Source organism: Camelus ferus, chromosome X (assembly GCF_009834535.1).
Source record: "Camelus ferus isolate YT-003-E chromosome X, BCGSAC_Cfer_1.0, whole genome shotgun sequence".
NCBI classification, from domain to species: Eukaryota; Metazoa; Chordata; class Mammalia; order Artiodactyla; family Camelidae; genus Camelus; species Camelus ferus.
In genome coordinates, this window is record NC_045732.1 from 19,745,107 (window position 1) to 19,987,714 (window position 242,608).

The following is a 242,608-nucleotide window of genomic DNA, read 5'->3' on the forward strand; positions in this document are numbered from 1 at the left end:
TATTGATCTAGTAGGCTATCGATGTCTATTTCGTTGATCTTTCTTTCAGGGGATTTCTCTTGTTCTTTTAATTGGGAAAGGTTTTTCTGCTTCTTCATCTTGCTCATACCTCTTTGGCACTGTGGTTTATGGAGTATCAGTTGTTTATTTTGGTCCTTAAGGATTTTATCTATCTGATGCCTATTTAGGAATAGAACTTAGGAAAAAAAGAAAAAAAAATAAGAGAGAGAGAGAAAGAATTTTAAAAGAAGGGAGAAAGAGGGTTTGAAAACAGTGTATAATGAATAATAGAAGAGTGAATTGAAGCAGAGTATTAATCGGGTTGAGACGTCCTTTTAAAACCTTTACAAAAAAAAGGGGGTGGGGAGATGAATAGATGTATTTGAAACCTGTGTCTAATCAATAGCAGGACATCAAAACCCAAGAGAAATAGAAATGAATTAAGAAGTAAAGATTAAGAGAGTAATAGAAAATAGAACAGGTAAAAACAGATTTAAAAAAAAAAGGGGGGGGGGTGGTTTGTCGGTGTTCTCCTGGAGTCTGTGTGCTTTTAATGTGAAGTCTTTCTGTCTTAGTCCTGTTTTGGAAGCTCAGCTTGCTGTTTTCAGAGGCCCTCCGTTGGCGCCCTTTTCTGTGCTGCTCCCAGCACCTGTCGGCAAGCAGATCGCGCCTCCTCCTAACACTGGGTCAGGTGCAGCTCTCTGCTGTGGGCGGGCGGGTCGCTGCCCCTCCGGATGCCGCAGTCAGATGTTGCAGACTGGCCAGGTAGGAGGGCGGGTCGTGCCCCCTCCCAGCACCTCGGTCAGGGGCTGTGTTCCTGCCCGAAAGGCGGGGGGCCGCTCTCGCTCTACCTGCGCCGCCGCCGGTAGCTCCGCTGCTCTGTGCGGCTGCGCACTCTGCCCTGGTCGGCGCTCCGCAGGTGGGCTCGGGGAAGACCGAGGGACAGCCCTGTCCCTGCTCCGAGCCAAAACACAGCTCCTTGTTTGTCTTTGTGGAGCAAGTTCTCTGAGGGACCAGGATGGAAGGATCCTATCTGCCCCGGCTGCAGGCCAGTCTCAGTCTGGCCTTTGAGGCTGCTAAGCCCTTAGGTGCGGATGCAGGTTTCGCCCCCGCCCCCGCCTGGGTGCTCAGCGCCGGAGGATATGGAGGCTGTGCCTGAGCCCCGCCTCGCTTCCCCGGAAAACTTTACGCGGGTTTTCAGAGATGGGGGTGTGCACCCTTCCCCCGAGAGCACATCAACCTTGCTGTTTTATGGAGGGCCCAGGTTGTTCTGCCCTGTGCACCCACAGCCACAGCGCGCAGCCCCTTGCATTCCCCCGAGGCTGCCTCCGTGCAGCCACTTCCGTCCTCCGCCCGGCTTGTGCAGCCTGGCCCTTCCTGCCGCTGCAGGCCCGCGTCTCAGGCTGGGTGTCGGGGGGACGCTCTGTGCCCGTTTAACTTAGTTCTGTTAGTCAAGGGCTGCTCTGTACAGATCCGAGCCTCGGAGGCTCCCGCTGAGTCCCGCTGGCCTCTCAGTTGGAGAGGGGAGACCCAGTGAGCGAGCGCCAGTCCTCCTTTGCCGCTCCCTCCCCGCGGGACCTGTCCCGGGCTGCTTTGCCTTTTGTTCTTTCTTTTTTCCTTTTCTCCTACCAGATTTTTGGCGTCTTTATCTTTTGAAGAGGGCGATGTTCTGTCGGAGTTCCACAGGTGCTCTGGTTGGCTGAGTGGGTCTGTAGATGTGGGTCTTGGTGTATTTGTGGGAGAGGGTGACCTGCGAGCGTCCTTCTACTCTGCCATCTTCTCTGTCTCCTCCCGGCGGTATTTTTATTTCTTGGTGGTATATAAAATAATCGTGTATCTTAGATTTGCTGAAATGCAGTATTCCCACAGGCCACCTTCTTCCTTGTTCCTCTGATCAGTTGTGTCTGGCCAGAAAAGTTTGGCACTTACAGATGTGAGTTTGATGCTGGCGCCAGGATATGGTTACTCCCAGCGTAGTATACCCTGTGGCTCAGTGGCTACCAGGCAGTAGGACTTGCCTCCTGCCGTTTTGTCACTGAATTGTGGGTACCCACGTCTTTGGATGTGGAGTGCAGACCCCACCAGTTCTACACACATTTATCTGCCACTTTGTCAGATATTTCCCTCTCTTGTCAAGCCTCTTTATTTAGAATGTGCTGTTTAGGCCAAAAGCGTCTTTTGGGAGGAGGGAGAGTTTAGGGTCACCTACCAGCAATCAGACCTTTCACAGTCTGAATTGTCTAGAACAGGACTCCGGACCTAGGAGTGTGCGAAAATGTCCTTCAAATGGCAGAAAGGGTTCTAGAACAAAGGGGCAGAGCCTCAAGCCTTCTCTCAAATAATTGGGTGCAGAATAAACCAGGACCTTAGGAGCAATAATACACACAAATTAACAAAAAGCAGGAAAAGGCAAAAAAAAAAAAAGAGCTATGAGAATTAATGCATCTTCATCTAGAGCTGTGTAGAAATCTGATAGCCAGACACTTGATGGACAAGTCTTTTCACATCTCGAAGTCTCAGTTTTATTACCTGTAAAATGGGATACACCTACCTCATGAAGTGACTGGAGGCATTAAAATGCTTTCAAAATGCTTATGTACAATCAGACCTTACCACATTGAAATAATTATGTGCCAAGTACACCGTATGACTTGATGATTTCTGAATGTACATGTCGGAATGGATGTAAACAATGACCCTAAGTCATGAAGTAAGAATTAAATATCTTCTGAATAATCTGTTTAAAAAAGTGGCAGTGGCGTTGGGGTGGGGGGAGGGATGCAATCCATAATTTAGAAAGATATCCCTCAAAAATGCTTGTATATATATGGAACTTACCGGTACATTTTAGTTATCTGGATAATTCACACATATGGAAAAACCTCATCTTCAACGATGCTGGATAAATGAGGCATGATGTTAAAAACATATTCTAAGATCTCCAGATCAGGCTTTAGAAGAATTTAGTGCTGTGACTGATAAAAACCCTTGTGAGTCATGTAGCCGAAAAAAGGTCTTCGAAACTGGGCCTTTTGTTTTCTTAGTATCCATATAAACACAGGAAACCAGAACTATTTAGCTACAAATTCACTCAATACTGAAAATGAAAATGTGAGAGCAGAACTCCATAATGGGCACAGCTCTCCTAAGGTTGATGGCGACATGCCATTATTTTGTGTAGGAAACTTGTGTGTAATTGTGCCTCCCCAAAAGTGGCTAAGAAGAAGTGGGTGGATAGAATGTGGAGATATACTAAATAATTAAAGAGTAGAAGCCCTACATGATTTGGCTCCTAGCACATTTCTCAACTTCTCTCTTATCTATTCATTAAAGTCACCTAAACTGTATTTACGCAGGTCATCCAGCCCTGCCATCATTCTCCAATGTGAATTCTGCAAATAGTCTTGCTGCATAGGGAGACCCATATATAAGTTTCCCTAATGTTGAATAAGTTTCTTATCTTTGCAGCTTAAACAAGTTTGTAATCTTCTAAAACAAACTGCTCTGTTTCAGACAGTATTTCCTATTTGAAGGCATATAACTACACTTGCAAAGAGCAAAGAGTGAAGAGTATGTTTTGCAGTTTTCCTTGGGAGGTTTTCTAGGGCTTTACCCAAGACAATTGTAGGGAAGGGATTTCTTCTAGACCTGTGACACTAGCCATAGTAGCTTACTGAGCTCTTGAAATGTGGCCAGACTAAATTGAGATGAGCTGGAGGTGTACAATACATATACCCAGACTTCAAAGGCTTAGTTAAAAATGTAAATATCTCATTAATATTTTATTATTGATTGAATGTTGAAATTAAAATATTTTGGGTTGAATAAAGTATATATGGTTGTAATTAATTTCACCCGGTTGTGACCCCCTTTTAAAAATGAGGCTACTAGAAAATGTATGATTACATATACAGCTCACATTTGTGGCTTCCATAATATTTCTATTGAACAGATGGGTCTAAGTCATAAGGTTGGCTCACCCTGGTCCGATTACCTGTTTCAAGTCCTTTTAGGACTAAGAAACTCAGAATGAGAAATGGGAGACACTGGTCCTAATCCAAGCTCTGACACTAACCACACTAATCTCCCCTGTGTCTCAGAATCTGGATTCATGGTTTGGGGCAACATAACCTACCCTCCACACCTCATAGGTAGGCTGTGAAGATAAAGGGAAATTCTGTATGAGAAAGAAGCCATTGGCAGCCTGCTCAGGGCTGTTGGTATCATCTAGAATACTCTCAACACAAAAGAGTCATCAGAAGTTTTTCTGAGGCTACTTGTCCTCCCTATTCCAGACTTCAGGGGACATCATATTATATTCCATATTATGTGGGAACATTACACTACATCCATGGCTCATATTTACTGTGTGCCTCTATATGGTGGTCATTGTGCCCAAGACTTCATAAACATTAGCTCATTTAATCCACAGAACCACCTTATGAGATTGACACTATTGTTACTGAGAATCAGAGCAGTGTGGTGTTTAAGGTCAGGGGTTCTAGAGCCAGACTATTTGGATGCATAACTAAGAGCCACCACTTAATAGGCATGTGACGTTACTTAACCTCTCCAAGCCACAGGTTCCTCATCAGTACAATGAGGAAAATAATAATACTGCATTAAGATAATGCTAACTACTGTCACTAGCAAAATCAAATGGGCGTGATGGCTCATATACAATAGAATACTTGCACAAGTAAAGCAAAAATTGGATATTCCAATCAGGGATCCAGGAATGCAAGCTCTTTATGTCTCCTTAGAGTGACTTTCAAAGTCACTGACTTTGTCCGCATCAAGCTGGAAGAGGAAAGAGCGTGCAAGATGATGTATGGAAGGAACCTGAGACTCAGAGAGACTTGTCTTAGGTCATACAACTAGACAATGGAAGCTTTGAGATTCACACTCAGCTCTGTCTGGTTCTGGAGCTCATATTGACTGCACAAATCATAACCCACACACACCCCCATTTGCTGTGCACAGAGCTGAACTACCACCATAAATGGGTGCACAGTTGACCACTTTCTGTGGACTCTGCATCTGAGAAGACGGAGAAGGATCTGACCAGAAGCTACACTGGCTTCACATGAGAGGGTGGAGTGGAGAATGTGCTCTGCACGGGGAGTAGATTTTGGACTATTGGATGACATTGCTGGTCCTCCTGGGCATCACCACTGTTGCTGCCACCATCAGCATAATCTTTTCTTTTTCTTGCTGCCTGCCTTCACTTTGGAACTTTATAAACCCTTCATGAGCTTGAAAAAACAGCTTCTAAGACAGAGAAACAAACCTATTTACAAACACAACTGTAGAAATGAGCTGGGAGTCTAGGACCCTGGTTCTTATTCTTGCTCAGTCACTTACCAACTGTAATAGATTCTTCCATAGTTCCAATTCTCCACTCTTCATTGTATCCATGCTCTTTGCCTTGTGTCTTTGCAGTTTCTACCACTAGCAGTAGAGAATATATCCCTGTTCTGTCAGTGTTGGACTTCGCCATGTTACTTGCTCTGGCCAATGAGCTATTAGCAGACATATTACAAGCAGAGACTTGAATTATGCTTACACCATTAGGCTTGCTCTCTTACCTGCCTTACATTCTCCATTAGAACAAACTCTGGTTAGCCCACTGGTTCAAGGGATGAGAGACACATGGAGAATTCAACTTGCAGCTTGGAGCCTAGCCCAGTCTAAATCATTCAGTCCCTATCCAGAGAAGAGTGAATGCTTTAAGAGACTAAACTTTAGGGTAGTTTGTTACACACATTATTTTGGTAGTAGCTGACTCATATATCAACCATGAGTACCCTCAGAAAATCATTCTTCTCTGACATTCAGTTTACTTCTCTCTGCAGTGAGAGCATCGAACAGATACCCTCAAGCCCCTTCCAGCTGTCCTGAAGACAAAAGCAAGCTGTCTTGCCATGTTTTTTGCTTTGGGTACAGGAACAGAAGTGGGGCTCTTAAGAGAGCATCCTTTAAATATGATAATTAGGCAACTATTTTCTTGTAATTTTGAGCTATATTATATTAATTATTTTCATATTTTAATGAATAGAAGCATATCTCATTAGCTTTTAATTACCCAAAATATGCTTTACTAGCCCATTCTCCACAGCCAGCATGGGCTGTTTCTGTGGCCCCCCTTGTAACTCAGAAGGTAGAGCCTGGAGGCTGTTGAGGGGGTGGAAGGTGGCTTCCATTCAGTCTCCAGCCTTGAGGAGATAGAAGTCTAACTTCAAAGTTAGTTGAGACATCCAAGCAGTTGTGAAAAGATGTTAGGTCCATACACACCTTTTCGAAAGGTGCTTATATTAGACAGAGGTCCGAGGAGATATACAACCATGGAATGTATATATGTGCCTTAAAAATTGGTTTCTCAGAACTGGCAGTGATTGTGGTAGTAGATTTATTGTATGTACCACAGGTCAAGGTTCATAGGTTACTTTCCAAATATCCTTTTCAGGTGTCTGATAATTCCTAAAATATATATACATTATGGTGCAGACTTCTGTGAGGAAAGTTAGTTCATTACTTGCTACACTTGGAGACCAAATGAAAATAATATAAATATTCTCTCTGGGGTCTCCAGGTCCTCATGTTTCCCAGTGATATTTCTGGCCCTAACTGCCAAGGACCGGATGGGCTGGAACTCTATTCTGACTGGAGTGGATGCATCTGACATTCTGTACCTGACATATTTCTTCTGACACTTACTTATGCAGCAGAATAAACTGAATCTAGTCATCCTTCCACTTGCTAAAAAGAATGGTTTCTTCTTGCACCCATACATAAAAATACATACCAGGAAAGACCTTGTAACCTTATTTTCACAAGCAAAAGATTAGAAATGACAGGAATGTCCACCAATTGGTAACTAATTCAGTAAAGTTGCCACTAATTTGGTCTAAAGTCATGCTTAATATCAAATATGTGAGGTCGAAGACCTGAGTTCAAATCCCAGTAGTGTTGATTATGCACTTGGAGTACTGGGCAAGTCATGTAACATCTCTGTAGTTCAGTTCCTCATCTTTGAAACAGAGATGGTATACCTCTATAAAAATGTACAGAGTTAGTGGTAATAAATGAGCCAACATAAATAAGGTGCTTAGAACCTAGTAAGTATATAAATATACTTTAGCTTTTATTTTTAATATTATTTATAAGAATGAGATAAATTTAAATACTCTATTAAAATGGAATAATCACCCCAAAACTTAGCAGCTTAAAACCACAACCACTATTCATTATTTCTCATGATTCTGAGGGTTGACTAGGCTTACATGGGATATTCCTCTGCTCTGTGTAGTGTCAGCTGGGGCTACTATCATCTGAAAGCTCAACTGGGGCCTGGACCATCCAAAATGACTCACTCATGTGGTTGGCTGTTGGTGCTGGCTGGGATTTTTGTCCAAAGCACCTTGGATATCCTCTCCATTTGGCTTGGGATTCTCACAGCATGACATCTGGGCTCCAAAGGGGAGTTTCCCAAGTGTGTGAAGGTGGGAGTTACAAAGCTTATAAGATCGAATTTGGGAACTTACACACAGCCATGGAAGTTACACACTTCTGCCACATTTTATTGGTCAAAACAAGTCGCGTGCAGGCCTGAATTCAAAAGGAGAGGAAAAAACTTACCTCTCAATGGGAGGAATGGCAAAGAATTTGCAAGCATCTTCAGTTCATCGTATTGTTAAGAAGAGGGGAAAATGTAGGAAGTGTGGGTATGTTACCATTTATGTAGCAAGGGAGCTTTTATATATACATATGTACATGCATATACATAAAATAACATAAATCATATCTAAAACAACATATGTATGCAACACATACATATATGTATATGAATGTGTGCATGTGTACTGCATGAAATAAATATCTTTAGACAGATACATAAGAAACTTGTAACAGAGGGGACTAGGAGACTGAGCTGGGAGGTTGACATAGTTTTCACTGTATGCAGATTGCATGGTTTAAATTATTTTCACCATATCCATATTTTATTCAAAACGAGTAAATAAAAATGTAAAGAATTAGCAATATTAATGTTTCAGCTGTTCTAGTACAAGGGGCGGTCATTCATGGAGAAAGCAATTCCATGAAACAGTAACTTTGAGTTGTCCTCACCAACTAGAGAGATTCCCCTAACACACACACACACACACACACACACACACACACTACTGGTATTTTTTTTTAAACCACCAAAGTAGTTCATGTGTCTATCAAGTTCGCACTAAGAATCAGGTTACTGGATATTTGAAGAACACTTTTTCTATTCCAGTTAAAAATCATCATTTATCTGTGACTAGCATAACATTTCATTTATATTTGAAATCGAAGAGCAGAATGGCTCCACCAAATCCGGAATCTGTAAACACAGTATCATGTTTTGATAGACACATAGCTGTGGATTTCAGCATCATTATTTGGTAGCTGTGGGTTTGTGCTATTACTCTGTGGTATTAGATGGTTGCAGGGAGTTTTCAGTTCTTCTTTTACAAAGAAGGAGCAAAAACAGAAAGTGAAGGCACAAATTCCCACCCATGTCCTATGCAGCAGTAAGGAAAGCCATGCAGTCATTCCAAGGCAAGGGACAGAAATATTCTGTCTGCTCTGCTTCTGCTCTCTGTGTGAGACCCTCTTGTCCAAAGAGTGGGTTAGTGGTACCACTGAAGTAGGAAAGAGATGATTTCAGGCTCCACAGCTTATGTGCGTCTTGTTATTGCAGTGTTTAGACATTCATTCTGCACATGTGCTTACCCATAACAGAATCTATTGATTTCATTTTTTAAAGTCTTATGGTAACTATGGATTTGGCAGCAAGTGTCCCAGATTTTTCACTTTCATTCTTAATTTTTAAAATATCCATTTGCACTTCCATTTGTGACCCCATTTACCATGATCTTTTGAGTAAAGTTTAGCCAGAGCACTAGTGAATTTCAAGCATGAATAAATCAAGCAAGGGTCAAAACATAATTCATAGAGAATTTTAGAGGTCACATTCACTTCCTCATTCTTCCTTGCCTTAAAAGAGAATTTGGGGGGCATTATAAATAATCAGCTTCTCTATAATCACCAACATCATTACTCTGGGCTCACGGATTATGTGACACAGTTGTGCTTATAGATTTATAACATTTTGAAGCTGAAAGGGGCCTTAGAGATTATAATGAAGAAACACAAGTTCAGAGAGGTCAAGTGACATGCAGTCACACAGGCGGTTAGTGAAAAGTTCCAGATAAAACTTGCAGATTTTGCAACTCCTAATCCATTGTTTTTTTCCTGTACCACGACATTACAGTTATTATTATATGGTTCAATGTCACCCTTGCCCTCAGCATGTTTACAGAGTAGTGAAACACACCAGGACTTGCTGTGCTATTGGGCCATTGGGCAAGGCTGGGATACATGTTGAGGGAGGGGATGGTTGTTTATTGAAGCTTCAAGAAAAAACACGCCGCGTATGTCCTTAATTGTTTGTGCTTCTAAGATTTTGTTGAAACAAAGGGTTCCACGACTAAAGCATTTGAAAACCACATCAATAGTCCAACCCAAATTTAATGCACGGTATAGGTTTAATACAACATATATAAAACATGTGTGTGAAGCTGATTAACATGCCCAAAGAAGTCAGGTTTGTGATTGGGTGCAGTGTGGATCAAGTAAGGATTCTGAATTAAGTGAGCAAGTCCTTTTTCATTACTCTTAAGTTCTAATGTCCTTTTTCTCTTCCATCTAGCTCAGCGGTTCACAATTCAGGGTGATTTTACTCCCCCAGTGGATGTTTGGCAATGCCTAGGGACATTTGTGGTTGTGATAACTAGGGAAGGGATGCTACCGGCATCTAAGTAGAGGCCAGGGATTCTGCTGAACATCCTACAATACACAGGACAGCCCCACAAGAAAGGAGTATCCGCCCAAAATCTCAGCAGTGCTGAGATGAGAAACCCTGATCTTGTTAAACCCTACCTATCAGGGCCAGCTCAGGCCCACTGCTTCTCTTTGATGTTTTCCTGGTCTCCACCAACCCTCTTCACTCTGAGATTTTATGGTTCCTACTCCCCAATTTAGCAGTTAGTTGAATAATTATCTTACTTGCTCATAATTTTTCAAGCCAAGACTAACTTAGCTGCTCAGTTAGGTTATAAGTATCCCATGAGAGGAGCAAGTATTTCATGAATATACTTGTTCCAGGTGCCTTAAAAGCACGTAACCTTGGCTAAACATATGGGAAATGCTTTTCCAGGGAAGATGTGAAAGGAGAACGTTCAGAAGAATGTTTCAGATGCCCAGAGGAGCTGCTTAAACAAAAACTCGAAATCACTAGTAAAGAAAAGTCAGCAGATCTTTCTAGTTGGTGTGAGGGTGATGACAAAGATGGTGGTAAAAGGCAAGAAGGCATGAGGAAAAGGGTGAAGGCAAAATGGAAGAGGATTTTAAAACACACAGAGGAGTTAATGCTGGAACATAGATAAAGGTGGCCTCTAAAAATTTCATTCATCATTCATCCATTCGACAAATACTTGTGGAGCATCTTCGAGGTTTGGATACTCTTCTAGGACTGGTACATAGTGATGAACAAAACAGGGTATTTGAGGGCTGATACAGATTGTGGTGGAGGGAGAGGTAGATCATGAATAAACTAACAATGTAATATAATGTATTATCTATGCATGCTGTATATATACACACATACATACAGCTTATACAATGTAAAAGCCACATATATAATGTAAATTCAAAAACCGATAAACAGTGCTATGCTAATAAAGGGTTAACTGCTGGTTTTAGGGGTGGGCAGAGCCCCGATTTTTAACATTTGCCAATTTCCATGGTGTAAAATACTCTGGCTATATATTATTTTAAGCAACAAATGTGAGGTCACTGAACACAGATTTGGGAAGAGATATGTACAGTACTATAAAGAAGATACAAGGCAGGTTTAAAAGACTGAGGATGGTGGGGATGCTGTTTTTTTCTGTTTTTATTGAGGTATAGTTGGCGAATAATATACAAGTTTCAGGTGTACCGTATAGTGATTCACAATTTTTAAAGGTTATTCTCCATTTATACTTATAAAATATTGGCTCTATTTCCTGTGTTGTACGGTGTATCCTTGTAGCTTATTTATTTTATACACAGTAGTTTGTACCTCTTAATCCCCTACCCCTATCTTGCCTCTCCCTCTTCCCTCTCCCCACTGGTAACCACTAATTTGTTCTCTATATCTGTGAATCTGTTTCTGTTTTGCTATATACATTTGTTTGTTTTATTTTTAGATTTCACATGTAAGTGATACATATAGTATTTGTCTTTTTCTGTCTGGCTTATTTCACTTAGCATAATACCCTCCAAGTCCATCCATGTTGTTACAAATGGCAAAATTTCACTTTTTTAAAGGCTGAGTAGTATTCCATTGTGTGTGTGTGTGTGTGTGTGTGTGTGTGTGTGTGTGTATACACACACACCATATCTTCTTTATCCATTCTTCTGTTGATGGATACTTAGGTTGCTTCTGAATCTTGACTATTGTTAAGTAATGCTGCTGTGAACATTGGGGTGCAGGTATCTTTTCAAATTAGTATTTTTTGTTTTTTTCAGATATATGCCCAGGAGTGGAATTTCTGGGTCATATAGTAGTTCTATTTTTAGTTTTTTGAGGAACCTCCATACTGTACTATTTTCCACAGTGGCTGCACCAATTTATCTTCCTGCCAACAGTGCATGAGGGTTCCCTTTTCTCCACATACAGGGATGCTGTTTTTGATGCTTCAGTCAGAGAAGATTTCTCTGAGGATGTGACATCTGAATAGTAAGGTTTCTGTAAAAAGATGTGATTTTTGTTTTATCAGTATGTTTAGTGACTCAGGATACCTCACTTATTTTGCCTTCTCCCTGTAGGGCTATAAATGTGGGCAAAATTGAGCTTCTCCCAGATCTTTCTCTCCCTCAGAGGAGCAGCTAGTGAGACATGTCAGAGGAGAAAGTTGAAAAGAGAGAACAAACAAGGTCCCTTTCCCACATCACACCCCGGGGACCTAGCATGTGGTTGGAAATTTCTGTAAGAGTGAAGACTGTCACCATATCTATGGGGGTACCAGGGTCCTACCCAGAGCTGGCTGGAAATCTTGCCTCTCTCCCAGAGATAGAGTGTAGATTATTCTAGTAGTCCCTCCACAGCATGAGCCTGGGATACTTGGCAAGAAGTTCTACTTCAGATCGTAACATTCTCCACATGCTTTCTGGGTTGTTGTTGAAAAAAAATGCATGCAAAAAGGATTTTCAATTTTCAAACGAATGCCCACAGAACTCCACAATTACCAACTGGTGTTGCCTAAAAGAGTGGCAATTTGGTTGAGAAATAGGTTTCAGTTTGTAACTTCCAAGGGTATATGATAAACTTCCAGGAGTAAAAAATCTGGAAACACGAGGGAAATGTTTTCAAACTCTCCTCAATCAAGCCTCTGATTTAAATGAAGAAAAAATTCCTCTGAATGCCAAAAATGCATATTTCAGATGTCCCCATCAACTGTGAGACAGTTGCTTTCCCATGAAGACCTGCCATTGTGGACAGTATGAGAAATCTCAAATTAAAATAAATGGTTATTCAGAGAAAGCCTTTCAATCGAGCCAAGACTCCCAACTTTACATTGTGCAGCCTTTGCCACACAATTATGAGGTCCAGTTGGGTTGCTTAAAATTTTTGTAGTATTTAATCCCCCAAGTGCAGCAATGTTTGTTTTAATGTCTTCTCTACAGTTCAGTGGCCCGGTAGCCAGTGTGAGAGAAAACAGGAGAACTGAGCCCCAACTTCCAGCCTCCTGGTTTCCCTTCCTCCACTCCGGCTTGGGCCTCAGGCACAAGGCTGGGCTGCTATGGATCAAGTCCTCCCTTAAAATTCTGGGCTGGCTTAGGTGGGCCCATGGGGGACAGAGGGGAAGATGGGCTAGTTGGGACCCTTGGTTCTGATTGTACAGTGTGATTGGCAGGGACGTTGCTTCATTCATTTGGGATTTTTACCAGGAAGACAGACTAGCCTTGCTTTGGCAACATTTAGTGTCAGGAAGGAGGACACTATATTCTCTCCTTTCATGCTGCGCAATTCTTGTAGGTCAAGCTTGCTCTTTGGGATTCTTCTCTTCAGCATCTCACCTCTGATAGTTTGGAGGGGTCACTGGAAATGGAGGCAGAAGGCAAGTAAGCCAAGGGAAAGTTTAAAGCTGATTGTGTTCATTTGCTGGGGCTGCTGTAACAAACTGGGTGGCTTAGAGGATCCTTTCTTGCCTTTTTCAGCTTCTGGCAGCCCCATGTGTTCTGTGGCTTGTGGCAACATAACTCCAAATTCTGTCTCTATCTTTATATGGCCTTCTTTCCTCTGTCTATGTCCAGATTTCCCTCTTCTTAAAAGGACACCAGTCATACTGGATTGGAGTGACCCTACTGCAGTGTGACCTCATCTTATATCTGCAATTACCCTATTTCCAACAAAGGTCACATTCTGAGGTACTGGGTATTAGGACTTCAACACATCTTTTGGAGGGAAACAGTTCAACCCATGACACCACTGAAGAAAGGGAGACTTTTTCCCCAATGAAGCTAGTCCACTCTTAACACATGCTTGAGCCTCAGTGTAGATGGTGGCTAGGAAACAGGCGAACGGGAGGAAATAGCCCGTCGGTCCAAGCCTAGATTGCAATTCACAAGCTGCACCTTCGTTGAATTCCTTGCCCCAGACACAAATGCAAGGCTGCTTGGGATGGCCTCCTAGTTTTGGAGTCTTAACTCCAAATTCCTCAATTCCTAGAGGTTTAGCCAGACCTGTAATATGATTTTAACTGTGTAACTTGTGATTGAATGCAGTTTATATGTGGCATGGATATCTGATCAGCAGCTGGATTAAGAGAGGGCTTTGGAGCCTCCCTCATTTATGTCTGCCACTGTCCTTCTCCACCCAATCCCATTGGCTCAAAAAGGGAGAAGCTACCTTGCTGCCATTTCTCTACTGGTTATCCTCTCTTGTCCTTCCTCTCCTGGCTGGCTGGAGCCACCCCATAAATATTCTGAGCTGCCCTCCTGCAGAGCTCACCACGACACAGGGAAAGAAGCTTGTGGAGATGAGAGGCTGGGAGCGCCCCAGTGTTTCAGGGGTTGGTGAAGAAGACTTCTTGGTCAGAGTCCTCTCTCTATTTCAGCAGCCTTGGCAGTCCTTTTCTCTTACTTACTCTGATCTTGAACCCAGTTTTCACCCTGGGGCCCTTTAACTTTCTGTCCCACTTGCAGCTAAACGAGCTGACAGAATGGAGTTTGACACAGAGGAAGAGAGAGAGGGGTTCGTTTTCTCTCCATGTTTAGAGGTAAAAGGGGGCTTCCTGGATAATGATATAACTTACCTTTAAGTAAGCTGCAGAATAAAAATGATCTCCCTCATTCATTCTCTTGGCAGGGGGAGTCCCCAGTATGGGCAATACAGACATTTCTCCCAGATTAACGCAGCCATGCAGGTAGAGACCCCTCGTCCCCAACACTCACACCTACCGCACAGATATTTTCTCCTTAGATGTGCTCAGAATGCAGATGCTTTTCTGATTGTAGGCTCAACAAACAAACGAAAGAAAAGCTATACTAAAGACTCTACACTCCTGGAAATCACTTAAGGCCTCCTGAGATTTTAGACCACTCTCCACATGGTTGACAAACGTTTGCCTGAGTCGGGGGGTTCCCATACTCGTTTGGAGATAGGGAACCCTTTGGCATCTTGTAGATCCCTTCTCAGGAAAGTGGTTTTAAATGCATTAAACACAATGCAGAGATTTACAAAGGAAACTAATTATACTAAATACAGTTACCAAATATTAAAAAACAAAATTTTGAGGTTTTTTTGTTTGGGGGGTGGGTTAGATTGATTGATTGATTGATTGATTGATTGATTGATTTATTTATTTATTTATTTATTTATTTTTTTTTAGTTGAGGTACTGGGGATTGAACTCAGGACCTCGTGAATGCTAAACAGGCACTCTACCCCTGAGCTATACCCTCCCCCTTAAGAAACAAAACTTTGATACAATATTATTTTTGCGCACTAGTTAATACTTTAAATAAGATCTAGCAGCAGTAACTACTATAATTTCTAAGTGGTAATGAGTGTAAGAAATTATATTTTAAGATTCATGAAACAGCAGTAATGGGATGTGAAAAAAATCTGTGATTGCTGTTGATGACAGTCACTGGTATGGTTAATACTACTGAGATGTGTGGCCCTTATTCCTAATTGAATGACACACTCAGTTTCATCTAGAGGTGAGCAAAGATAAAGGCATAATTTTTTTCATCCAAGTTTACAGGCTCTTTGGGGAAATCTGTGGACCCAGATCAGAATCCCTAGCCTATGGAGACATCTGGGTCTCCTCAGCCCTCTACAACCTGGGCCCTCCTCTGTGGCCTATGTAGATAATGTTGTCCACACTTCTCATCACCCTTCCTGTCAGAGGATGCTGAGCCAAGTTGAGTCCTGCCTAAATGAGGCACAATTTAGAAGGTCCATGTAAGGCTCCTTGAGGCTTGGAGTTTGCCTCTTCAGACACCCCACACCCCTCTCCTAGGGATCATAGTTCTGGCTTCTCTCCCTGTAAATGCCCTTCCTGTCCCTTCCTAATGGCCATGGGCATGATCCTGGGAAGCCCCATTCCTGCTCACTTGTGGCTTCTGCAGCCAGACTAGGGTTGGCCCCTGCTTCCCCATGTGCCAGCCTTTCTGTTGTCCCATCCCCACCGTGAAATGAGATGCTCCCCTAACATGGTTTACCATGGGCCCCTTTGCACCTCCCCCTTACTCTTCTGCCAAACCCCCAGTTCTACCTGCTGTCTGCAGAGCGTTCTGTCATCCTTGCCCCAAGTCATACAGAACAGCGCAGCCTCTGTACTTGGACCAAAGAATCAGTAAACTTCTCCAGATCTTCCGCCTGATCCAGAACTCCCTTGGCCAAATTCCTTTTCTAAACCAGAGTCTCCTGAACAATCACCAGATATTTAATAATTTCCCTCCTCTTCTTGGGAAAAACATGAAAGTAATTGAGTCCTTGTGCATATTGAATCAAAATTGTGTTTATTTATTTTAAGAAAATCTTATGTAGCACTATGATATTCAGGAACTATTCTTTATACTTTACAAATACTATTTCATTTAATCCTTGTAACAACCATATGAGATGGATACAGATGAGGAGACTGAGGAACAGAGTAGGGTTGCCAGATTCAGCAAATAGAAATAGAGGATGCCCAATTTAAATGTGAATTTTAGATAAAGAACAAGTATCTTCCAGTTTTTTGTTTAATATGTCCCATGCAACATTTGGAACATATCTACACTAAAAAGTTATTTGTTGTTTACCTGAAATTCAAATTTAACTTAGTGTCCTGTATTTTATCTGGTACCCTACACAGAAGGGTGAAAACAACTTGCTCAAGATCACACAGCCAGCAAGTGGCAGAGCCAAGATTCAAATGCAGGAACTCTATCTCTCGAGTCTTTGCTCCTAGCCATCTTTCTCAGAAAGATGAAAATCATATTATTGCAATACATGGAATGTGTATTCCTTGCAGTGGTTCTGGGAAAAATCTCTGTTCAGAAATCAGGCCCCTTTGCTGTTTGAGATTACTGCTAAAGGACCAGTCCAGTGAACCCACTTCAAATGAGTAGTGGTCTAATCACAGATGCCCTTAAAAAAAGATGCCTGGTTGTAAGCGAGAACTTTCTGTGTTGGCCCCACTAAAGGCTGGATAGTTTGGATCTGAATGTGAAAAAGGAAGGTTTTCCTCCAGCTGCTGGGAAAATCGTTTCAAGGAACACTCATGGAGTCTCACAGAGCCATCCAGTTTGTATGCCTCTTCTTCTACCTGATTGGGAAAGAGGATACCAATAGAAGGCATTTTCTACCCACCACCCTGTCAGGCACCACTGGTCCCCAGCACTTCCATTAAGATTCAGATAGATGATCTGTGATGAGTAGGTGCTCTTTCACCTGCCTTTCACAACAAGAATCTGAAAACGGGATTCATTGAACTGCTTTTCTTAGCAGAGGGCAGAATCTTGGATACCTTGAATGTGTAGTTTCTGGTGTCAAACCCTTGTCATCAGAAATAGACACTCATAAATTATGGAAGCATGACATTGGTACAGCTCTTATAAAGGTCAACTTGGCAGGATCTATCAAAAGTAGAATGCTTTGAACCAACAGTTTCCCTTCTAGGAAAGTTTCCTACAAATATACTCTTCCACATCTGTGCAAAGTGGCGTGTGAACAAGGTTATTCACTGCAGCACTGTTGGTACTAGCAAAATATTCAAAACAACATAAAGGATCCTCCAAAGGGAACATAAATAAATTATAGTGCATTTCTATGGTGGAATACTATACAGCCATGAAAATGAATTAAGGAACTGAAGCATAAATGTGAAGAGCTCTCTAAGATATATTCTTAAGTGTAGGAAAAGAAAAGATGGAGTGGAGCTTGTATTGTGTACCACCAGCTGATAAAAAGCTTAGAGAGGGAAAGCACATATGAATATATGTGTGTATATTTGGTTATATATAAAGAATATAACTCTGAAAGGAAACATGAGAAATAGGTCGTATTAATTGCCTACAAAAAAACTAGGTGTAAGGGGTGGGAAGGGATAAATTGGGAGTTTGAGATGTGCAGATACTAACTACCATATATAAAAGAGATATACAACAATTTTCTTCTGTATAGCACAGGGATCTGTATTCAGTATCTTGTAGTAACCTATAATGAAAAAGAATATGAAAATGAATATATGTATGTATATACATGACTGAAACATTATGCTGTACACCAGAAATTGTCACAACATTGAAAATGGACTATGCTTCAATAAAAAAATAATAAAAGTAAAATAACATTATTATCAGAAAAAAACCTAGGTGACTAGGGGACAGAGGTGGAAGGAATGGTCACTGTATGGCCTTTTATACTTTAAAAAAGTTGGATCATATACATTTATTATGTATTCAAAAAATAAACATTATTAATAAAATGAAAAATTTCCTTCCACCATAGAATAAAACATCATCTTACCAGGGCAGGGGAGGGAGGCAGTGAGGATTGTGAGCTACGATTCTCTCAATAGATTTAGAGCTAAAAATGGATTTTTTTTTTACATTTTTTTATTGAGTTACAGTCATTTTACAATGTGTCAAATTCCATTGTAGAGCACAATTTTTCAGTTATACATGAACATACATATATTCATTGTCACATTCTTTTTCGCTGTGAGCTACCACAAGATCTTGTATATATTTCCCTGTCCTATACAGTATAATCTTGTTTATCTATTCTGCATATGCCTGTCAGTATCTACCAATTTTGAACTCCCAGTCTTTCCCTTCCTATTCCCCCCTGCTTGGCAACCACAAGTTTCTATTCTATGTCTGTGAGTCTGTTTCACTTTTGTATTTATGTTCTTTTTTTTTTTTTAGATTCCACATATAAGTGATCTCATGGTATTTTTCTTTCTCTTTCTGGCTTACTTCACTTAGTGACATTCTCCAGGGACATCCATGTTGCTGCAAATGGTATTATGTTGTCATTTTTTATGGCTGAGTAGTATTCCATTGTATAAATATACCAAAGCTTCTTTATCCAGTCATCTGTTGATGGACATTTAGGCTGTTTCCATGTCTTGGCTATTGTAAATAGTGCTGCTATGAACATTGGGGTGCAGGTGTCTTTTTGAAGTAGGGTTCCTTCTGGGCATATGCCCAGGAGCAGGATTCCTGGGTCATATGGTAAGTCTATTCCTAGTCTTTTGAGGAATCTCCATACTGTTTTTCACAGTGGCTGCACCAAACTGCATTCCCACCAGCAGTGTAGGAGGGTTCCCTTTTCTCCACAGCCTCTCCAGCATTTGTGATTTGTGGACTTTTAAATGATGGCCATTCTGGCTGGTGTGAGGTGATACCTCATCATAGTTTTGATTTGCATTTCTCTGATAATTAGTGATATTGAGCATTTTTTCATGTGCCTATTGATCATTTGTATTTCTTCCTTGGAGAATTACTTGTTTAGATCTTTTGCCCATTTTTGGATTGGGTTGTTTGGTTTTTTGTTATTATGCCATATGAGCTGCTTCTATATTCTGGAGATCAAGCCTTTGTCGGTTTCATTGTTTGCAAAAATTTTCTCCCATTCTATGGGTTGTCGTTTTGTTTTACTTATGGTTTCCTTTACTTTGCAGAAGCTTGTAAGTTTAATTAGGTCCCATTTTTTTATTCTTACTTTTATTTCTATTGCTTGGGTAGACTGCCCTAGGAGAACATTTTTGAGATTATGTCAGATAATGTTTTGCCTATATTTTCTTCTAGGAGGTTTATTGTATCTTGTCTTATGTTTAAATCTTTGATCCATTTTGAGTTTATTTTTGTGTATGGTGTAAGGGAGTGTTCTAGCTTCATTGATTTACATGATGCTGTCCAGTTTCCCAACACCATTTGCTGAAGAGACTGTCTTTATTCCACTGTATATTCTTGCCTCCTTTGTCAAAGATAGTTGGCCAAAAGTTTGTGGGTTCATTTCTGGGCTCTCTGTTCCGTTCCATTGGTCCATATGTCTGTTTTTGTACCAATACCATGCTGTCTTGATTACTGTAGCTCTAGTATTGTCTGAAGTCTGGGAAAGTTATTCCTCCAGCCTCTTTCTTTTTCTTCAGTAATGTTATGGCAGTTCTAGGTCTTTTGTGGTTCCATATAAATTTTATTATGATTTGTTCTAGTTCTGTGAACTATGTCCTGGGTAATTGGATAGGGATTGCATTAAATCTGTAGATTGCCTTGGGCAGTGTGACCATTTTAACAATATTGATTCTTCCAATCCAGGAGCATGGGACATCTTTCCATTTTTTAAAGTCTTCTTTAATTTCCTTCATCAGTGGTTTATAGTTTTCTGTGCAGAATTCTTTCACCTCCTTGGTTAGATTTATTCCTAGGTATTTTATTACTTTGGGTGCTATTTTAAAGGGGATTGTTTCTTTACTTTCTTTTTCTGTTGGTTCATCATTAGTGTAAAGAAATGCAACTGATTTTTGAACGTTAATCTTGTAACCTGCTACCTTGCTGAATTTTTCGATTAGTTCTAGTAGTTTTTGTGTGAACCTTTTAGGGTTTTCTACATATAGTATCATGTCATCTGCATATAGTGACACTTTTACCTCTTCTTTTCCAATTTGGATACCTTTTTTTTCTCTCTCTGCCTGATTGCTGTGTTGAATAAGAGTGGTGACAGTGGGCATCCTTGTCTTGTCCCAGATTTTAGTGGGAAGCTTTTGAGTTTTTCACCGTTGAGCACTATGCTGGCTGTAGGTTTGTCATATATAGCTTTTATTATGTTGAGATATGTTCCCTCTATACCCACTTTGGTGAGAGTTTTTATCATAAATGGGTGTTGACTTTTATCAAAAGCTTTTTCTGCATCTATTGAGATGATCGTGTGGTTTTTGTCCTTTCTCTTGTTGATGTGATGTATTACACTGATTGATTTGCGTATGTTGAACCAGCCTTGTGTCCCTGGGATGAACCCCACTTGATCATAATGTATAATCTTTTTTATGTGCTGTTGGATTCTATTTGCTAATATTTTGATAAGGATTTTTGCATCTATTTCATCAGTGATATTGGCCTATAATTCTCTTTTTTTGTAGTGTCTTTGCCTGGTTTTGGTATCAGGGTGAGGGTGGCTTCATAACTAAAACATCATCTTACCAGGGCAGGGGAGGGAGGCAGTGGGGATTGTGAGCTACGATTCTCTCAATAGATTTAGAGATAAAAATGGAATCATATTTGACTTCCTGGAAGTTTCCTTCTGGTGAGTGCCTTCTTGCTTTTCCACAACAAAGAAAAGAGGGGAAAATGCCCCCATGCCAAACAAACCCTTGGTCCATTCCAGTACCTTTGGGGGGGCAGCAATATATTACCGCTCAATGTTTTCTCTTCTGCCTTTCAGAAATTGTGCATGCTTGGGTTCACTGTCTCCCATGGTGTTTTCCATGGAACAGCTAACCTGGTACCAAAAATCCATCTGGGATGGCTGCCCCTTAGTTAAGAAGGTCAAGATTATTGTTAGTCCCACAGTCTAGCAGAGAAACAAAGTCCAACAGTTGGGAATTTCATCGTGGAGTAGATTTGGCTTCCATACAGGCTCTTATTTGGACATTTTCACCAAAAGCATCTGAGTTTTTGCATAGACCTTGGGCACAGGAACCTCTGTAACAAGTACACTGATTCTCATGTGGGGTACAACTCCCTGAAGCTGTAATCTGAGATGGCACACCAAGTCCTTGGGGGAAGGGGCAGAAGCCTCTTTGGTAGTGATTGCCTTGAGATTTAGAAATCCAAGTAGTTGGTGAAAAACATGTTCTGAGATACCATACAAACTTGGATTTCTATTTATTTGTCTCACAAACTCATATGTAGCACTTACTATGTGGCAACACTGTTTTACTCACTTTATAAATATTAATTCACTTAATCTTCATGACAACTATCAGGTAGTTACTGTTAATCTCCCCATTTTACAAATGAGGATCCCGAGGAGCAGAAAGGTTAGATCACAAAGATTAGATCACACACTTGCTCAAAGTCACACAGCTTAGTAATTGGTAGAGTTGGAATTCCAGTCCAGAGGTCTAGCTCCATAATGCATGTTTTAAACACTAGAGTAATTGGGAAATGGGTGAGATTTCAAAATCACATGTCTTGAGAATTCCCTAAAAAAACAGGTTACCTAGCCCATGTAACGATCAAGACTATTCTAGGGGTTCACGATCTGTCCAGACAATTAACTGAATTAGAATGAAAATGATCTGGACAGATCTTGAACCCCTGGAGTATTCTTGATTGTTAACATAGAATTATTCTGCCTGTTTTAGAAACTCTTAAGACATCTGATTTTGAAATCTTTATCAATTTCCCACTACTATAGTGGTTTAAAATGAGAATATTTGGGGAGAACACTTTTCTCTACCAACGACAGCCTAAGTAAATGCTAACATGTAAATAAATGGTTTTGTAAGAAATGGCCTGGGTGCTTGGACCTAAGAGAGGAAGATTTTTATTTTGATTATCAGTATCCAAGATGGATGTGAGACCCAGAAAATGATGGCTGCTTAGCAGAACGTGGAGAACAATCTCTGCCAAAAAAGATGGCAAATGAAGAGTTAATTCGAGTTTTTCCTAGTGGTCTCAGTTATATCTCTCCTTAAATACTGAAAAATTGAGACAAAGGTAACAGTTTTCCCATGCAAATCACCACTGTTTGCATTAATCTCATCTCTTCCCTCTTTCCCAAACAAGGAGGAGCATTGATACCCATTCACCGTCACCTTAGGGTCACACCGACATGGCCACCGACTTCTGGTTTCCCCGCCATAAAGCGGCTTCCAGCAGATGTGCCACGCAGGGTTGTGAGAACGCTGGCTGCAAGGGCTATTTCACTGTGTTGCCTTCTGTGACAGCATGATCCATTGGCTGCTCTTTGGAAGACAATATAGCAAAAAGAATTGGCCCCTGCTGGTGCTTAAAAGGTGCTGAAAGGGGAGTGTTAATTTATTGCTAATATACACTGTGTTAAAAATAGAAAGAAAAGTGTCTTTTGTTCCCACTTTGCCTTTTGGTGCTCTAGAAGCCGAGTGGGGGATTTAGTGGCCATGATTAGAGGTCACGTTTTGGTCACAACTTAAACCTGTACCTTTGGCTGAGAGGTAGGGGAATGAAATCCTTTGTTCCATGCCTGTGGGGAAGCTACCCAAAGGAGCTGTCCTCTGCAGAGGCCAGGACACACTTACCACACTAAAGTTGGCAGCATTTATCTCCTGGCCTCAGACCTTCTGAACTTGCATTTGCACTTTCTGCCTGTCTACCCGCTGCAGCGCTAATGGGCTTTGGAAAACTTCTGCGGTGGATCAGGTCTGCTGGCGACAGGCAGAGAGGAAACAGGCTCAAGAACCCTGAGCCTTCATTTCAGGGGTCTGGAAACAGAGGCTGGGAGAGAAAAATGGCCCTTCCGAGAGACTCCTAATAAATAGTCTGTGGATTGAAGACTTGTGGACTCAGAGTGGTCAGACGGGAGCAGTCTTTAAGGGAGATGTGAGGAGGCTTCTGCGAGCTTCAGAGAGTGGATTTCCTCCTGCACTTAGGTATTTTTATAAGCTGCTGATGGGTGTTCAGGCCCTGAGAAGCAGGCATAGCCAGAGGGGCAAATTAGCAGAGGGAGAAGTCTTACCTGGCTTTTCTGGAGGATATGACTGCTGGCCCCTGTTCGGCTCCCAGGGCTCAGTCACCAATTGCCTCCTCCACCCCTGGCAGTGCCAGCTCCTAAACTGTCCCTTGTTTTGAGGAAGCCAGCAGAGCCCCTGGGAATCAGACTTGGCTGCAGTCAGAAACAGTTTCAGTGATTAATTATTTAATTAACATATTTGGAGTTTCGACCACCTTTAATATCATCTATATCTATAAAAACTCTTATGAAATAAGGCAAATATTTACGTGGAAATAGCCTAAAATTGCGTCCCTGGCCAATTTGGAGGAGGGGAAATGATAGTAGCCTGGATCTAACTACCTCTGCTGCTCTTTAGAGGATTTCCAAAATTTATGATTCTTTTTCCTAGAGAAAAAATTAAGTACACTTTTCTTCATCTGATTCCCTCCCTATTCTCTCCCTCCCTTTCTCTTCCCACCCGTTCCGATTTATCTAAATCCATTGGAAATGGACTGGCCCAACCCATACATGAAAAAAGAGCAGGTGGATGGAGCACTGGGTGAGAGGCAGCGGGAGAAGCAGTGGTCTTCCCCACTGGGCTGGGAAGCTGTGAGAAGACAGTTAATTTCTCAGCGTTAAGTGTCCCTTCGTCTGGCCTGCCTGCTTGAGAGTGACCCACTTTCAGTTCAGTTTTGTTGTGTGTCGGGAACTCCCTGGCTCAGCCTGAAAGGTCACCCACTCAGCTTCCTGTGCCATGAAGAGAAATTAGTCAGGGCCTCCCGGAGAGGTCTCCCCAAGAGTGGGCCCTTGGCTGTTCATCATTTGAGGCGAGTTCTCCAGCTTTGCACTGGTCCAGCATTTTATTAAGCAAAGGCATTGCTGGTAGCCTGGGGCTTGGTAAGAAAGCTGTGTCCTTTTAAGGAGAAAAGGGGTAGGGGTGGGATGAGTCTTTAAGGAGAAAGATGATGCAACCAAAATTAAAATAAATAAAAAGTGCAGACCATAATTAGATCTGTTCTTTTTATTTATGTCATATAATCAGAAACCACAGTTGAAACCTTCCTCCTCTGGTAATAAAATTGTGCGTGTCAATCATTGCTGGGCAAAATACATTTTTTTTTTGCTGTATTACATCTCACAAGAAATCTGAGTGACCTTTAAATCTTAAATTGCAGCCACATAATGTGGCCCCAGCTGTACAAGCCTGTTTTCCTTTTCTTTTTGTCCCCTCTTCCTTCCTACAGAAATAAAGTGGTCCAGATCTACCAACAGTTCAGGTATGACATTAATCAAAAATCCAGTAGAAATGAGAAAGTCATTCTTGCAGCTGGCAAGAGTGTAGAGCTGTGAGCCAGGACATTCAAGTTTGCCTCTAAACTGACATGAAAACAAAAAACCTTGCTTAATCAGAACCTAATACCGACCCAGTCTAGTCCTCATGGGTCAATCTATTAACGTGTTTAGCGTCAGCATCACTCACTGCCCCTCCCCCTCCACCCTGGAAAGAGCAATCTGTATTTAGAAACTGTTTAGTTTATACAGATTATATATAACTACTGTTTTGTTTATTTGTGTTTGCTCTTTCCATGGCTCTTGTACTCATAATTGAGGACACACATAGCACTCAGAAAGGAGTTCTTAAAGATTTGTCAAAGGACAGGAAGAGGCAAAAAGAAAATGGTGAAACAGCTTCCCATAAAGATGATAAATTGAGTTGGTAGAAGAGTCTTTGCTCTATTTTCCCACTTTAACCCTCTGATACACATGAGATGTGTCACTCTAAAGTTTATGGCAATTAAAGGAAAAAGAATGTTTGAAGCCCCTTGGTCCTGGCTGCCTGTAGCAACCACACTTAAAGGTCTTCATTACAGAGCATTTAACAACTGTGACCAGGGCCAGCCCATGAAATGAGCTGATGGGAATTTTTGCCACCAAAGTATTATTGTAGGGGAAAATTCGATGCTGACCAGGAGAACTGGTCAGCCACGGCTCTCGTTCTCCCTGGAATGCCAAGTAGGTCATAGTAACCTAATTGAACTTGGATTCCTCTTCTGTAAATGCAGCAGAATTCTATTTAAAGAGCTATTAAGTCCCACCCATTGGAATAGTCTAGGATTTTGGAGTAGAATAACATTTTCTTTGACCTCATTTTTCTTCTAGGGAGATGTAAATAAAGTTAAATGTGACAATTCAGTTTAAGTGTTAGATGGCTTCTCTCTGGACCATAGCTCTGATGTCAGGGAGATGAATTAGTAAGTAGTTTTAACCTTTTGTGGATCATGGGTTCCTCTGAGAATTTGATGAAAACTCTAGTTCCTCTCCCCAGGAAAACACATTTATGCCTATTTATGCTCACTTTGTACAAAGGTCACATTGGGGATTTCCAGAAGCACATCATTGGATCCCAGTTGAGAACTGGGAGATATTAAAGCTCCTCCCAAGCTCCAGAAGTCTGTAGTTACATTATACAGTTCTAGGCTGGACAATATTTTCAGCATTTACTAGTTTATTAGGCATTTTAACTTCCAAGGTCATCTCAGGGCAGAGGTGGAGGACAGCCCTCAAACATCTCCTCATTCTCCCAGATCTTTCCCATTCTACCTTCCTCCTGAATTATACCCTGGTTAACATTATTTATATCTAGCAAATGCTTATTAGTACATACTATGTGCCAGACATGTATATTTAAAAAATTAATGTTAATCCTTACAAAAACCCTATGACATAGATAGTATTGTGATTCCTATATTACAAGTAAGAAGACCAAGGCACAGAGAAGTTAAATAATTTGCCCAAGGTCATTGAGTTAGTGAGTGGTGGATCTGGGGTTTTGAACCCAGCAATCTGGCTCCAGAATCTGTGCTCTTAACCATTATGACCCATTTCTAAAGTATTTGGGTAATGGAGAGTTCAAAACAAAAACCATTCTGTGAAAATTCTTCAAGTTGTATACTTATGATTTGTGTATATTTCTGTATGTATTGTACTTCAATTTTTAAAGTTACTTTGAAAATCTCCTATATCAATTGGGAATACTTTTGGTAGCAAGAAAAATCTCTTGAATAGTGGCCTAAACCAGAGGGGTAATTAGTATTTATTTAACGAGGAGGTGGGTGGTCTCAGAGTTGATTTGGCAGCTTGATGGCATCCTCATGGCCCAGGATCTTTCCACTTTCTCTTGCCCATTTTCTGTGTTCTCGCAGTCTTTTTCTTCTGGTCACAAATGGCTCCTATGCCTCCGGCCATCATATCCGTGTAGGAAGGGATGGGCAGTAAAGGAGTTCTCCTCACATACTTACTCCTCTCCTTTTGTAAAACCTCCTGGAAGGCTTTCCCATTAGTCTCATTGGTCAGAATTAGGGAACACAGCCACTTTCATATAAAGGGAACTGGGAAAGCGAGTCTGCCTTTTCCAGCCTCTATGGGCTATGATGTAGTAGGAAAGAGGGTGGAGATGAAAATTGGGTATCTCTCAACAGTATCCGCTACAAGTCCTTGGGTAACAACACTTCTGCATTGAGAGAGGAGAGGAAGGAAAAGTGAAGGAGAAGCCTTTGAGATCAAAGATAGCCAACTACTTTTTTCCCCTCTAGGTTAGAAAAAGCCTCACAATGATCCCTTCAGAAGATGTAGAATATGGCTGATAGAGAATACTATTTGGAATAGCAGATTTGAAAGTCTCTCCCATCAAATTGGAGGGTTGAGCTCTTAACAAATGGCTTAATTTGAATCTTTGAAAAATGGTCTTTTCATTACCTTCCCCTCTCTCCTCTGTCCTCTCTCCTTCTTTAATGGAGTATACATCAAATTTAGTGTGTCTCCCAGACACCAGGCTAGATTTAGCTAGATGGTGCAAGTTTTCCAACTTTCTACTAATTCTTGTACATTTTTAGCAATTAAAATGCCTAAAGGGACTACCATTCTGGTAGGAGGAAAAGAGCATTTGGTTAAATGGTCTTGCCCTCAGCTTTGTGTCTGAATGGCAATGACCCTTCTTCTGTTTACATTATCTACTAAACTCCTTAAAATTCATGTATGGAGATAGAGCCATTTTTCTGCAGCTTTCAAGAACTTTATCACCAGAGTGTTTGGCTAGTCTTAGTTTAAGTTTACCCAGAAGAAGATGTTGAGACAAGGATTCTGGTACAAATCTTTAGTTGGGTGATGAAGGAAGTACTAGTGGAGGAATGGGGAAGTGATACAGGGAAGGGAAGGCAGTGAACAAAGGGTGCATTATCAAGTAAATAACCATATTGACTGAGTGGACCTCACTGGAAAATTCTGAGATGATGTAAAACACATAGCTTAGGGTTTTTCTAACTGAAGGCAAGAGAGCTGGGGTATTTATACATCAGCTGCCCACTATTATTGGAGGAAGCTCCTTCCAAATGGTGTTAATTCCCTGGCATTTCTGTCCTGTGACACAGGCAGACAAATCTTTTGGCAGTGGCTAGAGACAGCACTCAGACAAAAAATGTAGGTGCTAGTATTTGGAAATGGTGAGGGTAAGGGGATGTAGGTCTCTTAGAATTAAAATCCAGAGCCCTCTGCTCTTCCTTTTTCCTCCCCATTTGATAATCAAAGTAACTGTGGTCCAGATAGGTAAAGTCTCACACTTTGGCAGTGCCTGGCCTGCAATGGCAACCAGGTACCTACCTTTTCATCTTAGATTCTTTTATCCTTTCCATGTTATTCACAAATCAAGGGGGATACTTAAAATAATAAAAGATTATTGCTTGGTTGAATTGTCATGAAATTTAGAAAATAATTTTTCTCTGTGTTATTAGTAGTGTGTGAATATTAGGAGAATATAATTGTTAAAGTTAATAAATTGGTTATGGAACAAGGTAAAAATAATCACCAACACTCCTTTCTCTGCACATATGCCTCTTGGACATTGGATGATCTTTCTATAGCCGTGAGCAAGACTATTCTCAGTTCTGGGTCCTTCTGCTATGCCCTTCGGATATTCTTTGAAGTCTTCTGCTTAAAATCTGTCCACTAGACTATTAAATACAAGACCATATGATGTAGCTGGCCCCATCCTCTTGCAACACTCCTAGTGCTTCTTAAAAATGCAATAAGAAAAGAATTTGCAAAACCTTCTAGTCCCACAGGGAATTGAAGAAACCCTGTAGGTGGAGCTCTAAGATATGAGAGTGTTTAGGAAAGTCTTAGGGATGAAGAAAGCTCAGCTTCACAAAAAGATCTGAAGTGGAACATTTGGCCAGTGTTTCTCTCCGGATGTTTTACTCTCTGAACTACGTAGACTGTTCTTCATACACTTCTGGGGGCTCCTAGGGGTCTTCACAGTCTCTGCTCCATTCTGATTTCCCTCCTTTTCTCTAATCTTCTTCTCACCTCACTCACCCATTTCTCCTACTCTATAAAGGACTTAATCCTGGGTCAGAAATCAAAAGAATTTGAATAGAAGCAAAGTGTTCAGATTGACCTCTCTCTTTTAAGTAGGTTTTGACATCTTTGTACCCAGAGGTTCATGGCTGGATTTTCTAACTAAAACTCTTTAGACAGAGCTCCTCTGTTGCTTCTCTTTCTTTTATTTAAATTGTGGACTAATATGCACAATGTAAAGTATAAAAATTTCAGGTGTACAGCTCAGTAAAGTTTAACAAAGTGAAACTTCCAGGTAGCCACCACCCAGGTTAAAGTGTGCATTATCAGCACCCAGAAGCCTACTTTATGTCTCCTCAGTCATTACCAACACCCCAAAGTAGAGATGATCTTTTACCATAGATAAGTTTTGCATATTTTTGAACTTCACATAAATGGAACCACACAGCACATACTTTTGTTTGTCTGGCTTCTTTTGCTCAACTTTGGGTCTGCAAGATTGGTCCATGGTGCATCTGTGGTGTTGTGATCAGCAGTGATTTTCTTTTTTCATTGCTGTGTAGTATTTGAGTGTGAGAATCAACTACAAGTTATCTGTCCATTTGGGTCATTTGCAGCATCTTAGTACTGAATTTCAGAAGGTCATTGGGATGGGATGGGATCATAATTATATTTAGACATTTATGCCTAAAAACATTCATCAGCAGATTGACAATAGCCAAGTCTATTTATTTAGCTAACATGTATATAGAACTTACTATGTGTCAAGCTCTGACCTAACTACTTTGTAAATGTAAACTCATTTAGCTTTCATACCAACACTCTGAGGTAGGCCACCATTATTGTTCCCATTAAACAGATGCAGAAGCTTAGGCATGGATTGGTTTGGTTAAGTCACTTGCCTAAGGTTGAGTAGCTAATATGCAGAAGATGAGAAAGTTCTGGCCAGTGGAACTGGCTTAGATCATGTCTCTACTGTGTCCCTTGGATGTGTTCTATTACAGCACCCAGAACACTGTAGTATGTGTCTTTACCTCTCTTTTTGCTCCTCTGGACTATGAGCTTGAACACAGCATCTGTGTCTTGTTTTTGCCAGTGTTGGTTCAATGAACAAGCCAGGGGCTTTGCTGAAGTAAATGCTTGTGTGAGGAGGGAGTTTAGTGTGGGGCAATGAGTTCATGGGCCCCTTTTGTTAAAGTGCAGTCTATTTTCCTGGTGAAAACTGGGAGAGCAGGATCTGCAAGGAGGTAGGGAAGACAGAAGGAAAGGGGAAGAGAAGAGAGTCTGTGTTGCCCATTGCTTGTAGATTAACCATGCAGACTGCTCAGAACTTTTTATGACTTAAATTGGAGAAGAGAGTGAGGAGGAAGAGCCTAGAGCTGTGCTGACCAATAGAAATAGAACATGAGCCACATGTGTAATTTTAATTTTTCTAGAAGCCACATTTTAAAAAGTAAAAAAGAAACAGGTGAAGTTAATTGTAATAATATCTTATATTGATCCCAGTGTATCCAAAACAGTGTAATTTCAACATGTGATCAACTTAAGAATCATTAATTACACATTCTGTTTTTAGTAAGTCTTTTTTTTTTTTACTAAGTCTTCAGAATATACAATACATCTTAACTCGGATCGGCCATATTTCAAGTGGTCAACAGCTACCTGTGGTTCCTGGCTACTGTACTAGGATGGTGGAAACCTGGAGCCTTGCTACTCAGTGTGGTCCTTAGAACAGCAGCATGACAACAGGAAGTTTTCGAGAAGCGCAGAATCCTCAGCCCCATCCCACTCTTACTGAATCAAAACCTGCCTTTTAAGGAGCTCCTGGGGTGATTTGTTTGCACATCAGAGTTTGAGAAGCCGACCTAGTGATCAACTGCATTGAAAGGGTGTTTTCTAATGAATGGCAGATAATAACTCCCTAATCCTGAAATCACAACCATAAGGTCTCTGTCATTAACTTCATTTGTTAGTTTCCCTCCTTTCCTTCCCTGCCTCCTTGCCTCCTTTCCTCCCTTCCTTCCTTCCTTCCTTTCTTGCTTCCTTCCCTCAGCTGGTTCCCACATTAAAAAGACTTTTTCAATCAATACTGCTGCTTCCCTCAAATGATAGTGCCAAGCTATGAAATTTTGCCAGCTCATCCTTTGTGAATGAAGGGAAGTGGATTCAGCCGCAGTCCTGTCTTTCTGCCATTATCCTGTATTAAATGTCCTTCAATTAGTGTATGCTCCGGGGCCCCTGCTAGACCCCCTGCTGGTTTATGTCACTTATGCATTAACCTCGTTGGTTACCAAACATCCCTATTATTAAGCGATTAAAAGCCAGGCTTGTTCACCTGCCAGCCCTTTAGTTTCCTTTTCCATCTCCTGGATGATTTTCCCAGATGGAATTTTTGTGATTCTCTGCACATCCATCTTTTCTTTTATCTTCCAGGAACTTATTTCCTCTGCCGCCCTCTATTCTTTCTCTTCCTTTCTTTTTCCCTGTCCCATTCTTCCTCTCTCCCCACAGTGTGCTGTCTTTCTGCAATTTTTTTTTAATACCACTCTCTCTTCCCAGGAGAAGGTAATTACTTGCTTGAGAACAGGTTGGTTATAGCTGTGTGTGCATTCACCAAGCTGGAGCCTCGTCAGCAAGGCTGTTTCCAGCCCCTGCTGGCTCAAGCGACATTTGGCAAGTCATCGCTTTCTAACCCTGTGCAATTGTTTTTGCCAATTTGATGAAATTGTGAAGCAGGTTGCAATGCTGGCAGTTTGAAAATGGTTACTGCATAGTTATACAATCATATTTTGAAAACTTGTTTTTGTATATTTTGTCCACCTTACCTGCTTGTTTTTAAAGAGCAATGAGATAATTTTAGCTATGTCTGTGTAGTATTAAGCTTGAATTCTTTTGAGAGAAAATTCAGGATGAAGATAAAAATGCTCAGCCCATAGGAATGTGCTTTATTTTCAAGTTGACATTTCACCAGGGAGGCAATGGGAGATGTCTATTTTGCTCTCCTTGCTCTGGTATCTCATGTTGCCTATAGCAGGGAACAGCCAATCACAGCTGATAGGCCTCCTGTTTTTGTATGGCCAGTAGCTAAGAATGTTTTTACATTTTTCAGTGGTAGGAAACAAATCAAAACACAAATATTTTGTGATACCTAAAAACTACATGAAATTCAAATTTCAATATCCATAAGTCAAGTTTTCTTGGTTGCACAACCATGCCATCATTCATTGTTGTCCATGGCTACTTTCTCACTGTAATGGCAGAGTTGAGTGGTTATGATGGACTGTATGGCCTGCAAAGCCCAAAATATTTACTCTCTGCTGCATTACAGACAAAGTTTGCTGATCCCATATCATGGGGGCACTGATTCCCAACTTGGGCTGCCTCTTGGGGAGCTTTAAAAAATACAGATGCATGCATCTTGCCCCTAAAGATACTGATTTAATTCTTTGGGGTGTATCCTAGGAATTGGTCATTTAAAAAACTCTAGGTGATTCTCCTTTGCAGCCAAGGTTCAGAACCACATAACCCAATATAAGGAGATGTAACACTTTATTCGCTGATGATGATTTGAGGACCTAAAAATCTTTGCTCCCTTACCTAACATGGAAATACTAACTTCATTTCCTCTCACTCTTATCAGACGGTTTCTGATTCCTGCCCACCTGTCTAGTTCTGATTTCTTTTCTTTTTCCCTCTCTGAGTGTCTTTTGGGCTCACATGTTTCTAAACACCACTGAAAAAAAGCAAAGGAAGCAGGGTTGAATAATGGTTGCTCCTAATTTTAGGTCCATCTCATTAAGGCTTTGATTACGAATTCATGACTCCTCTTCATAACCAAGCTCCATACACTAAGGTGTGAAAAGGATATCAGTAGCCAGCAGGGAACCAGCTCCTGAGCTGAAAAACCATCTCACATTGGAAACAGAATCTGTGAGGGTGTTTGTAGGAGACTCGTCTCTCATCTATGCTTGGTAAATGTTTTACACTCAGCATTGGAGAAAAATGATACTATTAATTTCATGAGTGCTAGTCATATTTATGTTATGTTCTCCGTGTGTAGTATGAGGAGAACTGCTGACTTTCACTTCCCTCACCAGGATTCAGTCTGGTGTAAAAAATCCACAGCAGTAGAGTCAAAGTATGCACCTCCCAGCCAGTGGCTGTCCGAGTATTTAACAAGAAAAGATCATAAGATATTCATGCTCAGACTACATAATCACAGTGTGATCGTGTCCTGGAGTTTCAAGTGGGCACAATAACAAACAAATACTTCAGGAAGTCATAATATAAATTAAAGACTAGGACTTAAAGAAGAGAATTCACCTTTCCATGTTCACACCGGTTGTATCAGTAAGGATGCATGGGATTGCAAATAATGAAAAACTCGTCTCAAACTGACTTAAACAATGAGAAAATATATTAGCCCAATCACAAGGTGTCCAGAGTCAGAGCAGACTCCAAGCACATGATGTTGTATCTCTAGCTTCACTTTGTTCTGTCTCCCTCTGGGATGGCCACAGCAGCCCCAGATATAACACAGACACAATGAAGTCCAGGCCAAGACAGAGCTTCTCTCTCCATGTCTCCTTTCCAGTCTCCATGGCAGAATCTCCTCTTATGTTTCATTGGCCCAGATTGAGATATATATTCTTTATAAAATTAATTACCAATATGAGATTGCCATGATTGGTTCAGGCAAATTAAAAAAAAATTTTACTGAAGTATAATAGACCTCAAAATATGTGTCTAGATTGATGTATTTTTACAAACTGGGCCCACCTCTATAACCAGCTCTAGATAAGGGCTTTTAACCTTGTTTGTGCCAGGGAATCCTTTGGCAGTGTACTGAAGCTTAGGGACCCTTTTAAAGAATTTTTTAAATGTATAAAGTAAAATACATAGGATTAAAAAGAAATCCAGTTATCTGGAAATGATGTTATTAGGATTTTAATGCATTCACTCAGGTTAATTAAGATTAATTTGGTCATTCAGTAAGTTTATGATATAATAGTATGTGTGCTTCTTTATTAACACATTAAATAACAAAATCTGGTGGCAAGTATAATTACTACAATAATTCTGAATTGCTGATGAGTATAAAGGATTCCAGTGGTGACGAAATCATAGCTCCTGCTAATATACTACTGTGGTTTGTTTCGTACATTTATAATTAAAGGAAAAGCTCCACTTCAATTACAGATTAGTGAAAATAAAGAGGTATTTTTTCCATGCACAGTCACAGAGACCTCAAATTTTATCCCTGGACCAATTAAAGTCAATGGGTCCGAGGTTAAGAACATCTGGAACTTAGATTCATCAGTTGAAGTGCTCTGGACTTTAAGGGGTTTGAACACCATGACTCACCATAGTAGGTGAAGGAAATTGGAGTCCTGCAGATTCATTCATTCTTCATTCATTCACTCAAGACATTTATCACACACCCACTATGTGTTAGTCACGTTTTGCACAGGTATACACTGGTGAATTAAGTGACATAATCTCTCATCTCGTGGAGAGAGGCAAGGCCATTGGAGAGGAAAAACAATAAAGATATAAATAGAGGTGAACTGAAGATTCAGAGGGAGCAAGTTGTTTATTTGAGCTGGAATCCAGAGAGCTGGTTCATACCAAAGGATGGGTAAGATATTAGCTGAATTCATTATAGGTAATTGCCAAGAGTTTCTCTGAAGCAAAGTGGACTTTGCACTGGGGCCACTCTGGACCCCTAGTGAGCCCCTCTGTGGAACAGTCCTGTGTATCTTCAGTAAAGCCTAGTCTTCAGCGTGCTGGCTGGTCCCATTTAATTTGATACTATTCGGTAAAGATCCCTGTGACTCTCCTTGCCATTTTGGTGTTCTCCACCCAAGTTTTCTGCTAAAACCAGGAGTTCATATTACATTAATTTGCCTTAAGATGCTGTCTTCAACAATACATTGTGTCTCTAGCCTGCAACTGCCAGTACCAATAACAATAAAGGCATTTCAGGAAACACCTTGATATCCTGAGAAAACAGAGCTACGTTACTTCCTTCCCTCCTTCATTACAAGATATTTATTGAGTACCTGCTGGATAATAAGCATGATGCTAGAAGCAAGGGCCACAGAGATTAACAAGACATGGCTCTACCTTCAAGCAAACACTTTAGTGGAGGGAGACAGGCATGTAAAACCAGTAAATGTCAGTTGGTGTCCAAGCTGCTGGGGGAAAAATCTGTGCGGGTTGCACTGGGGATGTAAAGGCTGGAGGGGACAATTCTGCCAGGTCGGGTGTAGAGAGTGGGCACAAAGGGTTTCATATGAAGTCAGTTCTTAAGCTTCATCTGGGAAGAGGGGTGAATAGTATGTTGCTAGGTGGTCAAGAATGAAGGAACTTTTTCAGCTGTGTGCTCACACACCCATGGACCACATCCTGACTTTCCACATAGGTGAGCAGCTAATAGGCACTGATAGAATTGTCTGGGCCCTATTCAGTATCCATTCAATTCCCTTTTGTGATGTTGACATTACCCAAACTTTGATGTTCCTCTCTGGTCCCTGGACTTGGAAAGCTGCCTGACATCCTCTATTATATTAATTGTATTAATCTCTTTTAAATATATATTTTTATTGAAGTATAGTCAGTTTACAATGTTGTGTCAATTTCTGATGTACAGCACAAAGCTTCAGTCATATAGGAACATACATATATTCGTTTTCATATTCTTTTTCACCATAAGTTACTACAAGATAATGAATATAGTTCCCTGTGCTATACAGTATAAAATTGTTGTTTATCTATTTTATATGTATTAGTATCTGCAAATCTCAAACTCCTGATTTATCCCTTTCCACCCTCTACCCGCCCCCCATAACCATAAGTTTGTTTCTATGTCTGTGAGTCTGTTTCTGTTTTGTAAATAAGTTTGTCTATTTTTTTTTTTAGATTCCACATGTAAGTGATATCATATGGTATTTTTCTTTTTCTGGCTTACTTAGAACGACATTCTCCAGGTCCATCCATGTTTCTGCAAATGGCATTATTTTATTATTTTTTATGACTGACTAGTATTCCGTTGTAAAAATATAGGACAGCTTCTTTATCCAGTCATCTGTCAATGGACATTTACGTTGTTTCCATGTCATGGCTTTTGTAAGTAGTGTTGCTATGAACATTGGGGTGCTGGTGTCTTTTTGAATTAAGGTTCCCTCTGGATATATGCCCAGGAGTGGAATTACTGGATCGTCTGGCAAGTCTATTTTTAGTATTTTGAGGAATTTCCATACTGTTTTCCATAATGGCTGCACCAAACTACATTCCCACCAACAGTGTAGGAGGGTTCCCTTTTCTCCACAGCCTTTCCAGTATTTATTGTTTTGAATGATGGCCATTCTGACTGGTGTGAGGTGATACCTCATTGTTGTTTTGATTTGCATTTCTCTGATAATTAGAGATATTGAGCATTTTTTCACGTGCCTATTGGCCATTTGTATGTCTTCATTAGAGAATTGCTTATTTAGGTCTTCTGCCTATTTTTGGATTGGGTTTTTTTTTTTTTTTGTTATTAAGTTGTATGAGCTGTTTATATATTCTGGAGATTAAGCCCTTGTCAGTCTCATCTTTTGCAAATATTTTCTCCCATTCTGTAGGTTGTCTTTTTGTTTTGCTTATAGTTTCCTTTGCTATGCAAAAGCTTATAAATTTAATTAGATCCCATTTGTTTATTTTTGCTTTTATTTCTATTGCTTGGGTAGATTGCTCTAGGAGAACATTGCTGAGATTTATGTCAGGTAAGTTTTGCATATGTTTCCTTCTAAGAGATGTATGGTGTCTTGTCTTATGTTTAAGTCTTTAAGCCATTTTGAGTTTATTTTTTGTATGGTGTAAGGGAGTGTTCTAGCTTCATTGATTTACATGCAGCTGTCCAGTTTTCCCAACACCATTTGCTGAAGAGACTGTCTTTACTCCATTGTATGTTCTTGCCTCCTTTGTCAAAGATTAATTGACCAAAAGTTTGTGGGTTTTTTCTGGTCTCTCTATTCTGTTCCATTGATCCATATGTCTGTTTCTGTACCAATACCATGCTATTTTGATTACTGTAGCTCTGTAGTATTGTCTGAAGTCTGAGAGGGTTATTCCTCCAGCTTCATTCTTTTTCTTCAGTAATGCTTTGCCAATTCTGGGTCTTTTCTGATTCCGTATAAATTTTAGGATTATTTGTTGTAGTTCTGTGAAAAATGTCCTAGGTAATTTGATAGGAATTGCATTAAATCTGTAGGTTTCTTCAGATAGTATTGCCATTTTAACAATATTAATTCTTCCAATTCAAGAACATGGGATATCTTTCCATTTCTTTAAGTCAACTTTAATTTCTTTAGTCAGTGTTTTGTAGTTCTCTGTATATGAGTCTTTCACTTCCTTGGTCAGATTTCTTCCTAAGTATTTTTTTTTTTTGGATGCAATTTTAAAAGGGATTATTTCTTTACTTTGCTTTTCTGATATTTCATTGTTAGTGTAAAGAAATGCAACTGATTTCTGTATGTTAATCTTGTATCTTGCTACCTTGCCAAATTCTTTTACTAGCTCTAGTAGTTTTTGTGTGGAGCCTTTAGGGTTTTCTGTATATAGTATCATGTCATCCACATATAATGACACTTGTACCTCTTCTTTTCCAATTTGGATCTCTTGTATTTCTTTTTCTTGTTTAATTGCTATGGTTGGGACTTCCAACACTGTATTGAATAGAAGTGGTGAGAGTGGGCATCCTTATCTTGTTTCAGATTTTAGCAGAAAGGCTTTCAGCTTTTCATCATTGAGTATTATGCTGGCTGTAGGTTTGTCATAAATAGCTTTTGTTATGTTTAGATATGTTCCCTCTATACCCACTTTGGTAAGAGTTTTTGTCATAAATGGGTGTTGAATTTTATCAAATATTTTTTCTGCATCTATTGAGATGATCATGTGATTTTTGTCCTTTCTCATGTTGATGTGGTGTATTACATTGATTGATTTGCGTATGTTGAACCATCCTTATGTCCCTGGGATGAACCCAACTTGATCTTTTTTATGTGTTGTTGGATTTTGTTTGCTAATATTTTGATAAGGATTTTTGCATCTATGTTCATCAGTGATACTGGCCTGTGATTTTCTTTTTTGGTATTGTCTTTGTCTGGCTTTGGTATCAGGGCGATGGTGGCTTCATAGAATGAGTTTGGGAGTATTCCCTCCTCTTCAATCTTTTGGAAGAGTTTGAGAAGGACTGGTATGAGCTCTTCTTTGTATGTTTGATAGAATTCCCCAGTGAAGCCATCTGGTCCCGGACTTTTGTTTGCAGGGAGGTTTTTTATTGCTGATTCTATTTCACTTCTAGTGATTGTTCTGTTCAGATGATCTATTTCTTCTTGATTCAGTTTTGGTGGATTGTATGTTTCTAGAAACTTGTCCATTTCTTCTAAGTTGTCCAATTTATTGCCATATAGTTGTTCATAGTATTCTCTTATGATTTTTTCTGTATTTCTGTGGTGTTGGTTGTAATCTCTCCATTTTCATTTCTTATTTTGTTTATCTGTGTCCTCTCTCTTTTCTTCTTGGTGAGCCTGGCCAGAAATGTCAATTTTGTTGACTCTTTCAAAAAATCAGCTCCTTGGTAAGAATGCAGTTTGGTGCAGCCACTGTGGAAAACAGTATGGAGATTCCTCAAAAGACTAGGAATAGACTTACCATATGACCCAGGAATCTCGCTCCTGGGCGTATATCCAGAAGGAACCCTACTTCAAAAAGACACCTGCACCCCAATGTTCATAGCAGCACTATTTACAATAGCCAAGACATGGAGACAGCCTAAATGTCAACGGATGACTGGATAAAGAAGTTGTGGTATATTTATACAATGGAATACTACTCAGCCATAAAAACCGACAATATAATGCCATTTGCAGCAACATGGATGCTCCTGGAGAATGTCATTCTAAGTGAAGTAAGCCAGAAAGAGAAAGAAAAATACCATATGAGATCGCTCATATGTGGAATCTAAAAAAACAAACAAACAAACAAAGCATAAGTACAAAACAGAAATAGACTCATAGACATAGAATACAAACTTGTGGTTGCCAAGGGGGGGGGAGTGGGTGGGAAGGGATAGACTGGGATTTCAAAATTGTAGAATAGATAAACAAAATTATACTGTATAGCACAGGGAAATATATACAAGATCTTATGGTAGCTCACAGAGAAAAAAATATGACAATGAATATATATATGTTCATGTATAACTGAAAAATTGTGCTCTACACTGGAATTTGACACAACATTGTAAAATGACTATAAATCAATAAAGAAGGATAAAAAGAAAAGCTCAGCTCTTGGTTTGATTGATTTTTCTGTTGTTTTTTAATCTCTATTTTATTTATTTTCTCCCTGATCTTTATTATTTCTTTCCTTCTGCTGACTTTAGGTTTTGTTTGTTCTTATTTTTCTAATTCTTTTAGGTGATAGATGAGGTTGTTTATTTGAGATTGTTCTCTTTCGAGAAAGGCCTATATCTCTGTGAACTTCCCTCTTAGGACTGCTTTTGCTGCATCCCATAGATTTCGTGTGGTTGTGTTTTCATTGTTGCTTGTCTCAAGGTATTTAAAAAATTTTTTTTTTATTTCACTGTTGATCCATTGGCTCTTTAGTAGCATGTTGTTTAGTCTCCATGCTGTCGTTTTTTTCTCATTTGTTTTTCTGTGGTTGATTTCTGGTTTCATGCCATTGTGATTGGAGAAGATGCTTGGAATAATTTCTATCCTCTTAAATTTGTTGAGGCTTATTTTGTGCCTGACTTTGTGGTCTATCCTAGAGAATGTTCCATGAGCACTTAAAAAAGAATGCATATTCAGTTTTTTTGGGTTGTAATGTCCTAGAAATATCAACCAAGTCTAACTGTTCTGTTGTGTCATTTAGTATGTCCATTGCCTTATCAATTTTCTGTTTGAAGACCTGTCCAATGATGTTAATGGGTGTTAAAGTCTCCTACTATTATTGTATTCCCATCAATTTCTCCTTTTATGTCTGTTAGTATTTGTTTTATATATTTAGGTGCTTCTATGTTGGGTGCATATATGTTAACGAGTGTAATAGCTTCATCTTGTATTGCTCCTCTGATCATTATATAGTGTCCTTCTTTATCTTTCTTTATAGCCTTTGTATTAAAGTCTATTTTGTCTGTTATGAGTATTTCTACTCCTGCTTATTTGTCATTTCCATTTGCATGAAATATCTTTTTCCATCCTCTCACTTTCAATCTATGTGTGTCCTTTACTCTAAAGTGGGTCTCTTGTAGGCAGCATATTGTAGGCTTTTGTTTTATTATCCAATCTGCCACTCTGTGTCTTTTGATTGGAGCATTTAGTCCATTGACATTTATAGTAATTATTGATAGATATGTTTATAGCCATTTTGAACTTTGTTTTCCAGTTGATTTGATATTTCTTCTTTGTTTCTTTCTTTTCCTTTTTGTTTTTCTTTTTGTGGTTTGATAATTTTCTTTTGTATTAGCTTGGTTTCTTTTTGGATTTTGTGACTCTATTGTTTGCTTTTGATTTGTAGTTACCTTGTTTTTCAAGTATGTTAACTCCTTACTGTATCTGTTTGCTTTAGACTGATAGTCATGTAGGTTCAAGCACATCCTAAAAAGAATGAAGGAAAAAAAAAAGAGAGGGAAAATAATCTATATTTTCTTGCTCCCTTCTCCCACCTTTTATGATTTTTGATATTCCTTATTTTTATTTATGTATTTTTCACATCTTCATGTTTATTCTCTTGCAACTCATTGTGGTTATTGCATTTCCAATTATGGTTTCCTCTTTTCTATAGCTTCCTGTTTATGTTTTATTTAGATTAGAACTTTCAATATTTTTTTTAGTATAGATTTAGTATTGCTGAATTCTTTTAGTTTTGCTTGTCTGTGAAATTCTTTATCCCTCTTTCTACTCTAAAGGATAGTCTTGCCAGATAGAGTATTCTAGGCTACAGCTTTTTCTCATTCAGGACTTTGAATATATCTTGCCACTCCCTTCTGGCCAGCAGTGTTTGTGTAGAGAAATCAGCTGAAAGCTTATGGGGGTTCCCTTGTAACTAACTCTTTGTTTTTCTCTTGCTGCCTTTACAATCATTTCTTTATCTTTAATTTTGGCCATCTTAATTATAATATGTCTTGGTGTAGGTCTGTTTGAGTTCTTCTTGTTTGGGATCCTTTGTGCCTCCTGTACTTGGATATCTGTTTCCTTCTTTAGGTTTGGAAAGTTTTCATTCATGATTTCTTCAAATACCTTTTCAATTCCCTTTTCTCTTTCTTCTCCTTCTGGGACCCCTATTATGTGTAAGTTGGCATGGTTCATATTATCTCATAGGTCCCTTATATTGCTTTCATTGGTTTTTACTTGCTTTTCTGTCCGCTGTTCTGATTGGGTGACTTCTGTTATCCTGTCTTCTAAGTCACTTATTCATTCCTCTGCATTATCTAGTCTGCCTTTGACTGCCTTTAGCTTGGCTCTTGGCAGCTGAGTTTTCTGTTTTTAATTGGCTCTTCTTTATGGTTTCAATGTCCTTTTCAGAGTATTCTCTGCCTCTATTCATAGTCTCTTTTAGTTTGTTCAGTACTTTGATCACTCCCTTTTTGAAGTCATGATCTAGTAGACTATCGAGACCAATTTCATTGATCATTCTTTCAGGGGATTTCTCTTCTTTTAATTGGGACTAGTTCCTCAGCTTCTTCATTTTACTTATATCTCTCTGGCTCTATGGATTTAGGAATATCAGTTATCTACTGTGGTCTTGAAGGGCTGTTTTATTTTCTGTTTGTTTGTTTTTATTTAAAGTGGGAGCATTCCTGTGTAGACTGTGTGCATCTAATAGTTTTGTTGCAAGGGCTCTTCTTAGTGTGGAAGGTTCCCATGTCTTTCTTTTGTGAATGTTGGCTATTATCCCTTTGATTGGCGGTGTGGTTGGTGTTGTAGTGTTCAGAGCCTGCCCTGATTGTTGTTGCTGAGTTAGGCCTCCTTTTTTGTTCTGTGGTTGTCACAGCCTTGACAGGATCCTGGTCTGCGCCCCTGTTGCTGGAATAGAGGCTTCTAGACCCGTTTCTGAGCTGTGGTGTGTAGTAGGCAGGATTGGAGTGCTTCAGCTGGGAAGAAGAGTAGGCAGATGTCCATTGGAAGTGCCCTCTGTGGTGTTATCTGTTACTTGTTATGCAGGCTTGCCAAGTACTCTTTGCTGACGCTGCCTTTGTCCCTGCCGTAGCTTTGGGAATGTCATTCACCTGCTCTGGTGTCCCCCAGGTTCTGAGCCCCAGGAACCACCAGTGCAGATCCACCAATGTCAGGTGCTAGGACTCGCTGTAGCAAATGTGCAGTCACACACCTGAATCTGTGGTATGCCAGAGGGTCAGTGCAGATCCCAGCCCCACCTCCACATATAGTACGGTACACCAGTCTGTTGTAAATACCTGCATTTGCCTCCACTCACTGCCTATTGTCCCAGAGACGAGGGTCCACAAAGGGTCTAGAGAGCAAAACCACCCTCTGCCTGGGGCTGTAAATAAATCTCAGTCCCATCTGTGAAGTTGCAGGGCCGCTGGGTATGGATTCAGCTTTTAGCCCCGCCTCCGCACCACAGTGATGGCTATGACCAAGCCCCACCTCTCTTCTCAGAAAGAACACACCAACATTGGAGCCAACCAGAGAAAGCAGCTATGGCACGGCTGCGTTGTGCCCCTCCCCCACACCCACACCAACAGTGGTGCTTTTTTGTGGGGGTCCTAGGCTGTTCTGTTCCACACACACCCCCATCCAGAGCTCACACTGCCCTCCATTCTGCCTCTGTGCAGTCGGCCCCAACCCTCTGCCTGGGCTGCTTACCGATCTCCAGCAGCCAGTCCTGGCTTTTCCCTGCTGGCTTACATCTAGGGCCAGGGATCACAGGGACCCTCCGTGTCAGTTTCCCTTAGTTCTGTCTGCCAAGCAGTTGTCATTTTCTCCTCCGAGCCTCAGAAACTCTGCTTCTGTCCCCACTGACGTCCTGGCTGGAGAGGGGGCATCCCAGCCTGAGGGTGCCTTTCTTCCTATGCCGCTCCCTCCCTGCAGGACTGGTCCTGCACTGAGTTTTTCTTTTTTCTTTTTTCTTTTTTTTTTTTTTTCTTACTGGATTTGGTGAGAATCCTCCTGTATTTCAAAGCAAGAGACACTCTGCCAGAGTTCAGTAGGTGTTTTGTGCAATTCAGTGGGTTTGTAGATGTAATTCTTCGTGTATTTGTGGGAGAGGGCAAGCTGTGAGTCTCTCTACTACACTATCTTGGCTCCACCCCCCCAACTGTGTTAATCTTTTTGGAGAGCCAACTTCTGGCATCATTGATTCTTTTCTATTATTTTCTATTCTCTGATTTCTTTTCTCATCTTTATTATTTCCTTCCTTCCACTTTCTCTGGATTTGCTATCTTGTTCTTTAACTTTTTAAAATGGAAACATAGACCATTGATTTTCAGTCTGTCTGTTTTAATACATGCTTTTAAAGCTTAATTTTCCCTCTATTCACTGCCCTAGCTGCACCTGTAAGTTTTGATATGCAGTATCTTTCCTTATCATCAGTCCAAAATGTTTTCTAATTTCCATTGTGATTTCTTCTTTGACTCATGAATTATTTAGAAGTTAACTTTCAATCAGTTGTGAATTTTCTAGTCACCTTTTTGTCATTGATTTCTAGCTTAAGATCATTGTGATCATAGAATATACTCAGAATAATTTCCATCCTTTGAAATTTATTGAGGTTTGATGACCTAGTGTATGGTGAATTTTGGTAAATGTTCCTTGTACATCTGAAAAAGAACATGTATTCTGTTATTACTGGGGACTGCCCCTGTTTTGAACCTCTCTCCATACTTTGTTATAGTTTTAACTCTTTGATCTTTTCAGACTGCAGTATCATCTCCTGCAATGGGACTTCCTGCTGAGCATTCTCCCATCTCCAACACCAAGGCCACTGAATGCCTCCTCACCCACATGCAGGTGAGTTGCATAGAATTTGGACAGCCAATACCTTTTCTCTAGTTCTTAGCAGGCAATTAGGGACAATCACCCTGCACCAGGGAAAATTACCTTAGCACTCAGGTCTAGAAATGGAGCAGTGTCATGATAAACTGCTTCACTTCCACATACAGTGATCCAAATAAATATGTACCCCCCAGATAAAAACGTGTACACATATACACACAGTTTCTGTCTGGGGGCAAGTGGCAAGTGTCACAAATGACCATGGAGGGCGTGTGCTTGGGGAACCTGAGCTCTCACGCATACATCACTACCACATATGCAAGACAAACCACACACGGCAGTGGCCACATGGTTATTGCAAGTGTCTCTGGGTGGCTGTTACATTGAAACCTAAAGATAAACTGAAGTAGAGGTAGATTCTCCATATGTTTTCCACAAGCAAAATTATTTAGGATAAAATAGGCATGAATTATGAGTCAGTGCTGAAGAGAATAATTAGAGAAGAAAGATAAAGGAGCTAAAGTAGATGACAAAAGGGCAATACTCTGCCTAGGGTGATGTTAAGTAGACTGAGGCAAAGCAAATCTAGGTCTCAAAACTTCACTTCTGTGGAGGCAGATAGAAGACAGGTTCTTGATATGCATGACCATGATGACATCAGGTCAGAATCAATCTCTGTAATCTGAATTGAAGGGACTTGGGAGGGCATGATAGAGAAATGGTTCTGGTTAGGCAAGGATTTTCCCCCCATGGTTGACACACAAATTCACTTCGGTGTACAGGTTTAGAGAGCAAGCAGTTAGTCCAGGGTACCAGTGGGTCTTTCTTCCTAAAGGGACATTTAGATGAGAGAGATTAATGTGGCAAACCATAGCCTCCATTGGTGCAGGTGCACTTGGAACTGCAAATGGTATTTGCTATCTTCTTCTTCCACCATCCTTCCTAAGTTCCCTTCGCCTTCAGCTACCATCTCTCCTGGTCTCAGTGGCTTCTCTGGTAACGTGATCTGAATCCTCATTCCTGAGGAGTCTAAGCCTCAGTAACGATTTGCTTGTTCAACTGAGGTTGATGCACATGTCTCTTCACAATCACAGTCAAACAAGGGAGTACCATGTGGTGCGCACACGGATCACGTATGTTCCTCCCTGCCCCTGCTGTGTAAAAGTAGCCCAAGCTTCTCCTGATGATCAGTGTCAATTGCCCCTGTAGGATAGTGACTCCTTATTTGCCTGCTGGACCTAGGACACAGGGAGCACAAGTTGTCTAGGTGACAGGTGTAGCTTGCGGTGGTGTCTTCTAAAGGGGGACTTTGGTGGTAAGAGTATGCCCCCTTTGGGACATCGTAATCCAGGGGAGCCCAAAGTTGAAGTGATGGGAAGCACCAAGTTCCTGAGTGGGTCACTGGCAATAATGGTAAGTGAGATCTCTCCTACTTCTATTTCTTGGTTCACAGATCCATGTACCTTTCCTGTGGGGGACACAGTGCCACATTGACACCCCTGATTCAGTGTGTATACTGAATCCTGGGGGATGGCACTTCATCCTTGCCAAGTCTTGCCTCTGAGCTGGCATTTGAGCTGTACCTTCCACAGGCAATCCTATTGCTCTGTGATGGCCAGTTGTATTCTGAATGTAATACAACCAGTGGATCCCATGATTATGAGCCCACTCCCCCACCTCCTGTGGTGTGAAATGAAACATTCTGGTCAGATGCTATGTTATATGCAATCAGGCATTTTGTAAGCCCTTGCATAGTGGAGCTGGTGGAGGCTCTGCAGGCAGAAAAGGCAAACCTATATATGGATTAAGTATCTATTTCTGTGAGAATGAACAGCTGGCTTTTCCAGCATGGAAGGGACCCAAATGAAGTCAATTACTATCAAGTAGCCTGTCAGTCTCCTTAAGGAAATGTACCGTATTGGAGGCTCAGCATTGCTTTATGGTGCTATCCGGCTGGGCTACTGAGGTAGCAATAGTAGATTTCTATAGGGCCCCTTTGTGACCTCAATTTCTGCCGTCATGGTTACACCATTGTTTACATTGTGCCAGTTTTGTGGTGGCCGATGACAGACCCTGGATGGCATCCACTGGCCGGGTCATTTTGTCTACTTGGTTGTTCAGTGTCTCATCCATGGCGCATGCTTTCTGGTGGGTGTTAACATGAGAACCATGGATCTTCACACTTTGTACCCACTTACATATGTCCATCCTCATGCCAGAATTAGTCACCATGCTCACCCAAACACAAGGGAACCGAGAAGTGTGTTCTAATTTATATGCTTAGAAAATGAAGGGCAGGAAATACTTGGAGAATAGCAGTAATGACTACCACATTTGTTATGCTCTGCTAAAAGGGTCTCAAGGCATGCTCTTTCTCTAATATTCTACAGGGTTTTAGTGAAAGTAAATGTTTACTTACTGCTTTCTTTCTTCCTAGAATCCAAGCAATGTTTCCTTAGGGCTGGGTTAGAGACAGTATAGCTGCTGGATTTTACCCGGAACACTATTCCCTTTTGCTTTGTTACTAGTAAGAGCATGTTATTCCTGGTGGTTTTTTTGTCCTGTTAGGGAGGGATTTTTTAAAAGCAACTGTTCAATATTCATGCAAATAGGCTTCTGGTGAGCCCACCCAACCGATGGGCCAGTCATGCCCACGTACATCTGGATCCCACTGAGACACAAGTCTCACCTCCCACCATGCTTATATTACTATCTATATATTTTTGGCCTTCTACTGATTCTCTCCCCAACTACAATATAAGCTTCTTGAATGTTGAGACTGTGTCTCCTTTCTCTTTATACCCCCAGTTCCTAGGACAGTATTCTATCTACTTAAAATACTTTGTTACATTTGTCATTGGAGATGAAATGATTCTAGAAAACAAACAAAACAGGTTGTATGACAAAGATAGACACTCATGGAAATAATTCAAGGCAAACAATTCTCAGAGGATAAACAGGACCCAGAATGCTTTTTACCCAGGACACCCACTGCTCTGACCTCTGGCAAACAGAACCTCTGCGAGTTAGAGGGCCTGGTAGACATTTTGTTGCAAATGTTCAGAGGGTTGCAACCTCTCAGGAAGATTTGATTGAATCTGAATGTCAGAAAATGGGACATCCTTATCCAAGTCTGTATTAATTAAAAGAGTGTAACCATTTTATTTTATGTGCAAGACCTTAAGGTGCTCAAGGCCAGCATTCTCAAGTTGAAAAAGTTGGTCTTCGGGGTCCTTGCTTTTGTTTCTATTCCTTTCTCCATTTTAACTTTTACCCCCAACCCAGAAGCAAAAACAAAATGCCTTCTATTTGAAGAAACCAAGAAATTGTTTTGATATTTTGTTTTATGACCCAAACCTATATATTACTGGCTGCCAAGGCATTATTTCTCCCTGCACACTCATCATTCATAGCTACAGGGATGAAAATATTCCAAAATAGTATGTAATGTCTGTTACACATTTAGATGCATAAATTTTGGTTGTCAAGATGGTGATTTAATAGAAACTTATAGATTCATTGCAGAATATTTTTAATGCCTAGGTTTTTTTTTTTTTAAAGAAAAGTGTGTGTATTCTTTTCATTTCTCTCTTCTTGGAAATGTTATTTCTTTGTAATATAGTCCTTTATTTATCGTGGCTGGGTCTAACAAATTTTGGCAATAGGCTTAATGAAAATTAAGGGAAAAGCTTTTATTCTCTTAAGAGTCAGGAAGTAAAGCATCTTGATTTCACATCCATCATGTCAGTAATAAACCCAAAGGCTCAGGTCCTTTGACATCAGGTATGTAAATTGAATATGGAATTTCTCATCTTAACATATTATCTCTTTGGGACTATAAATCTTTGACATTGGATTAGCTCTCTGAGAATTCAGGTTTGTGCCAGTCTGTATTATTTTGTGTGTTTTTAGTCTAATTTTAAATTTTTATTTTTAGTGCTTTTATTTTTTAATTTTTATTATTGAAGTATTGTCAGTTACACTGTGTCAATTTCTGGTGTACAGCATAATGTTCCAGTCATACATACACGTATATTTTCCTTTTCATAGTCTTTTTCATTATAGGTTATTACAAGATACTGAATTTGGTTCCCTGTGCTATATGGAAGAAACTTGCTGTTTATCTATTTTGTATATAGTAGTTAGTATCTGCAAATCTCGAACTCCTAATTTATCCTTTCCCACCCCCTTTCCCCTGGTAACCATAAGATTGTTTACTATGTCTGTGATTCTGTTTCTGTTTTGTAAATGAGTTCATTAGTGTCTTCTTTTTTCTTTTTTTAGATTCCACATATGAGTGACATCATATGGCATTTTTCTTTCTCTTTCTGGCTTACTTCTATTTTTAGTGCTTTTAGAACTGTCATTTCTTTCTCTTTCTCTTTTTGGCTCCCCCTCTCTCATTCACTTGCTCTTGTCCTCGCTCTCATTCTCATCGTTGCTTAATTAGCTTGATGTTACTGATCTTCTCCACTGAGTGCCTCACTGGTTTTGGCAGGACCTTTTTTGCAAATCACTCCTCTGGGCTATAAATTGACCTTCACCCAGTAAGATTATCTTGAAGGGGAACTAAGGTGTCCCTCAAGTGTCACTAAAAATAAGTTGTCTCTACCTGTTTTTAGAACCATTGTAATATTTTCAAGCTCCTGAAATCAAAGTTCAATTTTTTTAGCCTCATGTAAGTGGTCCAGAATGAAAGTCAGGATGTAAACTGTGAGAATATTTTTCAAGTTATTTGAATAATTCCTCACTGGGAATTTAAGTTGTAAATGCCTTTGCTACATTCTTTTGAAAATTGGGACAGGAATGAGTTACATAGTGAACAAACAGCTGACATTTCTGTGCAATGGAAAAAGCAATGATGATTTTACTTTATTGTGTTTAGCAATTCATCTTCAGGAACTGAGCCATTCTTAACAGCTGAGGCTAGGGAAAAGGAGGGAAAGTAGCCAAAAATGCCACTAGAAATTGTGCTGTGTCTCATCCCATTGACGGTCATCTCAGACTTTGGAAAACACCACCAATGCAGGACAAATGATCAGAATATTATAGAATAATATATGATTGGAACAGAGAGGAACCATAAGGCAGCGCTTTCCAATGGAAGTATGATGTGAACCTCTTGTGTAATTTATAATTTTCCAGTAGCACATCAAGAAAAGTGAAAAGAAACAAGTGATTCAAATGGTGGTAACAAATTTAATTTAATACAGTATATCCAAGATATTATGGTTTTAACATGTGATCAATATAAAAATATTAACAAGATTTTTATATTGTTTTTGGCACTAAGTCTTCAAAATGTGGTATGTATTGTACGTTTCCAGCATATATCAATTTGAGCTTGCCACATTTCAAGCGTTCCATGGCCACACGTGATGACTGACTCCCACAGCTGACAGAGCAGGCATGGAGAATATCTCATCCAAAACTCTCTCTATGACAAATAAGGACTCAAGAACCAGAGAGATTAAGCTACTTGCCACACTGTGTCAGAGAGCAAGACTCAAACCCATATCTTCTCATTACCTCTCAAGGCCACTTTCCACTACTTCAAGAGGGTTTTTTTTTTTTTTTTTTTTTTTTGCCTAAAATCTTACTGACTTCCTCCTCCAAAATCTCAGTTTTACTTCACCTTTGCAGTTTTCATCCAGAAAAATAATCTTACAACAGAAACAAGAGGAGCAAAGACAGATTCGCATGTGAGGCTTCAGCAGTGATCTCATGCCAGGCTTAAGAAAGAGGTGAAGAGATATTTAACAGTATTTTAAAAGCCTCTATCTGGTTTAAATGAGTTAAAAATCTCTAAGCCTGGGAAAATTATATCCAGGGTCATTGAAAGAATAAGTAGATGAGATAACAGAACCGCTATTGGTTACCAGGAAAATGATAGAGAAGACAAGAAATGCTAGATGATTGACACATACCCAGATTTTTCAAATGGAAAAGGCAAATGATGCTAGTAGCAAACACATACATAGTACTTACTAGGTGTCAGACACTGGTTCTGAGTGCTTTGCACATATGGATTCATCAGTTCTTTACAAAAACCTTATGAGATAGGTACTAATACTATCTTTTCAGATGAGGAAACTAAGACACAGGTTAAGTAGTCTGCCCAAGATGTATTGCCAGTAGGTAGCAGAGCCAGGATGTGACTCTGGAGTCTAAATTCTTTGAATTGGCATTGCACCATACTGCTCACAGATTAAAGATTTCAATATTTGTCTAGTTCCCTACCCTCTCATCCTCCCTTTCCCCATGGCTAGGAATCATTTGATATCCTCTTGAAAGTTCAGCCCAAGGCAGGCTCTGGGGCAAGAGATGACTTCAGTAAGAGAGGTCCTAGTTCAAAGCCTTTGGTAGTCCATCATATCCTAGTGGCTACCATCCCCACCCTGACCTTGTCCCTCAGTTTTGGGCTCTGGGTTCTTCCTTGCATTGTGCATCCCTAATTTAGGTATTGGATCCTAGCTTACAACTTGTGGACAGAAGACTGATATCCCAGTCTCCTCACGTCACTGTACAGAACCTTCTCCTTGACTCTACTTGCCTGCCAATTCTAGTCCCTGTTACCTCCTGAGACCTCCATGACACCAATTGCTTTGCCAAAGCATTGTGTGAAATTATACTCTCTACTAACCATGTTCAATCTATGGGTCAGAACTTCTCCTGTCACTCAAATTGCCCCCAATTCCCTATTCATCCTAGTGACTGAGTCTAATTTCAAGGACCAGCCCTTCCCAGCTTGCTTGATTTGCACTGGTGAAACCTTCCAGTTATGAGTGAAACACCATAATACCAAGTCACTGAGCTGGGCATTGGTCCTTGGAAAAATTATAAGTGTATTGTTAAACAGTTGGTTGGAAACACTTAAAATGGAAATTGATTATTAAGAAATCCTTCTAAAACCAAGCTCAATTCCTCTTCCCCTCATCTGGATAGTGTTCCTAAAATTTCAATTAAAGAATGACAGACATAGTGTACCTGGGTCTCAGCAAGCTATTAAACAGAGTTAGCATGATATTTTTGTGGATGAGAAGCAATAAGTGTGATCTGGATGATAGATATGTGAATTCACCATCTGATCTAGAATGTCAGCTTTGAGCTGGATCTCCAATACTGTTGTGAGGGCCTTCCTCTTAACCCTATCATATTCTACTTCTTATTAAACATTCTAATAAACACTTCTGAGGAAAGCTCAGCAAATGTGTAGAAGATGCAGAATAGAGATGAATAGATTCCATGGCCAATGACATGTTCAGAAGTCAAAGGGTTCCCCACAAGCTAGAATGAAGGGTTAAAATGAACAAGATTAAATACTATAAGGATGCATGTAAATGTATGTATTTTTGTTTAAAAATTAAACTATATGAAAGCAGTATGAAGGAGACATGGACCAACATTAGTATAGTGGTAGTAAAGGGGGAGTCATAGGACTTTTCTTTGTTATAAACTCAATGCAAGCCAAAAGTATGCACAGCTGCCAAGTATCGAATGTGATCTTGGAGTACATTAATTATAGTATAATGGGAAAGCTAATCCCATTGTACTTGGTACCTGCCAGACTCTCTCTGGGTTTTTGTACTCAGATCATGGCAGGCTGACAAACCGCAATGGATCTGGGACAGGCAGCCAGGGTGGAAAAGGTCTGGAACTAATGGTATACAGGAGCCAGCTGGTGTTCACTTGCTGGAAATTGCTAAATATTCAGGAATTTTGTGAGCTGGTTGTTAAACCCTTGGTAGCTTGAAATGGGCCATGCTGTTGACTATTTACACCATGGTAATTGGCAAATGCTATAAATCAGGACTTCTTGTTTTCCAGACAGTGGGTCTGTCAGGCTACCACTGTCACTAATGTCCTGATATAAGAATGATTAAAGACAGAGAGGGTGTTACGTTCAATCAAAAAGGGAAAAACAAACTAGAGTTGGGGGAAGAATGAGGACTTCAGAGCTGTCTTTGAATACTTAAACAGTTTAGATTTTCTTTTTCCGCAGATCGGAGCAGTCTTCTCTAACACTCCCATCTTTTATTTTTTTCCCAGAAAATCGTATTTTATTTTTCAAATAATTATGATAAAGGGGGTTCTTGCAAAAGTATCTTCAGACGATCAGATACAGTAGAAAGTAATCTTCTTTGAAGGTGGGAGCTGTGTTCTGTTCATCTTGTTGTCACCGATGCATTCCTTGTTCCACAGCTCAGGGGCAAATCCTGTTAAGAGGGGCGATGTCTCCATTCAGATGGGGACGATTTCTTGGACTGATCAGACCACAAAGAATAACTAACTGTGGGACAAGAGTTCCAGATGAAATCTAGCAGTTTCTTGGACATCCAGTGAAGCCCTAACCTTGATACAAGCCAGGAGGGCTGCAAGTGACCAATCATTGGTCCCATATTGATGCTGTTATCAGCAGGTGGGGTAGGAAAAGCTGCTCCTGGGGGAAGAGTCAGGCCTGTGTCTTCGTTTCCTTCACACCACACACCTGACTGCCCTTTATATCAATGGGCTTGCAGAAGAAGCTCAAAATGTTGGGGAAAGTGTAGGCATCATCTCATTCTCTTGGAAAGCCTCATCAGGGAGGGTTCATGGTGGCGTCATGGAAGCCCAAGAAAACAGGCACAAGAGAGCACGAGAGGCTGACATGGACAGTGACACCAGCTCTGAATCAGGTTTGGACTCAAGCAGGACAACAGAACTGACCTCTGCGGTAGAAGGTAACACTCCCATCTTTACTCTAAGGACAGAACAGCTGAGCTCTCACAACCTCCCCACCCATTCAGAGGTGTGGCCCCAAACTGCCAGTCACTAGTGAGAAATTTCTCTGAAGTTTCTCATATTATCTTTAAAAGTTATACAAATTTTACATTTTATTCTATAAGAGATCTATATCTCTCTGAATATAAAAATAATGGACTAAAGAGGCCCTTCTCAAACTTTTCTGTGTATGAATCACCTGGGGATCTTGTTAACATTCAGGTTCTGATTGAGTAGGTCTGGAGGAAAGACTGAGACTCTGAATTTTTAACAAGCCCCTAGGTGATGCCAAAGCTGCTGGTCTCTGCAAATTTTGAGTAGCATAGGTTTAAATTATAGACTAGACTCTTCTCTTGCCTTCTTTTCCCCCAACTCCGTCTTCCAGTAAATTCAGCATCCAGGGTGATACGCCATGTTTAATCTATTTAATCTGTCTCCCAGAGAGACAAGCTTCTGGGAGTATACTCATGTGCCTCTGAAAAGCTTGGAGTTAAAACTTTTTAGACTTGTTTGTATTTCCTTATTAGTCCTCTTGTAGAAATTCCTTTGTACTAAACAGTACTTCAGCCTTGTACTTTCTACCTATATTAAGTATCATTATTAAAAAAACAGTGGAGGAAATTCATTCTTTGACTCACTGTAGGAAAATTGTCAAGGATGTCATCCACTATGTTACATTCTGTTCTCTATTTGAGGACTCAGGGGAACTTCTCCAGTTTTATTTCTAGGAATTGCTTCTTCTGAACAATTTATTCTTTTTGATCTTACTAATACCCTGAATCTTGTAATTGAATGTATTTTCCTCTTTCATGCAACATTCATTCAGTGCACGTGAATTGAGCACCTGCTAGGTTTCAGGCACCAGTCTAGGTTGTTGGGACATAGCTGGGAACAAAAAAGACACATATTCCTGATCTCATGGAGGCTTTTTGCAGTGTCTCTTCCTTACAGTTATTAGGAAAAAATATCCAATTGTTAGGCTATATGGGATCCCACTGGAGGCCACCTCCAACAAATTCAAAAGACCCAGTAAAAGACATCTCTGGTTTGAATTTGGCTCTTGGTTGTATGGATTTCCAACCCTCATCTTCTCTTTACTGGATTCCCTCAACTTTTTATTTTTCTCTTTGGTTACTACTATGTGCATATTATTAGTTGTAAGTGGCTCAAATCCTCTGTGGAATGAGGCAGTATATAAATAACACATTAAATATGTGGAGCTAGAGAAATCAGAACTAAAGCCAATGCAGTAAAGTTATAGGGAATCAAACTTTTGTCTCATATGCAAGTAGTCTAATGTCCTGAAAAGAAATGGCCCATCTTATAATATAGTGACTTTTTGGACACTGATATTGGCAGTTCACCTTTGAGGAATTTTTATATGGTGTTTCCCAACGTGAGGGCATTTGTACTATATAATACCTCAAGTGTTTTCAATAATCAGATTGTATGAAAATGGCCATGATTTCAGTTCTGTAGACAACAGTGGCTCCTCCTTTCCCTGCTAGCCTCAGTATCTACTGGAGAAGATGAATTCTTTAGGAAAGGTGATGACTCTGGGGAATCCCACATGGAGGGAATTTTGGAGAGGCAGAAGGGCTTCTGCCAGAAAAGCAGCCCAGGGCTCAGATCCTCCACCTGGGATGTGTTTTGTGACACTCACTAAAATCTAAACTCCTGCTTTTTCTTCTAACTTGTCTTGATCCAATTCATGGTTTTCTTCAGATGAATAAAATGTCCCTGTATTTATAGTGGATGCCGTAAACCAGCCAGCCATGATATTTTTTATATCATAAGCAGCTGCTCTCTGAGCCGACACAGAGTAAAAGAGGTCGATTTGTATTTTTACGGCCAGATATGAAACCAGCTTTCAATAATTTGGAAAGCACGTGCTGCCACTTGTGATCCTCAGGATGCTAATTTTTAAATGAGCCCCTAAAGATTGCAGAGACTACAATTAATATAATGCTGAAAGGTAGCCCCATTTTAGCCACTTACTCAAAAACAGGAAATTTTAAAGAATTAATTGATTTTAACTTCAATATGAAATATTGGCACTTGTGATGATACTACTCTGTGAATAGATAGAGGCAGTATTTATGACCTTTTTAACTACATTCCATTCACTGAAAAATGACAACTATGCTAAAGAAATACTTTCCTCCTTGCTGCCGGCTTCTCCCAACGAGAGCTTTTAGCAAAGGGCATGGAAAGTCCTGCCAATAAATAACAAAAATTTACTATCGCCACTATCATTTTACAGTCTTGCCCTCCCACAAGAGGAAAACAGAGAGCAGAACAGATGAAATCAACCTGCTTTGCTCAGCACCAAGGACATATTATTACTCAAACTGGGTGACTAAGGGGGAAGATTAGTCTAGAAGAAATACACAGACTGAAAATGATGTTGCCCCAGACATGTTTCGTGGTTGTTGTTGTCATCGTCATTATTCCAATTTTCCACCACTAATGGCTGTCTACCCCATTTTTTTCCAATGCCACGGAAATCAGAATTGTCTTCACCTTCTGAAGACACTGAAAGGCAGAAATCCCTTGAGTCGAAAGCCATCTAGAAGGAATCATTTCTGTCTTCCTTTTGTGGGACTGAGCATTCCTCTCCTGTGTGAGAGAGACTAGGATGCTTTAGAAAGTGCGTCTCTTCAGACTCCTTGAATTAAGGGAGGAAAAGAGACAGAGCCAGAAAGAGCTTAACTGGAATGAAAAGTATTTTCCTGGACTCTGCTCTCCTGAATTAATCAGGTCCAGCATAGGCAGCTTAGAGAGCTTGTTGGGGAAAAATTCCTTTCTCGTATGACTGAGTATTTCTAGCCAGGCTGCATGCAGAGGAGTGCTTTCTAGCCTTTGGACCGGGCCACTGCAGCCAGAATCCAAACAACTGTTTACTGTTCCTATAAGGAACTTTGATGATCTGAAAGGAAATAGCAGGATGTACAAAAAAGACCCAAATTTCTCTCCATTAGTGGTTTCAAGGGCTCTTGGTATAGTGATTCTTGAAATTACAATTACAGTTCATGAAGTTTCTCTGACAAAGCCCAGCTATTAGATTTGGTTTAACAAAAGGAGCAGGGAGAACTCAGCCTCTATTTCAAAGAACCTCAGCTTTACCCTCCTTGTCTAAGTCGTTGAGGAAAATAGCTTGCACTGGGGGTGGAAAAATGTATCTTTCCTCCTTAGTAAGCATGTCTTTTTAAAATTTAGCCCAAGTTCTCTCTTTTTTCCCAGTGATTTGGGGCTTAATTCCCATATGCACGCTATTATTATCAAAGCTAATCCCTTTCTGCTCTAAATACATCTTTTATTATGCTGCAGATTTCAACAAGTTCTTACTACTCTTTCAGTTATAGCAATGGTATATCCAACTCTCCCCAAGCAAGACATTCACAGGAGCAAGAGACAAGGCACCAGTGATTAGTTGGGTGTCTGCGATGGATCAGGCACTGGGCTAGACGATTTCACCAGTGCAATTTAAGCCTCCATCCATATGCTGTAAGGGTAGTAATTATCCCCACCTTAGAGATAAAGAAACTGAGGCTCCACTTTCAAGGAGATTCAGCCATTCTCCCAAATTTCTACAGTTTAAACCCAGATAGTCTGACCTCAGAGCCCATGGTTTGATATGCCAAATGCCTCTCATTAGGACAGATAATACAATCTGTATTTGGTAGATGGCAATATAAAGGCTAAGAAGGTTTCTAACATTCTCAGGCTCCCACAGTAATCCTTGCCAGCTTGATGTTCCTGGAAATCTGTTTACTATACCAAGCCACTCAGTACAGCAGCTCAAGACAGATAATCTGGCTGAATTGAAGTGTTACCCGAGCAGTGTATAGACTAAGAGAAGCTCCAACTTCATTATGGAACCTATCAAAAGTCACCTGATACAGTCTTCCCTTGGTATCCATGGGGGGTGGTCCCAAGGAAAGCTCTGACCTGAAGCTGTTCTTTACATTAAGTACAGTCAGCCCTCGGTGTTTCGAGCTGTGGTTGGTTGAATCTGTGGTCACTCGAGGGCCAACTATACTCAATGTAAAGAATAGCTTTAGATCAGAGTTTCCTTGGGGATGGTAGAATCCTTCCCGCTATGACGTCTACCAACTAAATTATGTCATACTGTCTCATTGGTGGCCTGCAACCATTCATCTTTACTATTTTGTTGCACTAGTTCATTATTGAGGTTTCCTATATTCATGCCAGCAATGTGGAATTCTGATTTCCCTCTTGAGCTATGCAGTCATGGTACTCAGTGAGAGATAACGGAGTTGTGAGTCTAAAGCTGTATTTCTACACCATTCCTGGGACCACAGGACAGAAAATAAATATGCACCCCAATAGGCCTCATGGGAGCAGTTCCTGGATATGCCTAACTATACAGGGATAGCAGAATAGGACAAGGGCACCTTTCCCATTACTTATACAAACCCGCCCTGGGCAATTGTGTCTGAGGAAGACCTCAGAATTCTACATACCTCATGAGAAAGTCAGGTAAGGGCAGTAGATAGACTCTAGTAAAGGAATGCGGTGAAGGCTAATAGCTGGTCAGCAAAATCCAGCCTCCCCATCTTCCATAGTAATAGAGTTGTTGCCAGACACATGGAATACCTCCCCCATGTTCTTCCATTTGAGCCCCTTTGTACAGCTACACTATATTTAAACATGACTGCCTGGCTACACATTTCCTAGCATTCCTTGTAGTTATTTGTGGCCAAGTGACTATGCTCTAGACCAGTGGTTCTCAAAGTATCATCATCATCTGAGAGCTGGTTAGAAATGCAAGTTCTTTGGCCCTACCCAAGAAATTCTGGGGGCGGGGCCCACAGCCTGTGTTTTAACAAGCCCTCCTGGGGATTCTGATGCAGGCTAATGTTCTTGAAAATGGAATGTAAGCAGAAATAATGTGTGTCCCTTCAGTGCCTAGGTCTAAAGACATTGAATATGCCTCTTCCATGCTCTCTTGCTACTTCCAGGCTGAACCAGACAAGCTTTAACCATGCAGGTGGTGACAATGCTTTAGGGCAGATTTTATGCCAGTTTGATGAAGCTAAAGAGTCTTTCGGATTTTAGTTAAAATGCATAAATTAAAAAACATAAGATTGAAAAGAAAACCATTTGTATTTATCAAGTCTGTGAAATTGAACTATATGTACATTTTAAGTAATGCATTAACTAACAAGATCTGGTACTGAGTCTAATGACTTCTATAAATTCAAAATATCTGCAATAATTGTAATACAATATGGAGAGTATCTGTGATTTCTATTGGTGACAAAGTCCCAGGTACTGCTAATACTACTATGGATTGTCTACATTCATAATGTAAAGAAATGTTGAGTTTCAATTAAGGATTTGTGGTAGGCTGAATAGTGTCCCCCAAAGATATCTCTGTCCTAATCCTCAGAACCTGTGACTTTTACCTTACATGGTAAAAGAGACTTTACAACAGATGTGATTAATTTAGGATACTGAGATGGGAGATTATCCTGGATTATTCACCTGAGCCCTAAACGTAATCACAAGTGTCCTCATTAGAGGGAGGCAGGGGACTGGACCACAGAAGAAGATAAAGCAATGTGATGATAGATGCTATGTTGCAGCCTTTGAAGATGGAAAAAGGGACCACAAGCTAAGAGATGCAGGTAGTCTCCAGATACAGGTAAAGGCAGGGAAATAAATTCTCCCCTAGAGCCTCCAGTAGAAATGCAGACCTGCTGGCACCTTGACTTTAGCCCAGTGAAACTGATTTAGGATTTCTGACCTCCAGAACTGTAAGAGAATAAATTTGTGTTGTTTAAAGCCACTAAGTTTGTAGTAATTTGTTATAGCAGCAGCGGTAGGAAACTCATACAAGTTTAGTTAAAATAATGGTGATTTTTTCCCCCATTCAAGTTCATGAACCTCCTGAATTCTATCTGTAGGCCCCAGGTTAAGAACCCTTACCACTAGGGGTTTGGGCAGCTACAACGTTGAAGGAACTTGGGTCCCTGAATGACTCTAGGAAGCAGAGTTGCCTGGGTTCTCTTTGTTATAGTAACTTAGCTTCCCTTAACTCTCATGGGAATAGAAAATTCCTGAAGAGGGGATAGGGAATAGATCTAAGGAAACCATATATGGACAGGAGAAAGAATCCATAGCACCTTAGCCCATGAGACTAAGGAGCAAATAGTGCTAATGAGCAGTCAGGGCTGGAAACTCAGCAACTAGAAAGTTGAAATAAAAAGTTCAGAAATAAAGAAAATAATTTTTAGTCTTAATTATATATTTAAATTTTTTCATTCAGTGAATGAAAAATGTCTAAATTTGCTCTGGGGTAGAAATATATAAATTATTATTAGATGATGATTATAATTTAATTACAGCTTTATTTCATTTAATGCCTAAAATGCTTTCCTAAAAGTTAGGGTAAAATCTATCAATTTTTTCCTTCAATGTGATTATGATTTTGGAGCTTCCATCAGTACACAAAAGTCAACTGCATTTTTATACTTTAGCATTTTTACACATCAGGAAAAGAGTTTTTAAAAAGGTATCAATTATGCAGCCATTATAGAAAACAGTATAGAAATTGCTTAAAAAACTAAAACTAGAGTTACCATATGATCCAGCAATCCCACTCCTGGGCATATATCAGAGGGAAATCTAATTTGAAAAGATGCCTGCACCCCAGTGTTCATAGCAGCACTATATACAATAGCCAAGACATGGAAACAACCTAAGTGTCCATCAACAGATGACTGGGTAGAAAAGTTGTGGTATATTTATATAATGGAATACTACTCAGCCATAAAAAATAAAATAATGCCATTTGCAGTGACATGGATGGATCTGGAGATTGTCACTCTGAGTGAAGTAAGCCAGAAAGAGAAAGAAAAATACCATATGATATCACTTATATGTGGAATCTAAAAAAAAAGACAAATGAACTTATTTGCAAAACAGAAACAGACTCACAGACATAGGAAACAAACTTATGGGTCACCATGGGGGAAAGAGAGTAGGAAGGGATAAATTGGGAGTCCAAGATTTGCAGATACTAACTACTACATATAAAAAAAATAAACAACAAGTTTCTACTGTATAACATAGGAAACCATATTCAATATCTTGTAGTAACTGACAATAAAAAAGAATATGAAAAGGAATATATGTATGTATATGTATGACTAAAACATTATGCTGTACACCAGAAATGGACACAACATTGTTAAACTGCCTATAGTTCAATTGAAAAAAAAAGATACCAACTATAATGGTAACAAAAGTAGATAAGGTATCTAGAAATAAATCTAATGAAAATGTATAAGAATTCTATGGAATAAATCATAAAACTTTCTTGATAGATGTTAAAGAAATCTGAAACAAGTTGTTTATGAACATTCTATGTTCATAGATAGGAGAATTCAACATTATAAATAGTCCACGCTCCTCAAAGTGATCTACAAATTCAGTGCAGTTCCAACAAGCTTGATCTTGGCATGCTGTTTCTAAAACATATATGAATAATGATGTCCAAGGATAGTCCAGATGCTTCTAAAGAAGAGAAAGCAGATGGAGGAATTTGACTCCTCAAATATCATGACTTATTACGTAACTATGGTAAAGACAATGAACTCTTGACAAGGACTACACAATGGAACAGAAAAGAAACCCCAGACACACTCATACATATACAAAAACCTGATATATGACAGTTATAATTGAAAATTGGAAGAAAAATAATGAACTGTTCAATATATCGTACTGGGAAAATTGGCTGTCCCTAAAGGGAAAGAATGAAAATGAATCCCTACCTCACCATACACCATATGAAATGAACCTCTACCTTATTATACACAAACATCTATGCCAGGTGGATTAAACTTAAATGTGAAAAGCAAACCTTAAAAACTTTTAGAAGAAAACAAGAAAATATTGATATGACCACCCTGGGGGTAGGGAATGATTTCTTAAATAAGACATAAAAAGTTTAAACTTTGAAGAAAAAGATTGATACATTTGGTTACATTAAACTTCAAGACTTCTTTATAGAACAGGTCACCATTAACAGAGTGCAAGAAATAGCCACAATTTGAATGAAGATATTTGCAACACAGATCATTAACAAATAATTCTTACCCAGAATGTGTAAGTATGTATATGTTATCCATTTTATTTACAAACACACACACACACACACACACACACACACACACACACACACACACACACAAGGTTGTGTGTGTGTTTTCTGTTGCTGTGTAACAAATAACCCCAACACTTAGAGGTTTAAAGCAGCACACATTTATGATCTTGCAGTTTCTGTAGGTCAGGAATCTGGGCGTGGTTCAGCAGGAGCCTGTGTCAGGCTCTCTCACAGGTGGCTGTCATCTCAAGGACGGACTAGGCAGGATCCACTTCCTAGCTCACACTCACGAGGTTGTTGGCAGGATTCAGTTCCTCATGAGTTGTTGGACTGGGGCCTCAGTTCCTCATGAGCTGCTGGCAGGAGGCCTTCCTCAGCCCTGTGCCACATGGGCTAATCCATAGAGCTTCTCACACATGGCAGTTGGCGTCACTGGGGGAGCAAGCTGGAGGGCAGGAGAGGGTGCCAGCAAGAGAGAGTGTGCTAGCAAGACACAGTCACAGTGTTTTGTAACCTAATCTTGCAAGGGACACCTCATCATTTTTGACATATTCCATTTGTTGGAAGCACATCACTAGATCCACTCCACACTCAAGGGGAGGCATGCACAAGTGCATGAGTACCAGAAAGTGGGGATCACTGGAGGTCATCTCAGAAGTCTGCCTATTACAATATATATCAACCCAAGAGAATTATGCAGAAGGCTTTAACAAATATTTTACAGCAAGCTAAACACAAATGACCCATGTACAATTGAAAAGCTGCTCAATTTCATTAATAATTAATCAATTAATTATTAATACCATAATGAGATACCATTTTGTGCCCACCAAAATGCAAAATTAAAAAGTGACCATAATAATTGTGGACTATTCTGTATCTTGGAGCAATACTTATCTTTGTACACCATTGATAAGTATGCAAATTGATACAACAAAACTTAAGAAAAGAATTTGGCATTACCTAGTAAAGTTCATATGCAGAAGCCTTCAGCCTGATAATTCACTCTAAAGAAACTGTTGTGCATGTGCCCCAGGAGAGATGTACAACAATTTACATAGCAGCGTTATTTATGATAGGCAAAAACTGAAATGCAAATGTCCAGCACTGGTAAAATGGATAAATAAATTGTGATAGCACCACCATGGAATACTATACAACAGTGAAAATGGATAAACTATGCCCATATATGTGAACATGGAGAAACACAAGAAAAGCACAATATTGAGTGAAATAAGCAAGTCACAAAAGTATATGTATAGTATGATTCCATTTATATAAAGTTCAAGGACAAGAACAGTCATAATTTATGTATCAATATATCTATCAAGAAGTGATTAACAGAAGTAGAATAATGGTTTTCTGAGGTGAAGGAAAGAACAGTATCAGGAAGGAGACATACAGGAGTTTCAAAAATGTTGAGCAGTGTGTACTTAAGTGGTTTCTTTATTATCTCAGCAGTGGACCCACAATACATTATTTTGCATATATGGTTTTTCATGGAAAAATACCCATGGCTAATGTTTATTGAACATTCCTCTGTGCCAGCCGCTTTGCAGATGTTCTCTTTGAAAGAATGAATCCTCTGCTTTTATTTTTAATGCTGCACCTCTTGTTTTCTGTTTATTTTTTTAAATTTCAAGACTGTTTACCTAAAACAAAATGGAACATATTATGTATAGAAAAACAATGAAGAAGACACTCATACCTAATTCAAGGAGAATTTTGCCTTTATACAGAATACAGAACCTAAATTTAATCTACCCACAGAACCCTCTGAACCAAAAGTAGCCACATGGACAATCAGACTGGATCAGAATTTCTCCACTTCAGTATTACTGACATTTTGTATTGGATCATCCTTTGTTGTAGAGGGCTGTCCTGTGTTCTGTAGGGTGTTGAGCAGCATCCCTGGCCTCTACCCACTAGATGCCAGTAGGCCCCCTTCCCCAGTTGTGACAAATAAAAATGTCTCCAGAGACTGCCAGATTTCTCCTGGGAGGCAAAAATTGTCCCTGGTTGAGATCCACCGAACTAGATGGTCTTGGCATATTCAGTGGAAGTACACATACAGGGACTCTATCACATGTCTGTTTCATATTCCCTTGGTGGTTCTTGTTCATTAGCTTGCTTGACATTTATTGAGGTACATTCTCTAAGAATTAAATGTTAAGTAGCTTTAGTAGTTATATCATCAGTCCAGGTTTCTTGAACATTACTCACTTGCTAGCAGAGATGCCAGCTCGGAAAGTACCCAATAGTTTATGATTAGCATTACCTTTTTATTTTCATGTGTCTTTAAAAAAAATAGAAAGTAAACCTCAAAAGATTTCAAAGATGCATTAGTGACCAGTAGGTTTTTACTGACCTTAAAGTGGGCCACTTATGCCCTCCACAACTCAGGCAACTCAGGGCTAATGCTGTTTCTTTGAAGTTTAGTTGAGTTTAGCATATGAGGAGCTTCCAGCTATGTAAATTCAGTGGCTGCTTTAATTGATTAAATCATAACCTGAGCTAAGTCGATATGCTGAAAGCAAGATTGACCTGTATTAAAAATTTAAGGAAAGGACATTTAAAAAAGTTAATGCACGCACTTATATGCATGCAGAGATATTTTTTATACTCACACACAGGAAAGATTTTCAGTCTCCGTACATAGTAAGGGTAGACTGCAGACTTTATCAAGCCCTTTGGATGTTCATTTTCTCCACTTAGTCAGTTTAAAGACTCTCCTCTAGCTGTGCATGATTTGCTTTTTCTTTGTCCTTGCTCATATTTTAAAATTGTGCATTTACAAAGAATAAAAAGAAACTCCTAACTTGCAGTGTAATTGTGCACGAGCAATGTATTTTGGTCCCTGCCACTGTGTCAGAGCCTCCGAGCAAGGATGGTGTTGCCATGGAGACAGAGATGTTGAGCTGGTTTCATCACCTTTGCCCTGCTATTTAAAATCATACTCACAGCAAACCTCTGGCAGACATAGGGCTTTCTCCGGTAGGTCAACCACCTCCTCCCTTTTTCTCTTTTAAAAACAACTACTTGGCAGATTAATGCCATTTTCATTTATGACTGTTATAAAATGTAATATAAATATCCTCTTGCACAGAATGAATGGGTAGCTCTTTGTATTGTCTTGTTCCAGCATGAAACTGAAATTCCTTGAGAGTTTGCCAAAACCAGTTCCTTTAATGGGTTCTGCTTAGGGTTCTACCTTCTCTCTTGGTCTTCTGACAGTACCAGAGCAATGGGTAGAGAACAGAGAGAAGCCAAGGACATTATATGATGAGGTGAAAATCAATAGAAAGGAAGTTAGTCACAGGCTTTTAAAATGTTGTTTAAACAAACCCCACTGTTTGGGAAGTAGGGACTTTCATACACAGGTGGTGAATGAGTGGGTCGGTACTACCTTTCTGGAGGGAATTTGATGCTATGTGTCAGAAGCCTTAAAAAAGTCCTTTGCTCCATCAGTGACAATTCTAGCAAGTTTTTCTAAGAGAACACATATAAATGTAAACAAAGATTTGCATACAGGATTATTCATCACAGTTTTTATTTATGATGGTGGAAAACTAGAAACAACCAGTTTCAGAAACATGTCCATAAAAGGGGATGGATTAAATTAATTCTAGTACATCATACAATGGAATACTAGGCAATTGTATTAAATAATGTGCAGAAGCATATTTATGAACCTGAAAAGTACTGTTGAATACTCTAGTTCAAGTGATACTATTTAATGAAAAAAAGCAGATTACAAATCACTAATACTAAGTGCATTAGTATTCCATTTAAAAATAGTTACAGAAAATATTCATATACAATGGGGACACTGGAATGTTATATGCCAACTTTTGGCTGTCTGAGTATTATTGTAATTTCTTCTTTTTACTTCTCTAATTTATGTTTTACAGTGATGCTCCATTACTTGTATAATTTTAAAAGTCAATTAATAAATAATTCATAGTTATATATGATGTTTTTTAATTAAAAAGTCCTAGAAGCTTTCCTTAAGAAAGGGAATTTTTACTCAGTGTCCTGAGGATTCCAAGACTCATTACCTTCTGCTCTCAAATTGATTTTTTTAAAATTTGGGGCGTGGCAATTTATTCTTTTGGACCCCACAAAACACAGCCAGTTAAATCCAGCTGAAAGCATTGAACCTACTGAATTTTTGACCTACTCTCATCCAGTGTCCAGAATAGCCCCCAAGGAAGCAGGGCTCATGCTATCCATCACCTCAGCCAGAACTCCCGGCTCCACAAGTAACGACATCCACGAGGGCCAGCTCTCCAGAGGGAAGGCATCAGCTGCCACAGAGAGCTGAGATGAGCTGCGGATGAGGGGATTTAATAGTCCAGTCTCTGCCCTCTCAGAACCCTGCCATTGGGGATGCAGGGATGGGGGTGGGGAATAAACCTTGAGCAAACCATAAATAAACTTGCGGCTAGGATGTGATTGCAACTCTCCGTGTGTTCGCTCTCTCCCTCCCCAACACACACAGACACCCCACAGATGAATTTGTCATTACCAATGGCGGCTTTTCCCAATACGATGGGAGGAGGGTGGTGGTGAAAGAGTGAGTCTTCCTTTGTCACCTGTATTTATTTCCTTTCCTAATGGAGAAATTTTTGTGAGTCCAAAATAATGTGCAGAAGCATTTGATATGAACAGTTGAGACCCCACCTTAGTGCTCATTGCTCAGGTGACTCTCCCTCACTTGTTTCCTCAACACCATCACACCAAACCAGATAAACGTTTGGGGCACAACGAAGCATATGTGGCAGCCTGAACAACATTTCCATGGGCACAGTGTAAGGCATGGACACTATAGTAACTATGGAGATCTTGAAACTGCCTGGTAGGAGGAGTGGCCCCTTCCAACACTGATTTGCTGCTCTGGCCCCTGGTGGGGTATGGCTTTCATTCTCTGACAGGCAGGGAAGCTGAGGGGACCTCAAAACTTCACCCTCAGGTTTTCATCTACTGCCAGTCCTCCGGGAGTCCAGAGATGGCCCTGTAACTGGGCAGGTAAGGCAAATCAAAGGCAAAATGACTCTTCAAGTTTCCACTAATTGAGCACTTCAAATGGTAGCCTTTAATCTCAAGAGCAGTGTCTACATGGGCTTTGGATTTGGAAAAATAATATTGGCCAAGAAGTATAAGACAGAAAGTTCTAGAACAAAGCACTAAAACACAGGGGAGAAAAGATTTGTCCATACTAAGTACAAGGCAGACCATTGCTTTTTCATTTCCCCAACATTGCTTTATATATGGTACTTTTTTTTTGCTTTATTGGCCCCCCTTTTTTTATTGAGTTATAGTCAGTTTACAATGTTGTGTCAGTACAGTACTTTTTTAAAAAAGTCAGGATGTATCTGTACTTCAGATTGGTTCAACTAATTTTTACTTAACCTCTCTATGCCTCACTATTCTCTTCTGTAAAATGGTAATAGAAATAGAAAATACTCCAGAGGGTTGTTCTGAAGGTGAAATGAATTAGTATGTGTAAACCCCCAAAAAGCCCCTGGCACATGGTGAATGCTCAGTAATTACCATTATCATGATCATTGTCGTTATCATTACTAAGCATCCCTTACTACCAGGCCCTCTGCTGAGAGTTTTATGTGCAGTAGTTGAATCTTCTTTATTGCACTGTATCATTCCACTGTATGGACACTATCCATTCTCCTACCGATGGACACTTGAGTTCTTTGTATTTTTGGCTATTATTAATAAAGCTGCTATGAACCATGTTGTACTTGTCCTTTGCAGGACATATGCACTCATTTCTTTTGGGTGCACACCTTGGAGTTTAATTACTGGATCACTGTTCAGCTTCAATAAATACTGCCAAATAGTTCCCAAAGTATTGCCAATACTTATTCATTAATCACCTTTTTTATATGTCAAGCATGGAACCAGCTGGGTTCTGAAGCTATAGGGCAAAGAGGACACAGCCCCTGCCCACAGAGTTAGAAGTGCTACCCCCACTGAATAGCACTCAAAGCGTCGTGGCTTTTACGATCCCCCTTTATCTTCCAGTAGAACAGTGTAAGTAGTGCCACAGAACTGATAGAAGAGTTGGGAAGCAGAAAATATAAATAATGTGTCCACAATTTCCCAGATCACAAAGCAAGTTAGCAGCAGAACTTAAGAATTAGTAGAGGAACAAGAACAATGAATACAAATTAAAACAAAAACAACAGCAACAAAATTCCACTCTTTCCTCTATACAGCTTGGTCATAAACCTTCAAAGGGAAGCCCTTGTCGGGTTTATGTAGTAGCGGGCAGCTCCTGCCCCTGCCTGCCTTTATTAGACCGACGTGCAGTACATTAGTGGAGTGTATCTGGGACCCCAGGGAGCTCCTGAAACACTTCTCTATGCTCTTGAAAATCCCAGAGTTGAGCTACCTGAGCAAATCCTTAGTTTGGCTCTGTGAGAAGGCAAACAAAGGGAACATCAGTAGTTACCTTTCCCTCAGCATAAGGAAACTGGATATCTTAAGTTAAAAAGAGAGAAATAAAATATTCTGGTAACCATAGTTAAATGTCCTATTTGCCAGAGATCAGTACATTCTAAATTCAACATAGAGCTGAATGGATATGAACAATGGAGGGGCTAGACCAGGGTTTCTCAACCTCAGCACTATTGATATTTTGGGCTGGATAACTCTCCGTTGTCAGGGCCTGTCCTGTGTATACTGTAGGATGTTCAGTGGCATCCCTGGCCTCCACCCATAAGTGTCAGTAACAACCCCAACCCTCCAGTTGTGATAGCCAAACATGTCTCCAGACATTGCCAAATATCTCTTGGGCAATAAAATTGTCCCTGCCTGAACCACTAGGATATACTTATGTCAATAATGTGGGAAAGTTGAACTTTTTTATTTTTCATCATCTCAAATCCTGAAGATGTAAAGATTGTAAAGCAAAAGGGCTGACATTTAATATCAAGAAACTTTGATACTCTCTAGACAAGTGTCAGAAACACTTAGTCTTTTACTTCTGTAAGGGAAATGCACTAGAATACTAATATAGATTAATAAACAAAATCCCACTTCAGTTCTTGAAAAGTCTGAATTATTCAAATTTTTAATATGATTTTATTTCAAATTCAGCAGAGTGAGTTCTTCAGTTACCTCTTTGTTGAATAATGATTTGCAGTTGCATATCAGTTATTTATTAATAGATATTTCCAAAGGGCTTTAAGGTCTTTGCAAATAATTTCTTGTCATAAATGCTTAGTCTTGTTGGTATTATTGACACATGATTTTCTCTATCTCTTAATAAAGGCTTTGGTAAACAGATCCTAAAATTTTGTTTGGACCTTGTCTAATTATGTCCAGCTGGGTCCAGGGATTATTTATTTCAAGGAAAGAACTGCTTTCCTGTAATGATAAAGGTTTAACAATGTGTATCTGTCTTATTCATTCATTCAGTTAAAGAAAGTAATTATTGAGCACCTACCAGGCGCTGTCCTGGAGATAGAATGATCGATGCACACAGCAGGCTCAGGGAGCATGCTGGTGGTGTTAGGTGGAAAGGGCACTACTGAGCCATCAGTAGTGGCAAGTTCTTGGTTCTGGATCTGCCAATGGCCAGCTCTGAAACTTAGGGAGGGAACACTCCATCTTTTTAGAACTGTCTATTAAATGAAATAGGTAGATTAACTGAAATGGCAGATAGGTGCCAGTTTGCATCAACTGCTGTTAGCTGCCCAGAGCACTTGATTATGAGGCTTAATGGCCCAGAGGGCTATAACTGACTGTTGATGTCTGCTATGGGCACACTATGGGAAACAGATGGCACCCCACAGGAGTTTGCCATCCCTGGGTTTTTACGGCTTCAGATTCTATGATTTGCAAGAAATCTCCCTTCCCATCTCAGTAAAGTTTAGCATGGGAGAACAAGGTTATTTAAGTTTCTTACTTTGGAAACAGGCTATATTCTCCCTTCCCCCTATCCTCCATTCCTAATTCTCTTGGTCCTAGAGAAGAATTGCAAATTATTCCTCAATATCATTCTCCCAAAGGTTAGTTTGCAATATTTTCTGACATCCTGTTCCATCTTTGAAAAGATCAAAAAAGGCAAAATTTGACCTCCATTCATTCAGAGCGTTTTTGGGTAAATGATTTTCCAGTGCAGTGAGAGATGACTGTTTTCTTAATTTTGAATAGATGAAAATAGACACCAATCAACAAACCTTTGGCTAAGGGGAAAAATCTCTTTAACTCACATTTTGCTTCAATTACACTGAGGACAAAGGAGCGCATTGCACCCTGTGCATGAATAGATGCTTCATTATTCAAAACAAGCATCAAAGAGCATTCTGTCCCCTATAGAAAATATGCAATCACTGTTTAATTCAATGGTAGAATGCAAATTTAAATTCCCAGAAGGGGAAGACTGTTAATGCCATTTAAATTGGTTGTAAATTACAGATAATACGCTTGAGACCCCCGAATACAGATTAGTGGAGTATTGCTTTAGGAATTCAATTCTATTTTGAACTTACTGTGTATTTATATATGAAAAATAAAGCCATGAAGGCTTGTTTACAGATACATTTTATTGCGTATCTTTTTTATTTCTGAAGCAAATATTTCACTTTTAAATGCCATGGAGATGGTTCAGCGTACTATAAGGAAATGCCATGTTAAAGACAGATTAGCACTCTCAGAGGCAGCTCCTCATTAAAAAACAATCAAAACAAAACAAACCTAAGACAGGGACACTACAACGGAATTTAATCAAGATATCACACTAGCTGACTTTTCTATCTTTTTACCTCATTTCTATTGGTGTTCCTGTAGTTTAAAAATCCCAGAGTCACAAGACAATCATGAGTTTCAGAAATTACAGGCTTTGATTATCTCTTGCCGCTTAAGTATATCAGCCACTTAGAAGTTGTTTCTCATTTTCACGGGTTAATTAATCATGAGTGGGATGCCTGATGGGCAAGTCTTTGTTGGAAGGATTATTCCTTAAAAACAAGGGCCTTTCAGAAGGAGAAAGTGTTAGATAAAAATGGACACTTTTCAGCAAAGGTTTCAGAGCTCCCAGCTTGAAAAGTAGCAATTTCCCTTCCAGTTCATAGAAGTAAAAACAGTTTCCCCCTTGATGTGGTTTCATGTCTCAGGTAGGAAATAGGTCACTCGGGGTGATACAAATAAATCAGCTTCGAGCTCGTGTTCTCTCCCCTGGCAGCGTATGGGACATGTTTTTATTTTGTGTGTGAAACTGAAAGGTATCAAAAAAAAGTTGCCATTGATATATACTAAGAGAATGGAGCCAAGCTACGGAACAATGGAGGAATGCCTAATTCATTATGCCAGAAAATGGATTGTTACCATCAATACCACATGGAGTTAATCATTTCCAAAGAACTATAATGCCAAGTTATCCATAACACTGCACCTAAATGGAATAATGTTTTATTTTTTCTTTGATCTGTCAAAGGTGCTTCAAGCTTTGCCAGGACCTTAGTGACACTATCAACATTTCATTGTATAGTTCCTATGAATTACACAGGCCTTGTGATATCCCGGAGGTTAATTGAATTTTTAAAATCCCTGGTATTATCTTGTTTACTTGTCATTTATTTATGCTTTGTAAAATAACACAGAACCTGCCCCCCTTTTCTTTTTCTGGCTATTTGCAATTAGCTTAAATGGGAGTTTTTTCTCTATACCTAAGAGTGAGGATGAAAACAGCCAGTTGAAACACAAAGCTTTAAAGAAAGGTGGATAAAATTCAGGTAATTTTTGCTGGTGTTGGGAGACTGACAAAATACGTGTATGTGTGGTGGGGGCGGGATCTTTCTACCTTTTCCTTGATAGGATTTGGGTTAGAATAGTCCTGATGCACATAAAAAAGTGAATGAGGAGACTCTGGATTTTGTTCTTAAGTCCTCAGTGCTCTGGGCATCTATACATCTTAAGCTTTATCAGGTGAGGCTGGAGGCTGGCCTCCTGCCCAAGCTGTGTCCACCTGCACCAGCAGTGAGTGATCAGCACAGTGATGGCCATTCATCTTTTCTCTCTGTCCTGGGGTTGGGTTTAGGGTGTGCACGCTCTTTCCCCTAGAAGCCATGGACCAGTATTCCAATATGGTGGGTGGGCAATGCCAGCCTGCTCTCAATCCCCATATCCTGGCCCCAGCCCGCCAAGCTAACAAGAACAGTGAGGCAGGGCAGTACAAGTGCCAGCCTGGGGGGCCATGGGACCTGAGTTCTTGCCTGGCCTCTGTCATCTTTTTTTAATCAGATTTCTGGGTCTCAGTAGAAGGTGATGTTTCCTTATCTTGAAAGCAAGGAGGGCCATTCATTTTAACTAACATTTGGTGAGCACCTAGCACATACAAGACTCTGCCCTGGATCCTGGACAAAAATAAAAGTAAGACATGATTCCTTTCCTCAAGGGATTCAAAGTGAAGAACCTGGGCAGTGTAGACAAACTTGGAGACAGATAATGCAGTAAGTTCTTAATCCTGTATAAACAGAATACTGTCAAAGCATAGAGCATAGCCATTAAAAGCACATGCTTTCCAGCCAGACTGCTTGAGTTCAAGATCTGGCTTTGCCTCTATAAGCTGTGTGACCTTGAGCAAATTACTTAATCTCTCTGTGCCTCAGTGTCTCATCTTTCAAATGGAGGTGATAATTCTACCTGCCTCTTCAGATTATTCAAGCAATTATGACAGTGCCTAGTATGTAATGATCTCTACCTATATTCATATATAATGATAATGTTCTAGAATTCTCATAAGTCCATGGGGCTGCAAAGGAACTAGTGAAGGAAAGGGAATCCTTAATTTAAAAAAAAATCTAACTGCATTTCCAAGAGAATGAAGATGAATAAGCATATTCCATGCTTATTAGGTATCAGTTGGTTCACTAACATCCCTGCTCCCCTTGGGTGCCCATAAGTCAGCGTCCAGGCTGCCAAGCAGGAGTGTTTGGCACGGTTAGGGGTGTTCTGCATTAAGACTAGGGAAGGACCATTCTTTGATCTGCCACCAGCTCCCAGGGAACACACACGGAGAAGCTAACCATCTCCTTGCCCACCCGGCTCGGGCAGACCGTGGGAGAGAAGTCTGCAACAGGAACATTTTTGGGCCTCACTGATTCCTGTGCCTGAGAGGGAAAGTAGGAGGGTGAGTAGGTCTTTATGCTTGGAAGTTGCAAACATGAAGGCAGAACTTGGCCCTGGCAGGAATGAGAGCCATGGGGCTGGCTGGATGTCAGCGGACTCAGGCTGAGTGAGGGCAGCTGTGGGCTGCTTGGGAACGTCCTTCTGGGAGTGGGAGCTGGAAAGAAAAAGGGCGGAGAGACAGAGGAGACTGGGCTGGGATCTTGATGAGGAATTTGAGAGAAAGGAGACTATGTTCGGCCTCGGAGATACAATGTTCAGAAGGACAGGAAAATCAGGTACATTAGGCACACACCTGAGATATGCATGGAGTGGAGATGGTCAGACTCATGGGAGCAGGGATGTGCTGGTAAATATTTAAGAATCAGCTCTCTTCGGAGAAGAAAGGCAAGGAGGGGACTCCTTTATAGAATCTACTGATTTTCCTAGTGTAAATCCTACCACTGTGGCTGACTTCAAGTCATGTATGTGATGTCACTAGATGTGGGGTCTGGAAGAGTTGCTGGCTGGCACCGTATCATACCTGATTTCCCCCTATGCATACAGTAGACACACAGGTCACCTCAAGCGCCAGGGTAATAGTCAAATGTTGTAAACGGATTAGGAAGTGATGAGCTTTGAGTGTTTATTACTTTTGTTTGAATATAATTTATTTAATTGTAATTTTCTATAATTTCATTTTAAATAATGACCATTGTTTACAGTGGGCTTGCAAAATTTCTGAAAATTTAACAATTGACCCTTGGAAGCTGGTTCAAGCTGGCTTCAAAGCATATCAATTTTCTCTATGGTAAAATAAGAGCCTCCTTTTCTTCATACTGTCTAGATCACAGGGTTCTTGTGAGGGTTGGAAAAATATGTGAAAGCGTTTCAAGAACTGTAAGCAGCATATAAATATTATATACAACTAAAACATATTCTCATGGGAAGAGTATAACCTAGTGGTTGACAAGGCAGGTTCTGGAGCCAGTCTGCCTAAGTTGAACCCTGGCTCTACTCTTTTTTCGCTGTGTGACCTTAGGCAGACCCTTGCCCTCTCTGAGCCTCAGTTTTCTCATTTGTAGGATTTGAGAGGCTGAACTGAGTTAATATTGTAAAGCATCCAGAACTGTGTCTAGCATACAGTAAGCACCATTTAAATATTGACTAAAATTGTTTACTAAGTTAAACAGTAGTAAGTCTGCAATTCTTCCAGAACCAGAAGGCCTTTTAACTGGGGAGCCCAAGAGCCTAGCCTCCACCTCCATCCCCACCCCGCTTGGTTTTAACGGGACAGCTCTCCTCTATGGTAATAGAATTTCTCCTTTGCTAACAGGCAATGCTTTTTAGATAATGAACCCTGAGGCCTAGTTCGGAGATAAAGATGCTGCTAGAATCAGATTCCACGGCCATTCACCACAGTGGCGGGGGTGGGGAGGAAAGAGAGCTATCTTATTACATGCCTGGCTGGCTCAATTACTTCAGTCCTGACCTAGGCAGATGCTGGAGCCAGCCCGGGGCAGAGCTCCAGAGTTCAAGGGACCATTAGCTGCCCCGCAGAACGTGGTCTCATTTACTATCTCAAGACAGGAAGTGGAAGCAAACCTGCCCACCAAAGGCCCCAGGGCTGGCCAGGGTAAGAAAGTAGACAGACGGGTCTAGAGAGATGGAGGACGGCACGAGGGAGGGGACAGGAGCCGCGGCTGCGATGTCAGCCGCAGACTGCTTCAAAGAGTCTGGGGGGTGAGGCAGAAGGTTCTGAGGCAAAGTCAGGGCCAGATTTGGTGGGGGAGGAAGGTGGTTGGGAAGGCAGTCAGGACCTCCTCACCAGGGACGAAGAAGTCTGGTGCCATGAAATAAGAATAGAAAGGCAGAAGCAAAGAAGGGTTTGGTCCGCAAGGTGGAAAAATCCAGGCAGGCTGCTATGACCAGGTTTTTCCAACTAAGGCATGGCAACCATTACAGAGTCCTGAATTCCATGGAGTGGGTCAAAACCAGCATTTCCTCTTTCTTATCAAAGTAGAATAAAAGAGCGTGGCATAGACTGCATAGGTGCTCGTCAATCCCAGTTCCTCTTCCTGGGTGCTCAGACTATGTTTCCCTGTGGCCCTTACAGTTAGGTTGGAGCCTTGTAACTAGGTTCTAGCTATGGAGTGTAGGCAAAAGTGAGATAAGCCACTTATAAGCCTAATCACAAAATCCCCTGAATGACTCTCTCTCTGTCTCTCTGTCTCTGTCTCTGCTCTGTCTCTCTCTCTCTGTGCCTCTGTCTCTTTCACTCTCTCTCCCCTTCTCTCCTTTCTACCACAATTGTGTGTTGAATCAGATGTTGTTGAAGATGGTGATATCATAATATAGAAGGAACCTGGATCCCTGGAGGAGGAAGAAAGCCACTAAGTAGAGCTGCCTAATCTGCACTGGGCTAGGACATGAACAAGAAAAATACTTTTATTTTAAGCCACTGAGATTTTGGGGCTGTTTGTTTCAGTGCTTAGCAAGCACTGCCCTGACTAATAAAAATAACAGAATAAAATGGAATGGAGTGGAAAGGAAGAATAGAATGGAATAAGTGAAAATAGAACAGAATGGAGTGGAATAGAATAGAATAGAAACTATCAAAGTGCATTGCAGTTAGTAAAAAGTAAATTTGTTTGTTGAAAAATTTGTTTCAGTTCATGTGTATATACTTAACTTGTTTTATTTTTTGCCAGAGGAAGAGGTAAAAAGTTTTGAAAATCACTGCCTTAGAGCTGGAAGGAGGTTTGGGGAGTGTGAAAGAAGAAAAAGCTTTAGGTAAAAGCTTTAGGTAAGATTGGGATTGCTTATTGACCACACCACCCTTTTAAGGAAGGTGCTGTAGATTTGCTCAGTACCCCTATCTTATGTCTAGTTGTAGTAGAAATTTGTTATTTGTGCTTGCTGGTCTGCTCTCTCTTCCACTGAGAATAGCATCCCAGTCTTAGTCCATATAGTTTGTCTGGGGCTGTCTCTACCCCTTTGATATCAAGGTGGAGGACACATGTATGAAGCCTGGACAATCAAAGTGTTTCATTCCTGGAACCATAGTGATTGGTTCAGGAATGAACACAGGACCCAAGTTGGTCCAACCAGAGTTAAAACTGGGACTTTGGCTGGAGTGATAAAAGTATGTGCTTTGTTCCCTTGTTGTGGAGCTGTGGGGATATGAATCTGAAATTGCTGAGGCTGTCCTGCCATGACAGGGGAGAACTTGCCAGAGAATAGAACCACCATTGGGGAAGGCTGAGCTAGAGAACAAACAAGACCAAGTCCCAATGACATCATTTGAACCCCTGGATCTAGCCATGCCTGAAGTCATCCCTGTAGTTTGTAGTTGAGTCTATAAGTTCAGTTCTTGGCTTCTTCCAGATTGGATTGAGTTTTGTAACTGAGAGTCCTGAGGCTGTGGTCCTCTGCATTTTTAAGATGTCTCTTCCTTGGTAAAATGGGCCTCAGGAAGGAATTAAAGTGGAAAACAGCTGGTCCTCAGGCTCCTCCAGGCTTTGCCAGGGAAAAGTGGTTTCAATCACAGAAGAATCAGGCTTCCACATATGGAAAAACTATAAGGTAAAATCAAGGAGAAATTCATTTTTTCTTGTTTTGTTTTGAGGGGATGAAGAACAGATGAATGCCATTACAACTACTGATACATTTCTCTTCATTTGTTCAACAAATATTTATTGACTACCTTCCATGTGTTAAGAACTATGTTAGGCCCTGGAGACACAACATTGAGTAATAACAGAGCAAATTCTTGTTAAGAGCTTACTATGTGTCAGACTCTGTTCTGGGAACTTTATGCTTATTAACTATTTTGGCCTTTACATCTACCCTATCTGGCAGATAAGTTTTACCATCTCCCATTTTATAGATGAGGAAACTGAGGCACAGCAAGATTGAGGTAGGAAGAAGGAGAACTAGTTTTGAACTTGGGGATACCAGCTTCAAGTCTGAGTGTTAAAATCATTGAACCACACTGCCATGGCCCTAGCTCACTCAAAGCTCATAGTGGTTTCTACAAAGAACCATCCCAAGAGTCTCTTAGGATCTCTGCTCTGAATTAGAATCCAGTTTAACAAACTATGACTGACTTGAACTGCAGCATCACTTGTTGAATTCCAGGCTCTGCTCAACTTACCTTTGTGAAATTAGTCTTTAGCTATTAATATGTGTGACTGTGGAAGGGGAAGAGGGGATAAAAGGTCACTTAGAGATACAGTTTAGTCTAATGGTTAAAAGCACAGTTTTTGGACTCATCTGAGATACTGGGTTCAACTCTCTACTCTGCCATTTTCTAGCTGTGTGACCCTGCAGAAGTTACTGACCCTCTCTGAGCTTCTGTCTCTTCATCTTGGAAATGGGGTTAATGATTTCACTTCATCTGATTGTTGCACAACTGGAACAAGGTAATGAAGTGCCTGAGGCAAAGTCAGCACCCAGTAAATGCTGGTTGTGATAGCTCTTCCTCTTTGGCTTTCTCTGTTACATGAGGAGTTGGGCAAGATGCTCTCTGAGGTTTCTGCTGGCGTATGTTTGTGTGACTAGAATTTTCCAAATGCTAATTTGGGAATGGCAAATTCCCATTGTCATGGTTTTTCTTCTTAAAGAATTATTTTCTGTTGTGTCTCTGTAAAATTGGGCTTTTGGTGCTAGTTTGCAGCCACAGGAGCTTAAGACTTTTACATGACATCATAAGTTGGTGCCCATAAAAGTGGTGAAATGCCATATACCAAACAGTGAGGAAGAGTATTCCAAGGACCCTAGTTCAAATCTGGACATTCTTCTCTGGTGGGTGGGGGTGTATGGCTTGGCTTCCCCTTCCTTGACTCCTCTAATAATTCTGGAGACACTCCCACCCCCAAGCTAGAGGAGGAATTGTTGGAGGGGGCACGGAGTGAGAAAGAGTAAAAGAGGGGAAAGCAAAGACAGCAGGACAGGGAGGAGTGTGGGGAGGGGGAAGGGATGGAAAGGCTAGAAGTCAACGAAGAGAATACAGAGAAAGAAGAACTGGGTAGGCAGACTAGGGAAATCAGCTCAGACCTCACCATGAAATGTTCAGTCTGTTCTAGTAAAACTTGATTTCTAAAATGTCCTGTTGGAAACGTAGAACGAATCCAAAAATAGAGATTTATATTTGGTTGAGGAAAAATGAATGACCATCGCATGCTGCTTAGGAGCAAAACTGTCATGATACCATTGACCTTTTTTCCACTCTGCAGGTCATTCACAAACCATAATTTATTTCATTGCTGAAATACAACACCACATGCAATACAAACCAAAAATAGGTGAAAAAGACTAAATGTCTATATTCCTCAGAGAGACCCTCTCCAATGGGATGAATTTTCCTTCCTTCATTCACTTATTCATTGCTTTATCTACCAGCCACTCATTGGGCATCTACTTTGTGCCATGCCCCATGTTAGATGGTAGAGATTCAGAGATAAGTAAGACATGATTCCTGCCCTGTAAAGAATGATAATGCAGTGCCAGTTTTGACACTTCTCCCATCTAGAGGTGAGGGACCATATCCCTTCCCCTTGAATCTTATCTGGTCTTAATGACTCACTTGTAACCAATGGAAGTAATGTATCAGGTTAAGTTATAAAAGGTAATACAGCTTCTGCCTTGCTTTCTGGAGCATTTACACTAAGAGACTTGAACTGCCATGAAAGATGTCCTACCACCCTGAGGCCACCATGGTGTGAGGAAGCCCAAGCAGCTACATGAAGTGGCCATGTGTACAAGTTGTGATAAACAGATGTCCCAGCCAATAGCCAGCATTAACTGCCAGATGTTGAGTGAAGATCCTCCAGGTGATTTCAGCCCCCAGCCATTCAGTCACCTCCAACCACTGAATCTTCCTAACTTAGGTCCCAAACAACATGGAACAGAGGCAAACCATCCCTACTGTGCCCTGTTTGATTTACTGACTCAGAATCTGGCTATGGACATAATAATAGTGTTGCTTTATGTCACTAAATTTTGGGATAATTTGTAGTAGTAGTAGTAATCGGAACACTTTCTAGTGATTGTTAAAATCCCAAATAAATCTGGAAACACAGTTATTAAATGACCACCATGGTCCTCATCCCCAAAGGTGTTTATCAGTTTCCCATTTATAATACTCCCTGGGACTTACAAACAGCATTTTAAAGAGTTACTGTTCTCAGGAAGCTGAAAGCCTCAGTTGGACAGACCCACCCAAGAGGCTTAACTGAGAACCAGAATATGTCAAGGGGACCAAAAATCTGACCCTTCAAGAAGCTTTATGAATGCAACAGCCTAAAAATGACAACAAAATCTCTTCTTTATACCATGATTCAGGTATGTGCCAACTGCTTAAAATCAACTTCATTTCCCACCAGTTGTTCTTTTCTTAGAGTGCAGATACCTAATCATGATATCCATGCATCAAATAAAATATGATTCCATCATAGACTCATGGAATACTGAATCTAAAGGAGGTTTACAAATCTCCTGATTCAACTCGCACACTTACCTAATGAGGAAATTACTGAGGTCCGGAAGATTGGGTTCCTTGTCCAGGGCAACACAGCTAGTTAGTGGTCAGGTGCCAGGAACCAGGGCCCCCCTCTCATTTGTATACAGTCTCTTCTCCCTGGACATCAGGGAAGGCATTGTACTCAAGGTGGCATCATGGGGAAGTTCCAAACACAGGTCATGGAGTCCAACAGAACTCCCAGTTCTGCTCCTTCACACTAGCTGTGTGAATATAGCCAAGTTACTTAACTTCTCTGAGCCTCTGATTTCTCCTCTGTAAAATGGGGGATAATTATGAAACTTACCAACCAGGGTTCATTATGAGAGTTCATTGAGATGATGCACAGAAAGCACATCGCATTTTGCCTGGTCCAGTTTGTAGTAAGCAGTTACAAAGTCCAGCTCTCTCTAGAATGAAACATTCTGGCCTGTACCTTGAAGAAGTGGACTTGAGGCTGAGTGAGGAGGTTTGCTTCATTGTTTTCTAGTTTGAGGGTGATCAAAGGTTGTCCAGGCTGGCACTGCCGCCAGCCCTCTGGGAGAAGTAAGTGGCTGCTGGCCTCATTCGAGTACCTGTGAGGTTGCTGCATCTTTGCCTCTCTTCCCTGGATGCTGACAGATAACTCCTTGGCTTGTCCATCTGAGACATTCCCCTCCACCTGTGAATGTTGTTTCAACTCCACTGGGCATAATGTACCTCGATCTAGTTCCTTTCCCTCTTGCTTCTCCTTGTCACCTCTCAGAGTTGAGGGCTCATTGTGGATGTCAATAAGGGGCTGCGATGTCATCAGTTTCCTGCCTTCTTCCACCAGTGGAGCCCCATGGGAGCTGCACAGTGCACCCCTGGGGCAATAAAAGTTCACCTGCTCACTTCTGGCACCTGGTACCTCAGAGCACCCTGGTGACCTCAAATCCTGAGGCAGCCTCCAGAGCTCAGCTACAAAGCAAGGGAGAGAACTGCGGGGGGCCCCAGACAGAAGCAAGTTGAGAGGACAGCCCAAGCGAACATTCTTGTCCAGGTGTGTGGAACAGATCTTATGCTAATGGTGCCCATTACCAGAGAGAATAGATTAAATCTCCTTTCAACTTTCTGAGGCCCAGGAGGCATTCACAAGCATTTCTTATAAATGTACAGTGTGCTAGGCATTATCTTAAGCCCACAGGAAGGGTACAAAGATGAACAAATTGGCAACCTCCCTGCTTTCTATGAGCTCATAGTTTTGTGAGAGAAGCCAGATTCAGAAACAATGACAACATAGTGTGATCAATGTTGAATTTGCGACAATAGCAAGGGACAGAGGGCGTGGCTGTTGGTGCTGTCAGAGGTAGAGGGAGTGGTGAGGAAGTCTTCACAGAAGAGGTGCTCAACAAAGAGTAGAGGTTGCTAAGGTGCCAAGTGAGATTCAGGCCTAAGGAACAGCATGTGCGAAAAAAGGGCAGCAGTCTGAAAGAACGCGGAGTGTTTGGGGGAGTACAAACCATCTGGTGGGAAAGGAAAAAGGTGGTGGGAAAGGTTAAAAAATGATATAGAGCCAGATAAGAGAGCCCTTGGCTGGATATACAATGGGGAGTTTGTACTTTATTTCCTAGGTGAAATGGAGTTACTGATGGTTATTGAGCAGGGGAATGACATGCCATTTTGTATTCCTGAAGGATAATACTGCTTCCAGTGTAGAGGATGAAGCTGAGGGGCCTGAACTAAATGCAGAGAGAGCAATCAGCAGGCTCTGACTTCATCTAGACAGGGTGGGATGGGTTCTTCCGTGTGGCAAGGACCCTCGGGGTGGGGGCTGGCGGAGTTCCATCTAGCTACAGCCTGACCAGACTGAACTTATCCACCTCCCTTCTGTATCCCCCAGACTCTGACTAGGAGTAAGTGCTCCATAAATATGTGTTAAAGGAATGCACAAATGTGGGATGTCCCGCCCCACAAGGACTCCCCATGATGTGAATCAGTGACCTCGCAAGAGCCCAAATTGTGCTTGGATCTTGACCTCCTGACATAGAAAAAGGAGGTTTCAGTCTGCAGCAGGTCAAATCAGGACTGGATTGCTCTGCTCCCTGTCACTCTAGGTAGCAAAAGTCTCATTATTTAGGAAGAGCAATGGACAGATTTTGTTCGGAGGTCAGGGACAAAGGAACAGAAATCAGGCAGATGATTTTGACTGTGATGTTAAAAATGCTACAGATACAGGCATTTGCTGCTTTGCACTACTGTCCCTTACAGTTCCAGAGGCCATTCAGAGCTGTTAGCTCACCTTTGTGTCTATATGTCCTGGGGGGTAGGCACCTTTGGTGCCCCCAGAAGCAGATCCTGAAACAAAGTCTTAAATGCAAGTTGTTTATTTGGAAGGAGGAAACACTGGTTGGAAAGTGGAGGAGTGAGAGGGGAAGGGAAGGGAGCCACAGTTGCGTGTGATAATAAGCAAGTCCCCACTATGGGCTCCTGGAGATCAGTCCCAGTGGGGACCTCCGGGGGAGAGTGTTGAACATTCCAGAGTTATCCCGCTGCTGGGATGAGGAAGCTGGGGTATTTCTCCACCAACTCCCCATCTGTCATCGTTTGAGGGCTGCTTTCAGGGGCGTGAACTCTCCAGCATTTCCATCTTGCCCTGAGCACCAGTTCAGTGTGTTCTCATAGACAGTTACAGATATTGGCAGTAAGCAGCGTTAGGTGTGTAGGGGGAAGTGCAGGGTACATGTGGGTGCCAATAGGGTCTGTTACCGGTGCTTATAACCACAGGGAGGGCATCCAGCCCCACCCTAGAAAGATTCTTCAGTCCCGAGCTTAGGAAGGAAAGGGTGTGTGATAAACACTGAGGTTTAATGGAAATGCATTACTGTTTTCATATGGGGTATGGAGGTGCAAGTGTCAGAAGCCTGGATTTAAAAAAAAAAATCTTTGTGTCTCATTCATAGTACAATCAGATGATCGCTTGGGCTTTGGCATATTTTCTAGCTCGTTGAGGGTGGATGGTAGGGTAGTACCATTCCATGGCATGGCTCAGAGGCAGGAGTATCCCCATAATTTCCTTCCTCCAAAGCCACTTTTTTGGGGGCTGCTTGGTCAATAAGCTTATCACTGTCTTTATCTTAAATGTCTTCATAGAATATTGTGGTTTGCTCTATTAGCTCTCAGCAGCCCATTCCTGAGCTCGAGGAAGCTTGCCTTCTTCCGAGCTACCCTATCTTTCTTCGGGGCAAGAGACATTTGCAAATGGTTCCTCTTCTTCTTTTTAGCTTCTTTCTTAGTCTTCTTCTTATAGACTGGATTCTCTTATAAAGCAGCATGAGCTTTCTTATACATATCCTCCACCATGTCTAGAGTTAATGTTGTTCTTTATGTAGTGAGAGAATTGTTTCTTGTAAGCATCTTCAATTTCTTCAGTTAGATTACGCGTATCATCTGCAACATTCTGACTCATGATGTGCTTCTGGTGTATTTCTGCGTTGAATTCCTTGCTTTCTGAATCATAACCAGGGGATTGTTTGGTACTGTGAGGGATAGACAAGCCTCCATCCACAGCGCCCTTCAGGGTCCCCCAGACTTTGTTTCCAGTAATAGATCTAGCAAGCCCTGCATCCAAATGGCAGGTAAAGGCACCTACCTGATTGACCATCAATGGTTTCCATGTTGTGGTTATCTGCGGTCACCTCCACTTGGCCTTCAAAGATCTTGTCCATGCCAAACTGACTGAGAAGCCTTTGGGCCAGCGGCAGGCCAGTACAGTATCCTGCAGCATAATTTGTCAGGCCAACCTTCACACCGTACTTTGGGAGTTCCTGTGCATTAGCAGCGCAGACTCATATTCCCTTCTGTGTGAGCGTAAGCGATCTGACAAATGATATCTGTGTTGGTTACATGAACTCATCCTGTATTTGGGTGTGTTGTCCTTATTTTTATCTTGGATTACCAAGCATTTCCCAGTGTAGTAATTAATCAGTTTTACTCTCTCATCTTGTAAATTTCACTTGGTATCTCTTGAAGTAGGTCTTAATCTTAACAACTTCAACAAACCCCATCCTGTGGAACAGAGACCGTGTCTGCAGCTTGCCAGATCTGCAGCCTCCAAAGCCACTTTGAACAAATACACAGATACCACAGAGAAGCCAGATGTCTGCTAGCTGATGCAGCCAGACGTGTCAGCCAGCCTACCTCAGACCCCAGAGAACAGTGCCATGCCACAGCCTAGGACATTCCAGAGCTGCCATTCCTCAGAGACCTTGGACCAGTGCTGGGCAAACCAGTGAGACTTAGCGTCACCTGGGGCACGTGTTTAAAAGGGAGTTTTAAAAGGCTATACTCCCGAGATGCTGGCTCAGGAGGTCTGGAGTGGGACTGAGGAATATACATTTTAGACCAGACTCCCAGATGATTCAAAATAAGGTCCAAAATGTCCAAAGAACAGAGGATATGAAGCCTTGTCTATAAACTGGGCAACGAGAGAAGGTATCAGTAGGCCCTAGTTAAAAACACAGGTAAGGGGATCCTGAAAGTTTAACAGTCCCTTACTCCGGATAAATGTTTCTACCTCCTACCTGCATGCTTGCTTCTTGGGGAAAGGGGACTTTCTGTGATGGCTCCCTAGTCCTCCAACAGTCTTTCAAGATAAAGGTGATTTATCTGCATCTGCTCTGTTAAAAGACACCAAGCAAAATGGTAAGCTCTATTGTCAACCCCTGGCTTAGAATTCAGGTCATTCCCAGCCTTTGAAGAGGAGACTATAGACACCTTCGTATGAATTGTAAACTCTCTGGAGACCCTTAGTTCCACCCAGTAATTTTCAATGCTTGGGACAGGCATTGGGACAGGCTTGGGACACTGTTTCATATTTCCAGTCCTTTGCAGTTCCCACAGGCCAATTTTTTTTAACTTCCCTGGCATTAACACACTTTTGCTGGTCATAAACTTCTCAGGAAGTATGAGTCGAGCTAGAGAAGAATTGCTTCTCAGAATATACAGAAACAGGATCTCCTTAGTCCTTGGCCATCAATTAGGCTTTTGGAAAGGAACGTAGTAGCTCTTTGAGTTCACCAGGAGATGCTTTGGGACTGTACTTATGCAATAGGAGAAAGGCAGCTACTTAATAAATCCCAGAAAGGGCTTTCATTTAGCTTCCTCCATCTACTGATTTGATTCTGTTCATTCCATGATTTGCTTCTACATCTGTATTCACTATCCAGCATGAGCTCTTTACCTTTGCTTTCCCTTTAATCTGCATCCATGAATTACCTGCAGATACTCAGATCTCTAAATCATAGCATTAAGGTCATTAAATTAGGAATATGTCACTGAAAGTGAACCTCTTAGAGCAGCTCTTCATAACAATTTAAAGGCTCAAAGGCCCAGATGAAAAGTTCGCAAAAACAGTGGACCCTCCTCCTGGAAGAGTGCACCTATAGACAACATTTTGCATACAGTTGTGTAGACCCCTCCGGTTAAGAATCTGCAGCTCACACCAAAGAAAAATAATCCCAATGAGACAAAAAAGGCTAGGGTGGGAGGAAGAGAAGGGGCAGAACAATGAAGCAGGCGGATCTCAGGGTGAGCAGCCCCAGTGTTAGCTGAAGTGACACAACACTAGCTGCTGTAACAAATAGCTCTTCAAATTTAAGTGTCTTGATGCATAACAGTCCGTTGTGGTGTTCCTGGTTGACAACTGAGTGACTTTCCCAGAGCAAACGAGTGATTCAGGGATTCGGGCTTCTTCCACCTTGTAGCTCTGCCATCCCCCAGAGCCTCAGTCCTGTACCCACAGCCAGCAGGAGAAGAAAGACCATGGATAAGGTACATATACTTCTTGAAAATCCCAGCCCAGAAGTACTGTCTCTCACTTCCAGTCAAATTTCATTGCTGAGAACTGATTACAGGGCCACATCTGGATGGAAACAGGGCTGGAGAATGTGTCCCTGGTCTGGGTAACCATTTCCTAGCAACAACTCTACAACACTGAAAGGAGAGCATAAACTTTTGGTGGGCAGAAAGCTATGTCTCATCCTAACCATGGCACGCAAGTAAAATCAGATAACAATAAATAGCAAGGACAGCCTTGAGAGGGAAAAGAAGCCACGAAAAGACATCATGAAGCGTCACACATGTGTATAATAGGGCAGCTGCGGCTCCACCTTGTTGGTAGCCAATAAGTGAGATTGCAGACAAGTTGTCTTCCAGTCTCAGAGCTTTCTAGAACCAGATGTTTGGTCGAGCCCCTCCTTCTCTCTAGCTCTATCCTTCCTTCCTCCTACTTCTAAACAAAAGTGCTAGTTTCAGAAGCAATTTCCCTTTTATAATACATGCTTCATACCCATCCATCTGAACCAGAATTTGGTTGGTTAATTGAAAAAAAAGATAGTTAAAACAGGGAATCATTGAAAAAATGATACATACAATCGTAAATATTTTATATAACTTAAATCGTGTAAATATACATTCATTCACTAAGTTTTTGATATACAGCCAAGTCATTTTCTTTGAATATAAATCTGCTGATGGAAGTTGCAGGCTTTCCTTCTCTCATGAGCTGCACCTAAATCTCATTGTGTATGAGATCTAGTTTTGAAAGTGGAGCAAGAATTTAAGGCACTTGTGAAGCAAGCTCAGTGTATAATCCTCCCAATTTTTAAATGATTTTTCAATCTTTTACAATTGTTTGGCATACACATAATTCAACAGAATTTTAAACTACCTGCTACTGTTACATCTTTCTAAAAATTTCAACTTTGTTCTCATAGAAACAACTCCTTTTGCATTCATATTTCATCAATTCACATGTATAAATTACTTAATTTTAAGAAGTAGTACAACTGGAACAAGTGTCATAAACAGGTTTGGAAGCAAACACAATCAACTCTTGGTAAGTGGGAGCAGAAGTGTATGCTGTAGGAGTGTGGCTCTGAGCACTCAGGGGGACATGGACCTCAGTCTATGTGTCTTGCAGAGGAAATAAGGAGTCTTAGTTTACTTGGTGTGGTCGCCAGCCTCCAAGGTGGTCGACAATGAGCCTTGCCTTTTGATATTCATACCCTTGTGTAGTCTTCTCCCACAATGAATTCATGGCTGGTCTGTGTGACCAATAGAATATGGTAGAAGTGTCGGTTGTGTGACTAGTGAGGGTAGGCCACAAAGAGTTTTGGGACTTCTGCCTTGATGTCTTAAATTCCTTGCTTTCCGAGAAGTCATCATGAGGACATTCAAGCAACCCTGTAGAGAGACCCACATGGAAAGGATCTGAAGTCTCCCACCAATAGTCAGCACCAGTTTGCCACCTTGGAAGCAGACTGGCCAGCCCCAGTCAAGCCTGTGGATGACTGGAGCCTCAGCCACCATCTGACTGTATTCTTATGAGTGATCCCAAGCCAGAACCATCTGGCCAAGCTGCTCTTGAATTCCTGATCCACAGAAGTTTTGGAAGATAATGAGTTTTCATTGTTTTAAGCCACTAGGTTTTAGGATGGTTTCTGACACAGCAATAGACAGCTAGTACATTTGGCAGAATGATTATCTTTCTGTCATTCAGAGAAGCTTCTGCAATAATAGACTGTCTATCGTGCTGGAAAGCCCTACCTGCTTTTGCTTTTTGGAGTGGTGGCCACAGACCATGCATGAGATGGTTGATCAGGGATAAGGCCATGATCATGAAGGATAATGAACCATGTGAGGGTAAATCTAGAACTCTTGGCCTTCTTAGCACCTGACTCAAGTGAGCTAACAAGTTTACGCTTGATTTAGGGTATGGTCCAATAACGAAAGCTTTATTCAAAGTGTAGTTCATGGACCAGCAGCATTGGCATCACCTGGGAGCTTGCTGAAAGTGTAGCATCTCATGCCCTACCTCAGGCATACTGAAGCAGAATCTGTATTTTTAACAAGATCCCCTGGGGAAACATATACACTTTAAGGTCTGAGAAGCACTTACTAAAGGATTATTTGGTGACTTGGGAACTGAAGGGAATACATTCTGGACGGATTGCTTCTAGAAAGGATTTCATTTTCCTGTAAGTAAGATCCTACCCAACAGGAACACTAGAAGCAATTCCTGAATTAGAGGAGATTGGATTCATGTCCTCCAGGATTAACTTGTTTTCAGCATTCTGTTGGTCTCTTCTGTGATCCTTGTCTCTAATTTCATCGTGTCTTAGATGTCTACAGTACCTGTCCCAGGAGTCCTGAGTTTTACCATCTTATTTCTTCCTACCCGTTGCCTCGCTCTGGTTTGCTTTAATAAGGCAAATTCATCAAAACTCAGTGATGTTTTCACGCTACTTGAAGGAGTAGATATGACTCCAGGGAGGAAAAAAAAACACATTTTTTTTTCTGATTGTGGTATACCTAGGACACGTTGCTGTGAAGAGGCTGAGAGGCAGATTGCTGCCTCCTGTTATTTACATCCTGAGACTCTCCATGGGGTGTGAGACAAGGCACCGTGAGCTGGAAGGCAGGATTTTTAAAGAGCAAACAGGAGGCTGGAGAAGTCATTAATTATGTTATCACAAAAAATATTTGGTGCTTCTTCTTAACGTTACAGCTGCCACTGCTGCTGGTAATGTCCTTTTATTTGTCCATGGGGGTTTGCTCCCATTAGATTAGATTAAGTGTCTCATCTAAGGCACAATAACAGATTTGGCCCTGTGCTTTAGCTGCTGGCTGTGGTTGACTGATACCCAAGCTTTTGACTCCCTGCTGCGTATCTAAGTGGTACAAGCTGCAGTCAATGCATTTAATCTACATAAAAAGAACACAAATTGCACGTTAGCCTTTTGGAGTCCAGTAATCAGGTCCCCCCCAACTTCTTCCCCTCCTCCGACCCCTGCTCTACTGGACAGTTTGAGGCACACTTGTGTTGCAAAGAAATTTTTTCTGAGTCAGGTGAAAAGTCTTTTGCATTTTAATTGCACTTGATCTGCTCATTGAATGACCCCTGTAATTTATATATTGTTCATAGTTAGTGCTTTCTGCAGTCCTGCTGTGCAGCTGATAACATAATTCACAGGCACACACCTTGGGCTCTGTGGGTAGTGGCTTGGGTTTTCCGTTCTTTCTGAGTTTGCAAAATTCTCTCGCTAGTCGTTCAGATTCAGGCTGCTGCGGCTGATGTCAATCACTATCTGCTTATGCAGGTGTAGCGAAAAGGCCACTCAATTAGCCCCCGCCCGCTCCTTTGTTTACATTGAAAGATGGCCCTTTCCTCGCCAGCCTTCTACGCTGTTTGCAGACCCGCTGGCTCTTTGTGACGCAGCTTCCTCCAAGCTCTCCCTGGATCCTGCTGTGAAAAGAACAGCAAACACAGGTATTACGCTCTCGCAGGCTAACTACAGAGGCAGTGAGATCCAAGACAATCAATAATTATGAAGGTTATAATAAATAGGAAATGCAGACATGACTCTTTTTTTTTGGTACATTAGATGGTTAGCTTTGGTAACTACAGCCATGCTATTTTTGTGATTAGGAAGATATTCTAAGCATTTAAGGCAAGTCTGTGGGAAATCAAAGTTCAGTTTTTACAAGTTTAGGTGTTTAATCAGTTTATTTGCTTTATAGTCTTATTGAAGCTGTATTCCATACATTCCCCTGTAGGATAAATTACGGGGTTGAGTTGGATTATTTTGGCCCATCTCAGATTTTGGTTTAGTGGTTTTGCTCTCAAAAAACTTTAGCGGGTAAGAGATTATTCCCTTGCCACTTAAAGTATGTCCCATGGTACATCAGCATCATCATCACCTGCGGGGTTCTTCGAAGTGCAGAGTCTCAGCATCCGCATACCAACAAGATCCCCAGGTAGCTTGCACATCACAGTTTGAGAAGCACCAAGTTAGACAATTGGGTCTCAACCCTATCTGCACATTCAAATCATCCAAAAACCTTTAAAAAATACTAATGCCTGGACCCCAACACCAGAGGTTCTGATCTAATTGCTTTAGTATAGATCCATGCACTGAGAGTTTTTACAACCTACTCGCATGATCTAACATGCAGCCAAGGGGGAGAATCACAGGATTATGCAAAATCTTAGAGAAGGTTTCAAAACAAACAGTTCTAAACCTAAATCAGTGCCCTACAGAAATTTCCCAGACTCCTTGGGAACCAGCAGGGTTTTCAGTACAATTGAACTTGACAAGTTTCTTCAGTGCCTGTTATGGGTCCATCTCACTACATCCCACAGGTCCATTCGGACAAGCCAGAAGGCAAAATACCTTGTAGGCAAGACAGAATTTTCCGTAGAGACATCTTTTCTAGCATATGTTTAGCAAACCTTCTGATTTCTTTTATTAGAAGAGAGGCAGGTGGCCCTTTGGGAAAGAGTTTGGAATGAAAGTCAGAAGACCTGGGTTCAAATTCTTATTTCACCATGAAGCAGTTTGTTATAATGTCTGAGATTTACGTTAAAATTCCTCACCAATTATAGAGTGACACTGTGTGCTTCAAAGTTAGGTTAAGCAAAAACCCAGATGTGAATCAAGCATGCACACCCCAGGGTTGGTCTGTGGGCATTCTCAGCAGAGGGGCCACTCTCCAGAGGCTGCTACTATATCCATTTCTGCTATTGAGATTGCCCACATTTTGCTAGTGAGCATAGCAAATGTCACAAAGAGGTATTATTGGTGAAATGAATGTCTTGTTAATTAGCATGATGAATGACCTCTCATGGTGAAATCACATGAATTCAAGATATGTGGATCTGCCCAAATATTTTAGCAATACTCCCTACTCTTATATAAACCAGATAGAAGAACCTAGTGACATCTGTAGCTCTGTACCCTTAGGGATGGCACCCAAGAATTGAACCCTAAGTAGGCCTTTGCCCAGCTATTGGTTTAGGAGGATTTCTTATTGCCTGATGCTGGTTATAATGGTAACAATCTTGTCATCCTATGTTGGCATTGTTGTGTGTGTTTTTGAGTGAAACTTTCAGGCAAGGCGACAGAATGTGGTTTGAGAATTGCTTTCCTTATAACCTTGTCCTGAAGCTGCAGTAGAGTAGCTATTGCTCACCCATTCCCTCAGACCTCTTCTGTGTTTACCATTAGCTACCAAAAATATTCTAATAGTTGAACATGAACAAATAAGTATGAGTCAGCCACAACCCAGTTGTGTGACCTTGCGTCTCACATCTAGTTGCTGTACATCTCTGGGTCTCAGTCATTTTTTTTTTTAAACCAAGAGGATCATCTTAAAGATTTTTTTTCTGGCTTAAGATTCTAAATTTAAAAAAATTCTAACATGAGGAAAAGTCAAACAGACCAAGATACTCTAGGCTGCTGTAGAGCTTGCTTTTGTGTCCCCTACGTCCCCCTGTTGGGCCCCCTCAATTGCAGTCCATACTGTGTGATTCTTTTCAATAATCCCAGGCCCCTGGGAAACTTAGCCCATGCTTGCCATTCTCTCTGTATGGTCCCAATTAAGTCTGTGGACTGTAAATATGGAATTCTGACGAGGCTCTGAATGTTGCTAAGTTAATAGAAAATTCTGGCAAAAAAGTAGAGTGGAGGAGATGATACTTTACAATTGTCTCACTTAGCAGGCTCCTTTTATTCTGAGAAACACTGGCAATGGGGTTGTTTCAATTTAACATTTTCCTTCAAGGAAACCTAGCAGTGGCACTCATCTCCCAGTGCGTCTTAAATGAAGCAGTAAGTCCGATGACGCTGAGGCAAACCCTAGCAACTCCTCCTTGGTGCTTTGTGGGGTCAGTGAAGCTGTTGCAAGAAGCAGACCCCAGTGGTGAGGCTCAATCAGTCACTTGTTCCAGCAAAGGAGGAAGAGCATGTTTAATTGACCCACTGGTAGACATTTGTTCTTATTTCATCCTCCTAAACAGCCTTGGTATCTTTCTGTTGTGGCTTCCCAAGGATTCCTGGCGTTGAGCCTTTTATAGCCTCTTAATGAAGGCATTGTACTATTTGCAGTCAAATCTATGGCATGAAACAAAGAAGGGACTTGACAGAGCTGTTTCCAGCACAGTTATTGAAAATAATCTCAACCTATTGGGGCCAAAAATAACTGAGATGGAGACAAAGATCAAGCTAGTGTTGCAATCTTGTGCAATTGCAGCTCCGATGAAAAAATGCTGGGCAGCAAACCAATGGAGACAGTTCATCTCAAAGATTTTTCCTTAGAAAAATTCTTCAGGACATCTGGCCCCCAGCTCTGAAGTTTTCCTGTTTTGTGCCATCTAAATGTTTGTTGGGTTTCAGCTTTGCTGTGTGCTTTCAGTTTTCAAAATGAACTTACCTTTATATCTTTTTTTAAAAATTTTTTTATTGATTTATAATCATTTTACAATGTGTCAAATTCCAGTGTAAAGCACAATTTTTCAGTTATACATGAACATATATATATTCATTGTCACATTTTTTTCTCTGTGAGCTACCATAAGATCTTGTGTATATTTCCCTGTGCTATACAGTATAATCTTGTTTACCTGTTCTACAATTTTGAAATCCCATCTATCCCTTCCCACTTTCCGCCCCCTTGGCAACCACAAATTTGTATTCTATGTCTATGAGTCTGTTTCTGTTTTATATTTATGCTTTGTTTGTTTTTGTTTTTGTTTTTGTTTTAGATTCCACGTATGAGCGATCTCATGTGGTATTTTTCTTTCTCTTTCTGGCTTACTTCACTTAGAATGACATTCTCCAGGAGCACCATGTTGCTGCAAATGGAGTTATGTTGTTGGTTTTTATGGCTGAGTAGTATTCCATTGTATAAATATACGACATCTTCTTTATCCAGTCATCCGTTGATGGACATTTAGGCTGTCTCCATGTCTTGGCTATTGTAAATAGTGCTGCTATGAACATTGGGGTGCAGGTGTCTTTTTGAAGTAGGGTTCCTTCTGGATATATGCCCAGGAGCGGGATAACTGGGTCCTATGGTAAGTCTATTCCTAGTCTTTTGAGGAATCTCCATACTGTTTTCCACAGTGGCTGCACCAAACTGCATTCCCACCAGCAGCGTAGGAGGGTTCCCCTTTCTTCACAGCCTCTCCAGCATTTGTCATTTGCGGATTTTTGAATGATGGCCATTCTGACTGGTGTGAGGTGATACCTCACTGTAGTTTTGATTTGCATTTCTTTGATAATTAGTGATATTGAGCATTTTTTCATGTGCCTGTTGATCATTTGTATGTCTTCCTTGGAGAGTTGCTTGTTTAGGTCTTTTGCTCATTTTTGGATTGGGTTGTTTGGTTGTTTCTTATTAAGCCGTATGAGTTGCTTACATATTCTGGAGATCAAGCCTTTGTCAGTTTCATTTGCAAAAATTTTGTCCCATTCCGTAGGTTGTCTTTTTGTTTTACTTATGGTTTCCTTTGCTGTGCAGAAGCTTGTAAGTTTCATTAGGTCCCATTTGTTTATTCTTGTTTTTATTTCTATTGCTTGAGTAGACTGTTCTAGGAGAACATTTTTGAGATGTATGTCAGATAATGTTTTGCCTATATTTTCTTCTAGGAGGTTTATTGTATCTTGTCTTATGTTTAAGTTTTTGATCCATTTTGAGTTTATTTTTGTGTATTGTGTATTACCTTTATATCTTAAAAGACAGCAGAAAGTGAACTATCCGTTAAGGGCTTCAAACAGGTTGTGATTACATATTATTGAACCTGACTGTACTTTAAACAATGGGAATATTAAAATGCAATGTATCAGAAGTCTTGGTTAAAATGTCCATGAGAGATAATCAGGAGGAGTTGACAGATATTTCTTGCAGGTGATTTTGATTTTTTAAAATCTAGTAATTGGCTACTAAATAAATTCACTTATCTGCAGTTATGTAAAACTAAAAGGAACACTTAATCCATTTCTTTAAAGGAGTCTAAATATAAAACCCCAGTAATCTTAATATTTTCCCCAAACCAAATGCAATGCTCCTTGAACTCAGGTCAAAATTTTTTCTTAAACATTTAATAAATATCTACTATATGCCAATTACTGTGCTAGATTAGGAGTATAGCCTCAAAAAAATGTAAGGAGGTACAAATACACATTAGAGAACCACCAGCTACCACCCTGATTTTGAAATCCCATGATCACGCTTTGAGCCATGGGAAGTGCTAATGACAGCCACTCAGTACCCTAAGAGAGCAGTAGAAATGAGATGCAGATGCAGAGGCCCAGAACTTAGAATGAGGAGGGGTTGGAAGGCCTAGGGGTTCAACTTCTTAATTCACCCCATTCTAATCTTCACCCCCTTGTCTCTAGTCAGGAATAAGTGAGTCAGTAGGTCATTGCATTGAGTGTCTCAGCCATGGCTGTGCTTCAGAATCATCTGTAGAACTTTAAAATAATACAGATTCCCCACCCCTTGCCCAGATTTCAGAATCAGTATTACTGGGATGGGGCTAGGGATTCCATATTTTTAAAGCATTCCCTTTGCGGTTCTGATGCACATCCAGTGTTAAGACTTACTGGACATAGAACCAATGTATCCAGAACACTTTGTGCTAAAGGGCCAGGGGGCTATGAAAGAAATAGCAAGCCAGGTCCTGGCCTACAAATGATCTATTACAACCAGAGGAGAACTTTAGGGAGAGAATAAGAAAATAACAGAGAAAGTGAGAGGAAAACAAGTAACCCAGAAGGAAGGCCATGGGACTGTGTGCTCCATTTGCTGTTTCGGGTGTAGGAAGTAGTAGCCAAGCTTTTGTACAAACAGGCTCACCCCTGATATTTGTAAGGCCTGGAACCAAAGTACAAACGGAAGCCCAAATATATATCTAAATACTTAAAAGTTATAAAGCTAATAAATGGTTATTCACAACATGTCCATGACAAATGTACCTTTGCAAGACCTGGAAGATCAGGTTTGAATTTAAAGTTATTGGACTCTTGGAGTTCTACACTGGACCATAATGGCAGGAGGAGAGTAAGCCTGGGTCACCAGCCTGTAGCTCACCACCCCCCATCTCTTCCCTCATAGACTCCATCTCCCACTCTAAGGAGCCTTGTGGGCACATGGACTAATGGGCTGCAGTGTCTACCTAAATTCTATTCATACCTCCCTGCAAACAGCTACCCCTCGGCCTTACCTCTAGTGTATGGTGTTAAAACTGGCTACATAATCTGCCTTTGGGAATAACGACCCAGGGAAGAAGCCCATGCAGGTTCTGGAAACTGGCTTGAGCCAATTGGTCAGGGAATTCCAAGGTCCCTGTCACATAAACCATGGTCTAGAAAATTTTGACCTTGCTGGCTCCTCCTACATTCTGCAGGATGGGGTTCTTTAATAGTCAAGGCCAAGAATAGGGCTCCTCTTGATGGGATAAAAAACTAGCACAGTGTACAGGCAGGATGGTAGCTGAGTCCTGCAAACTATATGTTTGGCCCACAGAAGCATAAAAATCATGGTATGGAGAATAGTCCTGGAGAAGAATAAGTTTAAATCATTCCCTATCCTTTTTGTCCCAGATGTGGGTTCAAATTGAGATCTGCCAGCCACACCTGTCTCAGGGTTTTTAATCAGTTAGGATTAGGTTCAGCTGAAAAGTAATTGTAGGATTAGGTTCAGCCAAAAAAGAAAAAAAACCCACAGTGGCATCAACAAGACAGAAGTTTTTGTCTCTCGCATAAATGTAAGCAGTAAGTCTACTGTAGCAACTTTAGAATCCCCAGGGTCACAGGCTCCTTTTATTTTGATGCTCTGCCATCCTTAAGACCTGGTTTCTGCTTCATGGTCCAAAAATGTCTGCTCAAGCTCCATCCATCACATTCATATTCCACCCAGCTAGAAGGAGGAAAAGACAAAAACATGTCCTATTTAAAGATACTCTCCAGATTTTGTATAGCACTCATCCACCTCTGCCTCATTGATCAGAACTTAGTTATGTTGCCACAACTAGCTAAAACTTGCACCTAGCTAAAAATGGAGGTTCTGTTTCTAAGGGAAAAAAAGGAATTGGATGATAACTAGTGGTGTCTTGCAAGGGACTTTTGATTTCAAACAATAGAAACTTGACTCTGGAAAAATTAAGCAAAAGGGGAATTTACTGGATGGCTATTGGGTGTTTCACATATTTGATAGGCTGAGTAGAGGGGCAGGCTCTGAAAGTGGGCAAGTGATCTATGCAGAACACTACCATCAGTCTAACCCTCAGAGCTGCCAATACCACCAGACTCTAAATGCTGCCACCAATGCTGTGTATAATTTCTGAAATGTCCCTGCACCTTGGCATCATTCTTTCTAGGACCATGCCGTCCAATATGGTAGTTACTGGTGGTACCACATTGGACATGCAGATGTAGGACATTTCCATCATTGCAGAAAGTTTAACTGGACAGTGCTGTTCTATACTCAAAGTCCTAAACCAAGGCATCGAATTTGACGAACTACTTTATATGCCTACCTCTGGGCCACCAGGAGTGCCCCATCAAGATGCAACAGAACTTGCTCAAAATAGGAAGAGGGGGTTGGATGATAGGCAGCTAAAAAAGCAGGAAATGTCCTCTCAACACTTACTGACAGTGTGATCTTAGGCTAAGTACTTCTCTAGCCTCAACTTTTGCATTTGTACAATGGAAATAATGATAACTGCCTCTTAGGATTGTTATAAAGATAAAAAGATATGAAAATTACTAGGACAATCTGGGTTAATAGAGTCTTAGCTATAATGCCTTGATTGGACCCCAGTTTGAGCAACCAGCTGCAAAAGACATTTGAGAGACAATTGAAGGAGATTTTAATAAAGACTGAGTGTTAGATAATATTAGGGAATTATCGTTAATTTTGTTAGGTGTGATAATGGCATTTTGATTATATAGAATGTGATTAAGTTTTTAAGGGTAAAATATTATGTCTCTATTCTAATAGTGATTCTAAAATACAAAATAGATGAAATAAATATGGCAAAATGTTAATTGTTAAATCTAGATGATAGGTAAATGGGTGTTATTCTCCTTAGTTTCTGTTATTTTTGACATTTTTTTTCATAATTTATTCAAACAAAGAAAAAAAGTACCAGATTTATAACAGGAGTTCAATAAATATGAATTTCTCTTTTTCCCTCCATAGTCTTAGGGAACTAAGATGTCTTCTCAAAACAGTTGGAATGTTTTCCATTCTTTTCCCACCCAACCTGCCCTAGTTTTCCCGAGGCTCCACCTACTTAAAGGCTTCTCGCACTTCCTGTGACAGCACACTCTCTGTATCTGCGGAGTGTTTTAAATACAAGGAGTAATTCGCTCACGAATGGAAGGAGCCTTGCAAAGGGGCACTTGTAGACAGCACTGGTAGTGGATTCGGAGATTTTCCCCTTGTGCCATAGCAGGGGTTCAAAGAAAGAAAAGTCAGTGTATCAGTGTTCATCTTCATATTTGTCAGATCATTCCCCTTTTCCTGATGCCTAATCCAGAAAGAAGTGGTGTCTGGAAAGAGGGGGATGTGGCAGCCAGTTTTTCATTTTTAGTTGATCTACTTTTTCAGTAAATGTAGAGGAGAAAAGGATAGAAGTTTGGAAGGGTTGAGTCACTTCACAAAGATCAATAGTGAGAGATATGGAAGTGGATCCAGAGTGGACCAGCTGATTTTCCCTCTGAGTGGCAGTGGGAAATGACTTTCCCAAAATGTGGATTGTAAAGCATTTGGTAAATAAATGGCAAGCAATGAAGGCTAAATAATGTCTTCTTGTAGTGTCAAAATATCAACACTTTCCACTTGCATGTGAGATTAGGGCAAGTGGAATGCCATCCTCCTGGCCAAGATCATCAGTGCAAAGGTAAACCAGCTCACAGTGCAGGATCTATCTTTAAGTATTATGTGCCAAAATATCAGCCTTGCACACAAGAAGCAAGCATCTTGAGATCCATAGCCATCCTCAGTGTGAGAGCTGATAAAATAGTGACTAAATAAGAAAGCTAGTTTTATTTCGGTACAATAAGTGAAACAATTTATAATGGCATTTAAAAACCAGATTTCCCCCTAAAACAGTATGTTTCAAAGTTTCACAATGAACCTTCTGCTTCCAGCAGCAATATGGTGGTGGTGGTGGTAGTGTGTGTTGGGGGTAGGTGCTCTAAGGAGCTGTCCCACTGCATAGTAGCTATGTCCTGGATATAAATCACTCTTCAGGGCACTTCTGGTTTTGCAAGTGGTTGGAGAGATTTCCAAAGACTTCCACAACAGCTACCTGCCAAATAAAAACTAACCCAAACTCGGACCGGAGCAGGAAGCCGTAAACTGCAAGTGATAGGTGTGGGGGAAAAGGCCTTGAGTGTAGATACCAATAGCAACATTTACAGAAATACTTAGCTGTGGACCAGGATTGAGGTGGAGATGCTGAACATGGGACCCATTTACCAAGCCAAGATCCTTACAGGGGCTGAAGTGGTCTTAGATCAGAGGTGTCACCAAGTTTCTGTTGAAGCAAATCCTCCTCGGAAAAAGCTTTTCTAATTTAGACCTAGAGGACTCCCACAGATTAAAATCAAGCAATAAGTTCACAATATGCTGAGGCAAGCCACCATGAACCAGAGGCAGCATAAAAAAACATAATAGATTTGGATCTCCACAACGATTGGAGATAGAGGAATTTTCAGATACAGACTACAGAAAAGCTATGTATGAATTGTTTAAAGACGTAAAAGATGCAGTCACACAGATGAGCAGAGAACAATAGGCTAGCGGAAGTAACCAGGAGGATTTTTTTAATGGAGCATCTATAAATAAAAAAAACAATTATTGAAAAAAACCCTGACTGGTTAAACAGTAGATTAAATCCAGCTGAAGAGAGGATTAGAAATTACACAGAATGCAGTACAGACAGGGACAGAGACGGAAAATATAAAAGAGAGATTAAGTGATTGAAGTCTAGAATGAGACGATCAAACAGAAATCTAAATGGAATTTCAGGCTAAGGGGGGAGAGAGAGAGAGATAATGGCCTGCATCTTCCAAGACAGATGAAAAACATAATAACACATATCCAGGAATCATAGCATATACTAAGAAGGATGTTAAAAAACAGAAAATTCATGCCTAAACACATCATAACTCAACTGCAGAACACCAACTGCTGAGAGATCTTAAATGGGGCCAGAGAGAAAAGATGGATCATGTTCAAAGGAATGACAATTAGACTAACAGTTGCCTTCAACAACAATGGAAATCAGAGGACAGTAGAATAATATTTTCCAATTGTTGAGAGAAAATAACTTACAGCTTAGAATTGTGTGCTCAGAAAATCGTATTTCAAGGAGGCTAAAATTAAGATATTTATAAATACATGAAAAACTAGGTATTTACTACCAAAAGATCTTCACTGAAGAAACCCCTAAAAGATGTACTTCAGGAAGAAGGAAAATTATGTCAGAAGGATGATCCAAGATGCAAAAAGGAATGGTGGGCAATAGAAACATACATATATATATATATACACACACACACACACATATGAGTGACTATGTAAAAATGTATATATATATACACACACAGATATATATGAGCAAATAATATTTAGGGGAAAAAAGGAATACTAAAGTCAAATTTATAGAGTTTAAAAATGATAAAAATAAAATATTGCACAGTAATTACATACAAGTCAGGAGAGGGGAGATCTCCTAAAATCCTTAAGAAAAGGGTTGGCAATTTTTTTTTTCTGTAAAAGGGCAGATAGTAAATATTCTAAGTTTTACAGACCATGCAGTCTTTGCCATGACTGTGAAATTCTGCCATTGTAGCATGAAAATGGCCATAGACAGTACAAAAATGAAAGAACAGGATTGTGTTCCAATGAATCTTTGTTTACATAGACAGGTGGTAGGCAGATTTGATCATTGGGCCATAGTTTGCCAATCCCTGTTCCCTAGGGAAGTTAAAATATTGTTTAATTTTTTACTTTGTAAGTTAAATATACATGACAAAATTTCAAGAGTAATCACTAAAAGAATAAAAAAAGTCTATAAAGTTCAAACAAGTAAAAAGAAACAGTGAAAGAAGGAAACAAATGGACAAAAACCCATAAACAATCCAAAAAATGGCAAGAAATAAGAAAGAAAAAAGTCACAGAAGAAGCAGGACAAATGAAAAAATAAGGTGGCAAACCAAGTCGAAATATAATTACTATTTCTCACCAAACATGCAAGTGAATTAAACTAGCCAGTTAAAAGACAGAAATTTACAGATAAAGGATTTTTGAAATGTAGCTGTCTGTCCATTTTAAGAGCCACTCTTAAGGCATAAGAATGCAGAAAGGCAGAAAGTAGCAGGATAAAAAGGCACACCAGGCAATTACTAACCCAAAGAAAGCTACATTGGGGGATATAGACTTTAAGATGAAAAGCATTATCAGGGTTAGAAGGGGTCACTAGATCATTAGAAAGGATTCAATTCCTCAGAAAGGTAAAGTAATTCTAAACTTGTACGCACCTAATAAAATAGTCTAAAATGCATAAATATTGGCAGGGGAAACAGCCCATTGGGAGACCCTGGGATTGGGTGATGATTTTAGGAGCTTAATGAGATTGAACACTTAAGTAACCAAGGTCAGAGAATTATGTGCTCCCTATCCTTAAAAGCAGAGACACACCCCAAAACAGAGTAGTGTTAAGACCACCTAACGCCATAAAAAGGAATGTGTGTGAGTGTGTTTTAAATTTAAGTTAATTAATTAGAGAGATTCCCAAAGGGGTATGGGGGGAGGGCGGTGCTAGAAATTTCCTATTTACATAATAGCCCAGAGGCTGGCTGGAATCCATTATTAGATTCCCCGCATGTGTGCCCTGGAAAAACTGAGCAGAGGCGAGACCATATGGCCAGCACGAGAAGAAAGCTCATGGGGTAATTTTACAAAGGTAATGCTTGCCCTACACAAAGGAGATCCACCCCAGCTTTATTTATTTCAGTAAATGGGGACTTGGCCAGCTAAGGTTGATATTAGCAACACTGAGAAGAATCATATAGGGGAAAAAACACTCAAAACACAATTCTGAGGTCATTAATCATTCTCATCATCATCAATCAATCAGTTCAGGCTACAGTGGTGTGTATACACAACATTGAGAATATCTGCTCTTTGCCTTCGTAGATCAGACACTCCCTTTGTAGAAAAAAAAGCAAGTGAACAGTGAAAAGACCCCCAAAAAAAGTCCATCTCCTTATATACATGACTCATCTCTGAAAGGTTGAGTCCAGGACTGGTGATGGCTCAGCAGCTCTGAGCATAGAAAGGACTGAGTCCCCTAAAAAATGGAAGGTGGAGGGGCTAAGGGAGACTTGCTAAACATGACTGTTCTGAGAATCATGGGTGGGGCAGAGAGGTGGGGCTAAGGGCGTCAAAGCATGACGCTTTAGGCTTTTGGTTGCTACCGGAGGAGTGAGGCGTGCTGGTTCTCTTCCTTTGTCTCACTTCTCCCCCCACCCCAGCATCCCCCAGATTGATTCCCTACCTCTCTCTGCCTTACTCTGTGCCCAGGGAGGCTGAGCACTGTGGGTGGCATTGCCTGGGCTCATTTGCTGACTGGCTTCCCATAGAGACTGAGCAGGAAGGCAGAGGGCAGGAGGAGAAAGCAGTGAGGGTCTTGCCTCCTTGCTTCCTCTCTGCTTTGGTAGTGCATCACTTTAGAACTCTGTTCAACCTCCAAAGACCCTTTGGCTATAAACAGCCCTACTGTAACAATAATGGCTAGCATTTATTGAGTGCTTTCTGTGTTCCAGTGCTTACTATAACTATAACTCAGTATATTATATAGATGAACTTGTTGAATCCTCCCAACAGCCTCATGAGGTAGGAACTCTATTTACAGATGGATAACTGTGACACAGAAAGGTTAACTAACTTGCTCAGGGTTAATCAGCCACTTGGTACAGCGTTGAGATTTCAACCTAGGCTATTTGGCTCAAGGGTCTATATTCTTAACCCCCAATAGAAATACAATGCAAGTCACATATGTAATTTAAATTTTTTACTAGCCATATTAAAAGACATGAAATGAAGTAAGTGAAATAAATCTTAGTAATATACTTTATTGAACCAAATATATCTAAAATGTCATCTCAACATATAATCAATGTTTCAGAAATTATTAAGACATTTTACTTTCTTTTTTTGTATGAAGTCTTCAAAATCTGATATGTATTCTGTACTTGTAACACATCTCATTTTGGATGCTAAATTTTCATTGGAAATACTTGATCTGTATTTAGATTTCATAAAATTTACAGCTGGAAAAGCAAGTTAACATACTTAAGTTATTCCAAACATATTTAAAAGTTTTCCAATAACTGAATTGAATAATAGTTTTATTCTTTATTTTTATTTTTAATAAGCTTTTTATTTTAGAATAATTTTATGTTTACAGAAGAGTTACAAAGATGGAACAGAGCTTCCTGTAAATAACTTAGTATGTTTCCTTATTAACATCTTACATTACTATGGACATTTGTCACAATCCAAAACACAACATTGCTGCATTACTATTAACTAAACCCCAGCCTTTATTTGGATTTCACCAGTTCTTCCACTAAGGTCCTTATTCCTTTCCAGGATCCATTCCAGGACACCACATTGCATCTAATCATGTATCCTTAGTCTCTTCTGGTCTGTGACAGCTTCTCATACGTTCCTGGTTTCTTGTGACCTTGACAGTTTTGAGAATTACTGGTCAGATATTTTGAAAAATTTCCCTCAGTTGGGATTTGACTGGTATTTTCCAACAGGATTTGGAGAGGAAGACCACAGAAGTGAATTGCCATTGTTATCACATCATATTGAGGGTACATGCTAACAACGTGATCTATTACTGGTGATATTGATCTTGATCATTTGACTGAGATAGTGTTTGCCAGGTTTCTACACTCTAAGTTACATTTTTTTCTCCCTTTCTATATTCTATTCTATGGAAGCAAGTCACTAAGCACAGCCTTTATTTAAGGATGGTGGGGGAGGGGGAGGGATAAAGCTCCAAGTATGAGTTTTAAATTTAAATTTATTAAAATTAAATTTAAAAATTAGTTTCTGAGTCACACACTCATATTTCAAGTGGCTACCATATTGGATAGTGCAGCACTGTACATGACCACATTTCAGTATTCAAGGCAAGAGGTAGCTGGTGAGGAGATGAGATGCTGAAGAGGGAGCTGATGGGCCTGAGTTAACTGGAAGGAGGAGTGATGAAGAGTGATGAGAGATAAAGATGTCCTAAGCAGAACTTTTGAAGGTCAAGGCCAAAAGATAAGTTAGTGAGAAGCATTAACACAACATGGTGTGTGTGCATGTGAAGAAAGGGGGAGGAATGGAGAGATATTCCAGAGAATATACACCCTAACTGTGTGCTCAAATTGGGTCTTGGATTTTAGTAAAAAGTTTGAACTTACAAATCTAGGCTCGTGTTTTAACTGTGCCATTTCTTAGCTGTGTGATGATCTTGGGTGAGCCACAAATTCTGTCAGCTTATTTCCTCATCTCCAAAATGGGGTAGGTCATAGTACTTACCTCATGGGGACATTGTGAGACTCAAAGGGTATATGTCTTTCAAAGGGCTTCATAGTCTGTACTGTAATCTACAAATGGAGCCATGTAGTGGGGTGGTATGGGTGGCCAGTGGGAGACATGAGCAGGAGGTCTGAGTGGTGGGAGAGAGAAGCCAAAGGATTTCTTCCCTACTCTTTCCCTGCTTTGGCATCTTGTCTCAGGTAGTATCTACAACCTTCAGAATGACAGCTCCTACTAGGAGGCCCCTCTTCCATGGCTCCAACTCCCACCAGGCTTAAGTAACACTATTTCCTCCCCTTGTCCCTACAGCCCTAGGGGTGGCAACAGCTTCCCACTCTTGCTGGTTCCTGAGTGCCTTGCCATCTCTGTTTATTCCCCTAATCCTGCCCCTACCTCAATGTGTTGTTCCTTCAATTGAGCTTTCTTAATTTAAATCGTCTGGTATGAATTCTCTGTTCTGCTTGGCCCCTAACTGTGGTGAAGATGATAGAGACTGTCGAGAGCGACATGTAGGGTCAACTGAAGGGGACGAGAATAATGTGTGGACTGTGCTGACTGAATTCAGGACTAATCAGGCTCTGAACCAACACGTTGTCAGTGAAATAAGAGGAGAGAAGACATTTTGGAGTAAAGTTATATAAAGAAGCATAGAAGATGCCAGTAGTGTGGGTGAGCTAGGGAACAGAGAGAGAGTGGAGTTAAAGGCTAAATGGAGGTTTCCTTGCCAAGTGCACCAAGAAGTCAGCCAGACCATAAAAGCCAAAGACACATAGCCCCCAGCCAAGCAGGAGGCACTGCCCACAGTGACGAAGACATCAAGAGGCCATACTTGGTTTTAAAAAGAGTATGGATATTGGATTCTTACAAACGTGGTCCTGATTCCACACTGACTGACTATGTGTCCTTGGGACATTTAATTGACCTCTCTGTACTTATTTTCTCATATGGAAAATGAGGTAGAGTTGTGAGATTTAGATAAATAAAAGCCATTTGTTCATTCATTCATAGTCTACAAATATTTTTTGAGCACTTATCATGTGCCAGGCACTATTCTAGGCCCAGCAGTAAATGAGACAGGTAAGGTCCCTGCTTTCATGGAACATTCTAGTGAGGAGAACTGACAATGAATAAGTACGCTTTCTTAAGTCAGGTTCCCTGGAAACAGACTGCAATGGAGATCTGCATGCAGGAGGTTCATTATGGATGCTCTTAGGAACAACACTGGTAAGGGAGGGAGGGAAGAGAGACTCAGCACACACTGGCAGGAGAAATTGAGCTGTGATGCAGGTGTAATAGAGGCTTCAGCCACCCCGCACAAGCTCTGGAACTGGGATAGCCCTTCAGAGTTGCCCCAAGGCAAGGCAAGTATGTCAGCCTTTTTACTCCCACTTTGACCAGTCCTTAAATCCAGGCTGCCCCAGGGAAGAGGTGTGATCAAAGGCCAAGTGGTTTTTTCCAAGGACAGTTCTTGGGGGGACACTCAGCTGAGTACACTCAGCAGTCGTCACTCCCAACACCTGGAGGAATGAGTACCATTCCTGAGGATCTAGAGGGCACAACAAAGCATCTGTGACATAAATTAGTAATTGAACATGATAATTTCTGGCAATAAGTGCTATGAAGAGCCCAAAACTGGATAGTATGATAGTTCTGGGAGTTGGACACTTACATTAAATTAGGTAGGGGAAGCTGTGGCACATCATAGCTGCTCAGTAAGAGCTGGTTTTATTACTTTTCCTTTTGCTTTGTTGAGCTATGTAGACATTAACCCATCATGAGAAATATATGATGCCACTTTTCTAAATGAGGCGGACTCCTAGATGCTATGGAGGTTGCAGAAAAGTAGCAGACATTATCTCTGCCTCCTAGGAGCTTGCAATGTAGTAGAGGAAGGTAAGGGATATAGAAAATTAGCAAACAATACTGGGTGGTATAGCAGTAGTGCCAGCAGATGATACAAACAAGGTTATGAGTGTCTTGATCCTTTAAGCCTAGGTAGAATTTAACAGGTGGAAAACAGTTGGGAGGGCAGTTTGGTCAAGAAGAATAACTGGAGCAAAAAACGGTGCTCTGGGAATGGGCATGGAGTGCTTGAGTGTTTGATTTGTCAGTTTGGATCTGCAGAGCCAGGCTGTTGTCCTTATCCTTGGCCCGTGATGTTCTTCTGGAGCATTATCAGGATTGTCCAAAGTTAGAATGTCACTAAGACCCATTTCTTAGACATACGAGATCTTGCCGTACTTTGGTGGGTGGTGGTTGTGTCAGTGGGAGTGCCAGAATGGGACTGGGAAGTTCCAGGAGCTTCTTAATAAGGAGTGAAAGAAGCCTGAGAGTGTGAGTCCAGGCAACCGTGACAATGGTGGTCCCACCAATGGAGGTGGGACTTGTAGGCAAGTGGAATGTGGGATCAGATTCCTCGAGAGAGGTTGGGAATGAGGTGTAGTTTTGTAATAATATCTGTAGAGCTAATGTCTTGAAACCAGTAAGGTGGGTGAGAGCCCCAAGAGAGAACTTATGAGAAAAGACTGGAGTGCTGGAAGCCTTTGAGAGGCACTTGGAAAATGGATCCTGTGTTACTTTAAGAGAGACAGACATGGGTCCTTGAAAATGTGTATTCTAAGTGTTTTCAGAAGCTAAGATGTTCGGCAAGACCCATAGGCATCAAGAAGAAAGAAATGGCTGCAGTTTCAGAGATTTAGCCCTAGTACATTTTCTATTTCTTGGTTTGAAAGACTTGGTTGGCAGCAGGGGTCTGTGGATTCCGAGGGTTTGAACTTGAAGGGGATGTCATTTTTGTTAACCTTTAACCAAGAAGGCAGTCAGGGAGGAGATAAATTATCTGCCCACTGAGGAATAATGGTTGCATTCAAAGAGAGAATAGGAGATTACTGAGGCGCTACTGCGAACGACCCCATGACCCTTCTCTTCATTGGAGGATTGATAGAGAAAAGGTTCCCCCCACTTTTTCTCTGGGCATTAAAGGTGAAGTCCCAGGAGTACTAAGGAAGGGGTGACAGGGCAACTTGAAAAATTAAGGAGGATATGAATCAATTAAACAAGGAGGCATTTATCCGAGACTTCTAAAGCAACTAAAGAAAATGTATTAACTTCCTAATGAAAATATTGTTATCCAATTCATCATTGGAAACAGCTCCTTTGGTAACTGCTGCATTCACTACTTTAGGAAGTTGCTTAGCAGGATCCAGGATCTTGGGATTTCATCTGCAAAGCCTACATATTGTTGGTCAAGAGGCAGTGATAGAAGGGTTTAGATGACAAAGAATAGAATTTTGTGCCACCGTTTTGAAGTGTGGTTAGGACAGTGGTTGAAGTTATTCAGTCAGTACTTGCTCTAATGGGGTAAACACTAGGAGTTGGTGCCCAGGTGGCTAGTTTAGACTCTTCAAAGATCGCTAGAGATGGGGAAAGTGGAGGCCTGAGGACTGAGGAGAAATACGATGTCAGATGGTAAGTACTTAAAAAGCATAAATGAATAAGGTCCATAGTCTAGTGAACAGCACTGCAGCAACTTGATTTTCCTGGTTTTGATATTCTGCTAGTATCGTATTAGATTTCACCTTCAGAGGAAGCTGGGTGAAGGGTACATGGGGCTCTGTACTATGTTGCAATGAGTCTATCATTATTTCAAATAAAATGGTTAAAAGAAGTCCTGCCTGGGTGGGGGGAAGAGCAATTTGCATGAACTAGAATAAATATACGTGTGACTCTATACGCTTTCTTAATGCTTTCACATATCTTTTCTCATTTGCACCTCCCACCAACACTGTTAGGCAGCAGAGGTATGCTATTGTCCCTATTTTATAGATGAAGAAACTGAGGCTCAGAGAGATAAAGTCACTCACCTTTGGTCCCAGAGAGCAAATTACAAAGGCAGGGCTCAAATTCACATCTCTGAGTTCCGATTACTATGATTCCTTGAGTCCAAACCCGTCTGGCCTAGATTAGGTCACAAACACACACAGACCCTGAAACAAGGATTTAAGGGCAAGAAGCATATTTGGGAGGTTGTCTGAAGCTCCGGCAGGGAGCAGGGAAGCACAGCAGGAAAGAGGTAACTAAGGAACATATTGCCTCTCTGGGCCAGCTGGGGCTCATTCCCACCGGGGGACTCTGGGAGTGATATCCAATGAAGGGCCAAGGAAGCCGGTGTATTTACCTCTCAATCCATCCAATATGGAGTGAGGGCTGCTCTCTTGAGGTGCTTACTCCATGGGCCCTCTAGATTATTCCATTCCCAGGCCAAGAGCAAACCTCAGGCAGAGTCATAGACAGTGCTTGAGGTAAGACACCATCAGCATATAGTGGAGAGAGAGGTTAGTGCATAGGAGATGTGGGCAGGATCCCCACCAACAGTGACTATCCCTTTATTCTAGCATCTGCACCCTAAACCTGCTGCCACACACACCATTTCCTCTCATCTTGGAATATTCACTAACCACACACATATCCAGATAGGTTGAAACAAGGGAGGGAGGGGTGCCCTTATCTTGCTTGTTGGGCCCAAGAGTTAGCATCTAAGAGCAGCAGAGTGCCTGCCTGTGCTGGAGATGAGATGTGTGCATATCTGGTCTTTGCATATCTTGATTGTTATGATCCACTAACTTATTTCAAAGCAATTTGAGGCTGAGGAGAAGATATAAATGTTGGTGTCCACTGGGTCAAGGGTTAAGTCAAAAGTAAAAGTTTAGTTGGCATTTTCCATTATACCAATATCAGTCTGGTCCATCTATTGGGACTTCTTTAAAAGGGTCTAAAAAGGACCAAAAAATTAGCAATTGGCTAAAAGATGGAATTGCAGATAGTGTTTTGTTTAGTTTGGCGGCTCCTACAGAGGAAGGTAATGGGATTCTGGAGAAATGGGCTAGCTAGATGATCAGGTGACAGAGGGGTAGCAGCAACCAGCAGAGGCCTTTCTCATGGTGATGCCGCCCACTGAAGAATTGATCAACTCATTCCTGATTCATATAGCGTTTCTTCTCCAGGGTACATGCTGATATACTCTTCATCTCACTGGGCTGATTTAATCATTATGTGTGCACTCTAGAAATTAGTGCCATTTCCCTTACTCGTGCCTGAAATAGACATGTCAGACATTTATAACTCTCAGTCATTTTAATCTAGTCGTTTGCCCAAGTATGTTCCTATTAGAGCCATTTTGCTGTGTTTGATACCATGAAGATGAACACATGTTCTGATCTTTTAAAAAATCTTTTAAATAGCAAAGGTATACTATGTTTCCCCCATTATAATAATTCAAAAGGAGCTGATTGAATCTTTCTCAACTGTTTACACAATCATAAAAATTTGACCCTTGAATTAAAATCAAATAAAAATATCCAGGGGATGTAATGCCTTGATATATAGAATATTTTTTGTCTCTAGAAAACTTCCACAGCTTTAATTCATTATATCCTCACAGTTTTTTTAATATTTAAAAGATGCCATAAGGTTGTGATATCAAATCATAAATAATAAAATAGTGTTCAATTTTGGTACATGCAGCATCACTTTGTTTCTCAATTTAGCATCAGTTCCTGCTAAATCATACCCATATTCATGCATTAATACTATCACATTTCCTAAGCCTACATATAAACAAACATAAAACCACTTTAACGTAGAAAATGTGCTTGGATTTATTCATATTTTGATTCCAAGCTTCTCTGTGCTCTTCAAACTTTGGGGTTTTGTTTCTGTTTTTGTCTCTCCCATTTTCTCATCATAAACTGAAAACCACATCCACTGACAACTTGATGCTCTTCCATCAGGTCTGCCTCTTTTGCAAGGGGCTGGCAATTTAAGAGGACCTGTCTTTTGATGAAGACAGTGCTGGGCTCACCAGGAGTCCATTCATTTCTCAGATTGGGGACCTAAGGTACTGGTCTGCTTCCCCTTACAAAATAAAATTTCTCTAACACCTGATAATGGAGAGGAACTTAGTGCAAACAATGCTTACCAGGCACAAACATGGAGAGTTATGCTTCTCTGCTAGTGGTGTATCAACATAGAAGCTTAGCTGTGGTGGTTTTCCAGTGATTTACTACCTAATGGGTGCAACTGAATTACTGTACACAAAGTCCATAATTAAAGGATACTGCAAGGCAGTGTTAAATGTCAGGGGCTACAATATAATTATGAACAAATAGTAAGCAATATCAACAGACCCTGCCATGTAACTTAATTTAAAAAAGTAATTTTGGATAGGACATGACAATTTAAGCTTTGCCAAGAAAGGGCAATACAAGAGCAACCCAACCATCAACTACTGGACTCAGTTTGTCAAAGGAAGGCTGTTTGAACAGTCAGAAAGTGCCAGATGTAGGTCTATATCCATGCCCGTAAATATGGAAATGCCTTTCTAGGAAAGGTGGGTCTTTATCTCAGTGAGACCCAAGTTCTTGGAGAAAGGGATGAGTGAGACCAATTGTCTTAGGGAAAAGTAGAGACCGCACCCTAAGCCCCACCTTTTGATTGGGGGTTTTCTACCTGGGAAGCTATGAGTTCCTGATGATTACAGCATCCTGTCTTAATCCAGAGGCAGAGGTCCTCTTAAATTGCCAGCACCTTGCAAAAGCCTCTTTATTCTGAATTTTCACAAATTACTTTTCTTTTTTGAGGTCTAGCTTACAGGACAGGGCACAGATATGGAGTGGTACAGTTCAGTGAATGTTTACCTAAGTCTACACCTGTGTGACCTCCATCAGATCAAGGTATAGAACATTTCCAGAGCCTCAGAAAGCTCACTCATGCCCCCCTCAGCCAGCACCCCAGGGTAAGCACTATTCTGACCTCTAGTGCCATAAAGTGGAATTGCTGGACCATAGGGTATATGCATGTTTAGCTTTAATAGGTACTGCCAAACCTTTTGTAAAAGTATTGAACCAATTTACAGTCCTAACCAATCACTTTTTGTCTGCCCAGATTTTCTGCTGTTGGCAGTGAAAATTCTCAATAGCACTTCTCTTGGTATTTGCTTGATCTAACCTGTGACAAGTTTTCATTACCCGTCCTGGGTTTTTAATGGTATACAAGCCAATATGGCTGTCATTTGTCATTTGCTTGTGGTGGCAACTGCAGAATGAACAATATGGTGGCACACTATGATTTCACAGTTGTTGTGGGTGTTACTGTGGATTTTACGGTAAGTCTCCGAAAGACAAAAGACAAAAGAAGGTCATGTTGGTAAATCTCAACAAATTTGACCTGTGGCACTACCTTATGAGAACCCAAAGCCTGAACTATTTCTTCTGCCTCCCAGGCAAGGAGATGCACAATTCTCAAAGGTCCCCCAAGAGCTGTTTGGAAAACAGTGGATCTTAAAACCCAGAAGGAGTGTGAGAGGAACCCAGGAACTTTGCCAATGCAGTGTCATCATTCAGGCCCCAGTGGGAATCTAAACCAGCTGATGGTGTCTCTTTACATTTTTCCTTTTTTTTTTTCAAAATTATAATTAGGTTTAAAATTTTGCATTTCAGCTTTTATTTGATTAGTCTTGGAAAAATGTGTACTTTTAAAGATCTGGGCACAGCTGACAGAGTGTGTGTGACACAAGTATTCTGTTTGGTATTCATGTCGTAGACTATTAGTGCCGTTTGTTTAGAATTTGGTTTTATTTTAAACTTTGCTTAGGAAAAAAGAGAGAGAGGAAAACACCAAGTGGCAGTTTATCTGATCTGCTTAAAATGTTGCATTTAATCTAATCCTTTTCCAGGGATTTAGAGATGAAATAAATATATAAATGCCTACCGGAAAACACCTCAGCATTTTCTTGCCGACAGCCAAGCTAAGAATGCATGCCCAATGACAGGAAATGTCTGAGGATTGCTTTCTACACAGCCAGTGAGAGGGGACAATGGAGAGGGGAACGTAGATGAGGCAAGATCGGCCAAATAAGGTTAATTGTTCAAGCTGAGTAATGGGTGCAGGAGGTTCATCATACTTTTCTCTTGACACTTGGTGGGTTTGCATTTTTCTTAATGAAAAAAATGTAAAATATATATCAACACTAACAAAAGCAGTGAAGTTAATAACAATATAGGAGTATAGAAGTATTGAAGAAACAGAATTTTTAAAAATAATTTATGGAAATAGGAACATGAACTGGCTTATAAGGAATAATGATCATGGTATTGTGGCTATGTTTTTTAAAATAATTCTTATCTTTTAGGGATACATCCTGAAATTTTTGTGGATTAGATGATAGATGTATGGGTTTTACTTCAAGATGATATAGGGAGAAGGGGAGGAAATGGGTGAGATTGGCCATGGGTGAATGGTTATTCCTGGATGACGGGGGCTTTGGGGGTTCATATCCTGCTTGAGCTACCTTTGTGTCCATTCAGAAATAAAGTAAAAAGTAACTTATGCATATGAATTCAAAGAAAACAGATTAGTACCATGCAATTGCAGATTTGTTTTTCTCTTACTCCTTAGGTTCTGAAAAGCTTAAATTGAAATGTTTTTATGAAACCAGCTATTGTATAAAACACCTCTGAAATTATTCTTTCATTTGGGGAACACATTAAAACCAATAAAAATTAAAAGTGCAAGTCCAAACAAAAAGGTAATTGTAAGGTTCAGATGAAATTGCCTTGTGGACTAACAAATTCCCATAGTTCAAAGCTTACTCCCAGTGCAAAGCTGCCTGGGGAGTCGGGCTTGTGGACTTCCGTGGAGTGGCCATCATATCACCAATTGGTGGCTGGATAGGGCAGGGGTAAGACACAGCTGCCAGATGTGCTTCCCCAACCCTGCCTCTTCTAGAAATTTATAGACCATTGTACAAGGAGTGACGTTTTCTGAACCAATATCAGAAGCTATAGTCTGGCAAAAGTATGGACCCATATGGAGACTGGGACTGAACATGGGGGCAGTATGTGCAGTGTTTAGGGACACTAGCTGAAGAGCCAGACTCCCTAGGTTTAAATCCAGGGCTGTGTGGCTTTGGATAAGTTACTTAACCTCTCTGTGCATCAGCTTCCTCATCTTTAAAACAGGAGTGATCATAGTGCTCCATCCCATGGAGTTATTGTGAGGCATAACCAAGGTTAGGCTCTTAGGACAGCGCCTGTTACATAGTATGTGTTTCACAAGTGATAGGCATTGTTATCATTATCTGTAAGTGGGTCAGTCTATCCTAAAACGTCCTTGAACTGTGATCTCTTTACCCATTGAACAGCTAACAACTATGCTTCCCATTCTTTTCACCCACAGACTCCCTAGCCAGAGGGGAAGGAATGCTTACTAAAAGGAACTCCAGGAGTATAGTCTGAAGAGGTCCTCTTGCAAGTACAGATCTCCTTAAAGTTTAATATTTTCGCTTAAAATCCCCATAGAGTTTTGCATCTTGCACCACAGTACAGCTATGTTTGTTTTATTATAGAAATAATGTGATCAACCCCATAATTTTTTTGCAGAATTTAGAGTTAAGAGAGATGCTTTGTGTTCAGCCCATGGCTTTCCTGATCCTCTGGATATGCCTCTTAATTTGAGAAGCTGAGGTATTTAGAGCCATTTGATATAGTGAATTTCCCAGATCCTCCTCCCAGACGTCTGGTGTACTTTCTACCAGCCTCTCCTTAATACTATCTTCCATCCTCTGAAGGGCATTTTTTACCTCATGGCCTTTTATGGTCAGGGTGCTGGATCGCATCTCCTCCTGTCCTAGTTTTCATTGACTCCTCTGTGACTATTGACTTGGTCCTTTTAGAAACTCACTGAGTTGTTTTCTGGGACATCACTGATTTCAGGATCTCTTTCTACTGCTCTGACAACTCCTTCTCCATCTCTTTTACAGGATCATCTTTTTATTTTTATTTTTTATATTAATTTCTTATTGAAGGATAGTTGTTTACAATGTGTTAGCTTCAGGTGTATAGCAAAGTGATTCAGTTTTGAATATAAATATTATCAACAATATTTTCCAGATTCTTTTCCATTATAGGTTATTACAAGATTTTGAATATAGTTACCTGTGCTATACAGTAGGTCCTTGTTGTTTATCTATTTTATATATAGTAATGTCTATCTGTTTATCCCAAACTCCTAATTTATCCTTCCCTGCCCTTCCCCTTTTGGTAGTAATAAATTTGTTTTCTAGGTCTGTGAGTCTGTTTCTGGTTTGTAAACAAGTTCATTTTATCATTTTTTTAAGTTTCCACATGTAAGTGTTATCATAGGATATTTGTCTTTCTTTGTCTTCACTTAATCTCTAGGTGGTGCATTCATGTTGCTGTAAATGGCATTATTTCATTCTTTTTATGGCTGAGTAGTATTCCATTGGGTGTGTATATATATATATATATATATATATATATATATATACAGACATAAAAGGAGAAATATTGTCTATTTTGTCTGATATAAATATTGCTACTTCAGCTTTCTTTTGATTTCCATTTGTATGAAATACCTTCTTCCATCCCCTCACTTTCAGTCTGTACGTGTCTCTAGATCTGAGGTGAGTCTCTTGTCAGCAGCATATATATGGGTCTTGTTTTTGTATTCATCCAGCCACTCTGTGTCTTTTGGTTGGAGCACTTAGTCCATTTACATTTAAGGTAATAATTGATATATGTGTTCTTATTGCCATTTTGTTAATTGTTTTGGATTTGTTTTTGTAGGTTTTTTTTTCTTCTTTTGGTCTTTTCTCTTGTGATTTGATGACTATCTTTAGTGTCATGTTTGGATTCCTTTTTCTTTTTTGTGTGTATATCTTTACAGATTTTTGATTTGCAGTTACCATGAGGTTTTGGTATAGAAGTCTCTATATGTGATTGCTTTAAGTTGCTGATCTCTTAAGTTCAAATGTAGTTTAAATATCCTGCATTAGTACTTTCCCCCTCATCACAGTTACTGTTTTTTATATCATATTTTACATCTAATTGTTTTGTGTAGCCCTTACTGCTTACTGTGGATACAGATGGTTTTACTACTTTTGTCTTTTAACCTCACTACTAGTTTGTGTGTGGATGATTTCCTACCTTTACTGTATGTTTGCCTTTACTGGTGAGCTTTTCCATTTTGTAACTTTCTTATTTCTAGTTGTGGCCTTTTCTTTTCTGCCTAGAGAATTTCCTTTACCATTTTTTGTAAAGCTGTTTTTGTTGTGCTAAATTCTTTTAGCTTTTACTTGTCTGTAAAGCTTTTGATTTCTCCATCAAGTCTGAATGACAGCCTTGCTGGGTAGAGTATTCTTGGTTGTGCGTTTTTCCCTTTCATCACTTTAAATTTAAGTGTGCCACTCCCTTCCGGCCTGCAGAGTTTCTGCTGAAAAATCAGCTGACAGGCTTAGGGGCGTTCCCTTCTATGTTATTTGTTGCTATTCCTTTGTTGCTTTTAATATTCTCTCTTTATCTTTGATTTTTGTCATTTTCATTACAGTGTGTCTTGGTGTGTTCCTCTTTGAGTTAATCCTGTATGGGGCTCTGCACTTCCTGAACTTAGATGAATGTTACATTTCCCAGGTTAGGGAAGTTTTCAGCTATTATCCCTTCAAATATTTTCTCAGATCTCTTTCTCTCTCTCTTCTCCTTCTGGGACCTGTATGATGCAAATATTAGTGCACTCAGGATCGTCTTTTTCTCTTCAACCCCCAAATGTCATGCTTTCCAGGATAATAACATCAGCTCTGGATTTTTTTCATTCTACAGTCCTCCCAGGGTGACCTCACTAATACTCAAAGCCTCAGTTTCCACCTACAGAGAACATTCTGGTCTTTGCCTGCTCAATGTATCTTTTCTCCACCTTCTAGTACCAGAGTTTCTCTTTCCTAGAGGAACACATTTGTGGGTTTTCATGGAGCCGACCCTATCCTACCCATTGCCACAGGCTTGAGTTCATGACCCAGGCATGGCCAATCAGAATTCTCCAACTCTGGGTTACAGACCTTGGCTCAGAAAAAGACATGTAATCCCCAATGTACCACTCATATTCTTCACTGAGACTTTTGCACTGGAGCTATCAGACCATACCAAATCCAAAACCAAAACATATCTCTGCTGAGTTGTTGAATGAATATATGTGAATTGACAACTTTGAGATTGCCAGGGGCCATCAAGCCCAAGAGAGTCTAAGAGAGTAAAAGAAAGAAATCTAATACTGTCATTTAAACTTCTGGATCCAGCAATGCTTGAAGCTGGAGAAACAAGCCTGAACTTTTTGGTGTCCTCAGCCAGTGAATTCCCTTATTATTGTTGTTGTTGTTGTCACTTACAACTACCCATATGCTGATGGCTCCCAAATCCACATCTGTGGCCAAGGCCTCTTTCCTGAACGACAGACTCATAGAAATAACATGCAATTAACCAACCCCCACACAGATGTCCCACAAGGACCTCTCAAACATAACATATTTTTTGCTAAATATGGCAACCCTACTCACACTATAAATTTATACTTATATAAATTTATATTTAAAATTTTCCACTAGAATGTAAACTATAAAGACAGAATCTTTGCTAATTTATTCATTGTTCTGTCTCTAGCACCTAGAGGAACACACACAGTGGATGTTCAATAAATATTTGTTGAATGAATTAATGAGTCAGCAAATGAATGAAACCAAGGAATTTTCCTTGACTCCTTTCATAATATCATCTGCCATACTCAATCAATTACTAAGTTCTATAAATTTTAACTCACGAATATCTCAGATCTCATATCTGATCCCATCACTGCACCCCACTGCTTACTTCAAGGCCAAGATTGCTTCTTACCTGGACAATGGGACATCTCTTAACTCTTATTCCTGCCTCCAGTTACTCTCCACAGAATTACCAGGCTCTTTCTAAATTAGAGATCAGATACTATTGGGCCTATGCTTTAAATACGTCAGCAGTGTTAGAGTATTCTGGCTCAAATTTTGGCCCCTGTCTCCCTTTCCAGACTCATCTCCTGGCTCTCTCTTCTTGTAGCTATTACCTAAGGAAGAGAGAATCACTTGGACCCCTCCAAATTTATTTGCACATTTTCTGCCTCTGTATCTTTGCCAATGCTGTGGTCTCCCATGCTCCCCTGTTCACCCTCTTGATTATCCTGCAAAATGTATGTCCTGTCCTTCAGAAAGTCTTCTCTGGTCTCTGTGTCCCCATTCTGTTTTTGAAGTCCCTCCTCTATGTTCACAAAGCTCCCTGTACACCCCTTTATCTACCAAAGTACTTATGCAGCACAGACTATTTTAGTGCTACCTAGCATCTGTATTTTACTTTTTTCCTCTTGGGTGCACAGATGTACTACATTTCCCAGCCTTCTTTGCAGTTGAGGGTGGCCATGTGTCTGAGTCCTGACCAACAGGATGTGGGTGGAAGTGATGTGCACCACTTCCCATGAATGGGCCTGGCCCATTAAAACCTCTTGCATGTGGTCCTCCCTCTCTTTCCCTTCAGCTGAGCAGAGAGGACTGAGAACGTGTGGGAAGGATGAGCCTCAAGGTGGATAGAGTCACTGCACAGTTCTGCATCTTTTGGGCCACCATGGGGTCAAAACTGGGAAATATAAGAGGAGAAAAAAAACCAAGAAATTCAACACAGTACTGACTTCTTCAAGTTTTGACTTCCCTACCCAATCTGTCTGCTATTATTTTATTTTTCAAGTCCCCAGTCTATTGTTATCATAGTTGTTTTTGTATCCTGTCTAGAGTTTTCAGTTGTAATCAGTGGGCTACATCAGATAGGGTGTAGAGAGCTTATGCATCTTGGCCAGCAGCCTCTCCATCATCTTGTTTTTGTATCCAAATTCCTGTCTAAATACCTGGCTCATAGCAGGACCTTAACAATGGTTTGCTAGGTGGACTTCTTTTTAATTATCCAAATTCATAAAATCAGCTGTGGTTGCAACTATGCTTTTACCAGAACAACATTTCTTGTTCTCAGCTTTACAATTTATATAAGTATGAAAATGTTTGAAGTGGTTCTCAGGAGAACTACAGACATGAATAAGGATGGAAAGTAGATGCTCCCAAAAGAGGTGACATTATGGTATTACTTAACTTTCCTAGTGAGAAGAATAAGTAGTGATAATTTTACATACAGATCTTCGAACTAATAAAGGAAAGGGGTAGGGTATAGCTCAGTGGTAGAGTGCATGCTCAACATGCACAAGGTCCTGGGTTCCATCCCCAGAATCCCCAGTAACAACATTAAAAATAAAAACTAACTAACTAACTAACTAACTAACTAACTAACTAACTAACTAACTAAACCTAATGACCCCCCTCCCCCCAATTTTTCCTAATTACTAAAGGAAGGAAATTTGCAGATCACTCTTGTAAACTGACTGTGGCTGGTTTGTTGTAGCTTAGATATGTATAGTAGGCAGAGGTAAGAAATCGATGTTCATATGTATGCACACATTGAGAATCTAATTTGTAAATTTTTGATTCCCTAAACAATAACATTTATAACTCTTTATTGGTGTTTATTATAAACAGATATATCACTCAGTTAACACATATTTATTAAGACCTCCTATATGCAATATTCAATGAGGGTTAAAAGAAGTATAAGAAAGAACTCTTGTTCAAAAGAATAGTGAGAAAGTCCCAGTGATGAGAATTTTCATTTTACTCTTCTTACGTAATATTTTCCCAATGAAGTAGGTTTTAGTCCCATTTGACAGAGTCTACAGAGGCTCAGAAAGTTTGAGGAATCTGTTCCTGATCACATGATAATGGCAGAATTGAATCATCCACGCAGGTCTTCTGGTTCCAATTTCTGTTCCTTGTCATTATACCTCAGTCTAACTAGAAAATAAAACATCCCATCCACAAACAGCTGTCCAACGTTTCATTCCTGGCTATGATAAATGCCAGCGGAATGGTCAAATGGAGCAGGGAGCACGCTTCCCTGCCTTCCCTCCCTAACTCTTGTTGAGGAAGGCCACATTCTACAAAGGGCACTGTTGACCTGAGTGGTTCACTTTGAGAACTAAACTCGTAGCTGCAAATGTTCTTACCATCCTGATGAGGTTGTTTTATTCAGGACATAATAAATAAAGAACACCAAAAAAAAAAAAAAAAAAAAAAAACCTGAGCGAATACCTGAGCCCAAACTGTGAGAACTAGACATCTTTAAGAAAAATTCTGTATATAGCAAACTACAAATAGTACACGAGGTGATTCCATATTCACTTTCAGTCATTCTTCACCAAGGAACTGTGGAAAACTTTAGGTAATCATTTTTTTTCCTTGTAAGTAATTATGTGTATTTTAAAAATTTAGATGTCTAATTAAAGATGTGCCAAAAGAAAACTAATCTAAAGTGAAAGTCAGGAAATGGAGGATTACTTGGAAAGGGGCATGAGGAACTTATTTTGGGGTGATGGAAATCTTCTATAGCTTGTTTTCAGTGATGAGTACTCAAATGTCTATAATTCATAGGAAAAGAACCCTTAAGATGTGTGTATTTTATTTTACTTAATTATACTTCAATGTTTTTAATGTAGAAAAGAGTATACCAGTATCTCAAAATTCTTTTGAAGGTATGTTAGCAAAAAATGTGATAACCATTGTTCTAGGGATACATGGAGCACATCTCTTGTTTTTCAAGATTCTTACCCTTTCTTTAGATTTCTCAGAACCATGTAGCTTGACTATGAGGTAAAGTGATCAATAATATATCACATTATTTATGTTTTTGATTATGAGCTTTAGTGTTTTTCTCACAGCCACTTTGGAATTTTATGCCTAAGAACATTCTCCAACAGAATAGAAGAGAAGGATGGGGAGTAAAATTAACTAGGGAAAAGGTTACTCTTCAAATAATTTGGTCAATGAATGTATCTTTCTGTTTGTCTTTGTAATTGCTGCCCCCAGGACCTCATTTTTTGAAAATAATGTAGTGGTTGAAGTAACTTTTCTTGTGAATGGAGTCCCCAAATTGATAATCTAGTTTTAAAGAATTGCTCTTGAATTCTGTAGGAATTTAGAAAGGAAAATGCATGAATCTCATGAATCAATGAACGATGATGCCCCAGGTCATGCTGAGTGGAGACGCTCAGTACTGACAATTTTATCCCTGTCCTGGCCCTGGTTATCATTTCTCTGCAACCCGCTGATTCAGCTTGGCCATAAAACTTTAATAAGCAGTGGAATCTTTTTGCAAAGAGGGCATGAAGCCGCAGGCTTCTTTAATCTTCTGGCACTGTGGCAACAAGTGACAAGGTAGCCTGTGCTTCTGTGAATAATATTCCCGTCTCATGGGCTCCTCTCACCTATGCTACATGACTTCAAGAGATTGTGTTAGTCCGCCTTATTTTCTGTATCTGGTCTCTGCTCTCAAAGGGCACCTGATTGTTCTCCTTGTGCTTGAGATAGTCTTTGGGCTTTCAGAACTGTGAGCCAAACTGTAAGTTCTGCTGAGCTGCAGGGATCAAGAGTTTGGGTTTTTCTTCCTTTCTATATAAGATCTTTGGCTGTAATGACTGGAGCTGAAATGGTTCTTTGGCATCAAGGGACAGCAGTTCCTTCATTTTCCTTCTTTTCAGGTGGGGCAATAATAGCAGGAATGAAGAGATAATGGGCTCACTTAGCACAGTCTGAATACTAATCTTTCCTCAGGGCCAGCAAGGGAAACACCTCTTGTTTAAGAGTTCGATATCTTGCACTCATCCTCAGAAACAACTTCTCCGCCAGTGTCAGTACTTAAGGATGTAGAGTCCTCCAGGTCATTTTTTCCCCACTTCCATCACCTTTTGTCACTTCTGTTCCATATTTTTCCGCTTATTTGATTTGTATTAGCAGCTTCTCCTTTTATTCCAGCACTTAACTGTCTAATACTGACTCCTTAGAAATCCACAAGTCATCCCGAGTGCCTGAAATGATGCAGGACTATCTCCCTCTCTAGGATTTCTGCGTGTATGTGGTAAGGTCAGCAACTTGGGGATACCAGCCTCTTTGGTTCTTTTCCCTGGTGTTGGAACTTTCCTTTGCACATTGCTTCAGTTGGTCTTAGCTTGGAATATCCACGGTGTGGCCCTGGAGTGGTGGTGACAAGATTCCTTCTTAGCTTATCATAGGGAGGACTTGGATATTTCACAGAGAAGCGCTAATGTCCCAGTAGTTCTCCCGAGAGCTCCACTGCAGGATGCCTGAGGCTGCTTCACCAGGACACGCTGGCCTGGATAATGCCTGAGCACTCGAACAGTGCACATTTCACCTTTGTACCTGCCACCTGCAAAATCTTCAGAAGCGGCAGTTCTATTGTACCTGCTGTACACAAAACTCAATCTGATTTGATCAGGATAGAACCAGCAAGAGAGAGAACTATCAGCTGCTTAGCCCTGGGTGGAGGTAGAGAATGACGTTATTTTGCCACTGAGGAAATTGCAGTCCATTGACCCAAAAGTCTAGCTGCTCCAGGGGTTGCTGCGCCTCCGCTGAATCTGGAGGGCGTCTGTCACAGGTCCACAGGCTTCAGGAGTATTTCCAAACAGAGAATAGCTGAGTAGTTTTAAGAGACATTTCTTCCCTGAGACAATCTCTGTGCTCTTCTTGTGGTAATAGCACCCACCCCCTGCCCTAAACAATTCGTGTTCACCAGAACCTCAGAATGTGACCTTATTTGGAAATAGGGTCTTTGCAAATATAATTAATTAAGATAAGGCCATCTAGACCAAGGTGGGCCTTAATGCAATGACTTGTATTCTTTTAAGGAGAGGAGAGGACACAGAACAAAAGCCATGTGGTGACGGAGGCAGAGATGGGGTGATGTGTCTGTAAACCAAGGAGCATGGAGGATTGCTGGTGACCACCAGGAAGCCAGAAAGAGGCAAAGAAGGATCCTTTCCGAGAGCCTCCAAAGTGAGCATGAGTCTGCCCACAATGTGAGCTCAGACTTCTGGCCTCCAGAACTGTGAAAGAACACATTTCTGTTATTTTTAAGCCACCTGGTTTGTAGTGTTTTGTTGCAGCAGCCACAGGAAACGAATGTATTTTCTTTCCCTGTCCACACTCTGAATCATCTGCAAACTCTTCTCTAAATCCCACAGCAGCGAGAAGTTTCAGCATTGTGATTCAGTGTAGCGATTCTGAGGCCAGATTACTTGGGTTTGAATCTTGACACTACCACTCATTAGCTATGTGCCTCCTGACCTATAAAATGGGGCATAAGTGAATGAATAATGTGGAGGGTTTAGAATAGTGCCTGGAACATAGGAAATGCTATCATGTGTTTGTTAGATGAAAAAAAAAAAGTCTGTTGGATGGAAATGGCCACATGGAAATGGGAATGGTTCCATAGAGGAGGAACTGGGACATAAGCTTGAACTTCAGAAATTGGGTAAGACTGGTCAGAGGCCACCCAGGTGGGAGAAACAGTGTGAGCAAAGGCTTGCTGGAGGTATAAGGGAAGGGGGTGGCAAGACTCAATGAGAGCAGGACTTCCCACCCTTCTCTCCATGGTGGTTAGCGGCGAAGCTGATAATATTTGCATATACAATGTGTCAGTGAGGCTGCCTGCAGCTGGACCTGGAGGTCACTGACCAAGGTCCTAGGAACTGAGGTGAGGCAGTACCTTGGCACATCTGAAACCCATTCCCAGCACCTGTGGGGAGCTTGGGATTTGCACAGCACTTCCCAAACTCGAATATGCATTAAAGTGCAGATTTTGACTCCATAGGTCTTGGGTGGGGCCTGAGAGTCTGCATTTCCAGCAAGCAGGGGATGCAGAGGCATATGGTCTAAGGATCACTCTTTGCCTCAAAAATCCTTGCTACTCCAAGTATGGTCCATGGACCAGCAGCATAAGTACATCCTGGGAGCTGGTTAGAAACACTGACTTTCTGGTTGCCCCCACCCCACCCCAAACCTCCTGAATCAGAATCTTCATTTTATGACTAAATCTTTAGTTGATTAATTTGCACTGTAGCCTTTGAGAAGTGCTGCCAGGGAAAGGAGGCGGCTAGCCCAGCTTGCTAAAGGTATGGGTCTAGCCATCTTGGTTCTTAGACCCAGCCACACAATGGATCCTTGTGGGCAGCTTTTAAAAATCCTGATGTCCACGCACAGACATAGTAAACAATCTTATGGTTACCGGGGGAAAGAGGGTGGGAAAGGATAAATTTGGGTGTTTGAGATTTGCAAATGTTAACCACTATATATAGAAATAGATTAAAAATTTTCTCCTGTATAGCACAGGGAACTGTATTCAACATCTTGTAATAATCATTAATGAAAAAGAATATGCAAATGAATATATGTTAAAAAAAATCCTGATGTCCAGATCAAAATAGTTTAGTTAAATTGAAACCTCTGCAAGTGGGGTCTTGGGAAATGAGTAGTATTTTTTAAACTTCTAGGGTGGTTTTAATGTGCACTGAGGGTTCAGAAACCACTGGGCTGGGGAAAAACCCCTAAGCAGGGCTAGAAAGAGAGACTGAGACCATGCAGAGTTCTTACAGGGGTCAGGTCCTTTGCCAGCAGAGCACAGCAGTTAAAGGCGTGGACTCTGGAGCAATCAGGCCCTTCCTGGGTTCAAAACCTTCTTTGTGCCACTTCCCAGCTGTGTGATAGGCAAGGTACTTAACCGCTCTTTGCCTCCATTTCTTTACAATGGGGATGATAATAATAGTAACTATGCCACAGGGTATTTGTGAGGATTAAATGAGTTAAAATGTAAAGTACTTATTATACTGCTTGGCACATAGTCAGTGCTATGGAAATGTTTTTTTATTTAAATACACATTTTATTCTTTCAGATAGGCGATCATGGAAGATTTCTTACTTTCCTATTCCCCTACCCCATCCTCGGTGCCAGGTTCTTGGGCAGCAATCACACCTCTGATTAGGCGCTCAATAAATGTTTGAGGAATGCATGACTGAATGGTTACAATGCCCCCTTGTGTATTCAGTGGGAAGGAATAACAAAACATACAGTCGGTTCTCGATACTTGTATGGGTAGTGGGACCAACTATTCCGGTTTGCCCAGGAAAGAGGTTTCCCTAGACATGTGACTTACAGTGCTAAAACTAGTGAAGTCCCAGGAAAACTGGAACAATTTGGTCGTCCCAAGTATGGGCACCATCCAAATGTCCATTTCCTCAAAATATTGTTTCCAAAAGCACAAGGAGAGACTCCCAAGGCTAACTCATTTATGTGCACACAACAAAGGCAATGGCAGTTTGCTTCCTGGCTGTGGTGTGTGTTTGTGTGCACACACGTGCCTGCTTACACGTGTATACCAACAATAATAGTAGCTGGAATGTAATAGCAGTATGACACGTGATATGTGCTGTGGTGAGCAGTTTGCATGCTTAACAGGGAGCATCAGATGGCCTAGTTCAAATACTGGTTATGCCACTTAATGGTTTTGTGATGTTGGGTATGTTTCTTAGCCTCTCTGTGCCTCAATTTCTCCGTCTGCAAAATGGAGATAATAATAGTACCCACCTTTCAGAGTTGTTAGGAGAATAGATCATTTATACATGTGAAGCATTTAGCAGAATGCTGGGCACTTAATACATTTGACTGATGTTAGAGATTATTATTATTATTGTGATCACTATTAACACTGCCAGGCATTCTGCACCCCTCCTTTTCTCACCTCCCAATCTCTACCCTTTGCCATGAGCCCTCTGCATCCTGCCTTCTGTTTCCTCTCCCTGCTGTCTCCCTCCCCAACCAGAGGGGCCATCAACAATTTTACCCTGTTTAGATGGACAGAGCCCCCAGCCCACCCTCAGACACACAAACTGAACACAGCCTTATGTTTTATGCCACTACAGCATTATGAATCTGTGTTAAACTGCATTAAATGAAGATAGAAAACAAATACACCTATTTTTCTCCTTTGATTGGTAGAACAGAGCCAAGAACTAGATGGCAGTGGATGCGAATCTCAGCAAATATGTGGTAAGTTCTGTCCCTACAACCTTAAAGACAAGATGGAGAATCATAAGCCAATCACTGTTAAAACTAAATTATTATGTTTAAAGAATAAGCAAGAGTGCTAAATAATATAGGTTTCTGGTGGAGCAGTAAGATGTTTTTTAAATCTTATCCCATTCACTATTTCTCACCCATGATTTAGATGAAAGTATAGAAGCCACACGTCAGATATGCAGGCGATTACAAAAATAACAAATACTTTTAATGGAGAGTAGGGATGCAAAAATACCAGGACCCTTGAAGCAATGGGTGAAATAGAACCAGATGAAGTTAACATGGATAAATGTAAATCTTGTGTGAGAGTCCAAATAAAACCCCACTTGAACATGTATAAATTAATATATCTTATATATTATTGCATTACATATCATGTAATTAATGTATTGATTTGAGTTATATATTATTATATTTACATATTATATATAATTATATAATGAATAATATAATGGCATATATTACTATGTGTATGTAGCTTACAATTTTGCATATCCTTTAGACCCAGAAATTCTACTTCTAGGAGTTTATCCTAAAGAAAAATTATACGTATGTGTGGGTTAAGGGAATGGTAAAGAGAGCCTTGAAATAAAGTTTAAGAACTAATAATAATATTTAAAAATTGGAGAGCAACTTAAATATACGTCAGTGGGGATTGATAACAAAATTATGGTAAACGTAAACAAAAGAAAACGAGGCAATTCTTAAAAATTGTTCTGTCCAACAGTATTTCTCACACTGGCATCTGAAAACCTTACACATTAGAATTTGCTGGGATAGTGGTTAAGCATACAGGTTCCTATGCCCTTCCCAGAATACTGAATGAGCATATCTGGGGAAGGATCCAGGGAAATATATTTTTAACAAACACCCTCAGATAATTATGATACAGACTTAAAATTCGAGAATTACCACATAAAAGAACATTTAATGGCATAGGAAATTGTTCATGATATAAGTGACAAAACAAGTTCCAATACAAGAGGATCTGTTTTATGTAAAAATATTTACTTGTGTAGAAGAAATTATGGAAGGATAAAAGCCAAAATGATAACTGTGGTTAATTTGATGTTGTATGGCTTTAATAGAAAGATGGTATGCAGATAGATGGTTCCACTTTATTCTGTACTTGTCATATAATACTTAGAATATTCCATTTGAAGAGATAAAATCTATTTAAATTAAAGTAGATTGGATGTAAGGATGATGGAGAGGAGGAATCAAAGATGGATCCAAAGTTTGGAAGAATGGTGATGCATTATGGAAGTCACAAAGAGAAGCTGGTTTAGAGAAGAAAAATGAGTTGGTTTTGATCATGGCGGGTTTGAGGTACTGGTGGCACATCCAGCAGGAAATAACCAAAAGGAAGCTGGGATTCTGAATCTAGAATTCAAGAAATTGAATGGGGCTAGAGCTGTAGATTTAAAGACAGTAGAAGTTTTAGGAATTAATCCACTCCTAAAGGAGGAAGATTGAATAGAGATAGAAGAGAAGTGGCTAAGATCAGCTCCCTAGAGAATGCCTTTGATTAGTGGAAAGGAAGGGAAGAAAAGCCAGTAAAAGAATTAAAGAGGACATGGTCAGAAAGGTAGAGGATGAACCAGTAAGATCCAGTGTCACCAACCATCCCTCAGGGGAAAGAGTTTTGAGGAGGAGGAAAAGGTCAAAGAGGACGAAGACAAAGAGTTGGCCCCTGGACGGGACAAATAGGTCAGTGGGGACCTTCTGCAGAGTTGTTTTGGAGAGCAATGGCGTCTATAGGCAGGTGGCAAGGAATTAAGGAACAGTCAAGTGGTGATGAAGGCCAGGGGGCTGATGCAGTCATTGCTGCATTTTTAGGACACTTAGTGGCCTCCCTCATTGTGGAGAAATGACTCCATGGTTTTTCATACTCCTTTCAAGATGAGGCTGGGACAATTTCCCCCAGCATTCTTTCTCCCAGAAAAACTGAACTGGAATTTGGGTTGTCCGTCTTTTCATGGAACTTTCAGTCACTCTGTGCAGTATAATTTTTTGAGCAGTAATTTATATTTTCCCTCCCTGAATTTTTCCCTTTCTTCCCTCACTCTTCTTTATTTTCCTGGTGAAGGTTTGGGGCTGAACAAGGAGTAGAAGTTACTTACATTTTCCTTCCTGGCTTTTGTTCCTAAAAACCTGGGTCCCTCCAGAGAATTGTAATGGTGTCCTAGAGTATAGGGCAAGAGAGAGAAGATCTTGGAGGAGAACAAGTAAGATTTCCCTAAGACTAAAAAGAAATTCTTCTGGCTTGGAACAGGAAAGATGTCTGAGAGCCTGGCGAGCCACAGGTTTCTATATTCTTCATCCTGACAGTACCAGGAGAGGAGGCCAATTTTAGACAATAAAGCTGAGGGAATTAGGACCAGGGCTAGGTGAATCCCTGTCCAGCCAGGGATTCCCCAGCCCTCAGCACAGCCAAGGACCAGCTGTCTGGGGAGCTGAAGGGGCCTCGTGGACTGAGTCTGTGGCATCTTGATGATACCACTGTACCTCCCTGAGATCCAGAAGATCACCTTGATATCTTAGCACTGCCTGAGACCTAGAACCTTGGTACCCCAAAAGCATGGGAGAGAGCACTCAAGAATGTCTGGGATTGAATTTCCTGCTTGGCAGGATGGGGCTGGTCTATTTACAGAAAATAAAGACATGCAGTGTTTCTTGCTCACCTGAGTTTGTGCATGGAGATTTATGTCTGCTACACTGGAAGAAATCAGGTTCATATTCACAAGCAAGGTGAGTGCTTTCTTTACATGGGAAGAAAACCAAGATGTTGGAGTGGGGATCTCCAGATGATGTGAAACTGGTATGTAGGTAGCTGTCAGTTTGATAGGATGTGTGAAGGAGGATAGAAAACAGTGACTGCACTGTCAGAGAAAATGGATTCCAGTCCATCTCTGCTTGCACATCTTACAACTTTGGCCATAGTTCAATCCCCCGGCCTCAGTTTCCTCATATGCAAAATAAAAGCATTAGCTTAAGTGAGCACTAAGGCTCCTCCCGCATTCTGAGACCGTTTGGCTTGACTCTCCCCTTTCTCATGGCAAACTGAATTTCTTATCTCTGAGAAATGAGGTGAATTAATCAGCCCTATTGCTGCTGAGCTGCAGTCAACTGAGCCTGGCACACATGAAAAAAGCACCAAACTGGGACAGCTTGCATTACTGAGGAGGCTACAAGTGTGTATTTTAATTTCCAGGATTTCAGATATGGTGTATGAGCCCCTGCACATTTAATTGAAGGGGGACAAAAGGTGATTAAACTACTAAGTTTGCTCTTTAAGGCTGGCCCATCCAGTGAAGATGGGTTTGTATCCTAGTCTCAGAAGGCTAATTTATCACTCCGGAGAGCAATTTCTCATTAACACAGCGTCAGTACTGCTGGGGATTGACTAGACTACCTTTGGAAGAGGTTAAATTACCTTTTAATCAGTGTATGGAAAAACAAAGCTTCTGTTCCATCATGGCATTACCAGCCTTGCTAATTTGACATCTTATAAAAACTAAGGCAGTTCTAACTATACCAGTGTGATATGGCCAGGATTATTTCCAGAGAGGCAGAAGACAGGAAAGGAGGGTTCCTGCAGCTGCTATCCAAACTGGCATAATTGATGTGGGTGCAGTGGGTTATAGCTAATGGTCTGTGTTTAATTATGGAGGCAGTGACACAAGGCCTCGAGGATGCTAAGGCACTAACCAGATGATGTACCACTTTCTCAGTAAAAGCTTGCTGAATAGGGTCAGTACGGTGACGAAGTGGTCTAAATTCCACGTTTCTCCTGGGATTTGGGCTTGGTCCCCGAGAGGCACAGGGCTATATTCATAAGATGTATCCAAATTCACACTGACAGGGTCTCCTGGGAAAATAGTCACACACAGGCCCCATATGAAGGTGCTTTGAAATCCACTGCTCTAGGAATTCATACCCCATTTAAATCAGGATCATTTGCATTGACACATTGATTTGTATATAAACCTCATCAGCCACAGTGGAAAGATGGGACTTTTCATCTCTTCGCATTCCTCAGAGCAATAAAACGACAAGCCAACAATTCTTTATCCACTACCTTGAAAAAATAATGACAATAATTCTTGTCAAACTGCATATCCTTTATCAACTTTTAGCAATAGAACCTTCAGGTTTTAGCTGGACACATGGCTGCCCAGCTAGAGAGTACATTTCTCAGCCTCTGTGGCAGCAAAGTGAGACCATGTGATTCAGTTTTAACCAATAAGAAGGAGCAGAAGTGATGTGTGTAACATCTGAGTTATGCTCATAAAGGAAACTGCTCATCCTTCACTTATTCTTTTCTCCTTCTTGTGGGTGGTAATGAGTTTGTGATGGGTAGTGATTCAGTTTCAGTCTTGAAGATAAGAAAGATACCTGTTGGGATAATGGAACAGTAACAGAAGAGGGACTTGAGTCCCTAGATGATCTTGGGAAGCACCGTCATCCTACCTCCATCAACTGCCCACAAACTGGGACTTTGATAGAGAACCACATCTTCCATCTTGTTTAAGCTGCTGCTATTTTGGTCTCTGTTACAATAAATGTGGTGATTTACACGGGCAAAGCACCTACAGTTTGCAAAGTGCTTTCTTTTATATATTTTATCTCTCAGCTTCACAAAGACAAGCAGGTGAAGTAGACAGGTTGGGGAGTGATCAGAGTATCTACTTGATGAGGGGGAAAACTGAGGCTCAGAGAAGCCGTACCTTTTGTCCTCAGTTATGTACCTATGCAGATACGGAGCTGCATCTTAAACCCAGGTATTCTCACTCCTACCTTAGTGTTCCTTTAACTGTAGTATTGCTTCTTGGTCCTTGAAAACCTCAACACATAGTCCTGCATGTGCATGAGAGGGAAATCTCCTTTCATTGAAACTCTTGTTGTTTTGATGGCTTAAGCATCCCTGTCTAGCTCTTCTCCTCTCCTTTCCACCTCCTGCAGACCATCCTCTCAAAAACAAAAAAAGCAAAGCCCCATAAAGCAGGGTTTTTAAAAATGGTTGATGATTTGCTTAATATGAGAACTGCCAAGGTTTGGAGGGGGGTAGTGGGAGTTGTAGTGGGAGGAGTATTTTATCAATGACATTGTTTAGAATTGTCAGCACATGGAGTAATAAAAAGCAGAACAACTTTTAGTCAGTTTTATGATTGTTTTAAAATTCTCTACAGACAATGAACCCCTTATTACCTGTACCCCAGTTTTGCCTGTGCCTTGCATAGACCACTTCCGCCATCCCCTCAATAGTATGCCACAAAATAATAGTAATGAATGAAAGCAAAATCATAAAATGCAAAATCCAATTGACTCTTGTCTTGCTCTCTTTGACATGTATACATGTCCCGGAAATGGTTGGGGTTTTTGTACCAATTGTCACCTGTTACATTTAGAAGAGCTCCTGTAAAGAAAAGGAAAGCTTGTCTGTTTCCTTGGGTTTTTCCTACCCTCTTATCTCCATAGTTACAAAAGTTGGTTCTGTGCATTTTTTAAAAAGTTGGCATCTTGCCCAACTCAAATTGATTATAAAGATTGGGAGGGACAGTTGAGATCTGCAGCTTGATTCTCCAGTAAGTTGGCTGTTTAGAAAGATAGCATTGACAGCCGAGACAGCCTGCAGATGGGAAGGCAAGTCTGGAGATTCCCTTGTTTATTACGGAGCTGCTGAATGACTCACTAGGTTGGGCTCTTCCTTGAAAAGGTAAGTGCCAAAGTGCCTGGGAGAAATCAGTGAAAAGATTCTTTCCTCAAAGGCTTTACAGTAGGGTTACTAGATTAAGTACAAGACACCAGTTAAATATGCATTTCAGATAAACAGCAAGTACTTTTTTTAGTGTAAGTGTGTCCCCTAATATTTTATGGGATATACTTACCCTGAAAACATAGATGCTCAGTTATACTTGCATTTCAGATAAACAAGAATAATTTTTTTAGTATAAGTATGTCCCAAGAAATATTTGGGATATGCTTATATTTTAACATTATTTCTCATTTATCTGAAATGCAGATTTTTAACATGGCATCCTATACTTTTAATTGCTAAATCTAGCAGCCCTACTTAAAGAAATCTAGCAAGATTTTATGAAATGTTCTCTGTCAATTCAGGGCTAGCTAACATTGTTTTTCTCAAAGGATTATGTAGGCTGTTGGTTTTATTTACTGGTTGGTTGGGGACATACAGGGGAGAAGGTCAAGGGGAAAGAGACTGGACTGGAAGACAGGAGACTGGAGCCTGAGTCTTGTTCTGCCAGTAAACAGCTGTGTGAAGTTGAAAAAGGCACTTCACCTGTCTGAGCCTTAGTGTCCTAAAAGGAGAGGATTGAATAGTCCCTCTAAGGATAAAATGATTCCATAGTCCCATGTCATTCTCCATGTTACAAATATGATGGAATTCATTTTCCCTAGAGATGATCTAGGTTGGCTCTGTCCAATAGAAATAAAATGCAAGTCACATGTGTAATTTTAGCTTTTCTATTGGTCACATTATAAAAGCAAAAGATGAAGTTAATTTTACTAATATATTTTAGTTAAGCAATTATATTAAATATCAATTATATTAAAATATCATTTACTATGTAATCAATATAAAATTATTAATGAGATAATTTACATCATCTCATTAATATAATGTACTAAGGTCCTCAAAATCTGGTGTGAAACCTTAAAGCACATCTCAGTTTTGACTGGCCACATTTAAGGTACCAGTAGCCACATGTGGCTGTTGTACAGCACAGGTATAGGCTAAATAAATAACTAGATAGATAACTAGATAAATAAATAAATTTTAGCCAGTTAGACAAATTCAGAAATGAGCAGTCTGTAGCAGGTTATGGAGAGAAATTAGGCTATTGGGGAATGTGTTCATAGGCTTTTTAAAATTAATGTACAGTTGATACTTACTATTCATGGATTCCATATTTGTGAGTTCACCTACTTGCTAAAATTTATTTGTGACCTAGATGAATACTTTTGTGGTCATTTGTGAACATGGCATGTGCACAGCGTGAAAAATCTGAGTTGTTCAATGCATACGTTCCCAGCTGAGGGTGAACAAGACGAAGCACTGCCTTCTTGTATCGGCTCTCATACTGCAAACAAGTGTCCTTTTTGTGGTCTGTTTACTGCCACATTTTTCGCATCTTTGTGCCTTTTGTGAGTGATTTCGCTGTTTCAGACAGCCGCCAAGCATAGTGCTGAGTGCTGTCTAATGCTCCTAAGTGTAAGAAGGCTGTGATGTGACCTATGGAGAAAATACGTGTGTTAGATAAACCTGCCATTTCTCCAAGGAGCCCTAGTTCCTTTTATTAGAGAATGTGTTAGAAACCAAGATCTGGATATTAAGCTTGTTTGTTGTTACTGGGGCGTTATTCCTTTTAGGCCCTCTCAGTTGACAGAGTAAAGAAATACATGTGTGTATACTAACCCATGCATGCATACATATAAATATTTCTTTATATATCCGTATGTATCTATATTAAGCTAAACATGAGTTCATACCGATGTCTCCAACTAATCCATTACCACCTGGATCCTTCTAGCCTTCTCCCCTTGCTGATCTGTAAATTTCCACTCCAGCAGTGAGAACCTGGGTCCCACCATCTGCCATCCATTTACTCAATTGTTCAATTCCAGTGAACATGTATAGAAGTTCTAGCCGTACATAAATATCATAGGCTTTTATAAAATGAATTTATTTCCATTATAAAAGTAATACATGTTTAACAAAGAAAATGTAAAACTAGATACAAATTGGGAAGGAGCATCAAAAATAGGCCTCATCAGCCAAGTACAACCTTTGCTGATATATAGCGTTCTTTCCTTTCTCAGTGGCCCTTTAATCCAGCCAAACTCTCCCCACACCCTCTAAAGCTGTTCTCTGCTGATGTTGTCAAGTGTCCATAGGCTGTCACTTGCTACTGAAATGAGAAGAGAGCTAGCTTTCTGTGCAGGGGGCACAGGGATCCTGGGAGAATTCATGATCCTAGATGGTTTAACCATAAAGTGAGCACAAAATAAGAAAAAAGTTAATGTGGCAGGTAGAACAAATAAATAAGGGAAGTGAGGAGGTGGGATGGTTTATCCACAGGCACTGATTTAGTTAAGCAACATATAAAAACTTCTTGATGTTTTAGAACAAAACAAAACAAAAAACCAGATGCTCTCTAAGTCCATGGCCTTGTGCATGACACTTGACCACTCTGGGGTTTAGTTTATGCAAAATGGTGATGTGAGCCCAATTGTTTCAAAAGTGTCTTCTCTGATCCTATGACCTATGAACCATTGAATGGTAATGAGCACTTCCAGAACCCTCAGCAAAGCCTCCTGTTATGTATCTCGATCTGGCTGATAGTTGCACAGATGGGTTTACTTTGTAAAAATTCACTGAGCTGTATACTTATGATTTGTGCACTTGTCTTTATGTTTGTTTTTCTTCAATTTAAAAAGTTTACAAAAGGAAAAATGGCATGTCACCTTATCCACCCCTCTTCAAACAGGGAACCTTACATAATTTTCAAAGTCCAAGAGTCACAGAAATGGCAGAGCCCAGAGAAGGCAGCCATGAAGCCATGAGCTAGCAATGAAGAGGCCCCACAACTCCATCCCAGCTCCCACAAGGCCACCTGTCCTTCCAGGTGTAAGCATAAGATCCAGATCACTGTGACCTTTACTTAATCTCTCAGTTCCCCCATCCATACAACAAAGATAATAATAACAATGCCTATTTCTTAGCATTTTGTGGAGATTAAATAAGTGAATACATATAAAGTGCTTGGAATAGTGCCTTCCACCTACTAAGTGCTCAGTAAACATTTGTTAAATCGATGATGAAGATGATGATAATTTTCACATATGTTCTTAAGCCCACAAGGCCCAAGGCCACCAGAGTGACTCTCTGTTACTTTCAAACAAGAGTCTAGTTCTTTTAACTGATATTTTAATTCCAAAGTGTGGGGATCAATATTAATTCCATTCTGGCGTTACTTCCACTCACAACTCTTCTTCCAAACATGCACCAGTGTCCTCTCTCCAGGCTGTCCTCTGAAATGGTTGACTGCTTAGTGTCGTGGCTGTTAGTGGCTTCACCATCATATGAAGGCAGCCTATGGATGTTTTAGGCACTAGAGGACTTCTGGAAGGCTGGAAGCACAGGGACCTTGCAGCAGGGCTGATCTGAGCAGAGAAGAGGGAAGACACGCTAGGTATATGGATGTGAACCTGGCATGCAAAAATAACTTTTAAGATGAATGGTAAACTGGAAATGTGTGCTCAACTGATAGCAGCATTCTTTTTTAACTGAAGTATAATTGACTTACAATATTATATTCAGGTATACAGCACAGTGTTTTGATATTTTTACACATTACACAATAGTCACCATGATAAGTCTAGATACCATCAGTTGCTATACAAAGTTATTACAACATTATTGACCATATTCCCTGTGCTGTACATTATATACCCATTCCTTATTTATGTTATAACTCCAAGTTTGTACCTCCTAATCTCCCTCAGCTATTTCACTCATGCCCCCAACCCCTCCTCTCTGGCAACCACCTGATTGTTCTCTGTACCAAAGACTCTGTTTCAGTTTTGCTATGTTTGTTTATTTGTTTTGTTTTTTAGATTCCACATATGAATGAAGTCATATGATATTTATCTTTCTCCATCTGACTTATTTCACCTAGCATAATACCCTCTTGGTCAATCCATGCTGTCCTAAATGACAAGAACTCATTCTCTTTATGGCTGAGTAGTATTCCAGTGTGTGTGTGTGTGTGTGAGAGAGAGAGAGAGAGAGAGAGAGAGAGAGAGAGAGAGAGAGAGAGAGAAAACATCTTTATCCACTCATCTATTGATGGGCACTTAGATTGCTTCCATACTTGGCTATTGTAAGTAATGCTGCAGTGAACATAGGGGTGCATGTGATACAGTATCCTAACATATGTCCTCCTCAACTGAAACCCTGACATCTTGAAGCCTTCCAAAACGCTAAGTTGCCAGGACCTCTAGGAGAAGGTAATTGTCTTAGCTTGGGTTCCTCCCAAAATAGGGACTCTGAAACGGAGCTGTTTGGAGAGTTGGTTCGAGGAAACACAGTAGGGGAGCAGGAAAGTGAAACAGGAAGGGAAGGCTGCCAATAAAGAATGTGATATCAAGCCAATTATTACTGTGGGCTACTGGCATTAGTAACCCAGCACTCCTGGTCTGCCACATGGGAAGGCAGTGCAGACTTCAGGGGCCAGAAAAGGCAAAGAAATGCAGATTCTGGCAAATAGAAGTGGCAGGCTGGAATGCACTGAAGTGGCAAGGACAAGGGAACACAGGCCAAACCCTGACTGTGTCTGTTACAATAACCCAGGCATCATTGGAAGTTGTGGCTACGTCTGCACTTCTGGGGATCAGGTGGTTGTCTTACAAGCCATACTGACAAGCTGTGATTTGTCATTTTGCAAATCATTTGAGTTGAGACAAATGTGATGGTTCTCCTTAAATGGTAATTGCATTTTCCTGGAAATCAACACAGGTTTGTTTATATGCCACTTGGATGTTGCAGCACATAGCACACGCAGATCTTGAACATCTTGAAAAAGCAGTACAGGGACCCAGCACAAGTCTGTTCACAGACCTGCCCAGAGGACACCACATGGCATGTTATTTCCTCCTCTCAACTGCATGTCACCAACAAAGGAACCCTACATGTTAGAAATGGTGCTGTTCAGAGATCTCGCAGCAGGCTACAGACGTGAGATTTCTGTCAGTGGCAGGTCTGGCATCCTTTCTGCAGTGTGTCAGTGGCATGGATGAATACTCAGGATGGGGAAGGTTGCTATTTTAATTTACATGCTATTGCTACCGTTTTGGCTGGCTTACCCAGAATGCCCCGGATACCTATTTGAATGGGAAGTGTTCCATATTTGCAAGACAGACCATCTTGTGGAAATTGGTGTTTTGTCACTCTCTTGAACAGTGTGAAGTTAGGAAAATGGCTTGTGTGTCTTGTTTGTGTTATAGAATTCTAGCATTTTTTCCTCCCTGTCTTTCTTTCTCAAGGGAGCTGAGAAAAGCCGAAAGGATCCTTTTTACCATTTCTTCAGAACCATCTAGCATGAAAAATACAACCTTCTGTTACACCTTAATTATTGTTTGCAAAAAGTAGGAGTAGTTTCATGCCATGATTTCTATATATTACTAAAATTGCTTGGCAGAAATTTGAAAGCTATCAGAAATCATTTTTGTTTTTGAAAATTTCTTCTTTTTATTTTTCTCTTGCAATAGTGGTAAATTAAACAAAAGTGATCCTTTGTCCAAGGCCCAATATGATGGTCTGATTTACTTGAGATATTTATTCTTAGAAGCCATATAATTTCCTTTATATTCTAACTATTTTTTATATCATATTTCTATGAATTATTGAATTAACACATTATTCTTCATTTTGATATATGAATTTTGCTTATAGAACACTCATATTGCCATATATAATATATTTGCATATTTAAAATGATGAAAAGAAGCATTCAAAATTCCAACAAGAGTCTCATATAATTGCAGTGATGTAATAAAATATAATGCAATGAAAATGCAGTTTATCCCAAGGAAATGTTTGGCCAAATGCAAATGTCACTGTTTTCTGACCCTAATTTTCAAGCTACTATCTGACATTTACATTGTGTATCATTAAGAGCATACACAAGTGTATCATGTCTTTGGGGGACTAATTTTACATAAATTAGGTGTCTCTATGATTTCTTTGTATGATGGAGTATTCAGTGTATATTAGGAATGTCACGTAGATCATCCTTCCACACCCCCCTGCCCGCCCAACACCCATCACAAGAATGCTGGAAGTAAACTAGAATAAAGAGATTTAAGAGTTTTTCTGAGTCACTCTGAAAAAAATCAACAGCAGTTATTTCCAACAGTAAGACAAAGACCTCCCTCCTATTACTAACTCATAGTAACGCTGAAAAAACACATCACCAGAATTTAAATAAATACATGAGCTCAGAAAAGGATAAAGGGCAACCCCCAAATGCCAGACAGGAAGAAAGGAACCATAGTCAGAGCAGTAAGGCCAAACAGGTACCACAGTGGACTATGAAGATTTCACACCCAGGTATGGGCCCCACAGGTGGGGACCTCTGTGGTACATGAAATGAGGCTCCAGACCTTGACAATGCAGGGGAGCTGCCATCTCAGGCAGTTGTTCCATCCACGTTCTAAAAGGCAACTGGGAAGCTTGCTAGGGAAGCCACCCCAGCCCAGGGAAATTACGAGGAGGTTGGCATCTGGGCCCTTGGGTGGAAAGAAGTCATCTGCAGGAAATGAAAAACCCAGAACTGTGCCCTACTCTATGCTGAGTTTATATTCACTGTACCTGTGTGGCACAGGAAACCCAAGCCAAACAACTAACATCAAAATGTATCTAGAACCTTTGAAACCTGCAGAATTCCCAATTGAAACAAAAGTAAAACCACTCCACAGATACTTTCTCAAAACTATTGATTCACGGGACTCCAGGAAAAAAAAAACATGCTAAAGAGAAACTCACAATAAAAGATTATGAATGTATATAAAACAATGCACCGATTGTGAGGGACAGTTAGAATGCTCAGCAAACAAGAGAATTAGCACCCCAAATTGTATATAGTAGAGTAATCTTAAAGACACTCTAACATAAGTATATTTTACATAGTTAAAGACTTAAAAGCAAGAAACCAAAATGAAACCCAAAATAATATTTTAAAAAAAGCCCAGAGACCCTTGAATGAGAACCAGAGTTTCTAGTAATGAAAGATAGAGGCATGGAAATTAGTCAACAAGTTAAATAGTAGTCTAGACAATGGTGAAAAGAAAATTAGTGAACTAAATGATGTACATGAGGAAATTACCCAAAATGTGGCACACAGTTGGAGATTGGGGGGAGCAGGTAGAGAGAGAGGAGAGAGAGAAGAGAGATAGAAATGAACTATGAGAGTAATTTAGAGGAAGTTCCAGTGTATGTCTAATCAGATCTTCAGGATGGAAAATTAAAGAGAAATCGGAGAGAAGCAAGCAATATCCCAAAAGGTAATGGCAGAAAATTTTCTAGAACTAAAAAAAGACACGAGTTTTTAGACTAAAAGCATACCGTGTCCCAAGTAAGATAAACTAAAATAAATCCACACATAGAAAAAATGTAAAGCTAACAGAGTATTCCAGCAGAGGAGAAAATGTCAAAAGAAACCAGAGAGTAGGGAAAATAACCCCAAATAGCCTGCACAAGAATCATACAAATTATAATCCAGTCATGTGACCAAACCTAACTGCAAAAGATGCTGTGTGTTCGAGAAGACAAGAATGTGACTTTTGGAGATCAGATATCATCTCTACCACATGTACAGTTGACCCTCTGTATCTGCAGGTTTCGCATCTTTGGATTAAACCAACTGTGGATGAAAGAAATATTTGAAAAAAATTCCAGAAAGTTCCAAAAAGCAAAACTTGAATTTGCAGCACACTGGCAACTATTTACGTAGCATTTACATTGTATTTACAGCTATTTACATAACATTTGCATTGTGTTAGGTATTATAAGTAATTTAGAGATGATTTAAAGTAGATAGGAGGATGTGCATAAGTTATATGGAAATACTGTGCCATTTTATGTAAGGGACTTGAGCATCCGCGGATGTTGGTATCCTCAGGGTTCCTGGAACCAGTCCCCCAGGAATACTAAGGGCCGACTTAATTATCACCTTAATTAACACCTGAGTGTTGAGCTCAGATCTATTGGAAAAGGGAGGAAGGATGCTCTTGGGAAATGAAGCCTTTCTCACTATCCTCAAATCATGGGAATCACTACTCAAAGCACATGAACTTTCTTCTCTGATATTATTTTGGCTTTACTGTTGTAAATGATGGTGAAGGAATTCTCACACCTAGATTTAACATAACTTGTTCTAGAAATGAATCCTGTCCAACTTAAGCTCACAGAGAAGGGTAAAAATTTGGGTTTGTTTCTCAAACAGTGAGCTGAGCCCCTGGCCAATGCACCAAGAGTAACCAGGGTCTCATTTGTGTGTGACATGTAACAGAAACTCAGCAAAAACCATGTTGAATCCATTCATTGATCATTTCAGGCTCCTGTTGATCCACTAGCAACCTGCTTAAGATGTGATTGTTCGCTTCCATCCAATTGGCCATGATTTGTTTGTACAGAAATGATGATCTTGGCTAACCCCTTTGCTGAAATCTAGATACACAGTCTATGGCCTTTCCCTGGTTTAACAGTTTGATAGCCCTATCAAAAAAGTTAACTGGCACAAGCTAACAAAGCTTAAGTTTCAAGGCCCCCCACCTGTACAGGCCCCTTCCAGGACCTTGGAAGAGGCCCTAGCAATGTGTTCACATATCATGTATTTTTGCAAAATTTGCTAAAAATGAGATGTTCTGACCACAATCCACTAAGTCCTCTGTCTCAAGTTCTTCCCCTCTGTCATACTTCTCTTCAAGTCTGCTGGTGTTGAAGTAGCCATGGATATTTTTGAGATCAGGATGAGGGTAGTTTGAGATGGGGGTACACTTAGTTTTTTCTTAGTGGTAAGTATTTATGTGGTTATGGTGACTTCTGTATATAGTTTATTTATTACTAGCCACCCCATTGTAAGGGTGTCTCTGAAATCCTTCTACTACCTACTGTGCCGACACATGCAGCATTGTGACACAAAGACTCAGGACACCATGCGACTCCTGTCCATAATGAGATATCAACAGGACCTACAGCACCTAGTACCCGAGATATGTGGGTAGTGGATGAAGGTTTAGAAGCGTTGAATGCTTGATGTTATAGACAGCTCTTCGCATCAACAGACACAAGTGGAAGATTCAGTTCTCATTGATGCCTAATCAAAATGGAAGTTCTTCTGACAGGGATATCCTGGATGTGTTGGGTTGAATAATGTCCCCCAAAACTCAAGTCCACCTGGAACCTCAGAATGGGACCTTTTTTGGAAATAGGGTGCTCACAGATATAATTAAGATGAGGTTAACTAATACAAAATATTATCTTCTACTGATTTCTGTTTAGGATATTTGCCATATTTTTTTTTGAAACTTGCAATTTGTTGCAAGTTTTATCATTCTAAGTAAATATTTATGTTTGTGCTTGATTTTGCATTTACTATATTGTATGCTTTTTTAAACCATCTTCCTGCACCAAATTCTGTAAAGCTTCAGGCCCAAAAAACCTGGTCCGTACTTGGGCATGAAAAACTAACTAGTTTTTGCATCAGCATCTGTTCACAGCATGGTTTTCAGAAATCTACCAGCAAGTTAAGCCTTCTGGAAACTTATATCGTAAGTGAACCCAGTAGTCTCTAGATTTAACAGCTATCCTGCACAAACAGGATTTTCATGAGGTCGTGTAAACAGCTCGAAAATTGCTTGTGCTTCTTATGGTTTCTCAACAGCAGTTCAAATGGCATCTTGGGTGGGACAGAAGTTTAGTGTTCCAGACTGTCCCATGTGCTGCAGAATATTTGGCATCCCTGACCCCCCACCCACTAGATGCCAGCAACAGGCTCCCATCTTTGACAATCAGAATCATCCTCAAACATCTCCAGCCTTCCCCTAGGCTTGTTGTTAGGGAGGTGTACTGTCCCTATTGAGAACTGCTGCTATGGTAGATGGCCCTGAGATAGTCTTTGTAAATCCCATTTTATCAGATTAAAGTCAAATTAGAATGTAGCATGAGGGCATGGCCCCTTGCTCTATCTCACTTAGAGGGCAGACCCTCCCCAGCTCTTCCAAATCAGCCCCTCTCCCCCACAAGTGAGGGCTGGGAAGCATCTTGAAAAAGTTCCCTGTGTGATTCTGATATCCCCTGAAATTTGAGAACACTAGTTCTCCAAAGATAGTGATTTTGTCCCCTGGGGACACCTGGCAGTGTCTGGAGACATTTTTGGTTGTCACAACAGGGGAGTGGGTGCTACTGGCATCTAGTGAGTGGAGGCCAGGGATGTTGCTGAACATCCTGCAACACATAGAACAGCTCCCCCTACAGCAAAGAATAATCCAGCCCAAAATATCAGTAGTACCAAGGTTGAGAAACCCTGATCTAGACATTAGGTGGGTCCCTGAAATAGTCTAAGTCCCATTTTAATAAATAAAGTTCTATTTTAACAGCATTGAGAGACTTGGGTCCACCAAACTCTCTGGCTTTCAACCAGCTGACTTGCCTGGGAAGCACAAGTAGTGTGCCTGGGGCATTCCTGTCATCCCCTGAATTGTTGGTAACTCTCTGGCTTTGCTCCCCATCCCTTTCCCTCATCTATCAGGTTGCCCCAGCCCTTCTCAGATCCAACATGGTTGGTCTGAGCCCCCGGGGAATCCTGGTCTCTCTTATCCTCTTTAGGTACATATGACACATCCAGACTGTAAGCACTTACCAGACTATTTCTTGTAGGATATACAGGAATCTTACATTTCCCAGCTTCCCTTGCAGTTAGCCATATGACTGAGTGCTGGCCCACGAAATGTGGGTAGAAGTGACACTTGTCCTTTTCCTGGCTGGCTTGGCTCTGGGGTGGCTGGGAAGGCATCCAGAAGGGCCCTATAGAGGAAAGCCAACTGTAGCCTTGATGCTGGCTGGTGAGCCCAGCAGAGGAGGTGCTGCCCAGGGCAGAGTGACCCCAGGGCGGAGGGCTGCAAGGTGAACCCCAGGCTGGGGGCCTAGGGGGTCCTAGTTGGACTTCAGGGTGATACATAGCCCATATAAGAGCCAGGAGAGAAGGTGTGGGGTCCTGACTACCTGCGTCCTATAATTTTTCCAGCAGCAGAGACAGTAGAGTGAACAGGGGCAAAAGGACAGTGACATCATTGCTATTGAGGCCTGCAAGGACCCGAAGAATGTCACAAGGACATGGTAGGTCTCTGACTCCCTGCCCACACCCCCATCCCTTGAGGATGCTGGGTGGAGCTCAAAAAGGGACTTTTCTCAGATTTTTCCCCCAGTTTTTATTTCTAAAGTTGTTAAACATTAAGAAAAGCTGAAGGAATAATGCAGTGATCACCTGTAAACTCTTCACCAAGTGTCACCTAACATTTCTCCTAGCATTATTCCATTATTTATGCTCTCTCCTTCTCCCTCTCCCTCTCTCCTTCCTCTTGCTAAAACATTTAAAGTAAGTAGCATAATGTGCATTATAATCCATTTCTGTCATTAGTCTTTGTAGTGGTTAATTTTATGTGTCAACTTGACTGGGCTAGGGATGCCAAGATACCTGATAAAATACTATTTCTGGAAGAAATTAGCATTTGAATTAATAGACTGAGTAAAGAAGACCCTTGTCACCAATGCTGGTGGGCATCATCCCTGAGGGCCTGAATAAAACAAAAAGTTAAACGCAAGCTTGCTCTCTCTGCATGAGGTGCGACACCCATCTCCTGCTCTCAGACGTCCATTCTCCTGGTTCTTAGGCTTTCAGACTCAGACCAGGACTTACACCCTAGAACCTCCCTGGTTCTCAGGCCTTCACTCTTGAGTTGAATTCCACCACCAGCTTTCCTGGGTCTCCAGCTTTCACATGGCAGATTGTTGGGCTTCTTGGTCTCCATAATCACGTGGACCAGCTCCTACAATTAATCTCTTACTGATCTGTCTGTCTTTCCTATTGGTCTGTTTCTCTGGGTAACCCTGACTGATACGGATTTGGGTACTGAAAGTGGTTCTAGAGGAACAGAATTTTAAGGATGAGTTTTCTGAATTGGTTCTGGGATTTCTGGAATTGGCTTTCTAAGCTGATTAAAGATGCTAATGACTCTATTACTAGTAGTAAAGAGAGTGAATATAATTTTGTTACATATTGCCAAACTCCCCTGCATAGTGGCTGTACTACCATTTTTCACTTTCACTAGCAGCGTAGAAGAGGGCCTGTTTCCACACAGCCTTGCCAGCAGTGTATCAAGCTTTTGGATTTTAGCTCAATGGATGGGTGTGAAATGTCTCAGTGTAGTTTTAACTTGTGAGTGAGGTTGAGCGTATTTTCTTATATTTAAGAATCATTGTTCATATTCTTCTGTGGACTGTCTTTATTTGTCCATTTTTTAAAATTTGCTTTTGGTCTTTTTCTTCTTGATCTTTAAGAGCTCTTTATATATGTGAGGGAGAAAAAGCCTTTTTTAAACTGAAAAGGAAGTTTTAAAACTGGGGCAGATAAAGACATGATCAATTAAAAAGTCAAACTTGCTCTGCTGCTAAGCAGGAGGGAATATGACAATGATTAGGTCAAATACAGAAAAATAAGTAAGATGGTTTTTAATTTATTTTTTTTCCACATGGAAGTCTAGTGTGAACAGAGCTGTGATACACTACATATGGCTCCAGAAGAATTTAAAATCAAATGTGCTTTCCCCCTGGACTTCCTGAAAGTGAGACCAGTTGCTGATATATGTAGCAAATGTGCCAACCAGCTCCTTTCTTATGAACATGATGATGATATGATCTCAGAAAGAAAACTCCCCAAAAATAAGACACATTTCTGGTTTTTAGAGACGTTAACTGGTGGCACGATTAGAGGATAGCTATTTGAGTATCTCAAAAGCCAGGTGTTTCATAACTAGCAGTAACACTCTCTTGGCCCTAATTTGAATTTGGGGGGTATGTTTAAAGTAGAAAATAGCAATAGAAAAAATGTGGAACTCAAACTATTGTCTCTAGATAAACATCTTGCAGCAATGATAACTTGAGAATGTTCTGAACTCAGAGAGTTTGAATGCTCTCAGGCCGTGTCTGCACGGGCATTCTGTTTGATGGGAAATAAAGGGAGAGGAAAATAAATCAACCACTCTAAGGAGAGGCAGCTTGATTCTTTCCTTGAGTCTTTGCTGTGGCTGAGGTGTTCTCCAAGAGGAGAGGCGAGTGGGACCGGTCCTGGAGAGACTGATTCAAGCTCCCTTCTCCACCTTAGAAACAGATACCTCTGGAGACAGCCCTGCGAAACAGCCCTTGCAGGGATACTCAGCCGGCTGCCCAAGCTGACTCTGTCAGTGAGTGAGAGGAAATAGGAAGCAGGGAGTCCAGAGAGGGAATGATAACGGCACTTTCAATGGCATGATGGACAAAACCTGACTGGAGTGGGATCAAAAAAGAGGTGAGTAAGTGAAGATGGCAAATGTAGACCCCTCATTCTAGGGCTTTGGGTGAAAAGGGGAGTAGAACATTGGGGCAGTCAGTGGCAGTGGATGTAAAGTTGAGGGAAGTACGTGTGTTTTTGAAGTTTTGAAGGCTTCACAGCATGTTTGTAAGCTGGTACCGTGTCCTCCAGGACAGAGGGGACATTGGTGAGAGAAAGGCTGGGCTAAGTCCTTGAGGAGGAAGTGCGTACAACTGGCATCCTGGCCTGTAACCCGTGCAGGTGCCCAGGGCCCCATGCTCAGAAAGGCCTGTGCTCGGTTTAGGTCTGTCTTGTCACCGTCTTGAAATTCTTGATCATTTTAACCTTTGTAAATAGAGTCTAATGAAGCACAGGAGCATGTGCCAGGGGCTTGGAGCCTCGGCTCACACACAGCCCTGCCTCCTCTGTCTCCCTGGGATAGGTTCTTAGACACCTGCTGACCTGCCCCCTGGTGCCCCAGGTCCCACCTGGCTTCCCACCCTGCCCACCCCAGTCCCTGCCTTGGATGGCGGAGGGGTCATGTTGCAGGGGAGAGGAAGAGGGGTCCCATTTCTTCTGTCTTCTTCCACTACCAGGAGGCCCTGGGGACTTGGTTTTGGAGCTCAGGCTCCCACACCCTGGGGAGTTTCAGGGCAGACTGGTGGTAGCCGTCTTGTCCCAGGGTTGGCATTGCCATGACATGTCCAGGGAGCTTAACAGAGGCTGCATCTTAGTGGGGACAGGCCTGTTACCCACTGCCAATCCAGGTACCTAGTGTGCCCTGGCGCACAGGTTTATATATTTGAGGGTTATCCGTCTGCCTTGGATTGCAGAGACACACCCATAGGAAGCTGGTCTGGACGTCCTCAGAGCTTATCCCCATCTCAGTGCAGTGGGTCCACATGGTGGCTGTGGAAGGGGAAACCCAGCAGCCATCAGGCCAAAGTGTGTGGAGTCAAATTTATGCTAATAATTTAAACTGTTTATTTTTCTCTTTACCTAGAACAACATTAAATAGCAAATAAAAGTACCATGACAAATCAAGAGAGAGAGAGAGTGAGGAAGAAAGGAAAAAGCTTTATATCTGAGTACCTTTTCCTCTGATTTTCAAACAAGGTGCCCATAATTTGTGGGGCCCACTTTACATTGGGCCCCACAAATTATGTATTGAATACCTACTCTATGCCAGGCACTGCACTAGATGTTTTTCATGTCAGTGATCTCATCTGATTCTCCTGGTAATTCTGCCCTCATGACACTGCCCTTAGAGCCAAGGAAGAGCTTCCTTGAGTGAGCACGATGGTTAAGGAGGGACAGGAAATGAGGCAATATCTTGAGATGAGCCTTTATCTTAATATCAGCTCTTATCAACTTTAGTAGCCAGCTACTAATCTCCAAAGAGTTCTGTTTGTAAAATTTTTCTGTTAAAAAATGTATAAGGGCTCAGATTTTTGGAGCAGCAAGGGGGTTTTGCAGGTGGCAAGGTGCTGCAAGATCCAGAACGTTAGATGTTCATAGTCAGAAGGGCAGGATGGCCTGATCTACCTTCCCTTCTCTCCAGTGGGATGCTGGGAATTGTTGAACAACCAGCTCTTAGTAAAAATTAAAAATCTGGTTTGTAGCATTTGCCAATTTCCGTGGTGTAAATCCTCCCTCCATGGCTGATTTCAAGTGACCAACGTGATGAGGGGTCAGGGAGGGGCAGCACAGGATGATATAGTATTTCCATCGTCCAGCCACGAGACACTAAAGACCCTCAGAAGCATAGATAATAGAAAATATAATAAAATGAATAGTAAATGATGAGCACTAAATGTTTAGTACCTTTGTTTTTAATATTTTTATATAGCTATATAGTTATTCAATTTACTTTTTAATAATGGCAGTATTTAAAGTAACTAGCTCACACAATTCCTGAAAGCTGAACAATCAGCTTTTGTGAGCCAGTGTGGGCAGATATGAGCCAATATGAGCTGGTATGAACCAGCACAGGCCAGCTCTAGAGCATCGCTGCTTGTAGGAGCCGAGCCAGCGAGGAGGGCAAAGTGTGTTTGTGTGAGCTCCAGGAGGCTGGTGCCAAGGAGGTAGGATGCCGGGGTTCCTGTGTCAGGGCTTTAGCCATGGGCCTGTCCCACTTACTCCCACTGTGTCCACCTTCCTTTCCAGTTGCTCTGAAGAGCTGTCTAGATCTTTCTTGCTCCTTTCTCCAGCTCTTGCCCAGCTCCTCCCCCCAAGTCCCAAGCTCAGCTCATAGGGAACCACTTCTGCCCTGCCCATAGCTGGAAGGGCTTTAGAAGCCCCATCTCCAAGGAGAGGCATGAGCCTAATCCTGGGGCTGAAGAAGGCTTCCTTTCCCTTGGGCCATTTTTCTTTCTTGCCATGCACATCCCAGAGCAGAGACAGAACCCCAGAGTGGGAAGGGCCCTAGGAAGCTGCTAGGTGCCTGCCCATTTTACAGATCTGGAAATGGAGCCCCAGAGAATTCAAGGGGTCTTGCCCTGGGTGCACTGCACGCCTGTAGACCTGGAGGATCTTGGCAAGCTGCACGTCTTTTCCCACACACAGTCCATACAGGTTTTGAGTGTCAGTTCTGTACCAGGCAGCATACCAGGTGCTGAAGACTCGCCAGCAACAAGCCTGCCATGGCGCCTGTGTAGGGGGCGAGGAGTTCACTTTGGACGTGTCAAATAAGAGGCAGTTTCAAACCAACCTTGGTCGGAATCTTGGCTGTGCTATTTAGAAGCTGCATGACAAGTCACTTCAACTCTCTGAGCCTCAGTTTCCTCTTTTTTATATGGAGAATGTGGCACTTCTTGGGGGGTTGTTATAAGACTTTAACGGGGTGAAGTAAGTGCCTGGCCTGGAGTAAGAGTTTACTGTATGATGGGAGAGGAGAGGCACACGTCAGAGCATGTGGTAGTTGCTCCAGTTTGCCCAGTATCCTGGGCTACCCTGAGGGATGTGGGATGGAGGCACTAGGACCCACTCTCCCTACTCTGCCTGCATGGACCAGACAGCATGTGCTCCCAGCCCCCTAGGGGCCCAAGGTGGGCGAGCCTCCTTCTGCCTAACTCTGGGCCCCATCATCTTAACACTGAAGCAGGGTCCAGAACCGGCCATGTTTCTGGAGGCCCTGCTTTTTCTCCTCTACCACACAGTGCCTCCTTGGGGTCTCCAGCCATACAGTATCATTTTGAGTGTCAGTTCTGTATGCTCTTCCTGAGCGACAACCTGGGGGAGGTCAGCTTGACTTTTGTCCTTAACCCCTGGCTGTGGCCCAGGTTGGGGGAGCACTAGTCCTGTCCAACTAGGGAAGCCAGCAGCCCCATTGCCAAGCATGAACACCGTGGGCCCCCTGCCTGCCGTGTCTTCGGGCCTGGGTAACCCAGGGAGGATGAGCAAGCCAGCAAGTACTGTGCCTGCACTGTGGCCAGTATTTCCCCAAGCACGGCATTTTGGAGAAGCACATCCAGCCCCACACATGTAAGAGGTCCTTCCTGTGTGCCACCCGTGGCATTGAATTTGTGACCCAGAACAACCTATGTAAGTACAGGCAGATCCAGACACACCGCAGCAACTCCCATCTGTCCTGAGTTTTGTGGGGATACTGTAGCCTTCCGGAAGAGGGAGACGGGCTGCAGAGACTCTCAGGACGGAGGGAGTATGATGGGATATCAGAGGGACCTCCGGGCACCCAGGGTGCTAGGCAATGTCCAATGTCCACTACGCATCTGTCCTTTGCTGCCAACAACCTAGATGTGAAGTCAGAAGCTGTTCCCTGTCCAGGTCCCCATTTGCCAACAGGGAACCCCTTTAGACTCTAAAACATGACTTCCTCTGGGTTCTCTGGCATAAGGTGCCAGAGTAGATGTCGACTCTGACTGTCAAAAAGCCTTGGCTGCTGCAGTGACAGCAGGCAACCTCCCTGGAGAAGTCCTGGGACAGGCACTGGGGCCTCAGAGAGCAGGTTGGAAAGAGTGAGAGCACAGATTCCAGCTGCCTGCCCTCCTCCAGCCACACAGAGCTGCTGCTGGTCCCTCCAGCACCCTGTGACTGCAAGGGCTCCTTCCATTTTGACGTCCAGGTGCTGGAGCCCAGTGGAGGAAGTACACCACCCTCTGCTTAGCCCTCTCTGCCTTCACTCCTCTGGACAGGTCTTGGCACCTCTTCTTTCCCCCTTTTTCCATTCAGTTCTCCACCCCTGCAGAATGCGTGCAGGTCGTCAGGAGCAACCTGCTGCTCTTCACCGAGGGCAGCACCACATGGCACACCCTTGGAGTCCTTTGGTGTCTCCTTAGCTTCTTCTTGGGTTGTCCTGAGGCATGCAAGGCTGAGGGCAAAGGAACCCCCATTTCACTGTGGTCACCAGGCAATGTCTCAAGACCCTAGATGGTAGTGGCTTCCTCGGGTCCTTGCTTCTCTGGAAGATAATGCCTGTTCCCCAAAGTACCTCCTCATGTTACCTCCGGGGGAGACCCACTCACCACTGCCAGGATTCTGTCTGTGGGAGAGGGTGACCCAGGGAATGGGCATCCTTTCTTGGGTCAAGGATGGATGTCCGCTTCATGGACGTGTGACCTGTGCTCTGGCTTCAGAAGGGCACCATGCTTGGCTTAATGTTTTGCTGTTGGTGTCTTGAAACTTTTAATAATTTTTGAATAAGGGACCCTGCACTTTTATTCTGCACTGGGCTCCCAAATTGCACAGGTGGTCCTGCAAATGGGGATGTTAACCAGTGCACAAGTGAGGGGCCAGCCTTAGCTAAGAACGGACAGTTCGTCTGTAGTGGAGGAGAGGTACGGGCAAGGTAGGTTGGTAGATGTAGTGGTGGGAACCTGAGAGGCTTCTCTCTGACTGCTTCTACCTTTCCAATGGAATAAGAACAAAGGTCATCAGGTGAGAGTAAGGAAGAGAGAGGAGTATTTGTGGTTTAAAGAAACAAGGTATGGTGTGAAGTAGTAGTCTGTGAGAGTGGGCTGACTGGGTCCTTCCCAACTTCTGGGATGATTCATGGGCCCCTCAGGAGGCACTAGGTTTAGAGGGTCTGAGAGGGTCAACTGGCCAGGAAGGACTTCCCTTCTACCCAATAGACAGGCTGCTGGAGCCAACCTTGACAACAGTTGTTCAGTCCGGGGAAGAGCTTCAAAAACAGGCCCACCTGACTGAGGTGAGTGCTTGATCGAGCTGTCCCCATTCCCCACCCCCACCCCGGTCTCTGAGTGGAAATGCATGATGGTCTGAACTGCAGGTAGCCAAAGATAAACCACTGAAACCACTCTTATCAAGGATGCTCATGATCTTTGTGTTGCCAGATCCCATGGTCAGTTCTTAGCCCTCATCCTACTTGACCCATCAGCAATAGTAACACATTTGATCACCATCTATCTCTCCCTTAAATTCTTATTTGGTCTCTGAGACACCACCCTCTCTTAGTTTGCCTTTTTCCTTACTGATTTCTCTTTCTCACTCTCCTTTCCTGTAGTACTTCCTTATCTTCCTAACCTCTAAGCTTTGGAGCACCCCAAGACTTGGTCCTCAGGTCTTTCCTCATTCCCTCTCACTCCCTAGGTGATTTTACCCAAGCCCACAGCCTAAAACACCCCCTGTATACTGATGCCTCCCAAGTTTGTATCTCTAGCTCAGACCTCTCTTCTAAACTCCATATTTGTATATCGACCTTCCTACTGGACATCTTGACTAGGAGGTCTAACACACATCTCAACTCAAATGTACCTCAAATGGAGCTCCAGATACCTCTCACAAACCTCTTGCCCTGCAGACTTCTCCATCTCAGTGAACACCTGAAGCACTGCCTCTGGTGCCTCTCAGAAAGACGAATCCTTCCTCCACTCCCCCATTCCCCATACCAACTCCAGATGGAGCCCACTCACTTCCATCTTAAATCCTGAGTGGCAGAGCCTAGGTCCTGTGCCTGCTCCCCAGCTGCAGGGGAGGCTGGGAGAATGAATTCCAACTTCTGCCTTGAGAAAGGAAGTTTTCCAAACCTAGGAAGGGTTTTCAAAAGATGCTGAGTAGCCACAACTTATCGTTTTCTCATGTTCTGTGAGGAAATCTGAGTACAAACTCTTTTGAGAGTTTTTTAACAGTCACCTAATATTTTACACTTGAATCTACTACATCCAAGCCAATAGCATTATTTTTTAATCCCCAGCAACGTGCCTTAGTCAAGTGTATCCAATAACTCTCAGGCTTTTAATATTTTTTTCATCAATGTAGGTCATATCTAATTAGATTACGGAATTCTAATGATAACTATAAGCATAAAAATGTTTGGGGACAAATTCTGTTCACTCTTTGCTAAATATACAACTCAACCAGTGAGAACAGTATTCTGGCATCTTAGGCAGTAGCTCACCAGCCCTGAGCAGTTTCAGGCCCTGGGCATCAGTATTGTTTCCAGTTGGAGGGCATTGATTAATCAGGTGAATCAAGTAGGCAGAGATGGGCTGAGAGCTTCTGCATGCTTTACTTATTACTATTAGAAGAGTGATGACTTTACATTTCATGTCTATGTGGATTCCATTTTCGTGTTTAACACGTGGGATCTCATGTGTTCCCTGCCCCATATTCAAGGAAAGGCTGATTCTCTTTCAGAACCCTTTGCTGACACATCAGTCTGTTGCCTCCTGGAAGAATAACGTGTGCTTCTAGCCTGATTCTGAAACAATATGATTGCAAGGAGAAAAAAATTTTTATGTATATTTAATTTTTATTTATATATATTTAATGTATATACACAATTTTTTAACTAACCAGGACATTTTTTGAGAGTAAAGGGGTCACTATTAAAAATTAGGATGGAACAGCAAGTTTAAAAATTGAGATGTTTGTCTTGGTAAAGTGGAACATCTGATAACCCTGGTACATAAATGCTCATGCAATGGTAGTCTTCTCCAAAGCTCATAGAGAGGCTTGTAAGCATTGTCAACATGGTAAAATTTATTTATTCTATGCCATATAGGGGTTGTACTGATTTGGGGGATTGAGATAAACCCTTTATCTCAGTTTTAGCTGTGGTGCGGTAGCATTCCAGAAGGACAGACTGCTTGAGATAGACACACAAGGATAATACAATCCTATCTGGTAAGATTTTGACCCATATCTGGAAAACTAACATCTGGTTCTGGTTCCAAACCACTAAGTTCTGGTATGTACTTAGGCTGTGCCAGCTCGGAGAGTTGGAGAGTGATGGATACCACTTTGTTTATGCTTGAAAATGCCATACCCTGCAATTGCATTGTGTATTGTATAACTCCAAGATTGATGAGGTGTACCTGGACCAATGGTTTGAGTCTTCCCAGCCCAGGTGCCAGACCATGTGAATGAGTGAGCTTTCAGATAATTTCAACCCCAGCCATCTGCATCCATCTGAGAGATCCTGGGCCAAAACCTGCCCAACCAAGCCAATCTCAAGTTCCTGACCCATAGAAATTGGGAAAGATAATAAATTATTGTTATTGTTTGAAGCCACTAAGTTTATGCAGTGATTTTCTAGGCATTAATGAATAACTAGAATAGGGACCTATATGCTGTCTCAACAGAGTGTCCAACAATCAATGGATTTCATGAGTTGGAACTTCAAGGGAGAGCTCAATGCTGAAGATGACAATTTGTGGAGAATCTGAATATACATTGTGGTTAAAAGGGCTGAAGATGAAACCACAGGCCAATGTATCCATGAAAAAGGTCAAGGAATGATAGAGAGTTAAGCCTTGGTTTCCCAAACCCAACTTTCTCATGGCTCCCCTCTGTCTCATTGGCCATTGCTTCTCAGTGTCTTTGCTGCTTTCTCCTCAGAAGGCCTCTAAGCTTTGGAGTCCCAGGACTTAGACTCAGGCTGCTTCTGTCCTATACATAGACAATCTTATCTAAACTTGTAACTAAATACTATCCTTGTGCTGACGACTCCTCACTTTGATTCTCCAGATCTAACCTCTCTTTTTAACTCCAGACACATGTATCCAACTGCCTGCTATACATCTCCACTTGGAGGTCTACTGGGAATCTCAAGCTCAATGTATCCAAAACCAAACTCTCAGCTTTCTACAAAACATGCTCCCCATCTCAGTAAATAACCAATCCATCATTTATATGGCTCAGGAAAAATTTGGAGTCATGTTTGAATTCCTCCACATGTTTGGCCCATCCACAAATCCTTTTGGTTGTACCTTCAAAATATACCCAGAAGCCACCCACTTCTCACTATTTTCACCACTTCCTCCCTAGTCCGAGTCACCATTGACTCCCATCTGGTAGATGACAGTGATGAAGAGAGATAGTGAGTGGGACAGCCAGAAGATAATGATTCAGAACAGGAGGTTTATTTTTTATGTTTTATTAAATTAAACCCTTTCTTTAAGATAATTGTAGATTCTTATGCAGTTAAGAAGTAACACAGAGGGATCCAGTGTTTCCCGGAAGGGTAACATCTTGCAGAACTATAGTACAATATCACAGCCAGGATATGGGCATTGATACAATTAAGATACTGAACATTTCCATCACCACAAGGATCCCCCTACTGGCCTTTTAAAACCATGACCCACCTATCTTCCACCCCTCCACCCCTTCCCTAACCAATGGCAACCATTACTCTGTTCTTCATTTCTAAAATTTTGTCAGTTCAAAAGTGTTATAAAAGTGTTCTCATACAGCTTGTAATTAGGGATTGACTTTTTTCACTCAAATAATTCCCCAGAGATTCATCCAAGTTTTTTTGTGTCTCAATAGTTTATTCCCTTTTGTTGCTGCATGGTACCATAGCTTGTTTAACCATTCACCTGTGGTAGAACATCTGTTTTTTTTTTTTTTTTTTCAATTTGGGGCCGTTATGAATAAAGCAGCTATGGACATTCACGTACAGGTTTTTCTGTGAACATAACTTTTCATTTTCCTGGGATAAATGCCCAGCAGTACAATTGCTGAATCATGTGAGAGTTGCATGTTTTATTTTAAAAAAAAATTGCCAAACTACTTTCCAGTGTAGCTGTGCCATTTTACATTCCCACTGATAGTTTATGAGTCATCCAGTTTCTCTGCATCCTTGCCAGCATTTGGTGTTGTAATTGTTTTTTAAAATTTTTTTTGCCTTTTTGGGGGAAGGTAATTAGATTTCTTTCTTTTTTCTCCCTTCCTTCCTTCCTTCCTTCCTTTCTTAATGGAGGTGCTGGGGATTGAACCCAGGACCTCGTGCACGCTAAGTGCACACTCTACCATCGAGCTATACCCTCCCTCCTCACTGTTTTTTATATTAGTCATTCTGATAGGTGTTTTGATAGCTCATTGTGTTTTTAATTTGTATTCTCTTAACTGTTCACAATATTAACTGCCTTTTCTTGTGCTTATTTGCCATCTGTATATCCTCTTCAGCAAAATATCTATTCATGTCTTTTGCCCATTTTCTAATTGGATTGTTTGTATTTTACTGCTGAGTTTTAAGAGTTGTTTATATATTCTAGATAATAGTCCTTCATTGGATATGCAGTCTGCAAATATTTTCTCCCAGTCTATAGCTTGCTTCTGCAGCCTCTTACAGGGTTTTCACAGAGCAAAATTTCTTAATTTTGATAAAGTCCAATTTATCAGTTTTTCTTTATATGGATCATGCTTTGGTGTCAAGTCTAAGAACTTCTGGCCTAGCTCTAGCAAAGATCTTCTGCTATGTTTTTTTCTAAAATTTTTGTAGTTATACATTTTGCATTTAAGTTTATAATCCAGCACCATTTGTTTAAAGGGCTGTCCTTCTTTTAAATTGTTTTCGAACCTTTGTCAAAAATCATTTGGACATATGTATGTGGGTCTATTTCTGGGTTCTCTGTTCTTTTCCACTGATCTATGTGTCCATCTCTCTGCCAACCATACTGTTCCGAATATGGTAGCTATTTAGTAAGCATTATATTAGGTAGAGCTATTTCAATCACTTTATTCTTCATTTCCCAAATTATTTTAGCTATTCTAGTTCCTTTACCTTTCCATATATATTGTAGAATACTCTTGTCTACAGCTACAAAAAATCTTGCTGGGATTTTTATAGGAATTGCATTAAACTTACATATTAATTTGGTGAGCATTGATATTTTTTCTATGTTGAATCTTTCAATCCATGGGCAAAGTATGTCTCTCCATTTATGTGTATGTTGTTTGATTTCTTTCATCATTGTTTTGTAGTTTTCAGCATACAAGTCCCACACACATTTTGTTAGATTTACACTTAAGGGTGTATTTTAGGGATTGTAAATGGTATTGTACTTTTAATTTCAGTGTTTATATGTTCATTGCTAGTATACAGAAATGTGATTGACTTTTGTGTGTTCACCTTACATCCTGCCACTTTGCTGAACTCATTCATTCTGGGAGTATTTTGTAGATTTCTTGGGATTCTATACATAGACAATCATGTTATCTGCAGATAGGGACAGTTTCATTTCTTTCTTCCCAAACTCTATGCCTTTTATTTCTTTTTCTTTCCTTATTACATTGGCTAGGACCTCCAGTACTATGTTGACTAAGAATGATAAGAGCAAACATCCTTTCCTTTTCCCTGATCTTAGAAGGAAAGCAGCCAGTCTTTCATCATTAATATAATATTAGCTGTAGTTTTTTAGTAGGTGTTCTTTATCAAGTTGAGGAAGTTCCCCTCTATTCCTAGTTCTGAGATTTTTTCATTTATTATAAATGGGCATTGAATTTTGTCAAATGGTTTTTCTGCATCAATGGATATGATCATATCCATTTTTATTCTTTAGCCTGTTACTATGGTGGATTACACTGATTGATTTTTGAATTTGAACCAGCCTTGCATCCTTTGAATAAGCCCCACATGGTCACAGTGTATAATTCTTTTTGTATATTGGTGAATGTATTTGCAAAATATTGTTAAAGATTTTTGTATCCATATGAAAGATACACTTTTTTGGTACTGTCTGGTTTTGTATCATGATAATACTAGTTTAATAAAATGAATTAAGAAGTGTTCCTCCCTCATATGTTTTCTGGAAGAGATTATGTAGAATTGATGTTAATTATACTTTAAACATTTGATAGAATTCTCCAATAATACCATTTGAGCTTGGAGATTTCTTTTGGGGGAGTTTAAAATTATAAATTCAATTTCTTTAATAGTTATAGGGATATTCAGATTATTTATTTGTTGTTGGGTGAGTTGTACTAGTTTGTACTATATGAGGACTTGATCCGTTTCATCTAAATTGTCAAATTATATACATATAGTTTTCATAGTATTTTCTTATTATATTTTTATGTCTGCAGAGTCTGTTGTGATAACTCCTGTTTAATTCCTGATATTGGTAATTTGTGTTTCACGCTTTTTTATTTTTATTTTTATTTTTCAGTCTTGCTAGAGGTTTGCCAATTTTATTGATTTTTTTCAGAAAAAAAAAAAACCCAGCTTTTTGTTTTGTTGATCTTCTCTATTGTTTTACTGTTGTCAGTTTCACTGACTTTTGTTCTTATTATTTCCTTCCTTCTGCTTGCTTTGGGTTTATTTTGCTCTTTTTCGAGGTTCTTAAGGTGGATATGTATATTATTTATTTGAAGCTTTTCCTCTTTTCTAATGTAAATATTTCATGCAATAAATTTCATGCAATTAATTTCCCTCTCAGCTTTAGCTGGGTCTCACATATTTGATATGTGTATTTTCATTTTTGTTCAGTTCAATGTATTTTTAAAATTTCCCTGAGACTTCTTTTTTAACACATGGATTGTTTAGAAGTATGTTTGATTTCCAACTGTTTGGAGATTTTCCTGTTATCTTTCACTTATTGATTCTAGTTTGAATCCATGGTGGTTGGAGAATATACTCTGTATTATTTCAATTATTTTAAATAAATTGGGGTTTCTTTTGTGTGTGTGTGTGTGTGTGTGTGTGTGTGTGTATGTCTGTGTGTATATATATGTGTGTGAAGTATAGTCAGTTTACAATGTTGTGTCAATTTCTGGTGTACAGCATAATGCTTCAGTCTTGGGTTTGTTTTTATGGCCAGGATATGGCATCTTGGTATATGAACTCTGGGAACTTGGAAAGAATATGTATTCTTCTATTGTTGGGCGGGGTGTTGTATAAATGTTAGATCCTGTTGGTTGGTAATGGTGTTGAGTTCTTCTATATCCTTCTTAATTTCCTGTCTAGATGTTCTATGACTTGTTGAGAGAAGGGTATTATAGTTTCTAAATATGACTGTGGATTTGTCTATTTCTCCTTTCAGCGATACCATTTTATTGCTTCACAGATTTTGCAGCTCTGTCATTTGATGCATACGCATTTAAATAGCTATGTGTGCTTAATGGGTTGACTCTTTCATTGATATATAATGTGCCCCTCTGTCTCTGGTAATTTTCTCTGCTCTACTTTATCTAATATTAATATAACCACTTCAGCTTTCTTTTTTGACTGTTTGCATGATATATCTTTTTCTATCCTTTTACTTTCAACCTACCTATCATTATATTTAAAGTTAGTTTCTTGTAGACACTATAAAGATGTTCATGTTTTTTAATCCACTATGCCAATTTCTGTCTTTTAATTGGTGTTTAGATTGGTTACATTTAATGTAATTATTAGTATGTTAACACATACATCTTCCATTTTATAATTTTCTTTTCTGTTTGTTCTCTGTGTTTATCATCTGTTTTGTTTATCCTGCCTTCCTCTGGGTCACTTTAACATTTTTAGAATTAAATTTTCAGTTACTGTGGTGTTTCTTAGTATATCCTTGTATAGCTTTTTAGTAGTTGCTCTAGGTATTGCATTATATATACATAACTTATTGCAGTCTACTAGACATTTTACCAGTTCTATTGAAGTATAGAAACCTTGCCTCCCTTACCCTTCTTTATTTATGATATAATTGTCTTAAGTACTTTCTCTGCATACATTCAGAAACACATCAGATAGTGTTAAAATTTTTGCTTCAATCATGAAACAATTTAGAAGACTCAAGAGCAGGAAAATATATTTACCCATATTTTTACTCTTTCTGTTGTTCTTCCTTCCTTCCTGATATTCCAACTCCTTCTTTTATCATTTCCTTTCTGTTTAAAGAACTTTCTTTAGCCATTTTCTTAAGTTAGATCTTCTGGTGACAGATTCTTAGTTTTTCTCCATCTGAGAATGTCTTTATTTCCTCTTCATCCTTGATGGATATTTTCACTGGATAAAGAGTTCTGAATTTACAGTTCTTTTTTTCTTTCAACACTTGAAAAGTGTTGTGCCACTTTATTCTGACCTCGATGGTTTATGACGAGAAATCTGCTGTTATTTACATTGCTTTTCCCCTATAGGTAATTTGTTTCTCTCTCACTGCTTTCAAGATTAATCTTTGGTTTTAGTTTTCAGGAGTTTGACCATTATGTAACTTGGTATGAATTTCTTTGGGTTTACCCTGTTTAGCGTTTGCTCAATTTCTGGAATATGTAGGTTTGTGTATTTTATTAGATTCAAAGAGTTTTCAGCCATTATTTCTTTGAGGACTTTTTCAATCCCATCCTCTTTCTCCTTTCCTTCTGGAATTCCAATGGCCCAGATGTTAGATCTTTTGTTATAGTCCCACAGTTCCTTGAGGAACAAAACAGTTCATGTTTTTCAGTCTATTTTCTTCTTGTCATTCACATTGGGTAATTTTTATTCTTCTTTCTTCAACTTCACTAGTTCTGCCCTCTATCTTCTCTGTTCTACTATTGAGCCCATCTATTGAGTTTTTTATTTTGGTTATTGTAGTTTTAGTTCTACAATTCCCATTTGGTTCTTCCTTTTATCTTCTCTTTCTTTGCTTGGACTCTTTTTCTTTGCTGAGACTTTGTACTTTTTCATTGGTTTCAATCATGTTTGTGATTGCTCATTGAAGCATTTTTCTGATGATTGCTTTTAAGTCTTTGTCATATAATTCTAACATCTCTGTCATCTCAATGTTGTCATCTATTGATTGTCTTTTTCATTTAAAGTGAGATTTTCCTGGTTCTTTGTATGATGCATTTTTTTAATTGAGACCTGGACATTTATGCTATGTTACTCTGGCTATTACTTAAACCTTTCGCTTTAGCTGGCTTCCTCTGACACTGCTCTTGTAGGGGAAATAGGAGAGCCATTTTGTTCCTGCCAGATGAATGTAGAAGTCCAGGTTCCCTGCTCAGTCTCTGCTGTCGTCCTAGAGAAGTTCCACCTGCCCACCTAGCCTTCACTGACACCTGGGATAGTTGCCTCATTACCACTGGGTAATTGTGAAAGTTCTGACTCTCTGCTAGCCCTCCCCTGACATCACCTAGTGGGGAGGAGGAGGGGTAGGGTGCCTCATTAATGCTAGCTGAGGCTGAGGGTCCAAGATTCCCACATGGTCTGCACCGACACTGCAAGGGGAGTGTTTGTTATCACCCAGCAGGGATGAAAGACATGACTCCCTACTCGGCTTCCTCTGACACCACCCTGGTGAGAGGGGAGTCCAGACTATAGTTCTTTCGGTGGTGTTTGGCTGAAGTAAACCGGTTATTTTCTAAAGGGTCTGTGTTGCTAGGCTGTCCCTTTCCTGGTACTTTGGCTGGAGATGGCAGGCTTTTGCTTGGGCTATTTTTTGGTGGGGGGGGGGGCGGTCTGCATATGTCTGTGTTCCTGATTGTCAGCTTCTTCAGCTCCAATTCTGTGATGAGGCAAAAAGAAAACTCAGAGAATTTACCACCCTGCTGGTCCTCAGGTCCTGAGGTCTCTAGCCAGTCTGCTTTCCTCTCTCCACCTTTCAGAGTCTTCTTATATTTGTTTCATACGTAATGTCTAGGGATTTTAGTTGTACTTAGTGAAAGGAATAGGGAAAAGTATATCCACTCCATCTTCCTGAAAGTGGAAGTTCCCCAGAAGGTTTTTATATAAAATTAGAAGAACAATACTTTGGAGGGAGGACAGGTGGATGGTGATGATAATTTGTATGAAACCCAGTAGAATAAACACTATTCACCTAAAAGAGCTTTAGGAAGTAGAGCTTCATGGGAGAGTCAGATTTCAATTAATACAAGATGAGGGGGGAGTGGCAGGGCCCAGGGCTACTTGCTATGTAAGAGGGCACTGGCAATCCAGTGGACACTGTGTAAAGGATTGGGAGAGACAGAAAGACAAGAGAGGCGTTAAGCAGAGCAAAGAAATCCTTGGCTGAAAATATAAAAGGGAAGAGATGACCTATGGGGCTTATATTTGAGAGGTGACACAGGTGTGACAAGCCAGATCAACTCAATTAGCAGTCACAGCTAATTTAGTGTTACCTCAGACCCCAATCATAGTACACTCTTGGTGTCTTCGTGGCTAGGAAATGGCTCTTGCTACAACGGGGTGCCAGTAGGCGGGAGCAGGAATGGCACCTGCAACATTTGGGTTCCATTTTCTCATAGGCACAGCCAGCCCTGATACAAATAACCTAAAATGAAGGCTTTAATCTCCAAAGTGTTCTGAAAGAGTGGTGGGCCATGCATTAATTTAATCCCCAACCCTTTTTTTTCATTCTAATAAGATTCTCAGGCAAGCCAGTATTATTCCTTTGCATCTAGGCAGTACCTGGTATAAATTTTTGGAAGATTTGAATATTGAGGTTGTCACTTGAAAATAAAGTATTGTTGCTATTGCAACAACAACAACAATAATAAAACTAATAAATATTAAGTGCTTATTAGATGCTATGTACTGTTCTAAGTGCTTAACATATTTTAAGTCATTTAATCCTTACAAACGCCCTATTAAGGTAGATACTAATTATTGCGTTCCCTCCATTTTATGCATAAGAAAACCAGGGGGTGTGGCAAAGGAATTAGAAATATATTCAAAACCCCCATTGAATTAAAAACTGGCATAGCCATCTTCTTTGTTACCACATGCATTACATGAGAATCACGAAGAATGATGTTTTCCAGTGCTTTCACAAATAATTGCTACAATCCAGCTCTGGTATTTATCTCAGTTGCTGGGGTAAAAAAGTAACGGTGCTAATCTCATTCATTTCATCGCTGGCAAATCACTCGATCCATTATCCCTATTTTTCCTGTCTTTAAAATTGGGTCAGTCATACCAGGCCACCACCACTCTAGCCAAAGAGAACAAAAGCAATAAGTTTTCATTGCAAAACATTTTGAAAAATATTGTATTTGTACTAAATTGTTATTCAACCCGTAGGGAGCTGGGTGGTGGCTAAAGAAGGAGAAAAGCAGGAAATGGGAGAAAAACCACAGCAGAGAAGAAGGGTTGCCTAGAGAGGTGGAACCCAAGAGCACAAAGGCCCCGGGACAGTTCCTGTTACCAGAGTTTGTTTTCAACCGCACCCCCCCCCCACCCCACGTTGACTCAAGGCTCCTTCAGGCAGGGCTTACCTTGGGGCCTCACTGATGGCTGCATCAGTGTTCACTAAAGACTTGTGTGTAGATGGAGCTTCCTTGGATCGTTTCCCAAGTCTTCCTCTTGTCTCCCATTTCCTCTTCCATCTGCCTTTCCAAAAGTTCCCAACAGATGTTTCTCAGATTCGCCCATATTGATTTTGCTTCATGCAGAAATATGCCTGAGCATCTCTCTCAGAGCAGAGACCTGTCCAATGCTCGATAGTGTGTGTATGTGTGTGTGTGTGTCTGTGTGTGTGTCTGTGTGCATCCTCAGAGCACAATTCTCTTGCTTGATGGAGAATCAGTGTCACACATTGCATTTGTCTTCAGGGAGGAAAAGAAAGAAGCAAATTTCAATGTGATCTTAGTATAAACCATTTTTAAACATTAAAAATTCCCCCTTCGAGATGCACTCTTAGGGTGGGGCAAATTTGGATCTCTTTTGAGTCAAGACTATAAACAGAAAATTCCTCACTCCTGGGTTGAAGGCTACCATGGATCAACTTACTGCTTGAAAATCTGCAGATTCTCCCATCAAATTGGCACAGATTCTGAGCACACTTGAAGATTTCCATGTTGTCACTTTTTAGGAAAACTTGAATAATGGAAGACCAAAGCTCAGATCCATTTGTTTGCCTCTGTCTTCTTTTCCAAAAGGAAGGCTGGCCCAAGCTTCTTACCAAAATTTAATCCCCCGAGAAGCACTTCTTTCCTCACCTCAGTTTGGAAAGAACACTATATAAAATAGACTTTTAAACAACTTAAATAAATTCACAAGCTCTTACATGTACTTTCTGTGTTCATCTCTTCACCTTCCCTGCTCTACACCATGGAATATCCTGCAAACAGATTAAATAGTCCTAAAATACGGTTTCTACCATGTCACGTCACCACTCAAAACACATTCAATTAATCCCAGTCACCTGCAGGATGAATTCCAAAATCTTCAGATAGACCTTTACATTCCTTTCTCCCACTCTTCTTTTACACAATCCCTTCACTTCAGAGTCCTCCTAAACATGACTTCCACTTTCCCAACCTTATTCCTCTTAATATGTCCTCATCTCAACCCTTGACAGCCCTCTCCCATCTACATATCTGAAATCCTTCAGAGCAGCGGTTCTCACAGTGGTCTTCAGACCAGCAGCATCAGCCCCACCTGGAAACTTGTTAGAAATGCAAAGGCTCAGATCCCACCACAGACCTACTGAATCTGAGTCTTTGTGGTTGGAGACTTGCAGTCTTATTGAACAGTCCAGTGGTTCTGGTGTACACTCAAGTTTGAGAATACTTTTCAGCTCAGATCTCAACTCTTCCTGGATGCTTCCCTGATCACTGTATCTTTGATCTAAGCTCCTGAGATGTTTCCATGTTCGTCCACTTCATTTGGCAGTCACCATGTGCAGCCTTGTGTAAGGTTAACAGCCTTTTCAGAAAGCCAAGGATGACTTCCATCCCTTCCTCTCTTCCACGCTCTTCCTGCCCTTCTTTCCTTTCTAATATACCACAGGCCCTAGCACAGACACTCAGTCGGCAGTTGTTGAGTGACTGAAGTTAGGTGGGTGAGCAGAGTTCGTATGTTTCGGTAGTAGCTTTTTAGCTTTGATGTCTGCAAGAAAGACATATCCTTCCAAAACCTGTTGTTTGGTTCTCCTGGCATAAACAGAATACTAGGACAACTGTCTCATGGCTCTGACTCTTCTAGCACTTCTTGAAGCTTGGTATTCTGTAGACACTATAAATGATTGATATAGACCATTGTTGTGTCAACTACCAATGACTAAAGCAAGTCCCAGAAAACTCTTGATTTAGCAAAGTTTGCTGGCCCAGTTCTGGCTAATTAGACAAAAGGTCCATAAATGGTGAATCAGAAAGGTCAATCTGATCAACTACTGGGACCATGTAGCTCTCACCTACCCCTGCCCTACTCCCTGGGAAAGTGACCCTTCTCAACATGGAGGGCATCACTCTGAGCATCATGAGAACATCTGCCAGGTCCTTTGGTAGAGTGAGGCCCCAACCCTTTCAATACCATCTCCTTTTATAATTTGCTTCCCTTCCTGCTCACCATGAACCCTGCTTTCTGACATTTTCATCTACAAGACAACCTGCTTTTAAATGCCATGATACCCAAAGAGAAGTTAACCAAGCAAGCTCCGAGGAATCTTGTGAGAACAGAGGGAGAGAGAGTCCTTTGTAAGACATTTCTGGACAAACAGTAAAGGTGGGATTATGATTTTTGTTCTATGACTCTACTATGGGCTGAGGTATTTCAACAGAATTTGTGGTTAGGGCTCATAAACCATTCTGAGATTCCAGCCCCACTTAGAGGAGTGAGCTCTAAAACTTTTTTGACCCAGGCAACTGTATCAATAAAAATATTTTGTGCATGAATGGCCAATACAGATATATTTGTTTCTAAATTATATCTGTGTACTCCTGCTCTAATGTATTATGTACATGATAAGTCCCACACCCAATGATACACTTTGAAAGGATGAAGAAAAGATAAAATGAATAATATTTTTAAAGTCTTTCCAATTGTGATAGCTTCCTACTATAATTTTCTAAAAGGTCAAGAAATTATACACAGTCACAGAAAGGTTTGTTGCAGTAGCAGACATTGTCAGTGTCCAGCCGAGATCCCCTTGGCCCTGTTGGTCATTTGCAGAAGTTTCCTGTAAGAGCAACAGCTTCTTATGTCTCTCTTCATGAAAGCATTCTCTCACTGTTAAAGTGTGGTCAGTATGCACGGGGGAGACTGGAAGTGTCAGGGACCTAAACAGCCCAGGGATGATCCTTAACCAATGAGGATAAGAGTCAGTGGATAAATACCCCAACTTCCTTGAACCTCGGAGGAGGGACAATTTTTTTCCGAGTCCCCCAGAAGGTCCTCAGCAGGACAGAGTCCCGGGTGCTCAAAGTAGTAATCCACTCATCAGCATACGCTTTATTGGCTTTCCTGCCTTTGTGTGTCACTTCCCCATGCCCTCACTGTGCTTCCTCCAATCACCTCCCAAATAAGATACTTGCATCTAAATCCTGGTCTTGAAGTCTGCTTTGGGGGGACTCCAAATGAAGATAATTGTTAATAACATATTTTAAGTGATTTTTAAGTGTAAGTTACTTGACAATTTCTATTTTAAAGTACTCTGATTAGATGTCCTCATTTTATATAATGTGCTGAGCTACTACTAGGGTGAGAGAATTGGCAGTGCTGCCAATTTTTCTTATACTTTTGTGAGCTTGTGATAATGGTAGTATCTTGATCTATGGTTTCTTTACAGGGATTTTTTTAAGTTACTTGCCAATTTTGAAAGAGTTATTAATTAAAACTGGGTAACATAATTTGTAATGCCACCTAACCAGGAACATGTAAACTGTAATACTTTGTAATACGCTGAAAGGAGCGATCACATGAGGACTCCATTGTCAACTATTCCCAGGGTGGTACATGCACTCCTTCCTCAGGACACCTTGTAAAACGTGAAACATATGACCCTCTCATACAGACCACTAGTGGCAATCTATATATTAAATAGTAGTAAAACTGAATCTATCTATTCATTCTAACATTTGTTCCCTACATCCCAATGTATTATCTCATTCCTGGGGTATGATGACCCCATTTTGGAGACTACTGCTCTAGAGACTCTTAAGGCCATGTCTAAACAGCCAAAGCCAAATGGAGGATTGAGGCCAATGAAAAAATACACTCTCTAACAGAGAATCACCACTCGGGGCAAAGTAGGTATAGTAGGTGGGCAGTATTTCTCTGACTTGATGTCCATGAGTCCTTGAGTTCTTGAGTGCTGTGTCTGAAGGAAGAAAGAGGAGTTAGAGTCATGAAGTGTGCAGGTAGAGAAGGGTGGAGAAATTGGAAATGAGGATAAGAGAGCAGAAGGCAGGGTTTTGGTTCTTGCCTGGTTTGACAGAATGGTTTTTGAGGCTCAATGGAGAAAGATATTATTGAGGTCCAACATGGAAGGAGCCATTTTATGAGACGCTTTGATGAGACTGAACACAAGCATCTTTTTTCTGGGGCTCAGGAGACAAAGAATACCACACAGTGGAGAAGAGAGGTGTTCTCTGGACTGCTACTGCATCATGGACCATTTAGGGAGCATGGCAAGAGAGCACACTTGGTGGGGAAGTTGGACTTACCAGCAGCAGCAGCAGCAGCAGCAGCACTAGGAAGAGACCCTCACTCCAGCTTTGAGCCGGTGAAACTGACACGGGGAAGCCACGGCCAGAGAGAAGCAAGATGTTTTCATAGTGGATGAGTGGGTCCTGCGACTGCCACAGTGTTTCATGTGAAATCCCTCCAGGGACATCCAGGACTACTTGATCGAAAGGGGGCTTTTCTAGAAAGCTGTCTGTTTGGGCTGCTGTAACAAAAATGCCAGGCACTGGGTGGCTTGTGAACAATAGAAATGTATTTCTTACAGTGCTGAAGGCTGAGAAGTACAAGATCAGGATGCCAACCTGGTCAGGTTCTAGTGAAGGCCCACTTTTAGGTTGCAGACTGCTGACTTCTTGCATTGTCCTCACGTGGTGGACGGGTTCAGGGAGCTCTCTGGGGGTCTCTTTTATAAAGCACTAGTCCCAGTCGTGAAGGCTCTGCCTTCATGGCCTAATCACCTCCCGAAAGCTCCACCTCCTAATACCATCAGCTTGGGGGTTAGGATTTCAACATAGAAATTTTGAGGAGGACACAAATATTCAGACCACAGCACTGATGACTCTGAATTAGCAGGTGGAGTTAAGAGCCAGGAAGTTTGGATTAATTTAACCTCATTCATATCCCCCAGGAGACATTTGGTTCACAGTAATAACTTGGGTCTTTTTACTGTCAAAGAAGTAAATGAGTATTTCACTTCAAATAATCATTTCTCCACTTTGCTTTGGCACTGTACAGCCAGCAGCCCCATGGCAGAGAAAATAACAATGACTTTTTACGTGTTCACTTCACACGGGGGCAGTATTTGGTGCAGGGGAATACTGTGAAGCATCAGTTGATGATATGATATTGAAGAACAAATGGAGAGGAGAACCAATAATATTACTGCTTCTTCTAAGCAGGTTTCCAAGAGCAGACTTGCTTCCCGCTGCTCTGAGTTGCAGAATTATAGATGTTAGAACTTGCCCTATGAATGAGTATATCACTCCTCTTGGTGAATCATTTGTACATCGTATGAGTGGTATCTTGTGGCTGTGACCCTTAGATTCCTCCAGTTGAGTAATAATTTGTACTATTGGGTGAATTTTTGCACTTGTAGTTTACAAACTTGATCATTCTTACCCAACTCCTTGTCATCTCACCTCCTCATAGAGTCATGATTTAAATAGCTCAGTTGTGAGACTGAGGTCTCAAATTACCAAAGTACTGTAACTTTTCCCACAAATACTACAAGACTTGTAAGAGGAAGCTAAGACCCCCAAAACCAGTGGTACCTCATATAGAAGTGTCAGCTAACTGCAAGATGAACACTTTTGAAAGCTTGGTTCACTTTTTTGGGATGCTGGGAAGCCATTTAATGTGCTGGAAGAAATTTGGGGATGAGTGAGATGGCATCCCAACATTTTGAAAGTTAAGAGATTTTTCCAAAGATACCTTAATCTATTTCCAGTGAGTACTTTCCCATGGCTCAATATAACAAATAGTCATTGCCCAATCACACTTGCTAAAATACATAAAATACATGTGTGTATATATATATATATATATACACACACACATATATATATATGATTTTATGTTACATATATGTATGCTTGAATCTTTCATTAGATTTCTAAAAGTTGACCCTGAAAAAGGAAGAAATATAGATACCATTATATAGAGAGATCTAATGAAAGACTCAAAAACATTTAATCAGGAGGTGGTCAGCTTTTATCTGAAATCCTGTATATACCATTGGGACAAAGGCTTAGTTTATATGGAAGTGACAATGGGCAAATGAAACTCAGAAATGTGACATTTTAGAAGTTGTCATGGATAAATTCTAGAAGTCAGAAGCTTAAAGAAAGATAAGATGCAGTTTCACAAACTTATCCAAATGCCAATTATAATTTAATACTCTCTCTCTAGGAGTAAGTACTCCATTGGTGGTAATCATTATCTTGAAATGAATTCATGAACATTAATTAAGCCACCTCCAAGCAGGATAATTAAGAGACAGTTAATAAAAGACATTTAATACTAGTTATATTTTGTGAACAGTTGTCTCTATTGAAACTTTTTGTTCATTTGCCAGATAGGTAAAAGGTACTTGACTGTAGTGGTATATTTTCTGGCAGAGGTTGTGTTTGGAGTTGGAAAGCGGCACCCTGGGAAACAGTGTGCTGTTACCATGGTCTTGGAATGTCATAATCCTGAATTCTGCAACCATCCTGCAGCCAAATGCCAAAGCAATTTTGGGCAAGCAACCTAATGCTTCAGCTCCCCTGGTTTCTAATCCCATCATAAAACAAATATAATAATAATCTCTCTCTGCTTCTTAACACTCTTTCCACCCTTGGCTTCAATGTCCTCTTCAAAATCTTTCTAATCTCTCCTTTTACTTTGCTCATTCTCAGTAGCAAAGGTAGTATATTTGATACCTGGAGCAGATCATTTTTTGAAGTGCCCTTTATTTCTATGCCAAAATTATTTTTAGTATCAATCATATAACAATCATAATAATATTTTTCTTCAATTATTCTTTAGTTTTAAAATAAACAATTAAAAAGAAATTTTGGTCTGTACAAGATGACTTCGACCCATTTCTCCCTGATTCCCCCTGCTAAGTATAACTATAAACACTGGAAAGAACTTAAGAGGCAAACAAAGGAGCGCTCTGAAATGTGGGAAAAGGAACTGGTTTGGATCCGAAGAGGAACAACACAGCCACAGGATGTCTTACATCCCCACCTCCCCTCAACAGAAGAAAGCAACCCACGCCTAGCATTTCCATAACCCCAACCTAGCAACACAGGGTAGCCCAGGTAGGCTCATTACTCTACCAGATGAAATAGTATGTTCTCTGATAACACCAGCTGAATTTGACAGCACTGGTAAACTGGATGGATAAGGAGCCCCTCTAAAAACAAGCAGCTAAAGGAAGTGCTTGCCTCTCTTGCCAGACCTAAGACTAGCCTGCCTTACTGAGAGACACCAAGTGGCAGGTTGACACTGGCAAGAGAGATTCTGCCACACACAACAAGCTGCCTGACCCAGGAAACACTCTTCATCCCTGCGGGCCCCCAGACTCCCTTCCTCCACCTAGAGACATCAGATGGCCCTGCCTGGAGCAACCCCTTTCAGGCAACACCATCAGGGAACAGTGGGAGCCTTCTCAGCAGCGCCAGATAAACCAAGAACACCAAAAAATACTGCAAAGACTCTGAAAAATAAGCTATTGTTCAAACCACACTCCACAAAAGTAGGCCAGGACCTGCATGCTAAACCTAAACAAGTGACTCCTGCTAAAATAAAAGATTTAAGTAGGACCTAGAGTCTCACAAAATAATAGTAAAAATGTCCAGGATACTAATGAAAACCACCCATCATATCAAGAGTCAGAAAAATCAAAATGTGAATGAAAAAAAAGACAACCAACTGATGCCAAAACAGAGATGAATGAGATGTTGGAATTATCTGACAAGGAGTTTAAAGTATCCATAACAACAACAGCAACAACAAAACTTCAACAAGCAATAACAAATTCTCTTGAAACAAATGAAAAAATAGAAAATCTCAGCAAAGAAATACAAGTTATGGAAAAGAATGAAGTGGAAATCTTCTAACTGAAAAATATACCAAAAATTTTAAACTTCCTTGATGGGCTCAATAGAAGAGTAAATATGCCAGCAGTTAGAATCAATGAACTTGAGGACAGATTAATAAAATTTATTCATCTAAAAAAGACAGAAAATAGATTGGAAAAAATGAATGGACTCTTGGGGGCCTATGGAACAATAAGAAAAGATCCAACATTCATATCATTGGAGTCCCAGAGGAGAGGAGAAAGAGAATGAGGCTGAAAGACTCATTTGAAGTAATGATGTAAAAACACCCCAAATTTGGCAGAAGAAAGCGCAAAGATACAAGAATCTGAGCAAACTCCAAACAGGATAAATTCAAAGAAATTCATATTGACACACTGTAGTTAAACCTCTCAAAGCTGAAGGCAGAGATATAATCTTGAAAGCAGCTGGAGATAAAATGATGTTGACCTATCAGGAAACACCAATTCAGATGACAGTGGATTTCTCATCTGAAACCATGGAAGATAGAAGGAAGTGGTACAATATATTTCAACTTCTGAAAGGAAAGAACTGCCAACCCAGAATATCCTTTAGCTGAGAAGGGGAATCAAGACATTCTAAGATGAAAAACATTAAGAGAATTAGTTGCTTCCAGACCTACTTTTAAATATTGGCTAAAAGATGTTCTTCAAGCAGAAAGGAAGTTATAAAAGAAGGAATCTTCAGGCATCAAGAAGGAAAAGTTAATTTTGTATCCTGCAACTTTACTGAATTTTTATTAGTTCTAACGGTTTTTTGCTGGGGTCTTTTAGGATTTTCTACACATAGGATCATGTCCTCTGCAAACAGTTACACTTCTTTTTTTTTTTTTTTCCAATGTAGATGCCTTTTATTTCTTTTGCTTGCCTAATTTCTCTGGCTAAGATTTCCAGTACTGTGTTGAATAGAAGTAGTGAGAGTGGGCATCCTTTTCTTGTTCCTGATGTTACAGGAAAAGATTTTACCTTTTAATCCTTGAGTATGCTGTTAGCTATGGGCTTGTCATATATGGCCTTTGTCATGTTAAGATAAATTCCTTCTATACCTAATTTGTTGAGAGTTTTTATCATGAAAGGATGTTTAATTTTATCAAGTGCCTCTTCTGTATATATATTTAGATGATGTGATTTTTATCCTTCATTCTGTTAATGTGATGTATATTACAATTATTGATTTGTGTGTGTTCAACTATCTTGCATCCCAGGGATAATCTCCAGTTGATCACGGTGTATGATCCTTTTAACGTGCTGTCGAATTTGGTTGCTATTTTGTTGAGGACTTTTGCATCTCTGTTTATCAAGGATATTGGCCTGTGTGATTTTCTTTTCTTGTAGTGTGCTTGTCTGGCTATGGCAGCATAGTAATGCTGGCATAATAAAATGAGTTTGGAAGTGTTCCTTCCTCCTCAACTTTTTGGAAGAGTTTGAGAAGGATTGACATTAAATCTTCTCTAAATGGTTGATAGACTTCACCAGTGAAGCCATCTGGTCCTGGGATTTTCTTTGTTGAGAGGTTTTTTTTTTATTACTGATTCAAACACTTTAATCATTATTGGTCTGCTCAGATTTTCTGTTCATGATTCAGTCTCGGTAGGCGGTATGATTCCAGGAATTTATTAATTTTTCTGGGCTATCCAGTTCATTGGCACATTATTTTTCATAATATTCTCTTAAGACCCTTTTTATTTCTGTGATATCAGTTGTAACGTCTCCTCTTCCATTTATAGTTTTATTTATTTGAGTCTTCTCTTTTTTTTCTTAGCCTAGATAAAGGTTTGTCGGTTTTGTTTATCTTCACCAAAAAACCCTCTTAGTTTTATTTTTATCTTTTTATTTTTCTAGTCTTTATTTCATTTATTTCTGCTCTCATCTTTATTATTTACTTCCTTGAACAACAGAAAGAGCACATGGGTGAATACAAGAGACTATCCTTCTCCTAATTTTATAAATTATATTTTACAATCAAAACAAAAGTTATAACACCATCTAATACTCAAGACAATGATATTTGAAAGCAATGAGAATAAAGGGACTTAAATGGAAGGAAGATTTCCACACTTTACTTGAAGTGGCAAAATGTTGATATGCTAGAATATGATCCATTGCATATTTATGTTGTAATATTCAGAGCAACCACTAAGAAAGCTGTACAAAGAGATACATTCAAAAACAGTATAAATAACGCAAGGTGAATTTCTTAAAAAAAACTGTTCAAGTAATCCACAGGAAGGCAAGAAAAGAAAAAAAGAGGAAACAATCAAAAAACAAATAATAAAATGGCAGACTTAAGCTCTAACATATAAATAATTATCTTAAATGTAAATGGTCTGGATACACCAATAAAAAGGCAGAGATTGGTTAAGTGAATTAAAAAACATGACCCAACTATATGTAGTTTATTGGAAAAAGAACCTCACTTCAAATTAAGCGACACACCCCTAAATAATCCATGTGTCAAAGAGGATGTCTCCAGTGATGTAACTACATGGAAACAAATTAAAATGAAAACACAACATAAGAAAATATGTGAGATGCAGCTAAAACAGTGAGAAATTTATAGCAGAAAAGAGGAAAGATCTCAAATCAATAACCTAAGTTCCTATCTCAAGAAACTAGAAAAAGAAGTGTAAAATAAACTGAAAGCAAGAAGAAGAAAGGAAATAATAAAAAGCAGAAATAAATAAAATTGAAAATAGGAAAATAATAGTAAAAATTAATAAAGTGCCGATTCATAAAAAAATAATATTGATAAAGTTCTAGTACAGCTATTAAAAATAAAAATAGAGAAGAAAAAAGCACCAATATCAGAAAGTAAACAGAGCTATCACTACAGATCTTATTAGGCATTAAAAGGGTAAGGAAATACTACAAACAATTTACACTAATACATTTAACAGTTTAGGAAAAATGGACCAATTCCTGTAAAGCCAGAAGGTACCAAAACTCAACCAAAATGAAATAGATAATCTGAAGCATCCTGTGACCACTACAGAAATTAAGTTTGCGATTTTAAAATTCTCCAAAATAGAATTCTCTAGGCCGAATTTCATAGGAGAATTCTACCAAACATTTAAAGAAAAATTAACATCAATTATACAAAATCTCTTTCAGAGAATAGAAAAGGAGGAAAATTTTCCAACTTATTTATGAGGCAAATGTTACCCTGATACTAAAACTGGACAACTAGTATAATAAAAGAAAACTACGTACCAATATTGTTCATGAACTTAGACACAAAAATCATTAGCACAGTATTAGCATGTGGAATCTAATAATGTATAAAGAAAATATAATTAAGTGGAATTTATTCCAGATATGCAAGGCTAGTTCAATATTTAAAAAGTGTATCAATGCTGATCTTCGACAAAGAAACAAAGGCAATACAATGGAATAAAGATGGTCTCTTCAACAATTGGTGCTGGAACAACTGAACATCACATGTAAAAAAAAAAGCTAGACACAGACCTTATACCTTTCAGAAAAATTAACTTAAAATGGATCTTTGACCTAAATATAAAATGCAAAACTATAAAACTCCCAGAAGCTAACAAAGGACAAAACCTAGATATCCTTGGGAATAGCAGTGACTTTTTAGATAAAACACCAAAGGCACAATCCATGAAAGATAGAACTGGTAAGCTGGACTTCACTAGAACTTAAAAGTTCTGCTTTGCGAAAGACAATGTCAAGAGAATTAGAAGACAAGCCACAGCCTGGGAGAAAAGATCTGCAAGAGATACATCTGATAAAGGACTTTTACCCAACATATACAAAGAACCCTTAAAGTTCAACCATAAGAAAACAGACCAATTAAAAAATTGACCAAAACCCTTAACAGACACCTCAGCAAAGAGATACAGATGGCAAGGAAGCATATGAAAAGATCCTCCACATCGTATGTCATAAGGGAAACTCTCATTCACTGCTACTGGCAATGCAACATGGTATAGCTGCTTTGGAAGATAGTTTGATGGTTTCTTACAAAATTAAACATACTCTTCCCATAGGACCCAGCAATCCCACTCTTTGGTATTTACCGAAAAGAGCTCAAAACTTACATCCACACAAAAACCTGCATATGGATGTTTATAGCAGCTTTATAAATAATTGCCAAAACTTTCAGGCAACCAAGATGCTCTTCAGTAGTTGAACAGATAAACTGTGGTACATCCAAACAATGGACTATTACTCAGCACTATATGGAATATTATTCAGCACTAAAAAGGAGTGACCTATACAGGCCATGAAAAGACATGGAGGAAACTTAAATGCATATTACTTGAGTGAAAGAAGCCACTCTGAAAGGCTAAATACTGTATGATTCCAACTATATGACATTTTGGAAAAGGCAAAAAAAAAAAATCAGTGGTTACCAAGAGTTGGGGGTCAAAGGAGAGATGAACAGGTGGAGCACAGGGGATTTTTAGGGCAGTGAGATACTCTGTATGATATTATAATGATGGATACACGTCCTTATACATTAGTCAAAATTCATAGAAAGTACAACACCAAGAGTGAAATCTAAGGTAAATCACAGGCTTTGGGTGATTATGATATGTCAATGTAGGTTCTTCATTTATAACAAGTATACCAGTCTGCTGAGTGATGTTACTAATGCAGAGGCTATGCATGTGTGGGGGCAGGAGGTATATGGAAAATACCTCTTAATTTTGCTGTGAACCTAAAACTGCTCCAAAAAAAAGTTTTTAAAAAAATAAATCAATGAAATTTATCATATCAACTGAGTAAAGAAGAAAAACCAAATAATCAATATTAATTGATGCAGAAAATACATTTGACAAAACTTAACACTCATTCATGATACAAATTCAGCTTTGTTCTTTCTCAAGATTGCTTTGGCTATTTGGGGTCTTTTGTGGTTGGATACAAATTTCAGGATTGTTTATTCTTTTTCTGTGGAAAATGCCATTGGAATTTTGATGGGGATTGCACTGAATCTGTAGATCACTTTAGGTAATATGGACATTTTAACAATATTAATTCTTCCAATCCAAGAGCATGAGATATCTTTACATTTATTTGTGTCTTCTTCAGTTTCTTTTCACAGTTGTCTTACAGTTTTCCATATACAGATCGTTCACCTCCTTGATTAAACTTATTCCAAAGCACTTTATTCTTTTTGATGCTATTGTGACTGGGATTGTTTCCTTTTCTTTTTCAGATAGTTTGTTGTTAGTGAATAGAAACACAACTGATTTTTGTACATTGACTTTGTATCTTGCAACTCTATTGAATTTGTTTATTAGTTCTAACAGTTTTTTTGGTGTGGTCTTTAGGGTTTCCTATATATAAGATCATGTCATTGCAAAGACAACTTAATTTTTTCATTTTGGATTTGGATGGCTTTTGTTTCTTTTTCTTGTCTAACTGCTCTAGCTAGGACTTCCAGTACTATGTTGAATAGAAGTAGTGGGAGTGGGCACCCTTGTGTTCCTAATCTTAGAGGAAACACTTTTAGCTTTTCAGTGTTCTGTATGATACTGTGGACTCATCATATATGGCCTTAATTACATTGAGCTACATTCCTTCTATACCTAATTTATTGAGAGATTTTATTATGAAAAGATGTTGAATTTTGTCAAATGCTTTTCTACATCTATTGATATGGTCATGTGGTTTTTATCCTTCATCCTGTTAATGTGGTGTATCATGTTTATTGATTTGGTATGTTGGACCATCTTTGCATCCCAGAAATAAACAGAACTACAGAAGACCCCAAATAGCCAAAGGAATCTTTAGCAAGAAGAACAAAGCTGGAGACATTACACTTCTTGATTTCAAACTATACTTCAAAGCTACAGTAGTCAAAACAGTATGGTACTGGCATAAAAACAGACACATAGACCACTGGAACATAATAGAGAGCTCAGAAACAAACCTACACACATATGATCAACTAATCTTTGGCCAGGGCTACAAGAATGCACAATGGGGAAAGGATAATCTTTTCAATAAATAAAATGATGCTAAAAAAACTGGATATTCACGTGTATGAATGAAGTTGGGTCCTTTTCTTACACCATACACAAAAATTAACTCAAAACAGATTAAAGACTTAAATGTAAAACCTGAAACTGTAAAACTCCTAGAATAAAACACAAAAAAAAAGCTCCTTGACAGTGGTCTTGGCAATGACTTTGTGAATATGACATCAAAAGTACAAGCAACAAAAGCAAAAATAAACAAGCAGGATGACATCAAACTAAAAAGCTTCTAGACAGCAAAGGAAGTAACACAACGAAAAGGCAACCTGTCGAATGGAAGAAAATATTTGCAAACCATATATCTGAGGTATGTAATACAAGAAGTTAATATCCAGAATATATCAGGAACTCATACAACTCAATAGCAAAAAAATCACAAACAACCTGATTTTAAAACTGACAAAGGACATGAATAGACATTTTTCCAAGAGGTACAGATAACCAACATGTTTATGAAAAGGTGCTCAACAACACTAATCAGAGAAATGCATATCTAAACCACAATGTGTTATCGCCTCACAACTGTTAAGACAGATATTATAAAAAAGACAAGAGATAATAAATAGAGGCAAGGGTATGGAGAAAAGGAAACCCTTGGGAATGTAAATTGATGCAGCCATTATGGAAAACATTACGAAGGGTCCTTAAAAAATTAAAAATAGAACTACCATATGATCCAGCAATCCCACTTCTGGGGTTTGTTGCTATTATGGCATACATTTATTTTGTATTAAATAAAAGACACATATACACAAATAAGATGCAAATATTATAACTTAATTAATGAGTGAGAGCAATAAACTAAAAATCACCTTAGGTATATAAGTAGAAAGGACACAAAGAAAAATGGCCCATCTTCCTAGTAATCAGAGAAATATAGTTTAAAACAAAATGAGACAAATCTTTTGGCCTAGGCTAGTAAGTACTCATAAGGCAAGTACTTTCGAAGCTCGTATTTGGAGTTGTAAGTGGAAAATCCTTTATCAGTTTGGCAATATATAAATGTTTCTGTGTCTTCCCCAGAAATATTACAGCTGTGTATTTATTCTGAGAACTATTAATGCGAAACATTGACATACACAAAGATACTAATTATAGAGTTCTTTACAACAGCAGAATTTGGAAATAGCCTACACATCCAACAGTAGGGCAAAAGCTAAGTATATGGTGATGAATCCATTTAATAAAATTGTTTATTGAACTACTGAAAATGTTTATTGTGATTATGTAATATTATTAGAATGCATGGGAAATGCTTATTACTTGAAGATATTTAGAGACAAAAGCAGGACTAAAATCACATGTAATATTTCACTTGAGTAATGCTATCAAAAGAAAAACTTAGAGGGAATATACAAATTTGAGTGGTTATGATTGAATGGTTATACTGAAGATAGAATAGCCTTTATACTTTAATTTGTAATGAATGCTATAATGAAAAATCATTTTTAAAAGAATGAATTAAATGTATTTGGCAGTATTTCTACATTACACAAATATTTTATTTTTTAAAGGTCACTTCTGTTTGCAAATAAAATGTTTTTGTTTTTCAAAAAAAACAAAAACAACCACTATAAATCTCTAACGAAGACCCATCTAACAGGAGTGAAAGAGCTAATCCGGAATGGTGATAGTCTGCAAGTTATGCAAATACCCTTGTCAAGTTTGGGGGCAGTCTTTTTAAGGCAGGACATTAGTGAGTGAAAAACCAACTCTGTCCTATGCAGACAGCAATGTGGACCTCAGAGACTAATGGGGACTCTGGTGAGTGGGGTCAGGTGGTGAGGCTATAATTCCAACGGAAGGCATGAGAGCTATGCAGAGAAACAGACCCAGAGGCCTAATCATAGGGCTGGATCCAATGTGGGGGAGGGTCATGGAGAGGACCGCCTGGTGAATGCTGTGAACTGGTGAATGTGGCTGAGTAGTGCATCAGGGACACTGGGAGAAGCCAGCTTCATCTCAGACTCACACATTGGTGGTCTGGCTCAGAAATTAAGCAGGAATAATCCTGGGGGCAAAGGGTGTCAGATATTCACCTGATATCTGATACCTGAGGGGCCGAGGTAAGCAGGGGCTGACGGCAAGAAATCTGGGGAAAGCACCTGGGTGTTGACTTGGCAGAGAGGCCACAGATGCAGAGGATGCAGTGAGAACTGCTAGCCATCCTAGCAAGAGAGATTTTACTCTTGCTCTCTTTTCTTCCTTCTATAAAATTGTTCCATTCATAAAATTCAATAATTTGAGAAATTCTCCCAACTGAAGAAAAATGAAATGATTAAAGTTCCTTCTGTATTATACATTGATTTTCCTGTTCAAAAATGAATGACCTTGCAACTCCTTTCACCCTTGAACTTAGGGCAGTGGAAACCTTGTCATTTCTGTTGGAGAGACTTGCCATGCATGAATTGGGCAAACCTAATAGTCCATCCACACACTGAAGTTGCAGGAACATGCAGCGCCTTTTGTGGCACAAACCATTTGTGAGAATGATGGCCACGTTCTCGTTTGTTTATAAGCTGCATGCTAGCGAGGTCAGATGCTGCGTATCTGTGGGAGAACAATAGATTTGATGGCTGAGGAAGCCCTCGGTAGCTCTTCTTCCAAGAGACAATTGCAGACAGAGAGTCTTGCCCTGACCACAGGGCCAGGCACAGGGGACTGCGGTTTTCCATGATTGGGGATATTTAGGGGCCACCGCTTTTTTTCCCCTTTAACATTAACACTCCTGCCTTGGAGTGTCTCAGTAGTTATTTTTTATGATTGTTTTGGATAATATTCTAATTATCAGTGCTCATTACTCCAGGGCAACTTTGCCGATGTTTCCTTTCTCACTAGGAGCTCAATCTGGCTCATTTGTGAATGGATTTTTAAGAAAGGAAAAGGTGTCTGACACCTGGAAACAGAAGAAGAGTTGGCAGGCGTAGAGAAGTGTGTGTGTGTGTGTGTGTGTGTGTGTGTGTGTGTGTGTGTGTGTGTGTGTGTCTGTCTCTGAGCATCATTTTCCCCATTGGAAGGCAGGCTGGTGTGTGGCCATCTCTGAGCTAGCTATCCTTGGTCCTTTATGTGCCAGTATTTTAATCACACTCACGCCATAATTGGCCTTGTTATTCCATCCAGCAAGTTAAGTCACCTCTCCAAAACCGAATCTGGATCTATTTGCCACTTCACCAAAACCCACTGCCTTATTATTTCATGCCCCTGCCTCCACATCTCTTTCCCGGCTATAATTTTTTGTTTCTGGTCCTTTCTTCGTGACGAAATGCACGCTACTCTGGCTTCTCGTCTCATGCAACCTGGCTTCTCACTTGGCTTGTACAGGGCTCTGCATTGATTTGGACAAACCCTGACAGCCTCAGGTGACGGTCACATGGCTCCAACCCCAAACCCACTCTGTCCACATGCTCGCTCCACACAGAAAAGGAAAGCGTGTTTCACGGTTACAAGACTTGTACAAGATGGGAGATATTGACTCTCCTTAGAAATAAGACCAAAGCACAGACGTGAGGGGAGATAATCATGAATTTAACTACTACTTTTTTAAGGTTTATTTTAATTTTTTTTATCGAAATGTAGTTGATTTACAGTGTTTCAGGTGTACAGCAAAGTGATTTAGCTATACATACAGATATATTCTTTTTCAGATTCTCTCCCACTTAGGTTATTGTAAGATATTGAATATAGTTCCCTGTGCTGTATAGTAGGTCTTTGTTGTTTATTTTATATATAGTAATGTGTATCTGTTAACCCCAAACTCCTAATTTATCCCTCCCCCCTTTCCCTTTTGGTAACCATAAGTTCCTTTTCTATGTCTGTGATTTTATTTCTTTTTTGTAAATAAGTACATTTGTATTTTTTTAGGTTCCACATATAAGTGATATCATATGATATTTGTCTTTCTCTGTCTGACTTACTTCACTTAGTATGATGATCTCCAGGCCCATCCATGTTACTGCAAATGGCATTGTTTCATTCCTTTTTAAGACTGAGTAGTATTCCATTATGTATATATACATGTATGTATATAAATATACCACAACTTCTTTTTCCATTCATCTATCAATGGACATTTAGGTTGTTTCCATGTCTTTAACCATCACTTACTGAAGGTCTCCTACATAAAGAGAACTGAAGTAGGTTCTGTGGGAGATGTAATCCATGGGTCCTCCCTTGATGCTGACAGTCAAGTCGGAAAAACAAGACATAAAGGGGATGGCGGCTACTGCCGGTACAAGGGGTCCAGACAGAGAATGTTCTGGCTCAAAGCCCCTCAGAGCAGTGGGAGGGCAGGAGGTAGAAATAAACTCTGCTGACCCTGAATGCAGGAGTCTTAGCCCTTTGTCAGAGGCAGGAGAGTGTCCTCGAGGCACTGCTAGCATGGAAACCGTCACATGCCCAGTGGGCTTCCAAATCCAGCAGAACCATGGACTTCAACCATGTTCTAGTTTAGATCATTTTCTGTACTTGTCTTCAATCAGATTAAAATATTAGTTACTGACCTACTTACCTCCTCCACTTGTTTTTGTTAGATTTCTTGATTATAGAAAGGCCCTTACCCCCTTATCTGGGACTAAAGCAAACAAAACAAAGTGAAATGAAACAAAACAAAACAACCCTATAATCCTGCATGTATGTCTTCAGATGCTTTCAGTTGCAAGCAGTAGAGACCTGATTCAAAGAAACTTAACCTATAAAGAGCAATGTAATAGGAAGCGCAAGTTCAGGTAGCTCCAGAGGTGGTTGGTTTTTCTAGCAGTTCAATAACAGTCTCATAGCTCCAGGTTTTCTCTCTATTTTTGTTGTGCTGCCTTGAGCATCAGTTCCCTCCTAGCACCATAGTGACCATCCTGGTTTGTTGGTAAAACCAGTTTATGCCTTCTGCCCTGAAATAATTAGTAGTAGCAGCCCCTTCCTTCCTCAGTAATGTCCTAGTTTAGAGATCAATTATAGGATCACCTGCGTTGTGTTCTTGCTTCCAGTTTCACATGCAGTTACATTATCTTCACATCCATTGGGAGAGGGAGGGATTCTCTCCTGAAACAGCAAGGACTTACCCATAAAGCCTCCAGCGAATCTCTCCTCTCATCTCTTTGGCCCAAATTATAGCAGGAGGGATGCAATTAGCCTCAGATCACACAGACCCCACCCTAAAGTTAGGATCAAATTGTAAGGTACATGATTTCATAGAAGAATGATGGATACCTGAACAGTATTTGGGTTCTATTAGGAAAGAGGAAAGGCAAATGCAGAAGGGAGCAGCCACAAGCAAACCCTTTATAATGAGCCTGCTTCTTACTCTTGACAATTTGTGAAAATCCTCTGAAGTCAAATGCTTTCCTGATTGAGACTAGACAGAACAACAGCTGAACTATCAGAGACTTCAGTGCCAGGCAGGGACAGTACCTCACTACTCTGTGTGTTGTAGCAGGTAGCTTATTACTGTAAAGTAATAGCTCCTTGGGATATGTTTGTCAGTTGCCCAACTGAAGGACCAACTCATGTATCCTTTGATTCAGTCTTTGCTAAAATTAGCAAAGATTTCACATGAACTCTATTATGCTCTTTGGATAAAATCAGGGTATAATAAAGTTCATGTGAAATCTCCAAATGAAGAATACTGAAGCCCCCATGCTGACTGTATTAGAACTCTCTGTTCTATCAAAATAGTCAAACCCTTTGGGCTCTGGATATTCCTTAGGTCAAATGTCATTGCAGTTGGACTGTCTCTCTGAATGCTCTCCATTCTCTTTCCCTGAGCCTGGATTTGGTTTCAATCCTCTGTGATTTAATTACCCCTTGCTATTCTTTTTAGCATTTATCCCTTTCACTTTGTGATTATGTTTTCAAATGCCTGCCTCATTCAGTTAGTCATCCAGTAAATATTCTTAACCACCAGAATTTTTTGAAATAGTTTCAATTTTAAGTACATTATTCAACTTCAGTAGAATATAGACCCCTTAAGAATTTCTTGCAAGCAATCAACCCTTTCCCCCAGTCATAGTCACACCCATGAGCGTTAAACTGACATCTATGACTTCAGAGCTTCCTGGAACTCCTAGAGAAATCCACAGTAATGCTCGTGCAGATTAGATCAAATCATGTCGGCTCAGCCATCAACTCAAGTCACATATGTCTTCTACAGAGCGCATCAACACCCAGGGCCCAACAACTCTCAAATCTAGGTCTCCAGCTTAGATTTTGAACTCCAGACCTGCTCTTGCAGATGCCTACGGGACTTCTCTATGTGGCTACCCAACAGGTACTTCCAACTCAAGATGTCCTAACCAGAACTCCCTGGAGCAGACACTGACGGTGTGCCACCCTCATCACTTGGATGCTTCCATTTCAGCGTGCTTCACAGACATCCAGCTGCCAGCATCTTCTCCCTGTGCCTGAGAAGGAATCTGCCAATTCTGGGTGGCAGGTTGAAATTGCCAGAAAATCAGCACCCCCTGGGCCCTTAACCAGCTTCCTCACCTCCTGAGTGGCACAACACTCTTTTCATCATGTCCAAGAGTTTGCCTGCGGGATTAAGCTCCAGTTGCCCATGACGGTGATTGGCCTTGATATCATCCCCCATTGGCTGCCATCTCCACTTCCCTACCAGGACTTCCTTCACCTTCACATTTAGGATCTGTTTCTGGGGGAACCTACGGCATTTATCATCTCCAGCCCCAAATCTACTTGTCTTTCTAGGGACATCTATCTCAATGACCACACCCCCACCCAATTCAGAAAGCCAGGCGTCAGTTTCTCCAACTCCTCCTGTTTCCTCCATCAGTAAGTCCTGTTGATTCTATATCCCAAGTACCACAACTCAAGTTCTGACCCTTCATCTCTGCTGGCACTGACTTGACTCAAACTCTGATCATTGCCACAGTCTCTCTCACCTGGTCTCCCAGCTGCCAATCCCATCCCGCTGCAATCAGCCCTTCATGCCCACCGCCAGAGTGGTCATTTCTCAACCCAAATCTTTCCCAGTCACTCCCTTGCTTAAAGTTCTTCGATGCTCCCCACTGACTACAAGAAAAAGCTCCTTCACAGGACAGACCAGGGACCTCAAGGGACTGCTAGCTTCCTCCACCCCTCCTTGCTGCTGTTCTTCCCAGCCCCCACTCAGCTTCACACAATATTTGTAGCCTCCAGATCCTAGCTTTAGTGCCTGATATTATTCCCTTCACTTGGAATGGCTTCCCATTCTTTGAAAAGCTCCCACTCCGCGCTCACTGCCCTGCTCTTAGCACCATCTCTATGCCATCTTTTCTGACTGCCCTGCTCCATGCCACTCCCTACACCTTCCTGTGCGGGGACAGGTCCACTCCTTTGGGGTTCACCTAGCCCATTTTGTAACCCCTCATGTACACATAGTGTCACATTGTATTACTAATAGTTTATTGACTGGCCTGCGAGCTCCTTGGGGTCAGCAAGACATGTTAACCATCTCTCTAACCACAGTCCTTAGTTCAGTGACTGGCATACAGCAGGTGCTTCATAGATGTTTATTGGATAAATGAATGAATCGCCCATCTGGCACGCAGGTGAAAACTAGATTATGAGTAGATGCTGTATTAGAGAAGTAGGATATAGATCAAAGAATCAGATCTGAAATGGGAAATTTCCTGCGTCCTTATTTAAAATCACCAAATACTAGAATTACAGAACTCAAAAATCACCCTGAGCAACCCTGCAAGATTTTTTTGGTTCTTTCCTGCTATTTTGGTTTGTCCTTTCTTTCCTCCATTTTCCTAGGTAAACCTTTAACTGTATGAATGCAGTACTTCCACATTAATGTCCCATTTCTGTCCCCGAACATCTCCTCCCCTGCCAATCCAGACCCTCCCTTTATGGACTCTTCCCCTTCTCTCTGCAAGGGCAGCCACAGTGAAAATACAGAGGGATACCACTGCACATTTCTCTGGAAATGGGGGCCATGATGCCTGTTTATTATGCGTTAATCTGAATCAATATAGTCTTTCCTGAAAACATAAGCACCTCAAAGGGCAGCAAATATGAATCACAATTGCCAGCGAGGATCAAACATTAACCCAGGGCTGTGATGAGGCCAACAAAAGAAATAGGCTAGTAATTGCCTTCCAGGATATCAGTCCCTACCTTATACACACATACCCCCTCAACACACACAAAACCTTTATGGATCTTTCATCCATGAACTTGCCCAATTATAATTGTCCAGTTGTGTCTTTAGTTATATTCAGGCTAGATCCTGGCAACTGAGACCTCACATACCTGATCCAAGGACTCAGAACAGTTATGAATCTTTAGAGGAAGTCTTTGGCTTCTGACATGACTGAAGACACATTCACAGACATATATTTCCACAGGTATCATTAATGACTTACAGCTGATTTAAAACCCCTAGAGCCTTATTGAAACAAGTAGGAACTGGTACTTTCTGTTGATACTCATTTCTATCAGTTCTTAAACTTGCATTGTATGTCTTTCTTCTCTTATGTTGATTGGGTACTTCTTAATTTAACTTTTTTTTTTTTTTTCAAAAGAGGAAATTCCTTATCAAGGAATGGTACCACCAGAGCTGACTTCTCCCTTAGGGGCAGTAGGCACCATGCCTGAGGCCCAAAATACTTTCAGAGGCTCAGGGAAATGTTTTCATTTCTTTTAAAATCAGAAGAAAACGTGATCTTTTAGGTCAAAGAAAATGTTTTAATATATAATATTAATACATTTGTCTTTACACCAATGCAAACATAAAATGTAATTGTTACTATTTTTTTATGGAGGAAAGAGTCCACAAAGGCAAAGTGTCCATGCAAGGCATAATGTTTCTACCATATTATGTTTGCAACACAACGAAGTTAAAATAGAACCTTTCAAACACAGGTTCCAGTTCCCATACTAATCATAAACTTGCCAGGCTGCACACTCTGTGGGGCCACCCCAGGTTCTGCCTGACGCCACTAATGTGAGTGTTGGGGCTCAAGGAGGTCTGAACACGCAAAGGACAGCAAGAGTCAGACTACTGTCTGCTCAGATTCAAGTAATTTCTGCTCTGCCATTCTCTCTCAAATATCTGCATCCTATTTTGATTACCAGAAAACACTCTTTTCATCTTTAGGGATTAATTAAACCAGTGCAGTTGCTTCCTTTGCTCTCTTAAAACATTTATAGGATTTGGGGATTTTTTAACTTTGTTTTAAAATGAATAATACTACTACAGCTACCTATGATTTATTTACTGGTTAGGGACCATATAGTCATCATCTCTGTCACTTCAGCTTCTTAGCCCAGTGTCTGGCAAACACTAGGTGCTTAATAAATGTTAGATTAACAACTGAATCACCTCTCAGGCAAGTCTGCGGAAATGCGATTATGTCCGTGGACTGATTTTGTCTTTAATAATCTCATACATTGTGAAAAGGGTCTTCGAGCTGTATCCCAACTGGCATTTTAAGGAGGTGGTCCCTGGGCCCTCGCCACCTCTCCCGCCTCCATCCGCCAGCCACTTCCTCCCTCCTGGGCTCTGTTCTCGCTCTTCTCCATCCTGGGGTCTGGAATGGTCCCCAGCCCGCCGGGAGGCATCAGGGTCCGTGCTTGGGCCTCGCTCCCGAGCGTCGCCCCCCGACCCCCGCGCTCCGGCGCCCCTTCTGCCACCCCGCGCCTCCCACAGCCACGCCCTCCCCGTGGGCGAGATCACCTGTCCCTCCTCCGCCGCCGCCTCCTCCGGTACCCTTTCGCCCCCCTCCTGCTCCCCCTCCTCCGCCACCTCCCCCAAGCCCTCCCCTTCCCCGCCTCCTCCCACCCCTCGGTGTATATAGTAAAGGCCGGGCGCCGCACGCAGACACACACTCGTCCGGACACAGGCGCATACACGCTCACGCACGACCGGCAGCGGCGGCGGCGACAGCAGCTCGGTGACAGCGGCGACGGCGGCTCCCACCGCTGCTCACCCCCTTCAGGCTGCCGGCGGCGAGGCCAGACCGGAGAGTTCCCGCACCCGCGACCACCCCGCGGCTTCCTGGAGGCGGCGGCCGCGATTGCAAGGTAGCGGCCGCGGCGCCCCCGTGCGGGCCGGGGTCCCCCCACCGCCCTCCCCGCGCGGACCTGCCACCGGGACGCAGGGGGCGCGCCGGGCTGGGCGCGCCTGGCGGGGCCCGGCGACCGGGGAGGGGCCTGCTCCCGGGGGCAGGACGGCGCCCGGAGGCCGGGGCCAGCGGGGAGGGCCGGGCGGGGGCGGGGACGCGGGCCGAGGCCGCCACCCGCGCGGCGTCCTCGGGCCCCGCTCCTGCTCCCGGCGCCGCGCACTGGCTGGCGGGGCTGGGGCCGGCTGGGGAGACGGCGCCGGCCGGCGGGGCGGGGTCCCCAAAGTGGGGTTTGGGCAGCCACTGGCGCTGGCAACGGGCGCAGAGGGCGGCGCGCGGCGGACTCCGCGCCCGGGCATCGCACCGGGCCGCCTCCGGCTCTGCCGCTCTGCCCCGGCCCGGAAAACCCGGTGCCTTCCAGGCCCTTCGAAAGATGGATTCTGTTGACGTATCTGGCGGCCCTGGCGAGCCGGGTGGAAAGTTGGGTTTTGCCAGATCGCGCTGGGCTCGTCTTTGTGACGCTCGACCAGCCCCGCATCCTCCCGGAGCCGGGTGAGTGAGCGTCGGCGCCTGGAAGCCCTCGTGCCCCCCAATGCCCAGACCCGGGGTGGCCGCACCAGCTTGGGCTTTCTGCCATGTTAGGCACCGAGCAGCCTTCTCGCTGCATTTTTGCGTGCGTTTCAGCGGTGCTTTTTGCTGCGGAGGGAGTTATTGCTTCTCTCCGCGCTGGCTTTTTTCGGGGTTGGGGTTGTGCTCTGTGTGTTTGCTTGTTTGCCGTTTAAAGCCCGACTATTGTTCAGGATAAGCTCCGCCTGGGTGGAGAAATGGCATCCCACCACAGTTGCCGGCGAAGGGTAGAAATGTTGCCAACAGCTGCTGCTTTGTGTTTCCCTATCAGAAGTCCCCGGAGTAGGTTTGGGGCACGACGGATAGATGGAGAGAGGGATGGGGCACGGAAGAAGAAGGTGGCTGTGGAGAAGCGAATCATCACCCACCCCATGGCACGAAGTCAGCCTCCCTTTCTGCCTGCCAAACTTTTATGAATATTCCTTTTGTGGCGGGGTGAAGCTTAATGAATTCAGCCCAGTTTTCAAGGGAAAAGCAACCCGGCTTTAACAATGGTTTGAGAACTTAATCAATGAGAAAAGCAGGAGGAGGGGGAGGAGGCGCTGATACCGTATCGGGGATGTGGCTGCTGCTTGCAGAGTCAGGTATGGGAGAGGTGGGCAGGGCAAGGCGCAGCGCCGGGGTGACCGCGTTCCCGGAACTGTCAGTAGCTCTTACCGGTACCCGCTGGAGCCACCACAGTCGTGCCCCCACCTCACGGTCTGGCTAGAACTCGGTGACGGGGCTTGAGGGGCCGCTCGCGGCAGTGCGCGGGGCCGGCCCCCCTCATCTGGCGTTTTTAAGGATGTGTAACTATTTTGCTGAGGATAAGTGACATCAACAGAATGATATTCCGCAGAGCCCGGGTGTGCAGCGATGATAAATAGATACGGCCAAACAAAGTTTTGATAACCGCGGATTCTCATGGCTCGCTCTGTTTCATTTGGGTCTTTGTTTTTGTTGGTTTAGCCTTATCGCTCATCCTCTGGTGTGATCCCTTTATTTAGCTGATTCTTAGAAGCTTCTCTTTAGAACGGAGAGAAAAGCAGCCAGCAGGGAGAAAACAATTCTTAGCCTTGCATGCATCGGGCAAGGTTTTATGTGCTTTTCCCGGGGAATATTTCCCACCGTTTTCTAGATAAATCTCTTCCTCCTTTTCAATCATCAGAATCGTTTGTTTATTGACCAAGAGACTTCTGATAACTTTGCAAATGTGTTGTGATGTGCCTTTGTTATAGTTGAGGGGTGGCAGCGTGGGAGGAGAACAGTGGAGAGGTTAGTGGGTGGGAGCCGCTTACTAGAGCAGCCTTATGCCCCCACACACTGTTTTGTCGTTGGCGTTTTCTTCCTAAAGGGAAATATGGGAGCTCTGCCACTGTTGGAAGCTGGAGCGGCTGGAAGACTGGAAGCCCGGTGGCATCCCGGTTTCTCTGCCTCTTAGAAGCCCAGAAAAGCCACCTACCCACCCACCCCCTACACACAATATCCTATGAATGGGCACGTCTGTCTCATCCTGACAGATGCCCACTAGAGGCATCTACAAGGTGACTGGGCACTGGGAGCCAAGACAGACTGGCACTTGGGGTACTGGCTGCTCTGGCACCAGCCCATAGGATTGGTCAGCCACCCAGGGGGGTCCTTTATCATGCAAAGAAGCCCCAGACCTCCAGAGGTGAGATTTGGCCCAGGAAAACCTGCCCATTTCAGGGACAAATGAGAAAACAGCTTTCCGGGTGATGCCAGTTGCCAACGTGAGAACTTGGTTGGTGGGCATTAGGGCTATAACTGTAAAACAAGTGAAAAGTCTTGTAGCCAGAAAACAGAGCCACCAACACAGGGCACCTGAAATGCAAAAAAAAAAAAAAAAAAAAAAAAAAAAAAAGAGAGAGAGAGAAAAAGAAAAGGCTGGGAGGTGTGTGACAAGGTGTTGCTGGGAGTGCTATAGCATCAGGAAACCAATATGGCTCTAGCTGTAATGACCCAAAAACTAGATAGGACTGGTCTCCCCAAAACTCAGAATGGAGGTATTTTTTATGTAGAGATACCCATACACACTGTGCTCTGAATCTACAATAGGAAAATAGCAAATGTCTGTTTTCTGACTACTTCTGTAACCTTAGATTTAGGGGAGGAGGGTGGTGGAGGAGAGTAAGTCCAGAAGGAAATTAACATTTGTTGTTGCCCTCTGTCTGCCAGACACTTCACATGTGGGAAACCATGATGTGACAGAGGCATTATTTTACAGATAAGGAATTTGAGGCTCAGAGAAATTTCCAATCACGTGTCTGATTCCACACTTCAGTGGTTACAACTTAAAGAGGCAACATGATCCTCCCCCAAGTCTCTTACTTATTTCTCCCAAAGACCAGAGTCTTAGCCCCTACCCATTCATAAAATATGGTACATGACTGGGGGTGGGGGCACCAGTGAAGCAGTCCAGCCATCAGGGTACATGCTTATGTGCCAAGTAGATAGACCCCAAATAGTCCCTAACTATTTCACATGGGAAGACTGTGCCTTTTCATCTTGGAATCCCCAACATCCGACTGTTGCTTAATAAATGAGAGTTGAATGACTAAATGATGGAGCTGATGGAGCTGATGGAGTGAATGGTGGTGAAAGGGAGCTGTAAGTCATTGTCAAGGGAGAAATCCAGAGATTTGTGTTTGGTTGGGGACTCGGAGCTCCTGGTGTCGTGCTCCAGTTCTAGCCCTGGGAAGTTCCCAGCTGACAAGCCCACGAGAAATGGGCAAAGCATTCCATCTTGTACATGAGGAAACTGAGGCTGAGACAGATTAAGTAATTTGCCTGAGGCCTATGGTGGAGCCAAAGGTTGGGTAAGGTATTTCTGACTCTTAAACATCTCAAATAAATAAACTCTCAATAAAAATGAGGTGGGGTCTTGCTATGCAAATACACCATCAAAGCAAGTCCTTTAGCCCCCTTCCAACTAGATGTAGCCTTTAACACCCTAGAAATTCTGGTGCCACTGAGAGAGCTAGGATTTGAAGCCATATATGAGATGTTTCCGACTCTGCTGCCTCCCTGATCAGAATACAAGGGGAACTTCAGAGAATGAGGCTCTCAAGTAGGGGAAAATATGGCTAATTGCACTCTCCCCTGCATAAAAGCCTGTGTGGGATTCTGAATTAAGCTTGATTTGGGCATCAGGGTGACATCCTTGCTGTAGAGTTGGCAGCGCTTGTCTTTGGAGAATGCTTCTGATTACCACTTCTCCCTCCCACCTGACCGTCTGCCCAGATGCCCGTCGTCTCATTCTTTCCAGACTCAAGGTGTCTCCTTTGTGGCTCACAATTTCTGATGAGTCTCTCAAGTCTACTGCTCGGTGTTCTGATGACAGCTGCTGAGGAGGTGATTTGGGGGACCACATTAGTACTTCTAGATTTCGCTCATGACCCTCCTTTTCTCTCCAGCCGAGATCACACACAAGAACACACATGCACATACAGATGCAGGCGCAGGTAATTTGATCATATTTCTGTGTCTGCTTCACCAAATTAGATTGCAAGCCCAGAATTGTTATTGAAAGAACATACGTGACTTTGGTGATCTTCTGTTCCAGCCCCTGCCTTCAGCAGATCGGAAGAGCTAAGATACAGGCTGCTCAAGCAGCAGATGCCTTAAATAATGATGATACTCGCTGGCCTTCCCGCTGCTGCAGGGGCAGCCCCCCACAGTGTCGGCACAGGCAGCCCCCCACAGTGTGAGCATGGGCCCTGGGCCTCTCGCAAGAGCCCATTTTTATCTCCACTTAGAGGTCAGGCTGGGCTTCTAGAACATCCCAGCCCTTGCCGTTCCCACTGGTGCTCTCATTCTTATAGTCCATCCTGCTCTCAACTGTCAGTCTGTTTCCCACAGCCTTTTTGGTCTTTCAGCCCAGCACTGTCTAATAGAACTTTTTATGATGATGGAAATATTCTATATATGCACTGTCTGTCTGGTATAGTAGCCTCTAGTCACATGTGGCTTTTGAGCATTTGAAAGGTGGCTAGTCCAAAGTAGGATGTGCTGCGAGAATAACATATGCGCAGGATTTCTAAGACTTAGTACCAAAAAAGAATGCAAAATAGCTCATTAATAACTTGTATATTGATTACATGGTAAAATGATAATATTTTGCATATATTGGTTAAATAAGCTAGAGTATTAAAATTAATGTCATCTGTTCCTTTTAATCTTTTTAATGTGCCTACTAGAAACTTTAAAATTATATATATGTATTTCTCTTAGGCAGTCTTTGCTCCACCAGCCTGTGCCTTCATCCTTGTAGCACTTCCAGAAGTTTCGGGGGGCATAAATGCCCTGTGTCTCTGTGGCAGATGGGAGGCATGGTGCTGACTCAGGAGCTACAATGGCCTGGCATCAGGCAACTTTGATTTTCAGTGGTGAAGGTGCTATTTTGGGGAGTCCCCATCAAGCCTACCCATGAGCACGTTTGCTCAGTCACCTTCTGTGAGATATGCAGGTTCCAGAAACTTAATGGAGATGAGAGAGCAAGGCGTGGGTGGGGGTGGGGGTGGGGGCGGGCGGGCGGGACTGGCTTTCCTCTCCTCCATCCCAGCCTACCCCAGGCTGGTGTCCTTGTCCATTGGAGAGCCGTCTCCCGCCTGAGCAGCTGATTTCCTTGACACCTGCTCTAATAATATCCTTCCCGGGTATGTGTGTTTAGAGAATAGTGTTCCAAGCAGACACCCTAATGCTGAGAGTGGGTTATTTGGGGCCAGGGCCAGTCTTAAAGAAGAGAAAGGAAAAGGGGGGATGCACATAGTCATTTCCTGACAGCTTGATGAAAACAAGAGCAAGGGAATAAATACAGCTTTTGCAAGAGAGACAGAGTAAATGCAAGGAAGCCCAATTTCACAGGCCCGCGGTGCCACAGATGAGGAACCCTGAGCAAGAGACAATTCAGGAGTGGGACGGGGAAGGCTGGCAGTGGGCACTGTGGTCATCCTGGTCCCTTCCCTGGGCCCTGGGCATGGCCCAGGAAATGAAAAGAGCTGCAAGAATGAACTTGGGGCTGTGGTGATTTATAGGTCAGGCGCCTGTGGCTCTGGCTCCTGAGGGGGCTGCCCCCACAGGGACCCTTGGCTGACCTCCTTGAGCTCCTCGGAAGGAGCTGGTTTTGTTTCCCATGGCAGAAGCAGACTGTTTACTGGAGCACAGGAAGAATCCGACATTCTGGCGAAAAATAATTCATTAACAGCCAGGGTATTACCAGTTCCCTGGAAAAGCTCCTCCAGCTGCACGGTAGCAACTGTTCTTTCTCAGCAGCAGAAGTGGGCCTCGCTGGCAGCCAAGATAGGGTGTGTTTGGGCATTTTTGTCGTCATTGTTATTTTTGCCTTTGTGTGTATGCCCGCTTTTGCCTCATGATTCGGAGAAAGGAATGGTGGCCCGAAAGGATGGAAATGGTATAGATGTCGGCCATCCTTTCCTCCATGGTTTTAGCTGGGAAGCTCTAGGCCAACTCTGGGAACATGCATTTTTCCTGACCGAAGCCCATCCCCATGCTGAGGGCACAGCACAGCCCCACAGGATGTTCTCGAACTAAAGGAATTTTAGAAAATCTCAGCACCTGCTCATAAGACTTTATGGAAACAGTTGGCTGAAGGACTCCCACCCCCACCTCCCTGCATACACACATACACTCCCCAGGCAGAACATGCTATCTTGGTTGTGTGGAATTCTTTGCTTACTATTAATTGGCACAGTGGGGCCGAAGTATGTGATTCATCATCCTAGTTTTGAGGGTATTTGGAAAGCCGGGCAGGCATAACCAAGAGAATGGGCTGCATGTTTTGCTGTCTCAAGAATGGTTGAATCTACAGTAAATAAAATGGAGTGATTCAGGAAGCTTTTTATGCTCTGCAAAACTGCTTAAAAAAAGAATTTTTGTCTGCTTGTTTGTTTTTTAATGCCGTATGCTCAGAAATGTGTACCCAGCTAGCGAGAAATGGGAAAGAATGGCATCTCCTTGGTTTAGTTTTTTAAAAACTCTGTAATTGCAGATTAAATAAGATGGAACATATTGATTTTGGTTTTGTATGGAACATAACTAGATAATCATTTTATTTTATGAGATATTAATTTCCATCCATTTAGACTGATGAAATATGCATTTTAAATGCACCCTGCCTAGCCCCACCATCATCACAGTATTTCTTTAATGTTCCTAGATTCAGCTTGAGAACCTGTTTCATTTATTTGGAAAGGAGTAAATATGCCCTTAGTAAACATATATGTAAGCCAACCTTAGATTTCAAAGAAAATGGGATTCTCTCCTTTGATGATTGCCTAGATATGAATATTAAAGGCCAAGTGTATTTGCCTTTATCTAGAGCACAGTTTCTCCATCTCGGCCCTGTTGACATTTTAGGCCAGGTCTTTCTTTGCCGTGGATCTGCCCTGTGTAATTTAGGATGTTGAGCAGCGTCCCTGGCCTCTACCTACTAGACGCTAGAAGTGTCACCCCCTCAGCCCTAGGTGTGATAGCCAAAAATGTCTCCAGACCTTGCCAAATGTCCCGTCTGGGGCAAAATGGTCCCTGGCTGAGAACCACTGGCCTAGACCAAGATTTAATAAGCAATTTGTGGCTTTTGGAAAATTCAGTTTGATAATAAAAGATACAACAATTTCTCCCTCTGACTTATATATTATACAAGTCATGGGGGTGATTAATAAACATTTGGAAGTGGGTCGTGTGCCTGATTTAATTCTAAGGTGGGTGGAAGGGTCTATAAGATTGTATAGGTACGGATATTTTTAAAGGAAGGTGATTGAATCAGTCCTAGGTAACTGGGGGGCACACTGTAATAACTAATGGCTTCTCTTTCATGCAGAGAACAGGTCTATTCCTCCTTAATTTCTTTTGCAAATGCACTTGATTCCAGGCATGCCTTCAAAGCCACCAGGCATCTTCTTCCACCCGCACCCCCTCCCCACTATCATTTCTCCTGTAGCATCTTAAGCCTGAGCCAATTAATTTAGCCCTTTAGTGTACTTGGGAGAGCTCTGCTCATAACACTGTAATAGACTCATTTCAGATCGTGGCAGCCCTTTACCCACCACTAATTTCTGGGTTTTCCAGTACTGTTGAGAGAGAAAGTCAATGGTGGGGAGATGGAGCATTTTTCAAAATTATTGGACATTCAAATTCCATGGGCTCCACACTCCTCCCAGTTTTCCCCCCTCTTACACACATTTGTTTCTTTGCAGCAGTTCTGCCTGGGAAAGAGAGCGGCAGCAGGGCTCCTTCAGCCAGCTCAGTCCTGGTAATGCCTGCAGTCAGCAGCAACAGCTGGAGTGCTGCAGCTGGACGAGCCCTCGGCCATCTTCTTCCTGGTGGTCCCTAGAAAGGCTAGAAGCAGGGGAGTGAGTCATGCCTTCACCGGGAAGGTGTCATGGGGGTAAGCCATTCCCTGCCCATCCGTGAAAATGGGATGGGCGCTTGCAGGACAGAGAGAGAAGAGAGAAGAGGATTGCTCATTACACTGGATGGTGTCCCGGAGCCAGCCCTGCCTTGACAGTCTTTGGAGTGGGATGGGCGTTTGGGGGTGCTCAGGCGTATGGCCAGGTGCCCAATGCAGACATCAGTGGGAGCATTTCATTTTGCAGCCATCCAAAGCAGGCTGACCTTTTCCAAAGAGTATCTGAAGGAATTCCGAGCGTCTGTATAGAGGGATTCCTTTGCAGGCTTGGCCAGTGAGGAAAGATAGAAAGGTGAGCAGGTAGGGGTTTGCCAGGCCAGCAAGAGACCTTCATGGGTGAGTTCTAGCCTCCCTTGAAGAGCAGTTTGACTCTTCCTTGTTGGCATGAAGGAAGAGACAGTGAGCTGGCAGACATCCACCGCGTACTGGGTCCAGGCAGATAAGTAATTGTTTTGCAGCATATGATACTTGGTCATTCTAAGTTGCCTGTCCCTCGCAGGCCAGGATTTGGGTGATGGCTGTAACACTGGGAGAGAAAACAGGATCATAAATCTGGGCTTTGGAGGCCAGTTTTGTGGTGCAGAGGCCACTGGGGCCACTGCTGTGTGCTGCAGAAGCCAACAGACAGGTCCAAGCGGTATGTTGTTCCTCAAAATAATGGCAATGGAAATGGCTGTGAAAAACATTTAGGCCCTTGTCATAAAAATGCAAACAGTCTTCCTGCTATAGGGAAAAGCTAAATAAACTCTATTGCAGCTGTATTAAGTAGAAACAGATTTGAAAATCGGGTGTTTTTTTTCCTGAGACACTTATTTATAGCAGGTTGGGCAAAGGCTGCCACTATCTTTCGCGACTCCGGAAGAGTGTTTTCCAGATGGTCCTTGCTGTTTTTCTCTTTATTAAGCTTAGCTGAACACGGCCACGCTTGGAAAGATTCATTGAAAATGGTGTTATTTTTTTCAGATTACAATGGCCATTGATTGGCTAACAAATCACTGGATGGGAATGGATTGAGCTTGTGCAGATAGAATTTCCTTTTGCATTTAAAAATAAGAAAAATGTCAAGGAAGACTAAAGGTAGGGGAGCTATTTCGACTATATACATCAGAGCTTTGGAAACCATTCAGGGCTGGATTTTCTATTAATTTACACTTGCATTTTTTTTTTCTAAAACAATGCCCTCCTCTTTGCAAAAACTCTACAACGTTACTGTTTCCTTTCCAACATCTAAACAATGTCCAGATACATTTTGGATTGAGCAATTAGCTCTGGCTGCAATTTCCTTTTAAGAAAAAAAAATTCACTAACCCTCTGGACTAAATATGAAATTATTGAATATGAAACTATCAATATGAGACCATTTGTCCCAGGATCCTTGGTGGCTTATCACTTGCATTTTAAGAAGGCAAGAAGACATTGAAGCTGCCTGGTCCTTCTGTATTGGACACACCTAGGCCAGAAACCTCAAGCTTTGTTTTTGCTCTTAGCAACTGGGCAGGTGGATTTGGGGTCATCAAGGCTGATTCTTACAGCCCAAACCACACTGGGAACCGTTTTGGAAAGTCACATAAACCAGTGATCCCCACAGACCAGGCTTGAGAACCACCTCCTGCATGGGACAAAATTTCTACCCATTCATAGTGAAATGGAAGAAGAGTGAAAATGTAGTGAGTTTTTCTGTTAAAGCTAAACCTTTTCCTTTTTATAAAACTTCCCTTTATTCTAGAATGGCCTTTCCCACTTTTCTTAGTGTTAAAAAGTCTCATTTGTGAATGATGGCATTTGTAGTTTAACATCTTTTTTTTGATGTAGTCAGAAATTGTCCAACTCATGTTGGATCCACCTCTTTTTTTTTTTTAATGTTACTCATCCAGAACATTAAAAAGTCTGTGATTCACCCAGGAGGCCTGACTAGATCAGGAAAGGGAGCCTTTGTTATGATTTCTAAGCCCAGAAAAGCAACCTGAGTGAAGGTCCTGCTCCCAGTCCCTTACCTGACTCTTCTGACCCACCACCCACAGAGCTGACTTTGTCCAAAGCCTATGAGAAGAATGGAATTGCTTCTCCAGAGGAGTTTGAAGGGGAAACTGGCCTCTTGGACATGATACCTAAGGATCCAGCCTCAGTGCTAGGAGCCTGGACCCTTTATCCCTTGCTCCCAATGTCACCTCTGCTGCCAGTTCACATAGGTTCGACCCCCATCCTCCTCTCCTCAGCCTTACCCACCACTTCCATGAGCACAGGCCTCAGCACAGCTCACTGGGTGTATCCTCAGTCTCCCCACTGCTCTGCCCCACTCCTGTCCTTGCTTCCTCAGCTGTTGTTCCTCTTGCTAAAGCACCCCTCTTAATTTCATCATTCTAGCTCAAGAACATTCAGTGACTCCCTATTTCCTAATTAGATAAAACTCCCATGCGAATCCCTATTCCCATTTTCCCAGACCATTCTCCCCTTCATGACTGCTCTTCAGTAGAGAGGAGGTCTCCAGATTATACTCTTGGCTGTGTTTTGTTTTTTTTTTTTTATCGAAGTATAGTTGATTTACAATGTTGTGTTGGTTTTGGGTGTACAGCAAAATATATATTCATTTTCAAATTCTTTTCCATTATAGGTTATTATAAGATATTAAATATAGTTCTCTGTGCTATGCAGTATGACTTTGTTGTGTATCTGTGTTATATATAATAGTGTATATCTGTTAATTCTAAACTCCTAATTTATCCCTTCCCCACCTTTCCCCTTTGGTAACCATAAGTTTCTTTTCTACTCTGTGAGTCTATTTCTGTTTTGTAAATTAGTTTACTTGTATAATTTTTTTAGATTTCACATATAAGTGATATCATATAATATTTGTCTTTCTCAGTCTGACTAACTTCACTTAGTATGATAATCTCTAGGTCCATCTGTGTTGCTGCAGATGGTATTAGTTCATTCTTTTTTATGGCTGAGTAGTATTCCATATTGTGTGTGTGTGTGTGTGTGTGTGTGTGTGTGTGTGTGTGTGTGTACACACCACATCTTCTTTATCCATTCATCTGTTGATGGACCCTTAGGTTGCTTCCATGTCTTGGCTGTTGTAAACAGTGCCACCATGAACATTGGGGTACATGTATCTTTTTGGAGTTTTCTCTGTATATATGCCCAGGAGTGGGATTGCTGGGTCATATGGTAACTCTACTCTATTTTTAGTTTTTTTAAGGAACTTCCATAGTGTTCTTCATAGTGGCTGCACAGCTTACATCCCCTGTACATTTTTTTGATGATGTCTCGGCTGTGTTTTGTTTGCTTTCTTTATGGGGTGAGGTTTACAAGAAGGTTACAAGATCTCTTGGGCATCTTTCTAGATGAAGAACACTGAAGCCTTGAGTCTAATGTAATGGGCCTCCCCAGGATTGTGGCATTAGTGGTTAAAAAAAAAAGAAGGAAGAAGGCTCACACAAAATGATACTCTCTGTCTTCAAGAATTGTAGCCTTACTACAAGTCTCCTATACACTGCTTCTGGATTAGAATGCTCCATTTCTGACCTGCCAGCAAATGGGTATTACTTCAGGATGGCACTGCTGGCTTGTCCTGCTGAGAACAGAACCACTCACACAAGCTTCAAAATTTGCAACTGAAATGTAGTGAAAGGAGTCCATCTTAGCCAATGCAGACTGTCCACTCCATTAGAAAATGTCTCCAAAGGCTGCTTATAAAATCATAACAGCAACAATATGACCTGTCATTTATCAAGCTCGTGCTATAGGCTGGGCAGTTATACTAGGTGATTTACAGCTATTATTTTAGTTCCCACTCCATAACAACCATCTGAGGTGGGTGGGTATTTTGAGCTTCATTTCAAAAAGGAGAAATCAGGGGCCCAGAGAGGGTTAGTAACTTACACAAGGTCACACAGCTCGTAGAAGGTGGAACTGGGATTGTCCACAACCTGGTTCAATAGAACTTTCTGCAATGATGGAAATGTCCTACACTGTCCAATATGGTAGCCACTAGCTGTAAGTTGCTGTTGAGCACTAGAAATGTGACTGGAGTGGCTGAGGCCTGACTTTGAAATTTTTTTCTTAACCATTTTTAAGTGTGCAGTTCAGTGGTATTAGATACATTCATATTATAGTGCAACTGTCACCACCATCCATCTCCAGAACCCTTTTCATCTTGCAAACCGAATCTCTGTCCTCATTTAACACTAACTCCCCATTCACTCTCCTTCCCTCAGCCCCTGGAAACCACCCTTCTACTTTCTTTTCTCTTTCTTTCTTTTTTAATTTCCCTTCTTCCCCGCAATCCCAGCCTCTGGTAACCACCATTCTACTCTGTTACTGTGAATGTGGCTTTTTTTTTTTTTTTTAATATTCTACGTTTAAGTGAGATCATGCAAGATTTGTCTTTCAATTTAAAATTTTAGAAGTAAATTGCCACTTGCGGCTAGTGGCTACCATATTGGACAGCACAGCTCTAGAAAGTGCTTGTTTCCCTGTGCCATTCTGCCCCTCTGCTCTTGCTTGATACGCACCTCTCCTGTAATGCCCACCAGCTTTGAGTCTCTGCCTCCCTCCCAGCCCAGCGCAGCTCCTCCCTCTCTCGAAGGCCTGTAGACCTGTGGTTCTCAAGCTTTAGCTTGCATTAGAATCACCTGGAGGGCTTGTTAAACAACAGATTCCTGGCACCCACCCCCAGTGACAGCCCAAGATTTTGGAGTGGGGCCCAAGATTTTGCATTTCTGACGCGTTCCCAGGTGCTGTGGTGCTGCTGGTGCTAGGATCTTTGGTTGAACATTATCTATCTGGGCGTAAGGACTAATTCCTGCATCTTAAAGTGGTGTGGCCTGGGGTTTAGCTGCTACCTCCTGGTGTGCAGGGAGCTGTGGTTGCTGGCTCATGTCAATTGGGAGAAGCCGCCATCCTGCTGCTGACCTGGAGACCTGGCCCTCTCTCAGTCCCAATTTTACTTGGGCCACTTTTAAGTTGGGTCACTCCCTTGGCAATTGTTCTGGAATGTATTCATTTTAATTTAGGCTTCCTTGGGAAGGGCTGGGAAGCCACGCTGGGTGAAGGAAGAGGCACAATCTCTAGGAATTGCCTAACCACCCTGGTGATGTACGGCAAGCCTGGACAGAGAGGCCCATTTATTGTCCGATCTGCTATTCTCTGCAATTAAATGGTGGCAGAAAACTTAACTAGGAAAGAAAAAAAAAGTGAAGCAGATGAAGCAGACAGATAAGGGTCCCCCTATCCTTGTATCTTCACCCTAATTAAAGTCTGTCCATTTTGGAGGGCAAAGGTCAGGTGCCCTGGGGCAGGATTGGAGGGTGTGAGTGGCCAGGGGGCCAGGAGAGGTTCCTGAAAAGGGGACTGTCATGTTGGCCACCTTGACTCTTGATGTAGCTTTCATCAGTGCTAAGAATGCTGTTCTTGTTAAAGAAAAAAAAATACACGTGTAAAGAAGTAGCTGAGGTTACTTGTGAAAGTAACAGGCTATTTTTCTTATAACTATTTGTAAAATAAAGGAATAATGTAGAATCATTTTTTTCCTAAGTGTGCACAGATCTGTGTTTTCTCCCACAGAACCTATGACTTTTTCTTTCCTTTCTGTTTCTCCGTCTTTGTTTTGTTTTGTTTTTTGACAGCAGGAATCATATGTCTTTTGTGTGGCTTGGTCTCAAACCAGCATTCATCCTCTTGAGCCAGGCAGCACTTCCTAAAGTTCATTTTAATCACCATTATAACAACCCAACCCTCTGTGGCTCCTGGCAGTGTGCTCTGAGGTATTTAGATGCTGATAACATGTTTAATTAAAAAATTATAACCACACAAATATCTCCCAGTTTGTTTCCAAAAACAAGTCTTCAGAGGCATGGACTGAAGGCCTCATTATTATAGGGATCTGTCCGCATTAATCAGTGGTGCAACATCAAGTTCTTGTGCTTTGAGTACTTCCATCTTTCCACTTAGCTCTGTGCCATCTACCCATGAGTGAGCTCGGCAAATCTGAGCACACCAGTGGGACCCCAGCCCAAGTCCCTCTTGTATTTATCACCACTGCTCATCAGGGGATGAGACCCACCTTCCTCTAGTCAATGGGCCCCACTCTCAACTCTATCTTGGATATTTAGGACACAAAGCTCTTCATCCCCCATCTGTATGGGATGCTTCTTCCCTTTCTTCACATCTTTTGCCTGCCCCCTCTCTCTGTGATGGCCGATGCCAGATGCCCCATTCCTTTTCCCACTTTTGTGGGTGGGGTGAAGAACTCCAGGTTCTGCAAGTCCGTAATGGAGCTGAAGCACTTGGCCAGGAATTTAATTTACATGGTCTCACTTAAACAGCACAGTAAAATTTAGAAACAGCAATTTTCATTTGCAGATGAGGAAATTGAGGTGGCAAAGGGACAACGAGCAGGAAAGGTGAGCGGGGCCCAGATCCTAGTGGGTCTTGTAAGCCTTGATTAAGTGCTTGGACTTTATCCTGAGCAGTTTCCCAGAAGTCAGTGGCATTATCTAGTTTACGTGTTTGGTTTTTCTCCCTAGTGGAGTATGAACTGGGGCAGGCGAAAAGGAAGACCAACAAGGCTCCATTGCTGTAATCCAGAGTGACCTATGACCTTGACCTTGAGCTGAAGCAGCATAGTGGTGGTGGATGGGGAAGCAAGTAGCTGGATTGTAGAAGTGTTTAGGAGGCCAACTCTGTGGGACTTGGTAGTGGCTGGTAGACTGAGTAAATTGTGACAACACACTGGTTTCCATCGTTTAGGACCCTTGATGCACCATGAAACTGAAGGAGGGGAGAGTTGGGTACCTGGGCCCACCTTCCCTTTGCAGCCAGGGGTGGAGCAGCCCGGAGCTAGGCGAGTGGTCAGAAAACCTTGGCACTGGCCCATATAATCATCTGAGCCACCAGTTCTGAAGGGAGTGTGATGAAAGCAATGAAGGAACCAGAAAATGGGGGGGAAAAAGGAAATCTGACAGACATAGTCAACAGCCAGGAGCACCTTCAGTCAGCAGCTTTAAATACACTTTCCAAATTCATATACTTTAAATAGGTCAGAATTGGTAAGCAGTGGCGGACAGGAGTAATCCTGCTGGTTCAGACTTTGGCTGGGCCCAGCTGGTGGAGAGGAGTTTGGCTTGGCCTGCCACCTAGGTGACCAACTCTTCTGGTTGGCCTGGGATTGAGGGGGTTCCTGGGACACGGGACTTTCAGTTTTAAAACCTGGCAGTCCTGGGCAAACTGGAACAAGTTGGTCTCCCCACCTGCCAGGGGAAGAGTTGCAACATGGACAGCTGGGCTGGTCAGGGCCAAAGCAGTGGGGACTTGGTTCAGCGTGGGGACTTGGTATAGGGAGGCCACCACAGAGTGGACAGGGAGCTTGGGAATGGAAAAGGCAAGAACATATCCCGAGCTCCATCAGATAGCTTCTCTGGGTCTGCATGAAATGCTTCTCTTAAAGTAGGAGCCTGAGAACTCCATTCTGTTTCTTGGAAACTCCTCCTCATATATGATCTCACCCTTCTAGGGCAGAAAGTGGGGCGGGAGTTCATCCGGACATTTCTGGTGAACATCAGGTGAATGAACAAGTTCTCTGGCACTGCTGGCATCTTAGTCTTGCAAGTCCTTAACCAGGCGTGAGAATATTTTATACCTGTCCTGAGTGAACAGAACAGTTTCTTTACATAATGTGTTCCTGCATCCAATCATGGTTAGAAAAGACTTTATTTTTTTTAAAAGCAGCAAAATACAGACTCATTTGTAGCAGTAAACCATTCAGATCTTTTAACCATTCAGATCTTAATTTGCAAAGTGACCATGGCCTGCCATTATTCATAACTCTTTGGAAACCAAATGACATTTTTTTTTGTCTTCAAAAGCTTCCCTTCCCCACCCTGATCCCAACTATTTCTCTTGCTAAATAAGCCTCAGTAAATAAGCAGGCTACATGTTGTAAGTGGTAGGGCAGAAGAGCACTTGGAATAGGAAGCTAACAAAACAGATTTTTCCTTTGAAGGCCTGGCCTGGCACAAGGCTTCTGCTCTGTTCAGAAATGTGGAGAGAAGCGGAGGTTGAAGTGACACATTCATCTAAGGATACTAGTGACAGGAAAAGGCATCAGAGTCCATTCTTGTGATGGACAGCAGCAGCAGGAATAAGGACCAATTCCGTGCAGGGAAGTAAAAGAAAAAAAGAAAAATAGAGGAAGATGTGAAAAAGTAAGGATGAGATTCCTCAGGCCACAAGGCTCAGATAGTGTAAGAGTGAGAAAGGCTGAAAATGGGACTTGGGTCTTGGAAAGAGCCTCCAACAATACCCTGTCTTAAAATGAGTTGGAGAGTGAAAATGAGCTTTGTCGTTTCTCGGTGCCCTTCTGGATCGCTTTATGATGAGGAGTGGATATTAGTTGTAGCTAAATTGCCTACGGTATTTCTTCCCCGAGCATAAAGGACTTGGTGGGTAAAAGCTTAAATAATAGTATCTGCATTTTTGAAAGGTTTTCTATTTCACATATACTTTAAATAGGTCAGAATTTTTAAGTAGTGGAGGATATGGTTGATTCTTTTGTTGGTAATGTTTGATTTTTAAAGCCAGCTATGTGGATGGGAGACTTAAAAATTATCCATCACAGATTTTTATTTTCAGATTTTTGTCTAAACTCCAAAAATATATACAGGAAAGTGCATGTATTATTAAGTGTACTGCTTGAAGAACTTTCACAAACAACACCCACGTCACCAGCATCCCGATGGAGACAAGGACCACACCAGCCCTAAAAGCCCCTGTGCCCTCTTTATTATCCCTCACCAACAGTAACCACTATCTTCCCACAGCACAAATTAGTTTTGTTTCACACAAGACTTTTTCAATCAGAGCTTTGTGGATGAGTACAAAAAAAAAAAAAAATCCTTGTAGTTTTTTTTAGGGAGGAGGGCAGAAATGGTGTAACAGTTTCCTTTCTCTGGCTGCTCTGAGTTGGGCCTGTTAAACAGGAAGTTTCTGAGCTGGGTCCGTGCTGGTGCAGGGTTTAGGGCAGTCTGGTCTCTGCTACCCAGAGCAATGCCCAGGCTGTGAGCCAGTAGCCTGCCCTTGGCGCCACCTCTACCAAAGGCAGCCCCCGAGCTTGCCTTATTTGCCTCATTAAAGCCTCTGTTGGATATTGCAGTGACACGTGTCCGGAAGCACTGGGGACAGGACAACAAAATGGCCAAAAGCCCTTGAATGTATTGGCCTTCTGGAAAGGAAGGCCAGGCACCACTAAAACAGCTTACCCAACACACTCATTTTTCTCCAACTTCCAAATGGGAGTATGATTGATTAATTTCGCTTCCTCGTAGGTTTCAGTGTGCTTTCTGCCCCTTTTCTTGTTGCTGCAGGAAGCAAACAGTATGAATGCGGGAATAAAGCTATGGAACATACATCGTAATGTGTCTGGAGCGGCATCAGAAAAGGCCTTATTTGTTCTCCTGGGCTGTGTAGTGCCGAGTGATTGAATGCTTGCCAAGCTGTCAGTTTTATGAAACAAATTCCCTAATCCCCTTGGCCCAGAGCTTCGCTCAGCCTGAGATGGAAAAGAAATAACTTTTAAGAGAAAACTCACTGCTAAAATCTTAAGATAAGATTTCAGAGTTACTTCTCTCCTAAGAATAAAATGAAATATTGAAGAAAGCATTTGATGGGGGACTCTTAGGGAACCTTATTTCTCAGTTCTTGGTTAACAAACTGTGTTAATAAAAATATTTAGACCTTTGCGATGCATAATGCATTTTTATTCCTAGTGAGCTGGCCTGTTTGTATACACAGATGTTTCCTGTGGTCCTTCTATCATGGCTTCTACTTTTTCTGAAACAATATTTCTAGCAGGAAACAGAATCTTATGTTAAGAACCTAAGCCCCTCACAGACCCTGTTAGTTCAAGTGAGGATATTTCCATTTCTAGATTTGATATTGGTGGGGGAGGGGTGGTGGGAATCTTCTTTTATTCAAAAAACGTGGAAGAAAGAGAATGCATTGAATCCACTCTATGGAGATATTATTAGACAGTTCTTCTTTGGCTTCTAAATTAGGCCTGGCTGATTCATGCAGACACATTCGTTGCTGAAGGCTAGACGGCTCTTCAGTCTCCATTCTCACTGTCAAAGCCGCCATGAGTAATGCTTGCCCTTTCATACAAACCTTAGGTGTGTTTGACTGGATTTTACAGATTTTCCAAAGCATTGTTCTCACAGAGCTGCAGTTTCCTTTCCAGCACCAGGAACACTGTGGCAACACAGCTTACCAGCCTAGTTTCTCTGCCACTCTTAGCAGCACATGGAAATCAATTAAAAATAAAATCCATAGGCCAGTGTACTAAGGAAGAAAATGAGGTTTTACACATCAGCACTTCTTAAAAAAAAATGAACCTGTCTTAATAGAAAAGTAGCACAATGCCCTAATGAAAAATTAAGCTTCAGGATTCAGTCCCTAATATCTCAGTGATGAGCATGTGTTTCCTCCTGCGGCTACCCCCATGAGTGAATTCTGAAATAATCAGGCAGTTTGCTGAAATAAGATATCATTCTGGTGACTGTAGCAGCGAAGCATCGCTCTGTCTGGCTGACTTGTCAGTTACTGCCTAAATGCCAGGAGAGGAAGGTTCTGGTTCTTTGGCACTTATTTTTCTTTAACATTTTAGTGAATTTGTTTCTCTATGATTATAAAAGTAATAATAGTTACTTATTGTAGGAAATTTACAAATATAGAAAGGCATCAAGAAGAAAATAATCCTTTGTGATCCTGCCACCCAGAGATCACCACTATCATTGTTTTTGGTTCTTGTCCTTAAAGGTCTTTTTCTCCTGTACATACACCTTTATGTTCTACAGTAGTTTTGAAGATATATTCCACAATTCCGAGTCTTCTTATGCTTAAATGTATCCCCCACCCCCAAAAACTCTGTTAACATACATTTCTCTAATTATTAAGAATGAAAGATTATCTGTTTATTACCTCTCTTGTGTGACAAAAAATTATGACCTATTTACACCCTCCTCTTTCGCTGTCCCTCCACACCCGCCCCCAGTCTTGTCCATGGCTGTATCCCCAGCACCTAAAACTGCAGCTGGCACCTAGCTGGCTGTTGCTTAATAAATATTGTTGAATCAAGTCAATGAATGGATGGTGAGAGGTGAGCACTGACTCTTGAGGCTGACCCCTTTCTCCCTTCCTTTGCTACCTCTCCCGAGCAGTCTGTTTCAGCTGCAGGTCCCACGGCCGTCTACTGGGTCTGCTTTCCATGATCTTCCATGTCTTCCATGCTCAGTCTTTAGAGTCAAACAGACCAAATTCCCAGGTCTGCAGATTACTACATAATGGAGCAAGTGTCTTAATCTCTGTGGGCCTCAGAGATGCCATCTGTAAAATGGGCAGTGATGATGCCTACCTGGCAAAATGAATGACAAGTATGCACGATGCTTGGTGCACAGGAGGATCCAAAATCTGTAGCTCCTAGGATTGTTGCCACTTCTTCTTCCAGTGACAGCATAAATGAGAGCCCATGGGGCCCTAGAACACTGCCTTTCTCCTTGCATTTCCAGTTGTTTCATCTAATGAGCATAGGAGACCTTCTGATGAGTTACTTTATGCTTTTGTGCCAAGTAACTCTTCAGTAGCAAAGAATCAAGGGACTTTTCTAATAATCTGTGCCTTCACTGATGTCACACATGCTTTCCCTGCAGCACATGTCTTGTTGCACTGTTAACTGTGGTGTCTGCCTAGCTGGCACCCTTGCTAGACGGTCAGTGGGCAGGCCTTCCATCTTGGTATCCTCAACCTGGGACCCACAGTGCTGTAACTGATGAGTCACTCAATTTGGACTTATTGAATGAATGAATGAATAGCATTTTGTTGTACACATCTTGCCCTATCTCAACCACGCCTGTGGGCTGTCTGCAGTCTCCTGGATGACAAAAGCAACCCAGACTGTAGAATTAGGTCTCTAGCCCTCTGAATCTATAATGTAAGCTTCTGGCAGACCGATGCATAAGTATTGGTTCTGCAAAGCACCAGCTTACGAAAAAAATTACGTTCCCTCTTAGTTCCCATGATTAAGTCCATGGATTCACTGACTGGTGTATAAGGCTCTTTAGGAGAGAGGGTTGACAATATGTGCACGGTAAAGCTTGTGTCTGCAGCTTTTTCTTTGAGTTATATATGTGTTGGCATCTCTTTCACTCAGAATCTGATGAATTGGCATTTATTTTTGACAGCATCTCAAATCTTGTGAAAGTCAGAGCTGGGGGTTGATGTTGTTTTTTAGTAATATCTCAGATGGTGGCAGGACAACCTTGATAATAAAAAAGAGAGGTTTAAGAAGATGTCACTTAGAGTTCTTCCAGAAAACAAAGTTCAAAGAAGAGCTTTGGAACTTTCTGGAACAAAGGCTTCCTTAGCATTGGCATTTTGTAGACTAGACACAAATAAACATAGTCTCTAAGGTGTGTTTCCTCATCTATTCACTGTGACAATTGCTTCTTAGTCCCCCAAACCTGTTTTGTTCATCTTCCCAGGCATTCAACTGGACTACATTTCCCAGCTTCCCCTGCAGTTTTATGTGGCCATTTGGCTAAGTTCTGACCAATAGATTGCGAGTGGAAATGATGTGCACACCTCTAGTCCAATCATAAAAGCTTTCCAGGTTTTCCTACATGCCCTTGTCTCATCCACTGGCTGTCTGGCATAGAGCAAAGTCCCAGGGTAACCTTGGAAGATGGCAGAGCCTCCTCTGCCTGGCGAGGATCATTGTATGACCAGAAGTGCCTGACCTGGAGCCCCCACCCTAGACTGTTATGTAAACAAAAAATAAGCTTCCATTAGTGAGCCATCGCAAGTAGGGAGCAATTTATTAAGCAGCCTATCCTACCTTAACTAAGTCATATTCTTTGGATGTTAAAAAAAAAAAAAGAGGAGTAGCCAACAGTTTTCAAAGGCCTTTTATTTGCCAGGAATTGTTTATGTTAATAATAATCCTTTTAGCAGCCCTGCCAAGTTAACTTCATTTTACAGCTATAGGTACAACTCCAAGAGGGAAGAGGGTGAGAATTTTGTCCCCTTTGTTGATGGTCCCCAGGGCTGGCACAGAGGGTAGCATTGAGTGGGCTATCAATGAGGCTTGTTGATGATGGAGGAAAAGAAGGCTCAACGAGGTGAAGTCACATGCCCAGGGCCCACAGCTGGAAAATGTTGGACCCACTGTTTAACCCTGGTCTGCCTGGTTTCAAGGTCCAGCTACCTCTGAGTATGTAACCAAAGACTTCAAAAAGAATGGATGAGGAGCCAGTGATGAGCCCTTAGAAAAAAGGTTTTAGTCTGTCAACTTGTACTTTTGATTGGAAAAAGTAACACATATTAAAAAGTGAAAACATAGACATCAAAAACGAAGAACAGAACCACACTCTGTAATCTTACCAGAGAAAACTGGTACAATCTTGGTTTCATTCTTTAAGTTCTTAACGTATATGCCTATTCAACAAAAATTAGTTCACTTTGTGTATAGAAAGTCTAGATTCTCTCCTACCACGTGACCTTTTCACTTATTTTCCCCTTAAATAATTTCCTTGGACATTATTTCCATGTCAAGACATACCAATCTGTGTCATAGTTTACAACGACTGGTAATAGTCTGTGATAGTTAACCAGTTCCCTCTTGGTTATCATTTAGGTTGTTTCAGTCTTTATAATACATAGGAGCTATGATCAACATGCTTGTGCATATCTCTGGGGTGGGATGAGCAGAGTTGTGAATACACCCACGGGCATGTCTCACTCTCCTCCACGTATGGAAACCTATCACTGCAGAAGGTCCAGATGGTCAACAGATACTGAAATGGACTCAGTGGGTTTAGTTCTTCAAGTGAAGGTAACAAAGAACAGTGGAAGAAAGGGTTTGTAGAGTCTCAGACTGTCACAGATATGCACCAAGCCTGAGACAAAGATTAGCAGTGAGGAGGCACTGGCATCCCAACTAGAGGAGGTGGCACCTTCTGGCTGTTGTTGGCTGGTTTCTCTGCCTCCTTCTGGCAACAAGGTCAGCGTTGTCTGCAAGGCCAGGGCTGACCTTGGCCCCATGGAAGACACCATCTAGCACTAAGAAGTAAAGCAAGGCTTTCTTTCAAGGGATGGGGTGGTGGCCAGTAGGCCAGAGAGAGACGGGGGAGGAGGGTGTATAGCCGTCGCCGCAAGGTTCCTGCTGGGGCTGAAGCTGAAGGTTGCAGGACACTCATTCCTCAGGACCAGACGTAAACCTGATGTGCCTGGACAGCTTTCGGGGAAAGAAGGCCGCTCTGGGCAGATGTCTTTGTCTGTGGGCATAGCTGTGTGCGCACTGAGACGTCTCTGTCCATGAGAGATGTTCCCAGAACGGTGATCCTGATGATAATGATGATGACAGTGGCCTTGGTTGGCAGCAGGAGAAGGGAGATGATTAGCCAGACAGCCCTGGAGTGCTAAGAGCTGAACCTGTGAGAAGGGCTGCCTCCCCTCTGTATATGTGTGTGTGTGTGTGTGTAATCCCGTGTGATTTGAGCACCTGCTGTGTGTGTGGCAGGGGGTCTGTGCAGCGTGATGTGGTTGTGTATGTGAGTATGATGTGTATGTGTGATGTGTAGTGAATGTGTGATGTGTGCAGTGCTCTGGGTGTGTGTGATCGTGTGGGGTATGTGGGGGGTCCCAGTGGTCGTGTGGGAGTGTGCTGTGTCCACATATTTGAGGGGCACCGATTAAGTCCCCCGAGGCATTTGTGTGGCCTACCAAAGGCTCCACGCTGCTCACTTTGAGTTTTTCCTCCTGTCTTCCCTGTTTCCTGTGGCAAAAATGCCAGCTCCACCCAGGAGAACCTTCTCCATATCCTTCTCTCCCTCAGGAGGCCAAGTTCTAGGGAAGCACTTAAGTTTCCACCGGTCATCACATTACCTGACAGAGTTCGAGAGAGGGAGGCAGTGTTCTCTAGAGCTGCCTTATTTTATTCTTTTTTTACTTACTGTTCTGTTTTACTGTTTCATTGAGGTACATATAACACATGCAGTGAAGCACGTGGAGTGCACTAATCTACTGTGCACACCTGTGTAGCCACCCCTCAGATCAAAACAGGACCCATTTCCAGCCCCTCATAAACCCCCCTTGAGCCCTTTCCCAGTCAGTATCCCCCAAAAGGCAGCCAAGATTCTGACTTCTGTCTCCACAGATTTGTTTGGTCTGTTCTAGAATTTCCTGTCAGCGGCCCCACGCACAGTGCTTTTGAGACCCGGCTGCATCGCCGTGTGTGTCGGCATTTGCATCTTCTTACTGCCTTGTCAGTTCTCATTGTATGGATGTATCACAGTTTGTTTATCCGTTCTCCTGCTGACGGACAGCTGGGTGGTTTCCAGTTTGGGGCTATTGCAAATAAAGCTGCTCTGAACATTCTTGAACATGTCTTTTGGTGGTCGTATGTAGAGCCGTCTTAATGTCGCCTGTGATAGCATTTGACAAAGATAGAGCTTGCAAAAATCAAACAACAACAGCGAGACCCCCAACTTACTGCAGCAGGGTTCCCAGGAAGAATGAAGCAGTTGACTTGCTCGCATTGGGCCGGCCTCGACTCTGCCTCCTTCGCTGGCTTTGGGCGAAGAGAGTGTGACGTGTGGGAGAGTGGCAGGCTGTCTGCAGCTCAGGCTGCTGTGAAACAGGCATCACCTCTGAGGACTGCAGTTTTTTTGGAGCCAGGTTTCCCAGTATACAAGTTCCTGCTTAGGTGTCAGCTGGGGTCTTTGAAAGGGCCATTGGCTGCTGCAGGTTCTGTGGGCTGTGATTTGTGACTTGAAAATCTCCAGCGCCAAGATTTTCCCACTGGGAGCCCTATAAGGCTGGGTCCAGACAACTTCAAAAGATGCTCAACTTAACTATAAGGGAGCTGGGGCCTTGGGAAAAGCTGACCTGCCGCCGGACCCTGGGCCTCCAGGAGGGATTTTGGGGAGTGAAGAAAGGAACAAAGAGGCCTGCACCTGTGGCGTTTTCCGACTTCCTGGTGTCTGCAGCACCTAAACTCTGGCCCCGCTCTCTAGCAGGAGCTCTGGGACGACCCCTGTGTCCCTGGCATTCCTTCCACCTGCCTGTGTACCCCCCGCCACCCTGTCTCCCCATGGCTCTCCATGGCCAACTTCATGCCGGCCCTGGAGTATGCTTGGCCCAGACACAGGGCCAGCAAGAGGCACTGGAGTTACAACTGGAACCAGCGCTGCACTGGAAATGGGAGGCAGTCCCCGCAGCTTCGCCATCTCAGCAGAGCTAGCTCTGAGGTTAACTCCCAGAGGGACTGAGCCCCGCTGCCCACAGCAGGACCTCATCACGGAGCCTGAGACCAGCTGCCTGCCCGTTCCCACTCCCCCAACCCCGCGCTGGAGCTGCCTGGGCCCCCTCCCACATCATCCCAGAGGCTGCACTGAGGGATCCCAAGCGAAGCCATGCTTCTCCCCAAACTAAAACACTCTCTGGCACATAGATTCATTTTGTCTGGGAATTTTGTGAATTCCATGGTGCCTTTTGACCACCCACTCCGGGGTTCAGCCAAACCAGCGCCAGTGTTCTTTGCTGTGGAGAAGTTTGAGATCAGTGGCTGACCCAGGGGAGAGCAGTAATAAATCGTATTTCACTTTCAAGCTACAATGAAGACAGCCAGCCTTCATCCCATTGCTCCCCGTCAGTGTCGCTCTCCATACTGTGCACAATGGATGTGACACTAGAAAGTTGTGGTTAAATGAAATCATTTAAGACACCCACAAGGGACGTGGAGAAGGTGGGGGTGGAGGGAGCAGCATGGGGGGTGGGCATTGCAATTTCAGGAGATTCCATGCCATTCTGTAGCCCCAAGAAAAATGGCTTATTATTAAATACAGAACGAGAAAGAAACAACAGGAATTATATCTCTTCCATGATAGGTCATTTCTTTAAAAAAATAAAACGATAAAATCGAATAGTTTCAATTTGTTGAGGGCATAAGACTCCCGAATAAATTTTTCCTTTTGTCTTTGATTTTCCAAAATGCAGTTGTAATGCAGGTATGAACATTTGAAAAGAATTCTAAGTTGAATCATTAGGGGGAGAAAAATCATAATGTGCAAGGCAGTTTGTCCAGTTTCTTTCTAATCTTTTCTTGGAGAGATATTTTTCCACATAACCAAAGGAAGGAAACAGAGGAGGAAGGTGGGGTTTGGGGCAGAGAGCTATTATTAGACAGAACATTCGATGATTTGAGTTTTGAGTTTGCAGTTCTAGAAGGATAAACATACGGATCCATGTCTGTGGGACTGGGGCAATCGGAGGCCTCCTGCGTTGAGGGAGGGCAGGATGTCACACTGCAGATACAGATAATAGTCCATCTATGTGGAGGGCGCAGTTGGAGCAGCAGGGCTGTGTTGGGGGGCATTTGAGGGCACAGATAAACTCACCTTACAGGGATTGAGATGGTAGAGGGGACGGGTGGGTTCTGGGTTCTGAAAGTCTCCCTTTGGCTTGGTTCTCATCACTGCCCTGGCACATTTAGAAGCACACAAGCCGTTTCAGCTACATTCTGTTAACCTTTCCCCAGGGCTGTATTTGCCTGTGTTGAGCCGGCACAACACTGCACACGTTTTCTGAACGTTTTTTGCTGTTTCACTGATTGTGGAATTAGAAGCCTACTCTGTCTGGTAAAAGTAGGTCAGGGAAGTTCCTGACTTCGCCATGCTGCTAATAGATTTCTGAATGGCAGTATCAGGGTGCCTGGATGTGACATTAGAGCAGAACAATGGTGATCACTCACTGATGATTTGAGCGTGAGTCATTCTTTTCTCCAACAGGAGCACGTGTGGGCACGGTCTTGCGGATTGCAGGTGCTGTGGAGAAGTGAGCCAGCACCGGACTGTTCATTTAGAAGTAAAGAAGGGCCATAGCTCTCCACATCTCCTCTTCTGGTGGCTCTCTGCCATTTCCCTGTCCCATCGCCCCTCCCTCCTCTCCTATAAGCTCTCATGGCTTGACCATCTCACCTCTTCTTCAGAGCTTCCTTCTTTTTTCTCTTCATGCTTTCTTCTCTTCCCACATTATTCCAGCTTTAGGATACCATTGGCCACACAGAACCCATAGAAAATGACACTGCATAGCCTTATGATAAAATAGTTAAGCCATTGGGTTGCCCTCGGGAAAAAAGTAAATTGAATCAAATTATTAAGACCCAGACATTGTCAAATTCACCATCTGGGCATTTCTACTGTCAGGTCATTATTTAGGTATGGTGTGCTGTGTCTCTCTTGCTCGCTCGCTCTTTTTTTTTTTTGTAATTTTTAATATGAGCAATTTTTGTTTAAACCACTTCTTTCTTCTAGCTCCAGACAATGGCAGTCATAATCGTGTCTGACCAAAACATATTGCTTGTGTGTGTTTATGTTTAATTTGAAAAATGAGAACAGTGATTTCTTTGAAGGCTCATACTCACCCAGAGCTAGCATGCCATTGGTTGCTTTAGAATCCAGAATTTCCTAGAGGAGAGAGAGTAAATCAACATAAAATGGTGTAATAAATCCTCTTAAATAACAACCAGGTAGTAAATTAACATATACACGACCTTTGAAATGATTATGTACAGGGAAGTCAAATCCACCAAACAGCTGGCTGGATGCCTGCCCTTGACTAATAGGCTAAGAGATACAGCTGCTGGAAAGATATTGGAGAGTGAGTCCTAAATGCAGAAAGCTGTCTTTTGTTTAAAAAAATAGAAAAGATCAGATCCTTCGTTTGACAAACCCTAATTTCATTGAGATTGACAGCACTGCCTTTGTCAGCCGTACATTTAACAAATGAGATTGAACAACCATGCCACTCAATTTCATCTAATTTAACTTGACAACCAAAGCAGGTAGGTAGAATGATGTACTTACAGAGGGGGTGAGAATGCTTCCTGGGTCAGTAACAGGGCTTGCTGGATCAGGCTGAAAGCGAAGAGCAAACTCTGTTGCTTTTGTGTTTTTGTTTTCTTAATTGATCTATAAAAAGTACAAGTCAGTTCATCTTAAAAGGTACAACTTAATAAATGTTTGCAAATGTGTACATTTACATGGCCACCATCCAAATCAAGATATAGGACATTTCCATCCCTGCAAAAAGCTCACTTCCTAAACAGTGTAACCCCCCTCTCCTGCCGTCAAGGTAACCACTATCCTGACTTCTAACAGTTTTTGAAAAACAGTCACCTGTTTTTGAACTTCGTATAAAGTGTCCTTTTGTGTCTGTTTTCTTTCACTCAATGTGAAATTCATCCATGTTGTGCATATCAGTAATTCACTCTGTTATTATTCTGTAATATTCCATTTTGTGAATGGTTTATGTATTATTGATGGACATTTGGGTCATTTCCAGTTTCCCTCTTGCCTTCAGTTTTAGCTCATTTTTCTAGATAGTCTATAGAAGGTCATCCTAGAAATAAGCAAGAATGATATGCCTGAGGGTGAATTTGTTCCAAACTGGTATCAAAATCCACTTACCATCACATAAGCAAGTGTTCTGTCTCCTGAGTGAAAGGACCATCTTGGGTTATCTTTCTCCTAAGAATCAAGCCAGCTCCATGTTCTCTCATCCCATCCCCCACAGAATTGTGGGTCAAGGACTGCTTCATCGCCTTGCCGACTTCAACCCTGAAATGGAGGGAGGGGAGGTGAGCAGGGCCTGCGGCCAGTTATAGCAAGACAGCTTAGCCAACAGATGGGAGGGTGGGTCTTGGGGTGGATTTGGAGGCAGCTAGGAAGGGAGAGGAGCAGTTTCTCATCTGGAGTGCCTGTGTATCTGGCACCATGCCCACCTCTGGGCAGATTCAGGGATGCAGCTTAAATGTGAGCGTCCTTCCTGATTTTTCTGACACCTTCCATTCTCTGAATCTGGGAAATAAAGAACCCATTATCATCTCTCCTAAAGAAACTGACCAAGCAGCAGGGCTAGGGTAGGCATTTGTCACTGGGCAGAAACGGGGCACAAAGGACTGTCATCTTTGAAGCTACCCTCCCCTCTGCCCCGCTGCTGACGGGTAGGTAAGACAGGCAGCTGTACTTACAAGTGCAGAGGGCTGGGACCTTCTGGGAGGGGCAGGACTGCAAGCTGGATCTCGTGGTGTGGAAACAGAGGGAGAGGGTAAGCCGTTTAATCATCCCAGCTTGCCTGGGACTGTCTCAGGGTGAGCACTGAAAGTCCCAAGTCCTGAAAAGCCCCTCAGTCCAGGGAGGTTGGTCATCCTAAAACAGGAAGACCTTTTCACTTACTTATCTGTGCATTCAGTTAACAAATATTACTGAACTTCTAGTACAGATCATGCCCCTGCAAGGTTTGTGGGTAGAGTGGCAATCAAGAGGGCAATCAAGAGGGCAAGTGGCAATCAAGTACTCTACCCCCCATGCAGAGTACTTCCTCTAGAGAGGATGGTGGGATTTGAAGAAGTGATTACAATCCAGTGCAACGGATACGAGTGCTTTAATTGAGAAAATACTGGAGGCTATGGAAGCAGGGGTGGGGGGAGGGTGGGGGCGGGGGCAACAATCCACTATAGATTCTTTATCTCCTTAGCAGATCCACAAAGTTCTAGAGCTGCTCAGAAAAACAATTTACAGCAAACTCTATACATTCAAAATGGCCATGGTACAAAGAGGGTGGGGGTGAGGGTGATAAGGAAGTAGACAGATTTAGGTCTGTGAAGTAACCCTCCGTGCTGCTCAGACCCCCGGGCGTGCCTCCCTACATTTCTTCTCCCACTCAGAGGGCACCTATTGGGTGGTGTGAGCAGGCAGTTGTGTGGTGAGGAGATCTTGGAGTTGTCTGCGCCCATGAATCCACACTGACGAGTGAGCGTGCCCTGGCAAACTTTCTGCATCTTTTCAGGTCGTGTTGATAAAATGTGGTGGCGGGGGCAAGGATGATGTACTAGGGTTAATAATGTAGTGTGTTTGTAAACAGGGCTCTAGGAGTGAAAAGTTAGTGCCAGAACAGAACAGCATGTACTTTTAAGTATCTAAAACTAATAGACATGTGGTCTTGCCTAAGAGGCCCAGTTATTGTTGGTTAAAAATTTTTTTAATGCTTTAGAAATATATGGCAACTGTTGTAAGATCTGCAGGGCTAGCCTGGTGCAGGTTCATCCATTCATTCATCCATCACATAGATATCTATTGATATATATGCCCCTGAGTATTTTACCTTCTACCCAGCTATCACATGGAGCCAACAAAACGAAACAAATCACGCCAAACTATAGCCCTTTTCTCCATGAGAAGGTCCAAACGTTTAGTCCAGTATCAAAGACACTGCCAAGCAGGATGGATCTTGAATTTTAGAGCCTCTTTCTTCTATTTCTTAGCCTAGAGAGTGTCAGCGGTGTTTCTGTAAGGTGTGTCCTTCTATTGGTGTCTGTAGAAAAGGCAAGGATGGGAAGGGTATTTTCTAGAGGGGGGTTTTCATCAGGTGTTAGAAACTGCACAGATCCATTGGGCAAGGGTTTTTTCTTTGTTTTTGTTTGTTTTGCTTCTTTCCCTACCTTTGCCACTGTGTAATTAAAACTGAAATCCTTCCAAACGAATCTTTTTCTATCACACAAGTATCAGGGCACTGCCCACTTGCTCTGAGTAGGGACCCTTTGAGGATTCCCAATTATCATGCATCCCTTTCCATTCGAGCTGTGGCAGGTTAAGGAGGGACCATGATGCCCTCCCCTAGGTGACCTCTGAGCTTTCCTTCGAAAGGAAGCAATAATGGAGACTTAGCCACGAGGAACAAAGTGCCTCTTCCCTGTACAGTTTGACAATGCCTTCCTTTGTAGCTAGTTCAGCACGCTTGTCCTGATTTATGATTTTTTGCCATCTGGTTTATTTCTCTTGTTGTTTTGTATTGTCTTAAATATGCCTGAGGCCATCTTCAAGTCTTTTCTTTAAAAAATACAAATTGAAAAAGCAAATCATAGGAGTGTCATTTGAAGGTTAGGGATGAAAGAAACGTTTAAATAGGACTTGGATCTTCCCTGTGAAGTTCAGTAGCTAAAAATAAAGTTCTTTTTACTTTGTTGATTACGTAAGAGAACACATTCTCAGATGTGAACGCTGTGGAATGTCTCGGGTGTTCGGAGAACTCTTGTTTGGGTTTTCTTAAACAGAGGTGCAAGAGCTCTACCAAACAGTTGAAGTCATTCAGTTAGTGATTGAGCGCCTGTGGGGTGCGAGCCACTGTTGGGGGTCACTTTGTGATGCTAATGAGTTTTCACCAGAGGAAGGACTTGCTTTTCACTTGGTCTAACCTCAGTGCTCATTCTAGTCAGCCAGGTTAGTCTTTCTAAAGAAAACCTTGTGTGAGAAGGGAATGGGGAGGTAGTCCTTTTGTAAGAGGAAAGGGTGGAGTTAGGTGGGGGCAGTCTTTATTTTTAAAAGAGACAGTATTCTGGGTGCTGTGTGCTGTGTTCTGGGCAGCCATGAAATATCAGTGACCTGGATAACTATGTTTAAACCATGTTCTTATTAAAACCAGCAGTCCTGGCTTTCCCGGACAAAGAAATTCTGAAACAATTTTGGAAATACATTCACAAGAGTGGAATTCATAAATGGAACTGAACAGCCATCAGCTGCACTGTTTAGACATAAAGTTGGATGAGCAAAGGGGGAATTTTACAAGTATGGATTCAAAGCTTTTAAATGAACTTGCTTAATTGGTAGTAGTGATGTAGAGCATCTTGCTGGAAGGAAAACAAATCTTGTATCTAAAAAGTTTCTCTTAGATGTAAAAGCAAACTCAGCTTCAAACAATGCTTGGGAAATATCTTGGTTAAGGATTTTGGAAGTGATTTAAGGATCATGGGTTAGTGCCTGGCGCTTGGTAAATTGCCCCACACAATTTAGAAACCTCATCAAGAGGCCCCTAAATCCAATCCGGCTGACCTTAGAGTCACCTGGGGGAAGTTTGGGACCTGCACATTCCTGGACCCCATCAGATGTATTGGGCCAGGCTCCTGGGGGTCAGACAGACAATCTGTATGCTCAGAGGGCTCTCCTGGGGATTTTGATGATTAGCCCAGTTTGAGAACCACTGGCCTGGTCCATTCCTCTGGACAGGATCCTATCCATACCATCCCAGACAATTTTTTGCCACACAACTGGCCATGAAATAGCATCTCTGCAAATGCCATTGACTCTGGATTATACGTTTATTCATTAGCTGAAGCCCAATTTTAAAATCCAATGAAGTATATGATTCCTTTAAATGACTTTGAATCAAGTCACATACCGTGTTTCTCAAGGTTTATTTTTGTTCGTTATTATTCTGCTGAGTGCTCAGGACATATGACTGATCTTGGGTTGGTGGGCTAGAGACAGAAATAACTTTTGGATCCCTCGGAATCCAAAGGTTCCGGGGTGGTTAAAAGGATAAATGGTGATAGGAGAATGAAAGGACGAACACTGGCGCGGGAGCGAACAAAAATTCGACAAGGCTCTACTCTTGTCCACACAGTGTGAGGCCCTTTTACAGCGTCCCCCACTGACCCTCACAGTATCTTTCCAAGGATGCTGGGAACCCCACTTCACAAGTGGGAGGGGTCAAGTGATGATCCCTGGTCGCAGAGCTCAGGGGCAGAGGCAGCACTGAAGCCAGGCCTTCAAGATTTCCCCCCAACCTAGTTCCCCACTCTCTCCCACCCCAAGTCTGATTCCGAGTTTTCATCTTCTTATCAGCAATAAAGAGCATTTGAAATATTCTGGGGTTCTGCCCTGGGGTCCAGCTTGGAGATCTGGTTCAGCCCCAGCTGGCCTCATCCAGGTCCACTTGCTTCTCAAGAGACCTCTGTAATCTAGTCGGAGGAATGGCACATTCTGTCCTGATTTAGCATGTTTGAGAGCAATCAAAGGTAGGACTGTTGGTTTCTGAATTATACATAGGCTTCCCTTCATCTCTAGAATGTAATTAAGAAAAAGGGCTCGAGGAATACCAAGTTCCAAGCCAAGCGTCTTACAAAGCTGCCAGAGGAAGCAGATATTAGCAGCCTCTGCTGTGTGTCCTGTAGCTGGGGCTGCTCTTAGCTGCTCAGCAGGCAGGAGCGGCCGTAGTGCCAGGAGGCAGCAAAGAGGCAGGCAAGCAAAGGCTCTTGCCTTCTGTCCTTCAAGTTTTGTAGAGGTGAAGCTGGAGCCAGGCTGGCATTTCTTGGGGATTCTCAGATGGGCCTTCCCTTGCTGGCCTTACCACCATTTGTATTAATTTTCTGAAAGGTGGTCTCTGGACCACCAGTGCTACTCACCCTTAGAACTGTTGACTTTGGGGTCCAGATCATCTGTTGTGGGGACCATCCTGCGCATTGGAGGATGTTTAGCAACATCCTTGGCCTCCACCCACCAGACGCCTGAGCATCCTCCTCTCCTAAGTTGTGACAACAAAAAATATCTCCAGCCATTGCCAAATGTCCCCTTGGCAGCAGGGACAGGATCATACCAGGTTGAGAACAGCGGGCCTGGACCTAGAGTAGAAATAGTAAAGGAAGGAGAGGTCTGCTGTGGGGAGAGGGAGTGCTGGGTGGAAGTGCTGGCAGGACCCCCAAAATTCCCATCTCCCCACCTACCCTCAGGTGTCTCAAGTGTGTGATTTCACCACCCAGGGTTCCCTTAAGGGGTCAGTCCCCAACTTTCCCATTTGCCCTGCCTGTCCTTGGTACACAGTGCTGGGGCCCTAGTTCAAATCCCAGCTCTGCCACTGAGTAGCAGGTCCCCTGTTCTTTTCACGCCACCATTTCCTCATCCATAAAGTAGTGATAATAGTAGCACCCCCCTTGTGGGGTTGTTGGTGAGGATTGGATATTTATAAACATTTAGCAGAGAACCAGCACATAAAAAGTACTTTGTATGAAAGTGTTTTGTAAAGAAAACATAAAAAATCTGGATGAAGAACCTCTGTTAAATACAGCCGCTCAACAAATGTTTCTTGGGTGCTGAACATAGCTGCACCCCTACCTTCCAGGTGCTCGGAGCTCGGCCGTGAGCCAACAACAACTTGCGAGTGTAAGTCAGTGAGTTTGTCTGAAGTGCAGCCCTGGCCGTGCTCTCCCGCAGAGCCCAGGGAAGGCCCACCATCTGGCCTCAGCGCCCACGGGATGCTTCTCATTCATCAGAAGTGGACCCTGCTTTACCTTGCCCTCAGCTCAGCATGCTGTTTGACAGCGTCTCAGTCCTACATAGCCTCAGCTCTAGCCACAATCAGTGCAACCCGTGATTTAAAATTTAGGGGCACCTCTGTGAGGAATTTGAGGCATTCCAGTCTTTGGGTGCACTAGTTTGGAACCCTGTCCTTCCTTCCTCCCTCCCTCCTTCCTTCCTTCCCTCTCTCTTCTCCTCCCTTTCTCCCTCCCTCCCTTCTTTCCTCCCTTCCTTCCTCCAAACAGATCTTCATTGAGTACTGTCTGTGAACTGAGTGTGATTCCAGGTGCTGGGGATACTGCCATGAACACGGCAGGTGGGGAGCTTACCTTCCAGGGAAGGGAGGAGACAGACTATAAACAGTAAATCAAGGGGAAAAAAGACAATTTGCAAAGGTGATAGATGCTGAAGAAAAGACACACAGAAACTGAGATGAGAGAGAATAGCTGGGATGAAGAGGGGGCTTACAGATGGTCATAGAATCTTCTCTAACAACACTGTTTTGATTTGAGACTTAAAGGATGACAAGAAACCAGCTGTGAGAAGGACATTCCGAGCTGAGGAAACAGTCAATGCAATGGCCCTGAGGCAGGAAAGAGTTTACCAAAGAAGTTACCAAAGTAACTTCTGAGAGAAGTATTCTGATGGAGGAGGAAAGTGATAGGAGCCGAAACTGGAAAGGGTTAAAGTGGGGCCAATCTGCTAGGGCTTTGTAGGGCTGGGCTTTTAGTTTAAAGTACAATGAGAAGCCATTGGAGAGTTTTATGCAGCTGAGTAAAACAATCTGATTTATGTTTGAAAATAAGGAAGGAATGGCCAACCATGTGGAATGCTGCAGAGATGAGTAAGATGAGGGCTGGCTCTCAGTGGGTCTGGCCACGTGGTCAACGTGAGGTCACAAGAGCAGTTGTGGTGGAGCAGGAGACAGCAGCTGCACCCTCTGTCTTTTGGTTTTAGAACATACAGTCTCGCCAAGGAATAGGCATTGGCATTGGAAGGGATCAATAATTTGATAACATTTCTTAACACTACTTTGGTCAGTTTTCAGGGAGTTATTCGGCTTGAATGTTCTCTTTAATAAGAGACTGACTACAATGGTCACAACGATGGTGGTGGTGGTGGTGTCATCCTTGATGTCCATGGCATCACCACATACCTCTAGTGATTTCCAATTGTGGGACAGTGCCAGCCTGGCCACACACAGCCGCTGGGCCTTTGGGCGGTCCATGACCCGTGTTCATTGCAGAATGGCTAGCCAAGCCTGGGGGCTGCCTGTGGCACAGAACTACCCAGGGCCCTTCGAAGTGGGCCATGCAGGGCTCGGAGTGGTGACCTCAGCCTCTGGTGCCATGTTCTGATGGCTGTCCTCTGTATGGCCTTTCACTTCTAAAGTCCACCCATCTCCTTAACCTTGCCTGAACTTTTAAGCCCAAGAATGGTAGGAAATCCTTCAGAATAAATCTTTAAAGAGGCATTTGACAAAGCATATATAAACTTACACTTGGTGAAAAGTGACTGTAGAAAAAAAGTATGTTTAGCCCAAGCTTAAATATTACCGTGCTTTTCCTGTGGTCTCCCACAGCATTTTGGAACCCTGACATTTTTCCTGACTGATCGTTCCCTTTGATTTTTTTTTTCTTTTTTTTTTTTTTTTGCCTCCACTGCTTTGATTTTGTAACACAAGAATAATATTTTTTCTGGACTAAACTTCTTATAAGTGGTCTTACCCGGGGAATGTTTTTAAATTTAAAGATGATTCTATTTTCTCTTAAGTACCAAGAAGTACATACACAGACAAACACATTTAATAGCTTCAGATGGGATCGTTTGACTTTGTAAGGGCATGTTTGCAAAATTTGTTCCTCTTGATTCCAGCTCCTGAGTCAGCTCCTAAGTCGAAGTCCCATCATTTTAATGCTGTTGCACAGATAATGGAGAAAATCCCTCACCACCTTCGTGGTAGAGGTCCTGTCCTGAGGGGCAGACCTTGGTTCTGGGCAAATGGATTCACCCTCATGTATGGTACCTTCAGGATGAACTCAAAGGCGAATCCATCCTGTTTTCAGAAAAGGGAAGGTTTTAACTCCCTCAAATTCAATACCCATCTTCAGTGTGTTGGACAAGGCTTCAGAGTGCCGACACCTTTGTTGCTACCAGCCAGCAGGAATGGGTCAGGTCAGTCACCACGTGGGGGCACATTTTGCAGTTAACCCATCGTGGACTAGGGAAGGGGCTGATAGAGGGCTGCTCTGTTCCAACTCTAACATCGGGCCCTGCCTTCCTGTGATTTTTTTTAAAATAGTTTAGGCGACTGGTTGGTGGGACTTTTCTATGATCTCCTATCTAAGAGGGCCTGTCTTGTGCTTATGCCACTGAACTCTGGGGGGTCTAAGCTGAGTTCTTATCTGAAAGTCTGTGCAAATCTCAATCCCTAATGAAAGAAAAAAACTGGCCTTGCCTGAGGGTTCCTTTCTCCCTCTGCCCACGGAACGGGAATTGCAAGAGCGTGGTCGCGCTAGACTGTAGGCTCCCTCTTCTGCTGCCGATGGATCTCTCTTTCATCAGAACTGCAGGCACTTGGGAGAAAATCCAGCCAGGGCCTACATTGCCTTGGGGTGATTCCAAGAAGTAGATTTTCTGGGTCAGTGGGTATGAATGCTTTTAAATTGGCCTCCAGAAAGTTTTTAACCAATTTTACTTCCATATCAGCAGACATTTGCTATGGTGCAGTATTCACTCACTCACTCATTCATTCATTCACCCATCCACATCTCTGTGTACTCACTCATTAATTCCACACCAAGACGGTGTCCCAGGCACCATGGACTCATACACAGTCCTGGTCAGTTCCTGCCCTGGATGTGATGTGGGGATTTTTCTCTGTCTCTGTGAAGAGAATTGAGACTGTGTGTCTGCGCCTGTTGAGGACTGACCAGGATGAGCACTCATTCATGTCGGGGGCGGGGGGGGTGTGTGTGTGTGGCAGACCTGAAGGTGGGGTCCTCACCCCGGCTGCACGTTGGGATCACCTAAGGAACTCTAACAAATCCCGATGCCTGAGCCAACCACACGAGATCCTCATTTCGTTGGTCTGAGATGTGGCCCGGGTATAGCTCCCCAGCCAAGTCTCATTTGCAGCCGGAGTTGATTGTCCCTCCGTACCCTGTATCCCGGGGAGTCTGGCCTAATGAAAACCCTCCACCAGGTCCCCACTGTCTCTGCTCTTGACCTTACACTTGTCACTTCAGACTTGCTGGCAGTTACTGTTTCTTTGTGCACCTTGCCCACAGTGGCCAGCACCATGCCAGGCTTAAAACTGCTGAGAAGAAAAATCACCTTCCTTTCATCCTATTTATTGCATAGTTATAGTTTAAAATGAAAATTTCACCTCATTTATTTAGCACTCCACAGTGAGGGTCCTTTGGCACCCTGTCTTTATTATAATAACAATAGCCAACCCCTGGTGAGCGCTTACTGTATGCCAGGAACTGTTCTAAGTGTTTTGCACGTTAACTCACTCACTCCGCAGCCGCAGTGTAGATACTGTTATATCCCCCATTGTACAGATGAGGACGCTGAGGCCACCAGAGATTCCGGAACGTGCTCCTGCTCCCACAGACCGTCCGTGGCTGAGCTGGGCATCTCCAGCCTATTGCACTAAGTGAGGCTCTTCTCTGCCAGTCAGAAGGGTTTGTCTTGAATTTGTTACGCTTTAGCATTGGGTTTTCTTCCTCAAATTAGAGCTACAGGGCATGAGTGAAGGTGCGCCCATGCTGTCTACCGGCCTCCCAAAGCTCTCATGATGGCCAAGGGCTGCTTGGCACAGAGAGCTTAGCAAGGGCATCATTCAGCAGCTTCTCAGCCAACATTTGAGTCACTTTAATTGCATCCACTGTGGAGACACAGCTTAAGTAACTAAAAGCAGATGGTTCTTACCTGCGCCAAAAGATGTCGGGTCCTTCTGCCATTAGCACCCTCACATCTGCATACTTTCAAAATTGTCCTCACAAGAAAAACGAGAGGCAGAGGAAAGCCTGGGCGTGATTTTGAAACAGCCTGAATTTGTCTCTTTGAAAATACGTAGAATTTCTCATCTGCTTATTCTCCCAAGAGAAGTCAGAGGCTCTCGGAAGTCAGTAATTGTGATCTCTTGAGTCATAATTTCTACAGTTGTATCAGAGCCCAGTGTGAGGACGCAAGAGGGAAACCGCACGTGGGTCTGTTGCCATAGATGAGTTGCAGGGTGGACAGGCTGAAATCTCCCCCTGGAAGGAAGGGATTAGCCGGTCAAAGAGGAAAACAGATTTGAGAAATCCATTTACCCTGAAGATTTAATAGGGAATGCAGGTCAGACTGACTCCAGTGTCTTTAGTCACAGCTCTCTCTGCGGGTTTTATCTTGTACCGGCTCAGAGTTTCAAAAGAGAAGGGTAGGTGAGTCTTTAAACTCTGACCTTAATATTTCCATCCATATTTTAGGAATAAGAATTCTTACCATGTGTTGAACTGAAGGGATGGCACTAAAATACATGTAAAAGTGTTAATCTAGTACTTGTATATTTCTCAATTATTTGTAGATTATTAAAAAAAATACTTGCTTCTGCTTATATGATCATAGCACCCAACTCAAATTTCAAAGACTATCACTAGCATATCCTTGATTTTTCTCTTTAGAATAAATATCACCCATGATCAGAAAATACCTTGGAAATATTCAAATGGAATTTAGCATGGCCCTACGGCCATTGAAAAACTGTCAGAATCCTGATTAGTCAGCCAGTTATCTTTTTCGTGGTAAAGAACTTCTGCTTAGAAGAGCGCCATTTCAGTATGCTATTTATTACCTCATTACCTGGAAGCCACTTGGAGGCTTTATTTGGAATTCAAACCATTTGAGGGCCCAGAGGAGCCGCGCATTGCCAGGGACACCGCCTTGAACAGAGGGGACTTTGAATTCTAACCATAATCTTGCCCATAAATGAATGCATGGCCTGGGGCAAGTCACCTTTTCTGAACTTTTATTTCCTCATCTGTAAAGTGGGTTGTACTAGATAATCTTTGTGAAATGAAAATTAGAAGGCCAGGCGTGATCTAGTCCCTTGCCTTTTCTATCACTCTGGAACGTGCTCATTTCTCTCCTCTGTCTCCCTTTCTCCGTCTCTGTCTCTGTCTCGCTGTCTCTGCCTCTCTGTCTCTGTCTGTCTGTCTGTCTCTCTCTCTCTCTCACACACACACACACACACACACACGCACACACACGCACACACACACACATCTGGCAGCACTGGAATGCTGCTATGCTCTGGTGCCTCATCATCATTCAGGTCTGTGCTCCCTGAAGTAGTCTCTCCCCTACCCTATCCCCCCATGTCACTAACCCCAATTTACTTTCTTCTTCACACCATGGGAAAGTCTAATAAGACACTGTGACTCTGGTACAGGGGTAGACAAAGGAACTGAGAGACCAGAATAGAAAGTCTGGAAACAGACCTACATGTTGTTGAGTTGGTCGGGCCTTCATGAGTGTTTATTTTGTTATTTTAAATGTTATAATATTAAAAATAAAACAAACAGTTTTTTAAATTTAAAAAAGGAAGCCATGCGTGGAAAAGTGTTATGAACCAAAGATGATGATTACACAAATTCTGTGCACATGAGGTCCTGAGATTTTTAAATGAATGCTAATTCGGCTGGAGGGGTCTCTACTCCAACTGGGAGTTTGGCTTAGGTGCCTGGGAAAGACCTTTGCTGCCCAGACACAATTCTGTGTCAAGTGTTTCCTGGGCACTAGGCAATTTCTACTTCGCCAGCAGTAGGTATTATTTTACCCATTTCACAGGCAGGGAAACTGCAGCTCAGAGAGGCTGAGTCACTTTTCCAAGGCCACACAGTTCTGAAGGGGAAGAGCCAGGGTCTGCGGCCCAATTCGCACGCTCCTGCCTGTGCCAGTACGTCATAAAGCCACCCTGGGCTATTTGAGGGCTGAACACCGAGAATGGGCGAGACTGCTGTGGCCTCTTACTGGGGAAATAGAAGATTCCTCTCCCCCAGGCAAAATGGAGCTTTTCCCTTAAGGAACTTCCAACTTCCGCTCCAGCCGGGGCTTTTCTGGATGCCCTACCCCAGAGACCCATGGAGGAGGTCTCAGTAGCAGCACTTTGAAGCCTGTCCCACAGGGCCTCTCAGTTGGGCAGCAATTGTTGTGCAAAGACCAACACGTTTTGGCGCTTGCTCGCCTTAGTACTCCCTCTCCTTTCCCAAACACAAAAATATTGGCATTTCCTGGAAAGTGGTTTTGGCTCAAAGCCTGATAGCTATCCCACACTCCTGGGCCAGCTTTCTTTGGGGCCCTCTGTTCTTTTATTTCACTAAGCATTTGTTTGGGGACTGAGGTTGCTGCTGCCTTGGATTGTACCTGAGATACAGGGCCGCTGGCAGGTGCCAGGGGCGGAGGTGGGGGCACCAGCTCCCCTCACCAGCAGCAGCATCTCCTCCATCTCCTCTCCCCCACTGTACTCCAGAATTGGTCAAACTCACCATGCATGCACACAGAACCACTTTGGGTGGGTTTTTTTTTTTTTTTTTTTTTTGCAGTTTGATGGTATTTTCACTGTCTAGTTTCTTAAATCAAGGGACAATTAACATAAAATCAAATGATTCTTAAGTGTTCAGATGCATCAGTTTTGACAATTGTGTGCACCTATGTAACCACCGCCTGAAAGAGCCTATAAACATTCCCATCACCCCAGGAAAGTCCTTCTCCCTACCCCCTCCCCAGAGCAACCAGTTTCTGATTTCTATTGTCATACATTTTTTGGCTTGTTTTTCAATTTTGCGTCACTGAAGTGTTACAGTACATACACTTTTGCATCTGGCTTCTTTCACGAAACACAGTGTTTTCAAGACCACGATGTCATTGTGTGTGGCAGGCATTCACTGCCTTTTATTGTCAGTGGAAGTCTGCTGTGTGGGCGTTGCCCATTGTGTTTATCCGTTCACCGGTTGATGGATATTTGGGTTGTTTCCAGTTTGTGGCTCTTATGATCAGACGGCTGTGAACATCTGTGGACAAGTCTTTTGTGAATATATGTTTTCATTTCTCTTGGGAGGATACCTCAGAGTGGAATTGCTCAGCCTGAGGATGGGCAGTTGTTTAACCTCATTAGAAACTGCCAGGCAGTTCCCCAGAGTGGGTGGACCCTTTTTACCAACAGCACAGGAGCGTTCCAGTTGCTCCCTATCCTCACCAACTTTTGGTATAACTGTCTTTTTTATTTTAGTCATTCTAATGGATGTAATGTGATCCCTTAGTATTTTTCTTATTTAAGTACATTTTAAAGAACTTTCAGGCATGCCACTTAATGCCAGCTCAGACACTGGAAAGGTCCTGTGGAGCAGAAGCAAAGTGTTACATGTTTATGGTCAGGAGGTTCTGCTCATCATCCCTGTCCTTGAAGCAGAGTCTTTCCAGCCCTGAGGGCTGTCTGCAGCCTACCACAGGGCAAGCTGAAGGCCAGAGCCCCAGAGGGGTGAGGCAGGCCAGTCAGACTGTGAAACTGCCAGACTCTGACTGGCCTGCCTCCGGGGTGGGAGGGAGCGCCTGCATGGGGAGCTCCGAACGACAGGGTGACAACCGCAGGACCGGCCTCAGGGCAGATTTTGCTGTGTGCACACGGTCACTGAGACTCTAACATGTCAGTAGCCGGCAGGCATGGACCATGTCACCAGCCCGCTGTCCTTTGAGCTGCTATCAGGAGCTTTCATACCATATCACATACCATATCCACTCAACGGAGATATAACAACATTGCCAAGGCAGAATCTTCTTACCTTCCAGTTGGCTTAGGCAACTGGAGAGCCTCCAAAACCAGTTGCCAGGCATGGGACCACTTAGGTGGCAAGCATGAGCAACCTCCCTAGGGCTTTCCTGGCTTCTCCAGCCCTGCCCAGACAAGGATGGGAGAGCGCCTCTAAAATACTTTAGCTAGTTGAATATTGCTAATTTAACCGTTTCTTACAGTCATCATGCTAATTAGCTAACCAGCCACCCACTTTACCACCAAAAGACCATTTCTGATATTCCCTGTGCTCTGTAGCCCAGCCTCAAGTATCGACAGAGATGAAGAGGTAACTAGAACTCCAATAGCAGCCCAGGGTTGGGCCTCCCTGGTTGGAACTTGAGCTGAAACCCCTCATCCCTGCCCAGCAGTGTGCGCTGACGACAACGCTGGCTGACTCACCGACTTAGGGCTTCACCTAGGTCACGGGCAGGAAATGTCCCGCTGTCGGTGGGGGTGCCCCTACTGTGTAGAAAGTATTCTGATGAGTTTGGCCCAATGTGGCAATGCCCCAAAGTCTTTAGACGGATAGGTATTTTGGAGAGGAACCCAGAAAGGGTATTATGTCGAACGCCACGCAAGAACTTGCTAGTGCTGAAACTTCAGTGTTTGCTGGAGGGGAAGATACTTTTGAAAGGGCAGTCTGCCTGGACAATTGATGCAGGGCACCAAGGGAAAGCAGGCCCCAGCCCACTGAGCCATCAATGGTGAACTCCCAGAAAGGAAAATCCATGGGGGACCTTTCCTCTCAAGAATCCCATGTGGCTGGGGAAAGGGCAGAAGTCCCAGGCCTCCCTGCTCTCCAGATCAGCAAAACATCAAAGGGTACAAAGAAAGAAGGGGGTGTTGTGGCGCTAGCAGTTTCCTCTGGCCAGATGCCCAGTGCGCCAACTTACAGGTCTGTTTGCCTGTGTCATTCCGGGGCCCAGCTGCCCCTCCCACACCCCCACCCACTGGCAGGGACGGTGCCCCTGGGGATCTCTAGGGCCGAAGGCCCCTGAAAGGCCCACCTCCTCTGCTCCCTGACAGCAGCTCCACTCCCCTGGCCTCTCCTAGCCCTGCCAGCTCTGTGAATGCCCATGAAACAGACTCTGTCAGTGGAGATTCTCAGAGACCAAGCAAAGAATGGTCCTGAACCCACATTCATAAACCAATTCAAGTCAGGAAGAACAGCCAAGGGTGTTCCTGGGAAGGCTGGGAATGAACCCTGGCAGGGATTCAAGGTGTAGGAAGAGAGAGTTGCCCTGCAGGGGCCAGTAGTGGCTGGTGCAGGGGCAGGGGTGTGACAGGGAGCTGGGGGCGGGGCCTGCTGCAGGAGCACCGCAGGCCAAGGAGTTCTAGGCTCTGGCTGGAGATGAGAAGACACTTACCCCTTCCCCACCCCAACCTGCCCTCTCCCTTGGTGCTGGGAACCTTTGCTGCCCCTCCCCCACCTGTCTTTCCTACATTGACTGTGGTTCACATTCTTAGAAAGCTCTCTCCCTTCCTCCCATCAAAACAACCATTCCCTGGGGATTCACAGCTCAGTTCCTGGGGGGAAAAACCCAACAAACCAATTCAAACTGAGGTAGTACTGATCTACTGGGGTTGCTGAGAAACGGAGATGAGAAAATGAATGTGAAATACCTAGCAGGGGGTCTGGCACATAAGTCAATGCTTAGTAAATAGTTGATTGTTCTCATCTTATGTGTATGAGAGAGGAGTGAGCTGGCCAAGTCCTGCAAATGAATCCACTCTCTCCTTTCCTCCCAAGCTAATGTTCTCATGACTGATTTGTGGCCTCCTGTTCATCAGGCCTGTGAAGACATCAGAATTGCATCAGTTGAGTTGTCAGTCCTTTGGTGCACAACGTTCTTTGCTGAAGGATAACTTTTAACCCCCTTTGGAAGAACCAGACACCCCTCTAATGTTCCCAGCACCCTGTCTCTCCCTCAGGCCCTCACCAGCCCTGGGCTCCAGCCCCCCCAGCCTGCTGGCCAGGCCCCATACCTTTCCTCTTGTGCCCTTTCTCCTGCTTCTAGACAACCTGCCCCACCTCTCCCCTATTCCACCATCTCCTCTGCTGAAATCCTACCCCTGTGGCAAGGCCCAATTCACATGTCACCTCCAGGAATAAAGGTTTAATGACTGGAACTCAGAGGTGGTGCAGGTGAGGACAGAGGAGAATTACTGTGGCTCCTGGTGTGGGGACCACCTTGAGTGCTAGAGGGACAACAGGTGGACTCATTCCTGCTCACTCGCCTTGTGGGAGGGGGGTGTGTATAAACACACCCATTCCGGAAGAACTCTTCCCCGAAAGAAAATAAGAAATAACACCTATAATCTTCACCGTCAACTAGCCAGAGGTTATGCGGCAGCTTTTCCTGCCCCCACACTGACCTGGTGTCCTTCATGCTGTATTAGCTGCAAATAGGAGCCTTGCTTGAAGATAAATAGAGTGAACTTACAGAACTTAAAAAGACTCACCAGCCCAAAGATTCTGCAGAGCCCCGTGTCTGCTCTTGAGAGAGCTTGCCTCCAGGCAGACGGGGTGCTTCTGACAAAACAGAGTTCCAGAAAGAAGGCTCCCTGTTTAAAAGAGGCACACCCTCCTCCCTCCTCTGCCTGCATTGTCTGTGTACTACTCAGGTCGAGATTATTGTTATTATTTTTAGGCGGTATGCAGCTGATGAAGTGAGGTGGCGTTTGTTTATTTATTGCTTTTTGGTCCCTGAGTTGGAACACAAGATCACCAGAAGAGGAACTCCCTCTATGACTCATCCCAGGAACATCTTGCCTCCCAGCCAGCACAAATATGATTAAAAGAACTTTCTCGAGGGCCCCAATTATATTCTAGCGAAGAAACACACTGGCCAAGCTGACCATCTCTGGACCAGTTTGCTTTTGGAAAGAGAGCTTTCTCTGGCCTCTCCGTGGGCGGGCTCTTTATGAGATCTTGAGGCACACTTCTCGGGAGCGGGTTCCTCTGTGGCTTGGAGGTTATCATAACAGAGTGTCTTCTTCACAAGGGTCACAGGAAGGGCCACCCGTTGGGGAAACACCTGGTCACGGTGGCCTGAATTGGTGACATTTGGGTCTTCACATAAACTCTGGAACTTTCCAGGGCATGGTTAGTATAGCAGACATGGTTTGATATCCTGCCCCTATGTCCTCTCAGACTGGCCTCTATACTCCAAAGACTGCTCACTGAAAATACCTGTGATTTTCCCTCATGCTTTGTGTGTGTGTGTGTGGTCTCAGGAGCACACTAGGCCTGCATGCTGGGCTGAATGGAAGTGCCAAGGAGTTAACACGTCATCCAGGAGCAGCCCTTGACCTCTGTTGGAGGAGGGTTGGTAAATAAACTCCCCAACTCCCAGGCATGTGTTCTCCGCTGGCTCCCCACGGTCCCCTGTGGAGATGAGCCCCAGTTGCCCACAGTGGTAATGGACCTGATAAGTTGGCTTCCTTCTTTTCTCACTGCTTCACTTCTCTACTGATATTTTCTGGGATCTTCTCCCAAAGAAACTTCTTTCAGTCGAATCAGTCTGTGCAGGAGCCCAAACTAAGAGAAGTAGCCAGCTGAGTTCACCAAAACTCAAGAGCCTCCCCTCCCTTACCACGTCTACCACTACTGGTAGCCGTGAGGTTTCCACTGTGGCCGTGGCACTGCACTAGTATGGTGTGCTTGGGGGTGCAGTCCTTTGAGAGCACCTAACCTCTGCACAGAAACCTGGTAAGACAGAAACCAGAGTTGCAGAAGGTAGCCAGTTTAGTAATAGGGCCCTGTGAGGACAATTCCAGATACTGCTAAAATCTCTGGACCCGGGAGCCACATACTCATCTGGTTCCTGGTGTATGAATGACAAGTGTTTGTTGATTGAGTCTCTAAAGGAATGAAGAATTGACTTGCATTCACTTCCTCTCTTAGATCTGAGGGCTTAAAGGTTGAGGCCAGTCCTATCCCCTTTTTGAACATCAAGTACCTTTTAATGGAGCCTGCAAATGTGGTCACAATTGTAGGCTCTTGTCTCTGTGGAGAGAGATCAAGATAAGTAAAAAGGTTCCTCCCCCTGATTGGTATCTGAAACCTCTCAATTAGAGTTTCATTTCTTTGTCCATAACGTTATCACTGACTGAATTAAGTTGATTATACCAATAAAGGAAACATAATTCTTGAACCTATGAGTCATAGACCTCAGTGAGAATGAGTTTATCAGCTTCATTCTGGAAAACCTAATTCTGAGAGAGGAAACCCAATTCTCACTGCCCGAGAAGTGGTGAGAGGTGGGCAAAAATAAAGATCAGGCACCAAAAGAAGATAAATGTATGTTGTTTTCTAGGACTGGCAGCTCAAGTCACAGTGAATGTGCTTGGTGGTTTTTAAAGCATGGGACAAGCTTTCCCCAAAAATGGATCACCTCCCTTATGTACCTCTAGTGCTGGTGAACAATTTCTGGTTTTCCCCCACGCCCTCCTTCTACTGGGAAGCTCCAGTCCCGCCCGTCCCTCTACCACACGTCCTGAAACCAAGCTGTGGTGGCTCAGCAGTGCCCCCTGTGGCCAGCTGAATAAAGCGCATTCTGTGTTTTCCCCACAGCTTTCCTCAGTTTCTCTGTTTCATCTCTTCCAGCTCCGCAGCCTCCTTCTCATTTGGACCTGCCCATACTTTTTAATCTCTCCCCACCCACCACTGCATTATTTCCTTCAACTGTTGCCCAGTAATCTCAGGAAATTCCTCTGCTTTCTCTCCCTCTTGTCCTTACCCTCTTCCACCCCTCCCTTGTTTTCGTTCGTCTTGTGAGTTAGAAAATGCCCCTGATTTTTCAGGTAAGTATGAGAAGAGAGCTACTTAGGCCCTTGTGTCAAGGAGAAGGTAAGCGATAGGATCTGAAGTGCAATTATGCATCACCTTGCAAGTGCTTCTGAGTTCATATTCAAGGTACAAAAGGCTCTGGCCACCTCTTCTTTCTCCCGTAGCCTCTCAGCCTGAATGTGAAATAGATTTTTGTATTTATTGAATTGTTTTCCCATTGTCTTTCATTTCAGTGTTGTTTTCTATTTTCACTGCAAATATTCAATATTTCAGCTATGTTGGGGGTTAAATGAATTTTTGTGGAAACCTCACCATCAGATGTAACCTTAATTCTATGGTAAATGCCTTCCCAGTTCCTAGCAGCTGATTTTAAAATGAACCTTTGGACAAACAGAGTTTTAACTCAGGAACTGACTGTACAAACCCATTGGAAGCAATTTTAATGCTACTTAAGATGCTGAGAGGGAATATAGGCAGTGGATCTGATGATAATAATGACAGTGATACTGGTGACAACATGACAGCAATGATGATGTGATAATGGCTGTGACAATGAGAATGAAGATGATGAAAATGAAGACAATGACAATGGTGATGACGATGGTGATGGTAGTGACCATGGTGACATTAGCCATGTTTTATTGAGCACTTCCTACATGCCAGGCACTGTGCTGAGTACTTTACATTGATTATTTCCTTTCATCCTTACAACCACCCCACATCTTTTTTAATCTCCATTTTGCACAGAGAGAAACTGAGGCTTGGGACTAACTTGCCCAAGGTCACATGGCTATCAAAGTTAGGTGGAGCTGCAGTTTGAACCTCGGCCTGTCTGAATTCAAAGTTTGTACTTCTGACCACTCTTAGAGCAGTGCCCAGGGTGAGGCTGGCACTGTTTCCATGCCGAGAGTTCGTGAAGGGCTCACATGCATTAGGAGAAAGAGAAAATCTGAACTCCAGTCCTTTGCACTTCACGAGTCTGCACCCCTTCCTTCCAGTGACCCTTCAGAGGGTCTATTTCTGGCATACTAGTCTCTGGAAAATGTCCTGCTAATGACACGGGATTATAAACAGTCCTTTTCCCAGAACAAAAATTTAACCTTTGTATCTCAATCTAATTAGAAGTATTTTCTCTTTCAGGGGCAGGTTTTCCCCACTTTGCTCCTTATTTAAGAGGCTTCTTTATTGCCAGGGGGAAAAAAATCTCCAAAAGCCATAGCTTTTTAAGATGATAGACCCTGGCCCGAGATCTTGAATGTGACTTGTGCACCTGCACAAGGTGGCCACTCCAGCAGCACTGGAGCATGTTCAGGGCCCTGTGTGTCCAGCTGAAGGCTATGGGGCCTTGGCTGAATGCAGAGACAGTCATTGGCTCTAACAGCCCACTGTCCAGGTGAGTGTCCCCTGCCACCAGCAGCAGCTCTTGATGATTTTTCTCCAGTGATTCCAAGGTGTGCCTTTCACCTTCCATGGGGTTTGCCAAGACTTGAGGAGAGCACTTTTTTCCTCTTAGTTTCAGGGGAAGCCTTCCCTGGAAAACAAACATTTCTTCTCTACCTTAGAGAGGTCCTCACACTAACATCTCTTCCCACTGCTGTCTGGGGACCGGCATCCTCCTTGTAGAGACTTACTCCTTTACCTCTGCAAGAACTGTGGGCCTTGAAGGAGCTCAGTTAGAAGCAGATCACCCTGGGAGAGTAGTGATTGGTTAGGACTTGGGGAATCAAGCCAAGAGAGAAGGCACCGAGCCTATGGAAAAAACAGCTTCAGGATGGAGGAATAGGAAATGCGTGCCTGGCACCCAATAGGTGCTCAGATTGTTTCTGAAAGAATAAATAAATGAATGGACATGAACCTAGTTTCCTATTCTGGCCCTGCACCCAGTTCTGCAGCCCGAGGGCTGCCATAGGTCCTTTGCAGGAAGGCTAGAGGTAATTGGGTGTCTCAGAGGAGATCGGAAATGCTAAGGCATCTGACACTCTCCTCCTGGGCCAGAAAGGAGGCAGGGCCACCCCATGGTGCCCTACCAGCCAGACCCCCAGATCCCTCTTGTGCTCTGGTGGAGCCCTGCCACTGATAGAAAACCAGGCCCGTGAGCTGCTGGCTCTGGTTGTGAAGTTGTCCCTGTGCTCTTTGGATTTGTCCAGCTGTAATAGTTCTCTTTTCCACCAGTTGCTTACTTGGCAAGGCCCAACCCTAACCTGAGACCCTGCGGACACCACATTGTAAGTCCCTTTGGTACATGATGGGTTCCTCACCAGCACTGTGGTGTCTTCAACCCACAGACACTGCCCTGCTCCGGAAAGTTGAGTCCCAAGAGAGAGAAGCCCTGCTCTGACTGAAGCTGAAGAGGTCTTAGCATCTCCCCTCCATTCAGCCTTCACTTCTCCCTTAGTCTGGTTTAAAGATGAACCAGAACTCACTCACACTATGGCCTTTGGAAGGGAGGGTGGGGAGGGGGGTCTTCTCAGTGGTCAGGGGAGTGGCCCAGAAAGACCCCTCCCAGTTCCACCCTTCCCCAACCCCTTTGTGTCCTTTCCTTCTTCCATCAGATTCTCTTGAATGCCCACACCTCCCCATCCTTAGGGGCCTGGAGCAATTCCTAGAAGGCCAGGTCTGACTCCTTCCTGGCAGGCACCACTCACTTCTGGGAGGCCTGACTTAACTTACCCTCACCATGAGAGGGGCAGTACCGCACGTTCTAGAAGGGGAAACTGAGTCCCAGATACATAAAATGACTTTCCTACAGTCACGAAGGGCTGGGGTGTGTGTGTGTGCGCGCGCGCGCGTGTGTGTGTCTTGTGTCTTGAATCTCATCTCTCTTTTTTTTGTGGGGAGAGGTAATTAGGTTTGTTTATTTATTTTTAGAGGAGGTACTAGGGATTGAAACCAGGACCTCACGTATGCTAAGCATGGGATCTGCCACTTGAGCTATACCCTCCCCCCTTGAATCTCATCTCTTACTTCCATTTCAATAACTTATCTATTAGATATCATGGACTCAAGATTTATATCATCTTTTTTATCAGGCTCCTCACCCATCAAACTCTATGACATTTTGATGGTTGAATCGGACCATCCCACATACTTCAGTGTTGTATGCTGGTTACGGGATAGAGGGGTAGCAAGGGACCCGTTAGACTCAAGTGAGATGTGAACCCAAAGCAATGGGTGAGGGACTGTGCTTTTGAAGGAGCACAGGTCTGGGAGTCCTGCAGCTACAACCTCTGAGCCTCCCTCAACCTCTGAACCTCAGCTTCCTACTCTACAAAATGGGAGGGGTGGGCTGCCCGGGGACCCCAAGACTTGTTCAGGCAGGGGGACCCTTGGCAGTCTCGCTGGGCCTTGGGAGCTTTGTCTCTCCTGCTGAGTCGCAACTTTTTCACGCATGCACTCCTATCAGAAGGAAAGAAAGAACTGAACATCCCCTCAACATACACACATCATTAAATTATATATGTCTTTCTGTATTTATTACATATGCTGTAAAATAGAAAAATGGGAATTAAAAGGATGAGATAGTGAAATGAACATAAATAAGTTTTATGACGACCTTACCCTGCTCCCGGGGAAGACCTTAGAGAACCCTGGTGTCAGTGGCCAGTTTACGATGCTCGGGCTCAGTGCTTCCTCTGCCTGATTCACCCCTTTCTCCCGTTTTCCACCAATATCAAATCACAGCAAAGCTAAGATTTGCACTCTGTCCTCTCTGGCCAATTCCCCACAGCCACTGCCCATCTTCACAGACGTGAGATTCACTTGTAAACTGCATGGCCACCCCTGTTTTAATAAATTAACTAACATGTTGGGGAACTCATTCCCAAAGCTAACCTGAGTAAGTCATAGTCCTTTTGGAGAGCTGGGTGGATCTCTGCATGTAAAAGGCAATCAGCTGTAAGCCAAGCGACTATTTTGTGTATTCTCCGTTATCTTAGCCAATTTGGGAATACATTCATGTCGTAATTATGTTCACAGCTTCAGTAGAAAGGCCCTGCGCTGATGTTTAAAGCTCAGAAAATTTAATCACTGGGGCAAGTAATTGACAATTATTACACCCTATGGGGAGAGCAAAACCATTTTTTACCCAGTTGGAATTACTTCTTAGATATTTAGTGCATATCAGGTCCTGAATGGTGAAACCATATCCGCATTGTATTAAAGGATGAAAATTATGCTTTGCTCATTTAACTCATAGTAAGTGGCTGATGCTTTTTATACAGGATTAGGTCGATCAGTGAGAGTGTAGTTTAAGTGCTGGATCGAAAGCAGAAAATAGACTCAGACTACTGTGCAGTCGGAAGGGGGCAGGTTGCTTTACAGAGGTGTCTGGGAAGTCAGCCTTGCAAGAGAGAGAGACATCTCACTCTTCACCAGGGGCAGGGGAACCTGGGAGACACTGTCAGGGCCAGGGCGGAAGTTGAGGGAATTCGGGGCTTGATGGCTTTAGTCTTTTCTGTGAAGAAAGAAGCAAGATCAGCCACTAGGAAGGTTGGCTGAAGGTAAGCTGCCTCGTTATCTGGCCTTTGAATTAACGCCATTCTGACTGCGCAGTAGAATTACCTACGGAATTTTTAAAAACCCCAGTGCCCTGGCTGCACCCCACACCAATTAAGTCAGAGTCTTGGTAGGGGGACCCAGGCATTGGTCTTTTTTTTTTTTTAAAGTTCTCAAGTGATAATAAGTTTGAGAACCAGTGCTAAGCCAGCACTTGTCAGACTTGAACGTGTAGACAAATCATCCCAGGAGCTTGTCGAGGTGCAGGTTCTGATTCAGGAGGCCTGGGTGGGGCCTGAGACTCTGCATTTTTAGCAAGCTCCTTGGTGATGATGCTGCTGCCCCAAGGACATGGACGATCCAACTCTGACTTGAAAAACTGATGGCTGCTGACAGGCTCCATAAGGACCAAGGTTGTCAGTATCTTACAATGGGAAAACACACAGGATCAGGATATATTTTTAGAAAATGAATATCTTAGAGGAAGAGGTTTCTCTTGATAAAAAGAATCTAGATGAGGCTGATTTCAGGGGGAAAGGAGAGCAGGTCACATCTGCAGGCTGTTGGGGCTGAAGGGGGCATCCCCGGGACTGGGGCCAGGGGACTCCCGTCCTAGAGCATCCGGGTCCTGGAGGTGGAAGTTGCCCAGTGCAGCCCTGACCACTAAGACTACTTCCCCTGAGGCTGAGCTCACTTTCCTGGGAGCTTCACAATCTTCCACACAGGCAGTAGCCCCTGGCTTGACTAGCTACGAGGTAACCCCTGTCCAGCATACCCAGGAACCCAGTTCTCAAGCATTTCCTCAGGGGTGCTTGGCACTGTGGACCAGGGGCCTTGTGATCATCCTGAGAGCTTTTTTCTGAGTTGAAAATGCTCTCAATTCACAATATAAAATCAAGCCTCTCCCTAGGTGATATAGGCCTCCAAGGGGGGCTCCCAGCATGCCCCAGGGCTTTTGTCCAAATTCCCAGCTCAGAAACCAGGCTCTGCCTGCGGTGGTCTCAGGACCCTGTACTGGGTCAGGGTGGGGTTCACGGTCACATTCTAGACTTCCTTCAGTTGGAGTTGGTGCAGGCTCTTCAGGGGTCCACATGGAATCCTTTAGGATGTGGCTGAGAGTATTAGGTTATTTGTGAATGTGTGTGTTAAATGCCCACAACAAGGAAATAGATGGATTACGACCTTCAGAATAGTCTAAATTATCTAAGTGGTTAAGTGTTTTCATTTTTTGAAATTAAGCCATAAATGAATCCTCATTATAATAAGTGTCACTCTATATGGAGGCCCATAGGGTAAATTGAGTGCTTTGTGCACGCTCCGGAAGCAGGAAGCCTGAGGGGCAGGCCCAGCTTGCAGGGACACCCAGCAGGGCGCAGAGGTGGGGCAGGTCACTGCCTGACTTCCTGGGAGTCAGGCCTCAGGTCGGCCTCTTCACGAATGTAAGTCCTTGTAAGAAAAACAGCACACACGCCGCTTTGCTTTGGTTTTCTTTTTCTGAGTGTGTCAGAGAAACTCATTCACAGGTCACCCCCGGCAGACTCTTCACTGCCCACAAGGTGCTTTCTCATCTACTGTCTCGTCATGAGGGTCTCTCACTGGCCGGTGAAGGTGGGTGGCCGCCATGTTACCCTCCAGGGCGCCTGTGGGCCTGACTCTGTGCTCTTTCCACAGTGAGAGCGTGGTGGCCTCTGTGATAACTGGCCTCGGGCGAGTTTTAGTCAGTTTTTCTGGGTCGCAGTTTCCTCATCTGTAAATGAGGTCGGGAAGATGCTAGAGGTGTGAGCTTTAATGCCCCTGCCAGCCTTGACTTACTATGATTCTGTAAATGATAGGCTTATGACAAGAGGCTAAGTATGTGAACGCCAGGCCCAGAGAGGCCTAGATACTCGTTCGTGTACTCCTTCATTCTGAAAGGATTTACCGAACACCTGCTATTCACCAGGTACGGATGTGAAGATGAGGAAGTGAGACAGTACCTCCCTCCTGGAGAAACAAGGAAATAGGCGATGCCAGTCGGAGGGGGAGGGTCCGGACTGGACAAGGGTAAGTGGAGGTCCTATGGGAGCTCAGTGGGTTTGGGCGGGATCTCAGAGGATGAGACCCTAGAGTCTCACAGGTGGGCAGGAGTTGGCCAGGTGAAGGCAGAGGCCCGAGAGGGCTCCAAGCTGAGGGGCAGGCCCTAGGGATAGCCTGCCTCTGGTATACTTAGATCTTCATGAGAGTTAGACAGAGGGTTCAGGTGACAATTCTGTGACCCAGCTGGTCTCTGAGCCCAACTACTGCCCTGACAGTCCCTGCCCACCTCCCCATCTGCCCTGGGCACTGAAGCTTTTCCCCACAGTCTTCATCTGAGGGGCACGTAGGCTACACCGGGGTTGGCCCCAGCCCCCAGCCTCTAGGCCCAGCAGCTGGCCAAGGGCCAAGAGAGGGAGAGTGTACAGCAGCCTGCAGATCCTGATGGTCCACTCCCCATCACTCCCCATCCAGTTTTACCCCCAGGGATAATGGATGCAGGTAGAATAGATGGCTGACCTCATTTGCATCCATTGCAAACAGTGTTTTGAAAAACAAACTAAAGATTCCCTGCCACCTCTGAAGTAGTGGTGCACCCTCTGCTTGAGCTTTAGTTGGTGGCCCCTGTGACACTCCTTGACTTGAAGAGGTCCCCCGCGCGCATCTCCTCTGTATTAATCAGCGAGGAGGACCAGCCTCCATCTTCTCTCCAGTCCTTATCAGGCTTCACAGCTTGTCCTTGGGGACAGACTTGCCCTCTGAACCCTCATCTCAGGAGTTGGTTGTTATTCTCAGGCTCCTGTGGCAGTGACGCCCCCTCTGCCCACACTGGGTGCGTGCCGGCCCCCAAACTGCTGAGCCAGAGTGGAGGACGAGCAGAGAGGAAGAGAGCAAGAAGCTGCCAGATGGTGCGTGAGGAAGGCAGGGCTCCTGCTCCCTTCCCCGGTTCCCCAGTGTAGCCCAGGGCCCCACATGGAACCCGATGGGGAGCAGGTACTCCGTGGGGGAAACGCAAGCCTCATCTCAGCCTCATCTCATCTCAAGGGAAGGGACTGGGGCTGCTCACTGGGCCAACTTCGGCTGTCATCAGGCAGGTCCAAAGCTGTCATATGGGAGGAGGCAAAAGTGAGATTTTGGCCCTTGGCCCCTGAGATGCTGTACACAGCTCATCCCCCACCTGCAGCCTGGCCTGTTCTGCAGCCCATCTGGCCCCGCCCTGTTCCCCTGGAACTCATGGGTGATGACGTGCCCTCCCACCCACGTGATGTCTGTCTCAGGAAGGCCGGGGGGGGGGGGGAGGCAGGGAGGGAAGCGGGGGGGCGGGGGGGGGGACTGGAAATTGGCTGGGAGGTTGGAGGCCTCTGAGCCCTCGAGTAACAGAACCATAGCTGCTTGGGGCTACACTCTCTGAGAGTCAGAACTCTGGTGACCCTTCAGTTCCTCCCAGGCAAGAGGGAGAGAGGAGGGCCCTGGGGGAGAAGAGAAGGAGCAAACAGTTCCGTAATCTTCTGGAAAGGACCTGGCTACCACTTGAAAGACCTCTGCTGCTCACGTCCTCTCTAGTGCACAGCTCTGCGCTGATGGAGAGGATATACCGGTCAGTTTTGCCAGGAGACAGAATGTATGGTGAGTGTGGCCCTTACAGCTCCCAATAGGAGAAGGAACCTGTGGTTGACCCTAAACTCACATCTCAGCCTCAGTGGACCCTTCAGCTAGTTACCTAACCTTCCTTATGGAATCAATTTTCTTATCAAGAAAATGGGCACGATTATAGGACCCCTCTCATAGGATTGTTCTGAGGACTGAGGGAAGTAATATATGGAAGGTTCTCAGCATTCTCAGCAGAGGGCCTGGCACTAGCAAATGCTTAGTAAATTTTAGTTCCTGCTATCTGTGGGAGGAGCAGGGGCCTGTAGGAGGCACCTGACCTGGCAAGGTTGCTTCCTCAGACTCTGAGCAGGAAGGTTTTGGAGGATTCACAGTCCTAGAACTAGGGCCAGGCAGGGAGTGGAGTGAGGTTTCACAGGAAATGGTGAGAGCCAGCACCCGAGCTGAAGGTGTGTGCCAAGAACAGGCAGAGGAGGTGTTGAGAAGTTTGCCTTCTTGCCCTCGGAGGGAGGGTTAGGGAGGCAGAGGAGCAGGGAAGCTGCCACATCTGGAAGGGCAGACAATGTAGCCCATTAGGAGAAAGCAGCTTCCCGGCTGGATAATCCCCAAGCCACAGAAAGCACGGAACCTGATTTCTCCCGGTGACTGGCCTCGCAGACCATCAGAAGCCATGTCTGCTGTTGTCCTTGTCCTCACCGGCCCCACCTGAGCTTCCCTTCAGCCTTTTGTCACCCTGCCCTGACAGTTCTGGCCACTGTGAGGGACAGGGTGGACCGTGCTGGAGGAGACCATCACAGGACTGCGCATGGGTGGCCGGCAGAGCTCTGTCCCACCAATGCTGATGCCTCCCCTGGTTTCACTGCAAGGCCTTTTTATGCTAGCCAGTCTGTCCAATCAAGGACATGTGCCCCACTAGACTGTAATTCCCATGGAAGCAGGAGCCTGGTCTGTGTCACTTATGACATCTCCAGCCCCCTACGAAGCCTCAGCATGCAGTAGGCATTCAGCAAATTGGTTGGATGAATGAATGAATGCACGGAGGAATGAATGAATGGTGTATTGGAGGCATGGCGTTTTTTGAGCTGAATCAGGGAGCACTTCTCAGGAAAAATGCAAGCCCTTCCCTGGGGCGAGCCTCCTCAGCCTCCCTGGGGGCAGACTGCCTCCCTTCTCTGCCCCAAGGGTATCACTGGCCACCCTGCTGGGCCACCTCATGGTTTGGTTTCCTATCCCTAGGGAGCCAGGCTCTGGAGCTGGGCCACAGAGGCTCTGCAGTGTGCCCTGCCAAAGGGCATCACTCCAATCCTTCTCCATAAAGTTATTTGCACAGCATCCTTCCCTTTGCCCTCCCTTCCTCCTGCTTCAGAGAAACTCCTTGTTCTGTGCATTTGACACGTTTTGATTGGAAACATCATGGAGTTGTTCATTTGTTAAAGCTGCCTTCCCGTAGTGAGGCCTCATGCTTGCTTCTAACCCCATGGTGTGCTGGGCCACCTCTCTGGCTTGTTTTGGAGGTTGTGTTAGTCATTTAAAGGTGAGGAGGACAACTTGACCACAGGACAAAACTCTAGATAGCTCAGACAGGTGAGGACAAGAATCAGAGTTGCCCAAGGCCTGCCCAGCAAGACTGCAGATTATTGAATTATTATTGAGCCCAACCAGACTCCAGGGCTGCACAGATCCCTGAGTTAGACATGGTGCCTGCCTTCTCCATGGTAACAAGGCTAAATATGGGCGTGTTTCCATGGAGAGCCATACTGCAGCTGCAGCCCCGCTTCCTCCAGGAAGCACCCACACTGGGCTCCTTTCGCATCTCAGGAGGTGGCCAGAGGTGCCACAGACATCAAGAAAGCATATCTTACCTTTGAGGATGTTTGTTTCCAACAAGGGTTCCATTTCCTTCGGCCTGGAATCATCAACATCCCCTCCTCTTGACAGCGAGAAGTTAGGAGAGGTCATGGGTCAGACGGATGAGTCGATGAGGGAAAGTGATGCTGGACCCGATGAGCGTTTGTGCAAGTTAGCCCATCTTCCTCGTGCTCTGCAGAGTGGCCTCACCTGTTACAGGAGGAAAGGGGTGTCTTTGGTTAGAGGGAGACAACTGTAATGACCCTGTGTAAATACACTGCTGTCCCTCTCATCGGACCTCTTTTGGAAGAATGATTGCTGCTATAGGGAGTTTTTTAAATGCTTTCCATAATTGGGATGGCCCCCTTCCAATTTCCTAGAGTATTCTAATGTGACAGGGTGCTATATTTTTCTTAAAGGAAAGTAAGTCTTTGCTGCTCGTTTGAATTTGAACCCATCAAATCTCCGCATATCTTAACTGTCCGGTAGAGCCACGTGGGGTGAAACTTTGTGTCTGTTGAAGGCTAAACATATAGCTGAGTATTCGGCTTCAGAATACTCTGTTTAACCTCACTTGGCTATTTAGTCATTACATCATCTGTGTTTATAGTTTAATCGTCTGTTAAATTGGGGCTGTCCATGCACAGCTGATCATATGGGTGTGTTCGTATATATTAGGAAATATTTATAACATGTATGTATATACAGAGAGATGGGTGTGCTCCCCAGTTAACTAAGATACGGAAACTGAGAAAGATGTGGAGGGAGTTCTTGAGGCTATTATAAGTAGTCTCTGAAGGAAGAGTCATATTGTGTGTTCTGTGTTGCAGGCTGAGTGGCATCAGAGCCGAGTGATGGACGACCTGCAGTCCCAGAACCTCTCCATGGACATGGCCGACTCCTCTCCCACCTTGACCAATAACAGACTGGAGAATGGCATGGCCCAGCTGATCACCACTGAGGCCTGGAACATCAACTCCACCGACCTGGTAAAGAAGGCCCTGGTGACCGTGCCGGCCCCATCCATTCTGAACCCCCCGGCCGAGTCCCAGAGCGGCGTGGCCCTGAAGGTGGCGGCCACTGTGCTGCAGCCCCTGTGCCTCGGGGAGAGCTCAGTGGTGATGCCCATTCACATGCAGGTGGAGGGAAGCTCCGCACCCGAGCTCAACCCTAACGGCAATGCCACCTACGTCATGACCACACAGGGCCCCGTGCAGCTGCCAGTGGTGCTGGAGCAGCACGTCTTCCAGCACCTCAACTCCCCCCTGGTCCTGCCGCAGGAGGCCCCGTGTTCCTCCAACGCCATCCACAACAACCTCTTCCAGGGAGCCGAGGACCCCGAGGCCCAGCCGCAGCTCCTGGACCTGAGGATCCCCAGCCAGCCGCAGGAGCCCACCTTGCCGTTTGAAGCTGTGCTCCAGAATCTGTTCCCCTCGCAGGGTGCTCTTGGCCCCCCACCCTGTCCGCCTCCTCCGGGATATGCCCCTGTGCCCCCCCAACCCTTTAACTCCCCACTGTCCCCCCTGGTCCCGCCGGCCACACTCCTGGTGCCCTACCCTGTGATCGTCCCCTTGCCTGTACCGGTCCCCATCCCCATCCCCATCCCAGTGCCTCAGAGTTCTGAATCCAAGTTCAGTTCCAGTTTCCCCAAGCCACCATCTTCCTTCGGCCTGCACCCCTTTAGAGGCACCCAGCCCCCTCTACAAAAGGAGGAACTGAAGCCCTTCGACATCCTCCAGCCGAGGGAGTACTTCCAGCTCAGCCGCCACACAGTCATCAAGATGGGGAGTGAGAACGAGGCCCTGGATCTCTCCATGAAGTCGGTGCCCTGGCTCAAGGCTGGCGAAGTCAGCCCCCCGATCTGCCAGGAAGATGCAGCCCTGGACCTGTCACTGGCGACCCACCGGAAATCTGGGCCTCCCCCTGAGACTTTATATAACAGCAGCAGGTCAGTGGACAGCCCAGGTCACACTGTGATGGAGAAACTTCCCAGTGGTGTGGAAATGCCCTTTGCCCCTGCTGCGCCCCACGAGGCCTCAGCCATGATGGATACTCATGTGGGTGGCAGCAACACCACTGAGCAGCCTAGCCAGCCCAGCCAGCCCTGCCAGCCCAGCGGTGAGGTAAAGGCTGAAAATAACATTGAGATTGTGAGCGAGTCCCAGGCGGCCAAGGTCATTGTCTCTGTGGAAGACACTGTGCCTACCATCTTCTGTGGCAAGATCAAAGGCCTCTCGGGGGTGTCCACCAAAAACTTCTCCTTCAAAAGAGAAGACTCCATGCTTCAGGGCTACGACATCCACAGCCAAGGAGAAGAATCCATGGGAAACACGGAGTCCCTTAGGAAACCCATCAAAAACCGGAGCATAAAGTTAAAGAAAGTGAACTCCCAGGAAATACACATGCTCCCAATCAAAAAACAACGGCTGGCCACCTTTTTTCCAAGAAAGTGAATAATGGCTTTTTAAAATTTTTATGATTATAATATGGGGAAAGGTGCATTGGTTTTATAAAAAGGCATTTAAAACAAATTATCTTTGTTAATTATTTTGGGGAGTAGTTGGGGAGTGGGAAGGTGAATTGGCTCTAAAGGCCCTGTAAGCTAGTATCATTTTCTTTTTTAATTTTTGACTTTTCACAAATGAGTAAATAAGAGCAACCTATTTTTCAAGCAGATTGCACATTTTTTGCAGCTTTAATGGAACATTGGGTGAATCAGAGGGGTAAAAAAGCTATTTTCATTGCCACAAAGTGCTTTGATGATGTAATACCTAATAAAGGGTAGGATGAATACTTCACAATAAATGTTTGTTTGCACTAATTGGTCACAGTATTCTATCATTTATGAGATTTGCATTCCTTAACTGACATGGTTTGACCAAAACTGTCACTGGTAAAGCGCTACAAGTTCTCTGTGTCGAGAGACCTAAGCTCTTCAGGCATCTTGGGCAGAGAAGAATCACATTGGCCTGTGCCCTCAGAAGAGGAGGACAAGGAACAGGTATGACCTTGAGTGAGTCCCTTCCCCTTCTGGCCTTTTTCTTCACTTGTAAAAATGTAGCAAAGAGAGAGGGTGGGGAGGTGAGCTTCAGATACCCAAGACCCCCTCCAGTTCACATAGACCCTGGATGTGCCAAAATCTGTGTCTGAAACCTTACATAGACTAAAACAGACAAATGGCTCTTGAGGAAAATTTATCTGCTTCCTCCCCTCGCTGCTTCCAGAATTTAGCTGGAAGGACTTTCATTTTAAGGGCAGTAGGAGTATTGTTCTCAATGACTGGAAGTCTTGCAGGTCAAAGTATTACCCAAGGCCACTCAGAACAAGAGGAAGGTTTGCTGGATTAGGAGGTGTCTCATAAGAGTTCCCAACCCTGGGTAGAGATGTTTGGGAGTAGGGTTTTGTAGGGAAGAGAAAGCCATACTTTGTTAGTTTAGCCCAGTGGTTCTCAACTGGGGGTGAGTGTGCCCTCCAGGGAGTATCTGGCGATGCCTGGGGACACTTGGGGTTGCCACAGCTGGAAGAGGGGGTGCCACTGGCCTCTGGTGGGTAGAGACTGGGACGCTGCCGAACATCCCACCACGCACAGGGCAGCCCCCACAGCACAGAATGATCCAACCCCAGTGTCAGCAGGGCCGAGGCTGAGAACCCGTGATGAAACCATTTCTCGATGGACAGGAGACACGCACCTGGGTGAAGAGGACAGCGGATCACTCTTCTCGACAGCACAAAGCCACCCGCACCAATCAGTAACTGTGAGTGTACATTTAACATAGATCTGCCAGGTGGCCCAGCACACTGGGGTCTGAAGCGGTGCTAACAAGAGATTGATTATGGCATGCCTGCTTTTAAACTTAAAACTCTTTCTTTCACTTCTTGCAATTAGTATGTATCCAGCTGTTAACTGTGAACACAGACAGGAGGGAAACCAGTTGCGAGACTGGGGTTTTTTCTTGTTTTTTGTTTTGTTTTGTTTTGTTTTTATCACCAGGCCCTCTGTGGATAGGGTTACAGTTTTAGCTGGTCCTGTACCGTACACCCAGAATGGATTTTCTTTTTCCTGCTCTTTGCCTGTGTTGTTAAAATTTCTTTTTCAAAGTGTGACAAGATGGTAAATAAGCAAGTAGTTGTTTCTCATGAAGCTGACTAGTTCCATTCCCTCGCACCAACCCGATCCCATCCTTTCAGCTGCTATGTGCTGCAGTCTTTTTCCATTTTTACTCCCATAGTGGGATTTTGGCCATGTTTCCTGAGCCTGACATGTGTAATTCCAGTTTCCAGTACAACCAACGCAAATGTGCCTAGGGACTAGCACTTCCCCTTCAGTGGATGTCTTTTTCTCTTCATGTTTGGGGCTGTTTCTGCTGCCCCTGCAGTGCCAGGCAGCCTTTCTACACCAGCCAGCAGGGACCCCACCTTCACAGTGTACTGGGAAAAGCGGCTTCTTATCTGGCTTTGAGGGAACAGAATTCTCCATTTGCCCTTTAGAAGCAAGTGCTTAAAGCTGAATGACGTATAGGTAGAAAGGAAAGCATCTGTAGCCTGTAATCACATTATACACATCAAGCTGCAAATTTCTCTGTGTTGTATCTGGAGATGCCCTTTTCTCTTTGGATGTCGGCTCTGGTTGGGTGGGAAATGCTGGCTCCACCGCCATCCCTGGGTGTTGAGCCACCGTAGGCCAGCCCCCCACCCCGGCCCCAGAACAGGCTTCTTCTCCCACCCCAGCCACACCCATCCGTGAGCCTTGCCAGGCGTTGTCCTCGCTGGGGTCTTTGGAGAGAGGTTTCACGGTGGGGACTGGCTGTCGCGTTGGGAGACACAGAGTGTTGTGTTGGGACCAGGGTTGTGCTACTGGGGGCAGTAACCCCCTCTGCCTGCCCCCCTTGCCAGCCTTTGATGGAAACC

At 42.3% G+C, this 242,608-nt stretch overlaps 1 protein-coding gene and 2 pseudogenes across 7 annotated transcripts; 1 reads left to right on the forward strand and 2 right to left on the reverse strand.

Moving 5' to 3' along the window:
- Positions 1-81,302: 81,302 nt before the first annotated feature.
- Positions 81,303-93,417, reverse strand: LOC102511520 (annotated as a pseudogene).
- Positions 93,418-117,665: 24,248 nt separating this feature from the next.
- Positions 117,666-162,566, reverse strand: LOC116662196 (annotated as a pseudogene).
- Positions 122,440-240,521, forward strand: RAI2 (retinoic acid induced 2). Of its 7 annotated transcripts, XM_032475428.1 has the most exons (5): positions 182,020-182,426; positions 234,174-234,274; positions 235,040-235,152; positions 238,531-238,689; positions 239,026-240,521. In XM_032475428.1, exons 2-5 carry the CDS (start codon positions 234,238-234,240, stop codon positions 240,151-240,153), a joined length of 1,437 nt encoding a protein of 478 aa, XP_032331319.1. In that variant the 5' UTR covers positions 182,020-182,426; positions 234,174-234,237; the 3' UTR covers positions 240,154-240,521. The 7 variants fall into 7 exon arrangements, with proteins under 7 accessions (XP_032331313.1, XP_032331314.1, XP_032331317.1 ...); XM_032475422.1 differs by lacking the exon at positions 182,020-182,426 and adding an exon at positions 122,440-122,457 and having other exon boundaries at positions 238,531-240,521; XM_032475423.1 differs by lacking the exon at positions 182,020-182,426 and adding an exon at positions 181,628-181,836 and having other exon boundaries at positions 238,531-240,521.
- The last annotated feature ends 2,087 nt before the right edge of the window (positions 240,522-242,608 follow it).

Bases quoted from the DNA above. Each gene is read 5' to 3' on its own strand.
- RAI2 (XM_032475422.1), top strand. From the start codon at position 234,238: ATGCCAGTCGGAGGGGGAGGGTCCGGACTGGACAAGG. The intron at 234,275-235,039 runs GTAAGTGGAGGT...TGTTATTCTCAG, and splicing joins AGGGTCCGGACTGGACAAGG to GCTCCTGTGGCAGTGACGCC. The intron at 235,153-238,530 runs GTGCGTGAGGAA...TCTGTGTTGCAG, and splicing joins GAGCAAGAAGCTGCCAGATG to GCTGAGTGGCATCAGAGCCG.